Source organism: Heteronotia binoei, chromosome 12 (genome assembly GCF_032191835.1).
Source record: "Heteronotia binoei isolate CCM8104 ecotype False Entrance Well chromosome 12, APGP_CSIRO_Hbin_v1, whole genome shotgun sequence".
NCBI lineage: Eukaryota > Metazoa > Chordata > Lepidosauria > Squamata > Gekkonidae > Heteronotia > Heteronotia binoei.
This window is the reverse complement of record NC_083234.1, coordinates 26,307,781-26,567,050: the sequence shown is the minus strand read 5'-3', so window position 1 is coordinate 26,567,050 and position 259,270 is coordinate 26,307,781. Positions and strand designations below refer to the sequence as shown.

At 44.9% G+C, this 259,270-nt stretch overlaps 1 protein-coding gene and 1 long non-coding RNA gene across 6 annotated transcripts; both read left to right on the top strand.

Moving 5' to 3' along the window:
* Positions 1-39,477: 39,477 nt before the first annotated feature.
* On the top strand, positions 39,478-177,250 carry LOC132580086 (uncharacterized). Its single transcript, XR_009556029.1, has 3 exons — positions 39,478-39,825; positions 101,953-102,039; positions 176,460-177,250. It is a non-coding gene; the product is annotated as an uncharacterized LOC132580086 (long non-coding RNA).
* A 5,556-nt stretch (positions 177,251-182,806) lies between these two features.
* ST3GAL4 (ST3 beta-galactoside alpha-2,3-sialyltransferase 4) lies at positions 182,807-254,224 on the top strand. 5 transcript variants are annotated; one of them, XM_060250707.1, is made up of 11 exons: positions 182,807-182,894; positions 230,503-230,581; positions 233,159-233,240; positions 234,037-234,117; positions 234,777-234,874; positions 238,870-238,930; positions 245,631-245,726; positions 247,274-247,463; positions 248,094-248,237; positions 251,538-251,681; positions 252,160-254,224. In XM_060250707.1, the coding sequence occupies exons 2-11, from the start codon at positions 230,545-230,547 to the stop codon at positions 252,244-252,246; spliced, it is 1,020 nt and encodes a 339-aa protein (XP_060106690.1). In that variant the 5' UTR covers positions 182,807-182,894; positions 230,503-230,544; the 3' UTR covers positions 252,247-254,224. The 5 variants fall into 5 exon arrangements, with proteins under 5 accessions (XP_060106690.1, XP_060106691.1, XP_060106689.1 ...); XM_060250708.1 differs by having other exon boundaries at positions 182,808-182,894; positions 233,159-233,228; XM_060250706.1 differs by lacking the exon at positions 182,807-182,894 and adding an exon at positions 193,478-193,572 and having other exon boundaries at positions 233,159-233,228.
* The last annotated feature ends 5,046 nt before the right edge of the window (positions 254,225-259,270 follow it).

Below are 259,270 nucleotides of genomic sequence, written 5' to 3'. Positions count from 1 at the left end.
TCCTTTAAAAGTGGCTTGCCAGAAGGTGCAAACTGCAGACACCGACCACATCTGTTTCCACATTGGGATTTCCTGAAGTTCTAAATTCCTTAAGAATGATAAAAAGAATAGCAGAGCCTCTCAATTGAATACTCCTTAATTCAAATAAATATGTGAAAGCCAGTCTCCCCCCCCCCCCCCCCCCCGCAACCCCTATTTCCTCATCTCTCTTCCTTTGCTGGCCAACGATTCCTGGCATCTACATTTCCGTTTTTCTCCCTTCCTGTTGTTGTGATTTACAGTTAGGTTTTGCCAGACTCCTTGGTTTCTGTGCTCCTTTTCCTCTCTGCTTCTTGCTCTCTTCTTTCAGTCCACCTCTTGTTCTGTCTTCCTTCAAACACCTTGTCTCTTGCCCTCCTTCCACCCCACTTCCCAGCCTTCTGATGTTTTTAGCATTCCAGCCTCTGGTACCAGCCTTCCTATTAACACCATGAAGCCCCTGCTGTTACTTGACCCATGTGATTTTTTTCTCCCATCTAAGCTGACCTTTCACTGCCTGCAGAGAAACTGCAGTGTGTATTGACATTCTTTGCACCTCAGTTAGAATGGTTAATGATGTCACAGCAGCTCAGCCAATGGACAAGTAGTAGTCAATAGGCAGAGGTTTTTAAGCAGAAGCTAGGTGGCCATCTGGCAGCAATGCTGTGAACTTAGGCAGAGCATGAGGAGGAGAGCAGGAAGGGTTGCATCAGTGGCCCTTTCTTACATGTCCAGGGAAATGCTGATCTTTGGGGGCAGGAAGCAATTTTTCTCTAGGCCAGTTTTGCCAGGGATCCTGGAGGGATTTTTATTTGGGGTGGGGCTGTCTTCTTTGTGTGGAGCAGGGGTCACTGGGGGTATGGGGGATATTAATGAATTTCCTGCATGGTGCAGGGTGTTGGACAAGATGATTCTAGAGGTCCCTTCCAACTCTATGATTCTATAACCGGGGTTGCCAAACTTGCTTATTGTAAAAACCACATAGAATAAACATCAGATGTTTGAGAGCCGGAAGACATGAAAGGATGGAGGGAGGAAAGAAGACAAATAGATGAGAGAAAAGGAGAGGTGGAAAGAAAGCAACTTTCAATGCATTCTCCAAGCCACTGGCTGGTTTGGCTTAAGAGAAGGGATTTAAAGAGAGGAATGCCTTCTCCAAGCTGGCTGATGGAGCGGTGGGGGCTTCGAGAGCCACGCAATATGTGTGAAACAGCCACAATTTGGCTACCCCTGTTCTATAACTTTTTAAAATTTTTGCCGAAAAGATGTGAATTAAAATGCTGTGAAGTGGATGGGCTTCAAAAGCAACTGTTCCAAATACAGATGCTCAGAAATATAATACGTGTGCTCAAAAGCAGATGGCATAGAACAGCCCACAGTGGCTTTCCTGCTAATTAATCTCATCGCTTTGAGGAAACTCGAGATGAAGGCTCTGGCCATTAAATTCCGCCTCTGCCGTTGTTCCTTCTCTCCTAGGCTTTTTTAAAACGATGCAACCATTCTCTGTGCTACTTATCACTCATATCTCGGATATGACAGATTTTAGAAATCGTTTGGGGAATTTTTAAAGAAACTTACCAGTATGTTGAGACTCCTCAGCTTGAATTATGTTGATTCTCTGCTAATGTATCTCTTTGAAAGGTAAAAGGTAGTCCCCTGTGCAAGCACCAGTCATTTCCGACTCACGGGGTGATGTCGCATCACAACGTTTTCATGGCAGACTTTTTATGGGGTGGTTTGCCATTGCCTTCCCCAGTCATCTATACTTCCCCCCCCCCACAAGCTGGATACTCATTTTACCGACCTCAGAAGGATGGAAAGCTGAGTCAACCTTGAGCCGGCTACCTGAATCCAGCTTCTGCCGGGATCGAACTCAGGTCATGAGCAGCGAGCTTGGACTGCAATACTGCAACTTTACCACTCTGCACCACAGGGCTCTATGTATCTCATTTAAAAGGCCTTTAAAAAAATGCCTGGACTTGATAGGGCTGATAAAACCCTTATTTTAAGGTGTTCCTTCCTTTAGGACGTTCCCATCAATAAAGAGCAAAGCTTTCTTGGTGATCGCCCCTGTTCTGGGGAATTCTTGCTCCAAGAGACCCATTTGTGTTTCTTTAGTCTAAACAATAGATTCAGAAGAGTGGCTGTATTAATCTATCGTAGCAAAGCAAAAGAGAACTCAAATGGCACCTTTAAAAGAAACTAGCCAAGTTTATACTACCATAAGCCGATGCAAGGCAGAGCTCACTCCATCAGAAGTATTCAACACTGTAGGCAATTCATGACGCCAGCACTGATTTCCCTTATTTGATGTTGGAATAAGCCCTGACCTGGATAACCCAGCCTAGCTTGATCTCATCAGATCCTTGGAAACTAAGCAGCATCAGCTGTGGTTAGTATTTGGATGGGAGACCACCAAGGAAGTCCAGGGTCATGATCCAGAGGCAGGCAACGGCAAACCAGCTCTGAATGTCTCCTGCCTTGAAAAACCCACAGGGTTGCCATAAGTCAACTGTGACTTGGTGGGGGAAAAGAAAAAGCTGGAATGAATGTCGTTAGCCTTTAAGAAGGTACCACATGATTAAAAGTAGGCATCTTTTAAATTATTTATTTACAATGGGGAACACGTAAGTCCAGCTTTTGAACATTTAGCCTGAATCTCTCTGTCTCTCTTGCCCTCATCCATGCCTCCCTTCTGTCTTTTCTTGTTCATAAATCTCCCCCCTCCCCCCCTTAAAGTATAGTGTTCTTTTCCTTCCAGGCAACCTTATCTGAAATTCCACAGCAACGTCCTTGCCTTTCCAAAGAACAAAACTATCCAGTCATAACAGAAGTTCTGGTCAGCGGAAAAGAATGAAAATAAAATAACTCAAAGGTGACAATTTATTATATTTACCTCCCGTCCTCCCCTATCGGACTCAGGGCGGCTAACAACAGTTAAAATACATTATGTTAAAATAGAAATACAATAAAATAGTTATAAATCATTCCATACACTTGCAATTACACTTGCAGTTACAGTCCTAAAATCCAAGATGGCATCAGCCTTATTGGTTTGTATTTAGTGCTACATGCACTAGTGTTGTTAAATATTGTTTGGTGCTCTGGATTTATACTGGGATGGGTTCAGATATCAATGCTGTGATGTAGTGGTCGCTTCCCCGCTAGACATTAAAAGCCAATTTAAACAATTCTGTTTTACAGGCCCTGCGGAATTGTGGAAAGTGATGTTTTCGGAGAGAGTGTTCCACAGGGCAGGGGCTGCTACCGAAAAGGCTCTAGCTCTGGTGGTAGACAGCTGAGCATCTTTTGGCCAGGGGATCACAAGGAGATTTTCGGAACTTGATCACAGTGCTCTCTGGGGCTCATATGGGAAAAGGCAGTCCCGGAGGTAGACAGGTCCCTGCCATATAGGGCTTTAAAGGTCATGACCAGGACCTTGAAGCAAACCCGGACCAATGTGCCTCCCATGGCAAGAGCAATCACGTAACAAAGTCAACAGGAATCCATTGCGTTACAGTTACAGGCCTGCAAGCTCCCATTCAGAAATAGGCCTGCCAATCCCCAAGTCCCAACAGGGAATCCACTGGTTTAGCAGACTCTTTTCCACCCCCAGCTAGCTGGCCAGCAGGGGCGAAGCCCCACCCCAACAGCCACCATGTGCCTTTCCGCCTTGGAAGGCTTAGAAGACACTTGGGAAAGGCTTACTTTTTCAAAGGTGCGTGTGCCTTTAAATGTCCGGAGCCAGGCTGAATGGGGCAAGCCTGCAGAACAAAGCGGCTGTTGTGAGAAAGGGAAGGGAAGCAGCCCAGTCCCTTGATTGGTTTTACAGTCCTTTCAGAGGTCATTTGTACAGTAAAATAGTAAAGTAGAACCTCAGGTTTCCCTGTGTTAGTCTGAAGAACTTGGTTCAGTATACAGCATTGAACAACTCCCATGCTGGGGAATGAGGAAATGAAGACTGTATTCTGTTCCTTCCTAATAAGGACCTCTTTTCAATTTGTCTGGAGATGAGCTGTAATTCTGGGGGATCCCCAGGTCCTACCTGGAAGCTGGCATCCCTAAGAGTTTGACAGAGGTATATAAACATCAGTGTGATAAATCAGTAGACAATTAGTTGAAAGACAAGCAAAACAGAAATGTGAGAAGTTCAGCAGGGATTGTCCTACAGAATGGAACATTCACTGCAAGAGATTGAAGTCTGGCCTATGCAGGCAGCAGAAAGAAGAGAGTCGACTGAACCCATCAGACTGCAGGTGGAAGGGACGTCATTTTATATTTTATATTTTATTTATTTTATTTTATTACACTTATATCCCACCCTCTCCAATTTTGAATTGCCCACCCACTGGATTAAATAAATACTCCATGTAAAAGAAACACATTCATCGAAGAAAGTTTCAATTAGTCTGGCCTTTACATGGATGGATGGAGGTTTTATTATTATTTTTTTTAATTAACAAAGCATTCATATATTGTGTCAGATTGTCAGTCCTTCAAAATATTGACCATTCAGACCGCAATGGCTTTCCAGGGTCTTAGACAGAGATCTTGCATATCACCTATTGCTTGGTCCTTTTTGCTGGAGATGCCAGGGGTTGAACCTGCAACCTTTTGCATGCCAAGCAGAGGTTGTATCTCTGAGTCCCTCCTTCAAAAGAGGTCCCCCCCCCCTTCACCATTAGTATGTAGCAGCACAGTCTGTACAGTCTGCTCTTTCTGCTGCAAGTGCAGAGTGAGCTTAACTTGCATTCCCTGGCAAGCTTAGATGTTCAGGAATTTAAACCTGGATCCACATTCAAACCCAGCACCTGAGCAAGCTGGTTTTCACTCTTTATGTTGAAACCTGTATCTTGAATTATGCCCCAAAGACACTTATTTATTAGATTTCAGCTGTGTGGCCTATAAACTACAGATGCTAATGGAGGTGAGTCCATCAGTATTAATCTGTTCCTTCCTAATAAGGACCTCTTTTCAATTTGTGTAAGTCCCTCAAAAATAGATTCAACAGTTTTAGCAATTAGCTGTATATGATTACTTGTAGCAAGTTCAAAGTCTTTGTCAACTGTTTGCAGCAGGAGAGATTTATCTTCCCTCTCATCAGTGAAGTTGGTATCTTCCTCGAGATTTAAGAAGGGTGTAAAGCGGTTGGAAGTTGGAATATCACAGGTTGGTGGGAGTAGATTTGAAGCATAGAAATAATTAATTTTAGTTTGTTTATGTGCTGGCTGAGAGAAAGAGTCATCTAGGTCACGAGTTCTTTTGCTGACGCCCATAATGAAGAACCAGGATTCAGACCTAGGCTCAGAAGGGGAGAAGGTAAATTGGATCTCAAGGAGAACTTAGAGTTATCAACACAAGCTGAAGTTCATACGTCTCCAGTAATGATTGAGAAACCCCTTCTGACCAGCAATAGTGAGATCGTGTGGCCAAATACAAGTCAACTAATTAAGAACATCTCGAGTGGCTTGGTAATGGATCTGTGTTTCATGATACCAATGGCACCCTTGAACAACTAACTAGAGAAGACTGACTCACTACCCCTTTCATACTCTCACCATCCAAACCCTTCACCATTCTAGATATTAAGATCGTCTCCTGGAATGTGGCTGGCTGGCAGAATAAGGCCAAGGATGCTGAGTTTATAAGATATCTTAAGGGCTTTGCTGTTATACTACTACAAGAAACCTGGACTCCACCGCCTTCCCAAGATTGCTCTGTATGGCAAACTTTCCACCGGCCATCGAAATAGAGGGGCACCAAAGAAGAGGTCCTTGAAGAAATCCCTTGGCACCTGTCGCATCAACCATCACCAGTGGTCTGACCTAGCCTCAGATCGCAAAGCATGGAGGCACACCATCCACCAGGCTGTCTCTGTCGGAGCGGGAGTAGCAGAGTGAGGGAGATGACTTGCCCGACACAGGGCTTCAGGAAAGAAAATCAGGCAGACACGTGCAACTAGTGCCAAAAGGTGTATTAACATATATACACAACAAGTGCTCTCTTGTGCAGTCTATACAATATCACCTCCACGGACAAAGTGCTTCGCCTAACCACCATCTCACAGGGAGAGACCTGTGTGATGCACACACAGATCGTATATAGTCCAAGCAGCCAATCCTGGCCATGCTGACTCAGCAGATTGCATCACTTGGCTTCTGCCGGCTCAAGCCGGTCTGCTGATCAGGTCACTGTGACCTAGCCTGGCAGCTGGATCACCAGCTGTCATACTGTGGCTGTCAGACTGGGTTTATGTAGATTCTTGCTCCAACACACCTCCTAATCTATTTACACCCAGTGCACCAAAACACTTCACACAGTTTACATACATGTCCACCAGCAACATTACAGTTCATATTTACGTAGCTCGGAACCCTTTCCGGAATTCGTTCAGGAACTCATCATGATTGTAAAACACATCATCGTGTTCCTGTTCAGCCAGCTCTTTCAGACGCTTGGCTTCAGCCTCCTTCTCCCTTGCCTCGCACTCTGCCACCCAGGCTTTCCATTTCTTAGCCTTTTCTTTTAACATTTCCTCAAATCCGGGTGGGTCTGGATTGACAGTCAGAGTGACATAGGGACACTTGTACCTAGCGGGACGTTGGCCTTTGGTGGACCTGGCAGACACCCGTGGCCCTGTGCTTGGACCAGCTTTGTCTTCTTCGGGTTGCTCTGTTCCCACCTCCTGGGCTGGTTGCTCTGCCCCTGTAATTGGGTGTTGAACCTCCTGACTCTCACACTTTACCTCCAGTTCCTGCATTTGAGGCTCTGCCTCCTGACTCTGCTCGTCGGGCTCTGTGCCAGCATTCGGCTCACCTTCTCCAGCCCCACTGGGTGCCACCTCCTGGGCTGGAGTTCTGGGCTGCGCTCCAACATCGTTATCGCTACTTGGCAGCAGGACAAATTGTTTCTGCAAGGAGTGCAACCTTGGCCAGCTGCTTTCTTCATTGAACTGGGCACTCTTACTAAGTGTTATCTGGCTTTTGCTATTGCGGAAACGATAACACCTGGCCCTTGGCTTGTAGCCCAGAAAAATTAGGCTCTCTGCCCGGACATCCCCCTCCCCGCTACTCGTGGAGTGGATGCCAACCCGAGCCCGTGACCCAAAGACTTTTAAAGAACTCAAATCTGGGGTCTTGTTCAACAGTAACCTGTAAGGCACATTTTTCACAGTATTACACCAAACCCTATTTTGCAAAAAAACAGCTGCATGTATGGTTTCTGCCCAATAGGTCATTGGCAGTTGTGCATCCTCTAACATGCAATACATCACATTCTGCAATACAGCCCCATGCCCATTTTCTCGGGGCGTTGCCGGGTTCGTCAGACGGTGGGCGATGCCCTTGTTCTCCAGCCAACGTTTCATCTGGTTAGATAAGAATTCCCCCCCTCTGTCGGTTTGTACAGCCAGGAGATTAACCCCTAATTGTCTCTCCACTGCTTTGACCCACTTGGTGAATGTCTTATACACCTCAGACTTATGCACCATGGTGAAAACCCACGCGTACCTCGTGTGGTCGTCGGTGGCCACCAAGCAGTATCTCCTCCCCGACAGACTCTTTGGCAATGGGCCAATAACGTCTAAATGGACTAGTTCCAGGGCTCGTGTGCTTTCCCTTGAGCTTTCTTTAGCAACAGCACACGCCTTGCTTTTGGTCTTCTTGCAGACCTGGCAATCCAAGTAACATTTGCAAGGATTTACTTTCAAACTAGGCACAAGCTCCAGGGTTTTCTTTAACGCCCTAAATCCGCAGTGCCCAAGTCTCCTATGGAGCAAATGTATACAATTATTGTGCACAGGCTCATTCGACACCTGAGCCACCTGGGCACAATCACTCTGGACCACATACAGTTTACCTTCCCTCTTTCCTGTCACAAGCAACTTTCCCCCACCTCCCAGGATTTTGCAGCAGGTTTTCTCAAATCTCACCTGGTATCCCTGGTCAAACAGTGTGCTAACACTCAACAGGTTAGACTGCAGTGAGGGTACATACAACACATTTTGCAACATACATTTCAGTGCAGGAAATTCCACATTGCCTGAGCAAACAGAATTGGCAGTGGTCCCATCAGCCAATCTCACATACTTATGCTCAGGACTGTCAATGTTTTTCAACAACTCCTTCTCGCAGCAGAGATGGCTCGTTGCCCCGGAGTCTAAAATCCAAGCAGACCCTGTGCTCTCTACTGCAGACGTGACCAGCCGGGTTGCTTCCTCACACGGGCTGGCGGTCCTCCGCTCTCGCCGCACACGCCCCCGCCTCTTCTCCCTCTCAGGGCAAGCTCGGAGCAGGTGCTGCGACGACCCGCATCCATAGCAGCGACGGACTGCAAACGCAGTCGGCTCCACTTCCTCCACCTTCGGACGCCTGCCAGCAGCAGAAGCTGGCTCATTCTTGGCTGTCTTCCCGGACACACCGATAACAGCACGCTGCCCGGCCGACACCCCCGGACAGCTCACGGCCGCAATTCTCTCTTGGAAGTCAAGCAGGTGGGCACAGACGTATTCCATGGTCAGGGTCGCTACGTCCACCGTCTCCAGAGAAGTTATCAGGGGAGTGTACTCAGGTGGCAACGACGACAGCAAAATGTACACTCTGTCGTCTGGAGCTACAGTCTTGCCTCTTGCCTCCAGCTCAACGAAACAGTCCGTTAGCCGTTTGATGTGATCTTTCACACACCCTCCAGCCGGCATAACGGTGCGGAACATCCTCCTTGTCAAGGCCATGAGGGAACCAGCAGTGGTGCTAACATGCACCGCACTCAACGCGTCCCAGGCAGCCTTGGGAGTGTCCTTCCCTCGCACATAAACCAGCTGGTCATCTCCTATAGACAGCACTATGTTGGCCAGTGCCTTATCCGATAACACAGTCTCGGCAGGAGATAAGTCAGCAGGGGGGTTACTCACGAACAGCCATTGCCCTTCACGCTTGAGGTAGTGTTGCATTCTCAGGCTCCACACCGCGTAGTTGGCTGAGGTGAGCTTCTCAACGGCTACTCCAAGCTGTTGCTGAGCCATCGTGCCGACTCCTCCTCACGGCTGGCTGCCGACGTCCCTCTGGCTCTCAAACAGAGAACGGTGGTGCTTCTGTGTCCTTCACCGGCGTTCCTCGCCTCCGGCTCTTTCCAAACTCACAGTCAGCTCAACTCTCAACTCTCTCCTCCGCGCAGCGGAACCGCCCTGGGCCCATAACCCTGTCGGAGCGGGAGTAGCAGAGTGAGGGAGATGACTTGCCCGACACAGGGCTTCAGGAAAGAAAATCAGGCAGACACGTGCAACTAGTGCCAAAAGGTGTATTAACATATATACACAACAAGTGCTCTCTTGTGCAGTCTATACAATATCACCTCCACGGACAAAGTGCTTCGCCTAACCACCATCTCACAGGGAGAGACCTTTGTGATGCACACACAGATCGTATATAGTCCAAGCAGCCAATCCTGGCCATGCTGACTCAGCAGATTGCATCACTTGGCTTCTGCCGGCTCAAGCCGGTCTGCTGATCAGGTCACTGTGACCTAGCCTGGCAGCTGGATCACCAGCTGTCATACTGTGGCTGTCAGACTGGGTTTATGTAGATTCTTGCTCCAACAGTCTCTTCCTTTGAGAACGCACGCATAGCTGGTCTTGAGGACAAAAGGAGACTGAGGAAGAATCGCACTGCTACAGCACCAACCCCAAATCAGACTTTTCCCTGCAGCCACTGTGGCCAGATCTGCCTGTCCCGCATTGGTCTTGTCAGCCACCAGCAAGCCTGCAGCAGACGTGGACTACTGCACCCTTCTTAAATCTTCGTTCGCAAAGTCAAGCCGAGAGACTACAAGAAACCTGGACTCCACACCGGATCCAACTAGAAGGGTACAAGTCCTGTTCCTTCCCAGCCTTCAGGAGTAATACAAGGGGTCGTTTTCAAGCAGGATTGTCTATACTTGTCTCCTCACATTTTGCCTTGGAACACATCACTCTACAGGCAGACATCTCTATGGTGCAGGTCGTCAAGTTTCTCCTCAAAAAATTCTCCTTAATTATTGTGAATTTATATGTACCACCCTCTCTAGATAAGCTAACTCTTTTGCAATACTGGGAACACTTGGCCACACTCATGGAGGAATTAGAGAGGAAATTTCCAACCATAGAAATAATTCTAGTGGGCGACTTTAATGCTAGGATAGGGAAGGACTGTAGCATATTTTTAAAGCTCTTGATTTTAACCAAGACGACACCCTTCCACCCATTTTCTCCTATCCAAGATACTCCAAGGATAGCCTTCTAAATTCAGCAGGCATCTGTCTTGCCAAATTTTGTATGCAATACAACAAAATTTGGTTAAATGGTTTGATTGGCTATCCAAATTCAGGAGAATTCACCTTTGTCTCCCCGAGGGGCTGTAACGTAATTGATTACATTTTAATCTCTCCTTTATTGAAACTTTATGTCAAAGATTTTACATTGGGGGATTTTATTATTAGTGACCATTTTCCCCTCATTCTGACTCTTCAAATTGGTCCTCACATTTATCCCTCCTGTAATTTGTCCTTGCAACATTACAAGACTGACTTATTGCCCAGAATTCCATGGAACGATCGCACAGTTTGGAAAACCCAACAGCTCTTCAGATCTGGTCCCGTTGTAGAATACAGATCCTCTTTAATATGTGCATCTGACCCTAATGTATCTGTATCAACTTACAATTCTTTAACATCTTATGTCTCTGAATCACTGAGTGTCAGTTCAGGGTGCCCAAGCAGAGGTGCAACTATTCTAGTAAACTCTACACACCGATGGTTCAACAGAGAATGTAAAGAAACAAAAACTCTACTGCGTAAAGTTTGTAACCAATTCCACAATTCAAAGGCCCTCACCTTGCCATCACAATACTTTGAGCTTAAGATTCAGTTGCACCAACTTATCACAAAAAAGAGGCACAATTATATTAAAACTCAATGGGAAGAGCTATACCATGCTACTACCTTAAAAAATTCTAATAAATTCTGGGTCATAGTCTCGGATGCATTCCGGGCCGATGACCCATCTATGTCGGCCATTTCCTCTTATGTTTGGTTTCAGCACTTCTCAGTTCTGTTCCATCAAGATCTAACTTGTGCTGAAACATCTGATTTTGCTCTAGCCGATTTACCTGTCTGGCCTCCTGTCTCTCCAGAAGAAATAAAAGAATTAATTGCACAACTGAAATTAGGAAAGGCTCCTGGCCCAGATGCCAGCTCCTCCGAAATCTTAAAATTAGACCCAGACTGGTGGGCTTCTTCCCTTGCATCTCAGTTTACAATTGTAGATTGAACTGGCATAATTCCCTTGGCGTGGTTGAATGCAACAGTGGTCCCGCTATACAAAAAAAGGTGGTCACACTGAACCTGCCAAGTACAGGCCGATTAGCCTACTCTCCATCATTGGCAAGCTTTACTCCAAACATCTATTAGTCAAGCTCAATCTCTGGATGTTGCAGGAAAGAATTCTAGGCCCTGAACAGCTGGGCTTCTGCAAAGGGAAGACCACTTTAGACCACTGCATTACCCTATCCCATCTAGTCAACAAGTACACTGTGCAAAATAATCAGAAATTATTTGTTGCTTTTTTAGATTTAAAAGGCGCATTTGATTCAGTTGACAGGGACCTCCTCTGGATTAAGCTAGATAAACTAAACATGGATAAAAGACTCCTTATGCTTATTAAGAGATTACGCACTTCTACCACCTGCCAAATCAAATGCTCATTAGCAGGCAACCTAACATCGAAGATTGCAGCCAATAAGGGTGTCAAACAGGATTGCATTTTGGCTCCCTTTTTATTCAATCTCTTCCTTAATGACCTGGCTATTCAGCTGTCTGGTTCTGACTGCCATAGTCCAAAACTCGGTGCATTACATGTACCCTTGTTACTTTATGCTGACAATATGGTGCTGTTGTCTTGCTCTAGAGTGGGTTTAAGACCTCTGTTGTCCCGTCGTGTTCTGTATTTTACTAGTACTAAGCTCCAGCTCAATTATGAGGAGAAGTCCAAAATCTTAGTTTTCTCAAAAAAGTGGAGACTTTACAAATGGGTTACTGATGGTACAGAGATAGAGCAAGTCAAGCATTTTAAATACTTAGGTGTTTATTTTCAATATAATGTGACTTGGTCTACCCATCGCAAGTATGCAGTGAAGATAGCTAACATCAGTGCATCTGCCATAGCTCGCTTTTTTTATGGCAGAGGTAACCAGTTTGTGCCAGCTGCCATAAAAATATTCAAAGCCAAAGCGATTTGACAACTTCTATATGGCATACCAATCTGGATTGGATATTATGAATGTACTATTGAACGTGTCCAATCCAAATTCTTGCATAAAATTCTGGGCATGCCAAAATGTGTCCCATATGCAGTTATCTGCTTAAAAACTGGCATGTCTTTAATGGTTACTAGTGCATGGCTCATGACCTTCAAATTCTGGCTACGCTTGCACTACAAGTCTGAACCGGGGAGCTATATCTCTCAAATGCTCTCTGAATTTAATTTGTCAAATTGGTCCAACACATATTGAGAGAAAAATAAAAGCAATGGGTTTATCCCTAGAACTATTGTCCATGCTGTCCTTCACTACCGCAGTCCAAGAAATTAAAAGCAGATTGCTAGATATTGAACGCCAAGACCTATACAGTCTGGCTAAGAAAAATTGTTCGCCACTGAGTTTTGAGATCTCTCTTAGTACTGGGGAATTGGCCTCATATCTCCGTCTTGCAGGTGCCACAGCAGCGTAGAGCTTTTTCCCTTGCCAGATGCAACGCCATGCCCTCTTTCTTTATGGCAGATTTAACAAGACAGCCTACTCGGTCAGAAACTGTCTCTGTAAGCAAAAATGTGTGGAATCAGTTACTCATATTCTTCTTTATTGTAATTTGTAAACAGATCTTCGTCACAAGTATTTACATCCTCTTTTAGTTAGCATGGTTGATTGTTCTGATGTGCTTAAGGTCTATAGTCATTTGAACGATACTTCATCTAGTGTCACTGAGGAAGTGGCTAAGTTTCTTTATTCTGTTTTAAAGGCACGCCAGAGGATCTCATAGAAATAGTTTGTTTATACTTTTCCTGATGTATATGTATGCAATCATTCCATTTTATCTTTTTTTAACCAATTTGCTTTGATATATATATCTATATATTTTATGCCAATAAAGGCTAACTTGACTTGACTTGGCGTTTTGATAGCGGCACCTGACACCGACGAGTTCTGTCGCTGCCTTCGAGAGGTGCTCTGCTGTTTCCTGTTACATTTCTTTGAGGGGGTGAACAAACATGTGGACAAAAGAGACCCGATAGATGTTGTTTACCTTGACTTCCAGAAAGCTTTTGATGAAGTTCCTCATCAAAGACTCCTTAGAAAGCTTGAGAGTCATGGAGTAAAAGGACAGGTCCTCTTGTGGATCAAAAACTGGCTGAGTAATAGGAAGCAGAGAGTGAGTATAAATGGGCAGTCTTCGCAGTGGAGGACGGTAAGCAGTGGGGTGCCGCAGGGCTCGGTACTGGGTTCCATGCTCTTTAACTTGTTCATAAATGATTTAGAGTTGGGAGTGAGCAGTGAAGTGGCCAAGTTTGCGGATGACACTAAATTGTTCAGGGTGGTGAGAACCAGAGAGGATTGTGAGGAACTCCAAAGGGATCTGTTGAGGCTGGGTGAGTGGGCATCAACGTGGCAGATGCGGTTCAATGTGGCCAAGTGCAAAGTAATGCACATTGGGGCCAAGAATCCCAGCTACAAATACAAGTTGATGGGGTGTGAACTGGCAGAGACTGACCAAGAGAGAGATCTTGGGGTCGTGGTAGATAACTCACTGAAAATGTCAAGACAGTGTGCGTTTGCAATAAAAAAGGCCAACGCCATGCTGGGAATTATTAGGAAGGGAATTGAAAACAAATCAGCCAGTATCATAATGCCCCTGTATAAATCGATGGCGCGGTCTCATTTGGAGTACTGTGTGCAGTTCTTGTCGCCGCACCTCAAAAAGGATATTATAGCATTGGAGAAAGTCCAGAAAAGGGCAACTAGAATGATTAAAGGGCTGGAACACTTTCCCTATGAAGAAAGGTTGAAACGCTTGGGACTCTTTAGCTTGGAGAAACGTCAACTGCGGGGTGACATGATAGAGGTTTACAAGATAATGCATGGTATGGAGAAAGTAGAGAAAGAAGTACTTTTCTCCCTTTCTCACAATACAAGAACTCGTGGGCATTCGATGAAATTGCTGAGCAGACAGGTTAAAACTGATAAAAGGAAGTATTTCTTCACCCAAAGGGTGATTAACATGTGGAATTCACTGCCACAGGAGGTGGTGGCGGCCATAAGCATAGCCACCTTCAAGAGGGGTTTAGATAAAAATATGGAGCAGAGGTCCATCAGTGGCTATTAGCCACAGTGTGTGTGTGTGTGTAAATATATATATATATATATATTGCCACTGTGTGACAGAGTGTTGGACTGTATGGGCCATTGGCCTGATCTAACATGGCTTCTCTTATGTTCTTATGTTCCAGAATGCAGGTCTCAAGGTGAAGCGGGAGAAGTGCTCGCTTGGGGTGCCAAGGGTGGTATTCCTGGGGTTTGCAGTGGATGCCGCGGGAATTCACCCAATGGCCGACAAGACCAGGGCAATAGTCCAGGCCTCAGCCCCCACTTGCAAGGTGGAGGTTTTTTTGGAGTTTTTGGGGTTCCTGAACTTTTACCACTCATTCTTGCCCCACAAAGCAGCCCTGGCCGAACCCCTACAGAGACTCCTAGATAAGGGCGCCCCATGGGTCTCGGGGAAAAAGCAGGCCACAGCATTCCAGGTGGTCAAGGACATCTTGGTTTCTAATGAGGTACTCCACCATTTTGACGAGTCCCTCCCTGTGATTTTAGCCTGTGATGCTTCCCCTTATGGAGTGGGCGCTGTCCTGGGCTACCAACTCCCGGATGGGAGAGAGGTCCCTGTGGCATATTAGTCCCTCCCCCAGGCCAGAAGCAAGTGCTCGAAGCCTTGCACGAGACGCACCCTGAGATAGTGCATATGAAAGCTCTGGCGCAGAGCTATGTATGGTGGCCGGGGATGGATGAAGAGATAGAGTGGTGGGTTAGGAGGTGGCTGCCCTGCCAAGAGTCCTGGCCATCTCTGTCCGGTGCCCCCATTCACCGCTGGGAATCCAATCAGGTGCCGTGGTCCCAGCTACACTTAGACTTTGCGGGGCCATACCAGGGGCAAATATTCTTTATCTTAGTGGATGCTTACACAAAGTGACTGGAGGTCATCCCAGTTGCTTCCACCTCCACCGCAGCCACAGTCAAAGCCTTACAGAGGGTTTTTTGCACCCACAGGATCCCTGACACTGTAGTGACGGAAAATGGCACCGCTTTTACCTCCCGGGAGTTCCAGAAATTCCTGAATAGGTACCTCATCCGCCATATATGGTCCGCTCCCTTTCACCCTGCCACTAATGGCCAAGCAGAGCACATGGTTCATACAGCCAAGGAGGCCCTGGGTCGCATAGTTCAAGGAGATTGGGACCACCGACTGTCCGCCTTCCTATTTGGGAACAGGATCAACCCTAATCCGGCTACAGGTGTAAGCCCTGTCGAGTTACTCATGGGCAGGAGGTTAACTACCCGGCTCGATAGGCTACACCCTGACTGGGCCCCAGACCTCTGCAGCTCCCCCGAGACCAGGGAGGCCACGAGGGGGTTCTTTCCGGGGGATCTGATCTATGCGAGTGGGTCGGAGTGGATACCAGCTCGGGTGCTGTGGCTTACCAGGTCCCACTCATATGAGGTCTTGTCAAAAGGGGGACAGCTCCTGCGCAGACACATAGACCAACTTCTCCGCTGCACCCTGCCAGAGGAACCAGCAGGGCCAGGGGGAGTGGGGAACGGGGAAAGCACGGGACAGCCACAAGAAGCAACCCTGCCGGGCTTGCCGGGTTTGCTGGCGGAGGAGCCTTACAGGGACAGGGCGGGGGAAATACTGCCGCAGGCCCGAGACGACGCTCTGCCGACCACGCCCCAAAGCGAGGAACCAGCGGTTACAGAACCCCTGGCAGCAGCCCCAGCTCCCCAGATCGAACCTTGGTGGTCGCACAGAGAACAGCAGCCGCCCGCACATTTGAAAGACTATGTATTTTGAACTAGGGGTGGAGGAGTGTTGTGTCTGGTGTTCGTCCTGGAAAGTATAGCACTGCATGCCTGTGGGCGGTGCCTGGAAGGGACGAACACAGCACACCCATGACGATCAGTGGCAGGAAGTTTAACTGGCCAGGACTGGACCTGACCAGGAAGAAGGTTGTTCTGGGAAATGTATATAACGGGACCCGGCACCACCATGTTGTCTTTTGTGATGTACTCGCTAATAAAGCATGTTGCCATCTGAACGTCTCTGACCTCAGTACATTACATATCTGAAGAAGTGAGCAGTGACTTACAAAAGCTCATTTCCTACCCCAAATTTACTTCATCGTGAAGGTGCTACTGGATGGTGATAAATGGCTTTTACAAATTTGTTTTTTTTCTGCAATGTTATTTACATCCTTGTTCCTTTGCATTCTTATTTGGGTTTTTGTACTGGAAAACTCCAATAAAATGTTAATTACCAAATTTGGGTTGTTGTTTTTTAAAATCTGCTTCCATTCTGTGTTGGATAGAATCTGGAATGTTTACAGTTGGCAGCATGAACAGTCAGGAGATTTTGTGTCAACATGAACACCACTTATAAACTCCTCCAAAAAAAGAACATGCAATTTGTGATTATGCCAAATAAGCACAGAGCCGTTTGTTTATATTATTAATCTGTGTGAGCTTTTTGCAGTGGGAAACAAAATGGTGCCTGGTGGTATCTTGAAAACAAGTCGATTTGTTAAAGCAGAAGCTTCTGTGAGCCTGCTTTTGAATGGCAGCACTGAGGATCCTACAGGAAAGAAGAAGACTGCAGATTTATACCTCGCCCTTTTCTCTGAATCAGAGTCTCAGGGCGGCTTACATTGAATCAACCCAGGATTAAACATACCTGAGATCTTTCTGTGGCACTAAAGGTATTCAATTGCTTATCCAACCTGGGTTAGCTGGTTATTAACAACAAGCTGTTCTGAATGCTTCCTGGGCTTATCTTGGATATCTTGAAGTTGTCCATAGAAATATAACAAACTGAATTGCACCAACGGTTTAATCTCTCTGTTCAGGTTTTTTGTTTTTCCTGCTGCTGTGTATATATTGCCTAGGTGTTGTCAGCTCCAGGTTGGGAATACCTGGAGATTTTTTTTGGGGGGTGGAGCCAGAGGAGAGTGGGGTTTGGGGAGGGGAGGGACTTCAGTGGGGCATAATGCCATAAACCCCACCTTCCAATGTGGCCATTTTCTCTAGGCAACCTGATCTCTGTAGGGAGATCAGTTTTAATCAGTGTTCCCTCTAAACTGAATTAGCATGAGCCAGCTCACGGATTTTTAGCCTCCAGCGCACACATTTTTGTCTTAGCTCAGGAAGGATGACCCCAGAGCACAATAATCTATGCAGTAGCTCATAACTTTAATGCCAGTAGCTCACAAAGTAGAATTTTTGCTCACAAGGCTCTGCACCTTAGAGGGAACATTGGTTGTAATCCCAGGAGATCTCCAGCCACCACATGGAGGTTGGCAACTCTGATTGAGTCACTGTTTACTTCTGAGACTCAGCTTAATGGATCTTATTAAATGGACCCCACCCCATAAATACTCATGCTTTCATCAAACTCTTCCTCTTAAAGATGCCACAAGATGCTTTTTTTGGTTATAGTAGTCCAGACAAAGGAAGCTGAAAAAAGGAAGCTTTAACAGCATGAAGAGCCCACCGTTCCACATATAAATTAGCAATAATATAGAACCATGTGGCAATACAATATTAACGAGCTATATGTTACTCTCTTAAATATTTATGTAAGAGCTGGTTCCACATCATATAACATAATAAATAATTATTAAGAACAATAAACGGCTTGTGTCCTTCCTGTATCTAATCATATAGTCCAATTTAATTGCCTTTATATTATTTCAGAAGTTCTTTAATGAGTCCTTGACTGAAGTCCACAAATTGAATGTAGTTCACTGTTGGAAGTCCTCTGATGCGTATGTAAAAACACTGATGCAAGAAGAACTGGTTTCAGGCCTAAGACCATCTTCAGATCATGGCTTCACAGTCCAAATTCTGTAGCATTATTCTTGGGAGCACCAGTCCAGACTAATGTCAACCAACGTTCTAGAATTCTCAAGGCTGATATAGCCAGGGCTGGCCCTAGACTGTCTGTCACCCTAGGCAAGGCTGACTTCTGGCGCCCCTCCTGAACTGATAATGTCACCGAGTCACATGGGGGGGGGTGCCCAGTTTGGTGCCCCAGAAGGCTGGCACCCTAGGCAATTGCCTAGTTTGCCTAGTGGCAAGGCTGGCCCTGGGTATAGCTTCTCCATCTCTTTCAGCTTATGTGTCCATTATACGGTTAACCTTTATCCATTCTGCAGATAACTTACACCAGTGGTATTTGGGATGTATTCAATATTTCAAGGCAAATTCCAACTGTCACCAAGCAAATCAATATTTCTGGTAGCAAAGTTCACGTTGTGCAAACTTTGTCCCCAAGGTATTAGAAAATGAGGATAAAGGGTCAGAAACTATGAAGAAAAGCAAGCAAAGCATTTAACCATTACTCATCATGAACCAGCATGGTGTGTGGTGGTCAGAATGTCAGACTAAGCCCTGGGAGATGAAAGTCTGAATTCTCTCCCCTTTGGCATGGAAGCCTGCTGGCTGACCTCTGGCCAGTCACGCACTCTCAGCCTAAACAACTCATGTTGTTTTGAGGATAAAATGGAGCAGAATAAAGTAGCAAGCCACTTAGAGTCCCCACTTGGAAAGAAGTGGGGTATAGATAATTTTTGTTTTGTCCTCCAAAAACTTGTCTACCTGAGTTAGGGTAAACAACTGATTTCACATGGGAAACTCTGGTAACTCAAAAGGGAAAATGTCAACCAGGAGACTGGATTTACACCCCACTCTTCACTTGGAGTCTCAGAGCAGCTAACCATTTCCTTTACCTTCCTCTCCCCACAACAAACACCCTGTCAGGTAGCAAAAAACACTGAAAACCATAAAAATAAAATACATAGATAGCACTAGTACAACAGATTTAAAAGAATCTAGATTGTAAACTGCACATTATTTCCCATTCCAGACTGCCCAGCCACCTCATTGGGCAGGGGAGGAGGAGGGACAAAAGAGATAATAATCTGGAGAACAAAGAGAGGGTGCCAGCCAGAATAGAAACCGTTGCTGTCCTCAACTGAAAGCCTGGCGGAACATCTCTACCTTACAGGCCCTGCAGAATTGCATAAGATCCCACAGGGCCCTGGAGATATTTGGCAGAGGGTTCTATTGGTCCCTGACTGCTCAAGGTCCGAAAGGTCAACACTGAAACATTGAACTTGACATAATGTGCAGTTAACATTCTCCTAAAACAACAAAGTTGCAGAGTCACCAAACAAAAAATCAGTCCAATTCAGGGAGCAATTTCCCCCAGATTATTTAACAGAATGGCCATGTGAAGACAGTGGTGTAGGCTACAGCATTGGTCCATCTGATTCAGTATTGTCTTCTCCAATTAGTAGGACCCCTCTGGGGTCCTGGACAAAGAGGAGTCCTTCCACACAAGAATTGTGACTTCTCACAGTTGGGAAACAGGGACAAACTGAGAGCCAGTTTGGTATATAGTGGTTAAGTGCGTGGACTCTTATATGTGAGAACTGGGTTTGATTCCCCACTCCTCCATATGCACCTGCTGAGTGATCTTGGGTCAGTCACAAGTTCTTGTAGAGCTGTTTCTCTCAAGAGCAGTTTCTGTCAGAGCTCTCTCAGCTCCACCTACCTCACAGGGCATCTATTGTGGAGAAGGGAAGGGAAAGGAGATTGGAAGCCATTCTGAGACTCCTTTGGGTAGTGAAGGGTGGGTATAAATCCAATCTTGTCCTCTTCATCATCACCTGGAAATACTAGGAACTGATCCAGGGACCTTCTGCTTGCAAAGCAGGTGCTCTCTAGTGACCTGCGCCCCTCTCTTACTGCGATGATAGGGAACAGGGACAAATGCATGATTTTTAAAAGATTATGATGATCATTATCAGGCCTCGGATTCAGCGGGAGCTCACAGGAACACAGCTCCTGAACCTTTCTGAGAGTCCCACCTCCTTCTTCCCACCTTGCTCATTGAATAGTAGGTGCAGCTGCATAAAAATCCCTGGATGAGCTCCACCACCTTTTGGTGGCTGTGCCCGGAAATCAATAAATGTTGGGGGGAAATTAAACCCACAGTAGACAACATCATAGGGGGAGACATTCCCTTTACACCAGAATCCTTTCTTTTAAATTACTGGCCTAATATAAAACTTTCTCAGTTGAAGAAAGAATTAGCAACTCTTTTGTTGAGGGCAGCAAAGCTCTTGATTGCCCAGTATTGGAAACGAGATGTGTCCCCTAACAAACAGCAATGGTTGACCAAAGTGTGGGAAGTAGCAGCTCTAGATAAATTAGCTATACAAATAAGAGTATTAGACATACAACAGAAATATAACAAACTGAATTGCACCAACGGTTTAATCCCTCTGTTTTTAAAAAACCCCAAACAACTCCAAATGCTGTTTATTCCATAATAATCACAAAAATATCAAAGGATCCCTTCCTTCCTTCTATCTCTCCCTCCCTCCTCCCATCTATTTTCCTTCCTTCCTTAAGGCTCTCAAACATCTGATGTTGATGTCTTGCAGCTTTCAAGCATCTGACATTTATACCATATGGCTCTTATGTTAAGCAAGTTTAGCCACCCCTGAGCTAGACTATACACTTCTAAAATGGTACTTTATTGTGTTGCACCCTGACTAGCTAGACTAAATAATCCAATCTTATTTTGCAATTACTCGATGTTTCCTTCTTTTTAAAAATAAACAGCTACAATAAATAAATAAATAAATTTTATAAAGACATTGACAGCAAGTGAAACCTTTTAGACTAAAAACTCTTTAAAACACTTTTAAAAATGGTATGAGATATTACGATACATAGTGGTTTCACACATGCAGTTTATCACTCCATGATATAGTCAACAAGCATGCGTGAAATGTGTATTCAGTCTCAAGCAGGACAAAGGAAGAGACAACTTTCAAGGTTTCAGCAAGGGAAACAGACTCCTATTAAGCACCAACCTTTAGAGATCTGAACCACTTTCAAGCTGTGGACAAAGGGACCGTGAACTACAGCAGACAGGTTGAGCAGATTAAGAGATTAAGGTCAGTGTTATATTCTAAGGCATGGACTGTGGCCAGATGCCAAATATAAACTAGAACAAGGCCTCAGCCTCAGAAGCTGTTTGAACACTTGGCCTTAAAAGATGTGGAGCCCTTGGTGACAGGTGATGTCTTTGCTTGAGTGCAGAGTGCCTTTCCTCACACCTCTGAGCAACCAGATTCAGTTGTAACCAACAGAGCTACAGATCAGATTAGGGTTACCAGGTCTGACTCAGGAAATATCTAGGGACATTGGGGAGGTGGAGCCAGGAGCAAGGTTGTGACAAGCACGATAGAACTCTAAAGGGAGTTCTGGCCATCACAGTTAAAGGGACCACACTCCTTTTAAATGCCTTTCCTTCTTTGGAAATAATGGAGGATGGGGGCACCTTCTTTGGGGGCTCATAGATACTGACAATGCTATCTGAACATAATTTTAAAATCTTCTGTTTAACAGCAACGACATCAGATCAAAAAGCTCATCTGACCACAGCCTAAGATGGTTAAGGGGATGGAACACCTCCCTTATGAAGAAAGGTTAAAGAGGCTAGGTCTTAGACGGCTAGAGAGGCAATGGCGGCGTACTCGTGACGAAGCGACTAGAACATCTTATAGGAAGTTTATGAAGTCCTATGAGATGGCAATCAAGACCGCAAAGAAAACATACTTTGCGGCTAAGATTGCATCTGCAAATTCGCGCCCGGCCCAATTATTTAGAATAATTCGGAACCTTACCACATTGCCACAGGGCAATTCAAAAGCTAAGGAATTGGAGATTGGCTGTGAGGCTTTTGCGAAATTTTTTGCTGATAAGGTCCAATCGCTCCGCCACGACTGCCCTGCCAATTTAGATGCAGTAAGTGAACTCGAGACCCAATGCGTGTCTTCTGATTTAACCCTGGATTGCTTCGACCCGCTCAGCTTGGAGGAAGTCGACAGAATTCTTGGCACTGCACGATCCACAACTTGCGATCTGGACCCATGCCCCTCCTGGCTAATCAAGGCTTGCCAGGAGAAATTAAGATGTCCTAGACGGGACATTATAAATCGATCCCTTTCAGAGGGTGCTTTTCCAACACCCCTGAAAGAGGCAGTGGTCCGCCCTCTCCTGAAAAAAGCTTCATCAGACCCGGCCGAATTGGCACACTACCGACCGGTCTCAAATTTGCCCTTTTTGGGCAAAATTATCGAGAGGGCTGTGGCATTGCAGCTACAGGATTTTTTGGAGGACGCTTCCACCCTAGACCCATGCCAGTCCAGCTTCCGCCCGGGCCATGGGACGGAAACAGTTTTGGTCGCCCTCATGGATGACCTCCGACGGCAACTGGATTGAGGCGGCTTGGCAGTATTGCTGCTGCTAGACCTATCGGCTGCGTTCGATATGGTCGACCATCGGCTGCTGACCCGCCGCCTCGCCGACGCAGGAATTCGGGGGCTAGCATTACAGTGGCTCTCCTCCTTTATTGAAGGTCGGGGACAAAGGGTGGCAATTGGGGGGGAGCTGTCTCAGAGACACCCACTTCATTGCAGTTCTCTCCCCGATGCTGTTTAACATCTACATGCGCCCCCTTGCCCAGATTGCACGGAGGTATGGGCTGGGTTGTCATCAGTATGCGGATGATACCCAGCTCTATCTACTGATGGACGGCCGGGCTGGCGATGTCCCTATAAATTTGGACTGGGCGTTACAAGCCGTGGCTGACTGGCTCAGGCTGAGCGGGCTGAAGTTGAATCCGGCGAAGACTGAGGTCCTTTGCGTGGGCCGCGGCGGACCAGGAGGGGAGATTACCCTACCGGCTTTTGACGGTGTGCCACTGATACCAGTGCGCAGAGTCAAGAGCCTGGGAGTGCTACTGGAATCCTCTTTATCAATGGAGGCCCAGATAGCTGCCACTGCTAGATCCGCCTTCTTTCACCTCAAGAGGGCGAGGCAGTTGGCTCCCTTCTTGGAACGCAGCGACCTAGCAACTGTGATCCACGCAACGGTCACCTCGAGACTAGACTACTGCAATGCCCTCTACATGGGGCTGCCCTTATACCGAACACGGAAACTTCAGGTGGTCCAGAACGTGGCAGCCAGGCTGCTAATGGGACTACCTCGGTGGGAACACGTGCGGCCTGGGCTGCGGGATCTGCACTGGCTACCGGTTGTGTACCGTGTTCGCTATAAAGTGCTGGTCATCACCTTTAAAGCCCTATATGGCCGAGGACCTGCCTACCTAAGGGACTGCCTCTCCCCATATGTTCCCCAGAGAGCACTGAGATCCAGCTCTCAAAATCTTTTAACAATCCCTGGGCCAAGAGAGGCTAGATTGAAGACAACCAGGGAGCAAGCCTTCTCAGCAATGGCCCCTCGATGGTGGAATCAACTTCCAGAGATGGTGCGAGCCCTGCGGGACCTGAACCAATTCCGCAGGGCTTACAAAACATTTCTTTTTCAGCTTGCTTTTAAGACAGAACCTGGCTAAACTGATTTGTAGCCATCTAGCCATCTTATGTATGATTATGACGTATAGTATTTTATAGCACCTATTTTATCTATTTTTAACTAATTTATTTATGTAATTGATTGTATTTAAAATTGTTGTTTATATTGTTTTATTTGAATCATGGAATTCCATGTCTGTGAGCCGCCCTGAGCCCGCCTTTGGCGGGGGAGGGCGGGATACAAAAATAAAGTTATTATTATTATTATTAGCTTGGAGAAACAATGAGTGAGGCATGATATGACAGAGGTTTGCAAAATTGTGCATGGGGTAGAGAAGGTAGAGAACTTTTCTCCCTTTCTCACAATACAATAACTGATGGGGACTCCATTAAAATAATGAGCAGTAGGCTTAGAACAGCTAAAAGAAAATACTTCTTCACTCAAAGAGTACTTAACACATGGAATTCACTGCCACAGGAGGTGGTGATGGCTACAAGCACAGACAGCTTCAAGAGGGGATTGAGTAAATATATGGAGCAGAGATCCATGAGTAGCTATCAGCCACAATGTATAGAGAGAACACTATGACTGGGGCAGTGATGTTCTGTGTTTTTGGTGCTTAGAGGGCAACAGTGGGAGGGATTCTGGAGTTTTAGCCCCACTAGTGGACCTCCTGATGACATCTGGGGGGTTTTTTGGCCTCCACTGTGTTACACAGTGTTGGACTGGATGGCCTGATCCAACATGGCTTCTGTTATGTTCTTAAATTTAGTTACAATACATGTTCGTAATATCAACTCAACCACAGTAATCAAAGCTCAGTAACAACAATATATCCTGTGGTTGCAACAACAGCAATTTGAATAAACAGTCAAAATATATAGTTATCATAGATTATATAATCACAATATCACAGTGAAATTAGACAGAAGTTCAAGGTTTTTACAATGTGCATCTGCAACAATAAGGACTAGAAACTTTATATTTAATGAATTCATTTTTTAAAAGCTTATATGGTCTAATACAAAAGATCCTGAGAAGGCTACAAGTTGATTTGGCCCCTTACACATTTTGGGAGTTAAAACACACTGAACCTCACCAGAAGATGTTCATTATTTTTAGTACAAATTCATCCTCCAGCACATGGCTTCTTAGTCCTACTGTAGTTTTATTTATGGTGGAGAGGAATTTCTGTTCTTCTGGGAGAGAGATATACATTTAATTATCTGGGCGGACACTCCAATGCATCCTTTGCTTTGCCAGCCTTCATGTCAGAGCTTGCCTTGAGCTCCTAAATCGCCTTGTCAGGTAGGCCTGAAGAGCAAGCAAGCAAGGTCAGCCCTGAACTCCTTGGCTATAAGCAGGTGAGAGAGAATAGAAGGGCCTGACAGGTAGGAAAGGACCTTGCAGCGATGTGAAAGTCAAACAAAATAAGTCTTGGTTAAAGCCTTGTAAAGCTCGTTTCAGCACTGGGGGCATTTGTTTCGGGGCTAGCTCACAAAACACCCAAGTACCACAGAAATATTCCTGTTTGAAGAGCTTTGGGCTGCAAAAGTTCCTACCTCTAAAGGCCAGAGAGACAGAAATGGATCTAGATTTGATTCCTGTAGCACCTTAGGAAATTTTCAAGATACAGGCATTCCACAGTCAAAACCCTCTTTTTCAGACACATACCTGTGAGCCCTGACCAGGGGCAGAGGGCTCCCTGATGCTCCAACCTAGGGCTGCCAGATTTCCCACCTCCCACCCCCAGGCACCAGCAGAGGATGGAGGGGTAGAGTTGCCAGATCAAGGCTGGAACATTCCTGGAGATTTGGAGATGGAGCCTGGGGAGAACAGGAACCTCAGTGAGGTACAATGATTACAGAGTCTGCCCTCCAAAGCATCCATTTTCTCTGGAGGAACTGATCTTTGTAGTCTGGAGATGACCTGTAATTCCAAGGGATTCCCCAGGTCCCACTTGGAGACTGGCATCCCTAGTTCTACCTGGCACCAGCCCAGGAGATGCAAGCAACCAAGCAAGTCTGATGACAGCACACATCTTTTGCATAATGCATTTGTTTTGAGTGTTTCTTTTTTTAAGAGAGAGAAAAATCTTTATGCAGACCTTCTTGCTTTGCTTAAGTATGGTCCCGGATTCAATCTATGGCATTGCCCGTTATATTTATTATAGAACATACAAACATATGAAGTTGCCTTATACTGAATCAGACCCTTGGTCCATCAAAGTCAGTATCCTCTACGCAGACCGGCAGCGGCTCTCCAGAGAGCCAGTTTGATGTAGTAGTTAAGTGTGCGGACTCTTATCTGGGAGAACCGGGTTTGATTCCCCACTCCTCCACTTACACCTGCTGGAATGGCCTTGGGTCAGCCATAGCTCTGGCAGAGGTTGTCCTTGAAAGGGCAGCTGCAGTGAGAGCTCTCTCAGCCCCTCCCACCTCACAGGGGGTCTGTTGTGGGGGAGGAAGATAAAGGAGATTGTGAGCTGCTCTGAGACTCTGAGATTCGGAGTGGAGGGTGGGGTATAAATCCAATATCATCATAATCAGGGTCTCAAGCTGAGGTTTTTCACTCCTATTTGCCTGGACCCTTTTTAGTTGGAGATGCCAGAGATTGAACCTGGGACCTTCTGCTTACCAAGCAGATGCTCTATCATTGAGCCACCATCCCTCCCTTTATTTGGTTTATTTACACTCCCACCTCTCTCCCTTATGTGGACCCAAAGAGGCTTACATTGCTCTGCTCTCCCCCATTTTACCCTCACAATGACCCTGCAGGGTAGGGTAGACTGTGTGACTGCCCCCCCCCCCAGTCACCCAGCAAGCTTCTAAGGCAGAGCAGGGATTTAATTTTGGGTCCTTCTGATCCTAATCCAGCACTCTCACCACTACCCTCTGCCGCCTCTTATAGAAGGGTCTGATGTGGCAAGGCTGCAGGGGGAGGGAAAGAGACCCTGCCTCAGACCTTGAGGAGCCACTGCCAGAAAGGGAAGACAGTGCCGGCTTGGTTGCAGCAATAATGTGACTCACTCCAAAGGCAGCTCCTTGGTTTGCATGCATTATGGATCAGATCAGGCGGCTACGAGGGAAAGAAAGGATGGAAGCAAAATGGAAATCAGGAACAGGGCTGCATTGCCTGTGTTACAACAGGGCGGGGCAGGCAGCTGGAGCCAGACAACACCGAGCAGGAGCAAAGTGATTGTGGTTCTCATATTGCTAGACTGGCAAGTGTCCTACAAAGATGTGCGTGTTAACAAGTCTCACCTTAGACATTCTCCCCAAGTTTATAAGCAGCAGACGGATGCAAATCCAGCCACTGCCAGAAAAGATTTTTAAAACAAAATGGTAATTGCTTAAACAATGTACAATGAACTATCTTGTTCTGACAGTTGTATAGGCAGGGCAGTCTGATGCCATAACAGAAGATTTTAATAGCTATAGGCTTTCAGATTCAATATATCTTCTGTATTAGGATTCCACTTGCCAGGCAAGTTTCTAGCCCTCATGATCAGAAGCAAAGTGTCAACTGTTATGGTCCATGAGCCCAAAGCAGAATGAATGAAAGGCCCCAGGGCTTTTTTTGAGCAGGAACGCACAGGAATGCAGTTCCTGCTGGCTTGGCATCAGGGGGTGTGGCCTAATATGCATATGAATCCCTGCTGGGCTTTTTCTGCAAAAAAAGCCTTGCATGAAACAATGGTGATGCCAGTGGGGGTGGCTTAATATGCAAATGAGTTCCTGCTAGACTTTTTTCCTACAAAGAAAGCCCTGAAAGGCCCATACTGGCTTCTTTGGTGAGATTGCCCAACGTTGCTTTTTGTGCTGCTGAAAGCAGATTTTACTTTACTTTGAAGATAGAGGAGAACCTCTCCCACAAGGAACACTTGGAAATAATGTTGAATTACAAAAACTGAAAATAACTGAGATAGAATTAAGAGGATATTTGAAAGCTGCAAAATGGCGTCAGCAGTTAAGAGATAGTGTGAGCAACATTAGGCAAGTCTATTCCAAATCTGGCTCAAGATTTTTCATCCTCACCACAACCTTGTGGCGTAGAAGAAGAAGAAGATATTGGTTTTATATCCCGCCCTCCACTCCAAATCTCAGAGTGACTCACAATCTTCTTTATCTTCCTAACCCACAACAGACACCCTGTGAGGTGGGTAGGGCTGAGAGGACTCTCACAGCAGCTGCTCTTTCAAGGACAACCTCTGCCAGAGCTATGGCTGACCCAAGGCCATTCCAGCAGGTGCAAGTGGAGGAGTGGGGAATCAAACCTGGTTCTCCCAGATAAGAGTTCGCACACTTAACCACTACACCCAACTGGCCCTCTACATAGGTTAGGCTGAGAGCGTGTGACTGGCCCAAGGTCACCTAACTTCCATAGCAAAGTGGGGATTTGAACCTTGGTCTTCCAGATTTGAGTCTGATACTCCACCATTGCACTCCCAGGAAAGCGTTCTTAGGATTGCACATACGGCTCTCTCTCTCTAAAAGGCTGCCAAGTTGTTAGCTCTTCCTGCTGGGTAAAGATGTCTAGGATCAGGCGCATGGGCCTTTCCAGCTGATGAACCTTTTCAGCTTTTCCAGCTCACATGTTTTGAGCTGTGCACATGGAACAGGGCAGTCTCATGTTCTGTGGCAACCCAAGCGGATTGATTCTTTTTAAAAGCTGAAGTCACTGTGCTGTTTTACAAGAGAGGAAGTCCGACTGAAGTCGCTAGGACTGACTTCTGAGTGAACGCACAGAGGATCAGGTTACACATGTCTTTCCCAATTCTGTAGTAAGAGCCCAGCGCTGGGGCTGTATGGAGGAAACAGATGTTCCGATGGCAATTTAGGCTTTGTCTGACTGCCAGCTCCAGTCACAAACTGGGAATTCTAGGAAGAGTTAGAAGGTTGACCTCATTCTCCATCCAAAATGTTTTGCCCCATTTTATATATAATTTGACTCTGTGTGTGTGTGTGTGTTTGTCAATACTGCTATTTTAAAAGTCCTGCATATTTTACTACCTGAAAATCCTGAGGTTTGCATATCTGTTCAATCCATTCAGTATGACATTCTTTTTTTATTTGTAAAAAACCATACCTGTTCCTTAAAGTTTCATACCTTACACACCATTGATAGACGCAGTTCTAACAAGCCTCCACAGTGGTCTGCCACCATTTTAACTGAATTAGAATCAGGACACATTTCGCCCTTATACCTGATTAGGTTTAAAGTGCAAAGAATTAGCTGCTCTCAAAGGAAAACCTCTCTCTCCCCCCCCCCCAATTTATTGTTTTGTTGTTTTAATATTGCTTATTGTGTATTTTATGTTGTTAGCCACCCTGAGTCTGCATAGAATAGACAGGATATAAATATAACGTAAATGAATAAAAAAATACATTTTTCCTTATGGGAGTCACCAGTCCAAACACAACTTCTGATCTGGAACAGGGACTTGGTCAGAGCTGCAACAGAAATCCTTTCCTGCAGACAAATAACACATCTCAACATTGGCATTTCAGAGGTTGGTTAAAGGCAGCAAGCAAGGCCAGAGTTGCTGATCACACAGAAAGGCAAGCTGTCTTTGCAAACAAAGCCTGGAGCTCACAGGAACCTTTAATGATCTAATACATCATTTTCTCATGGCACACATTCTGGGAACGACTGGTCTAGATTACACAGACTCAGCAGTGTTCCTTCCAAATCCCAAGTACCAGATGCTCAGCTTTTGGTTTTTAATATTTTTTGCTCTTGCCACAACACATCATGGTTCTTCTCCCCCGGCAATAGGCAATAACCCCAAAAAAAGAGGTCCTTTTTTAATATCAAGTTCAAGTTAGCCTTTATTGGCATAAAATATATATATATATATATATATATATCAGAGCAAATTGGTTTAAAAAAAAGATAAAATGGAACGATTGCATACATATACATCAGGAAAAGTATAAACATAAACTATTTCTATGAGATCCTCTGGCGTGCCTTTAAAACAGAATAAAGAAACTTAGCCGCTTCCTCAGCGACACTAGATGAAGTATCGTTCAAAAGACTATAGACCTTAAGCACATCAGAACAATCAACCATGCTAACTAAAAGAGGATGTAAATACTTGTGACGAAGATCTGTTTACAAATTACAATAAAGAAGAATATGAGTAACTGATTCCACACATTTTTGCTTACAGAGACAGTTTCTGACTGAGTAGGCTGTCTTGTTAAATCTGCCATAAAGAAAGAGGGCATGGCGTTGCATCTGGCAAGGGAAAAAGCTCTACGCTGCTGTGGCACCTGCAAGACGGATAGATATGAGGCCATTTTCCCAGTACTAAGAGAGATCTCAAAACTCAGTGGCGAACAATTTTTCTTAGCCAGACTGTATAGGTCTTGGCGTTCAATATCTAGCAACCTGCTTTTAATTTGTTGGACTACGGTGGTGAAGGACAGCATGGACAATAGTTCTAGGGATAAACACATTGCTTTTATTTTTCTTTCAATATGTGTTGACCAATTTGACAAATTAAATTCAGAGAGCATTTGAGAGATATAGCTCCCCGGTTCAGAGCTGTAGTACAAGCATAGCCAGAATGTGAAGGTCATGAGCCTTCACAGTGTACTTTGCACAGTGTACTTGTTGACTAGATGGGACAGGGTAATGCTGTGGTCTAAAGTGGTCTTCCCTTTGCAGAAACCCAGCTGTTCAGGGCCTAGGATTTTTTCCTGCAACATCCAGAGATTGAGCTTGACTAATAGATGTTTGGAGTAAAGCTTGCCAATGATGGAGAGTAGGCTAATCGGCCTGTAATTGGCAGGGTCAGTGTGATCACCTTTTTTTGTATAGCGGGACCACTACTGCATTCAACCACGCTAAGGGAATTATGCCAGTTCAATCTACAATTGTAAACAGAGATGCAAGGGGAGAAGCCCACCAGTCTGGGTCTAATTTTAAGATTTCGGAGGAGCTGGCATCTGGGCCAGGAGCCTTTCCTAATTTCAGTTGTGTAATTAATTCTTTTATTTCTTCTGGAGGGACAGGAGGCCAGTCAGGTAAATCGGCTAGAGCAAAATCAGATGGTTCAGCACAAGTTAGACCTTGATGGAACAGAACTGAGAAGTGCTGAAACCAAACATAAGAGGAAATGGCAGACATAGATGGGTCATCGGCCTGGAATGCATCCAAGACTATGGCCCAGAACTTATTAGAATTTTTAAGGTAGTAGCATGGTATAGCTCTTCCCATTGAGTTTTAATATAATTGTGCCTATTTTTTGTGATAAGTTGGTGCAACTGAGTCTTAAGCTCAAAGTATTGTGATGGCAAGGTGAGGGCCTTTGAATTGTGGTATTGGTTGTAAACTTTACGCAGTAGACTTTTTGTTTCTTTACATTCTCTGTTGAACCATCAGTGTGTAGAGTTTACTAGAATAGTTGCACCTCTGCTTGGGCACCCTGAACTGACATTCAGTGATTCAGAGACATAAGATGTTAAAGAACTGTAAGTTGTTAGGGTTTGTAGAATCTTTCGGGATCAAGTGCCATGTTCTACTGGAGAAAGTTTTCCTTCCAGACGTTTCGTTCTCAGCTACGGAGAACATCCTTAGTGGCGTTGCAGCCGGAGCAGGCGCTCAGACCTTCTTGGCTGCTGTGCATTGAGTGGGGCCAGGGCTGCTGGAGAGCTGCTATTTGTAGGCTGGAGGGGATGTGATGAAAGGGCAATTGGTTTGTGGATGTGCCCATTGTTTGGTGGGGCTTCCTGGAAGGGTAGTGATAAGGAAACTGGCTGTTGAATGTGACCATTGTTCTGTGTTAATTGCTGGGAAGGTTGGAAGGGGGTTGAAGATAAGGAAGATGGTTGTTGATTGTTCTGTGGAATTTGCTGGTTGTTCTGAGACTTTCTGCAATTTATAGTCTGTAGGGTGTTTTGCAGAGCTGGGTACCAAGATTGGTGGATGAAAATGCCTTCTTCCTTTCTGTTAAAATTGTGCTGGTGTTTGTAAATCCCAATAGCTTCTCTGTTCAGGCGGGTATGATAATGTGAGACCGTAGAAAGGACTTCAGTTCTTTCAAAGTGGATGACGTGGTCTCCTTCTTGAAGTGCATGTTCAGCTACAGCTGATTTTTCTGGCTGAAACAAGCGACAGTGTCTCTTGTGTTCGGTGAGACGGGTGTTGATACTGCGTTGGGTAGTGCCAATGTAGACTGCACCACAGGAGCAGGGTATTTTGTAGACTCCAGGGGTTGAAAGTGGATCTCTCATATCTTTGGCTGAGTGCAGCATGTGGCGGATCTGTTGAGTGGGCTTGAAGACTGTGTCAACATTATGGCGTTTGAGAATTTTGCCAATGCGGTCAGTGACAGATTTTAAGTAGGGCAGGAAGGCTGTACCCACATTTGTGTGTGGCTCGGGATTTGGTGTGGATGGTCTCCTGGGATGGAGGGCTCTTCTAATTTCTTGTTGGGGGTATCCATTGGCCTGCAGTGACTGTTTGAGGTGGTGTAGTTCCTGTTGGAGTTGGCTTGGTTCACAGATGCGTGATGCATGGTGAATGAGGGTTTTTACAATTGTACGTTTTTGGAGTCTACAAAATACCCTGCTCCTGTGGTGCAGTCTACATTGGCACTACCCAATGCAGTATCAACACCCGTCTCACCAAACACAAGAGACACTGTCGCTTGTTTCAGCCAGAAAAATCAGCTGTAGCTGAACATGCACTTCAAGAAGGAGACCACGTCATCCACTTTGAAAGAAATGAAGTCCTTTCTACGGTCTCACATTATCATACCCGCCTGAACAGAGAAGCTATTGAGATTTACAAACACCAGCACAATTTTAACAGAAAGGAAGAAGGCATTTTCATCCACCAATCTTGGTACCCAGCTCTGCAAAACACCCTACAGACTATAAATTGCAGAAAGTCTCAGAACAACCAGCAAATTCCACAGAACAATCAACAACCATCTTCCTTATCTTCAAACCTCTTCCAACCTTCCCAGCAATTAACACAGAACAATGGTCACATTCAACAGCCAGTTTCCTTATCACTACCCTTCCAGGAAGCCCCACCAAACAATGGGCACATCCACAAACCAATTGCCCTTTCATCACACCCCCTCCAGCCTACAAATAGCAGCTCTCCAGCAGCCCTGGCCCCACTCAATGCACAGCAGCCAAGAAGGTCTGAGCGCCTGCTCCGGCTGCAACGCCACTGAGGATGTTCTCCGTAGCTGAGAACGAAATGTTTGGAAGGAAAACTTTCGCCAGTAGAACACGGCACTTGATCCCGAAAGATTCTACAAACCCTAATGATGTTACCAGCCGTGAAAACCTGAAATCTTTGATAATTGTAAGTTGATACAGATACATTAGGGTCAAATGCACATATTAAAGAGGATCTGTATTCTACAGCAGGACCAGATCTGAAGAGCTGTTGGGTTTTCCAAACTGTGTGATCATTCCATGGCATTCTGGGCAATAAGTCAATCTTGTAAGGTTGCAAGGACAAGTTACAGGAGGGATACATGTGAGGACCAATTTGAAGAGTCAGAATGAGGGGAAAATGGTCACTAATAATAAAATCCCCCAATGTAAAATCTTTGACATAAGGTTTCAGTAAGGGAGAGATTAAAATGTAATCAATTACGTTACAGCCCCTCGGGGAGACAAAGGTGAATTCTCCTGAATTTGGATAGCCAATCAAACCATTTAACCAAATTCTGTTGTATTGCATACAGAATTTGGCAAGACAGATGCCTGCTGAATTTAGAAGGCTATCCTTGGAGTATCTTGGATAGGAGAAAATGGGTGGAAGGGTGTCGTCTTTGTTAAAATCAAGAGCTTTAAAAATATGCTACAGTCCTTCCCTATCCTAGCATTAAAGTTGCCCACTAGAATTATTTCTGTGGTTGGAAATTTCCTCTCTAATTCCTCCATGAGTGTGGTCATCGAAAAAGGGTTGTACCTTTAAGGAGTCCCTTTAAGGAGAGAGTCCATTAAACTTTGGAAAATTCCTGGAGCCACACTGACCCCAAATTGTAGCCTCCGCACCTTGAAAGCACCCCGGTGCGTAATGATGGTCTGAGCCTCAGCCGTTTGCTCATCCACTGGAAGTTGTTGGTATGCTTGGGCTAAATCCAACTTCCCGAAAAACTTAGAGCTGACCAGGGAGGCAAGGACATGGCTGACCACCGGGATGTGGTATGGGTGGTCCTGTAGTGCTTTACTAATTGTGCATTTGTAGTCTGCACAGATGCGCGCGTCCCTGATCGGCTTGACTGGGGTGACTATGAGGGTTTCCCAAGTGCATGGGAGACGGGCTCTAGCACCCCCTGGGCCACAAGGTGGTCCAGTTCGGCTTCAGTTTTTGGCTTAAGCGCAAATGGAACCCACTGAGCCTTCAGCCTTAAGGGCCTAACCGTGGGGTCCAGCTGCAGCGCGATAGGTGGCCCCTTGTAGGTTCCCAGAGCCCCATCAAATAGTTCTGGGAACTCCTGGCACACTTGGTTGAAATTGTGGGTTGGTGTTTTCAGCCCGCTGTGTGTCTGGTGGTGAAGCTGGTGTGCCCCTTCTTCGTTGGAGCCGTCCGAGATCAAGGGCTGGTGTGCGTCTGTTCGAAGGCGGTTGCCTGCCGAAGCGCTTTCGCGAGGTTGATGTCTTTATCCTCATATGCTAGCAACTTTCGGCACATTTTCTCCTCCCAGACTCCAACCGCAAAGCGGTCCAGCAGGATCTCTTCCAGGTCCTCTGTGAAATCGCATCTCAGGGCTAATCCGTGGAGCTCCGCAAGATACTCAGCAGCGGACTCAGCATGTCTCTGCTGTCTCATGTAGAACACGTGCCTGCGTGTGAGACGGGACGGCTGGGGCACCATGTGGTTCATCATCACCTTGATCAGCTGGTCGTAGGTAGCCCTTGCGAGGGTGGTCGGCGCGATGAGTCACTTCATCAGGTGGATGGTCTCCACCCTGCACAAACTCAGGAGAAGCGCCTTCTTCTCGGCCGCTGCCTCCATTTTGTGCAGCGCTATGTAGTAGTTGATCTGGTCCACCCACGATTCCCATATGTCAGGCTGGTTGACATCGAATGCTGGTAGGGTTTGTCCGGGAGCAGTAGCCATGATCTTGGCCGTGGAAGCACTAGAGCTCGGAGCACTGTAGGCTGCTCTCTGCTCACTGGTATCCCACCTTCGTCGCCAGTGTAATGTACTGAGGTCGGAGACGTTCAGATGGCAACATGCTTTATTAGCAAGTACATCACAAAAGACAACATGGCAGGGCCGGGTCCCCCGTTATATACATTTCCTGGAACAACCTTCTTCCTGGTCAGGTCCAATCCTGGCCAGTTAAACTTCCTGCCACTGATCGTCATAGGCGGGCTGTGTTCGTCCCTTCCTGGCACCGCCCACAGGTGCGCGGTGCTGTACTTTCCGGGACGAACGCCAGACACAACAAGATGGCGTCTGGTATCTCCTGCCACAAATTTTGTTAGTCTTGAAGATGCTACTGAACTCATACTCTTTTCTACTGCTACCAACCTACACAGCTACCCACCATTCAAACCGGCTCTTCAGGGCTCAGAATCATATTTGTGTACAGTCCTTCAACAGCCCTTCTGATCCTTACAGTAATCCCATCCATAGCTACTCTAGTTTAATCACATTGATTTAAATGGATTTAAACTGGCATAATTCGGCATAAGACTGCACTGTTAGCCACACTGGCAGCCTTGCTCTGTTGTCTGTGGCTTTGCTTACAATTAGCATTCTCACGATCTCTTCTCCCAACACCTTGTTAACCACTGAAGCTGAGATCCTTTAACTATCGTTGCACAATCCCAGATACTACCCCCTGCTCTTAAATTGATAATACTGTATGGTGTAAAATGGATCCACGCATTGCTTTTTGAGCTCCAATACAATGAATTGACACCATTTTAATGGCAAAACATATGATCGTTCTCCTACTTTGTGAATGGTGTGTTACTGTTTAATTAGTCAGCTTTCTCTGGGAAGCAGCAAAAGGAGGCCATGGGAGTTATGTTTATTGCAGGAAAGCCATTTAATTATATGTGCATTGTTCCTAATTGTCTGAGCTCTGCATCGAGGCTTGCTGGTGAACCTTGAACACAGATCCAAATTGCAAAGGAGCCCTCCCTACTAAGGGTCATATGAGTTCGCAAGCACAATCTTCCTTTTCACTGTTTTGCAATAAATAAATGTTGACATTTGGGATTACTTTGGAGAGCAATTATTAAATCTTATTGAACTGCATTATGATTTTCAGATGCCCTTAAAAATATATAGGGGTCTGTACCAGAATATTGCCTTTTCCCTTCCTCCTTGCTAGACAGAAATTGATAATTACTTCTAAAGACTACATGCCTGCTGCCACTTCAAAGTCTACCCCCTCCCCCCTGTTCATTCATTCAACAGGGCTGCTTCATTTTGCCCAAAAGGAAGTGAGTGGCTTAGACTTGTATGCTAAAACTTCAGACATCTGGAGAATAAACTGGCTTAGAGAAGGAGATCAAGGGTTACATCAGGAAATGCTGCACAGATGATGCTGGGCTTTGTGGAGACACAACTGTAGTGATTTATCCCATGCGTCTGTTCAACAGGGACTGAATCTACTGCAATCTTTGTTCCAAAGTGCATTAGGTATACGTTTCTTGACCTCTGTGTTCTGATTTCTTGGGGAGGTGGTTGTGGCTCATTGGGAGAACATCTGCTTGATGTGCAGGTCCCAGCTGTGAACTCTGGCAGGGGTGTCAAACATGTGGCCCGAGGGCTGAATCAGGCCTCCAGAGGGCTCTTATCAGATCCACAAGCAATTCACTGTTGTCTGCTTCCTTCTCCCTCTCTTGCTTCCTTCTGCATCAAAACTTGCTTTGCACAGGAGCTACAGAGCAAAGCTCCTCCCTTGGGGAGGAAGTGAGGGAAGGAAAGCTAGCTTTGCCAGGCTCTCTCAATTGTACAGTGGAGCTACTGAGCCAAGCCTCTCTTCCTTTTATTGGCTGAGGCTCAACAAGCCAGTGAGGTGGATTAAGCTGTGTATGTATCTCTATAGTATGTGTTCTTTATAAATGAGTTTGACACCCCTGATCTCTTGGGTTTGTAGCTAAAAGGACCAGGTAATATGAAAGACCTCAGCCTGAGAGCTTGGAAGGCTGCTGCCAGTCTGAGTAGACAATACGGACTTGGATGGACCGAGGGTCTGATTTGGTGTAAGGCAGTGTCATGTACCAGATGCAGAGCTTTTTTTCTGAGCAGGCACGCACAGGAACGCAGTTCTGGCTGGCTTGGTGTCAGTGGGTGTGGCCTAATATGCAAATGAGTCCCTGACAGGCTTTTTCTACCAATGGTGACACCAGAGGTGAGGCCTAATATGCAAATGATTTTATACTGGGCCTTCTCTACCAAAAAAGCCTTGCCCAGTTGCATGTCTAAAAGCTTATAGTATATTCTGCAAGCTTACATGTGTACAATCTAATGTCTTTTTTCCCAATGTGGGGAAAGTGTCCATCAACAAGTACCGTCCCTGGTAGGAAATTCAGGCTATGGGCCATCTGTGATTAGTTTTATCACACATGCAAATCAGACAAGCAACCTCTGTGCATCTTAAAACCTGCCCCCAATTTCAAATGTTTATCCTTAATATAAAATTATTAGCATTTCCCTTTCCTGGTTAAAGTACTCCTGTCAATTTTGTGCATAGTGCGAAAAGAGAGAACAGCACTTAATTTGGTTTTCACAAAGGATTGTGATGGTGTTTCCTTGCTATTCTTCTGTTTGACAGAACACGCATTTGAACGCAGACTCTTCCCATGCCTAGCTCGCTGTGCAGGTGACATCCCTTTGGCAAACAGCAACTCACTGAGGATTACATCTCTTTTTGATCCTGCTATTCCTCTAAGAGGAGCCCTGTGGCGCAGAGTGGTAAAGCTGCAGTACTGCAGTCCAAGCTCTGCTCACAACCTGAGTTTGATCCTGGTGGAAGCTGGGTTCAGGCAGCCGGCTCAAGGTTGACTCAGCCTTCCATCTTTCTGAGGTCAGTAAAATCAGTACCCAGCTTGCTGGGGGGAATGTGTAGATGACTGGGGAAGGCAATGGCAAATCACCCCGTAAAAAGTCTGTCATAAACGTGATGCAACGTCACCCCAGAGTCCGAAACGACTGCTGCTTACACGGGGGACTACCTTTACCTTTTTTATTCCCCTAAGGAGCTCGATCTATTGAGCATTGTTCTCTGCTCTGCCATTTTATCCTCACAACTACCCTGTGAAGTAGGCTGGAATGGATGGGAGGCAGTCCCTAACCCAAGATCACCCAGTAAGCTTTGTGGCTGAGTGGAGATTTGAACCTGGGTTTCACCAATCCCAGCAGCCCCAAGAGTCCATCTCAGCTACAGAGAACCGATGGAAGACCACCAAGGAAAACAGGTTGCTATGCAGAGGAAGGCAATAGAAAAGGAAAGATCCTCTTTCGCCAGAACGCTTGGGACTCTTTAGCTTGGAGAAACGTCGACTGCGGGGTGACATGATAGAGGTTTACAAGATAATGCATGGGATGGAGAAAGTAGAGAAAGAAGTACTTTTCTTCCTTTCTCACAATACAAGAACTCGTGGGCATTCAATGAAATTGCTGAGCAGACAGGTTAAAACGGATAAAAGGAAGTACTTCTTCACCCAAAGGGTGATTAACATGTGGAATTCACTGCCACAGGAGGTGGTGGCAGCCACAAGTATAGCCACCTTCAAGAGGGGTTTAGATAAAAATATGGAGCAGAGGTCCATCAGTGGCTATTAGCCACAGTGTGTGTGTATTTTGCCACTGTGTGACACAGAGTGTTGGACTGGATGGGCCGTTGGCCTTATCCAACATGGCTTCTCTTATGTTCTTAACATGCGCGGATGGGGTCCCCCAGTCTGACATACTTCAGCACTGCTGCACGTAAGTATTTGGTGTTTGGAATAACAATTCACGTTACAAAGTCCTGAATTATCCCATGCAGTTAGTGAAACTCGAGAGGGGCTGGCCTCGATTCACACAGGGAACGTTGCACTCCACCATATAGCCAGGGAACTTGCTCCGGAGCGGCCAACCCTCTGCATAGTTTGACGTCTGGAGGAGACGCCAACCTTGTGCCCAGTGGGATGTCTCCCCCTCCCCGTCTTTACCTTCACCGGTGCAAAATGCACTCCTTGGTACGTATTTCCGTTTCCCCCCAAAATACAATTTGCATAACATTTGGATTTTGCGGGGCGAAGGTGGGGAGGTGGTGGGAAAGGGCATCGCGCACCCTTGGAATCCTTGCGTCTCCACCACCTCCACGAGGACTAGCACCTTTCTTGCAGCTACACAGCGGAATCCTCAGGTTGCCTGCTCTGACCTTGCGCGGCCCCGCGAGATTCCCGGCTGCGGGGAGAAGTCTTGAAGGGTGCATTCACACGACACTCAATATAATGCGTTTTACAGCAGGAATTTTTTTTGGGGGGGAGGGCGGTATTCTTAAAACCCAGTCGCGAAACACATTATTTAGCGTCGTGTGAACGAGCCCGGAAACCCTCCGGTCTCGCGGGGAGGGGGAAAGAGAGATTTTGGCGAACGTCGCGCTGCCGGCCCCCCCCCCACTCGGGGCGGGCGAGAGGCCCCCTTGGCGCTCCCCTCGCCGTCTCCTCCCCCTCGGCTCCCGCCCCTTCCCTGATTTGCCCGCCGCCGCTCCCCCAGCAGCGCCAGACGCGCCAGCTGACCCGGGGCTGCCTTTGGGGAAAGCGCCTTTTTGCGCAAGCGTGGCCGAGGCAGGGGCGGACCGCCTTCCTCCCCGCAGCCCCGTCCCCACCACGCTCCTCGCCGCCGCCGCCGCCGGCCCCGGAGAACTTCGGCGAGCGAGCGGTGCTCCGCTTCCTCCTCGCCTCGGCGGCCTGGGAAGGGAAGGGAAGGGGCGGGCGGAGAGGAGCGAGCTCCTCGCCTTCGCAGTCTGGCGCAGCCCCCCGAGTTGGGATTCCGGAGCTTCTCGACAGACGGCCAGGCGGCGGCGGGCAGCCCCTTCCCGAGAGAGACCCCGATGGTGGGCTGAGCGCGGGTGAGTGGCAGCTCGCTTGAGCCCCTGGATTGGGATGCGGGTCTTGGGGAAGGGGCTTTTGCATCGCCCCGAGCTCTCGCCATGCGGGCGGTGCAGCTGGCCGGCTTCTGCCCAGACGCGGGGTCTTAAGTTTCTTGCAAGCGGCTGCAGAACGGGGCTGTGTGCCTGTGTGTGGGGCGGGGGAAGGGGAACCCCCGATTCCGCCCCGGGAGGGGGGGGGGTTCCTCTGAGCTGGGGAAAAAAAAAGGGGAAGCCGATTTCGAGGCTGCTAAAGGCACTGGCTGCCCTCCCTCCCTCCCTCCGGCCCGGCTCTCCTCTCCTCTCTCCAAAAGCACCAGTTTGTTGCAGCCTGTTGGGTCTGCAAATATGCTGGGACTTGCAGCTCCGGCTTCCTTCGGCCCGCGTGCCTTTTCGCAGCTTTCCTTAGGGATGGATCTGGAGGTATGGGGGGAGGGGAGAGAGAGAGGAGCTCCGGTTCTTTGGATGCTGGCTTGTGGGGCGATGAGGCTTCTTGCCTCCCAGGGCAGAAACAAGCAACAGCCCAACTCGGCAGCGGACAGAACCCTTCAGGCTCGCCGCGGGTTCACACCTGAGAAAAAGCCGGTAGAAGCATCTCTTTTGGGGTGCCTGCTTTTTCTACCCAGAGCAGGGCTTTCGGACCAGGACGAAGCAAGGTTGTCTTGGGCGGTTTAGAAGGCAGGCGGCGGCTGTGGCACGCATTTGGGAGAGATCCGATTTGTTGACACCTGCGTTTGCAAGAAAAGGGGCGTGCGGCTGAAATCCTGTAACAATAAAAAGCAGCGTTTAGGGGCACCACCAACTGGTTGCTTTTATTTAGTTAGATTTATATGCCACAAAAACTGCTTGAGGCAGCGCACGACCCGGAACGGTGAAAATTAAAACCCAAAGACTTTTAAGAAGCCAAGCAGTAGAGCCCACACAGCTCAGTGGCATAGAACCCATGCATAGAGCTCTTAGCTAGTATAACAAGTTGCAAAGTACATGCGAAGATGTAAAGGATCCAACTGGAGTGTTTTCTGTGTGTGTGGAAACTCCATTCAAAGCCTGTGCAAATAATGAATGTTCTAACCTGGTGGTGCCTAGTAATTTTCTGTAGGAAAGGCGGCAGGCATAGTATTCTACAGATGGGGAGCCACCACAGAGAAGGCCCCGTCTCTAGTTGCTACCTGTCTCGCCGCTGCAGGAGCAAAGAGCAGGGTGTGGGATGAAGCTTTTAACTAGTGAGCATTTAGGGGCTAGCATGGGGTTTGGTCTTTGTGGAAGGAAAGGATGGGCTGTGGCTCAGTGTTAGGGCATCTGCTTGACATAAAGAAGGTCCCAGGTTCAGTCCTTTGCATCTCCAACTAAAAGGCTCAAGGTAGGAGGAGGTGTGACCGACCTCAGCCTGAGACCCTGGAGAGCCGCTGCCAGTCTTAGGCAAGACTGCCGTTGATGGCCTAATTCAGTATAGGAGAATAAACCCACAGGATCACAGTGTGTGATAAAGAGTTGCTACTGTTGTGTTTTTTGTAGCAGTTGTCTGCTTCAGTATAAGGCAGATTCATGTGTTCAAGTCTGTGCAGTCTTTCCTAATTTCTGTATCCTATCCTTTCTCCCAGGTGTTCGGTGTGACATACATGGTTCTCCCCTCCTCCATTTTATTCTCACAGTTGCCCTGAAAGATAGGTTAGGCTGAGAAAGACAGAACGAATGACTTAAGACCACCCAATGGGCTTCATGTCTGGGTGGAGTTCTGAGTCCAGATCTCCTTCCCCATTTTTTGTCTAACACTCTAGCCACTAGAGCACACACTCTCTCATGTGTCTTTATCATTATCTGTAGAGCTGTCCAGAAAACATGGCATCTGCCAGACGGCTTCCTTGATCCCCCTGTGTCTCCACTGAAGCTTTCAAAGGGGGTTGGCTTCTGGTAGTTTAGAGGGGCCGATAACTGGATGGGTTCTGATACTCAGCTGGGGGTCAACATGCATCACCACTGTTCTAAGGAGATAGGTGGTGGTGGAAGGTGCCGTCAGGTCACAGATGACTTATAAGATGACTTTTGGGGACCTTGTAGGGCTTTCAAGGCAAGAGACGTTCAGAGGTGGTTGGCCACTTCCTACTCTGGTTCACCACCTTGGTATTCCTTGGAGGTCAAATACTAGCCAGGGCTGACCCTGCTTAGCTTTCGAGAGTTCTCCAGGTCAGTGCAAGATGGTAGAACCCAGAAGCTTTCCCTTCACCTAGAGCTTCTAGGCCGGGTCATCTACTGCTCATCAGCTAGAGTGGTGATTCCTAACCTTGGGCCTGCAGAGCATGTGTAAGGGACCCAGAAGTCCACATGAGCCCTCAGCATTGTAATTTTGATCTTTTTTGTCATGTGTTTTCTCAGTCTCCCTGACCTGGATGACCCAGGCTAGCCGAATTTCAGAAACTAAGTGTGGTCAGCCCTGGTTAGTACTTGGATGGTAGACCACCAAGGAAGGCCTGGGTCGTTGTACAGAGGCAGGCAGTGACAAACCACCTCTGATAGATCCAGGCGGGCAACCGTGTTGGTCTGAAGCAGTAGAACAAAGCAAGAGTCAAGTTGCACCTTTAAGACTGACAACGTTTTATTCGGAATGTAAGCTTTCGTGTGCTAGAAGCGCACTTCATCAGACAAAAGTCTGATTCCATACTTTTGTCTGATGAAGTGTGCTTCTAGCATACGAAAGCTTACATTCTGAATAAAACTTTGTTGGTCTTTGTTGGTCTTAAAGGTGCAAATCACCTCTGAATTGCATTGGCCTTGAAAACCCTATGGGGTTGCTGTAAATTGGGTGTGAGTTGATGCCACATTACACGTGTTTAGTTTTCTCAATTAATAGATAGTACTACTGTTGTCATGTGCAGGGGTGTGTATGTGCAGTGTTTCTTTTTTAATGTCAAAAAGGGGTCCCAACACTTGGAAAGGTTCAGGACTATTGAGCTAGACTGTCCTGCTTATGTGTTCTTCATTAGGCATTTAGCAATGTAGAGTGCTTTACCTACTATCCTCTGTGAGGTTTTGCTAGTTTTTACTGGACATTCCATCCCAGCTCCTGGGAAATACTTCCAGCTTGGTTTTCTTTTACCTTTTTCTGTTTCTCTCCTCCCTACCCCTGTCCTGAATTTTCTAGCCCACAAGGCTCACTCTGAAATCATACATGTTTGCTGGTATGCTTGCAGCTGGTATGCTTGCAGCTGGTATGCTTGCAGCTTTTGCACATTCATTTTCACATGGCAGAACTTCCAATATTGCCATAGTGGAAAAGTTTTGACTCTTGGGGGGAGCACATTTTGGTCCAACTTTTTTTTTTTTTTGAGACTATTTACACACATTTTTCATTTTAGTTCTGCACCAAGTCTGTACGCAATCCCAGGAAGTGTGTTTTTTATTATTGTCATTTTCATGTGCACTTACTCTCAGCGAAGGAGATTGGTGCCTGCGAAGTAAATCCAAAAAGCCTCGGGCATAAAGTGGACATTAATGTGATTGTCCCTCGTTTTGAAGGTGGTATGTAGGAAACCTGCTGGATCACGTCCACATTGCTGGGTGCTCCTTGATCCACACAGATTATACTGACCACTCCCGTAATTCCTTCTGAGTACCCCTCTTTCTGATCCTTGGGACTGACAATTGCTGACCCTTGTTTCTGCAGCATTTATATCCCCTCATCAAGGAGGGTGAAGGGTGTGTCTCTGTGCTGCTAACTGAAACGAAGTAAAGATTGCATTATCTATTTGTGCACACAAAGAGGGCAATATGGAGATATATACGGGGCTTTGTGTCACCACTCTGCATCTTCTCATGGGGAAAGATGGAGATTATAAAAGTTATTAGTAAAATGGAGTTAATAGACACATGAAGCTATCTTAGACCATTGATCTCTCAAGCGTGGTATTACCTACTCGGGCTGGCAGTGGCTCAACCAGAGGCACAAGGCAGAGGCCTTTCACATCACCTCCTATCTGATCCTTTTTACTGAGGGTGCTGGGGATCGGTGGTGGAGCATTTGCTTTGCTCACAGAAGGTCCCAGGAACTTTCAGGTTTTTTTTTTTTTAAAAAGTCATTTAGCAAGTATTGTGAAAGCTCTCTACCTGAGACCTTGGAGAGCTGCTGCTGCCGGTCAGAGCAGACCATCCTGACCCTGAGTGAGTTTGAGTGGCCAGAGTCTGTCTCAGTATGAGACAGCTTTATGGCTTCAAATAACTGAGCACCTCAACCCAAGAGAGTGGTGTGGCCTTGTAAATGGATAGGGCCAGAGCTTTTGCTTTTTTTGTAGCAGGAACTCCTTTCTATATTAGGCCACAGACCCCTGATGTAGCTAATCCTCCAAGCACTTACAAGGCTCTTATTATAAGGAACTGGAGATAGGAACCCTGAGGTTACATACAAATTAGCAAAATTTGGCTGGCTTGCCACAATTTTTCCACTATTAGGAAAACTCTAATAGTTCAGTCAGGAAATGGCTAAACACCTTTGCCAATCTGTATGCTGTAACTGCCATGTTTTGTTGTGTTTGTAGTTTTATAATTTATAGTTTATGCCTTTTATGTATGATTTTATGGTCAGTCAGTTTTAATTTTGTATAATTTTACTGCTTTAAATGCTGGTTTAGGCAGTGAATAAACTATTTATGAAGGGAAGAAACAAAGAGGTCTAGACAGGGTTTTTAGTTTATCCTTGGTTTTACATCTTTAGTGTCAGTGTCTTAAAGTCTGTATTCGTATTTTATGTATATTTTAGGTGGTATCATATTTTAGTATTGTATAATAATTATTGTATATTCATACCACCCTTTATTGGTTATGAATTGGACTTTTATGAATTGTTTGCTGGTCTGTGACCGTTATAAATAAAACAATAAAAAATAGGGAACTGGAGGACTGGCTACATCAGGAGTGTGTGGCCTACTATGCAAAGGAGTTCCTGCTATAAAAAAAGCCCTAGGTAGGGCAGCGATTGTGGGCCTCTGATCTGAGCTGTTCAGCCTTTAAAACGTTGGTGTCTTTTCACCTCTTCTCTTGAGACCATTCTCAAGATGGCTGTACTGCAGTTAATTTTAGTAATAGCTGCCTGGAAGTTCACGAATGAACAGTGGCGCAGTTCAGTGGTAATGGCTCTGCATGCAGAAGGGCCACGGTTCAGTACCTGGTTAAATAAAAGCTTCTGGGTGGTAGGGCCAGGAAAGATCTCTACTTATGCTCCTGGAGAGCCACTAACGGTGGGAATGGTGGTGGAGGAAAGTCCTGTTGAGTCACCGCCTACTTATGGTGACCCTGTCGGGTTTTCAAGGCAAGAGACGTTCAGAAGTGGTTTGCCATTGCCTGCCTCTGTGTCAAGACCCTGGTCTTCCTTGGTGGTCTCCCATCCAATCACTAACCAGGGCTGACTCTGCTTAGCTTCTGAGATCTGGCTAGCATGTCAGAGCTACTCAGTAGGAGTAGGGGGTTGGACTAGATGACCCTAGAGGTCCCTTCCAACTCTATGATTCTATGACTCTACAAGATAGCTTCATGTGTTATAGGTAGCTCAGACATGCTGACGGAGAGCAGCAGAGGCCTGTGGAGTTTATTGAAATGTTCCATGTTTTCTTCTTCCATAGCATCCGGTTTCTGATGGCTGCAGCATGTGCAGCTAGATACATGTGCCCTCATAAAGGCCAGAGGAAATCCAGAAATGATAGGCGTTTGATACAACTTTTAGCTTACGAAAGGCATTGTGAGGACAGGGCATTCATAGCTGTCTGAGGACCCACTCTTGTGACAGGATAACTCTCTTGAACTTGCTTCTGATCTGTTTATTTGCTCAAGGGATTCATTGGAAGTCAAAGGAAATTCAGAGCCATTAACTGCTGGAAAGATTTGGAATTACTGGAAGATAAGGAGTGGAGAGGGTGAACAATGTGACACATGGTATTAGGGAACCAGTCCACTGAAGAGGGTTGAGTGTTGATCCAGAGAGTTATCAGTTTTGAGGAGTACTGGATGACCTTGGGCTAGTCTGGATTTCTGAACTTGACCTCCCACACGAAGTGGTTGTGAGTTTAAAATTTGTGTGTGTGTGTGTGGGGGGGCAGACTGTGTGTGCCACCCTGGATTTCTTGGAGACAGGGCAAAATAAAATGTGCTAATTTGGACTTACTGAAGTTGAGTGCATTTTACAGAAGTTCCCCTTCTGTCAGAGAGGAAGGTTCCAGAGAACAGACTGCTCTTCTAACTATAGGGTCCATCTTGTTCCCAGTGCCAAGTTTCCAGCTGTTATTATTTAATTTTATTTATGTAATTCATATGTATCCTGCCTTTCTTCTTAATTGGGACCCAAAGTGGCTGACATTCTCTCTTCCATTTTTGTTCTCAACAAAAATTTTGTTGTTCTCAACAAAAAAAATTCTGAAGTAGGTTAGGTTGAGAGCATGTGACAGGGCTAAGGTCATCCAGTGAGTCTTCCTAGCCCAAGTGAGGATTTGAACCCGGGTCTTCTAGATACTGGCATGACACTCTTAATCAATGCATCAACACTGGCTCTTGTATGTACTATTTATGAGAGTATAGCTGTTAATTAGAGCCACTTTGGTGTTGAGGTCAGAGGGTCAGATTAGAATCTGGAAAGTTCAAACCCAAATCTCTATTCTGTTGTGAAGCACTCTGGGTGAACTTGGTCAGCTGCTCTGTCTGCATAACCCAACCTTACAGGGCTGTTGGGAGGCTAAAATGCAGAAAAAGAGTTACATTGCTCTGGGCTCAGAGGAAAGGGATGGCAAAAGTGTATAGTTCTCTCTCACTGATATTTGTAATAGCTGTTAGTCATGATGGTTAAATAGGAACTCTTTGTTCAGAGGCAAGGTGAATTATCTGCATTGCATTCTTAACCTCTTTACAGTCTTGGTCAGCGGGGTGGGGGGGCATCTGGCTGACCCTCATGGGGAAAAGAATGCCACATCGGATGGGTATTTCTTCTTCGGATCCAGCAGGGCTGCTCTTGGGTTACAGCAGGGGTGGCCCAACTTGCTTAACAGAAGAGCCACACAGAATAAACGACAGATGTTTGAGAGCCACAAGACATGAACGTCAGATGTTTGAGAACTGCAAGTCAGGAAACAAAGAAGGCAAATAGATTGGGGGGGGGGAGGAAGGAGACGTGGAAAGAAAGCAACTTTAACTTTAAATGCATTCTCCAAGCTGCTGGCTGGCTTGACTCGGAGAAGTGATTTAAAGAGAGAAATGCCTTCTCCAAGCTGGCCAATGGGGGTGGTGGGGGCTTCGAGGGCCACATGATAGGTGTGAAAGAGCCATATGTGGCTCCCGAGCCACAGTTTGGCCACCCCTGGGTTACAGTGCCATGAAGATGCTGATTCCTTAGCTGTGTCTTAGGCATTTAAGTTCTTATTTTAGATTGTTGTTGTTTTTTAATAATAAGATAAGATATTGGATTTATATCCTGCCCTATATTCTGAATCTGAGTCTCAGATTTGGTCACAATCTACTTTACCTTCCCTCCCCCCTCCCCCACACACAACAGACACCATGTGAAGTAGATGGGGCTGAGAGAATTCTTACAGCAGCTGCCCTTTCAAGAACAACTCCTACAAGAGCTATGACTGACCCAAGACCATTCCAGCAGCTGCAAGTGGAGGAGTGAAGAATCAAACCCGGATCTCCCAGATAAGAGTCTGTGCACTTATCCACTACACCAAACTGGTTCTCATGATGAATAATTGTTAAAAATAAAATAATAAGGTAGGTTGGATCCTGCAGAAAATCTCTCCCTCCCCCATGGCTACAGCTCAAAATGTGCTCCTGGGGGTCAGGGGATCCCCCAGTAACAGCAGCGGGTGGGGGGAGAGTAGGAGGTCTTCTGTGCGATGGGGGAACTCACCCCTTCCATCAAAGGCAATTTTCTTTATTTCTATTTTTAAACTTGAAATGTTTATTATAAAACAACATAATCAATTTACATACAGAACCTAAAAATAATTAAACTTAAATTAATAAACAGTAAAGTATAAGAGTTCATTTTTGCTTAGAGATATCAATATAAAATAAAATCTAGGTATTTGTTAGGCATTTTACACTTCTTTAAGTAATTATTATTAACGTAATCAAAAAAAGTAAACCATTTTCCTATGAAGGCTTCAGTATAAGGAATAGTTGTTCTGCACAAAGCACAGTTGTTTTGGGAGAACTCAGTTGTTTTGGGAAAACTCATGTCTCCAGGAGGAAGGAACTGCAGGATGTTTCCACCCAAGATAACAACTTTGGAATCTTTAATTTAGAGCCTGTAAAGGCTTTGGGGTTGGGTCACACCGAACGAGAGGTCCAGGGTGAGTGAAAACAGCACCATTAAGCCAGGAGTGCACTGCGAGCCTTTAGTGGAATTATATAACAAACCCTATTCATTTATGTTTCAAATACCTATGCCTGGTGAAGGACCTGTGGCCTCTAAAGCTTGCATGGAGTACATGAAGCTTGATGATATTCCTTATATTATGTCAGACCACTGGTCTTTCAGGGTCAGGATTGATTACTTTGACTGGCGGCGGCAGCTCTCCAGGGTCTTAGGTGAAGGTCCTTCTAATCACCTCCTGCCTGATCCTTTCAGCTGGAGGTTCTGGGGATTGAAATTGGGACCTGCTGCATGTAAAGAGATGCTCTACCACCAAGCCATTGCCCATTTGCCACTGTTGTTGTTCAGATGTCTACATCCAACCTGTGTCTTTTGCATCCTAAGTAACCCCCTGCATCACTTTGCTGCACTTACATATCTCAGTGCTATTGGCTGTAACTGAATTTGGCTTCCATTGGACTGAATGCATTTGTTTGTGGGCATGCATCTGCATCTTTTTGCTAGGCTGTCTCCTGTATATGGTGCCAGCGCTGATGGTTGCAAGCCCTTTTTTGACATTCGCTTGGATCCACACTAGCATTTCCGTGAAAGAAGAAGAGTAGACTTTTATACCCCACTTTTCTCTATCCTAAGGAGTCTCAGAGCAGCTTACAATTGCCTTCTCTTCCTCTCCACACAACAGGCATCTTGTGAGGTAGGTGAGGGCTGAGAGAGCTCTCAGAGAACTGTGACTGGCCCAAGGTCACCCAGCAGGCTTCCTATGGAGAAAGGGGAGGAATCAAACCCAGTTCTTCATAATAGTCTGCTGTGCTTAACCACTACACCACCCTTCTTCTAAGTCCTTATGCCTGCAGAGTCCCCCCTACCCCCCCACAGAATCCTAAACTTCTCCCTGGAACCTTTCTCTGAGTGGGGGAGGTGTCCGGTTTCTCCCTTCAGAACATGATTTTGGGAGGGTGTTTCAGGATCCCACAAATAGTTGCTGCTATGGTTCTTGTGAGGATAAAATGGAACAGAGAGAATGGCATAAACTGCTTTGGATCCCCCACTGGTTAGAAAGGAAGCAAATAAAAGATAAGTAGTGTCACTTCTGATTGCTGCTGTTGGGGTTGAGCTTTGAATGTTTATTTGCATAAAAGCTCCCTGCAAATTAGGGTGGATTTGATTTAAATCAAATCAGTTTAAATCACAATTTAAATCTCTAGTCCATAAAACGAGATTTAAATAATGATTTTCTGCATAAAGACTTAGTCTTGCTGGTATGATCTTAATATTTACAACCAGATTAAGGTTTCATTTTTAGAACAATAACTTTTCTGATTAGTTTTACAGTTATCAAAGATTTCAGGTTTTCACGGCTGGTAACATCATTAGGGTTTGTAGAATCTTTCGGGATCAAGTGCCGTGTTCTACTGGAGAAAGTTTTGGAAGGAAAACGTTCTCCAGTAGAACACGGCACTTGATCCCGAAAGATTCTACAAACCCTAATGAGTTTTACAGTTATTTATAAAAAATTACTGATTTGGTTATACACTGTAAATATTCCCAAACTGGGTCTCTTTTGCAGCCTTCTGCCATTATAGGTTTTCCTCCTCTAGGGAGAGAATCAGAGCTTTTAATTATTTTTTTTAGCAGGAATGCACAGGAACACAGTTCTGGCCGACTTGGTGTCAGGGTGTGTGGCCTAATATGCAAATGAGCTCCTGCTGGAAAAAGCCCTGGGGAGAATAATATGATAAACCTCAGGGCATACACACAGAGATCCCAAGATTTGTGGAGTAGTCTGTTCAAAAGGTTTCACTTTTCATTTTTACTGCTTGACCCTCGTGCAGATCTTTTCCACTCCAAACAATCTTCTGTTCATTGAACTTCTTGAAATTTGGCATTTAAGAGGTAAGGGGTTGAATCTGTGTACACAGATTTGCAGAGGGACAAATGGGATTAAGGTCTTTTTAATGTATTTTTGCTATGTATTTCTGCAAACACAAATTCGGTTTTGAGAACTGCAATACCAAGCGTCTGTGATAATATTTTCTAGCTGGAAAAAATTGCTCCAAATAATCTTGCAGAAACCTCTTGGAGAGCATGTGAATGGATTAATGGAATTCATTTACCAATTTTTTTTAGACATTTCATGAATATACAGCCTTATGCTACCGAATTAAAAACTAATCCATATTTCATGATGAATAACCTTTGGACTATAACGTATCTTAAAAGACTATCTTTAGATAGGTTTTTTTTTCCTCAAAAGGTGTTCTATTTTTTTTTAAATTGATTTAAATAAAAATAATTGATTTTTATCCACCTTGCTGCAAATAAAAAAACAGCCCAGAGATCAAAAACAATGTAAAGCTTTTTGCCTTGCAGTGCTAAGTTTTTGTTTGTGGGGAGCTCTTCACATCAGGAAGCTTTTGAAACTTCATCCTCCACCAACAGTCTTTCTGCCACCTCCTCCTCTTGTGCAAGTGAACCAGGTTTGTCCCAGACTTCCAAGGTGCATTAAAATAATCATTTCAGGCTTGAGAGAAGGAGCAACATCTACCCAGAAGATTGACTGTTTGGTGTAGTGGTTAAGTGTGCAGACTCTTGTTGTCTGGGAGAACTGGGTTTGATTCCCCACTCCTCCACTTGCACCTGCTGGAATGGTCTTGGGTCAGCCATAGCTCTTGTAGGAATTGTCCTTGAAAGGGCAGCTGCTGTGAGAGCCCTCTCAGCCCACCCACCTCACAGGGTGTCTGTTGTGGGGGAGGAAGATAAAAGAGATTGTGAGCCGCTCTGAGACTGAGATTTAGGGTGGAGGGCGGAATATAAATTCAATGTCATCGCCATCATCTTCTGGGCATTAGAATAAGCATGACATAATGCTGAGGAGGTCGTTAGAGCGGCATCACTTCAGACTGCAGTCGGGCAATTATATTTATAGTTATGACTCTGAGATGCAGGCAGCTCATAACACAGAGTGATTAAGCTGCAGCCTGTTTGCCTCCCGTGTGAAGTATGTCCTCACTTTAGGTTACGTCACTGAATTGCCCGCTCTGCATCTCTGGGCCGGGGTTGGATCTTGGAGCTAGTTTTTGATGCCAGCCACAGGGTGCTGGGGCCTCTGAGCATGTGTGGAGTGCATCTTTTCCTCCACCAGTCCAGGGGATGCATAGCCCAGGCAAGCTGGTGCTTGTAGCAGTAATGGCTGATTTGCTCCGTTTCTCCTTCGGTTGAGAGATGGGAAAACTCCTTTTTGAATGCATTTGAATGCATGAAGCTGCCTTATACTGATTCAGAGCACCACCAAGATCAATATTGCCTACTCAGACTGGCATCCGCTCTCCAGGATCTCAGGCAGAAGTCTTTCACTTCACGCAATCTTTGTTACTGGAAATGCTGAGGATTGTACCTGGGACCTTCTGCGTGCCAAGCTACAGAATTACAAAAGCTTTAAAGCACACAGCCCTACCTGTGACCAAGGAATGGTCTGCCCAAATTACAGGCAAGAGGCGGGGGGTGCGCATGTGGCTCAGTGGAAGCTTGGCACGCAGAAGGTCCCAGGTACAATCCTCAGCATTTCCAGTAACAAAGATTGCGTGAAGTGAAAGACTTCTGCCTGAGATCCTGGAGAGCGGATGCCAGTCTGAGTAGGCAATATTGATCTTGGTGGACCCAGTGCTCTGAATCAGTATAAGGTTGCCTTGCTACAGAATTACAAAAGCTTTAAAGCACACAGCCCTACCTGTGACCAAGGAATGGTCTGCCCAAATTACAGGCAAGAGGCGGGGGGTGCGCATGTGGCTCAGTGGTAGCAAGGCAACCAGCATTCTGCAGCAAGTAAAGCATGATGGTGACGTTGGAGCAGGCCTGGGAGGCCTGCCTGGGCTTATATCCCACTTAGCTGTGGTGCTAGCTGGATGTCCTCAGGCCAGTCCTTTTCTCTTGGGTCGTTTTCGCACTTAGCGTTTGCTCCCCTTATTCCGCGGCGCAATTATGTCCGGATCATTTTTCTCGTTTTCCCACTAGTGACTCTTTGCGGAGTCGCCTTCCCTGAAGCCCCAGCTCAAATCGTTTTCCCACTGGCATCGACTTGAGTTCGATGCCCTGTCAATCATTTTTTTTTTAAGCGCAAGTCTGGTTGCGTAATGACGTACTAACGTAACATCGAGCTGTTCCCTCCCCTTCTTTTCGTGGACAAACCGCATCGCGTGTGCTGCTGCTGCTTATGGATTGGCTGCAGCTGTAGAATCCTCCACAGCCCTTTATGTATTAACAGAAGCATTCACAGTGGAGAATCCTAGCACTAGATTCCCCCCCCCCAAATTCTGAAGCACTAGATTCCCCCCCCCCAAATTTCCTCCGCTCTCTTTCCCCTCCCCGGCTGGCGCTTGCAACGGGGACCTGACTGATTCCTGCTGCCAGAGCTCCCCCCCCCCCGCCCCATTCTCTCCTTCCCCTTCTGTGGCGCGTGTGAAGAGCTCGCTCGCGTCTATTTTCTAACCGAGCGGAATGTAGCCAGGGAGAAGAATGCAGGACTCCAACTTCCCATTTTATACATGGCGATTTTGTGCAGGTCCAGAAATCCTGGTGGCACAGCTGAGGGAGGCATTCCCTTTTTAAAACACACACACATGAACGCTTTGGCCCGCACCGGCACTAGATTCCCCCCCCCCAACAATGGTCGTTTTCGCATTATCGAGATAACGCAACAGCGAAATAACGCAACTAAAGTCAATAATAATAATAAAAAATTCTAACGAAACCAATTGAAGTGGCAATTGAGGCTATTCCAGGAGGGTTTTTTTTTTCTATTTGTTAATTTCGAAATATCGCTATTACGCAAAACTGTGACGTTTAAAAAAAAAATGGCCGTGCCGGCACTTTGGGGAAGCGCCGCAAAAGGCTGATGATTGGCCAAGGGGGTGGATGGGGTGGGAGGACGGAAAGGGAGAGGGTGCCGCCCACACAGCAGTCGATCCGGCGTGGATGGATTTCCCACAGAAAACTCCGCGGAGTGGATCCGGAGGTTTTCAAAAACTCCGGAAGGAGGTGGATCTAGATACTCCGGCGTGAAACCCCTGCAGCGCCGGAGCAAACCGCAGCGCCGGAGCAACAGGTGGGAAAACCAGGAAAAGATCCGGAGGTAAATGGGGTGCTACGCCGGAGTAAACGCTAGTGCGAAAACGGCCTTGGTTGAACCTACTTTGCGGGATTATTGTGAAGATGCAAGGCAGGAGGGGAGAATCAGAGATGTTGCTTGGAGCAGGCTAAATGTTACGGAAGAGGACTGAGTTTTGTGGCCTGAAGACATTTATGCAAAGTGAAGCATGTTTGCATGGAGTTCTGTACCTTTTAAAAAATTTATTCTGCTGCTCATGGGGATTGTAATGGGAGCACAGAAAGGCCCCATCCAGTCCCTGGAAGTCTTGATGAATCTTTTGTACTTTCATACCAGTGGTTTGTCTACCTCACTGCTGCCTACTTTGACTGGCGGTGCCCTTCCAAGGTCTTCCTGGCCCTCTGAGATGCTATACTGGGCAGTGGCCAGGCAGCCACCTGGGACCTCCTGTATGCAAACCAGAGCCGTAACCGGCATCTTAATTGTGATGTGCAGAATTTTCATACTGCTCAACCTCAGTCAAAAGACACAATAGCTTTTGATGCAGGCTGTTCCTGGAGCAATTTTTCTGGTTTCTGAGGTTCACCCGCTATATGCCCACGTACTTCCAAGCATCCTTTCTAAAATGTAAAGACAACAAAAATTTGACTTTTTGAATAAAAGAGAGAGCTGAATGTTTAAACAGCATATCATTCTGTGACCTTTTAAATGCCTCCTCAGAATTAAAGGAAGCGCAGTGTCCTAGCTATGGAAGAGTTTTAATTTGTTTTATTATGCCATGTCTGTTTTGCATGGGTTTTATAATGCTGCTCTACAGTCAAGAAGGGAAGGACTTTGATTCTAAAATGAAATACTCAGAACTGCTAGTCTGTCCCCCCCTCCAAAGAACATTTGGTTATTTAAAAATGTTCTTATGTTTGGATAAGTATATTCAAGCACCGCAGAGACCCAACAAGGTTTTTAGGTATAAGCTTTTAAGAGTCAAAACTCCCTTCATCGGATGTGAGTAGGAATGGAGGTCTGAGTCTTTTTATCCCAGTCAGAAGGAGGGAGGGGTGTTGTAAAGAAGGCACCCAGGGTTAAAAGGGACAATGCATATTGTAGTCAGCATGATTAGAGCATACGGGCGGAAAATCACCATCTGCAGTGAGATGAGAATCCTATAATGTCTCTATTCAGCTGGGGTGTGGGTGGTGTGTGTGTGTTCTGTTGTTCTGAACATGTGAATGGTGTGAAGGAATTAGGATTGCTAGGCTGAAATTGGAAAATATCTGGGGACTTTGGAGGTGGAGCTGGGAGACCTTGGGGGTGAAGCCAGGAGACTTTCCCATTCCCTAAAATAAATAAAGATACAGCACTGCAGTTTCCCTGAATAGTCTTCATTTCCTTGTCCCCCGACAGCTAAACTTTCACTAAATGAAAGTGAACACATACACTCTCATAAAGCAGCCAAAATGATCACAGTTAGCAAGCACACACTTTTGTGATCTCACTGGGGCAATTTACTCACATTGCTGAATACAACTTTCTGTATTTCAGCCAGCTTCTTCAGACTAATAGGAAAATGAAAGAACAGCCTAGGGAGTGGAGTTTTCCTCCAAATAAGCAGAGGAAGGTAGTTCTGTCTGCTCACCTCCCTCCCCCCTGCAGCTTTCCTGCTGAAATTTAAAGGCACACACACATTCAGAAACAAACAGTTGCCAGCCTCTTCTAAAGGCACATGGTGGCTATTGGGGCTGGGCTTCCCCCCTCTGGCCAGCTGGCTGGTGGTGGGGAGGAGCCTGAAAAACCAGGGGATTCCCCACCCAGATCTGAGGACTGTCAAACCTAGAACGAACTCAAGTTTGGCAGTCTTATGCTTGTATGTCTCTTAAAGCCTTGCTCAGATGTGCCATTGCATCCATTGAACTCTCGCCAGCAAAATATGTAAGACCTAATTGCTCTCAGCCAAATTTGTGAATGATCTCTGGAAATATCGTATGATAGGAATTGGGATTGAATGATGTGAAAGTGATCAGCAGCCATTCATTCATACTCTGAAGCAGGGGTGGAATTCTAGCAGGAGCTTCTTTGCATATTAGGCCACACACCCCTGATGTAGCCGATCTTCCAAGAGCTTATAAGTCTCTTTTTTGTAAGCTCTTGGAGGATTGGCTACATCAGGAGGGTGTGGCCTAATATGCAAAGGAGCTCCTGCTAGAATTCCACCCCTGCTCCGAAGGCATTGCTTAATCCTGCTTCCCAGCAAAAGGTAGATTTAAATTTAAATTATTTTAGATGTTTTCTTTCCAAGGCAGACCCGAGGAAGCTTACAACATTGTTCTCCCTCCCTCTGTTTTATCCTCAGGACAACAACCCTGTGTGCTGGAACAGACTGAGAGAGCGTGCCTGGCCCAAGGTTACCCAGTGACCTTCCATGTCAGAATGAGGTTCTGGCCCTGTGCCTCCCAAATCTTAATCTGATGCTTTAGCTACTACTACATCCAGCTCTCTGTGTGTATCATCCCTTGCGTGCAGAGAGCCCAAACAGTTCGCCAGTGTTATAAGACTAGGTTTTTTTAATGCATTATCAGTACTGCCTCACCAGAGGGATGGTACCCCTCTCTTCTCCCTTCTCCGCTTATCTCTTCACCCCAGAGGTTCTGCTGACGTACTACCTCTCCTCAGCTGTTTCCCCACCCTGCCCCATATTTGCTGTCTTACCCTGTGTTTGGAACACACTGGCAGAAGTACCCTAACTCTTTGTCTCCTCTCCTCCTGGCTCGCTAAATGGCAGAATCAATTCTGGAGCCACCTGCTGAGTCCTTAAGTCTCCACAAAGCCAATTCAAGGTTTGTTCCTGCTCTGCCTTTTACTGAACTAGTGAAATGTCAGTGGCTGTGTATGGAGAGCGCCCATGGATTACAGGGCTGCCTGGGGGATGTGTGTGTCATGCGTCTCTGCTGGGTCCTCTAGGGCTGTTGAACATCAGAGTAGTGAGAGCGATTACGGTATACTACATAGCAAAAGTGCCCCTGAATTTACCGCCTGTTTGCCATTGGAGTGAATGGCAAGCCTTTACCAACATGGGAGCATGAACTTCACCGAGGTGGGAATTAAACCTGCCTGTTGTCCGCCTTCCTGTGAGCCAAGAATCTGGGGCAGGTCCCCAGCCTCTGCCGATTTTGTTCCAGTGTGCAGCCTATTTGCTTTGCCCCTTAAAGCTCAGCAGGGAACCACTTAAAGGAGAATCTTTACATTGCCTCTCTGCCCACCCCCCCCCCCTGTCTGTTCCTTGGTCACACCCTGGTGGGACAGCACATTTCGAATATGTAGGCCACGTCAACACCGAACAAGGATTTAGAGACAGAGATCCCTCTCTCAAGATATAGCTGCATTTCCTCATGCTAATCCCTGACTAACCTGCCCTCTTAATTTCTTTCCCTCCTCCTAGGGCTGTCTCCCCCTCCCCCAAGCCTTTTATAAATGGCTGGCCGGCACACAGCAGTGAAGCAGGTCAGTCTTCTCCTGGCATGGAAGTAAAATGATTGAGGAGAAGTGTTCTCTCTCTCTCAGCTTAGTTTCTGCATTTCAGCCCACCATTCACAGCACTGGATGATTTGTGTTGCTATTTGGTGTAGTGGCTAAATGTGCAGACTCTTATCTGGAAGAACTGGGTTTGATTCTCCACTCCTCCACTTGCAGCTGCTGGAATGGCCTTGGGTCAGCCATAGCTCTGGCAGAGCTGTCCTTGAAAGGGCAGCTTCTGGGAGAGCTCTCTCAGCTCCACCCACCTCACAGGGTGTCTGTTGTGGGTAAAGGTAAAGGAGATTGTAAAATGCTCTGAGATTCAGAGTGAAGGGCAGGGTATAAATCTACAGTCTTCTTCTTCTGTTCGCATCCCCTGTTCGGCGGAACATTGAGCTTGCCATGCTGTTCACTGGTCCAACCCAACGTGAAAATTCCTTCTCGAAACCGAACACAGAAAAACCTGTTCGGCCTGAGAAAGCATCTTTTTTTGTTGTCAGTTTGTTGGACTCTGAAATTGATGTCCTTGGGAGGAATGCTGGAATTCCAGTATTTGAAAACAATCTTTGAGTTGCTTTGTTTAGTCTGGAAAGGGAGAATCTTGTCCACTATCCAATGTGACCTTTATATTAGTGGGATAGTGTCCAGCAGTGGGATAGTTTGTTTGTTTTTTTGGAAAAAAATCATACCTTATGGCACAAAAGGAGCTCTCAAGGTGATTTATAAACTATCCATGCAATAGAACTGGTATAAAACAGCATGAGTAATTAAAGCTGATAACAAACTTTGAGAGCCAGTTTGGTGTCGTGTTTTAAGTGTCCGGACTCTTATCTGGGAGAACTGGACTTGATTTCCCACTCTTCCACTTGCAGCTGCTCTGGCAGAGGTTGTCCTTGAAAGGGCAGCTGCTGTGAGAGCCCTCTCAGCCCCACCTACCTCACAGGGTGTCTGTTGTGGGGGAGGAGATAAAGGATGGTTTTGGACAAACAGCCCTCTCCCATACAAAGTTGCCTTATCCTGTGTCAGACCATTGGTGTGGCTGGCCTGGCATTGCTACCCTACCTGGCAGGATTTCTCCAGAGAAGTTGTTCCTTAAGGTCCTTGAAGTGGTGATGCCCAGTATTGAACCTGTGACCTTCTGCAGGCAAAGTGGCTGCTCTACCACTGAGACACATCCCTCCTTCAGGAACTGCTAGGCCTATAACAGCCAGGATACCATGGATCTGGAAATGGCTGCTCTGTGATTTATATAGACTTTGAGTATTAAGGAAAAACACAATGTAATTACTGCTAGTGTTAATGCCAGATACTGCCCATAGCTGATTGCATGGAGGAAATTGACTTAATTGTGTAAATAGTCTGTGGCAGATGTTTGGCAAACTTTCCCATGATTTAAAAACCCTGCAGAACTGAGTTTCTCCTCTCTGGTTTGGTGACTTTTTTAAAAAAGAAAAGAAAATGCACTTTGATCCAAGTTCTATTTATATTTCTTTCCTCTTTGTTCTGTGAAACTTGTGCATGGCAAGTTCAAAGTGCAAATTGTTATTATGTAAAATATGAATCTAAGTCAAGTGTGGGGACCTTTCATAACAACATCATGTCTGAAGAAGTTGGGCTCTAGTCCATGTAAACTTATGCTGGGCTGACATTTTGTTGGTCTGAAAGGTGCCACTAGACTCCAGTTTATTTCCGCTGCCACCACAGAGCGCTCGTGTGGATGGGCAGTTGCTGTTCTTATCCATTTGCAGGGCAGCACCTTCAGAAGCATAGCAGGAGAGGTGTGGCCTCAAGAGGGAAAATGGCTACCTTTGTTTGGTTTGAAATGAGTCCAGGGGTCATTGAATTCAAATGAGCCAATGAAATGCAGAGATGATTATATTTGCTTGTTTCAGTGATGCGAATTCTGGGCTCATTTGTGGTAAAACAAGAACAGCCATTTTCTTGTGGAGGCTACATGGATTGCCAGTCATGACTGTTAAGGAGACTGCCTGTCTTGGGTCCTATTGGGTTGCAGGTACCATGTTAAGTTTACACAAATAACAGCTATTCAACTATTCATTTATGCATTTTTTAATTTATAGTTCACATTTCCCACTGAGAGTCAAAGTGCGTTATGCATTTAAAAACAATGCAAGTAAGTACAGCATAACCATCTGTGGAATAAAACTGGATTGCAGAATTAGAGAACGATGTGATACATACCAGAAGTGGTGAAACAAAGGTGACTTGCAAAGTTAGAGAACTAGCCAATAAAACTATGTACTTATGGAGGTGTTAAACCCTTTTGTTATGATGGCCAGATCTGATGTAAATGAGACCTTGTTGGGCCGGGCCATGTGTGTCATAAAATGTATAGCCAGATAGTGGATATGTAAACTTTATAAAGGACACAGACAAATACAATTTTTTTTTTTAAAAAAAACCCTTAAACCATGCTTAAAAGATTAGCACTCTTGCAAGATTTTTGTTTATTTAACAGTTTCTGATAACTGACACGGCTTGCTCTGAATTATAGCATCAAAATCCGGAGACAGTGTCTGTAATGTAGCAATCTCGAGTAGGCTGTTCAAGTGTGTATCTAAATTGCAAACCCACTTTTGATTTATCGACATTCATTAAAGAAATCTCACTGTCAATGCTTTTAGCCTAAGACCCAAGGGAAAGCATGAAATGGTTGAGCAGTGCAAGCTTTTGTACATAAGTTGCTTTGTGTGCTGGTCAGCCAATGGAGAAAATAGGAGCTTTGTTCTGTAGCTTGATTGAACAAGCCTGGCAAAGCAAGCTCTTTGCAAAACGAAGTGAGTGAGGAAAGAAGCAGATGACAGTGAGTTACTCATGGGCCTGATAGGAGCCCTCTGGGGGCTGGATCTGGCCCTCAGGCTGCAGGTTTGACACTCCTGGTGTAATATATATATATATGTGAAACAATGACAATTGCCTAACATTTCTTGATGAAAGATTTATGTAGCTGCTTAACATATATAAAGGGCCTGGAGAAAGGAAGTGTATTCAGATTCCGGTTTCTCTGTTTCAAAGGCTTTTAGGGGCATGCCATAAAAACAAAACACCCCTACCCCACAATGTTTACTTCCCGAAAGACAACTTTTCACATATTGATCTCAGTTCATTTCATGTAGTGCTCCCATTTTGACTCCAGGAACCCCCAAAACAACTGACAGTCTAAAATGAAAGAAGTACACTCATGTTAAATCAAGAAAATGCTTCTTAAAAATCTTGCTCCCCAGATATTAAAACCTGCAAGGTCTGAAATGTTGCCATAGAAGTCCCATTGGAAAACTGATGAAGAGAGAACTCAGGCATTTCATGAGCCCGGCTAGCCCAGATCCCTCTGATTCTGCTTTTTAGAATCATAGAGTTGGAAGGGTCATCTAGTCCAACCTCCTGCACAATGCAGGACATTCACAAATGCCTCCCCCCACCTTCAGTGACCCCTGCTCCAAGCCCAGAAGATGGAGGGTGGGAACCCTCTCCAGGATCCCTGGCCAAACTGGCCTGAAGAAAATTGCTGCCTGACCCCAAAGTGGCAAACAGGATTTCCCTGGATATGTAAGAAGGTACCACGAGAACTAAGTACTGATGCAACCCTTCCTGCTCTCCTTCTCATGATCTGCCTAATTCACAGAATGAGCATTGCTGTCAGATGGCCATCTAGCCTCTGTTTTTAAAGGAGAGCCACTGAGGAACCACTCTTAACTGTTGGGAAGCTCTTCGTTATGTTTAATTAAAAACTCTTTTGATTTAAGTTTAACCCACTTGTTCTTGTCTGACCTTCTGGGGCAACAGAAAACAACTCTGCACCTTCCTGCTATATGACAGCCCTTCAAGTACGTGAAGATGTTGATCATATCACCTCTCAGTTATCTCCTCTGAAGGCTAAACATACTCAGCTCCTTCAACCTTTCCTTGTAGGACTTGGTCTCCAGACCCCTCACCATCTTTGCTGCCCTCCTCTAGACACGTTCCAGCTTGTCTGTATCTTTCTTTAATTGTGGTGCCCAAAATTGAACACAGTTCAGTGTGAAGTCTAACCAGAGCAGAGCAAAACGATGCTATCACTTCACGTGATTTGGACACTATACTACTGTTGATACAGCCCAAAATTGTATTTGCCTTTTTTGCTTTCACATTACACTGCTGACTCATGTTCCACTAAGACCCCTAAATCCTTTTTGCACAAACTGCCACCAAGACTAGTCTCTCCCATCCTATAATTATGCATTTGATTTTTCCTACCTAAATGCAGAACTTTACTTTTATCCCTGTTATGGTCTGGGAGATAATAGAAATCATTTTAAAAAACGCCTCTACTTTGTTTACCAAAAATTGACCAAAGCTTCTCCCCAGACTCTGTCTTCTGTTGACAGCGAGATGCTCTCCTTTTATCCCTGCAGCTGACCTTTCTCTTCAACTTGACTTCAGAAATGAGCCGACATTAATGTTTTACCCGTGGGTCTGTAGCTTACAGTGACAGCGAAAAACAAATTGCATGGGAACTCATAGCCTTCCCTGTGATGGGGTCTGGCTTTCTAGGATCTTGCTCCAGCCCTCTGAGATTAGCCTTGGTATGATGAAGTCAAGCTCTAAAGGGGTTTTTGAGCTGTTTGCAAAAGGACTGTGTCCATCAGTTTAGATGTGGTGGAGCTGATTATGGTTGCTTGAAGGTGAGGGAATAGGGTTCTGTATAAATTCAAGCTGAGAACAGACCATGAATTGGTGATGGGGTGGTTATGACTTGCACATAGAAAGCCCCAGTTCAGTCTGGGGTACATCTGATTAAAAGGTTCCAAGTATTTGAAAAGGGGTTTGAGTTGCATCATTGATGTTGGGTAATCCTGATAAGGCATTGGCACACATATTGCAGGAGAAAAGTTATCTCATTGAGAAACCTCTGATAAGTTTCAGTGGAACCCTAGGGTTTCCTGGAAGACAGTTACAAAACCACAACTTTTACTATAATCTGTGCTGACTTTATCCTTGTGTTGCCCGGAGGTCAGAAATAAGAACATAACTTTTTCCAAAGAAAGATTTTCTAGGGGAAGGGAAACTCCAAATAGTGGGGAACTAATGATAGAATCTACATCATACCGGCTTAAACTATAAGTACACTGTACATTTGCACTGCCAAATGTTGTTAAAGTGATTGCCCCTGCTGCAGTTGTGGTCCCAGCTATCATCTGGATCTCTTGGTGGCTTTGATCCATCTCATGCCTGTCCTTCTCTTGATTTGTAAGGTTGACATTGAGGCAGCCGTAGGATTAAGGAAGGCCTCTCCCTGAGACCTGCAAAGCAGCTGTTAATCAGAAGAGCTTTGTGTATTGCTGATGGGTGAGTGGCTTGTTTCGGTATTGGGCAGTTCCTCACATCTATTGTCCTGATTTCTGTGCCCCACTGTTGAAATTGTACTGCCTGGCTATTCTTTTAATATCACCCCACCCCCCAATTGCTTTCCCTTTCCACATACTGTCTACTGCAAAATTTGTAACACACTGACCAGTTTAAAACTTGATAAATGTTGTAAGTATCAATGTGTCCAAATGGTATTCATCTTTCCTTTGGGGGTGGTTCCACCCTACTGATGCGGAACTCTGTGCAGATTTCTTGACCCTCCTTGTTTCTTGACTTAGACTGAGGTGTGACTTAGAAGACCTTCAGATGGGCAGCCATGTCGGTCTGAAGCAGTAGAACAAAGTTCGAGTCCAGTGGCACCTTTAAGACCAACAAAGTTTTATTCGAGGTATAACCTTTTGTGTGCATGCACACTTATACCCAGAATAAAACTTTGTTGGTCTTAAAAGGTGCCACTGGACTCAAATTTTGTTCTAGAAGACTTTCAGCATTGCTACATGTTGAGGGAGAAAGTCTGTCTCACTGAGAAACCCCTGATAAGTACAGTTGTCATCTGCCTGGAGGGGACCCCTTTAATGGGGGTTAAATAGCCTTGAACATCTTCGGCTGCCCATTTCCACACATGAAGCCTTTATTGATGAATTTATTTATTTCATTAATACCTTGCTTTTCTATCCAATGGGGACCCAAAGCTGCTTACATCGTTTTCATCTTCTCTAGTATATCCTCACAACAGCCCTGTGAGATAGGCTAGGTTGAGAGAGAGTGTCTGGCCCATAACCTTCCATAACAGAGTGGCGATTTGAATCTGGGTCTCCTAAATCCTAGTTCAGCACTCAGACAACCACACCACGTTGGCTATTAAAAGAACTGCCTTGCCAGTAAGTTTCTGTGGAACCCTAAGATTCTCTGGAAGACAGAACAGCTTATGTAACATCATCTGCATTGCCAGATGTTCTCTGGAACTGGGCAGGTGAAAGCTTTTCTTTTAAGATTTCATTCTGGGGCTTTGATCTGCTAGCCGGAATGGGCAGGAAGGTGTTTGCCCTCTGATCTGTGAAGCAAACCTAGCTTCAAACTAGAATGATGTTTACATGTTAAAAAGTAAATTAGGTGGACAAGAGCATCACCATCCAATGCATTTCTCTTTTAGCTGTATTGACATACTCAAATAGGGATATTGGCTGTTTATCTCATTACATAAACTAAACCCATCTTCCACTATATTTTAATGTAATTTTCTTCTAATGGCAAACTATATGTATGTTACATGTTAAAAGGTAAATTAGTTGGATGGGAAAAACTTCTGACAAAGGAATGCCCTTGTTTTGGTACAGGTTTATAACAATGGAGTGATTAACAGACATTCTCACATTTTGACACATTACCGTTTTATTGATTTCTCACGCTCATGCTACCCAGATCAAAGGTTTGCTCAATTTGCTAATTTTGCTATTCTGTCATTGGATCTTAAATTTGTACCATTTTGCATTCTAAACCACTGCCTATCAGCTGTATGTAGCTTCTCACTGTACCTGATCCCTCGTCGGATGAAGTGTGCTTAGAGCACACGAAAGCTTACATCCTGAATAAAATTTTGTTGGTCTTAAAGGTGCAACTTGACTCCTTCTTTGTTCTACTGCTTCAGACCAACACGGCTGCCTACTTGGATCTGTCTAGCAGCATAGAGGCTCTGCTCCCACCCTGCTTTAACTGTAGATTTTTCCAAACAGGAACAAAAATGCTCTGCAGTCAGGTTGACACAACTGCCTTCAAAAACTGCCTTTTCTTTCATAATAGTTGCTGTTAATTTGCTTTATCGTTTGCTTTTGATTAAAAGAAATGGGTGCACTTCCTCAGTCCTGGTGTTCCAGGATAAAAGCCAAAGAGAAGCGGTACATCATTTCTAAAGGATTGCTTAACATTTCTGAAAGAATAAATCACTATAAAAATGATTAGGGTTTGTAGAATCTTTTGGGCTCAAGTGTCGTGTTCTACTGGAGAAAGTTTTCCTTCCAGACGTTTCGTTCTCAGCTGCGGAGAACATCCTCAGTGGCGTTGCAGCCGGAGCAGGCACTCTGACCTTCTTGGCTGCTGTGCATTGAGTGGGGCCAGGGCTGCTGGAGAGCTGCTATTTCTCGGCTGGAGGGGGTGTGGTGAAAGGGCAATTGGTTTGTGGATGTGCCCATTGTTTGGTGGGGCTTCCTGGAAGGGTAGTGATAAGGAAACTGGCTGTTGAATGTGACCACTGTTCTGTGTTAATTGCTGGGAGGGCTGGAAGGGGTGTGAAGATAAGGAAGATGGTTGTTGACTGTGCTGATTGTTCTGTGTAGTGTGCTGGTTGTTCTGTGACTTTCTGCAATTTATAGTCTGTAGGGTGTTTTGCAGAGCTGGGTACGAAGATTGGTGGATGAAAATGCCTTCTTCCTTTCTGTTAAAATTGTGCTGGTGTTTGTAAATCTTAATAGCTTCTCTGTTCAGGCGCGTTTTGCAGTAAGATACTTGTTTTTGTAATTAGCATCGACATCGTACCTGTTGACGAAAGTTTTTTTCCCTTATTTTAATAGGTAATACTTTAAAAATACATAATGAATATGGGACCAGTCAGTTGACAAAATTCTTTTTGACTAATTCAATGGCTAGCCTGTTTCCTTTCCTTTTTTCATAGTTCTGCTTGAGGAAAAGATCTGAAAAGGTACAATTCTTAGTGCGGTCATTAAACAGCCAACTTTCTTCAGAGGAAGCCATAATTGTTAAACTGCAGCAAAACCAATAAAGATTTGTAGTGTAATCTTGTGTCTGCTGATTTCTTGCTATTGATCAAAAAGTCCTCCAAAAAGGCAAAAGCTCCAGCTTTTACGTAGCTACCTCTGCTGTGTTTAAAGAATGATAGATGCTTCCTGTTCTGTCTCTTTGGGCCATGGACCGAACAGCTGTTGCTTCACGGAATTGTGGAGAGGTTGTGTGTTTCCATGGAATTAGAGAAAAGCCAGGGAATTTGAGACTGGCTGCAGAAACTGATGCTCTGAGACATCCAGTTTTTTTGCTATAGGACACTTCCTATAGTAAAAAAGCTGGGTGTCTCAGAGGAGCACCAGTTTCTGCGGTCTAACTGGTATGGGTACTGCCCATTGGGAACTCAGTTTTAATTTGAAACGATCAAGCGTATGTATGTATGTCTTTGGTCTTCTCTCATCAGGTAAGTTACCATCTCATAAATTCAAAGTGAAAAAAGAAAAACCAACATGAAGAAACTGTCTAATTGAGGAGTCCCCAACATGGCACCCGAGGACATCTTTTTTGGTGCCTGCCAAGTGTTTTTAAGAAGCGGGTGGGACAAGGTAGGGTTTTGATTGACTATTGGAGGTTTGATTGCACAGATTTTTAAAAAATACATTACTTTGGCAGCAGCTGCACAAGAGTTGGTGCTGTGTTGCTGAAGATAAGCTGTGGCAACTATTTTGTGGCTGACTGCAGCTCCTGCGGCAGCCATTTTGTTGTTGTACCCACCATGCTGGGTCAAAATTCCAAATGCGCCTGCAGGGTCAAACAGGTCAGGACTGCTGCTCTAATCTCAAGCACGGCCGATTAAACACTCCTAAATTCCAATAAAATTAAAATGGTTTTGTTTTGTTTGCTTAAAATAAATTTACACTCCCCTCTCCCAATTTTAAATTTTTAAAGCGGACCCGTGGCAGAGTGGTAAAGCAGCAGTACTGTGGTCTGAACTCTGCTCATGACCTGAGTTCGATTCCAGCAGACGCTGGATTCAGGTAGCCAGCCCAAGGCTGACTCAGCCTTCCATCCTTCCGAGGTCGGTAAAATGAGTACCCAGCTTGCTGGGGGGAAAGTGTAAAAGACTGGGGAAGGCAATGCAAACCACCCCGTAAAAAAAAGTCTGCCGTGAAAACGTTGTGAAAGCAACGTCACCCCAGAGTCGGAAATGACTGGTGCTTGCGCAGGGGACCTTTTGTTTCCTTTCCTCCCAATTTCAAAGAGCCCTGTGGCGCAGAGTGTTAAAGCTGCAGTACTGCAGTCCTAAGCTGTGCTCACAACTTGAGTTTGATCCCCAGCGGAAGCTGGGTTTTCAGGTAGCTGACTTGAGGTTGACTTAGCCTTCCATCCTTCCAAGGTTGGTAAAATGAGTCCCGAGCTTGCTGGGGGGAAAGCATAGATGACAGGGGAAGGCAATGGCAAATCACCCTGTAAAAAGTCTGCTGTGAAAACATTGTGAAAGCAACATTACCCCAGAGTCGGAAACTACTGCTGCTTGCAGAGGGGACCTTTCCTTTCCTCCCAGTTTCCCCTGTTGTACTTCAGCCCCCCCCCCCAAAAAAGAAAAAAAAAATCAAGACATTTCTCTGATCCTTCCAGACAGTGAAAGGCAACTCAGCTAAAAGGGCACTACTGAACTTTTTGAGAGATCCTCAAACATTTTTATTTTGCTGAATCACTGAGTGGTTCATTGTGAAGCTGTTTTTAGCAACAGTGGGATTGAGCTCATTGGATGGTTGTGGGGCATAACAAAGGTTCTTGCCATTCTTGCCATTGGAGAGCCAGTTTGGTGTAGTGGTTAAGTGTGCAGACTCTTATCTGGGAGAACTGGGTTTGATTCCCCACTCTTCCACTTGCACCTGCTAGCATGGCCTTGGGTCAGCCATATCTCTGGCAGAGGTTGTCCTTGAAAGGGCAGCTGTTGTGAGAGCCCTCTCCAGCCCCACCCACCTCACAGGGTGTCTGTTGTTTGGGAGGAAGGTAAAGGAGATTGGGTGCAGCATTTACTATCCTTAGAATCTCAACTTTCTTTTACTCTTATTTTTTAAAAAAGCCAGTTTCTAGTTGTTTGTTTGTTTTTACTGTCAGCAGCCTCTGGCAAATCTGACTAGCTTGAAGACATGAGTTTAATTTTATAATTAGTTGGTTTTACATGTAAAAAAAATTACTTTGTCCATTCTGAGAAGCTTGTGGAGGCTCACATGAGACTGTCCCTCACTATAAGTTGGCAGCATTCAGTGGGTTCTTTTGCGTGTGTGAATGAGATGTGACAGATGTAACACCTTTTGTATTGTCCTCATATGCCATGCTTTTCAATTGAGTCAGTTTGCATGTTCAGCTGCACGCTGTCAACTAGAGATAAATCAAAGGTGAACTGATGCTTGGTCTCCTGAAGGCTGAGTGTACACATTTCTTATTAGAACGTAGCCATGATGCCAGAGGCCTGTTACTGATCATGGCTGCACTCAGGCATCACAATTAACCATGACCGTTTAATTGTTAAAGTTTGTGCAATGAGGGCTGTGATCACACACACTAAATAATGAACTTTTAATCCACTTTCCAACTGGATTTTATTGTGTGAACTGGCAAAAATCAAGGTGGAAAGTGCATTGGAGTGGATTGAAAGTAAAGTATTTAGTATGTGTGATTGCGGCCCAAGGTGTAAATAACAAATCCTGATTGATATGTAGCCTTGTTTTGTTTTTGTTTTTTGTCTGGGTCTGCCTTCTCTCTTCATCCTCCTCCCCTCCCTCCCTCCCTCCTGGGTCAGTCAGTCAGTCTGTCTGTCTGTCTATCTATCCCGTCCTCCCCTGACGGGCTGAGGGTGGCAACAACAATGAAAACAACATAAAATTAAATTATTACAATAAAATCACAATAAGTTATTAAAAAGGCAATGCCACTGCATGGGTTTGTGTTACTCAGCAGATGACGAGTTCTCATTTCAAACGTTGCAGCAAAATCACGTTTAGTAATCAGGGATTTTTTGGTAGAAAAAGCCCAGCAGGAGCTCATTTGCATATTAGGCCATGCCCCTTGATGTCACCATTGTTTAACATAGGGCTTTTGTGTAGAAAAAGTCCAGCAGGAATTCATTAGCATATGAGGCCACACCCCCTGGCACCAAGCCAGCCGAAACTGCGTTTCTGTGCGTTCCTGCTAAAAAAAAAAAAGCTCTGGTGCTAACTGTGGTTAGCAAACTAGCTATAAGCCCTAGTTTGAAATCTGTATTTCTTGAACTCTCTTCATCCAGACATCACAGCTTGTGGAAGTTTAATTAAACCACGCTTTTTAAACCCTCATTTATCAATATAAGTCCAGGACTACATTGCTGCCTGTTCTGTTGTCTCCACTTTTTGGGCCATAAGGGGAGTAACTCTGCTACTCGGTCTGCTGTAGTGGGTGAAAGTTGAGCCTGAGATGATTATTATTTGATCTCCACAAGCTTGAATCTTGGGGCAAGGTTCAGGGCTGTGTCCAAAAGCCTGGAACACACCAAACAAGCAGACAGTAGTGGTTTTGAACACGTGCTACATGCAGTGCACATTTTTCTTGTCAATAAATAATCAGTGTGTGCCTCCACCAACTGGGAACCATGGCTTCCTGTCTGAGGGCATATGCTCATTTTTTTTATTTTTAACATTTTAAATGTTTGCCAAAGCTCAGGGGAGTGAACGACAATATCAAATCTGACAAAAGCAAACTGCTAAAATAGTAGACACAAGCATGTAACAATCTTGAGCTATCATCAGCAGTTGACAGATTCCAAAACCAGCATCAGAAGATCAAAATTTGTTTAATAGAATCATATAGAGTTGGAAGGGAACTCCAGGGTCATCTAGTCCAACCCCCTGCACAATGCAGGAAGCTCACAAATACCTCCCTCTAAATTCACAGGATCTTCATTGCTGTCAGAGCTAGCCTCTGCCATCTAGCCTCTGTTTAAAAACCTCCAAGGAAGGAGAGCCCACCACCTCCCGAGGAAGCCTGTTCCAATGATGGTCAGGAAGTTCTTCCTAATGTTGAGCCAGAAACTCTTTTGATTTAATTTCAACCCATTGGTTCTGGTTCTACCTTCTGGGGCCACAGAAAACAATTCCACACCATCCTCTCTATGATAGCCCTTCAAGTACTTGAAGATGGTGATCATATCACCTCTTGTTTGTTCCATCTCTGGTTCTTAGCCCAAAGCCCTCTGGACTAATCAGGTGCCCTTCAAAAAGTCTTCATTATTTCTCAGAGTTGAACACCACTGGTCTTTTTAAAACATATTAGCTGAGAAATCAATAGAATAGATTTTGTCATCAACAATGGGAAACCCTGGGTTAAATCTAACCTCTGGATGTTGCCACCTTTCCTTCCATCATGAATCCAAAGCTAAAAGTTATAGGAAAAGTAGTGTGTTATAACAGAACTTGCTTTCAGAAAACTTGGCATTGATTTTCATCCTCTATTGTGCTCTAGGAAAACTAGTTGTCGATGAGGTGGATTAACATCTCATTTTTTCCTCTATGTTATCTTTAATTTGGTGTAAGTACCTTTGAAAGCTGAATTTGATTATTCTGCTAACAGGAAATGTATTCTTTTGCTCTGTAAAATTGTTCCCAAAGGTCTTTCGCAATAACAAACTTCTTTAATCTTGGGGACCATTCTGACTCTGAAATTAGAACAAGAAGTTCCTTTTCCTTTCAGTCTAAGGAGATATGAAATGCAGAGAGGCTGCTGTTGAATGGTGATTTCAGCTTTTGGTCCAGTTGCTGCATATTTTTTGAAGATGCTTTAGAATGTTGGTAATTCTGGGAACTGATTAATTCTACTTGCTCGTATAACAGGAGGCTGCCTCATTTTTAGTATTCAGAAAAAGGTTTGGAGCATCATTTTCCCCTAAAGAGAGAAAAAAAAAATCCTGTTTTTATGTGAAGAAATAGTTCATATTTGAGGCCCAGGTCACCGTGGTAGCCAGGTATGTTCCCTCTAAGCTGCAGAGTCTTGTGAGCAAAAATTCTACTTTGTGAGCTAGTGTTATTAAAGTTGTGAGTTACTGCCATTAAAGTTGTGAGCTCCTGCATGAACTATTGTGCTCTGGGACCATTTTTCCTGAACTAAGACAAAATTGTATGAGCTGGAGGCTAAAAATATGTGAGCTAGCTCACACTAACTCAGTTTAGAGGGAAGACTACTGCCTTCTACCATCTACGGCAGGCTAGACAGATGGCTCCCCACCTTTCTGTCTGGGATCTGGCCACAGTGATCCAATGCAACAGTCACTTCCAGGCTGGATTACTGCAGTGTTCTTTGTGGGTTTGCCCTTGAATCTGACCCAGAAACTCCAGTTGGTGCAGAATGCGGTGGCACACCTGTTTGCTGCAGTGCCTATACGGGCTTTGGGCTAAGAATCAAAGATGGATGAGAGACCTACCTTCCTTGGAGGTGTGACAAGAAGACTTGCAATAGCAAACCACACCTCTTGCCTTGAAAAGCTTAAGGCGGGGGTGTCTCCCATGAACCTGTTGTGACTTTTCCACCACCATCAACTGTATATAGATGCCAAATACAGCTGACCTACTTAGTTCTGGTTCCTGTACTTATTTCCCCCTGGCATTTGTGACTTTAGAATGACATTTTCTTCAGCAGTTGGCTATAATGGGGATCTCATGTTTTTGTAACTCTGCTTAAGAGTTACTTTGTAATGCTGTAAGGCAGTGCTTCACAAATGAAGCTTTTTTGTATGTGAAATTTGTACAGGAAACGCTGTGGCGAAATGAGAAACAGGATGAAGTAACAGTTAAAGATGGTTTGTTTCTCTTATGTTTTACACCACTTGGGTACTAGGCAACCTCAGTTGGTCGAACACACATGGACTCTGAAGGATTTTTTAAGTGAGCTTGGCTCTTGAAAAATCTCTTCTGTCATAGAATATGTGGAGAAAATTGCAGCCCTGCTTGGCTTGAAAATCCTTGATGGTAAGTTGTTTGAGTGGTTTGAAAGCCAGAGTGAATTTTTTTAAAAGCCTCAAATATCTTCTGTTTTCAAATCTCACAATTTCCAGACTGTGATTCTAAAGAGCTTGTCTAATGAGTTTAAAGAAAAAAACATTCTCTTAGTTGTGGCCTAGAGCTTGAAGCGCTTGACTAGTCACAGGGAAGTGTACATGCTTTTTCCAATATGTCAAGAATTGCTTTGTGGAACTAAAATGCCACAGTAGGCCCATTGAATGAAAATACTTACTTTGCCATGTGAAAAAGTGAAGAAAAGCTTTATTAAGTGCGGGCTCTGGTAATGGGTGACAGAGAGAGTTATTTGGTCATTTTTTTTGGTGGGGGGCATTATAGCTTGCTGTAGGGGCTTATAGTATCTTCCAGAAATAAGTTTCAGAGGGTAGTTTTGCTGGTTTCCAGTAGAACAGTTAGATTTAATTCCAGAAGTGAGCCAGTTTGGTGTAGCGGTTAAGTGTGTGGACTCTTATCTGGGAGAACCGGGTTTGATTCCCCACTCCTCCACTTGCACCTGGTGGAATGGCCTTAGGTCAGCCATAGCTCTGGCAGAGGTTGTCCCTGAAAGGGCAGCTGCTGTGAGAGCTCTCTCAGCCCCACCCACCTCACAGGAATTGCAGCTCATCTCCAGACTACAGAGAACAGTTCTGTTAGCCAAAATGCCCTCCAAACGAGGTTGGGGAATTAGTTAGGTGGGCACCTGGCTCACTAGGGATCTTTTCACCTATGTATACAAGATTAACCAACCAGAGAGTAATGCTTAAATAACAGGACTCTAATTTAGTAAAACCAATTATAATTTATTAAGAAAAATGTAGTCTTTCATACAAGATAAAAATACACATCCAATCACACATACAGTCCTAGAAATATAGATAGATCGATAGGGGAACATAAAGGGTAGACACACAGGGTAATACTACCTATTGTAGTCTTCAAGGAAGGCTCCAATGGTGACAAAAGAGGACGGGGGAAATGGACCCAAAACTGTGGCCAGAATTGGGGATGGATCTAGACAGTGGAACTGGGATACTGCTAGAAGGACACCTGTGGGTAGCTAGTCCACAGGTTATAAGGACTCTCTTGGGCCCTCAGGGGATGGGAGGTATGAGGGAGGAGAAAGGGGAGGCTCTGCAGTGACCATGAGGGCTGGACACTTGCAGAGTCAATAGCGAGTTCCTTGGTGGCACCTAATTGGGTACCTGTCTTGACCAATGAACTTGCCTGGGTCCTGTGTACCTGAAAGAACTTTCAGATTGAAACAGGCCGTGGGGCAGGCTCCAAAGTGATAGAATAGAAGTGATTACTGGGTGGGGAACACTTAAGATTAGATGGACTTATCTGAAAAGGTGACAATAGAGAATCAAATATTGACCTAGGTATCCCCCGGGTTAGACAAAAGACTTGGCTCTGGCAGGAGATGGTCTTCCTCTTTTTCTATCTTCTTCCTGGCACCAGTCTTTGTCCTGGGTTTCGTTAGACAAAGGCTTGAGTGGTCTGGCAGGATCCATGCCTGGATAAGCTTGATTGCCTTATGCAAAAATTGAAGCAGAGGTTGGATATGAAGTCAGGAAAACAAGATGGATTCTGGTGGTGTTAGCCCTTGGTTCATGGAAACAGGCTGGAAACTATTTGCTTGTACAGTTCATTGTGGCATGGCTTCCTTTACTGCAGCGGCCAAGACTGGGCACACAGGGAGCAGAGTTCTGGCTAACACCCATCCAGAGGTGTAGAATGCAGCTGCAAAGCTGAGGCTTATAGTATCCACATAAGCCTTAGAAACTGTAAGCAAAGTCCACTTCTTAGAGCAGATGTGTGAGAGTCAAAACTCCAGGCACCCTGGCAACCATACTGGTGATCACGATGTCCATATGTATGAAAAGTAGGGGGCTTTCCTTACAGTTCCCTTGGAGAAATGAATCCTTTGGAGGATGGACTCAATGGCATTGCACCTCAGTGAAATTCCTCTTCTCCCCAGGCACCGTCCCCAAATCTCCAGGAGTTTTCCAACCTGGATCTGGCAACCCTGCCTCCCCACTCCCTGCCGATGGACCTGGCAACCTTATGCAGGACTCAAATTTTAACTGTTACAGAAAGAAGTCCATGAAAAGGTCAGATTTTAACAAGAAACAATACATGGTTAAAGGCACCTTTCCTTTCTCACAAGCCTTGTGAAGACAAGTTGACCACAGGTGTAATGCAAAATAAGCCAGTGGTTATATTTAGCAAAGTTGGAGGTAAAATCTGGAAAGGATGTGATGGGCTAGATTCACATGGTTGATATTGTGCTGTTGGAACCACTCGCCTCCCGCATGTTTATGTCTGTGCAGGACAATCCAGGAGGTAAATGTTTACAACAGCACAATAACCACAATTTGTGGATCAGTTACAATAATAATTCCAGCTCTTTTTAATGCTATTTTCAGTAACAAGGCTGCAAAAAAACTAGGACAGAGGTTTTTTCCATTTTGGTGTTGCATCTTTGGGACGCTGTCCCTGAACTGCTTCCTCCATTTGATGCTGCAACTGGTTCTTTTTGGCAGCTTCTTATTATTTGCTTGTTGGGTTTGTGTTTTTTCCCAGTTGGATGTTTGCATTTTAATGCTTTGACCCTTAGCATTGCCTTTGTCATTGTGCTGTTTTCTCTCTCGCTGCAAATTGGTTTATACATTGGATTGCATTTATATTATGGCTGCAGTCTAATGATTATGGATTTCATGTAATGTTATTTGCTGCTGGTTGTCTTTCCTATTTTACTGTAGTATGTCTTATTGGTTTTCTATTTTTAGCTGTTGTAAAACCACCTTGGAACTCATTTTAAAATGAGAGGGTGGCCTGTGAGCCTATTATTTATCTAAATAAATGGGTGTGGGGTGGATTCGGATCACGTCGTCCCAGTAGCCTGGTGTTCTGCACTTGGAAAAACAATGTCCTGGTTTTTTTTCAGAGCCATGCAAGGTTTATACAGTGCTTGCAAAGAGCCTTCATCTTCTCAGCTTATGTTCTGGATAGGGAAAATGTATGCATTTCAAAAGAAAAAGAAGCAGTGCAGCTTCTAAAACTTAATTTCGCTCCGGGGGCGGTGGGTGGTGGTGGTGGTGATCAAGAAAGGAGCGGATAGCAGTTCTTGTTGTGTTAGTATGTAAGCAATGTTGCCAGATGAAGCCGAGGAGCAGGTGGCACTTGTCAAGGTAGGTTAAAAAAAAAGGCAGTGGTTCAAAAACCATGAAAATTCCCTCTTCTAGCGAAGGCATCTCATTATGTGTGTTATTTTGAGCTTCAACTTGTACATAAGCTAAGCTCTGCATTTTAAAACTATTGCCAAAACCAATACATTGATCTAGTTCATTCAAGACAGCTGTTTGGATAAGAAGAGAAGCTCACAGATAATGATATTATAAGAGGCTATGAGGTGCACCAGATGAGAGCAAGGATGGAATAGTGGTTACGGTATTGGGACTAGGATTTGAAAGGCCCGGGCTCAAGTCCCTACTTTGCAGTGGAAGCTTGCTAGGACACCCTGGGCTAGTGGTAGTCTCTCAGCCTGACCTTCTCCACAGGGTGCTTTCCATGTAGATAGATCCAGGTGGGCAGCTGCATTGGTTTGAAACAATAGGACAAAGTAGGAGTGCTTTGTTAGGACAGCTTGGAGAAGGGGTGAATATGTTAAGTCATTTTAGGCCCCCACCAGAGAGAAAAACATGGTATAAATATCTAAATAAGTTAATAAAATCCAGCATTTGATTTGAATGGAGCCTTGGGCTCATATCCCTGCCCTGAGGCATGAAACTCACTGGGTGATTTTTGGGACAGTTCTCTTTGGCCTAAAAAAACTGTTGTAGGGGGAGAGGAAAAAAAAATGAGATCCACTCATCCACTGAACTCCCTGAGCTCTTTGGGAAAAGGACTGGATTTGAGTGTGAGTCACAAATGTTAACACAGGGGGTTTCCCAGCTGTGTTCTGGACTTTTTCTGTAAAAAGACTGGTAAGGCCAGTTTCCCCATAATGATTGCTGGCCTTCTCCCACTGAGAGTTTTCATAGGCACATTCTCAGTTCACTTGCTGTGAACACCAAAGACACGTCAGCATCCTGTGTCGACTGTCTGCCTTAAAAATGCCCAGAATCCTTTGCAGTGTATGCCTGAGATGAGGTTCTTTAGCAAATGAGCCAGAAAGTTGGACAGAATTCCCTGAAAGGCGGGGGGAGGGGGATTGGGAAATCAGACCTTCATTCCAAGTTTCTTTACCCTGCAAAACAGAAAACAGCTGGAACCTCTAATGCCTTTCAGAGTACCATCTCTCAACTTTGTTCATCCCCATTCATGACACTAGAATTAGAGTCTTCTGCATTCTCTCATCCTATGTTGTGCATCTGCCACCTGGGACATGCAAGGTTTTAATGCATTATTGGAAGCAATGCATTCTGAGAAACTTAGTGCTAATTGAAAACCAAATTATTGAGTTGCCCACTACATTCAGGGAAGACAGAGTTTAGGAATGGAAATGATGCTGCCTGCTTGAGATAGCACAGCCTCTTTGCCTTTTAACTTGCATCCATCCTGCAGATGGTTTTGAAATGGGAAATGCATTGATTTCCATCACCATTATCTCTTTCAGGCTGAGTGTCTGAGAATTTTCCTTGTTCTGGTGCCTGCCTCAGGAGAACTCATGAGAGTTGACTTTTTAATCCAGGAACTGTGCAGTTTAAAGCATTGCACAGCCTTACAAAATTCCTGAAAAAAGGTAACGTCTCTCTGTTTAGTAGGCTCCTCTCCTGAAAACTGCTGGAGTATGCTAAAGCCTTCCAAGAGCCAGTTTGGAGTAGTGGTTAAGTGTGTGGACTCTTATCTAGGAGAACCGGGTTTGATTCCCCACTCCTCCACTTGCACCTGCTGGAATGGCCTTGGATTAGCCATAGCTATCGCAGGAGTTGTCCTCGAAAGAGCAGCTGCTGTGAGAGCCCTCTCAGTCCCACCCACCTCACAGAGTGTTTGTTGTGTGTGTGTGGGGGGAGAAGATATAGGAGATTGTAAGCCACTCTGAGGCTCTGATTCAGAGAGAAGGGTGGGGTATAAATCTGCAGTTGTCTTCTCCTCTGGGTATCTGGGTGCCTTGGCAATTTTACTTCCTTGACCAATACTCCCTCTAAGCTGTGGAGTTCTACTTTGTGAGCTAACTGGCATGAACGTTGTGACTGAGCGATTTGGCTACTGCATGAATTAGTTTGCTCTGGGCCCATCCTTCCTGAGCTAGGACAAAAATGTGTGAGCTGGAGGCTAAAAATGTGTGAGCTAGCTCACACTAACTCAGCTTACAGGGAACATTGAATCCACTGTGCCTCTTTTCAGAGAAAAGAGGGGCCGAGAGGAAAGACCATGCTTTCATGCTTGTTGCATGAGTATTGCTGAACTAAAATATTCAAGGTGGTGGGTAGTAAAGAACTTAAGATTCGAATAAATTTTGCCAAAGAGCCAGTATTTCATAGGGAACTGTGAATGCTGATCTGTGACTTAGGGAAACCCCTTGTTCCAAAAGCACCATGAATCCATCATGGTTGGTTTGAAGGAAGTCGCTTAGACACACCCACACCCACACCCCTGAATTGACAAATGATGATTCTGATTGTTGTATATTGGTGGTTTTGACTTCTGGTTTGCTATGTCTGTTAGTTGACCTTGAAGCATACTTCATTGTCCTCCAGGATCCTAATGCTTACATTCCGATTGTCTGTTCTTTTAGAACTATCCAATCCTGAGAGAAATGCAAATGAAGGATCCTGGAAAGACCAATAGGGTGGATTGCTGCCTACATAACGGGGCATGTTTAACTCAGGCCGAATGGATATAAGGAGTGGTGTTGCCTGTTTGTGTTCAGTTCTGTTCTTGTTCAATAGCTATTCTTGCTTACCTCAAGCTAGTTGAATTCACTATATAATACTGATAATGACTTAGGAATGTGTGCACACAACTGTAAGAGTCAAATTGCTGGTTCATGTAGTTGGGTACTGTGGATCTCCAAGGCCTCACTCTTCTTCTCAGGCTGTCTCCTTCGAATCCTTTACCTAGCACATGGATGAAGCTGCCTTATACTGAATCAAGGAAGAATTCCAAACCTGGCTGCTGGGCTTAAACCATGTTAGCAGGAGTGGTTAACTGGGCTCCCATCAAAGAGCCCTCACAACAGTGTGCTATGGTACAAGGAGGTCTTAGGGCAGGGGTGGCCAAACTTGCTTAACATAAGAGCCACATAGAATAAATGTCAGATGTCTGAGAGCCACAAGACATGAACGTCAGGTGTTTGAGAGCCGCAAGAAAGGGAGGGAGGGAAATAGATGGAGGAAGGAGGGAGAGGCAGAAAGAAAGCAACTTTAACTTTAAATGCATTCTTCAAGCTGCTGGCTGGCTTGGCTTGGAGAAGTGATTTAAAGAACAAATGCCTTCTCTGTGAAGTAGTGTGGGCTTCAAGAGCCACACAGTATGTATGAAAGAGCCACATGTACCGAGCCACAGTTTGACCACCCCTGTCTTAGGGCAAGGAGACAGCTTTCTCTATATTACAGACATTTCCTGTTCTAGCTAAATAAAGCATTCCAGGGTAAGGCTTGCTTCCTCTTGTAGTGTTAACACAGTGCTAAAAGAGGACCCTTTCTACATTTGGGCATTTTTCTTCCCTTATCAAGTGAGACCTGCTGGACTCTTTCCTCTGCATCCAGTTGACAAGGCAGGCCACTTGCCTTTGAAAGGAAACGAAGAGAGAAATGATTTAACATAGTCAGGCAGTGGCTACTCGTTGGTAAATTTTAGATTTTTAAACATGGGTGGCAGTTAGCCTGTGCTTCCGAGGAAGGTGGTGGTGGTGGTGGGAACAGATATCTGGTAAACTCCAAACTAAATTTAGAATAGAGCATGTTTTTGCTAGATAACAGTCTCCTAATTGTAGCCTAATTGTATTGCTCAATTTTTTCTGTGTTGGCACTTAGTAGCAAAACAAAGGTTTTGCTTGTTAAAAGACTTGTGATTGCACTTTGTCTTATCTGTGGGCTCGAATGCTCGTTCATGCTATGCTTTTTTACTACGGTAGATTAGTTTGCCTCCCTGCACTAAGGGGTTTTGAGAAGAGAAAAAAGAGGGTGGCGGCAGCTGACCAAGAGCTAGTCCCAACAGTGGTTAATGGGGGAGGGGTTGTTGGAGGGGAGAAATACTCTGGATTTCAGCCAGACATGAGATCGCATGATCATCACATGACATCATTTCTGCCCCAGACGTTTCTCCCACTGGTTGGGTGAGCAAGAGGGAAAGATGGGCCTGACCAGTGGGAACTTTTCTGCCATCAGTGGATAACTATCATCCCTACTTATATTCATTGGCAGTTTAATTACTCAAATGGAAATATTTTCTTTTTCTTAAGCAAGCTCTTCTTAAGTTCTCCTAGGTCTTTGGAACGGTGTAGTTGGACTTAGGCCGACATAAATATCATTGCCCAGTATCTGACAATTTATGAACTACAACCAGGTACATAAAACTACAGATTCAGGGAAGCATGGTTCTTAAAAAATTCTGTCAAGATAAAAAATAGCTTTTAAAAAGAAAAAGAACTGACTTTCACAAAAGAGGTTGGAAGCCTCTTTTCTTCAATTTGGTTTAGTGGTTAAGTGCGCGGACTCTTATCTGGGAGAACCGGGTTTGATTTCCCCCTCCTCCACTTGCACCTGCTGGAATGGCCTTGGGTCAACCATAGCTCCAGTAGGAGTTGTCCTTGTAAGGGAAGCTTCTGGGAGAGCTCTCTCAGCCCCACCCATGTCACAGGGTGTCTGTTGTGGGGGAAGAAGATAAAGGAGATTGTAAGCCGCTCTGAGACTCTGATTCAGAGAGAAGGGCGGGGCATAAATCTACGGTCGTCTTCTTTATTTAAAATGTTTGCATTACACGTATTTGTAAGAATAATCAAGAAGAAAGCCACAAATAGGCCATGAACCATAAATGGAAGATGTTCACAGAATGGATCTAGCTCCCTGCCCTGCCACAACCTTCCCCTCCCTGCTTCCTGAGGGCTGAGGGACTCTCAAGAACAGAACAGCTGCACCTGGAGGGAAAATCGGAGAAACAACTACTTTCTGACATGCTAACACCTTGACTTCCTTTAGAAGGGAGTTCCACAGTCTTGGTGCTACCAGTGATGTGACGGCATGGTCAGAGTACCATACTAGGAATTGGGGAGAGCCAGTTCGAATCCTCGCTGCGTCAGGGAAGTTTGCTGGGTGACTTTGGGCCAGTCACACAGTCTCCGTCTAACCCATCTCACAAGCTTGTTCTGTGGATAAAGCAGATGAGGAAAATTGTGTCAGCCACTTTTGAATCCCTGTTGAGGAGAAAGGCGAGGGGGACAAATGAAGTAAATAAATAAACAGCACAGAGAAGGCCATATCTGTGTTCGGTTATTTACAGTATTTCTCTATAACTTCTCAGCCAGCATTTTCTCAAAGCTGCTTATCATAACAGTAAGAACTATAACACAACAATACAAAGGTCCTTAAAACAGCGGCATATTTCCCTATATTAGTAAGCTTCACCTAACTCTTGATAGAATCTGTGACCATATTGCCTGTATCCCGCCACCCCACCCCAACGTGCCACAAAAGGGCTTGTTAACATAAAGCCCTCAAAAAGCACAGCAGGGAAAATGTTGGGGGTAAAAATGGCTGCTCTTTGAGGAAAGGGTGCAGAAAAATCTCCTTTGTGGATGCTGCCTTGTCAGCGTGAGCAGCTCTGCATTCACGGCTTTTGGAATTGGCTAAATCATAAAACATGGAAAAAGCTCACTTGTCTGTCTGACGTTCACTTCCTGACTGAAGGAGGTGATTTTTGTTGGAGCAGGCTCTGTGTGTGTGTGTGGAATCCCTCTGGGGCAACTGCTTTCATGAATAATTTTTCCTTGTCAGAAATACTGGCTCTAATGAGGTGTGAACTGCTACCCTGTGGGGTCTCAGCTCTAAAAAACCCATAATCTCAGCATTTGTTTATGCCACAAAAAGTCAGTGTCCCGGAGACAACCAGCAAGGGTGTCCCCGCAGTAGTCTGAAATATATCCCCTCCCCTCCTCCTCTTCCCTGCCTTGTTATTTTGTACTGAACGCCTGGCCCTCTTAAGAATTCTGAAGAACTCAAAAGCCCTGCATATTGTGTGCTATTTCGGCTGAGCCTAATAAAAGGCACTGTGTGGCTATTGGTTTTGAAATACAGTGATGTGTAGCTAGTGAGTCTGCTTCTCTTGACGATGCATTTTAATGCTCAGTTGATGTTGTGGGAGGGAGATGCCAGGATTGAGGATGGGTGGGAGCCTTTAAGTTCTAGCAAACAGTGACAGCATTTTACTGATAGAGCCCCTGTTAAAAAAAAAATATTTCCAGTTAATGGGGTGAACAAACCATTTGAGTTTTGATACTGATGCAATGTAGTGGAATAAGTGCATCTAGTACAAGCCCTTTCTCGGGAGACCGGAGGAGGCATTCGTGTCTAGACTTTTAAAGTGAGGTGGTTGTAGTTTCTCTCTCTCTCTCCTTGGAAGAGGGAGAGCAACAACAAGCATTTTGGCAATTCTGCTTTTTACGTGAGCAAAAAGGAGGGGAACCTCCCTCTGCCGGGGCCTTTTGGACATTTTCCACCACAACGTGAGCCTCAGCCCTTTGACTGATAGCAATTCTGCACAGTGCAGAAGAGTCAGAATAGATGGCTGCAATGGACTGGAAGCCAGGGCATCCCCACCCATAAGCCTTCATCTCCCAAGGGGCTGAGTGCACAGCCTTGCTCAAATCCTGGGTGGAGTACAGAACACACAAGGTTGGGTGTGAATGTTTATGCAAGCCTCCTGTGATGCGCGCCGCACCATATGGTGTGAAGGACTCGGGACTGCTTTTTGGCTCTCTTTTCTGCTCAACGCAGGGTCTCTGACCTTGGAATATGCATCTGCCTTATACTGAATCACATTGGTCCAGCAGCTCTCCAGTGTCTCAGTCTGAGGTCTTTCGCATTGCCTGCTGCCTGATCCTTTTAACGGGAGGTGCCAGGGATTGAACCTAGGACCTTCTGCATGCCAAGCAGATGCCCTATCTGCTGGAGCTGCAGCCTTGGCAGGTACATTGCTCTCTGCCAACCTTCCTTTATTTCTAGCCAGGGTGGAGGCAAGCCTAGCATGATGCGCTGGGTCCTAAACATTTGATCTGGCCTCCTGCTGCCAAGGAAGTCCAGGCTTGCTGTGCAGTGGTAGGCAATGGTAAATGATCTCTGCTCAGCTCTTGTCTTGAAAACTCCGCAAGGTTGTGACTTGATGGTGAATGGCTACTCAGCTTTATGTCTCTCTGAAAACTTTGCTCATGGAAGTTGAGGTTTTGTTGTGGGGGTGAAGGAAAGGAATCACTCAGCATGATTGGCTTGGGGGATGATCTTTAAGCCCTTTATGCTCTGGAACCAACATATATTTGGGACTGCCTTTCCTGGCATACCCATCAAAGAGCATTATGCTTCTCAGATAATGACACTGATTTCAACTGGAACAAGAGCCTTTTCAGTGGTAGCCCCAGCTTGGTGGATCACAATTCTGAGTGAGATCTGGGCCCTGCGGGACTTGGCTTAATTCTGCAGGGCCTACAAAGCGGAACTGTATCACCAAGCTCATGAGTGAGACCAGGAGAGCTCCTATTTCACCTGCTGCTGCTGCTCCTCTTGTTTCCCGCCAGGAACAGTCTTACAGCTTGTATGCCATCTGATTAATGTTTGAACGTGTATATAATAGATTTTAACTGTATTTTAAACTGTTAACTATGCATTGTAATCTGCTCTGAGCCCCCTGATCGTGGGGGAGAGTTGAACAGAAATCAACCTAATAAGTGTTTGTGTTCTATTATTCTAGAATGTGGTGAATACCATGTGGAGTAGAGCCAACTTTCAGTATTAAATTTTGTGAATGAAGTTTTTGTAAAAGACAAGAAGTTCCTCTTTCTCGCCATGCTGTAAAGATATGGATCAAAACTGATTTTTTATCTGAACAGAAAGATTCATTTGGGGGGATTCTAGTCAAGATGGAAAAGTTGCAAGTCATGGGATTTCCTGGGCACTTGAGATAATATTTTCTTCCCTTTCCTTTGTACAATGGCTGATTTTATTCCATACTTCTGTGGGTTTTTTTTTGCATCCTGGGGCCTCTGAAGCCCCATAAGAAGATGAGGTGAATTGAACTAGCAGTTGTATACAAATCTTTTTAGTGTCACTGGGGTGCTCATTGCAAAATGTGGATTGAACGGTAGGCTCTGCTTAAAAGGGCCGGGAAAGCTTTGGGTGAGTCTGAACTCCTGCCAGAAAATGCCAGATTCCCAGGTCAGTAGAATTTCCTAACACCCCAGAGTCTTGGTCCTGGCTGAGCAAAGGACTTCTAACTTCTCATTCGTGCCATACATCCCTGTAACACTTATCAAAAAGGGGGTTTTGTAGTACTTCAAAAGAAACAAAAATGAGATTATATCCTTTGGGTAGCGATAGCTCTCTCATGCCACCCTTAATTCTCTTTTAATGTCAGAATCTGTCTTTATCTTTGAAGGCAAGGGAAATGAGATCATTGTAGGTCTTGCTTTGCCATTCATAATTAAGGCAATAAGGAGTCGGCTGATTACAGACACCTTGTTCTGACAGTTGTTATTTTGTAGGAATCTGACTGCCATTTCCACAGACCTTTCAAGGTCCCAAGAGTGATTTCGGAGACAGCACAGAATGCATCAGTGCGATTCTCTGTTATGAAAGAGAGCAGCTTTGATTTTTCAGTGAGAGCCAGGCTCAGTTCCTCCCTTGTGTTGGAAGCTCTCTTGGGTAGCTCTAGGACAAGTGCAGTCTCTCCGCATGACGCTACCTCACAGGTTTGTTGTGAGGATAAAGTAGTGAATCACTCTGTACTTTGAGAAGTAGGTAGGTAGGTAGGTAGGTAATTTTATTTATATCCCGCCCTCCCCGCCGAAGCAGGCTCAGGGCGGCTGACAACATTCAATTATACAAAAACAACAAAACAACAAAGTTACATTTAACGTTAAAATTCTAATAAGTTTAAAATTGATTAATTAATTAGTAATAAAAGTGCTAGTGCTGTTTGTTCTTTATATGATGGCGGTAATCCTTAGCAGTCACTTCCTTCATCAGCAATCACTTCCTTCATCAGCGAAAGCCAGTCGAAAGAGGAAAGTTTTGCAGGCCCTGCGGAATTGTTCAAGGTTCCGCAGGGCCCGCATTTCCTCTGGAAGTTGGTTCCATAGGTTCGGGGCTACAGAGGAGAAGGCCCGATTACGGGTGCATTGCAGCTTCACCTCTCTTGGTCCGGGGGTGGTCAGCAAGTTTTTTCCAGCTGACCTCAGTGCTCTCTGGGGTTCGTATGGGGAAAGACGGTCCCTAAGGTAGACAGGTCCTCGACCATATAGGGCTTTAAAGGTGATGACCAGCACTTTGTAACGAACCCGGTATGTAACTGGCAGCCAGTGCAGCTCGCGCAGCCCAGGCTGTATATGCTCCCATTTAGGGAGCCCCAGTAACAGTCTGGCCGCTGCGTTCTGCACCAGCTGCAGCTTCCGGGTTCGGTACAGAGGCAGCCCCATGTAGAGGGCATTGCAGTAATCCAGTCTCGAGGTGACCGTTGCGTGAAGTACCGTTGCCAGATCTTGGCGCTCTAGGAAGGGAGCCAACTGCCTTGCCCGCCTCAAGTGGAAAAAGGCTGACTTGGCAGTGGCTACAATCTGGGCCTCCATTGATAATGAAGGCTCCAGTAAGACTCCCAGACTCCTAACCCGGTGCGCCGCTTTCAGCGGCGCCCCGTCGAAGACCGGAAGAGGTATTTCCCCTTCCCGGGCGCCCCGACCCAGACAAAGGACTTCTGTCTTCGCTGGATTCAGTTTCAGCCCACTCTCCCTCAACCATGTTGCCATATCCTGCAGGGCCCGGTCTAAATTCTCAGGGACGCAGTCAGGCCGGCCGTCCATCAGCAGATAGAGTTGGGTGTCATCTGCATATTGATGGCACCCAAGTCCATATCTCCTGGCAATCTGGGCAAGAGGGCGCATATAGATATTGAATAACATTGGTGAGAGAACTGCCCCCTGAGGCACTCCACAATCCAGTGTGCGCCTCCGGGACCGCTCACCACCAGTTGCCACCCTTTGTCCCCGATCCTCGAGGAAGGAGGAGAGCCATTGTAAGGCAGACCCCCTCACCCCTATATCGGCGAGGCGGCGGGTCAGTAGCCGATGGTCGACCGTGTCGAACGTGGCCGACAGATCTAACAACATCAGCACCGCCACACCGCCCCGATCCAGATGCCGTTGGAGATCATCTACCAGGGCGACCAGTACTGTCTCCGTCCCATAACCCGGGCGAAAGCCGGACTGGCAAGGGTCTAGGATGGAAGCTTCATCCAGAAAGCTCTGCAACTGCGACGCCACTGCCCTCTCTATTATTTTACCTAAAAACGGTAAATTAGAGACCGGTCGGTAGTTTGCCAATTCGGCCGGGTCTGCTGTACTTTTTTTCAAGAGGGGTCGGACCAAAGCCTCTTTCAGGGATGATGGAAAGCGCCCCTCCGAGAGGGATCTATTTATGATGTCCCGTAAAGGACATTCAAGCTCCCTCTGGCAGGATTTAATTAGCCAGGAGGGGCATGGGTCCAGATCGCAAGTTGTAGGGCGCGCAGAGGAGAGAATTCCGTCGACTTCCTCCAGGTTGAGCGGGTCGAAATGATCCAGAGTTAAATCAGAAGACAGGCATGGGGCCTCGGGCTCATATACTGTATCTAAGGTGATGGGCAGGTCCTGGCGGAGCGACGTGATTTTGTCTGCAAAAAATTTCGCAAAAGCCTCACAGCCTATTTCTAATTCTCTGACGTTTGGTCTGCCCTGGGGCAGTGTAGTTAAGTGTCCAATTATTTTAAACAATTGTGCCGGGCGCGAATTTGCAGACGCAATCTTGGCCGCGAAGTACTTCTTCTTCGCGGCCTTGACTGCCATCTCATACGACCTCATAAACGTTCTGTAGGATGTTCTCGCCGCTTCGCCACGAGTGCGCCGCCACTGCCTCTCTAGTCGTCGGAGTCCTTGTTTCAGCCGGCGTAGCTCCGGGGTATACCAGGGAGCCAGCCTTGAACGAGGGCGCAGAGGACGTCGGGGTGCGATCTCGTTGATTGCCCCAGATAGCCGGTCTTGCCAGGTATCAACCAGGGCATCAAGGGAATCGCAAGGGGGCCAAGGATCCCGAAGAGCCGTTTGGAACCGTTCCGGGTCCATCAGGCTCCGCGGGCGAGCCAAAATAGGCTCTCCGCCCTTACAGGGTTGTGGTAGCGTCTCCATACGAGCCTTGAGGGCTAAGTGATCCGACCATGGTATCGCCTCCGTTGCGATTTCGTTCACTTTAATCCCGGCCGCAAAGATCAGATCTAATGTGTGCCCAGCCTGATGCGTGGGAGTCGTAACAAATTGGGAGAGTCCCAGTGTCGCCATGGAAGACACTAGGTCCATCGCCTGCATGGAAGCCGCGTCATCGGCATGGACATTGAAGTCACCCAGGACCAGAAGCCCTGGGTACTCCAACGCCCAGCCGGACACCGCCTCCATCAGGGATGGTAAGGCGCTGGCCGGTGCGTTAGGCGGACGGTACACCAGCCAGATCGCCAACCTCTCCCCGACATCCAACACAAGGCCGACACATTCAACGCCGTCGATCTTTGGGGCCGGGAGGGCCCGGAAGGAGTAAGCCTCCCGTATGAATACCGCCACCCCGCCCCCCCGCCCGCTAATCCGCGACTGGTGGAAGACCGAGTAGCCTGGGGGAGTCATCTGGGAGAGTGCCGTTGTCTCTCCCTCTTGAACCCAGGTCTCGGTCACGCAAGCCAGGTCTGCATCCTGCCGAAGCAGGAAGTCCCTAATGGTCTCGATCTTATTATTTATAGACCTGGCGTTGCATAATGGAAGTGCTAATGGAAATGGTGAGATGCTTTGTGGAAGCACAAGCCTTTTCCATACATAAACACAGTGTGTGTTTATATTGATCAGCACTGTAAACATAAGACTTGCATTAGTCAGAATGTCTTTATTTTGTCCTGTGCTAACACCACTGGTAGTGAAAATGTCACATGGAGCAGTCTCCTAGTCTGACACTCTCACCCAGGGACCGAATAAGGCCCCTGGAGGGCTCCTATCAGCCCCCTGAGCTGTTGTCTGCTTCCTTCTCCCTCTCTTGCTTCCTTCTGCATAACAGCTTGCTTTGCAAGGCTTTCTCAATTGAGAGGAGCTACAGAACAAAATCTCTATTTTCTCCATCCCCTTGGGGAAGAAGGGGGGAGGAGAGCTTGCTTTGCAAGACTCTCAATCGCACAGCAGAGCTACTGAGCCAAACCTCTCAATTCTGTTGGTTGAGGCTCCTCCCCCTCCGGTCCCCTGGGGAAGGAAGGAAAGAGCCAGAGCTTCCTTTGCCCAGTTCCCTCCATCGATTGCATGGGAGAGATACAAGGAAAGCACCTTTAAGACCAACAAGTGCTAATGTCTTAAGCATGTTTAAAGTTTTTTTTTTAAAAAAATCTTTAACTGTGTTTGTCTGTGTCCATTATAAAGTTTGTGTTTTTGCTACCTAATCTTAAATAGGTATACAGTTGGCCTGGCCCACCATGACCTGGCTCAACAAGGTCCATTTATGTATGATCTGGTCCTCATAAGTCTGACACTCCTTCTCTAGCCCTTAAACTACAGCCTGTCCCATTAAGGAGCTACCTAGTTGAGGTCTGCGGTGGAGCAGTAGGGTGCTACGGAACTATTACCTCCCACTCAAGAACTGGTCTGACGTTATTATGTCATTCTGTCAGCAGATTTTAGATTCTCTCTGTAAAAACCTAAACACCATCAAGCATCACATCTCTCTGGTGTGATGGCAGCTAAATATGGATCTTGGTCTTGGGCGAAGAACAGCAACTTCCAGAGACTGACCTCCAGACCAGTTCTGTGCTTCTGGGCTACTTTTGATCTAACCTTGTGGTTGAAGGAATAAGAAAGTGATCTCAGGATGGTTGTGGTGGAAGCTCAGAACTGAGGACCTGTTGGGCTTCATCAAAACCGCCATCTGGATCTGTGAGTGGTTCCTGGGAGATGCCACTTTTTCGTTTTTGTGTTGGCTTGTGAACCAGCACTGCCTTTTACATTTTTTTAATTGCAACCTCAAAACAAAGAAAAAAACAGAAAATATAACAGCGGTGGCAACTCTAGACAGAGGCATCTCTAAGGCTTCCAGATATCTAAAAAATTTGTCTACATATTGTCATCTATATGCCATATATTCAAATATAAAAGTTGTAAGGTCTTCAGTCCATTGGGTTACAAGAGGCAGGGATTTATCTCACAGGTGTTGTAACAGAAGTCTTTTAGCAACAGTAAGGGGTGGAAAGACCATTTTCATTGCCCATCAGTTAGACTCCAGGAGACAGGCAAATAGTTTAAAAGTATATAAGCATTCTCAAAGATCAATGACTACTCGAATACAAAAAGGATATGAGTAATTACTTCCTCCCATAAAGACCAAATAACTGGCCCGGCCTAAAGCATATGTTTAAGAGATGTGTCCTGTAAGTTACAATGCCAACAATGAGATTTGATTTCAGTATCACCACAGAGAGAAACAAGATTTTCAGGATATAAGGTTTCGAGAGTCAAAGCTGCCTTTGTCAGACATGAAGGGAACTTTGGCTCTTGAAAGCTGATACCAGGGGTGGCCAAACTGCAGCTCAGGAGCCACATGTGGCTCTTTCACACACATTACGTGGCTCTTGAAGCCCCCACTGCCCCAGAATGCATTTAAAGTTTAAGTTGCTTTTTTTTCACCTCTCCTTCTATCCTGCCTCCCCATCTTCCTGCCTTCCTGCTGGCCTGCCTGCAGCTCTCAAACATCTAATGCCGAGGTGTCAAACTCATGAGGGTTGGATCTGTCATAAATGAGACCTTGTCAAGCTGGGACATGTGTCATAAAATGTAATGCCAGATAGAGGACACAGACAAATACAAAGATTTTTTTTTTAAAAAAAACCTTATAATAAAACTTGCTTAAAACATTTGCACTCTTGCAATATTTTGTTTATTTAACAGTCTCTGATAATTGACACCTCTGGTTCTGGATTATTGCATCAAAAACTGGCATCAGTGTCTGTGCTGTAGCAATCTTGAGTATGCTGATCAGACGTTGTTCAGGTGTGTATCTGTAAGTTGCAGACTTACATTTGATTTGCTCGTGGGCCTTATAGCACCTTTCCGGGGGCCTGATGTGGCCCCTGAGTCGCATGTTTGACACTCCTGATCTAATGTTTATTCTGTGTGGCTCTTATGTTAAACAACTTGAGCCACTTCAGGCTTATACCCTAAAAATCTTGTTGGTACCTAAGATACTACTGGACTTGAATCTGTTCCACTGAAAATCAGTATGTTCACCTTCTGAAACTAATGCCAAGAGTTAGGCACTTTACTTAGTCCTTTACTAAAAAGATGTTCTGGTGTCCAGTATATTGTAAATATTTATTTTATTTTTGCTGAATTCAACCAGGGCTACCTTTCATCCTCTAAGGTACTCATCAGAAATATGGGATCTGATTTGGACTTGGGACTGGTTTTGAATGTGCCTGAAACCCCAGTTTCACACTGTGTCATGTGAAGCCTGGTTCTTTGGGGAGTTCATAACTCCGGACACCAAAAACATGAGCCGATGTTGAATTAATGGCTAAATATGCTTGAGTGTTCTTTTGGAGAGAGTGGAGGGAGGGATTCTGGGGCTCCAGGCCAAGACCGCCTGGAAGCTTTGTCCCTTAGCCAGTTGGTCGACCTCGCTGGTGAGCTCAGCGCACGTACTTGTAGCCTGAGGCTTTGCAGGTCAAGTGTACAGTTGCTACTTCACATGATGCAAGGCACTGAGGAAAGATCCCCAAACTGATCCCTGATCCCAGATAAGCCCTGCATAATCCTGGGCTTTGCATGGCAGGAGACTGACTCCTGGAACACCAATGGAATTGTGAAGAGGAGAGTTAGGGAAGAAAAAGAGCTAAGAGTTGAGCCCACCAGCACTTTCGAGACAGAAGACTATGAAAGTTTAGCTTGGAGAAACGTTGACTTGCGGGTGACATGATAGAGGTTTACGAGTTTATGCATAGGATAGAAAAGGTAGCGAAAGAAGTACTTTTCTCCCTTTCTCACAATACGAGAACTCGTGGGCACTCAATGAAATTGCTTGGCAGTCGGGTTAGAGCTGATAGCGACATTGTGTCTTACTACAGTGCTATCCTGCTATTACTACTATCATTCAATCTAGGTGTATAGTTGCTTATCCTGTATGATGTGCCCTTCCTGTCTGTGGTGCACTTTATTTATTGCTTTTATTGTTTGTACTTAATTTTAATGTATTGTCTTAACTCTGAATTGTAGATTTTTATTGTTATTACTGTATGTTGTGCTCTGCCCTGAGTCTGTTTACGGGAAGGGGCAGAATATAAGTCTACTAAGTAGATAAAAAAATTAAAAGCCACAGCATATTGTTGGAATTCTCTGTCTGGGGCAGTGATGCTCTGTATTCTTGGTGCTTTGGGGGGGGGGGCAGCAGTGGGAGGGCTTCTAGTGTCCTGGCCCCACGGATGGACCTCCTGATGGCACCTGGGTTTTTTGGCCACTGTGTGACACAAAGTGTTGGACTAGATGGGCCATTGGCCTGATCCAATATGGCTTTTCTTATGTTCTTAAAGTTGGAGGGTCAGTTTTCTTTTTGTCAGATACATTGGGTGCATTCACACGCATTAAATAATGTGCTTTGCAGCTGGATTTTTTACTGTTCTTCCAACAGCAGAATCCAGTTGTAAACAGTCACCATGTGAAAGCGCCCTTTGACTTTCAAAAACTTATGCCCTGAAAAATTTGTTGATCTCTTAAGATGTTATGGGGCCTGTGTCTACTGCAGACCAACAAAGCTACCCTCTGAAAACTATCTTACGGAGAAAAGTATCTGATGCCATCACAAAACTGAGTTCTAAAATAAAAGAGACAATGTCCCTGCTAGCATTATCAGAAGTTCCTTTGTTTTCCCTTGAAATTTGTTAAAACTGACATTATGGTAAATTCTTACATCAAATTAGTAATTTTAATCCGGGAAGATGGCTGTGTTTTTCATTTTGAGTGTGTGTTAAAGCGCATGGCTTCGTTTTCCTCTCTCAAGCTGTCTTTTGAACCTGAGCTCACTATATTGGAATTCTACCCTCTGGATGGGTGAGGCCCTTTATACCGTAATGATTAACATCTGTGGCTTTTCTGTGGATGTTTCTTTTGCGAAAATGTCTTTGTCCTGCTCCTTCCCACCCTATCAGCCCCTCCTTTGGAAGGCACTGTCCCAGACCGGTGGCTTTTGTTATGAGAATTGATCAGGCCTCTTAGGAAAGAGAAGGGCGTGAGACATGAACTGGTCTGGCCTTAAGAAAGTGTGCGTGTGTGCAAGGTGGGGAGCTGTTACATTAGGCACTCTCTTTTGAGATGACACCCCCCCAGTCAGTAACTAATTTAGAGGAAAGGTCAATCTGTGGAAAGGACAGAGGAGGTCGTAAAGCAGTCCCCCTGCTGTCTAGTCATGCAAAATGGAGAAGGGCCATGGCTGAATGGTGGAGCATCTGCTTGGCTTGCAGAAGTTTCCCGGTTCAATTCCTGGAATCTCTGGTAAAAAGGACTAGGTCAGGGATGTCAAACTCATTTGTTAAGAGGGCCAGATCTGACCTAAATGAGACCTAGCCTGGTCATGACGGGCCAGGCCATGTGTGCACCTATTTAAGATTAGGTAGCAGAGATATAAACTTTTTAAAGGATACAGGTACACATGACTAATTTTTTTTAAAAACTTAAAATAAAACATGCTTAAAACATTAGCACTTATTGGTCTTAAAGGTGCTTTTTTTGTATTTCCCCCATGGGATCCAGGGAACTGGGCAAAGGAAGCTCTGGCTCTTTCCCTCCCTCCCCAGGGGACCAGAAGGGGGAGGAGCGTCAACCAATGGAGAAAATCAGGGTTTTGCTCTGTAGCTCCTGTGCAATTGAGCAGGCTTTGCAAAGCAAGCTGAGATGCAGAAGGATACAAGAGGGAGAAGGAAGCAGACAAGAGCTAGGCAGTTGCTCGGGGGCCTGATAGGAGCCCTCCGGGGCTTCATCCGGCCCCTGGGCTACATGATGACACCCTGGACTAGGTAGTAGGTGATCCTAATGGATCAAGGGTCTGATTCAGTATAAGGTAGCTTCGTGTGTGTGTGTGTGTGTGTGTGTGTGTGAGAGAGAGAGAGAAATCGGCAATAACACTCACTGCAAAATTAGACTGTTATTATCCCATGTGACTTCTGTGATTCTGGGTTGACCTCCTGATGTTCTCTAGAGGGGCTGTTTTGATCCCAGGGCCTCTGATTGCTGATCTCTTGGTACAGGCTACCGTGGCACTTGAGAGACTAGTACGATCATATGATGGGGACATTAAAGCACTCACATGGTTGTAGACTGAGATTTTGCATGCGAAGTTCATCTTGCTCCCTAGAGTTGCAGTCACGTGCCAGTAGTGGGAATTCTGTTAGGCATGTTACAGAGCTTGTTCTACTTCTATGTTTGTCCTCAAACAACCATGTGTGCACTGTGGTTTTTGCAGGAGCTCAGACAAACCACAAAATGTGGACACTAAGTATAGATGTAGAATTACTCTTCCTGAAAAGCCAGTTTTCATTTAAAAATACATTTCTTGCCCTTATGGCTTCCAGAAATATGCTGGATAGTATGCAGATGAGTCTTGGAAGCCAGAGAAGTGGCTAAATAAAGTTTCCAGTAGCAGAGGGTGGGGTTAGTGTAGGCTTCCCAACACTCCATTGTTAATAAACTTGGACATGAAGAGCTTCCATGTACAGAAACAGTCTACCTTTGAATACCATATTCTGCCACTGGGGAAGGCTGTTGTTTCCATGCTCTCCTTGTAGGCTCCCTGAAGACACCTGGGAAACAGGATGCTGGGTTTAGGTAGGCCCTTGGATTAGTGTAGAGAGCCAGTTTGGTGTAGTGGTTAAGTGTGTGGATTCTTATCTGGAAGAACCAGGTTTGATTCCCCTCTCCTCCACGTGCACTTGCTGGAATGGCCTTGGATCAGCCATAGCTCTCACAGAGCTGTCCTTGAAAGGGCAGCTTCTGTCAGAACTCTCTCAGCCCCACCCACCTCACAGGGTGTCTGTTGTGGGGGGAGAAGATCTAGGAGATTGTAAGCCTCTCTGATTCAGAGAGAAGGGTGGGGTATAAATCTGCAGTCGTCGTCGTCTTCTTATCCGGCAGGACACATGCAGATATGCCATCCTATTCTGCAGTTTACTCTGCTTATGTTAGTCATTCTGTGCATTTCTGCCCTGCTTATGCTAGGCCACACCCTCAAGTCCCCAGACTTACAGTTGACAACGCATTCAGTTACCAATCAAGAGTTTTTTTAATTTAAGATACTGAAACCGCAGGGCAAGAGGCTTTTTGTGAAAACTGAGAATGGCAGGAACTCATCCCTTCATATACCTTAGGTTGAATGTTACATTTCAAAGCAAAGGCAATAAGCTGCTCATCCCTCCCCCGTAGTCCCATTCTCATAGTCCCTTTGCCAAGTGCAGACATAATTCCTGGGAAACCAGACAGTGACCTTGGCTCCTTCAGAGACTAGGCGGAATGATACTAGTGCTTGGTACTGTAGAGAGATCGTGATAGCATGCAGAGCAAGAGCTAGCCCTAAGGTTACTACAGAGCATTCAGCTGAACAACCAACAATGGCGAGAGATCCTCTTGACACACACAAATTGCAGTACCCAAACAAAGTACAGCGAAGTGTTATGGCCTGCTACGTTCTTGGTCTTGCAATGCAATGCAGATAGCAGAAGGCAAAGTTCATGTCTCACGCCCCAGTGTGATTCCATTTATGGCTGTTGGGCTGGGATTCCACTTACGGCCGTATCTTGGATGCTGAGAATCTTGCCAAATTTTGGTTGTAATGGTTTTTGAGGTGTGATTTTTGTCATGTCTGTTTTTAATGTATTAGGTACCTTGGTGGCTCCTTTGAGGACAGATAGGTGGGGGTGCAAATTTTGTACAATAAAATATGTGATGTTGGGTTAAAGTTGCAGCTGATAATGGCCTTCTGCTGCAAGCTGTTTGTGGCTTCAGTTCCTCCCCTGACATTAGGCCCATCTGGCGCCCCGCACCTTCTCTAGGATCATGCCTCATTTCCCTTTTTTAAAAAGATTATAATCACCTGCCAAAACAACATGCTGGGCTGGATGGGAAATGTGCTGGGTTTGGTTTCCAATTTATTACGCAGACTGGATTCTTCAGCAGTAACCGTTCCTTAGCAACTTTTTTTTTTTTTGAATGCTGCTCTTTTGGGTGCTTGCATCCAGATGGTGGTGTTTGGTAGCCAGACAGATCGTCTTAACGACACTTATCCCTTAAAGCTGGCATGGCTGAGCAGATCAGGTACTGGACTAGCATCCTGGGAGATCTCAGTTCAAATCTCCATTCCTACCATGAAAGCTTGCGTGGGGACCCCTTTGGCCCATCACCAATGCTTATCTTGGCCTACCTTACTGGGTTGTTGTGATACAGTGGAAGAGGGGAGAATGAAATTCTAAGCTTCTTGGGGTCCCAGCTGGGGAAAAAAGTCAAAGATAAATGTCAATGCGAAGTCTCAGTTCTGGGAAGACACAGGGAGACCTGATCAGCTCTCCTTTTTTCCACCTGTTTCATTTTCCAGCACCGGACGGTTTTAGTGGGCTGTTAACCTCTTTGTACCTCTTTGCATGAAGTGAGGCTTATTTGTGAGGAGTGGTTTAGGAATATGGTTGGGGTGTAGTGAACTGGTGGCCATTCAAAGCCCCCTATGCGGTGTGTGTTGGGGGAAGGGCTAGCAGGAAGATTCTTTTTTTACTGTTATAACCCTCAAGTCATCAAATTTTAACATGCAGATTCTTTCTGGGACTTTTTATAAGGTACTTTGAAGGTTGTTCTAGATGACTAAAATGTTCTGGTCAATGACTGTAATAATAAACTGAACTGAACAGTTGGGGTGTAGTGAACTGGTGAGCATGCAAAGCCCCACACCTATGCGGTGTGGGGGAAGGGCTAGCAGGAAGAGTGGGGCAGACCCACAATTACCAGTTCATTATTTTGTTCTACATTTTGCCCTTGAACTTGCAATTGGCTGCCTCTTAATCCAGCCGTAAGAGGAGATCCATGGAAAACCCACTAGTCGGTAACGTTTTTACTAGCCTGGCTTCTATGCACATCTCTGCTAGTTATTTGTGACGTAAAAGGAAGAAAAAGCTAATGCTTGTAAAAGTGCCACGCCTTGGGCAATTTTTCTTTGCCACTGGTGGCCAGTGGTTGTCTGCAAGTCTGTTTTGGCCACTGTTGTCATCCCAAGAATCTAGCGGCAGCTACTAATTAAACAAGCCCAAGAAGGTTCAGTACAATGTGATCTGTGGTTTGGATTGAACATCTCTTATTTATTTATTTTATATGCTGTGTCGTGTAGTGGTTAGAGCATTGGATCCAAGAGACCCAGGTTTGAATCCCCGCTCCGCAATGGTAGCTTCTTGGGCCGGTCATTCTCTTTTAGGCTCACCCACTTCAAGGGGTTGTTGTGAGGACAAAACAGAGGAGAGAAGAACTCTGTAAGCCCCTTTGAATTCCCACTGGGGAGAAAGACTGGGTATAAATGGAGTAAATAAATAAATTGGAGATCATGCACACTTTAATAGTACAAAATACCCTTCTAGAATGATGCTACAGTCTAGAATGATGCTACCCGTGGAGAGTTGTTGCTACCATTTAAAAAGCGGTGGAAGAGAATTTGAAAATCACATGTTCATTCTCAGTGCCAGTGCAGATTCCTCATTCACGTGTTAAGCGCCGTGAAGGAAATCTATTCTCATTTCGCTTGCTGGATGGTGATAAATGAGATGCGCATGCAAATATGTAGCAGAATAAGCATCTGACTGTGGATGTTATTTAACTGCTCTGCTTTCAGTGGGATGCACATTTAAATGAATGTGCCCATGTGGCACAAGCTAGGCATGCACAAAGGATGGTGGTAGCTCAGTAAAGGAGCAGCTACTTTGCATGCTGAAAGTCTCAGGTTTAGCTTCTGGCACCTCCAGTTACTGGATTCCAGATAATCAGTGTGGCCTGGTGAGTAGGACATGATGCTGGGAAAATCCTTCTAATCTATGAAAGCAACAAGTTGAATGAATAAATAAATCAGTGGAGGACTTGTGGGGAGCATCTCATTTCCCACTGTATCCCCCTCCCCACACGATTTCCCTCCCCCAGCAACCTCTGTATTCTCTCTCCTTTCCCTGCTTCCTTCTCTGCCTCTCATGTAGTCTTGTGAGATTTCAGTGGGGATTAAGCTCTTAAAGCTACAGATTCTTTTTTTAATTTTTAGGGAGGGTTTAATCCCATAATGTATTTTTTTTTTTAGTTTACAGATTTTTCTGCAAACCTTGGGGCCTTCATTGGATTTAGAAAAGCGTAATTTTGCCTAGGAAGGCACTGTTAATCGCTCCAACAATACAGCATCTCTCCCTCTTTTGTTATGCTTTTTGTTATTGTGCGGTTTCCCCTCTTTGTGACCTACTTTGTGAATGCTCTCTAGGTGTGCATTTAAATCTTTTCCATCGATTCCTTGTCACACTTTGAGCTCTGCTATTTATGGTTCATGAAAATCCATCTTTTTTTTCAGAACTCCTTTCTGGATTACTCTTCTAGCTTTCTTTTCACCTGTCAGGTAAAGATGTGTACCTTTCTAAAAGACTGTTAATGTGGGTTAAGGAAATGCAGTAGAAATGAGGTGCTCCTGAAGTTTCCAGCTACTTGGAGAAAGAAAAGTTTCCTGACCCTTTAACAGAGGCTTTTAATGGGATACCATTCACCAGGTGATCCAAAAGATTCCATTTCCTGTTTCCACAAATTAAGCCTCTGTTAAAGGGACAGGATACTTTTTTCTAGGCTTGGTGGCAACCCCAAGACTGTTTTTTATTCCTCTCTTGAAACTAACTCACGGATGTCTGTTTAATGATTGTAACCCCAAGTGGTGAATTTTATGACTCCACAGGAAGACTTATCAATCATCAAGTGATTTCCATGTGAGTATGTGCTGAGGAACCCTGACTAGCCTGATCTTGTCAGCTCTCAGAAACTAAGCAGGGTCAGTACTTGTATGGGAGACCACCGAAGAAGTCCAGTATTTGCTACACAGAGGCAGGCAATGGCAAGCCAACTTTGTCTCTTGCCTTGAAAACCTTATGGAGCCACTGTAAGTCAGATGTGACTTGACAGCAAAAAAACATAAAACATAAAAAAATGAGCTACAGAATCTGTGTAGATTAACTTTCCCCCATGTAGTTTAACTTTTCCCCATTGCCACAAATGCTTATAATTGTGCATCTGTATTCTTGCAGATATGACTCAAGTCTAGTTCCTAAATATATAATGTTCTGAATCTCCATATGTGCTGGCCAAGTGGTTCGTCTGGTCCCAAAGCAAGAAAGAATGTTCTTTTGTTAGACAAAATATCTAGAGCTGGATGATGTGCTGAGATACGCTTGCAAACCTGTTTGGGACTCGGCAGTCATTATTTTGGTTTCCGTCCCCACTCAACCACCCTGTTATGTCCATTTTGCAGTTGGATTTCTGAGGCGGAGAGAGTGTGACTTTGAGACAGGCTGTGCAATGAATTTAGAGCAGAGGTGGGAGCTTGGCTTTAGACCTGCGGTTCAGCTCTGTGTGCTCGCAGGTCTTGCTAGAGGTGGTATCCTAGTTGTCACTGCTGAAATCTAAGTTGTAATGCTTACTAGCAAATAAAAAAACACACAAGTTTCTAGTCTGCAACAAGGCTCCCTGTCCCAGCTGCCTGTGGGGACCTCTATTACCCATTTGTTGTCTAGAAGGAATAGAAAGTAAAACATCCCTGCTCAGTTGCCTTGAAGCAAGTCTTTCCTGCTAAGGGAAGACCAGGCGAGCAGCTAATTGCAAATCTGAATGGCAGCTTCTAGTGACGGCAGAATGTAAAAAATTCTAAATCATGCTAGGGTTTGGGATTTGGTTTTTTTTTTGCTCCCCACTGACTACTCATTTTCTTTTTTGCAATCTATCCACTTTGCCTAATCTTTGTGGAATTCCTCCAGCCTGTTATTACTCCTCGCCCCTACAGTGCATGTTTGTTTGTTTGTGTGTGTGGTCCCTATGTGAGGCACCCAGCCTGCAGGACGGCTGTAACATGAAAGGAACTGGAGAAAGGCAGCTAGAACTTGTCAGTGCAACATCCACCCCATTGTCTGATGCACTCAGGAGAAAAGTACAGATGACTTGAGTAAAGCAGTCTTCAAGAGCGCATTCCTGAGGTCACTTGATGGGGATTACTTCTCCTTTTAATGCCTTTTTAGCCTCTTGATGAATGGAAGGTGTAAAAAGGGCTGAATGAGCGGCAGTCAGTTGACACGCAGTCTAGATAAGGAAGAGGTGCTGTTGGCTGATGAGAAGTTGTAGAACTGGCCTGGTCTGGGGTGAGGTTGTTCCCCCTTAAGAAGTTGGTTTACAGTTTGAGGACAGGGTTGCCAGCCCAGCACTGGCAACTGGGTAGAGCTTTAGGAAGGCAAGGATATGCAAATAGGCAGGGCTTTTTTTGTAGCAGGAACTCCTTTGCATATTAGGCCTCACACCCCTGATGTAGCCAATTCTCCAAGCAGGCCCTGTAAGCTCTCAGAGGATTGGCTACATAGGAGGGATGTGGCCTATTATGCAAAGGAGTTCCTGCTACAAAAAGCCCTGCAAATAGGCAGTGTGCTGACACCATGATGTCACTTCTGCCTTGAAACTGGAAGTGATGTCATTGCATTAACACAACACAATGACGTAATACCCAGGCAGCTCTAGAATGTTGTTATTGGCATCCTTTACTGCATTGTTCATTGCATGTTCATTGCATACTATTTGATTTACTTCATTTATTGGTCTGACTTTCTTGCTGAGACTGAAGAAGATTACATAGTTAGAAACAATATAATAGGAACAATGTAATGAAAACAACTTAAGGACAATCAGTGTAATAACTGAATAGCAAAGTAAGTGCACGCACTAGAAAAATAGTGTATTACATATAATAAAGGAGTGTGAAACTGAAAAACAGTTCAACAAAATAGTATAATACATACAATGAACAATGCAGTGAAGGATGCCAATAATTTCATAGGCAATAACTGCAGCCCTGTTCTTTTTAGAAAATGTCCTCCAGAACAATTCCTTCTCATGCATTCTGTGGAACCATGGAAGTGGGAGGGTCTACAGTCTGAAATGCAGATGTCTTCTGTGGCACACTAGTCCTTTTGAGAAACTGCTTTGGGACACTTTTTTGAATAAGCTGTGAGAGAACTGTTACTGATCTGAGGTCACCCAGCAACTGTATGTGGAGGACAGTCAAACCTGGTTCTCCAGATTAGAGAGACAGTTTGGTGTAGCGGTTAAGAGCACCGGACTCTAATCTGGAGAATTTGGTTTGAATCCCCACTTCTCCACATGAAGCCAGCTGTGGCCTTGGACCAGTCACAGTTCTCTTAGAGCTCTCTCAGTCCCACCTACCTCGCAGGGTGTCCATTGTGGGGAGAGGAAGGGAAGACGATTGTAAGCTGCTCTGAGATTCCTTCAGGTAATGAAAAGTGGGGTATAAAAACCAGTTCTTCCTCTTCTTCTTCTTCATTGATTTGACCACTATTACTTTATGTACCAGTCATGTTCAGGTTAGACTGTTGCAATGAACTGACTATAGCCTTGCCCTTGAAGACAGTCGGTACGCATCAGATGAATGAAGGAATCAAGGTTGCTAGCTGTGGTAATAAAAAGCACCCTCTTTACATAGTATTTTTCATAATGTTCTTCAGTGTAGGTTATCAAAAGATAACTGTATCCTTTAGTGAAAATACAAGCTGTTACAGTATAGCATAAGATAAAGAATTCCAGCAAAGCAGTTAAATGTAGCAAGAACAGACTGGCATACAATGTATAATCATATGAGTTACTGTGTTTTATCATGTAACATTATTGAAAACAAATAGACCACTTATTTTGTCAGTCTCTGTCTTTCAGGGAATGTGCTGTATCTCTTGAGTCCACAAATTGCAGAAAGATGAATCAATTTTTCTATACAGTTACTTCCATAAGACAAATTTTGTGCTGTTTTGATGGCAGCTATTAAAATTTGCCAAGGGTTAAATTTGCTTTTCCAAATTTATTTTTTTTGCATCCAAAAGCAGGAAGGTTATTAGTTCTTTGTGAATCTGGAAAGATATAGGGGTATTCTGTATACTCCTAGATAATTCCACTGGGAGAATTTAGGTAAGATCACTACTTACATAGATAAGAACTGTTTTCTCTACATTTTTTTTTCCTGGAGTGTTTCAGAATATTGTGGATGCATATGATGGATTTTATCTGGCATTAAGTGCTATCTGGTATGTGTTTTGTATATTTCTTCTCTCATGTTTATGGAGGTAGTTGGAACAGGTAGTGTAAACCATAACTTAATCCATGTCCCATATTCTTATCCTTTTTTGAACTCTTTGTGTCACAGTTTTAGGAAAGACATTATAGAGGACCATCTCTTATGACTAAGCTTGAAAAATGCTCTCTGATTGCCTCTTTGTTTTAATATCCAGCAGTTAACAGTTCTGATTATTATGTAGAGAGCCCTATATTGTCTGAGACCCCTGGGTACTGAAAAATGGCTTTGTGAACCTGCCCCCATAGCCATAACCATCCTCTGTGCACCCTTACAAGACAGTAAACCACCAGGGTTTTGCCAGCTGTAGGGTCTGCTACTGGGCTTCCTCTCCCAAAATATTAGAACTTGAGGGCATCCCATGAAGTCGATGGGCAGTAAGTTTAGAACAGACAAAAGGAGATACTACTTTGCACAGAGAGAGATTAAAATGTGGATTTTGCTGCCAAAGGATGCAGTGATGGCCACAGGAATAAATAGCTTTAATAAATAGATTAATGGAGAGTATGTCTGTCAAAGGCCACTGAGGGGAGCCTCCACATTCAGAGGGCACTTAGCCTCTGAATCTCAGAGCCAGAAGGCAACATCAGGGGAAGGCCTTGAGCCTCTGTGCCCTGCTGTTGACTATCCAGAGGAACTACTTGGCCACTGTGAGACAGGATGCTGGACTTGATGGACTTTTGGTCTGATCCAGCAGGGCTCTTCTAATGCTCTTATTGCTCTCCTGGTGAAAACATTTTCATTTTTTTTTCTGAGACTTTATATAAGCATCCTCTCCATATGAAATTGCTATTTCATTCTCCTTTACAGGTTTACCCACAGTTTTCATCGTGGGCAACTGTTTCTGTGGTTAGGCTCTTCTGTTTGATGTTCCTATTAATATTTTTCCCATTCTGTTCTGAGGTTTTTTTGCTGCTGTATTTTGTAGGAGTTGTTAAAAGTGTTATTTTTTTTTAAAAAAATTGAAGCTTGCAATCTGTTTTGAGAATATTTTTTATCAAGAGTGCAGGATTATGACTATTTTAAACACATAAGAGATAACATGAACTACCTTGTTGTCTGGGCATTGTGGAGCAATGCTGAGCATTGTGGAGAGCAAGAAGGTACCTCCAGCTCTTCCTCCTAAGTAATACCAAATAATATTTAAAAAATAGTTACCAGGGCTTTTTTTTGAGCAGGAATGCACAGGAACGCAGTTCCGACTGGCTTGGTGTCGGGGTGTGTGGTCCGACCCGCAAATGAGTTCCTGCTGGGCTTTTCTACAAAAAAGCCCTGCGTGAAACAATGGTGACATCAGGGGTGTGGCCTAATATGCAGCTGAGTTCCTGCTGGGCTTTTCCTACAAAAATAGCCCTGGTTAACTCTTTCATGTTTTTAATGTTGAACATGTCTAAAAGCGGGTCTTTGGACCTTGCTGAATTTTGTATCTCTCAGTCACAGAAGTCTTTCCTCCCTCCTCTGTTTGATCTGAAATGGGACCCCCATGATTTCCTTACCCACCTCTCTCCGTCTTCACAGCCCAGAATGTCCCAACCTGACCTCAGTTGCAACAGGATCAAAGGGAGGAGAATAAACATTGGTTTTGTGTGTCTGTTTAAAAAAGCACCAGGGGAAACTGAAACAACAATGACATCAGGTCTGCAATTTTTCCATGGCGTCTCAACCCTCTAAGCTTATGCTATCATTATGGTGTTGCTTATCAGCCAGCGGACTAATGTGGCTGCTTTGATAGGCAGCAGCTAGTGGTTGAATACAGGCTGCTGCAGTCCTGCTGAAGGCTTAGCGTTCACTGTGCATTTGATACTGTGTGTGTGTGTATGTTGTGCAGTTTGTATTTGTCATTTGTTGGAGGTGGTGGGGGAAAATACTGCTCTAGATGGTTGCGAGATATTTGCACAGGTTTACAAACATCGAAAACTACAGACGGTCATTTGAGCAAGGGTTGTTTTATGGGTAGATAATTTAGGATTTTGTATTTTATATTTTACTATATATAATTTGTTTAAATTTTAAAATTGAAACTTAAGTTGTTAAATTTTAATGGATTTCCTAATTTGACTTGTCCTGATGGTTTGGACTGTACTGGTCCGTTGACTGCAATAATAAAGAATAAACTTCTCTAGATGCAAAACTATCTATGGAGCCTCATTTGCCATTTTGCCAAACAGTCTCAACCATAACATCGTTGCAACTACACGAGAAGTGTTGGTAGGATTTTTGGTTAGTGAACTGATGGATGGTGAGGAAAGATTGAAGGATATTTTCCTTTCGTAGGCAAGGTATCTGGGACATCAAGGTGCCCTGCCCCCAGATATTTCTTCCTGCATGTACCGTGTGGTGATAAATAACCTACTTTTCTCCCCTTTCCCCTCCTTTTCACAGTTCTTTGGTGGTCTTCATGAGAAGATGTTGGATGTACTGACGGATCAATCCAGCTGCTTGCCAAAAATGATCCAACTATGAGGCAAGGTGAGCCACTGTCTTCAAGGACAGTTCTTTGGGGGGAGGGGCAACTTTGTTGACCATGAAATGTGAGGCACACAGGTCTGACCCTTATAGTGCAATCTATTGGTGTGTTCTTCTGTGTAGTCCTGTTGAAACAAATAGAGGTTGCCCAAGAACTTTTAAAGTGGAAGCTTCACAGTGGATTGTGTCTCATGTCACTATTGTTTTTGGTTTTGTCAATTTTATTGCATTGTTTTTAGTCTTAATTTGTGGGTCTTTATTGTTATTTAAATTATGTTGTGAGCCCGTTTGCGGGAAAGGGCAGAATATAAGCCCACAAAAGGAAAGAAGAAAGGAAGGAAGGAGTAGAAGAGGTTGTTGTGTGCATTCTTATAGCGTCTGGCGTTGAGAAGTTGATCCTGTTCAGGGGTAGAATTCTAGCAGGAGCTGCTTTGCATATTAGGCCACACACCCCTGATATAGCCAGTCCTCCAAGAGTTTGCAAAAAAGAGACTTGTAAGCACTTGGAGGATTGGCTACATCAGGGGGTGTGGCCTAATATGCAAAGGAGCTCCTACTAGAATTCCACCTCTGATCCTGTTGCTCTCAGCAATTGAGCCTTTTAAAACTATTTTTGTATGCATTGGGTCTGCTGTGTTCTGTCATTCCTTCAAGAAGGTCAGGGCGCAGGTGACGATTCCAAATCATTTTCTCTTCTAGTTGTTGGCCAGATCCTTAGCTTCAGTGATGGAGCTACAGTCTGGTTCCTTTACATCAGTAGTCTTCAGCCTGTGTATTGAGGATCTTCAGGTGGGTTGCTGCATCTCTCCTAGTGGGTTGCAGCTCCCTATAGACCTGCCATTCCGGCTGCCTTTTGGAAGGTCTTACTGCATGGAGAGCGTGAATGCCTGACCTCCCACCTCTCTTTGCATGTATGCTGAGAAGAAGTGCAACAGGATGGTGAGGTGAGACCACACATTCCTGGAGAGGATTCCTCTGACTTTTAGCATGTTCCTAACTCCAGTATACCACCTGGTGCTTGGCTTCTGTTTCTTTTCTCCACCTCTTGGTTTTCTGCCCTGGCCTTGAAAAATCAGTAAGTTCATAATTCTGGCTCTACCATTTCCTGTCATGTGATTTATTGTCACATGGTTGCAACTCATTGGGCCCCATGATTAATGGATCTCAAGTCTGCAGCGGTTGCTTCAAAAAGGGAATTAAGTCCCTACTGGCTCCAACCCTTTGTAAATTGGAACACCATTGTTATTCTGGTTTACATTTTCCCTTACCTTCAGCCCTGACTTAAAAGCACTCTTAATTACCCCCAGCTTCTGATCATTCTCATTGTTCCTTCTCTGAATTTGGATAGAAGATTAAACTTTAATTGCAGGGGTGGGGTAGGTTGAATCATGCACTTTCATACTTGATTGTAACCAGTGTCCTAAGCAGGGGCAGTACTAGAAATAGCCATTTTGCATGATGTTAAGACACTGAATCAAAAAGTCCCCATGTCAAATCTTGCCTCACCCATGAAGCTTGTAGAAAATAGCCTTATAGAAGCCACCACTTGCATGTGTCCTGGTTTGCTGACATGGTTTGTCATTGCACAAATGAGCCATTGCGTGTACCGAATCTTTGGATTCATCTGCCTCCTTCTTCCCTTTATCTGTAATCCAGTTAAAGACTTCCAGAGCAAAGTTCAGCCATGCATTTGAGCCATTAACCAGAGTTGAGAATCTGGATTGGGAAGGCAGAGGACAGTTTATAGTTTGTGGTTCAGATGTAATGACAAACAGTGGTTTACTGCATAGTAGACATTTTTAATAGGGTCACTGACTGCAAGGGGGGAGGGCGCATGGAAGCCAGACTCATCCACATAGCAAACTTCGGCTTTTTGTCACTCCCGATGTGTGCCAAAGTCTTTCAGCCTCAGTCTTGTCTTCCAGTCGGCTTTATTGTTATTGTTGCATCATGATACTAAACTGCTCTACAGAGTTGTTGAGTTTTAGAACGCTCTGAACACTTCACAGTGCTATATATATGCTAACTCTTGGGAGAAGGGAGGAAGAGGGACCTTATTTGGATGGGAAAGCACCGTAGAAAGTTTTTAAATAAGTGCCAAGGTGGGGAAGTCTGAATCAATGCCAGTGGGTTTTTTTTGGGGGGGGGGGAGGGATTAAATAAGAGTGAGGTTTGCCTGTCCTGGTATTGTCTACTATCATTTCCTAAAAACTCTTGGTTTCAATCACATATGGCCCAAGGTGCTGAATTTGATGTGCCAATGGAAAAGAGAAGAAACTACTTGGGCAATGTTTTAAAAATGTTTGTTCTGAAATCTTTTCTGGAGACTTTGGCTCCTTTCTCTGCATGCTCTGTCATTGGCTTGTAAGTTGTTTCAATACCTTCCTTCCCAAGAACTAACTTGTAACTGGTGAAAGAGATTGGGAAGGAAGGAGGAGGGGGAAAATGGAACAGGGAATGCAGTCGAGAGGTCCAGAGAAATAACAGGCAAAAAGAGAAGCATGCAGTGAACAGAAAATTTCCTTGCTGGATGGTAGCCCTAGCAGTCAGTAAACGTCAGGATGAACTCTGACTGGGAGAATGGAGGCCAGTTGGAAATGGCAAAATCCCAGGTGCCTAGAAATTTTGTGCTGATGTTTAGTTGGTGTTGTATAGCCCATTTGTTCAGGGTACTAGGTGTACAACCCAGGACCCATTTTGACCATTAGCTTAACCCAATTCCTAACTTAAAATGTTTTTTGAGAAGTGAGTTCCCTTCCCTTGTAAACTCAAAGGCAAGAAGCAAAATTAGCAAGCAGCATTGTGCTTAACTGCGTGTTGAGAAACAACCCCACTATTTCACCTTCCATGGTTCTAGCCAGGACAGAAGCTGCAGCTGCAACCTCTGGAGATTCTGATGTGGCTGAATGATCAGAATTATATTTCTTCTGATCCTTGACCAACTTTTCTCCCTAGGCAAGGTCACAATGCAAAATTCTTCATTTATCTGGTTAGCAAACAGTTTGCATAATATTCAGATCTGGGCAACTGGAATGTGTTTTTATCTTGTGTGTGCATTTCCCCCCACGTAGATGGACTGTTTTATGAATTTAAAACATTTAGACTCAATATGTGTTGAGTCTAAGGAGCTTAGTCCTGAGAGTAACTGGCGCCTTTAATGCCTTGGTGCTAGGGCTGCCAGGTCCCACAGGGGATGGGGGGAGTAGGGCTGCCAGATCCAGGTTGGGAAACTCCTGGAGATTGAGCCTGGGGAGGGCAGGGACCTCAGTGGGATATGATGCCATAGAGTCTCCCCATCAGAGCATCCATTTTTTCCAGGGGAACTCCTGTAATTAGGGGAGGGACGGTGGCTCAGTGGTAGAGCATCTACTTGGGAAGCAGAAGGTCCCAGGTTCAATCCCTGGCATCATTTTTTCCAGGGGAACTCCTGTAATTAGGGGAGGGATGGTGGCTCAGTGGTAGAGCATCTGCTTGGGAAGTAGAAGGTCCCAGGTTCAATCCCTGGCGTCTCCAAAAAAGGGTCCAGGCAAATAGGTGTGAAAAACCTCAGCTTGAGACCCTGGAGAGCTGCTGCCAGTCTGAGAAGACAATACTGACTTTTTAAAAAAAAAATTTATTCAACACCACAGAAAGACGAACATAAAATAGAGTTGTATACATACAAAATAGTCAGAAGAGTCATTCTTAAATATATGTATACATACATCCTCAAAAACCGATAGACAAACTATAACCAAATATTTCAAATTAAAACCGAAAGGCCTGCCCAAAACTAACCAACTAGTCATCTTGTGGATATCACGACTATAGCATTTAGCACCTATTTTATTATATATTTAACTTTTAAATAATTTTTACTGTAACTGATATTTAAAATTGTTTATGTTGTTTTATGATTCATGGGATTCCCATGTCTGTCAGCCGCCCTGAGCCCGCCCCGGCGGGGAGGGCGGGATATAAAAATAAAATATTATTATTATTATTATTATTATTATTATTATTATTATATTTACAATAGTAACAGAAATTGTTAACTCTCACATTTCAAGAGCAAATTTACATAGCAAGGATCGTTATCTAACTTCTCAATTATCGGACTTTGATGGACCAAGGGTCTGATTCAGTATAAGGCAGCTTCATAGGTTCATATGTTCCAGGGGATTCCCATGTGGCGACTGGCATTTCTACTTGATACTGGGTTCTAAATTTAGGCTGAAATCTTTTTTTCTGTCCCTAGAGAAGGCAGCCAGGGTGGGTAGTGGAGGGGGAATAGTCCATGCTTTTCCTCCTGGCCCAGTCAAAATATACACCAAATTGTTTCTGTCTGTCAAGCTTCATCTAGCAACTACTGGACCCAACTCGTGCTTTAAATTGATTCCACCCAGAGTTTGTTTCCTTATTTCTAAGGGTTGCCTGCAGCCCTTAAAGACCTTGACGTTAACAGAACCAGAGTTCTGTGTGCCAGCGATTGCTGGCTGGTGTGGGGGAAGATATTAAACCCTCCACACATAAAAAAGCAAGAATAAAAAGAAGCAACTCAGAGCTATCTCATGGGACTCTGCTGAAGCCTGGCCAGGAGTGAAAAAGACAAAGCGAGCCTTTCTGTATTATCAGCTGCGTTACACTGGCAAGCTCCCCTATTCTTCCCTTTTACGCTGCAGACAGAAAACCGTCTGCAGTGTTGCTTGAAGTGGATAATTGATGCCCCAGCGCAAAAAAAGAGAAAGATACAATTTATCTTAACATTTATTTTATTGAAAACAATTGTAATCTCTCTTTTCAGTTCCAGAAAGGGTCAGGATAGCAAAATTATTAAGGAAAAAAAAATCCAACAACCAAATAAGTAAGCAACAACATAAAAAGGAAGAATCGGAGGCATGAAACAAAGCCATTATTCAGAGCTTAACTCAATGCCCAGATATCAGTAAAGCAGGCAGTGGGCAAGTTTCATTAAGGTCTTTCCATAATTGTGGTGCCACCACAGAAAAAAGATTCTGTCTTATTTCCTCTGACATTTCGTATGAAAATAAGAATGTTTATAACATATATCCATATGAAGAAGAAGATGAAGATATTGGATTTATATCCCGCCCTATACTCTGAATCTCAGAGAGCGGTCACAATCTCTTCTACCTTCCCTCCCCCTCCACAACAGACACCCTGTGAGGTAGGTGGGGCTGAGAGAGCTTTTTACATCAGCTGCCCTTTCAAGGACAACTCCTGTGAAAGCTATGGCTGAACCAAGGCTATACTCTGAATCTCAGAGAGCGGTCACAATCTCCTCTACCTTCCCCCCCCCCTCCACAACAGACACCCTGGACAAAGCAGAAGAGGTAGGTGGGGCTGAGAGAGCTTTTTACATCAGCTGCCCTTTCAAGGACAACTCCTGTGAAAGCTATGGCTGAACCAAGGCTATTCCAGCAGGTGCAAGCGAGGGAGTGGGGAATCAAACCCGGTTCTCCCAGATGAGAGTCCGCGCACTTAACCACTATACTAAACTGGCTTTCAAATAGATTTCACCCAGAGTTTGTTTCCCTATTTCTAAGGAAATATATGTTCTTATTTCTAAGGAAATATATGTTCTTTATAACAAAGGATGAATTCTGAGACACTGTTCTCTTGACATTAATGCACAATGTTGAATACTCTGTTTTGACATGGATGGCCCAGGCTAGCCCGATCTAATCAGAACTTAGAAAATAAGCAGTGCTGGCCATGGTTAAGCATTCGTATGGAAGACCACCAAGGAATACCAGGATTGTTGCACGGTGGCAGGCAATGGCGACCCACCTTTGTTCATCTTTTGCCTTGAAAACGGTCTGGGGTGTCCATAAGTTGGGTGCAATTTGACAGCGCATTCCACCACGCTGAACACTCAGCTATGCCTCCTGTATGCTGAATATAACTTTCTGCCTGTCTTCCTTTCATTTAACAACCAAGACAGGTCATTTGAACCTTTACTTAAAGATATAGCACTACATTGCATGAAATGGCATTTTGTAACACCCTAGTGTTCATGTATGTTTGTTTATAAGCATATGGATTAGAGAAAAGATGGGTGCACAGGCATGTGTGTTCACATAAGCATGCATGTGCTTTTGGGAATGGTAAATAAGGACAGTTGGATTTTCTTGCTGTCCCTAATCACTGCTTGCCTAACTTGTTAAGGTAAGGTGGCACCTAATGGGACCCCATTGGAACATCTTCATTGATGGACAGATGTCTGGGCCAGTCTGTGATTGTTCCTTGGGGCCATCTGTTTGTCTGTGCTCCTGGTTCTACACAATGGATAGCTTATTGTTACAAGTTACCAAATGAGTGTTTGAACAGTTTGGTGACTGCCCTGTGTTGCTGATGGTACCGTAACTACTGGGAGGTGTTATATGGCAAGTGAAAACTCTCTTGAGACAGCCAAGCAGAGAAGTTTCTGTAACTTTGTAGAAAGTCTGTATTCCTGGGGGCTATCACTGTATTGCAGAACCAGTTGGGTGTAGTGGTTAAGTATGCGGACTCTGATCTGGGAGAACCGGGTTTGATTCCCCACTTCTCCACTTGCACCTGCTGGAATGGCCTTGGGTCAGCCACAGCTCTCGCAGGAGTTGTCCTTGAAAGGGCAGCTTCTGTCAGAGCTCTCTCAGTCCCACCCATCTCACAGGGTACCTGTTGTGGGGGAGGAAGATAAAGGAGATTGTGAACTACTCTGAGATTTGGAGTGGAGGGCGGGGTATAAATCAATATCATCATCATCATCTGTTGCTTACAGACTGTCTACAAGGGCAGGCCTATAGTCAGCTCATTGCAACAGTCCAACCTGAACATGACTGATGCATAAAGTAATAGTGGTCAATTCAATTTTCTCTTGAACAGAAAGTGGACTGAAAGCGCATTATTTACTGTGTCTGATCACAGGGAGTCTGGGTTCAAATCCCTACTCACTGATGAAGTTTACTGGTCCGGTCTGGGGCTAGGCACCCTCTCTCAGCCTACTGTATCTCATAGGGCACTTCTGAGTTTAGAAGAAGAGGATTTTATACTTGTCTCTTGTCACCTTTCCCTCCCTCCTCCCACAACACACACCTTGTGAGGTAGATGGGGCTGAGAGAGTTATGAGAGAAATAATTATATGCTAGTAATTTGTAGTGACCTGTTTTTAAAAGCCAGCTATATCATCAGGAACTCCTTTTAGGAGATTTAGTTTGCCATTTGGTCTTGAATCTGTTCAAGGGAGGGACTGAAAACCTTGCTCAGTGATCCTGAAATCAATCACTCACACTTCTGAAATGAATCCCTGGATCTTCTGTAGTGCTTAGTAGATTTTTCTCTTTGAGTGTCAGTATTTCAAGCTGTGCTTGCAGTTTGCACTTCCCTCCCTCTCATGCAAGAAGACTCTTTGCAACTGCTGCTTGGCTTCCTTGGGCATGAAACTTTCTGGTTAAACATGACCGGTACACCTGCTGCTTACTCTACTCCCCCCAGCAACTTGCTTGCACTATTTCGAGATTTGCAAAAAAATAAAAATGAAAGCAAAAAACCCTCAAACTCTTGGATGTGTTTCTTTCTTTGCTTTGACGCAAGCCATCCTTACGTTAAATAGTCAGCTTTTATTTTGTTTAGCAGTTTTGGGGTGAACTGTTTTAAGATTTCTAGAAGTGTCTTATGACAGATTACAAGATCAAATGCTCCAACAGGCTTCAGGTTCTCTTTTCTTTTCAAAGAGAACTGGGGGGTGGAGGTGGGATGGGGAGGAGGAGCACAGAGCAAAGGAAATGGCAACCAAAGAGAAGGGGGAGGAATGATTTAAACTGGGTCAGCTGAAGTCTATTCGTATGAATGGAGGGGAGTTCTGTGCCAGCTCCTCCCCTCACCCTCCCAAGCCTCTTCCAGTGCACTCTACGGAAACAAGGCTGATAACAGATGGCTTTGGACAAAGCAGAAGAAGCGAGAAGGTTGCTAAATATATGTGTGTGGTGGGGGGACTCGGTTTTGACCAAGGGGTGGAATATGTTTGCTGCACAGGAGGGAGCTGTGTTAGTCTGTTAAGCCGAAACTGGACTTGCTTTGCAAACCAGGAATGAACAGGGGAAGGGATACCAGTAACGTGACCGTAAGCTGTCTTTGCTGTTGACCAGGAAGGCTGCCAATTTAAAGGGTTGTGGAAGAGAAGATGATGATGATATTGGATTTATATCTGATTTATATCCAAATCTCAGAGTGGCTCACAGTCTCCTTTATCTTCCTCCCCCACAACAGACATCCTGTGAGGTGGGTGGGGCTGAGAGGGCTCTCACAGCAGCTGCCCTTTCAAGGACAACCTCTGCCAGAGCTAAGGCTGACCCAAGGCCATTCCAGCAGGTGCAAGTGGAGGAGTGGGGAATCAAACCCGGTTCTCCCAGATAAGAGTCCGCACACTTAACCACTACAACAGGGGTGGTCAATGGTAGCGCTCCAGATGTTTTTTTTGCCTAAAACTCCCATCAGCTCCAGCCAGCATGGCCAATGGCTGGGGCTGATGGGAGTTGTAGGTTCAATTCCTGGCATCTCCAAAAAAGGGTCCAGGCAAATAGGTGTGAAAAACCTCAGCTTGAGACCCTGGAGAGCCACTGCTAGTCTGAGAAGACAATACTGACTTTGATGGACCAAGGGTCTGATTCAGTATAAGGCAGCTTCATATATGTTCAAAAAAACATCTCGAGAGCTACCGTTGGCCACCCCTGCACTACACCAAACTGGCTCTCCTGAGCAAGCTATTGGTGAACCAGTGACCTCAAGACTGGGGATGGATGTGTGCTTGCGGGGTGTGTGGGGGCGGGGGGTGTCGGTCATTGCTCCTGCAGCTGAATCCAGTGTTTGTCTTGGATGTGTTTGGTGTTCTTCAGTCCTTCCTGAATTTTAGCCCTCCTAACTCAAACCTGGAGCCTGGGCCTCATTGTTAAAATTTAGAAATATGTCCACCTCTCCTCACCTCTCCACAATCCTTGCTAGGTCAATAGAGGTGCAGCTTCAGTTGCAGAAGGCAGCCCTTGCCTCTACAAGTGCATATTTTATAACTGCACCTGGAATCTCTTGCAATTACAATTGATGAGCAGATGACCAGGATCTGTTCCCCTGAAGAAAATGGCTACTTCTCAGGTTGGATTTCATGGCATCATACTCTGCTGCGAGGCCCCTCCCCTCCTTAAATTCTCGCCTCCTCGGGCACCACCCGCAAAATTTCCAGGTGTTTCCCAGCTCAGAGCTGGAAATGTATAGCATGACTAGCCCTACCCACAATATAGTATCCTTTTTTTTGGCTGGTAGCCCTGTCCAGTGGACAACTCAGGCAGAGATAACAGAATTCGTAAATCAAGCTGGAAACCTAAGAGAGACACCTCATGCTGTTATTTCTGTCTCTCTGCTCATTCTCATGCTCTGCCCTGAACTAGAAAGCCATCTCTCAGTATGGTTGTAAGCATGGATGCTGGTGCCACCACCTTACATGTAAGATGCAGTCACTTTGGAATACACAGTAGGAGAACAAACTAACACAAAAGAGTACAAACTAACACAAAAGAAAATGAGGCTCACTGGAATCCTTCATAGCAGTTTTTCCAGCCTGTAGAGAAGACTGTAACTAAAACCTGGCCTGGAACTGCTTTATGTTCTGGTTTCCTGGAACTGCAATAAAATAGGGAGAGGTCTTCTGAATATTCTGCTGCATTTCCCTTCTCTGAGCTATAATTTAGTAGAACGTTTTGGGAATACCAGCAGTGGAGTCACCGTGCAGCTGTGTAGATGAACATGTGACTCAGTTTTAGGCTTGTGAGATCCAGGTTGGTAAAATATCTGGAGATTTTAGGGTTGGAGCCTGAGAAGGGTGGAGCTTCAGGAGGGGAGAGACTTCAATGGTATAATGCCATAGAGTCCACCTTCCAAAGCAGCCATTTTCTCCAGGTGAAGAAATCTCTGTCATCTGGAGATCAGTTGTAATCCCAGGAGATCTCTCACCTGGAGGTTGACAACCCTGTCATGATCCAACAACTGATGGCTGTTTCCTTAGCATAGCGACTTTCAAACCATGCTTTTCTGGCACAATTTGGGATTCCCTAAGGAATTTGCTGGTGACTCTTTGGAGAGGCAAGTTGTGATAGATGAGCTTCCACATTTCTACCTAGTATTAAATGTTGTTCTGCAACGTGTAGCCATAGGGAGGTGTTTGGGTTGTATTTGGGTGTACTCTTAGTTCACATGAAGTCTCAGGCCCAGAAGATACATGAATAACACTCTACATGAGTTGATAGCATGTCCTAGAATGTGCCCTAGACTCCTTAACAGGAGTAGGAGTAGAGGCTGGATTTATACCCTGCCCTTCACTACCTGAAAGAGTCTCAGAGCGGCTTACAATCTCCTTTCCCTCCCCCTCCCCATAACAGACACCCTGTGAGGTAGGTGGTGCTGAGAGAGCTCTGACAGAAACTGCTCTTGAGAGAAACAGCTCTGCAAGAACTTGTGGCTGACTCAAGGTCACATCAGCAGGTGCATGTAGAGGAGTAGGGAATCAAACCTGGTTCACCCAGATAAGAGTCCACGCACTTAACCACTACACCAAACTGGTATTGTGGGGGTTGGAGCAGAGCGTTTGTGTTTACAGGAACATGGTTAGAATTAATCTTAAATGACTGCCTCTTCCTGGGATGGTGGTGGAAAGTGGCATCAGGTCACAGCTGACTTACATCAAACCCAGAGGGTTTCAAAGCGAGATACATTCCGAGATGGTTTGCTGTAGCCTGCCCCTTCATCATGATGGACTTCCTTGGTCATCCCAGTACTAAGCACAGTCAGCCCTGCTTAGCTTCCAAGATGTGACAAGATCAGCCTAGTCTGGCTGATGCAGGTCAGGGAAGCCCTGATGTACTGGCTGCTTTTTCAGCCTGGTCCAGATGTGAGAGATTCAGTGGTAAAGAGGAGGACTTTGCATTTATTATGTTTAGATTTTCAAATGTTAGGAGGTGACTTTTTCTCCAAATCCTTTTGAGACTCTGTCCTCAGATTATCTACCAGAGAGTGTATATTTTTTCAGAGATTTACTCTGGCTGTGAAGAATTTAAAAAATCTACCAGAAAACATCTAGGTACATGGTCTGGGTCCTCAGCATACTGTATCTGCCTCTTGTAGCTTTGGGTACTAGTCTGGTGTCTGTGACTTATTATCACAGAGAGTTCCTGGCCTATTGAAAACAGCTGGTTTCTGAGCAATAGTTGTATGCAGAATGCCAGGGTGGTGTTAGTGGTGGTAAAAGGGGGAAGTGGAAAGTTTTGTATGATTACAAACGTTGGATATTTTGTTCCAGTCTTTGAACCATGCCCTTTTAAGGACAAGGGTGCCCATGCTTTAGAAGCCACCAGCGCCACTGAAGCATAGCAGTACATCTGCAGACATCCTGCGAACCAAAGCTGGGGAATGTGTGGGCACCCAGAGCTGGACCTGCTGGTGTTTTAACTGGGGAACTGTTTAAGAGTGGTACTCTTTAAATGGACAGAGGTTGTAGGGTTTGATAACAGGTAGAAATCAACAGGTAAAGAAGAACTTGATATTGGGTTTATATCATATCCTACACTCCGAATCTCAGAGCAGCTCACAATCTCCTTTACCTTCCTCCCCCACACAACAAACACCCTGTGAGGTAGATGGGACTGAGAGAGCTCTCATGGGAAAGAGACAACTCTGCAAGAGCTATGGCTGACCCAAGACCATTCCAGCAGCTGCAAGTGGAGGAGTGGGGAATCAAACCCGGTTCTCCCAGATAAGTATCTGTGCACTTAGCCACTACACCAAACTGGCTCTCCCCGTTGCTGCATCTTAATGCTGGAAAGAGTTTTTGCCTCTCTGGTTTCTATTTCTTGTGCAGCTGTGGCTGGATCTCTGGGTCATAAGATAATGGATCCCCAAGGACTGTGTCATGCTGCTTCACAGCCAAGACATCCTTTGTTACTCTGAGAAGTGAGGCTCAAAGAATAAACTAGCAGTGTTTGGAAGATCAGCCTCCCTTTCCCGGAGGGGCTGGGTGAGTGGGTACCCAAGGCTCATATGGGCAGGTGGGCTGCTAGAATCCTTTTACAGCAGGTGTGATTCTTGATCGAATGGGTGGGAAGCAAGTAGGATCAAGAAAGAGCAGAGCCAGGGAAATGCAGGATTGATGCAGAAATAGGTTTGAAGACATACTTATATATGTGTGTGTCTGTGTGGGGGAAAAGAGACCTCTCCTGTGTGTTGGAGGATGCATAACTTTGCATTAGGAATGCCACTTGGCAAAATGAAGGTCCAGCCGGCCTCTGAAAGCATGTCATCACTGGGTTGGATTCAGCCATGTTGTTGCCTGCTGCATTCCTCCACTGGTCCCTTTTCCTGGTCTCAGGGCTTGTTTTTTGAGCAGGAACGCAGTTCCGGCTGGCTTGGTGTCAGGGGGTGCAGCCTAATATGCAGATGGGAGAACCGGGTTTGATTCCCACTCCTCCACTTGCAGCTGCTTGAATGGCCTTGGGTTAGCCATAGCTCTGGCAGAGGTTGTCCTTGAAAGGGCAGCTTCTGGGAGAGCCCTCTCAGCCCCACCCACCTCACAGGGTGTCTGTTGTGGGGGGAGAAGATATAGGGGATTGTAAGCCACTCTGAGTCTCTGATTCTCTGAGAGAAGGGCGGGGTACAAATCTGCAGTCATCTTCTTCTTATGGCAGCCTCTCTTGGGGTCTTCAAGGCAAGAGATGAGCAGAGGTGGTTTGTCATTGCCTGCCTCTGCATAGCAGAGATTTTTCTCTGTGGTCTCCCAGCCGAACACTAAATATGGCTGACCCTGTTTAGTTTTCCAGCTCTAAAAAGCTTGAGCTTCTCTGGGCTACTTAAGCAGATTGGGGGGGGGGGGGAAATAGAGAACAGGAACAGGCAGCAAAGAGTTCTGTGTGATCTTGTAGGAATGGCTTCTGCAGATTGCAGGCTCCTTCTGTAATAATGAGGCTCTCAGCTTTTTAAGGTACAGTTCCTAACCTTCACTGTAATTAATTGAGCAATGTGTGCATTTAAATATTTATACCCTGTTTTTCTTCCCAGTGGGAACCCAGAGTGGCTTCCAACAGCATCAGTGCATTTTCATCTTGTCCTTCTTCCAAGGAGTGCAGAGAGTGGCATATATTATTCTCTCTGCCACCATTTTATGCTCACAACCAATGCTCCCTCTAAACTGTGGAGTCTTGTGAGCAAAAATTCTGCTTTGTGAGCTTACCGGCATTAAAGTTGTGAGCGAGCGATTTGGCTGCTGCGTACATTAGTTTGCTCTGGGGCCATTCTTCCTGAGCTAAGACAAAAATGTGTGAGCTGGAGGCCGAAAAACTGTGAGGTAGCTCACATTAACTCAGCTTAGAGGGAACACTGCTCACAACAACAACAATCCTGTGAGAAGGGACAAGCAGAGAGTGTATGACAGGCTGGCCATTACCCAACAAACATTTGTGACAGATTGGAACTTGAATCTGGGTCTTCCAGATCGTAGTTTGACACTCCTAACTGCTATACCATCCTGGATCTCATGACTGAAAATGTGAGCTCAATAAACACAATATGAACTCAGTCAACACAGTATGTTTGGTGACCTTTTGTTAGTTTCTTTTCCTGGTTGTTCAAAGCTTTTGGTTGCAAATTGATACGTATATTACACAAAACCTTTCACTAGAACCAAGAGGTGGCAGCCAGTTTTGACATCCCGCGGTTTTTAAATTTGGAAAACGGCCAGAAAGCAGTCTTGAAAACTTGAGTGTTGGCAAGAGAGTGTTCTTCCCCCAGTTTATAGAGAAGAAATCCTCTGCTCAGAGACGGAGGAACTCTTTTCCAGACCAATCACCCGTTCTGTGGTTTCCGTCTCCCACAATGGCTGCCTTGCGCCATGCTGATCCTGCGGCCGTTACACGTGTTCGGCTCCCGAGTGGCTCATGCGTGTCTCACAAAGGGATTAATGTGGCAGTGTGCAGGAAGTGCAGCGTGAAATTGATTTCATTGCGAGGGCTCTGGTGCGTGAAATCGGTGGGAGGCACTGACGCTCTCCATCCCTTATTTTGTATCCATGAGATTAGCAATGTAGCCACTCAAGGCAGAGGATTTTTATTTTAAGCAGAAGAAGTAAAAGTATTTTTTTTCCTCCTTAAAATGTTATGGATACTTTGTTGGCCAGTGACTAAATGGAAGGGAAGAGAGCAGGATACAAATCCGCTCACCTCGTTTTTGTATGTGTGTGTGTGAGTCTGTGACCTCTGCTAACTGACCCCTACTGGGGGCCTGGAGAATATTCAGAGAGGTTGCCGATAAAGCCTGCCCCTGCCTCCTGACTTCAGGTATTCCAATGAGGTCCTGTACTTGCCAGGGTTGGCCCTGCTTGGCTTCAAGTACTTGCCTGGGTTGGCCCTGCTTGGCTTCAGGTACTTGCCTGGGTTGGCCCTGCTTGGCTTCAAGTACTTGCCTGGGTTGGCCCTGCTTGGCTTCAAGTACTTGCCTGGGTTGGCCCTGCTTGGCTTCAAGTACTTGCCTTGGTTGGCCCTGCTTGGCTTCAAGTACTTGCCTGGCTTGGCCCTGCTTGGCTTCAAATACTTGCCTGGCTTGGCCCTGCTTGGCTTCAAGAACTTGCCTGGGTTGGCCCTGCTTGGCTTCAAGTACTTGCCTGGGTTGGCCCTGCTTGGCTTCAAGTACTTGCCTGGGTTGGCCCTGCTTGGCTTCAAGTACTTGCCTGGGTTGGCCCTGCTTGGCTTCAAGTACTTGCCTGGGTTGGCCCTGCTTGGCTTCAAGTACTTGCCTGGGTTGGCCCTGCTTGGCTTCAAGTACTTGCCAGGGTTGGCCCTGCTTGGCTTCAAGTACTTGCCAGGGTTGGCCCTGCTTGGCTTCAAGTACTTGCCAGGGTTGGCCCTGCTTGGCTTCAAATACTTGCCTGGCTTGGCCCTGCTTGGCTTCAAGTACTTGCCAGGGTTGGCCCTGCTTGGCTTCTGAGATCTGTTGAGATTGGACTTGCCTGGGCTATCCAGGGCAGAGCTAAAGTGTCCTCCTATGATGGAGGCAGTCATTTCTGAATGTGATTTCCCTGAATGTGAGAAGACTGTAGATGTATGCCCCGCCCTTCTCTCTGAATCAGAGCGTCTCAGAGTGGCTCTCAAACAATCTTCTTTATCTTTTTCACCCACAACAGACACCCTGTGAGGTGGGTATGGCTGTGAGAGCTCTCCCAGAAGCTGGCCTTTCAAGGACAACTCTTGTGAGAGCTATGGCTGACCCAAGACCATTCCAGCAAGTGCAAGTGGAGGAGTGGGGACTCAAACCCGGTTCTCCCAGATAAGAGTCTGCCCACTTAACCACTACACCTAACTGGCTTCTCAAAGCTGAAGCCTCCTAGGCTCTTCTGAAATAACTCTTGCTCCAAAGAGGAATTGGGAAGCCAGAATTAGCTGTCAGCTGAGGAGTTGGGCACCACGGTATCCATTGGCACCAGGATGAGGATCACTGCCATGCAGTAACAAAAACAGCATGCCAACCTTACAAAAATGCCCATCTGTGTAGATTTGTTAGGTGTACAAGGAAGGAGTATAAGGACATTGAGGATATCCCACCACTGGGGCATTTTACTGCCAAGGCTCTGTTCCGTGAACTTAACATTGGTAACAGATATGGGAGGCTGTTTTGCAGCAAAAAAAACTGTAGACGAGGGAAGTGAAGCTGCCTTATACTGAATTGGATCCATGGTCCATCAAGGTCAGTATTGTCTACACGGACTGGCAGTGGCTCTCCAGGGTCTCAGGCAGAGCTCTTTCACATCACCTACTGCCTGTTGCTTTCGGTTGGAGATGCCAGGGTTTGAGCCTGGGACCGTCTGCATGTGAAGCAGAGTCTCTTCCACTAAGCTGCGGTCCCTTCCCAAAGAAGGTATGCTTCTTTTTCTCCCAGCCTGCTCTTTCTCCCCTGCAGCTCCCTTTCACCAGGTCCTGTCATCAGTGCTCCCTCTAAGCTGTGGAGTTTTGTGAGCAAAAATTCTGCTTCGTGAGCTACTGCAGTGCATTAAAGTTGTGAGCTGCTGCATCAATGAGTTTGCTCTGGGGCCATTTTTCCTGAGCTAAGACAATAATGTGTGAGCCCGAAGCTTAAAAACTAGCTCACGCTAACTCAGCTTAGAGGGAACACGGCCTGTCACTCCAGCCTGGTACTAAGATCAGCTTTCCATTCAAGTGGCAAAGGGAAGAAGGGTTGCAGAAGCAATACAGTGAGAGCAGGAAGTGTCTCCTGCCTGCTCTTTATGCACTTCAAATACTGTTACCCCCACACACTGTGTTTGCACACTGGAGATGGGCACATTTTGGATTCCAGCCTGATACTAACTGTAGGAGATGGCATGGCATAGTTGCTGAAATTCTCCTTCTGACATGAGGCTCATTGGGTGACTTGAGGCCAGTGGCACACTCACAACTAATCTGTCTCGCAGGGTGATTGTGAGTATAGAAGTGGGGTGGGTGTGGGTGGGAGAGCGATTTTTGAATTTCCCTAACCTAGTTGGCGGAATGGATGGGTAGAAGTGTAATAAATTCTAATTACAGAGCAGGGATTTGCTTGCAAATCTATGTATTCAGGAATTTCAAACAGGTAGACATCGAGAGAGTAATATTCTTGGGACCAATGTAATAAGCAACAATAAATGACTTTCTAAATGATTGCTGACACCTTGAATATTGCTTGGAATCATGCAGGAAGTCAGTTCAGATACTGAATATGTGAAGTGAGTGTGGAAGGTGTTGTTTTTACCTCAGAGTAGAAATTGGAAGAGCTGCTGCATGGCTTTCATGGCAGAAATCAGGCCAGGCTCAGAGGCCTAGGTGTTCCCATGGGAACAATGATGGTGGCCAGTCTCACAGCTGCATTGAGCCAGGCTATTTTTACTGAGTTTTCCTGCTTCTTGGCTCAGACTTGTGGGAAACCATGGTACAGTTGGAAGCCTTGAATTATGGGCAACTGAGACAGATCCTAAAAACAGGGGCACAGCTGCCAAACCTGCTCCCTTTCTTTCTCTGGTGGTCTAAAATCTTGATCTTCTGTAGGCTGTGGCAAAGGTAGTAGGCTGGCTATTATGAAACAGTCATAGTGAGAAGTCAAAGCTGCTGCATTTTCCCCCACAATTGAAAGATGAACTACATCTCTAGCCAGTTCTTCCAGACTTAACAAGGGTTTTTTTCTAGCACAAGGTACATCCCACTTCATCACATGCAGTGCCATTATTGCTGCTGGGAATGATTTCTTTGGTTTCTTGGTTATTACATTTGAATTTGCTATAATTACATTTCATCCTGTACTTGGTGCAATAAAAATAATCATAAAAAATTGAACAGGAGTCCAGTGGCAACTTAAATACTCATAAGATTTGATTCCAGCATAAGTTTTGCATTCATAAACATTGCATCAGGTAAAGTAGACCTCTAATCCAACTGAGTTTTTAAATGCTGGAATAAAACCTTGTTAATCTTTATGGTAACGCTAAACTTCTGATTATCTCTTGCTAATTCACTTTACTTTTTGCATCTTACATTTATGTAACTAGCTATGTAACCAGAGGTGGCTGCAGACTTTTTTGTGATGTGAACAGGGGTTATCTCCTGCCAGGATCCATCCAATGATATAGGGCACCCTGATGGTGGCTATTGTTGTTGTTGTCATTTGTATTTTTGAATCACCTAATCTCCACTAATGTGTTCTTCTAGGTGATGTACAGAATTATAAAAATATTAAAAAAATCCTAAAAACAATATCAAGGCTCATAATGCATTGATTTAAGATCAAGAAGCAAAAGTTACAGTGCCAGCAGGTGAGGGGGCATAGAGTGAGTTTCAATTGAACTGCAGAAATTTTTCCTGAATTGCTATATTAAAACTGGTCCATATTGCAGATAGGAATTCTGCCACCTCCTTTTCTTCCTCAGACTTAAGGGGCAATAAGAGAGAGATCAGGGTGCAGTCATTTAAATGTATCTACAAGGGAAAAATTTGATCAGACCAGTTTCCAGCCAGTTGGACAAACTGAGCTGCCAATGTCTCACTGGAGGGGGAAAGACTTGCCTCCTTTTGGGGCACCTGTGGCTTGAAAGAACAGGTGCTGCATGTTCTACAGAACGTAATGTTTGCTCCAGTTAGTTTGTCTAATAATAATTTTGGAAGCTGGAAAACTTGAATATGTTGTTGCTCTTGGGAAGAGGAATGAGGTGAGAAAAAAATCAGGTGTCATCCTTTAGTAGACTGGGTTTTCCATTTGACTTGTGTCTTCAATGTGAAATCCAGTGCAGCAAATTCCCCCCTCCCCCTGGGAAGTGTAGAATCTTTTTTTTCAACTTTAGAATAAAAGCTGGAAGTTCAAAAGAGGTGATCTGGTTTAGTGTTGTGAGTCACAGAAGGTGGATGTCAACTTCTCTCCCATCTTTTTTAGTGCATATCATCTGCTCAATACTAGCTTTGTAGATGTTTGTGGTTCACCACGTGCAATTTCCCAAGTGCAGTCCTGTAAAGAGTTACTCAAGCAAAAGCACACAATGATTTTATTGAGACTGGAGTAACTCTACATAGCATGGCATTGTTAGGGCACTGAGATGTATACCCCAAAGAATTTTCTTCCGATTCCCAAGAAAGTTAAAATACTTGATGATATTTATGTATTGGTGGGAATTAGATCAGTTTTAAGTTTTTCTGCTGTTTTGTCATCAGGCTTGTGTACATAGAGTGGGTGGTGATGCTGTTGCCAAACGTTGAAAATTATATATTAAAAAGATGTCTCTTTAGAGATCTGGCAAGGAAAATCTCTTTCATATGTGACAAATGTGAGTCTGAATATAGTTTCTGACATTTACTGAGTAAAAACTTCATTCCACTCCTTCTATGGAACTAGGGGTGGCTGACATGAGTCTCCCTTGCCCACTGTATCAGCGTTATCCCTAGAAGTTTGAAAGCCATTGGCAGAGTCTTTGTTGGTGGAAATTCCTAGAGGAGTGTGTGGGGGAGTGGACAGGATGACCTCAGTGCAGAGCAAGTGAAGATGGCGCATATCCAGGTTGCATTAGAGCCAGTTGGTGTAGTGGTTACTGCGTAGACTCTTACCTGGGAGAACTGGGTTTGATTCCCCACATCTCCACTTGCAGCTGCTGGAATGGCCTCGGGTCAGCCATAGCTCTTGTAGGAGTTGTCCTTGAAAGGCCAACTGCTGTTAGAGCTCTCTCAGCCCACAGGGTGACTGTTTGGGGGGGGGGAAGAAAGAAGGTAAAGGAGATTGTGATTGCTCTGACTCTGAGATTCAGAGTATAAGGTGGGATATAAATCCAATATCATCTTCTTCATGAGGCAGGGAGCAAAGATAAGGACAAGGTGATAGGTGGAAGTATACTTTTTTCCTAAAAAAAAGAAGAAAGAGAAACTAACTGAAATGACTGAAGGAAGGCCTATTAGGTAGAATGCTCAGGTATACTTGAAATCATCAGAAAACTGAGCTGGATAGGCAGCGGGCTGCTTAAGATCGGAGTGTGTTTGTTTAGCTGTTGTTTTCAAGAAGAATGATGAATGGCTATGTGATTGCATGTTGCTGTCGGTCAGTGAAAAATTAAAGTAATCAGTAGCAAGGAAGAGGGAACTTTTGTTTAAAGAAATTATGGCCTTGGTGGACTGAGAAAATAACCGTTAAGAAAATTGGTGGTGGAGAAGAAAGGCTTACATACCTGGTCTCTCCCTTTCTTTAAAAAAGTGGATGGTTTCAAGTTTTTTTTTAATAGGGAACTTCTCTGGAGAGTTAATTCTTTTTTACAAGGAGCACATTTGAGTTTGTGCGGTGATAGTTGTTACAGAAATATTTGTGCAACATGGAGCAGTTCATCAGCTGGCAAGTGTGGCAGCCCGTTCAATGAGGTACACTTTGGATTTCAGGCGCATCCACTGTTAGCCACCTAATTGGGCCCGAAAGGCTAAAATGTGCCTTGTGGGAGAAGATATTTCTGCAAGGTATTCTTTCTTTTACTCATAGCAGCTTTTATCTCATGGTCCGGCTCTCCCCTTCCGCTCTGTGACCTGGGAGAGTGAAATGTGATGCCGGGGCTGCCCTGGTGGCATGGCTCTCCTTTCCCTCTGGCACCTGGCTTCATCGTGGTGAGCATTCTTTTGGGGGCCTTGGCATGATCCCTAAACTTGCTCTGTTTCCTTCAGAGGGCAAGAGGGAGGTCATGCAGAGGGCACATCCTGGGAGGCTATTGGCATGTTATGGAGGGTAATGTGTAATCTTGGAGCATAATGATGTTCCTGTTGGTAGTCCACTTCATGGACTCTCCCCCTCCCCCCAATTTCTTGCTTAAAATAAAATTTTTGCACAAGGGCTTTGGGCCTAAGTTGGTGTTCATAGAGGGGGGTGGGAATGCATGGTACTGCTTTTGGTTTGGTGAAACATCCCTTCCCCTGGCCCATGTCACCCCATGCCAATCCTGTTGCTCTCCTGGGCATCCTACCAAGAGCTTTGTGACACAGGCACTCATTCCCCATTCCCTGCATGACGGCTGAACAGAGAAGGGAATCAGGTGAATTTCAGTCATAGCATTAAGGGCTGAATTACACATCGCCTTGAAGTCCCATGACTGGAGCTCCAAATTATAAAAAGGTAAAAGTAGTCTCCTGAGCAAGCACCGAGTCATTACCGACCCATGGGTCGTTTCACCCTAATAATCATCTGCATTGTGTGTGTTTGTGTCATCTGGATCAGTCACTCAGGGGAAAATCCCTCCCCTCGGACTGTTTTAAAATGGGTACCACCAACATGATACCTATCCTGTTTGTTCTCTACTGCAGCTGAAAGAATCTCCCAGGGGGAATGACACTGGTAGGGAAGAGTGAAACCCCATTTCCCCTGCCCTAATTAGATAACCCTCCTGATCAGGATTTCCAATCACAGAACTCCATTTATATATAGTAGGGCAGTAAAAGCACAGGTCAGAAGAATCTTTGACGAGCTGTTTTTCCGCCCTCAGTCTTTGTCAGGCTTGACAATGGGGCTGCAAGAAATGTCTCGATTGTTTACTTGCTGTGGTATCTTTCTGTCACGTGTCTGTAAGGTTACCTCTCTGGCCATGAAGACTGATACGAAGGATTTTGATCTGGGCACCTAACCAATTAGCAGGGATCATTGCAGACTGCTAGAACATGGAAGTTTTCAGTTCTGCTGGTGTCCCATCCAACTACTAACTGTGGCCAACCCTGCTTAGCTTCCAAGCTCTGACAAAATAGGCTGCTATTCTCCTCACACCCCAGGTGTTTCTTCCCCTCTCCCCTCAAAAAGCCTCCATGAGAGAAAAAGCCTCTATGAGAGAGAAAGATGGTCTATTTGGCTGATTTGACTATAATACCATACTGGATTTGGTATTCATAATATTTTCGCTGTGTTTTTTAAAAATAGTGCCACAGCTTCAAAGCAGATATAGAAATGCCATGGCAAAACAGACACTTAAGCAGCAGTTTTCCATGTCAAAGTACGTTGTTTCTCCTACTCCCGCCTTGCATCTCTGAAAGGAAAACATCGTCTGTAATGTAGCTCTTACTAATAAGTGCCAAGAGTTGTGCCATAAACGTATTCTGGAAATACTGAGGAACAAAGTGTACCAAAACACCTGAAGATGAGTAGCTGGAGTCAAAATGTGTTAATAGGGACTTCCGGGGTTGGAAAATGGCGAGCTGAGTTGCTTTCCCTAACGGGGGCAGGCTGGCACTTCTGTTCAGAGTAGTAAAAGGCAAATTAATGCCTTCTGCCTACATTTCTCAGCTAGAGAATTGTCCAAGATATGCACAGATACTTTGAGGAGACTTACCTTGGCTGAAAGGGAGTCCCGGGGGGGGGGGGGGGCTCCTTTGAGGCTTTGAGGGCTCTCCGAAGAGAAGTTGCATATTCATCGTCTGCAGAAGTTTCCAGAGTCATCAATTTGGCATAAGCTCGACAGGATCCAAACCTTCTTTTGCAATTTTAAGCATCTAATCTACAAAGGACTGGTGTTGATTTGGATAAACTACAGAAAAAAGGTACTGATTGCTATCTCTTCATTCCGGGACTAATTAAATTGGGTACTTCACTTCAGTGCCAAGAGTTGTTCCATAAATGTATTCTGGAAATACTGAGGAACAAAGTGTACCAAAACACCTAAAGATGAGCAGCTGGAGTCAAAATGTGTTACTAGGAAGCAGTATGGCCAGATGGCGTCTCACCTCATCAAGGCAGCTGCAAAGTTGTGAGCAGACATGTCTAATAATAATAAACAATAAATAAATAAATATGTTCCCTTTCTGGCTTTTCCTTCACTGGCTCAGACAGTATATCGTTTTTCATTTGGTCTGCAAAGACCCAGGATGTCTGTCTGATTCTAAATCAATGTGAACTTCTCTGTGTTTGTCTCTCGAGATTGTTTGCAGTTCTTTTTTCCACCCGATTTTGATTTAAAAGTTGCCTGTGTGACTCTGACAGTCTGTCTGTAGAGTTTGAAATTGTGTTCCTACTCTCTTGCCATCTGGAGAGTGACAAAGGAAATGTGAATCCACTTGAGGTGGCAGGACTGTGGGACAAACTAGATGTTGTGGTGGCATTTTACAGAAGAACTGGACTGTTTTTTCAAAAATGCAGTGAAAGCTTTCCTAGGAGTTTCTGGAGTATTATGGCTTTCTTGCTGGTTTCCCTGCAGTTCTCTCTTCTGGTCCAAACCTGGTGGTGGTGTGTACTGGTTAAATCTTTGCCAAACATCCTTTTTGGTTTTTATGGCCATCTAATGTGAATCAATTTGGAGAGTGTGCATCAAAGCTGAAGAAGTATAGGATATTTGTCCTGGTTTCAAGAACCAGCATGGTGTAGTGGTTAACAGTGGTGGACTCTAATCTGGAGAACTGGGTTTGATTCCCCACTCCAATGCATGAAGCCTACTGGGCTACCTTGAGCCAGTCATGGTTCTCTCAGAACTCTGTCAGACCCACCTTCCTCACAAGGTGCCTGTTACATGGAGAAGATGGGAAGGTGATTGTAAGCCACTTTAAGACTCCTCACAAGTAGAGACAAGTGAGGTATACAAACAATTCTTCTGCTTCTTCACTATTGGAAAACAAGCTTATTGGTGTTTCTGTGCACCTCTGAAGTTTCCCCCAGGTTTTGCTCAGACCTTTCCCAAACCTACTTTGCTGTTGATGTTCAGGAACAAAAATCACAGCAAAACCTGAATAGCTACTGTGTGGGTGGGAAAGTTTTGATTTTCTTGGTACCTATTCACACAGCAGCCATTTTCTCTATCACTGGGTGGCTTGTGATTTTTTTTTTACTTGGTAAAGGAATTTCTCTATGTCACTATAATGTTATTAAAAATCTAACAGGTTCACTGAATTCCCAATGCTTATTTTTTTTTAAAAAAGGTCTTACTCCTTTAATTGCAGATATTTAGAGGGAAAGGCATATCTCTACAATGAAAGGAGCTCAAAAAATGAAAGCTGGGATTTCAGAGAACCCGATGCACAAATTGTTATGACAGTCGATTGTTCTTCGTCTTTAAATAAACTTTAAAAAATGGTGGCGTGATAGGTGGGGCTGGCACCTGCCAAGGGACTGGTACAAGGAAAATGCAGCAAAACCTGCCATGTGAGAGCCTCATCGGTGCACTGCATCACAGCCCCCATGGCAGTGGGAAAACCACATGTCTGTCCTCTTGTGGGAAGCACCCAAGTTGATGGACAGCAACGAGTGTGTCCAAGTGTTGCGATATTGTTTGCTTAACCAAGACTTTATACATGCTCCAAAGCCTTTTGCATCCTCCAACAGAAATGCCACTGCTTTGATTTATTTTGTTAAACTAAAACATCAGCAGACTCTTTCACTTATTTCAACTTTTGTACATGTCAGAAGTGAGAAATAGGGATGATTATTCCAGTTCTACTGACATCTCTGCTGCTAGGCAGATTCTGGAAATGTATTTTATTTCAAGAAATGTAGATATGTGTTGTAGTTCTGCAGCTAACATCATTATTTCAGGCTTATGTTATTTACATAAAAATCATATTGCAGACAAGATTCTGAGCTCACACATGATCCCTTGCTGCTCTTTTGCGCTTAGCCTACTGAGTATTGACTTTGTGATTTCAAAAGCCTTTCATTCCTAGGAAAATTATTTCTGGCCTGTTTGTGAATGTCAGTTCTCTGTAACCATATTTTCTGAGATGCTTGTCATTTATCCCATGATTGCAGTAATATCTTGATCCAAACCCATGATGAACTTTTTTAGCATGTCAGGGCAGGAGGTATTGATGAGGGAAGAAATCAATGGCAATTTCACAGTCATTTTCACAGCTGAAATGGTAAGTTAAAGTGGTATCTCCCTCCTCTTGAGTTCATTTTTTTTTTTGTAATGACAATAATGGGAAGGGGAGGGGAAGAGAGAGAATGTATAGGAGAGGAAACAGGGAAGGGACTCTCCCCCCAGCATCTGCTGCTTAAAACAGCTGCTTCATTTTGCCTCATAGAAACTAGACCTGGGAAAAAATATTTTACTGGTGATAGATGGGCTATCAGCTGAACATTTTCCTTATTCCTGGTTGGATACTGCAAGGAATAGCAGGTTAATTCCTTTCACCAACCAACCAACCAACCAACCAACCAACCAACCAACCAACCAACCAACCAACCAACCAACGCACGCTACTAGTTTCTGGTTGCCCCCCTCCCAAAAAAAGCAATTTGTTAGCTTTACACTAATGCTATAGTAATATTATGTGTGTGTATAATGCCATCGAATTGCAGCCTTATGGTGATCCCATACGGTTGTCAAGGCAAGTGAGAAGCAGAGGTGGTTTGCCATTGCCTTAGTCTGCAAAGTCTTCCTTGGTGGTCTCTCATCCAAGAACCAACCCTGCTTAGCTTCCAAGATCTGATGAATAGTAGTACTAGCCTTGATATAATGTGGCATTCAATTCCCACAATGGATAACCTGTGTGGCTGGATAGCTATGCTGCAGAAACTTAACACTCACCACCCTTGCTGAAAAGGAGGAGGAGGAGATTGGATTTATACCCCACCCTTCACTTGGAATTTCAGAGCGGCTTACAATCTCCATTCCATTCCCCTCCCCACAACAGACACCCTGTGAGGTAGGCGGGGCTGAGAGAGCTGTTTTGAGAACTGCTCTTGAAATAACAGCTCAGAGCACTGTGACTGACACAAAGTCATATCAGGAGCTGCATGTGAATGAGTGGGGAATGAAACCTGGTTCTTCCAGACTAGAGTCCGTGCACTGAACCACTACACCAAACTGGTTCTAAAATGACAGCTCCTGATACTGGTCATTTCTACATGGGTGTTTTGGTCTGGCTTGGGTCTCTTAGTGCAATTAGTGTGTTTTAAGATCTAGCATTGCGGTGCATTCATGTATCTTCCAACTTTTTCATTGTTTTGCTGTGATTTTGCCTAAATTTACTTTGCTGGGACTTATTTCAGGGAGACGATCACAGTCAAAGCATGGTGCATGCTGTGTGGACAGGAAAGTGCAGGTTGTCCCTGATCTTGGCCACATCTGCATCATTTTCTCTGTCCAAACTCCCCACCATCTTCACCCTGTGCAGAGGCAGGCAGTGGCAAACCACTTCTGTTCATCTCTTGTCATGGAAATTCTACAGGGTTGTCATACAACTTCAAGAGGGGATTGGATAAGCATATGGAGCAGAGGTCCATCAGTGGCTATTAGACACAGCGTATTGTTGGAACTCTCTGTCTGGGGCAGTGATGCTCTGTATTCTTGGTGCTTGGGGGGCACAGTGGGAGGGCTTCTAGTGTCCTGGCCCCACTGGAGGACCTCCTGATGGCAGTTGGTTTTTTGTCCACTGTGTGACACAGAGTGTTGGACTGGATGGGCCATTGGCCTGATCCAACATAGCTTCTCTTATGTTCTTACATTCTTCTACGTTGGCTGAGACTTGCCATACATTGGCACTGTCTACCATCCTGCTATTCTAAAGTAGGATATAAGAGATCTGTTTAGTGATTTATTCACAGATGGAAGGATAGGAAAATTCTTGTAGGCTAGTACATTTAAAAAAAAATATTTGATAGGCTAACCTAACTTCCACGATGGCATCAATATGACACATGACTAAGTGCAGGGATATGTGGGCGAGCAGGCTGGTAACTTATGTATAGTTATTTGGCAGGCTGATGTGGCTATCCAGTTGTTTCCAGGAACCTCACGAGCAAGGGATAAGAGCAGCAGCCCTCCCCATCTGTCTCCAGCATCTGGTTCCTTTTTAACTATCATGGCTAACAGATGTGGTCAGGGATCCTCCACCATGAATTCGTCAAATCCTTTTTTTTTTAATATAAGCCATCCTAGCTGGTGGTCATCCTCACATCTAGCAGTAGGGAATTCCATGTGGATTAAAACAGTTTATTATTCCAACCACAGGAGACAACATAGCAGTACATGCAAAACACAAATACTTGTACAATCACCAGATCTTCTTCAAACAAACAGTCAAAAAAGCCTACCACATGTTGCCTCCACTTAGATTTCTTACAGTTTTTCGGGGGTGGGGCAGATGAGAGAGACAAGCAATTGACATCCCTTATTTGAAATGTACTCTGGTCCTAAAATATGATTGACTGTGGACCCATCCTAGCTTCCCCAAGAGTAGACAATGAGTAGACAGCGCTGACATTGATGGACCGGTGGCCTGATTCTCAGTATAAGGCAGCTTTATGTATGTATGTAGCATCTGGGAACTGCCGCTCTAAGCTTAAAAGAAGAACTAATCAGGGGTCTCCAGAATGATGGCTGCCAATACCTTCCTGTTGCCAGCTAAGTGTTTTTAGAAAGTAGGCATGGCCAGATGGGGACTCTTGCCCAGCATGGCTTCTGATTGGCTTGTGAAGATTAAAAGTGTTGATTTAGCATTCACTGCCACCGCTGCAGAAGGAGCTTCACTGATGAGAGCCGATGATGTGCAAGGCTATGTAAATGGGCTCTCCATTAGAATTTAGAAGCCTTTTCATGTTTATACAATGAATTTTTGATAGTTTCAGTGGTTACTCTATTAAACTAAATTTATATCCCTACTGCGGTGTCCACTTCTCCCCCCGCCACTTGGTGCAGCAGCCAAAATGGAGAGGGAGATGGCGTTACTGTAGACTCAGAAATGATGTCACCACATCAAACAATGCTTCCCCTCCCCATGTTCCACCTTCTGATACTCCCGGGGTTACCTGGCAGCTCTAATCCCTAACCCAGACATAAAGTAGTCCTCACATTTAGACACCTGTGAATTTTTTTTTTGGAGGGGGGAGCATTAAATATTCCACGGCTTGTTTTTATGCACAGCTGGTGTCATTTTTTTTTTTAATCATGGCTAAGGGCTCCCCAAACTAGAAGTGGCCCACTGAGAGGGCCTACATTCATGTGCTGTCTCTCAATAGTATTTTAGCCTCAGTTCCAGGAAGCTGGAAGGGCCCTGCTGCAGGCCAGTGGCCAAAGATCATGAAAGCCAACCACCCGGGTACCTCAGAGCCAAGTAAACAGATCTCCTTCCAACGGCTGTGACAATTAACGACCAGTTCATTAGCATCTCAGCTGTCCTTGGTGGAGCTTCAAATGTGTAATTTTGGCTTTTACAATAGGAAACTGAGTGTCAGACCAAAAGCTAGGCCAAATGAGGGCCTTGCGGTATTTCTTCTCAATAAAATCCTTTTGACAACACACAATTGGATAAACCTCAAAGTACTCCTTCTTCAAATAAAGTAATTGAGGTAAACAGGTTTAGGATTTGAAGTTGATGGTTTGGTAGACTGTCAAAGTGCGGCCTAGAGAGAAGCGTTTCCTCCCTACTGTTTCCCTTTATTTATTAAAATGTTTATATTGTGCCTTTCAACTGGTTCATCCCACCAGGCATCTAGCAAAGCAAAACGTGAAACAACTCATGACAATTGAAACCAGCTAAAGTACAAACGATAAAACTTCTGCAGGGGAAAAAAAAATCAGCACAAGCCATTAGATTTTTAAAAGAGGACAGGGATATGAGAATCAAAACAGCAGATGGTCAGTAAAATCTGTCCAGGAGCTCCAAAAAGATTTGACCTGGACACCACACTCCGTCAGGGATATGGAGCAAAGATAGATTCATTGGCCTCCACACAACATTTATTTACTACTATTCTGAATTAGTATCTGGAAGGCTTGAAATGGATCAGCACCACAGGAGAAGTAAAAGTACAGATATCAGAACCATTCCTGTTGGCTTATCTCAGGATCCTACAAATGCTCCCCTAGAGAAAAGTAAGATAGATAGGATATGAACAGATAGAGACGGGGTGTGTGTGTGTGTGTGTGGGAGGGAGGAAACAAGACCAGAAAGGGCAAACCGGCTTTGTACTATTTAATAAGTAAAAAATATTTTGAAGCTAAAGCTTCTGCCAATATCCACAGAAACAATGTGCAGGTAAGAGGTGTATCACTTTTGTTCCAGGCAAGAGAATAATCTATTTCAGATCCCTTTTTATTTATTTAAAGACATTTATATCCTGCTCCATAGCTTGATGTTCTCTTTTAAGAAAATGAATCACATTGGTACTTGCCAGTAATAAAACTTCCAATCTTAACGCACCACATCAAAATCACCACATCAAACTCATGCCAGCATGTAAAGTGTGTGATCTGTACCCTAGAGAGAGTTTCTTAGGGCAATGTGAATGGCCTATAAGCATTACCTTTGCAAAGTGTTTTCAGAAGGGAAGGCTGCATGGTATAGCCTGATCTTGCCAGATCTCAGAAGCTAAGGAGGAATCCGCAGAGGAAAGTATTGGCAAAACTCCTCTGCTTCTCACATGCCTTTAAAGCCCCTCGCTGAGGTCACCATAAGTCATTTGTGACTTGACAGCACTTATGTACTTATGTATGTTGCAAAGTGCTTCATAGCCATGCAGTCTACACACACTCTTTGGGGATTCCTCCTCCACAACATGAAAACCTGCACTCGCAAACAGTGAGCAAGTCAGTAGCTGCAGTTTACTGTAGGCCAGCAGCACAAACTGCAACTGCTTCCACACAGAAATGGTTCTCCATTCGTTCTTGTGGCTGCTGAGGATGCAGGAGCATTTGCTGTAGCAATGGAACAGCCACATGGTGAGTTTTTCTACCCCAGTCTTCACAGTTTTTGTCCCTCCCACCACAACCAGAGGGATTTTTTCAGGGCTTATTTTTTCTTGATCAGTAATTGATGTAATACTGTACCCAGGGGTTGTTTTGTGGAAAAATAGGTGGTGGAGCTCATTAGCATAACTCATTAGCATATGCTGCCCCCCACCAGCCAAAAGCAACCTGACACAAGAAAGGAGAGTTCCGGGCAAGAGAGGCCTGCTTGGGCTGGCTAGAGATCCAGCCAGCCCAAGCAGGCCTCGCTCACCTGGGGCTCTCCTTGGCTGCCCCCCCCCCACAGTCAAAAGGCCAGCAAGCCACCTGCTGCCCAAAATCACATAAGAAGTGGAGAAAGGGTGGCATGGGCTTCTCCAGGGGTTAATGAGGGCGGTGTGGCAAAGCTCCTGGTGACTGGCTCTCCTAATCCAAGGATTGTTATGCAGCTGCACCTACTATTCAATGGACAAGGTGGGGGGGGAAGGGGGGCCTCAGAGAGGTTCAGGAGCTGTGCTGCTGCGAGCTGCTGAATTCAAGGCCTGGCTGTACCTATATGGCAATGGGTGGTGGTGGGTGAAAAGTACTGTCAAGCTGAAGGCAAGGGACAAACAGGGGCAGTTTGCTGTTGCCTGCCTCTGCATCACAGCCCTGGTCTTCCTCAGTGATCTTCCATCTAAATAGCTGCCCCTGCTTAACTGTTGATATCTGATGAGAGTGGGCTAACCTGAGCCATCCAGGTCAGGGCTAGAACAGCATACCCTGACCCAGTTGCAAAGTGAGTTGCAAAGCCTGTGAAAATGGGTCCAAGGCGTCATCAGTTTTACTGATGTGTGCATATTTTATTTTTTGTAAAGTGCAGATGTGCTTGCTGGTTCCCCTTTGCAAATTTTTGGCTGGTTAGAGATAAAAGTTCTTTTTGCTCTGACTGGTTCCCATATGCACCAAATCTGTTCAGGAGTTTATAGATGCATCTCAGCATCTTTCACTGCTTCCGCACAAACTATCAGCACTTGTTTTACTGCTAGGGTTCAGCCCAACAAAAGGAGTCTCTGAGCATTAATAACATACTACTTTTTTGGGCTTGACCTGAATAGCCCAGGCAAGCCTGATCGCATCAGATCTTGGAAGCTAAGCAGGGTTGACTCTGGCAAGTACTTGAATGGGAGACCTCCTTGGACTACCAGAAGTCGGGAGGCAGGGGTAGGCTTTATTCAGCCTGAATATCCTCCAGGCCCCCACTCAAGGGATAACCATAAGCAGTTCTGTGTAGCTGTCTGACACTACATTAAAAAACTATTTTCTGCAAGGCACTTGGGCCTTCATGCTGCAATTTCTTCACACTCATTAGTTAATTCAGACCTCTCCCTAGCAATGACTCCATCTTAGGGCAAGGAGAAAATAAAGGCAGAGCATGCTCTGAATGTTCTAGTTCATCTTTCTTCTAGATCTTTATCAGGTGCAAAAGGGTTTGAAAACTAGAAGTTTCTTCAGAAGCTTTAAGTAGAAGACTTCTGGTGCCAAGAGTACTATTAGCTGAACTCAGTTTGATGACCACGTTGAATAGATTTTTTAAAATCTGTATATTTAAAACGCTAGGCTCATGCTGCTAGGGAATGTGATACAAACGGGGGACTCTGAGTCATTATCTGGCCATGTGGGAGCAATTTCTAGTCACCAAGGCTAATCAGTACTCCTGTTAACTGCTAGCTAGCTGGTTGGATGCTTGTCAGATCAGCTACAGCAGCTCTTATGCTGCAGGGAATTTAGCATCAGATGCGAACTTCAGGACTCAGTGAATCAAATTTCTAGCTCTTGTTTTTTGATACGCGCATTTAATTTCACATATGCATAAAGAGTAAATTGCTGTCTGCATCCACAGTTTCAGTTGCCAAGGCAGGTTATGGATGACTCCTGATTAGACATATGCTTATTGGTATGCTTGTACCTGGAAGGACCAGTTTTTCTTCATGGCTTGCCAGCAAATATCTCTGGTTATCTAAGGTAGATTGAAAAGAGGGTTTCCTCCCCCCCCCCATCTTGGCTTTAGTCATGTAGGACACCTGGTTGCAACAACCTACGCTCTGTATTTTACAAATGTAGGATGTCAGATTCTGTTTTGCCGGAAGTCTTTTGGAATCTCATCTTCTGAGCCCCAGTGGGTTTGCAGAAAGGATTAGAAATGCAGTAAGGTGAGTTGGCCTGACATAAAATAAGAGTTTCATCAGAATGGCGACCTTTTGGAATGCAACTAGACAAAACACCTCTTGTAACAAGTATGCAAGATATTTGCATCAGCCATGCACGCTTCCTCCTGCCTTCTTTTGTCTCTCCCCTCACCCTATCCCTTGCTTTTCCAGTTAGCTTTCTCTTGTTCTATAGGGGTCAGTGGTAGGAGTCTCATTCAGTCTTTTTGTCAGAAGCTGCAATGGGAAAGTCGTATCTAGCTGCACTCCTCCTTTTGTATTTACCTTTTTAAATCAAATGCAGAATTAGAAACCACCTGTAGTTATCTATTGCTGCATAACATCTATTGAATTAGAATGGTGGGCATATGACTCCTTGTGCATCTCACAGTCTGGTGCCTGTTTCATTGTGGATGATGGTGGGGAATGACACCTGCGCAGCATTTTAGGAAGGCTCACTTTCCACATGTGGCCATCATAGCTAATAATTTAACCCACCCCCCCCCCCCCCCCAATATCATTTTCTGATGATCCAGACAGCAGCAGTAGTAGTGGCAGCAGCAGCCGCAGCCTTACATTTCCTGCAAGAAAGTATGATCAGGAGGGGTTTACTGCCTGTTCTGGCTCTTTCATGAATGGTGTCTATATTATGATATATGTCTTTAAAGCATTGGTAGTGGTAGAAAATCCCATCGACTCACAGCTAACTAACTGCTGATCCATGTTACTTTACCCCTTGAGCCACATATTCTCCTTTTGAATATTTGGAAAGGTTTTAAAATTCATAATTCACAAAAAGAATTAATTGTGTTGATGTTGACAGCAAATTGTACCATGGCTTTAGGGTGGAAGGCAGTTGAGCTGCCACGTTTGACAACTTGGCGTACTAAGCTTTGGGAGTACTTTGTTTTAGACAAGCTGGCTGATACTTTTGTTACTGTTAGAAAATCTGGACTGCATTTGTTATTAGATAAATGATTATGCATTGGGCAAGGAGCTTGTGCCTGGCCGTGATGTGCAATTAGATAATACTATATTACAGGGGTGGCCAATGGTAGCTCTCCAGATGTTTTTTGCTTACAAAACCTGAGCAGACAGGTTAAAACGGATAAAAGGAAGTACTTCTTCACCCAAAGGGTGATTAACATGTGGAATTCACTGCCACAGGAGGTGATGGCGGCCACAAGTATAGCCACCTTCAAGAGGGGTTTAGATAAAAATATGGAGCACAGGTCCATCAGTGGCTATTAGCCACAGTGTGTGTGTATATATAAAATTTTTTGCCACTGTGTGACACAGAGTGTTGGACTGGACGGGCCGTTGGCCTGATCCAACATGGCTTCTCTTATGTTCTTATGTTCTTACAACTCCCATCAGCCTCAGCCAGCATGGCCAATGGCTAGGGCTGATGGGGGTTGTAGGCAAAAAGATCTGGAGAGCTACCGTTGGCCACCCCTGCTATATTATCATTATTGGCATTTCATTAATTGTCAATATTTGGTTGCTTATTTTTTTTTCTCGTATGCTATGTGCATTAATTCTTTGTTTATTTATTTTTAAATTATTGAACTGGGGGGAAAATGCTGACTTGTAGAGTGTCCAAGGCAAGAGACAGTCAGTGGGTGTTTTACCACTGCCTGCCTCTGCATAGCAACCCTGGACTTTCTTGGTGGTCTCCTATCCAAGTACTAACCTGGGTCAACCCTTCCATTGAGGTAGCCTGGGCATTACTAGTTTATATTGTTAGATATATTCTTATACTATTTTGTATGTATTCTCTGTCTTTGAATACTGGAGCTCACAGATTTCTTAAGATTGTGCCTCATCTTCCAAATTCTGCTGCTGACTTAGGAAGAAAGCATTTTGTGCTACCACCAGCTCACCTTTAAGATGCAAGGATAATAGTGCTAGTAAAGAGAAAGAGTCCAGTAGCGCTTTAAAGACTAACAGAAATTCATGGTAGGTATAAGCTTTTGTGAGTCACTGCTCACTTAAGTGACCGGGCTCTTACTCCTTTCTACTGCTAAAGAGAGACTAACACAGCTACCCATCTTCATCTGTCTCCATGGAAGGGTAATGGTGGTGTACCTTAGAAGAGTTTAAATACAGTATGTAATAGAGCAACTTACATTATCATTACATAGTTTAAAAAGAAGTATCATAAGAACATAAGAGAAGCCATGTTGGATCAGGCCAATGATCCATCCAGTCCAACACTCTGTGTCACACGGTGGCCAAAAACCCCAAGGCACCATCAGGTGGTCCATCAGTGGACACTAGAAGCCCTCCCACTGTTGCCCCCCCAAGCACCAAGAATACAGAGCATCACTGCCCCTGACACAGAGTTCCAAAATTACACTGTGGCTAATAGCCACTGATGGGCCTCTGCTCCATGTATTTATCCAATCCCCTCTTGAAGCTGTCTGTGCTTGCAGTCACCACCACCACCTCTTGTGGCAGTGAATGCCATGTGTTAATCACCCTTTGGGTGAAAACGTACTTCCTTTTATCAGTTCTAACATGACTGCTCAGCAATTTCATTGAATGTCCATGAGTTCTTGTATTGTGAGGAAGGGAGAAAAGTATTTATCTGATGTGGAGTTGTCACAGTCTGGAGAAAAGGACTTCCATTTCAAACCTGCACTCTTAGACTTGAGAGAGGCTGGTCTGTGTAGTGGTTAGAGTGTTGAGTAGGGCCAGGGGTGGCCAGGGCATTGATCTACTGTGGATTGAAAGATATCTGCCTGTGGAGTGTGACTGTCTCTTATTTTTTTTTAAAAAAGGGAGCTAGTGTGTAATGCAAAGGGCTGAGAGCACGAGTGGCGTGCCTAAAGCTAACCTAATTAGTGTGTCAGATTTGAATCAAGGAATTCAGAATTTAATTACTGTGCTGCATCACCTTCTGGAAAGGAGGGAGGAGTAGATATCGATGGTGTGTTATCTGCCCAAGGAATGCCTGGATGGTTGAAGCTTAGAGTGAGTTCTCTATGGAGCTCTCTATGGAGTAGAAAAACCTTGCTGTGCCCTCCCAAGGCAATCTGCATACTGTTGGAATCTGTATCAGGTAGGGAGTAGAACGTTTTCTTCCAAGCTGGGTCATCCATAACCAGAGAAAGAATCTTTTGCTGAGATGGGTCTCTAAGGGAAAAGGAATATAACTTCTGTATTTAGGAAGCAAAGAGAGTATTACTGGTTTTCCTTTGAGGGACCTTGAGGTAGTGCCGTCCTCTTGCAGGGATTGTTTCATCTTTGTTTACATCTTTCTGAGCTTGGGTAGGATGTTGTGACTTCAGAAGTGCCCTTATGAAAGCTTGGTATCCGACCAGGGGAGGCTTGACTCTCAAAAGTGTATACTCTGAAAATCATGTTGGATCTGTGAGGTGCTGCTAGACTCAGAACTGGGTATTCTATGCAGACTAATGCAACTAGCCTCTGAAATGATCTTCATGTGAAAAGCTGTGTCCAGTGCAAATATTAGCTTGCAGAGGTAGCCCTTTGCACTCTTCAGCAAACCTGCTGGTCTGATAAGAATGATCCAACAATTGCACTTAACCTAGTTCTCGTCAAAAGGATCTAGTGCTGTTCAATCTCATCCTCAGATTGGTTTTTGGCTTGAGCCACAAGTGATCCTTGTTGATGATTCTCCTGATTAAGGGTGAGGATTCTGATTGTGGATGGGCCCTTCTGACCCTTATCCATGAGTTCTCCTGATTGTGGGCCCTTCCTCACAATAGCTTTCTCAACCACACCACCTGGCCACTACAAAATATTGAGAAAACCAGGAATCTGAACAATTCTGTGGGTGGAGTGGTTGGATACAGCCTAGTATTTGAGGAGTAGCCCAAATTTTTGGCTTGTCTGGAAGGGCCATGCATTTGTTAAACGGAAATGGGGATGCAGAAATACTGCATGAATGGAGTAGGGAAGTGCAATGCCCTCTACATGGAGCTGCCCTTGTCCTGAATCTGGAAACTGCAACTGGTGCAGAATGTTACAGCCAGGCTGCTCTTGGGGCTCTCCATGTGGAAGCACATACAGCCTGGGCTGCAGACACTTCACTGGCTGCCAGTGGTATACCAGATCCACTACAAGGTGCTGGTTATTACCTTTAAAGCCCTATATGGCCGAGGACCTGCTTACCTTAGGGACCGTCTCTCCCCACATGTTCCCCGGAGGGTACTTAGATTGGGAACACAAAACTTGTTATCAATCCTGGGCTGAGGGAGGCAAGACTGAAAACAACACGTGAAAGAGCCTTCTCAGTTGCCACCCCTCATTGGTGGAACCAACTGCCTGAGGAGGTCAGAGCCTTGCGGGACCTTGCCCAGTTCCCAGGGTTTGTAAGATGACAATGTTTCAGTTAGCGTTTAGCTGAAATGCTGACCACCATCAAGACACTAGATCCAATGGATGCTAAGATCATTGAACACCATCTTAAATCTGTATCAAAATTAGCATCAAATTATTTTTTAAACCGTTTAATGCTTTTAATGTAAATGTTTTCATTGTAAGTTATGTGTTGTGAGCCACCCTGAGCCTGCTTTGGCAGGGAGGGCAGCATATAAATCCAATAAAACAAACAAACAAATAAATAATGAGTAGGTTTGCAAGGAGTACGTGGCCAGCAGTTGGCTGTAATTTTTCTCCCTGCATCTCCATGGCCACCTTGCAAATGGCTTGGGACCAAGGTGTCAGAACACCACTCATAGATGTCATGAGCCGAGCCCATTCTTGGGGTGCTCCCACCATTGGCAGCTGGTTGGGTTCCTGTTTAGACATGGAGCCTTCCCTGTGGCTGTGCCCTGACCTCTAGGGGATGCTTGAGCACACTCAGTTGGCACTCTGTTGGTGGCCAGTGCAGGGTGTTATATATCAGTAAAGATATATCTGGGGAACTAAACTTTAGTTTTAACTCCATCTGAGTGTCATTGGACTTGTTTTAGTGATGCTGCTGGGTTTTGTGTGCTCTAAAAAAATTCCGCAAATGGATCTTGTTTTGCGAGCCACCCTGAAATGGAAATACAGGGTATGTGTATTTTATATCATCATTTTACATTATATATATTCAACTGTTGGTGAGACATGCCCTGCTTCTCCCTACTTGTCCCTACTATATTCTTGTCTTGAAGCTAGAAGGACTTACTTCTACACCTGCCTTTGACGCAAGCAGAGAGGGAATACGCCAGCAACAGTTAAACTCTTGAACATTAAACATTCATACATCCGGCACTGGCAAGTGAACTGGTTGGATCATCTCTCTTTGTACACTAATTCATAAAAATAAATACTAATGGGCCAACTGTCTTTAAGCATACAGAGTGGCAATTATCTCTCAGTATTACAGGGCCCTTAACAAATGAAGTAGTAAAGATTCCAGTAGCACCTTTAAGACTAACACATTTTATTGTAACATAATACTGGAATTTTTACTGTTTCACAGCAACAAATTAACATGGCTAAATCCATTAGATCTATTAACAAATAACGATTCTGTCCTCTCTGGGAAATTTACCTAGATTATTTTATTTTACAGCAGCAATAAAGTGATGCTTAGTTTGGGCTTAAAGCAAAATAAAGTGATGCTTAGTTTGGGCTTAAAGCAAAATAGGTAATTGTGTTCTGGATTACCAAAATGACTCCTTGGCTGTTTTGATTTGGGGTTCGGGAGGGGAAGGGTGGGAAGCTTTGTTCTCCCGGTTTTTAAGACAGAAAGAAACTTCACTGATTTTCTTTAGAGGGAACTGTGTTCCAGAGTTAGAGGAAATGACAGTTGCATCCTTCCAGAATTTTAACAACAATTTAGGTGCTCCATCTGTTTTCCCCAGACATGGTTAATGGCACTGAAAAGATTCTTTCTCTCTTCCCCCCTTACTCCTCCTTGCATAAAAACAAAGGTTTCCTTTATATCAAGGGATTGGCCACCCATCCTCAAGAAGAAAAGTTGACAAGTATTCCCTGTTCAGTATCCTGAGACTCAGGCATTTCACCATCTCCCCAGTGTCTCCAGAATGGTTAATTCAGCCTGGGCTACGTGAGGTAGGATAATTATGTGCACTGCCTAATGAGGCCGCAATTCATTCTTTGTGGTGGTTCAAGAGTGATTGACCTGAATGAAGTGGACAAGAACGAAGGGTTCCCTTGGCTTGTCTCCCAGTTTTTCTCATTACTAGCCAAGCCACTGAAGTCATGGGCAGGAATGTGCTGGTGACAACTGGCTTGACGATATCTGCTATCAGTGTGCCTTTCTACAATCATAATTGACTTTGCTTCTGTAAGGAGAGTCCTTTTCTTTTTCTTAAAAAAACCTCCTTTGGTTAAGTTATAAATTTCAGTTAGTTTGTAGCAAAAGGCTGACTTAAGATGGCCAAAAATCTGTGACATTCCTTCTGTTTATCATGGTAAATTAAACACTAAGCTGAGATGGTGGAACATAACATATAAGAACATAAGAGAAGCCATGTTGGATCAGGCCAGTGGCCCATCCAGTTGAACACTCTGTGTCACACAGTGGCCAAAAAACCCAAGTGCCATCAAGAGGTCCATCAAGTGGGGCCAGGACACTAGAAGCCCTCACACCGTTGCCCCTCCCAGGTACCAAGAATACAGAGCATCACTTGCTCCAGACAGAGAGTTCCAACGATATGCGGTGGCTAATAGCTACTGATGGACCTCTGCTCCGTATGTTTATCCAATCCCCTCTTGAAGCTGGCTATGCTTGTAGCTGCCACCACCACCTGTGGCAGTGAATTCCATGTGTTAATCACCCTTTGAGTGAAGAAGTACTTTCTTTTGTCTGGTCTAACCGGACTGCTCAGCAATTTCATTGAATGTCCAGGAGTTCTCGTATTGTGAGAAAGGGAGAAAAGTACTTCTTTCTCTACCTTCTCTATCCCATGCATAATCTTGTAAACCTCTATCATGTCACCTCTCAGTCGAGGTTTCTCCAAGCTAAAGAGCCCCAAGCGTTTTAACCTTTCTTCATAAGGAAAGTATTCCAACCCTTTAATCATTCTAGTTGCTCTTTTCTGGACTTTTTCCAGTGGAATCCCCAGATGCATAGTTTAGCTACAAAAGGCAGCTAAGGGCACCTGAAGAGTCAAGGAGGCTGGCTTCAAAGGGATGTTGACTGTTCCCCTAGACCACTTCACCTGTTGGAAATATTCCTGGAAGGTAGGGTTGCCAGTGTCTAGCAGTCTCTGGTGGTTGGAGTTCTCCTGAATTACCACCTGGTCTTCAGGTTGCAGGGATAAGTTCCCCTGGAAAAAATAGCTGCTTTGAAAGCTGGGCTCTGTGGTATTATACCCCACTGAGGTCCTTCCCCTCCCCAAACCCTACGTTCCCTGGGCTCCATCCCCCAAATATCCAAGGATTTCCCAATCCAGAGATGGCAGCTCTGCTGGGAGAGGGAAAAGTGATGCCTATGGCCATCTTTTCTTAAAGGCCAAACCAAAAATGATATCTTTGTGATTTAATTATTGGTTCTGGGTTTTGATGATGTACAACTTTTTTATATAAAAAAAGAAAGACTTCAGCCAAAGCTGGTAGGATGTCCTTCAGGTGATGGCAAGCTACTTGAGCACCTCCTTGTAATGCTAAACTGTTGTCCATCTGCAGCTGTTTTTGGTACTGTATAGGTTTGCCTCTGATCTACTGAGCCACACAGTGGTACAGGACAGGAGTTTTCTCAGTCTAGTCCTCTGTCATGTCCATAGGCATTTTAGCTCCTGTACAGACATGCCACAACCTGAGGGGCTGTGGTTGAGAGCTCATGTCTTACACACAAAAAGCCCTAGACTCAATCCCTGTCACACAAAAGGTCCTAAACTCATGGCTAGTAGCCCCTCTCAGATCTGCTTAGAGTATGCTATTTCTATTCCTTCAAAACATGAAATTGTCAGGTGCTGCAGGCAAAGAGCACAAAGGATACAATTTGACATTGTACTCAAGGGAAACAATATTCACTCTCTCTTTTAAATTATTACACCAGTGAAGGAATCTGCCTGTCACACTTTAGATCAAGGAAATAAAATTGCCAGATGTTGGAAACCTCTTCCTTTCCTGATCCCTTTTTCCATTCATTACCACTCAAATTAGGCAAGTTCTATCTGAAAACTTAACTAGAAGCTTTCAGCCGAATAATTGGATGGTTAGCTTAATCAATGCAAAATTGAACTTCACTGTGACACTTCCCCCCCTCCATGGCTGCTTTATTCTCTTTCTTTCTCCCTCTCCCCTGCCCTTTTAGGGTCATATTGTTGCAGTCACAGTAGAAGAAGCCACAAGTGGCAAATTTTCCTGGTCTGCATTTAGAGTCTTGGTCTGCATTTAGAGTCTAAAAGCCAAAACAGATGTGGTGTAAGAAGACTCCTGATTGAATCCTCCCAGTGGTTTTTGAAGGCAGGCTTTTGAAGGCAGGGCCCCAAATCGAACTGGAGTTCCAATGCAAAGGGAGAGTGTTTAATCCTTCCCTATCTAGTTTCCTGATCAACCCTCCCCCCCACTCTAATGTAAGCCATGAGCAAGTTGAGCAGAGAGAGGGTGCCTGTATCCCCCTCCCTTTCTGCAGCTGAAGGGAGAGAGAGAGAACGCATGGGGAAGCTTCTGTTTCATTTGGTGAAATCACACAGGTGTGGAAAGATTAACCTCACCCCATTCCACAATACTGATATGAATCAGAGCCCCATGAGATAGTTTTGAGCCTCTAGCAACCATTTGGAATATTGGGCCAGTGTGGCATAGTAGTTAGTGCTAGACTGAGACTTGGGGGGATCCAGGTTCAAATTGCACCTCTGCCATGAAACTAATTGGGTGGCTTGGGGACAGTATCATATAAGTGCAGGATCATCCTGTTGCGAAACCCTTTATAAACCTTGTTGCTTGGGTTGCCAAGACTTGAGCCTAAATTAATTAATGAATCATTAAAAATGTTTTCATCTTATTGATTGAAAGGCTTCATAAAGAAAACCTAAAGAGAACAAATATTGCTTGTACTGAGTATTCCTCATCCTCTGCTCTAGGCTATGTGCAGCTCAACTCAATTGATCTCCAGGCTCCGAACTGTTCTTCCAGGGACAAAACATTTAAAACAAACATACATTTTTTTTAATTTACAAAAATTTCACGCCACCTCTCCAGAGATTTTGGAGAAAGCTCCAGGTTAGGGTAAATTAAGTTCCTGAGTTTGCACAAACTGCCTTTTCCTTCAAGAAAGATTCCAACTTTCTTTTTTTTTTTAAATCGACATAAGAATACAGTGTCTCAGAGCATGCGTGGAACAATGTTCCCTCTAAGCTGCAGAGTCTTCTGAGCAAAGAGCCAGTTTGGTGTAGTGGTTAAGTGTGCGGACTCTTATCTGGGAGAACCGGGTTTGATTCCCCACTCCTCCACTTGCACCTGCTAGCATGGCCTTGGGTCAGCCATAGCTCTGGCAGAGGTTGTCCTTGAAAGGGCAGCTGCTGTGAGAGCCCTCTCCAGCCCCACCCACCTCACAGGGTGTCTGTCGTGGGGGAGGAAGGTAAAGGAGATTGTGAGCCGCTCTGAGACTCTTTGGAGTGGAGGGCGGGATATAAATCCAATATCATCTTCTTCTTCTTCATCAAAAATTTGTGATCTACTGGCATTAAAGTTGTGAGCAGCATTAAAATTGTGAGCTACTGCATAAGTAATTGTTCTCTGGAGTCATCCTTCCTGAGCTAAGACAAAAATGTGTGAATTGGAGGCTAAAAATCTGTGAGCTAGCTCACGCTAACTCAGCTTATAGGGAACACTGGTGTGGAGTACCCTCTCCCCCTGGCAGGAGTGCTAGTTTTGAAGAGTAACACATTCATGTCTCTTATATAAAGCCCAAGGATACCATCAAAAAGTATATCCTGTTTTGGCAGCTTGCTTGGAAGGTGAAGTACATCTAGGCCAGTAAAACTGTGCTTAGGAAAGAGTACTATCTATCCCTTCCTTTGTCTACACGCTCTGTTGCCAATGGAAAGAAGGAAACTAGAGGCAAAAAGGAATCCATGACTGTTGTTCCAGACTGACATAGAACTCCCTATACTGTGAAACCTCCCCACCCTTTCACAGATGTCTGCCATCCCACTGGAATTCTCAATGCATGCTGCATTCTTTCTCAAATATTGTGAATTGCCACTTAAGCCCTCCACACCTGACCACGGAATCCAGGCTGTTAGCAGAAGGACAGTTAATCTGCTCTGCCAGAAATGGCAAACTGCAGCACGTTTCATGGAATCCCAGCCAAGCGCCACTCATGATAGAGATGAAACTTGTCATTGTACAGGTCACTGTGTTTTGAACACTGGTTGCCTTTGGCCTGGATCATGCTCCGAGATACTGTAATTTATTTCTGTGCAGCTTTTGGATTTCAGGGAGGCTGTGTGTAAGCATGAGCACATATGCGCTAAGTCCAGATCACACAAGTGGCTGTGTGATGGTCCTGGAAGGGAAGAGATTCTTGTGTCTTGAATAGCTGTCAGTGCCATTCTAAGCTGCGTTACACTATTCTGTGTTCATTGAGTTTAACAGACCTTGAAGGGTATAACTCTGCTTAGGATGGCACTGTGGAATTGCACAGAAATGCTGCACTAGGAAAGAATCTGGTATGAAATTTTGCTACATGTGCTGTCTTTTAAAAAACCCTGCTCCATGCCCTACCTCCCTTGATCCTGCTTTGCATACTGGATCCCTGTGCTCTGCAATATGAGAGCATTTTCTCTTTTCCGTGTAAGCTGTGTTATGGGGAGTTGAGTCAAACATAAAAAAACTGGCATGGCCAAGTGTTGTCTGGGATGTCTGATAATATATCAGCAATCATGCAAGGCTTGGAGATGATTCCCAGCAAGTTGCCAGGCTCTCCTCATTCCAGTTTATTCGCCATATTTTATGATGTCCATGGTTCTCTTTCCGCTTACATTTTGTTCTCACAACAACCACACGAATGGACATGATGCTGCCTTATACTGAATCAGACCATTGGTCCATCAAGGTCAGTATTGCCTACTCAGACTGGCAGTGGCTCTCCAAGATCTCAGGTCTGAGCCTGGGTCTTTTCAGTTCCAGTGCAACACTCTAACTCAGGGGTGTCGAACTCATTTGTTATGAGGGCCAGATCTGACATAAATGAGACCTCGCTGGGCAGAGCCATGTTGAGCCAGGCCATGTGTGTACCTATTTAAGATTAGGTAGCAGAGATATAAACTTTATAAAGGACACAGAGAAACACAAAGATTTTCTTTTAAAAAAACAACCCTTAAAACATCAGCACTCACTGGTCTTAAAGGAGCTTCCTTTGTATTTCCCCCATGGGATCCAGGGAACTGGCCAAAGGAGGCTCTGGTTCTTTCCCTCCTTCAGCAGGGGGCCAGGAGGGAGGGAGCCTCAGCCAATAGAAGGAAGAGAGGCTTGGCTCCGTAGCTCTGCTGCGTGATTGAGTGAGCCTGGCAAAGCAAGCTCAGCCTCCCCCCCCTCCTTCCCAAGGGAGGAGCCTTAGCCAATGAAGAAAATGGAGGGTTTTCTCTGTAGCTCCTGTGCGATTGCGTAAAGCAAGATGTTATGCAGAAAGAAGCAAGACAGAGGAAGAAGGAAGCAGATGACAGCTAGTTGCTCGGGGGCCTGATAGGAGCCCTCTGGGGGCATGATTCAGGCCCTGGACTGCATGTTTGACACCGCTGCTCTAACTACAGTCCCAGACTACTTGATTTTTTTTATCTCATGGATGTAAAGAAAATGTTATAAAATATGCAGAATTGTCGGGGAGAGGCTCCAGAGAAAGTCTAGGCAGCCAGGAAGTGAAGTTTTAGACCTCTGAAAGTATTTCTATTCTCCTAAGCAGGCTAGATTTTTTTTTGCTACCCTACTGTCAATATTAGTCATATACATGATAAGTTGACTCTCTCATTCACTTCTTGCAAAGACTTTGTATAAGCCAGCTTCCTATTAACTTTGGACCAAATAGCTTTCTGTCATTTCTTTCCCTCCTTATGGGCTTGCTGGTCATCATGGGTAGACATGTTGGTCTTTTGTGTCTGTGTCTGTGCTTTGTGCTGTGGTCTGGATTATCTGTGCCAGTAGATGAACAGCCTGGTCTCACAGGATAAGTGTGTGTGGGAGCAGAACTAGCTGCTGTTCTTGTGTTTGAGTTCATGGCCAGTGGTACCTGTACTAGTCTCAAGAGCCTGGGATTTAAGGAAGGGTCATTTTGTTGTATTACAAGTCCTGCTTCTCCCTTGTTTGTCCTCTTATCTCCTTATCTCTGTGTGCTTGTTATTTAAAGATTATGTGTTATCTCCCTATTCCTTTAACGGCAGCCCTTCAGTTATCCCATGAGAAGAACCTGGTCTTTCTCAGAAAGTTGTTTTATGGGTGAATGATCTGTTGAAAGAACTGGCTTTGTCTTAGTCAGTCATGGTTTGGGGTAAAGGTGGTTGTGTGGCTTTGTGGTGGTTACAACTCAAAAACCTCTGAGTATTTTTTCCCTCTGAGTATTTTTCCCTCTCACAACATCATTTTCTGTTGCCTTCCATGGATTCATTGTAGTTTCTTCATGCTTTCTCAAACCCCCTTTGATCCCATTTTGAAGAGGTATGAAGGAATGATGAGGAAACCACAGAAACATGACAAATGGCCAACAAAGTCCCAAGGAAGCTTGGGATGGGGTGGAAGAGGACCACAGCAGTTTGGTACTCAAACTGCAAGAAAGCCTCAATGTGAAAGACTCCCTTAAGGAAGTCAATTTAAGGTTTGCTTCAGTGTCTATGACGTTTCATGGCCACCACTCTGTACTCATAATGTTTTCTAAACTGCAAATTTCTGACAGCTTTGGAGCTATTTTTACCCTGTTTACATTTAAAGGAGCATAAAGGGTAAAATTGAGAAAATGGCATATTTTCTTACATTTTCCTCCAGTGTCTTCCCCCCCCTGTCTCTGTTACTGACAAAGGAAAACATTTAATAAGGGAGAGATCATTTTTTCTTTAAAGCTGGTGTTCTGTGTGTTCCCCAAGGCTTAAAAAATATGTAACTTACTTTGGGGTCTATTCATTTCTCACACTGGATTACTAAACTATATATTTTTATTTAGGCATGGGGACCCAGGTGACATAATGCAGCTCCACCCAGATGTACTTGCATCAGTTTTCTACACATGGATAGTTATAGGCAAAAGGGTGGATTTTTCCATTTGTCTGAGGCTGTTGTGGAGGGTCTACCCTAATCGGTATTAATAATAGTGAGTTCTGGACCAGGGAGTAATATTTTCTAATGCAGAAATATTTCAAAAGGCACTTGACTTTTTCCTTGCTTTTCTTTTTGTTTTCAAAATGCATGAAGTGGAAGCAGTGACTATAAATATGTGGTCTTATCAAGAAGTACTTAATCTTAATGTGCTGGTGTCTTAAGGAAAACAAATATTCCACTTTTATTAAAATGCAGAATGAAGTGTTGATTAATTGGAAGGTGAGAAGGAAGGTTGTTCATTGCACTGGGTTCTTTTGTAATGTGTTGGGTTGCAAAAATAAAAAAAAATACATGAATGAAATTCAAAATGCAAATGTCATTTTTAACTGCATTTTTGTTCCCAATCTTGATAGCTTTCTAAAAACTTGCCTATAGATAGTAGCAGCATTGAATAAGAAAAGGGTCTCATATAGTGCAAGGAAAGTACTGTTTTTAATCTTTGAAAATTTATGCTACTCCACTCCAATGAAGATTTTTATGAGAGGGGCTTATTTTAGGAGCAAGATTTTAAACCATTGGTGTTTTGTAGTATTGAAGACTGGCAGGGTGAAATGCAGAGGACAGAAAGGAAAGGAGATTCATAGAAGGACACAGTTATCCACACTTTCAAAATGCAAACTAAGGTTTATCCAAAGAAACCCAACAGGTGCCAAGTTTCAGGTGGACCACAAGCTTCACTAGAGCGTTGCAACTCACTGCTGCAAGATGAAATCATGTTTAAGTATAGAAGTCACATTTGTTGATAGTTACTGCTAAAACACACCCTTTCTTCTTAGAGATGAGGTAATTCTAATAGCCAGATGGCAGAGCTGGACGTTGGAATGGGGAGGGGCTGATCTCCAAGCTGCCTGTTTCAGTTCATAGAACACTGAGCTAAGTGGTCCATTGGCCTTAGTCAGGATACTTTTGTTGAAATTGCATACGAGACATCTAATTTTTAAATAGAAAGGTGTATGTGGGGGAAGATGGCTGTGAGGCTGGGGGAGTGGGGTCGCCTTATTTATTGATTTTGAATTTTGAAAGCCCCCTTCCTCTCTATTTGTACACCTATAAGACTTACCATTTGGCTTCTTATGGTGGGAAGTCTCCCACTGGTGGGCCCTCCCTCTCTCCCTTACTCCCTTGCTGAGCACAACGGAGGAGGAGAAGGAGAAGAAGAGACTGAATTTATAACCCGCCTTTCACTCTGCCATCTCCTTTCCCTTCCTCTCCTCATAACAGACACCCTACGAGGTAGGTGGGGCTGAGAGCTCTTTTGAGAACTGCTCTGAGAGAACTTGTGACCGACCCAAGGTCACACCAGCAGGTGCATGTGGAAGAGTGGGGAACCAAACCCGGTTTTCCCAGATTAGAGTCCAGAGTTTCCAGGGATGGCTGGAGCATTGCCTGGTGTTCTTACATTACAACTGGCTTTTCAGGCAGATGTGATATTATGCACCACAGTTTAAGGGTGGGGCAATAGGCAGAAATGATGTTATGTGGTGCATAACATCATTTCTGCCCATTACCCCACCCCTAAACTTCCAGGGATGCCAATAGGCGGTTTTCAAAAACAGTAAAATATTTAGCCACCACCAACAAACTGCACCAATTTGCAAAAAGTGAGGTAAGACAACTCTGGATACCAGTACTGGGAGGCAACCTCATCAGGAAGACTCAGATTCCATGCCCTGTTTTTGTTGGTCGTCCAGGGTAATTCTGTGAGGCAGATGCTGGATTAGATGGGCCACTGGTCTGATATAGCTGGGTACCTCTTAACGTTCTTAATAATTGTGCACCTTCAGCTCTCCTGAAGAGCTGCTACTGCACAGACCTCAGGCTTGTACAGGGAGAAGATGGTTTTTCAAATATGACCCTTTCTGGTTACCTTTTTGGCTTATCTGCCTGTGGAACATGCTTTCAAAGAGACAGTCCCACCTATCCAGTCACTGTAGTGGTAGCAGTGTCCCACATTTTCATGAGTCAGATTCTTTCCTCCCGTGCTGCCTGAGCTAGCATTGTTGCAAATAGGTATAATCAGGTTGACATTCAGATTCATTCAGTCACTTCCATTTTGATCGTGGAACCCCGATCTGCTTTGTATTGGCAAGTGCACATTATGAAATGGGCCTGGTTAATGCTGTATTCATTGGTGTTAGCACCACTCTGTGATAAGAGAATGGGCCAATGATTGCTTCCCTTCATGCCACGGTTTTTCCTCCTCCTTTGCAGCTGCATCTGTTCAAGCAGGCACATGTGTATTGGCTCCCCCCCCCCCTTTGAGGCTGCTCTTCCAGAATACACAAGCAATGGGGTGTGCAAGCATATACTTCCAGATTCTCTGGTTTCTTTATTTTGTGTTAAAACTGTTATGTCAAGCTGAGTTCTTCCCTCTAAAAGGAAGGATGTGCATTCTCTCCCCTCTTTAATGGTTCCCAGTTTCAGGTTTACTGAGCAGTGTGGTTTAACAGACACAGTGATAGAAGCCCGGCCTATCAACAGAAGCCTCCTGCGTGTAGCAACATTTCACCACTGGCCTAATGATAATGAGGGAATGTTTTCCAAGTCCAAACACTGCTTTTTTGTAGCAGGAACTCCTTTGCATATTAGGCCGCACACCCCTGATGTAGCCAATCCTCTTGGAACTTACAGTAGACCCTGTACTAAGAATATTTGGAGCTTAGAGTGGGCTCTGAGTTCAAATATTTCCCCACCACCATCGCTGTAAGACTCTGAGCCATGGGGTTATAAGGCTTGAGTCTAAAAACATTTTATTTGTTTATTAACTTCATTCCACATTTCTCCCTGATGAGAACCTAAAGAAGCGCACTTTGTTCTGTTCTCCTCTGTTTTATCCTCACCACAACCTGGAAGTTAGGTTAGATAGAGAGGGGGGAGGGAGAGAGAGGCTGACCCAAGGTAACCTAGTGAGCTTTCCTAGCAGAGTGAGGATTTAAGAAGAAGATATTGGATTTATATCCCATTCTGTACTCTGAATCTCAGTCTCAGAGCTGTCACAATCTCCTATATCAGGAGTGGCCAACGATAGCTCTCCAGATTTTTTTTGCTTACAGCTCCTATCAACCCCAGCCATTGGCCATGCTGGCTGAGGCTGATGGGAGTTGTAGGCAAAAGAATCTGGAGAGCTACCGTTGGCCACCCTTGTCCTATATCTTCTCCCCCCCACAACAGACATCTTGTGAGGTATGTGGAGCTGAGAGAGCTCTCACAGCAGCTGCCCTTTCAAGGACAACTCCTACAAGAGTTATGGTTGACCCAAGACCATTCCAGCAGCTGCAATCAAATCTGGTTCTTCCAGATAAGAGTCCGTGCACTTAACCACTACGCCAAACTGGCTCTCTACACCAAATTGACTCTTGGGTCTCCTGTATGCTAGTCTGACACTCTAACCTCTGCACCGCTGACATCTGACAGATGTGTTATTCTCCTCTCCACCTTTTTGTCCACAGAAGCACTCCCATTAAAGTGGTGAGCGAGCAGTTTGGCTACTGCATACATTAGTTTGGGTCCATCCTTCCTGAGCTGAGGCAAAAATGTGTGAGCCAGAGGCTAAAAAACTGAGCTAGCTCACACTAACTCAGGTTAGAGGGAACACTGGTCTGTGTTGAGAACAGCTAGAGTCCAGTACCACCTTAGAGACCAGCAAGATTTTTAGGGTGTATGCTCTTCAGAGTCAAAGGTATATGATAAAGCAGGGGTGTCAGACTTGTTATGAGGGCTAGATCTGACATAAATGAGACCTTGTCGGGCCGGGCCAGGCCGTGTCATGCTGGGCCACGTGTGTACCTATTTAAGATTAGGTAGCAGAGATATTAACTTTTTAAAGGACACAGACAAACATGACTTTAAAAAGACCCTTAAAATAAAACATACTTAAAACATTAGCACTTGTTGGTCTTAAAGGTGCTTTCTTTGTATTTCTCTCATGGGATCCAGGGAACTGGGCAAAGGAAGCTCTGGCTCTTTCCCTCCCTCCTTCCCCAGGGAACCAGAAGAGGAAGGAGCCTCAACCAATGGAGAAAATCAAGAAGGAAGCCTCAACCAATGGAGAAAATGCAGAAGGAAGCAAGAGGGAGGGAGAAGGAAGCAGATGACAGCCACTTGCTTGGCGGGGCTGATAGGAGCCCTCTGGGGGCCTGATTCGGCCCCTGGGCCTCATGTTTGACACCCCTGAGATAAAGGGACCTTTGACCCTCAAAAGGTTATACTCCTGAAATTTTGTTGGTCTTTGTGGTGCTGCTCTGTGGTGCTTGAATCTAGCCACTCCCAAAATAGGGAATAGGCCACAGCCATATTGGAATGATGTTCATTGGTTCTTGATGTAGGGCATTCCAAGGGAGAACTTCCAGATACCAAGGGATGTGTGTGGAAACACCCAGATTGACCTGGAGGATTTTGCAGTTTTGGACACCATGTAGGTGCTTCTATGGCACTCCTTGCCTTTATGGTCTGGGTTATTGAGCTGTTGGCATGGTCAGTCTTATCCATTGGACAGCAGGCATGGTTGAAGGCAGGGGTGGAATTCTAGCAGGAGCTCTTTTGCATATTAGGTCACACCCCCCTGATGTAGCCAATCCTCCAAGAGCTTACAAAAAAGAGCCTTGTAAGCTCTTGGAGGATTGGCTGCATCAGGGGTGTGGGGCCTAATATGCGAAGGAGCTCCTGCTAGAATTCCACCCCTGGTTGAAGGCTACACTTGATTTGATGATGGATGTTTTTCAAAAGTTTAAACCCTGAACTGTCTAATGATGTAGAGAGAGGGCCTCTGGGTGTATGTGTTAAATAGCAAAAAAAAGGTGCTTATTTAAGTGACACTGAATGTTCACTGATGCCACTCCCCCCCAAGGCTTCTTGCTCAAGTGAAAGTTGTTTGATCCTGACGCTGGTTGTAGAATTGCTTAAACCTGCATTGCTGTAAGCACTGTCTTTTGGTTCAGGGTGACAAAGCGCATTGCTAATGGAAGACAGTGAATGCAAGCAGCCTGCAGCTATATTGTTTGCAGTGAAGCTTGGGTGCAGGCGTATTGCTTCCGTAAAGCAAAAGGTCATTCTCAACTTGAAGCAAACTTTTCTGTTGTGTGCATGCATGCTTAAAGGCATATGTGAGTGAGCTTAAATGCCTGGCATTTACCTCCTTGGCTAGTTTTGACCTTTTGTGAGATGGTTGGCTAAATTCATATAGCTTTCAGAGATTGGGCTGCTGTAACCCTTGTGCATGTAAAGGTAAAGGTAGTCCCATGTGCAAGCACCAGTTGTTTCCATCTCTGGGGTGACATCGCATCACGATGTTTTTACGGCAGGCTTTTTACGGGGTGGTTTGCCATTGCCTTTTCCAGTTATCTACACTTTCACCTCAGCAAGCTGAGTACTCATTTTACTGACCTCAGAAGGATGGAAGGCTGAGTCAACCTTGAGCTGGCTATCTGAACCCAGCTTCCGTAGAGTTTAGCAATTCAGATGCTTGAATTCTCTGCTGGTCAGTCAGAGGTGTACCATGTTCCATGGTGTCCGTGTGCTGGGATCACAGGATATGCTAACTGGCAGATAGGCTTCTGTTGTCTTTCATATGCCTCTTAAAGTGGGATTTTAAGGTTCTCTCTCCCCCAGCTCTGACTGCCACATTAACATGCTTTGATTTTGGGCACAAAGCCTGAACTCAGCTAACTGGTGTCCTGCAAGCTTCTGGCTCTTAGTTTCCAGAGTTCTGAGACTGGCTCAGCCCCATTGCACCACTTCTGAATAATGCCTAATATACTCCAGGGTCTTCTCTGGCCACTTCTTAGTATCTCTTCTGAGTTTAGTTACAAATGTATTTTGCATCCTCCTGCCCGCTTCTTGCTACATGCGGGTCTGACGCTTCAGCACACAGTCTTCTCCTTTGTTTTGCTCCTAGCAATGAGTTCTGCAGCATTCCAGAAACAAGATGCCTCCTTAGCCTGGTTAGTGTGATCTCTGAGTAAAAGAGACGCAAAGGATCTTTTAAATGGGCTGGGTTATTGTTGGTGGTCTGAGTGACGGGCTTGCCCACACATGCTGTATGAAGTTTGAGGTTAAAGGAGAAGTTCTGCCCCATTGTAGTTTGCAAGAGTGGGCTCTCAGGGGACTTTTGGAAGTGACCCAACATGAGGCAATTCCATGTGGGATGCGCAACAACAAGTTCCACGTGGATTTTTGCCATGCAGAGTGAGTTCATAGGCAGGAATCCCTTGAGTGCATTCACAATGGTCCACATGTGCTTTGCAGATCAATTTGTTTCATATTAATGGTGTGCTAAAATGACAAAAACCCACCCTCTTCTTTAAGTGACCACGTAGGCCATGGTATGGAACCTTCTGAGGCTCTGGGCTGGGTGCTCCTGCCTGTTCTTTCTGGCAGAAGGAGTTGCTCTTATGCTCACGTCACAAAAAGAGAACTTTCCCATCTCGTTCTTTTAAGAACGTTCCCAGAGCAGCTGCCAAAGAAGTATTTTTAGCCTGATTCCTCCTCCTAAAATTATTCTACCTTGTTCTCGTCCCCTCCTCTTGCAGCAACCATCTGTCCCACAACAGTATGCAGAGATGCTTGCGTACTGCTTGATGCTGTATGCAAAGATCTGAAGACCAGAGCTGACATTTAAAAAGAGGAAGAGGACAAGGTGCCCTTGGCCCCGTCTAAAGACAGGGAATCTGTATTAAAACACTGCAGCAGCTCTTCTCAAATCAGGTTGGAATAGTCAGCTACATGGGAGATCATGGGGCAATATTCCCTCTAAGCTGCAGAGTCTTGTGAGCAAAAATTCTACTTTGTGAGCTACTGGTATTAAAGTTGTGAGCTACTGGCATGAAAGTAGTGAGCTACTGCATAAATTATTGGGCTATTTTTCCTGAGCTGAGACAAAAATGTGTGAGCTGGAGGCTAAAACTCTGTGAGCTAGCTCACACTAATTCAGCTTAGAGGAAACACTGGAGACCAATCACCCTCTTGCAAATCCATGGCTCATTGGCAGAACATATGCTTTGTATAGAGAAGGTTCCAGGTTCAATCCCTGGAATCTCCCATTAAAAGGATCAGTGAGTAGACAGTGTGAAAGACTTCTGTGTGAGATCTTGAAGAACTGTAGACAGTACTCACTTTGATAGACCAGTGGTCTGACTCACTGGAAGGCAGCTTTGTATGTTGCCTGAATTAAACTGGATTCAGTACTCAGGGGTGTTCAGCCCACCCACATTATAGTTGATATGGAGGGGGGGGAGCTTCACTTGATTTGGGATCATATCCCTAGATTAAATTTTATAGTCTGGTCTCCAATTTCCTTGTTTGTCTCCTGCCAGCTTGAGAGTCACTCAGCTAAGGGATCTTCTTTGTGGCCCAGTTTAGACATAGCACAAAACTACTGTTTAGTTAAACCTAATTGTGGTTAGTTACACAATTAGTTAAACCTAATTGTGGTTAGCAGCCCCGTGGCACAGAGTGGTAAAGCAGCAGTACTGCAGTACTGTGATCTGAACTCTCTGCTCACGACCTGAGTTCTATCCCAGCGAAAGCTGGTTCAGGTAGCCGGCCCAAGGTTGGCTCAGCCTTCCATGCTTCTGAGGTTGGTAAAATGAGTACCCAGCTTGCTGGGGGGAAAGTGTAAAAGACTGGGGAAGGCAATGGCAAACCACCCCAGAAAAAGTCTGCTGTGAAAACGTTGCGAAAGCAACGTCACCCCAGAGTCAGAAACGACTGGTGCTTGCACAGAGGACCTTTCCTCAATTGTGGTTAATATGATTATTTGAATGCATGCCTTCCATTTCCTATGTTTAAGGTCTGTTAAACTGAAATCTGAAACCATTATTTGAAAATAATTTATTAAACATTATCTTAACTTTACTACCTTGTGATTTAAGAATGAAAACATCATGGTTCAATTCTGATGTTCTCCAACACTGGCCTTGTACCTGCCCCAGCTACAGAGACATTTGGCAAAACTCAATAAAACCAGTGTTTGGGGGCATAAACCATGGCTTCATTGAATGTCTGAGAGCCAGATCACCATAGCTAAAATAAACCTTGGTTTTGTATTATCTCTAAACTGTGTCAGGCTGCCTTTTTGAGTAAGAATCACCTTCTTAGGCAACATCTGTCTCACAGTTTTATCTTTAATGATTCCACTTCCTTGAGAGGTTTAGTGGGAAGTGACTCCCCACACATGCCCCAAAGACCATTACAATCCAGTTCACAACATCTACTGACCATCCCTGGCCCAAAGGACGTCTGACTAGCCTCAACCAGGGCCAGGGCCTTTTTGGCCTTGGCCCTGGCCTGATGGAATCTGGGCCCTTACCGAATAACTGCATTTTCTTAAGGCCTGTAAAACAGAGCTATTCCTCTGGGCCTTTGGTTGAGGCAGTGGGCGTCCTATTCCATCAACTGGCCTCTTTGCTGTGTTATCATCTCTGTTGCGATACCGTTTTCTATTCTTAATTACTGTTACAGACAGTATGTTGTAAAATGTACCCAACTGAGCTGCCATGTGTAACCTGTTTATAACTTGTCTGTAGCTTATTGCACTGTTTTATATTATTCTGATTTTAATTGTATATTTTAAATTGTCATTTTATTATGATGTAATCTGCCCTGAGCCCATTCCTGGGAAAGGGTGGAATATAAATTGACTAAATAAATAAAAAAAATAAAATTAATATTCAGAAGCAAGTGAGAGGCTTTCTCTGGCTGCTCCTATGCTTTTGTGTTATCCTTTCCCCCCTACTTCATTTATATGAGGTTATATGCAATGAAGAGACTGGAATCATGTGCTTCGCATGCCCCTTCTACATACGCACAGCTCTGCTATGAACTGCCTCTTGTTCTGCTGAGCGCTTCAGCATCTTTTTTTATGTTTGCCCCGGGGAGAGTTTTAGTCTTATTAGGGAATCTTATAATTCATGGCCTTTTAAATAAAGAGTTCCTTTGTCGCCAGTAACTTTGATCTATGGGGTCCTTGGTATTTTTTTAGATTAACATGGCTACATCCGGGTTCCTTTGTGCGTCATGGAATAACCTTCTGTTCTTGCCTTTTGCGAGCTGGACTTGCGGATGTGTTAAGCACCAAAATGGCTTTATCCTCCTCCCTGCTTTCTCGTCTGTATAGTTTAATCCTGAGGTCTTACCTTGAACTCCCAAGTAAAAAGAAGGATTGCTGTTCTTTTTACAGGTGTAATTTTATCCTTAATTACAGTACTGAACTTGCCAGCCCCTGTGGCTGCATTTATTTTTTGCATGTCAGTGGTATGCAGAATTTATTTAATTATGACCATTTCCAACCCAAAGGCTTAAGGCAGGTTAGAGTGCAAAAAGCACAGAATACTCACAAATGTGGAGAGGCAGTTTGGTGTAGTGGTTAAGTGTGCGGACTCTTATCTGGGAGAACCGGGTTTGATTCCCCACTCCTCCACTTGCACCTGCTGGCATGGCCTTGGGTCAGCCATAGCTCTGGCAGAGGTTGTCCTTGAAAGGGCAGCTGCTGTGAGAGCCCTCTCAGCCCCACCCACCTCACAGGGTGTCAGTTGTGGGGGAGGAAGGAGATTGTGAGCCGCTCTGAGACTCTTCGGAGTGGAGGGCGGGATTTAAATCCAATATCTTCTTCTTCTTCTTCAAATAAAGCACAGATTCCACCAAATTTATGTTCTGCACCTCCTCCTGTGTCCTATGATCTTTTCCCTTTGGCAATCTTATCATCAAATTCTGGCCTATTACTGCTCTGCTTCCTTTAGTGCAATCAGCTGGTCTTTGATCCCAGTGTTAACAGTGCAACCTCTGTACAAAGGGTCATTTCATTTTCATTTTATTTAGTTTATATCCCGCCCTTCCTACCAAAGCGGCTCAGGGCGGCTCACAACACAAAAGTTCTAACATAGGATTAAGTTTTAAAATACATCAATTTACCACATTTAAACAATAAACCAGTAAAACAGTAAAACAAAGCCATTTACCAAAGTCATGTCCCTGTTGCGCTTGGTCTGCCTTCCTTGCCTGGAATCAAGGTGTTGACTAGTAAGAGCGATTTCACATTCTCCAAGATCCTTAAACACATCACTGCTTCCTACCTGACCGGGGTGTGTGTGTGTGTGTGTGGTCTTATGGCAATTGTACTGTTGTATAAGCAGGGAAATTGAGAGTGCAATCCTGTACAGACCTACTTTAGTCAGTCAAATTCAAGGGTATGCAACCAATGGCTAGAGCCAAATGTGACTCATTATAGAACTGATCATAGATCTTGTGCGTGCAGGTGGTTCCCGGTAAAGGACATGCAACAATTAGTGTTTGGGCTGCAGAAAACTGACAAATTATTAATCACTGTAAAAAATAACCGGTAATGTTAACTTGTGTATTTTCAGTAATGCGAGTGGCTTTATTATACTGGCTCTTTGTTGATCTTTAGAAGAAGAAGAAGAAGAAGAAGATATTGGATTTATATCCCGCCCTCCACTCCGAAGAGTCTCAGAGCGGCTCACAATCTCCTTTACCTTCCCCCCCCACAACAGACACCCTGTGAGGTGGGTGGGGCTGGAGAGGGCTCTCACAGCTGCTGCCCTTTCAAGGACAACCTCTGCCAGAGCTATGGCTGACCCAAGGCCATGCTAGCAGGTGCAAGTGGAGGAGTGGGGAATCAAACCCGGTTCTCCCAGATAAGAGTCCGCACACTTAACCACTACACCAAACTTAGCTCGGAACTTTGTCATCATTGGTCTCTTTAATTTTAAAGGGCTGCAAACCACTGGTCTGGTTCAATAGGCTTAGACTAGATAGTCCCACATAGGGCTTTTTCAGTAGAAAAAGCCCAGCAGGGAACTCATTTGCATATTAGGTCACACCCCTTGATGCCATCATTGTTTCACACAGGGCTTTTTGTAGAAAAAACTCAGCAGAAACTCATTTGCATATTAGGCCACACCCCCTGAGACCAAGCCAGCAGGAACTATGTTCCTGTGTGTTCCTGCTCAAAAAAAGCCATGGTCCCGCACATTAGACTAGATAGTCCCATACATTCACTCAGTGTGCAGTGTATGTGCATGAAAAGCAGGTGTGCTGACCCTGCCTCCACTTAGTCACTCTGCAGGAGTGACCGATCAGGGGAAGTGGTTGCCTGAGCTCACCCTCTTGTGATCAGCATTGCTGATCACGGAGAGAGGGCATATGCACGGCCGTTATGCACTGTCACAGCCTGCAGATGACCAGGCACCTGTGTAGAAGCAGGGTTTAGGGCCAGTATGCTCATGTGGCCCTCTCCCTTCTCTTCCCCATGGGTTCAGTGAACTTCTACAGCTGTTGTCTGTATCAGTAACTCTGCATAGTATTGGACTGCAAGACACTAACAGAGCATGCAAGTTGTACTCCTTGAATGCTGGAGTGTTTGCAAGATTTCCTAGGAAAAAAAATGTCCAGAATGGATTGTTTTCTAACAACGGGGGCTAGAAACTTAAAGGTTCTGCTCCAGAGGCTAAGCACATGGATGACATTAGTAATAATTATATACATTCAGCTGCAGCGTCATGCTGCTGAGAACTTTTGGCAGAAAGAAATTCCACACTCGAGTGCTATAATTCTTGATGGTATCTAAGGAGGGTTTAAAAGCTTGCGCTTACTAAGTGGACTCGGAGGCCAGCGTACATAAAAGTTATTTCCTAAGAGAGGGTGCTGTGACAAAGTCTTTCTGTGAAACGTGTTTTGTAACACCCTGTGGTTTGAAAGGCACAAAATATAGTTGGACCACTTGAGCATCTATAGCTGTCCAAGGACCAGTCCTGGTCGCTCTGCCGATGGTACTGGAAGGGCCAATCAGTCCTCTGTTGGGTGCATACTTGAGACACTCTTTTTCTAACCAGATGGATCTTTGGAGGGTTGGAAGGTACTCAAGGGGCTTCATTTGATCTGGGAGGAATGCTGTTTTCTGAGTGGATCTGCAGGGAGATGCCTTAATGATTTGGGTAAGGAATTTGCAATGTTTTGTGTTGAATTGCAGTCGGAGCCCTCTGCTCATGACCTGAGTTCGATCCCAGCGGAAGCTGGTTCAGGCAGCCGGCTCCAGGTTGACTCAGCCTTCCATCCTTCCGAGGTTGGTAAAATGAGTACCCAGCTTGCTGGGGGGAAAGTTTGCTGGGGAAGGCAATGGCAAACCACCTCGTAAAAAGTCTGCCGTGAAAACATTGTGAAAGCAATGTCACCCCAGAGTCGAAAACGACTGGTGCTTGCACGGGGGACTGCCTTTACCTTTACAGGAGGGAAAAACCCTTTTTGTTGTTGTCCATAATTCATACAGAAGAGGGAACTGCTATGTTAGAGGAGGGATTGCCACACTGGAGAAAAATGGATGTTTGGAATATGTAGGAAAGTTTGCTGAGCTTGGAGTCCTATGGTTACAAAAATGGGGATATATGGTGACAATCATGGTGACCCTTCTTCATGTGTTCCTCCCTAGCAGCCCCCCAGCCTATTTCTCTCCTATGGTATTCCTCGTTCCCTTCAATAAGCATCTCGCAACTGTCAGTTCTCTTCCTCAGTTCCCATCTCAGCTGGATTAGTTCCTCCTCCAAAGCTTTTCTTTGGTAACTTTCTTGTAGCTTTGTTAAAGTCTCTCTCTATTGTTTGCCCGTTCTCTAGCTAGGTGGGTTGCTGCACGCTTTGTGCCTTGGGGATAAACTAAATGTTTCAGCCTGGGTTGAGTCAAGGCTGGGAAATTCTGTAAACTGAGACACTGACGGCTTTGCTTTGTCCTTGTAGCTGTCTGGAGTGCTTTAAAAAAGCCAGAGACAACTCTGTCAAGGTCCCACATCTCTCCATCAGGCAGTTTTTTTTAAATATCTAAGGGCATTCCCATTCCTCTACTCATTTTTGGCACATGTTTAGACTTGAACTTGCTGGCAATCACTTATTTTTCTTTATCAAATAGGAGCACAATGTGTGTGCAGTGAGGAAAGAAGAACCAAATCTTTGCAAAGGAATAGATTTAGGTTGGGTAGCAGTGTCGGTCTGAAGCAACAGAACAAAGTATGAGTTCCATAGCACCTTTGAGACCAGCAAAGTTTAATTCTGGTATAAGCTTTCATGTGCATGCAATTGACAGAATTGACAGAAAACCAAGGACAATTTTTAAAATTTATTTTTCTCTGCCAACTGATGGGTTGGCATCAGGGGGTGCCAGTGGGACATGGATACCTGCCAGCAGTACCCCTTGGGGCTTTGTCATGGATTTGAGAGAAGATGGGAAAATGGTCAGTGTGATCCCATCTTTTGCTTTACATATGGTGATCCAAGAAGGGAAAGGTGTGTGGGTAGTGAGTCCTGCCTAAATCTGTGTCCCTCCAGTGGATCATCCCCCCTCCCCACTGGCCTTTCTGACTTTTCTCCAGCAGAAAAGGGCACATGATTTTCAAGACATCCTGAACTTTTTAAAAAAGGTGACAAATAGCATGTGAGATTATGAACTTGCCCTGAGGAACAACTGGTGGTTTGTCCCATGACATTCTACTAAAAGGCATTGCTTCTCCTATTGCTGCCACTTGAGGGTTTTGGTTTTGCAGATAGTGTGGAGTTGCAAAGCATTTTCTGTGAAATGTTGCAATAAAGACTGTGTTTCTAAGAAGTTTGCATTCTGTGGTATAGGAAATGTCCTTCCTGCAAAAGGGGAAACACTTCTTAATGCAGATGATACGTGGCCACCTCTCTCTTCTCCACTCAGCTCTAGTAGCAGACTCTGTCTTGTCCTTCCTTACGCTATCTGGCCAGGTGTGGAGAAATGAATAGGATGAGCCTATTCACTCCAGGGGTGTTTTCGCACTCACCTTCAGCCGGCGCGACCCCCCTCTTCACCGCGCACTCCCGTCGCAAAAGCCGCGCAAACGGAAACTGCTTTTTGGCGGTTTACGTTTGAGCGGCTTTTGCGCCGGGAGCTTCCGGCTCTTCCGGTTGCTCCATGGCATTTAGTGCGAAATCCGTGCAGATCCTGCGCGGTGAAGAGGGGGGTCGCGCCGGCTGAAGGTGAGTGCGAAAACGCCCCAGGTTTCAGGCAGCTCAGGCTAACAGGTGTCATGCCCACCTAGCTTCAACAGACTAACTCCTACATATCCTGTTATGGATGCTACTGTGGACAATATGGCATCCAGATAGGGTTGCCAGGTCCCCTCAACATTGTGGTGGAGGGACTTGGGGAAGGTTTCTGTCCCTGATGTGATGTCATTGCATCAGTGACATTGCAATTCTCCCTAGGAGGCGGAGGACATCTTGGGTGTTTTCCCACCGTCCAATCAGGGAGGCAGGATTCAAAAAACTTCTTCCTCTTCCTGTTGGCTGTGGGAACCACCCCTCAGTTCTTTTCCTGCCTCGACAGGGAGAGCATGTGCTAGGATAGGTTCCTATCCTTTCCTGCTTACCTTTTTACCTTTTCTCTCTCTAGCCTAGTAGATTTCTTCCTCACCTTGTCCTTTGCCTTACCTGATTGTTTTCTTAACCAACTTGCTGCCTCTGATCCCTCCTCTAAGCCTCCCTCCCTCTTCCACCTTCTTCCCCTCAACGAAGAGGAGCGGCGCGCCGGCGGCCCGAGCTGTGTACTTTCAAGCCGCGGCGCGAAGAGAGAGAGGTCAGCTGATGGCGCGCAGAGCGAGGGACGCCTTCTTGATAGACGACTCGGCCCCCAGCGCTCTGCGCGGGGCCGAAAGGCCGCCTTCCGGAGCCGGCATGACCGCGGGGCTTGCCACGGCTGCCGGCAACGTGCCCTGTAGGGGCAGAAGAGGAGCGGAGAACGAGCGCAGGCGGCGCTGGTCGTCGTCGGCAGCGGAGGAGGCCTCCTCCTCAGAATGCCGATCTGGCCCCGATGGCCATTCCGAGAAGCGCAGGAAGGCGCATAAGGACGGCGACCAGCAGCTGGGCAGTCTGCAGAGACGGGGACCGGTGGATGCCACCCTCCAGGCGGGAGACTTCGATCTCCACGAGGCCCAGGCACACCAGGAAGCTGCACAGACCAGCCAGCCCCGGGCGGGCTTGGGTAACGTACCCACTATGGGACCCTCTTTATTTGCTGATTTTTTAGAGTCGATAAGACAGACAGTGGGTGCTGCAGTGGAAGCAGCCACCCATAGGAGACGAAGGCCCTCTAGCCCACGTCCCCCCTCCAGATCTCCATCGCCTAAGAGGCCCAGGGTCCAAGACCACTACCCTAGGGCCACCAGGGGTTATTTAGTCAATGATCCTCTGGAAGGTGAGAGATCCCAGTATGGGGATCAGTCGGAGGAGTCAGAAGAGGGAGAACGGGAGGAGGGCGAATTTCTTTCTGATGAGGAGATAGAAGGTGCGTCTGTGCCAGAACCCTCCTCACGTTTCTTCAGGGCGGAAGAATTCCAGCCTCTTCTGGCCAAGGTGTTAGCTGCCCTGGACCTCCAGGCGGCCCCTGAGGAACAGGAGGCTCCCAGTTCTCTGACCAACCCCAAGAACAAGTCCGAGGGGAACTCAGAGTTTTTTCCAAAGTATCGTTCTCCTGACAGGGCCTTCCCCTTCCCAGTATTTTTCGAGCGCCAACTGAAAGCAGAGTGGGCCAAGCCAAGTGCCAGCAGGCAGGTTCCCAACTCTGTCAGGAAGTTGTATGAGCTGCCCACCTTTGCCAATGATATGCTACAGGTACCCCTGGTAGATGCGCCGGTGGCAGCTTTACAGTCCCATGGGTTGCTAGCAGAGGACGGCCAGGGGTCCGTTCGGGACAGCTGGGACAGAAAAATTGACCTGGCCGTGAAGAAGACACACGAGGCTACGGCCTTTGCCATTAAGGCTGCTGCTGCTAACTCCATAGTATCTAGAGCAGCCATAGTGTGGATAAGGCGTCTTTCACAGCTTCTACCAGACGCAGATAAAAAGATCCTTGAGGGCACCAGCAGACTCCTGCGGGCAGCTGAATTCTCAGCAGATGCTTCCCTGGACGCCCTTACCTTCTCTGCCAGAGCTATGGCGTCCAACGCCGTGACAAGAAGGGGCCTGTGGCTTAGGGCCTGGCCGGCCGACATACACTCAAAATCAATCGTGTCAGCCTACCCTTTCCAAGGAGAGAAGCTATTCGGAGACGCCCTGGAAAAGATCCTCGTGGAGACACGGGACAAAAAGAAAGCTATGCCCAAGTTCCTCAGACGTCCAGACAGACGAGGTTTTGGACCTAGTTCCTTTCGGACCTCCTCCAGCGCCCCAAAGCCCAAGCAAGAGTTTAGAAAAGCAGCCTGGGGTCAACCCAAGCAGAATTTCCGTAAGGGCTTCTCCAACCCCAGATTCCACAGAAACCAGCCCGAGAGATCGGACAAGTTTGAGAGGGGCTCCAAGCCCAATAAAGCATGACTGGGAGCGCATCCCAGTAGGGGGCCGCCTGCTACACTTCCATCAGGCCTGGGCGGAGTCGCAGGCGGACTCTTGGACTCTAGAAATTGTATCTCGGGGCTACCCGATAGAGTTCAGGCGCACCCCCCCAGATCGCTTCATCATCTCCCCCCTTCGCTCGAACCCAGAGCGGAGGGAGGTCACCTTCAAAGCTATACGCCACCTTCTGGATATTGCTGCAATAGAACAAGTTCCTACGAAGCAGAAATATCTAGGTGTTTATTCTATCTTTTTCACAGTTCCCAAAAAGAACGGGGACTGGAGGGCAATCCTGGACTTAAAATTTCTGAACAGGAATATCAAGCTACGCCGCTTCAGGATGGAATCCATCAAGTCAATAACAGAGGCCCTGAGTCACGGGGACTACATGGCTTCGCTGGACCTGACAGAGGCCTACCTTCATATTCCGATTCTACCTGCCCATCGCAAATTCCTACGTTTCTGCGTGAACGGACGTCACTACCAGTTCAGAGCCCTGCCCTTCGGCCTGGCAACGGCCCCACGGGTGTTCACCAAGGTGTTGGTGAACCTGATCGCCCTCCTCAGGCAGAGAGGCATACACGTTCACCCGTACCTCGACGACCTGTTACTAAGATCCTCGTCGAGGAGGAATGCAGAGCAGGACGTCCGGAGTACCATCAACTGCCTTCAGCAACACGGTTTCCTAATCAATCTGGACAAGAGCCACTTGCGGCCAACCCAGAGACTGGAGCACCTGGGCATGATAATCGACACGAACCTGAGATCCATCTTCCTCCCAGAAGCCAAGATCTTGAAGACCGTGACGCTCGTGCGACAGGTGATTCAAGAGCCGGCATCGATGCTCCAGATGCTGGCAAAACTCATGGGCCTTCTAATTTCAAACCTAGAGGCCTTGCAATGGGGACGCCATCACACCAGGCAACTGCAGATGTTTCTACGTCCCTACCAGCTTCAAATCATGGAGAGAAGCTCCATATCACTGACGTTGCCCATGGGGGTAAAGGAGAGCCTGATGTGGTGGACCAAGGCCAGCAACCTACGTCAGGGGAGAATCTTCTTCGCAGAGGGAGAGTTGCAACTGTTTTCGGACGCCAGCCTATCGGGTTGGGGGGCAACCCTAAACGAGACACCCACACAGGGTCGGTGGACGCCCAAGGAATCGAACCTGCCAATCAACCTCTTGGAGCTTCGGGCAATCCGGCTAGCCTTGCTTCACTTCCAGGACCAAGTATCTGGACAGCATGTCCTGATACGAACAGACAACATAGCAGCGAAAGCCTACATAAACAATCAAGGGGGATCCAGGTCCAGCTCCCTCTACAGGGAGGCCGAGAAGCTGTTCAAATGGGCGGAGTGCCACCTGAAGTCGGTAAGAGCGGAACACATCAAAGGGACGTGCAACGTCAAGGCAGACTGGCTCAGCCGGGAAAACATCCAGGCGGGAGAGTGGTCTCTCAACAAGTCTCTGTTCCTGAAGATAGCGGAGCATTTTGGATCTCCAGCATTGGACCTATTCGCATCTCATCAAAACCACCAACTTCCCCGATTCTTCACAAGGTACTTCCACAGTCAGGCGGAGGCCACAGACGCGCTAACATCCCCGTGGCCTCAAGACCTGCTGTATGCCTTCCCTCCAATTCCAGTCATTCCGAGGTTACTCAGAAAGATCAGGACACTGGGGGCCGAGGTCATCTTGGTTGCACCCTGGTGGCCTCGGCGTCCATGGTTTTCTTCAATCCAACAGATGTCCATGGAGGAACCACTCCATTTACCGACCTGGCCAGACATGCTGCTGCAGGGGCCTGTGTGGCACCCTCATCCAGAATGGCTGAGATTGACCGCGTGGAGGTTGAGAGGAGATCGCTATTAGATCTAGGGTATACTAGTGAGGTGACTAGCACCATACTAGCTTCTAGAAAAGAATCCACCACGCGGATCTATAACATGTCTTGGAAGGCCTTCCACAGGTGGTGCCGGAGGAAGAAGGTGGACCCCTTACGTCCTTCTGTCCCTAAGGTCCTCCAATTCCTTCAGGACGGTCTGCAGTCAGGCCTGAGGCCAGCCACCCTCAGGCGACAGATCGCAGCTCTGTCCTCAGTGCTGCAACAGGTGGAGGGCACGAGCCTGCCGTCCCACCCTCACATCCGATGGTTCCTTAGAGGGGCCTCCTTGAGCTCGCCGCCTCAATCTCACCGTTTTCCGACCTGGAGACTGAACCCGGTGCTGTCAGCCCTAACAGGTCCGCCCTTCGAGCCACTCATGTCTGTGCCCCTTAGGATGATGCGCATGAAGACGATCTTCCTGGTGGCAATAACGTCAGCCAGAAGGGTTTCCGAAATCGGAGCCCTGTCGGCAAAAAAGGAGCTATGCGTATTCCACAAGGACAAAGTGGTCCTCTACCCGGACCCTACCTTCCAACCTAAGGTCTCATCTAAATTCCACCAAAGTCAAGAAATCAACTTACCTTCCTTCTGCCCGGATCCCAAGCACCCGAAGGAACGCACGTGGCACACGCTGGACGTACGCAGGGCAATCAAGATCTACCTGATCAGAACAGAACCTCTACGTAAGACGGACTCCTTGTTCATCAACGTGACGGCACCCAGATTGGGCCTGAAGATGTCCAAGTCTGCCATTAGTTACGCCATCAAACAGTGTATAACAGAGGCGTACAAGACATTACGTCTCGAGATTCCACCAGGAATCACGGCACACTCGACCAGAAGCGCAGCCACCAACGCAGCCTTCAACAGGAGCGCCTCAGTTGAGGAGGTGTGTAAGGCGGCTACGTGGTCCTCTATCTCCACTTTCGTGCGACACTACAAACTGAATACCTACGCATCGGCGGACGCGGCCTTTGGTAGACGAATCCTGCAACATGTCCTACCTGAGTAGGGCGACCCCACCCTAATTGACCTACTGCTCTAGGAGCACCCAAGATGTCCTCCGCCTCCTAGGGAGAACGACCCTTGGCACTTACCGTGAGGGGTCCTTCTCCTAGGAGGTCAGGAGGACATCTTGCCCTCCCGTCTATCGCCCTACCTCGGGCAACCTATACTCTATGTCTTCTGTCTTCGTCAACCTAAGCCTCTCACTCCACTGTCTGTTGCCCGTTTGGCCTGTTTCTTGTTTCTCATTTCTCTGTCTGCTTAGGACCTGCCTCTTCTAGCCAGTCTATTAGACCTGAGGCTGAGGCCGTCGGCAGACGGTTAGTTATGTATGTTAGAAGTTTCTTGTTTTTCTAGATCAATTATATACATACTGCTGCTCGGAGTCACCCGAACTGAGGGGTGGTTCCCACAGCCAACAGGAAGAGGAAGAAGTTTTTTGAATCCTGCCTCCCTGATTGGACGGTGGGAAAACACCCAAGATGTCCTCCTGACCTCCTAGGAGAAGGACCCCTCACGGTAAGTGCCAAGGGTCGTTCTGAGTGATGTCATTGCATCAGTGATATTGCACATTGGACACTCAGATTTTTGGGCAAATGTCATGCTTAAATTTGAACTGGTTCATGAGGTTCCTTGAAGGCAGTGATGCTAGAGACCTTCCTCATCTTGTTGACCTCAGCTTGTAGGGTCTTATGAATAGGAGACCTCACTATCAGAAAGATCTCTTGCATGTTCCATTGGGACATGGTGTGTGTGTGTGTGTGTGTTTTGTGTGTGGTTTACCAAGATTAACTTGTGTGTTCCACAGACATGAGATCTTCTTCCTTACCTTTATCCTATTCTGTCATACTAAAAAGTGTAGGGATGGTTACTCTCCCATGTCTGTAGGGGTCTTTTCATATATATGTTTAGAGTTAAACAGTGGCATAGGTCTGACTTGCTCTTGGGGGCATTGGTCACCCCAGTATGGTTAAGAGGGTAACCAGTGCATATGCATCCTATTAACTTAATAGGAAGCAGTGCATCCTATTAACTCACCAGGAAACCCATATTCCTCCTCTCAAGGGTATTCAGCTCAATCTTTTAGGAGGACAGCCACTTCCATAGCCCTGGAAGCCTGTGGGGGAGGTATGTAGGGTGATTATTTGGCCCAGTTCTAGCTTCATACACCCCACGAGGTAGTCAAATGGACATCTTTGGATACAGCTCTTGTGTACTGAGTTCTGCAGCATATAGTACAAGAGGATTAAAGACATTGAAGCTTTTTACCTTGGGGACAGTTTGCTTTGTTACATCCCCACACATCTGGGTGTTGTTGTCCTTCCAACGAAGAATGGCACATTGGCACATTGAACATCCATTCTTCTTGGAAGTGACTTTTTGGAGGGGAAATGAAACACAGGACCCTTTTTGGAAGGGAAATGAAACACAGAAGTTTAGAAGGGAAGAGATGTTAAAGAAAAAGAGGGAAATTCCTTGATTGGGTGATCAAGCCAGTTGTTGGCCTGGCCTGTGTTGTGTTTGTTGAATTTTTCAGATTAGGTCATGTGCTAGGCGACCTATGGAAGTTTCCGGACTGAAGGGGAGATGAGGGTACTCCTCCCTTCTGGAACAATAAAGCTGGACTTCCTGCCACCAAAAGTGGAGGGAAGGGAGTTCCCACACATCTGGGTCTCCTAGTTCCTTCCAAGGAGAATAGACTTCACAATAAGTACAAATGTGCCATTTTGTAATCACAACAAGCTCAGTTAGGCTGTGTGTGTTTTGGCTGGCTCAGGGTCACCCAGTGAACTTCTGTAGCAGAGTGGGAATTTGGACCTCAGTCTCCCAGATACCAGCTTGGCACTCTGATCACCACACCATACTAGCAGAGATTTTCAACTGGTATGAGAAGTTTTAAACATTTTTGAGCTTTTCATGGTACGAGTGGGCATCTGACCATACCAGCCATGAGCTTCACCTTTACCACCCAAATGCTACCATTTCCTCTCCCTGTTGTGAAATAAGAGGAATGGGGGTTTGCTCCTTTCCATCTTCTTTATCTATCTTCCTTTTGTTAGAAATATGCAAGTAGGCAGCTTTGGTTAATGTGTAGCTGTGTCAAGTTTTTTGTTTGTTTTCAGCTTTTTGGAAAAAAGTGAAAAGCCAGCAATCTCATAAATAGGATTATGAAATCTCTTCCCTAATAAACTCTTTTTCCCCCCAAAAGGAGAATGTTGGAAAGCGCATGAGTCTATATGAGATTTTTTTTGAAAGGCACTTAACGTGGGATGTTAGCCCCATGATAAATTCTACAGCTTTACTTGCACCCTGAAATCTCCAGTGACAAAGAATCTCTGGTATCAGAACTCTGAAAAACCTCAAAGCCTGGAAAACTGTTTCTTGTTGGAGTAGAAAATACATCAGCCTAGGGTTGCTTCCCCACGTCACTGGATGTTGTGCTGTTGTCACACTGTAGCAGTTGTTTGCCATTAGGTTGTCTTCTCAGCACAAGAAAATGCTGTCGCAAATTATTGCTATGGCTTAGCCCAGTGCCTAGTGATGTGGGGAAGCAGTGTGGGTGGACTGTTATGACCCAATATAAAGCAGCCTCTTCTGTCCATATGTTCAGACATAGGGCTCCATCCCACTCCACCCAAATGTTAGCATTTCCTCTCCCTGTTGTGAAATAAGGGGAACAGTGTGTGTGTATGTGTTACTCTTCAAATATATCCTCCTCTGCAGCAGCTGTACAAATGGTATATGTGGTATATGCAGAGGCATCAGTAATATTCTCTGCAATGTATTTGAGCAGCTGAACAAACACAGTTTCTTGTTCTTTCCAAACTCTGTAACGTTGCCTACCAGGGGTATCACCAGATGCGCTGCCTAACTGACATTAAACTGGGATATGTTGGTTGCCAAGACCATGCAGAAAAATTCCTCTTCCGCCCCCCCCCCCTCCGTCCTCCTTGCATGGAAAATCTCACTGTGGCACTTTTATTCCACCCTTCTTCCATAGGGCTCAGAATCCTGCTTAGAAACTAACCCCTTACTCATGATACAGATTGCAGATATATGGGTTAACTGGTTGGTTTTGGGACCTTGCCAGAAGCTATACACACACACACCAGTGTTTATTTAAGACTAACAAAATCAGGCATATAACTAACCGGATGTGTTTTACAGGGTTTATTCGGGGGGGGGGGGAATCTCAGGATGTTCCTTTTTAAAAAATAACCAACTTTTAGCATTAAAAGATACTAGATTTTCTTTCTGAAACCAATAATGAAATGACCTTTATGTTTTCATCGCTTTCTTGGTGAAACAAGCCTGTGTTTCGGTTGTCTCCTTGCTAAGCTTTTGGTACAGCTTGATTTCACTTCTCCTAAGCACCACCAGTGCTGGAGGCCAGAGTTTTTGGAAATAAGAGGATTGTGTGTACTGAGTTATTTCTTGGAATCTAGACCTTAGGAAGGTCAGAACTCTTTAAGCGGCACTTCCTGTGTTGCACCTTTCCAACTCAAATGGGTACAACTGCTTCCTCTCGGAAGGCTCCTCTGTTCCTTGTCTGTTTTGTCTAAATGATAAGAGAGTCTTGCAGGGCTTACTTCTGGGATGCCTTTGAACAAGATGTTGTGGCTTAAGCTTGTTATATACATTGGTGACCTCTACTGGAGAAGGACAGAGCCTTAATAAATGACTTACAGTTTAGATTAATGATTACCTGCCTTTTTTTTTTTTAAGCATGATTGAGAGTTCTTAATGTTGTGGACTAGGTTATAATTTCATTGAGGGCAGCTAGAGGAGGAGGTGGGTCTATCCACAGCTTTACATTATAACAAACTGAGGAAATGATCAGTCCAATGCAGGAACCATCTTGTACAGCTGATGAATAGGAGGAGTTTGAAAGGGCTAGAAGTGTATTGTGGACATCTCCGGCTGCTTTGAGTCATACAGAATGGAGCTTTCTTTAACTGAACTTATGAAGCTGCCCTGTAGTGATTCAGTCCATTGGTCCATCTAGCTCATGACTCTTTAATGTGGCTCTTTCCAACACCTTCTGTTTGAAATCCTTTAACTGGAGATTCCAGGGACTGAACGTGGAACCAATTTGAAAGCATGTTCTCTTCCACTGAGGTTAATGTAAAATGAACCCCTGATTATACCTTAACAACCCTAGCAGGGAATAGCATTGGGCTAGGCCATCTTGCAGTGGCCTAAGTGTAAGCCATGCACAAAATATCAACAGAGCGATAACCTGCAATCATCAGGAAACTAGTGATGGCTATGATTACCTTGTCTAAAGGACCATTATAAATATATTAATTTCTCTACTTGGTTGGTTTTCTGATTGCTGTACACAGAATAATTGGGAACAAAATAATTGGGAACAAATGTTACCATGCCCCATACCCCATAACATTAATAAGCCCAAAGGCTTTTGAGATCATAAATGCCTTTACAAAATACATTAATCCCTGAGGGGTTCAGGACACCAAAGGGAAGAAGCCCCTTATGGATCTGATGGTGACAGTGATGGTGACAAAAATATTCAGTGGTGGATGAGTGTTTTAAAAAATTCACTTATGGTTTTAGTGCATTTATAGGGTTGCCTGTTCCAGGTTGGAAAATACCTGGAGATTTTGGGGGTGGAGCCTGAGGAGGGACTTTAGTTGGGTGTAATGCCATAGAGTCCACCTTCCAGAGTGGCCATTTTTTTCAGGTGAACTGATCTCTGTCACCTGGAGATCAGTTGTAATCCCAGGAGATCTCCAGCTGCCACCAGGAGGTTGGCAACTCTATATAGTGACTGGAAAGGAAGAGGACTCATAAACTGAATTGCCCCATAAAATACAGACACCCACCCACACCTAGAGCTTGTACATAAATATAAGTTAACTGCTTCTCCTTCACCCCACCCCCCTTTTGATGACACATCAGTGGGGAACATACAACTCTAGACTCACATGTTTTCAGGGAAATAGAACAGGGCTTTTTTTTGAGCAGGAACGCAGTTCCGACTGTCTCGTGTCTAGATTCCAAGAACTAAAATATGCAAATGAGTTCCTGATGGGCTTTTTCTACAAAACAGCCCTATGCAAAGCAATGATGAGATCAGGGGGTGTGACCTAATATGCAAATGAGTTCCTGCTGGGCTTTTTCTACTCCAAAAGCCCTGAAATAGAGTATTCTCTAAAAAGTATCTTAACAGCAGTGTTGGTAACCCAAACTGGGGCCTTTTCATCCACAGCTATACCATCATATGAGAGAATCTCCATGGTACATTTTCCTCCACTTTTTGGCAGGATACAAACATGATTATTTCACACCATGATGGCTCCCTTGTGATGTGTAGAGATGGTGAAGCAAGCACACAATTTACCTCACAAAGCAGATGTTAAATCTGCACTGTGTTGACCATCCCTCTGTGGCCTGGTATCCATTAACAAATCAAAAGTTAAAACTATGGGAATATGGCAGAATTATTGATATTTCTGGTTGTTTTGTAATATGTTTTAATGGGAATGTTTTGTGGGTGAAACAAAAACCTTTATCAGTTCTTTTTGTAGGGAATGGAATAGCTAAAATCAAACAACTATAACTATTATGATGACATTACAAACCACGAACCCTTGCCTATTGTTGCTTTAATGTATTTGTTTTATACACTTTAACTCTGCTGTTTTGCTAAAACTGACTTCTAGAACAGCTAGCAGGATTAAAAAAATATTCAAATGTTCCTTGAGGCCAGGATTCTCAGTTGAGTTGGATCTAGGTATGGTGGAGTGCTATTTGCTTATCTTCCCTATGATGGTCCAATTCATAAAAGTCAAGATCAAGATGAAGGGCTCTCTCTCTCTCTCTCTCGATAAGCACCAGGAGATTCTGCTAAAACTTGGCATTTTATAGCACTTACAGTGTTCAAAGTGCTTCTTGTTTGTTATCACAGTAACCCTTATGCAACTCTTGACAGTTTGGTTCCCTACACAGCTGATGGGGAAGTGGGGTGGGGTACTGAAGCTGTCTGGTGGATTATAATTGTCAAGGACCTTTCAAAGACAGGATTAAAATTTTTTTTGCAAACAAACTTTTTATGTCTCCTTATCCCTTTTGCAAGATTAGACATTGCAGTGGAATGGAAAACAGCGACTAGCTTTTGTGTTGAACCCTGCCTCAAGACTGTGCAGAATGAAGTAGTGCAGAATGAAGTAGAGAATTAAGTTTTCCTGTGAAAGGTTACTAACATTCTGAAAAATTCATTGGAAAATGATCAACATTCTCCTTCTACATTAATGAAACACCCGATATCATGAGGCTTATTTCAAAAGTGAATTCTGTGGGGGCAGATAGTGTCAATAGTTAATTGGAAATGTTGAGTGCTTTGAATTTTCCCCTCTAATTTTAAAATTTATATTAGAGCTATATGCTTAGTGTATTCCATATGACTTATTGAGCAGTATGCTAATATTCTTTGTTTGTTGATTGCGTATAATTTTGGTAGAAAACCATCTTGCATTTTTCTCTTTTGGGCTTAATTTTTGTCTTTGTGTAATCTAGAAAACAATAAATTATATATTTTTAAAAATCAGAGCAAGGTTTCCTCCATGAGTTTGTGGCTGAGATTCAGACTGGTGACCTCCTGGATCACCAGTTCATTTACTCAGCCATGATGCTGAATTCATTCGCGAAGGCCCTTGTGCGTATCACCTTATGCCTGAAAATCGAGGGCCTGTGGAAATCTGAGGGCCTTTGAGGATGAGGGTGATAACTGGTGAGCAGGTTTTGGAGCTGACCTTTCTTGTACTTTGATCCCAAATCATGGATGGATTCACACGGTGATACTTTGAATTGTGCCTGGAAGCAAACTGGCAGCCTGTAAAGTGAAGAGAGGTAGTCACTCACACCTGCCTGCAATTTTGCCGTTGCATTCTGAACCATTTGAAGCTTTCAGCCAGTATTCAAAGGCAGCCCTGTGTACAGCACATTGTAGCAGTCCAACATATATATCCAGCACATGAGTAACTGTGGCTATATATGTTAAACCTGATGGGCTGCACAGGTTTGTGCTCCCTGGGGTCAGAGGTTACTGGCAACTGCTGCAGGAGTGGTCTGTTACCTGACTTCCTGATGCGATGTCTTATGAGGGCATCAGGATGTGGATCCCGCTGAACCTGTTTGTAAATGGGTTAAATGCAACCAATTGTGCCTTTTCTTTTTAAAAAAGAGCCAGACAAGGTGAAAATCTTTGCTTGTTATGCTACATATAATCTAGAAGGGTGTTTCTAACATTGCATTGGGTGTAATAGCTTCTGATTCAGTATCTTCTGATTCAGGGGCTTAGCTACAACCACCAAAAGCATTTCTAAATGTATGAAGGTGTGTCATTTTTTCCCCTCAGGCTCCAGAGAGAGGTCTTGTTTTCTGTGGGAATAGCTGTATGATTCATCAGGTGTGACGGAAAGATATGCTGTGTAGGGCAGTAGCTCTTGAGAAGGTAAGACCAAGGAGGTATTAGCTGGTAATCTAGATCACTGAGGGTTAAACAGCCAGCCTGACGTTTGGGGTGACTGTTTCCCCCATCCAGAAGAAGAGGAAGAGTAGGCTTCTATGCCCTGCTTTTCTTTACCTTAGGAAATCTCAGAATGGCTTACAATTTCCTCTTCTTCTTCCCACGACAGTGCCTAGTGAGGTAGGTGTTGCTGAGAGAGTTGTAAGAGAACTACATACATACGCCTTTATAAGAGAACTGTGACTGGCTTGAGGTCACCCAGCAAGTTTCACGTGGAAGAGTAGGGAATCAAACGTGGTCCTCCAGATTTTAGTGTAGCGGTGCTTTTAACAACTATACCATACTGGCCAGGTTGGCAGATGGGGATGCACCAACTGTGTACATCAGCGGTGTGCTTTCTCGAAGAAGCAGGACTTGGTCACTGTTATCCATGCCTTTGTGCAGCAGACACAAATTCCCCTGTACTTTGCATCCAGAGCAGAGTAATGTAATGTGCTGCGAATTGGACTGGGTTTGAAATTAACACAGCAGCAAGGAGATTGTGGACTGATGTGATCTACAGTAAGCATGGTTTTGCATTCCCATTCATTTTTGAACACAGATCAGATTGCTGGTTCTTATTCCAAGTAGTCTGGGACCAGGGTGCCAGATGGGTTGTTTTCTCCTGTACAAACCTGTCCACTAAGTACAAATGACTTCAGAGGCCCTACCCTGCATGCTACCACCTACTTGTAGGTGGTGACCGGAGACAGGGCCTTTTCAGGGGTGGTGCCTCAGTTATGAATGCTGCCTTCACAGTGACTTGTCTGGCATCTTTTATGAGTTGTTACCTGTAAAGTCTTTTATTTATTTATTTACTTTGTTTATATCCCACATTTCTCCCAAATGGGGATCTAAATGGACCTTTTTTATCCCCCTTGTGGTGGTTCCTACTTGGAGAAACAGTCTACCTGAGCTGCCAGGAATTTTTTCAGAGGCAATAAAAGGCTGAGGTGCTCAACATGTATTTTTCTGATGAGTTGTGTAGAATGCTCAGCCCAAAGTGCTTATAGGTTTTTATCTGATGTTGATTTCTTACGCTATTAATTATTCTGTTTCTATTGTAAACTTGCTTGACTCTTCTGTTAGCAGGTTTAAATTGCTTATGTGAAGGTCTTTTTAAAATTTGCCCAGGCATTTTCTTGGTTTTTGCAGTGCCGCTACTATTTTTTCCCTTCTTTGGATAGTTTTTGACAGCTGCTGAATTCATTTTAATGGAGGCTTATTTTTAAGGCTGCTAAATAATTCTCGTTTATTTATTCAGCCTTCTGTTGGTTTAAGTGGTTTCTACAATGAGTTTATGCTGCTGTTTGGCTTTAACTCACTGACTTTAATTTATTGCGGTGTACTCATTCTTTTAGTGACTTTATTTTAATTTTTTAAATCCTTGTTTGCTGTAAGCCATTTTGGAATTTTTTGGGGGTGGGGTGGGAGGAAGGGTTTAATAAATAGCCTAAACAAATTCATAGCTGCCTCCCCTGCCCCAAATTAATGATGGGAGGGGGTTCAAGACTGTACCCTTGTGGCTATTCCAGATTCCTTCCCAGAATGCTCTCATTTTAAAAGAGTAAAACTTGACACCTAGAAGGAATACACGGAAGAGATGCAAGCTGGAGTAACAAGCCTTTCCTGGCTTCTGGTGTTCAGAGATTATCAACAAGCACTTAGTAAAAATGTATTATTCAGTTGCGGTTAAATTACTTAATGCATAATTTAGGGGCGACAGAATAAAGTTTGAGTCCAGCGGCATCTTTAACACTAACAAAAGTTTAATTCTGAGTATAAGCTTTCGGGTGCATGCACACTTTTTCAGATACCCAGAATTAAAAAAAATTCATTGCTCTTAAAGGTACCACTGGACTTAAACTTTGTTCTGTTGCTTCAGACCAACAAAGCTACCTGCCTGAATCTATAATTTAGGGGAGTCTAGGAAGCACTTTTTCTCTATGTAGGCTTGGCAAGACCTGAGAAGGAAACAGCTTCTGGTTGACTGGGATTTGTGCCGTTGTCCCAACAGTTAAAGTCATACCAGCCTCTCTAGCATCATCTGTGAAGTTTGCCTTTTGGCTTATTTTATACCAGGTGTGTCCTGTAAAAAAACAGACGTGTTCATACAAAGGCATGCATCAAGGTGGTGGTTGTGCCAAAGGGTTCAGCAGGTTTAGATGTTTCAGTACTGGCCTCCCCTGTCTGCCTGGGGACTCTGCAAACTACACACAAAACTGGTGTTGCCCTCTGCCACAATCATGGTGTGACCCCTGTGATCATCCTGTGGCTGCCTTAATAGGTTTTGTGGAAGGAATCACATAAATAGATGATAAGGAAGCTACTTGGCGCGGATGTTGTGGGAATAAAAAGGAAATATTTTGGTAGTGGAGTTGCCATCTTGTTGTCTGGTTTTGCTTCTGGGCCCTTGAGGGAAGTTGACAAGGAGAAATTAAGTAGGGGGTCTCCAGTAATTTAAGCACCTTTATAGGGGAGGGAAAAAACCCTTTATTGGCTTAATTTCTGCGCAGTAGGCTGTTGTTGAAACAGCAGAGACAGTGCAAATAAAAAAAATTAACCACAGCTGGTGGGTCCCTTTAGATGGCTTCCCCTACCACCTTGTAACAAATGTTGATCTTGATCCCCTGTATAAGGCTTACTGATTGTAATAACTGGGGGTTTTGAGGGATGGGGTTTTTTTTGCAATTTTTTGGTGTGTATTTGTGTTCCCATGCCTGGAAGTCATGCCAACCTGTGGTGACTCCTTGGGACATGGGGGACATTCAGAGAAGTGACTTGATAGCTTGTCTCCACCTCTCAACTCTGGTATTCTTTGGAGGTTTCCCATCCAAATAATTGCCAGGGTCCCCTGCTTAGCTTCTGATAAGATTAGGCCTGCCTGGGCTATCCAGGTCTGAGCATGATTGTAATAACTGTTTGATGGGTGTGAGAATATGGCCTCTTCTTGCATCTTTATGGTTAAACTAGTGAAGTCTTGCAGCCTTCTGTTTTTTGAAATGCATAATGTTGTTACTGGATCTGTGTTACAGATGGAGAACCAGAAGCACAGAGTGTCTAACCTTATTCAAAGCATCCCACCAGCCCATCTGGAAGCAGAAACCAGAAGTCCTGCAGCTGTTAGACATCATCGTGTTGCATAGCCTGCAAGGAGAGGGGTAAGTTGAGTGTGTGTACATAGCGTTTGGCATGGAAACATGCTTCTTGGTTATGACAACTGGATGGTGCCATCTGGTCTGTTTTGCTGTGTGTATTCTGGCTGCATCTGGACTGTGTCTTTTAGAGAGTTGGCAGGAAAACAGAATGGAATGAAAGAGAGAAATGTTTTTTTATGATTCCTCTGGGTGAAGGTAGGAATGGATGGGTTCTGGGAATGGGGTGCTGTCGGCTTCCATGGTAGCTGGAGAAGTCACTCTCTATGGGTTGCCCAATGCTGATGTTTAGTAACTCATCTTGTTTACCTGCATTGTGGACATCCGTATTCCTCACTGGGTATACTTATTGCATTTTTTTATTAATGGGTCATCTGACTCCAGGCATAATCACACTCAGGGTGATGCTCATGCTCTCTCTCTCTGCTTTGCTCCTTCCTCTGTCTAGCATCACCTTGAACTGACTGTCTGTCTATTAGATCTATCTGCATGCAAGAAAAAGGCAGCAATTTCTTTAGTTATCCTGGTGGCAAGAGAACTGGCCAATAAAGATGAGTTTTTAACCTGCCAACAGAAAGGGAATATAGTTCCTGTAATATTTTTAATTGAAATTTTCAAGTATATACATTTTAAAAAAGGAAAAATTGAGAGGAAAATTATAAAAACAAAAATAGAAAGAAGAAGAAAAGAAAGGAAGTGAAGTGAAGTGAAGTGAAGCAGAGAAACGTATCTTTACAGTTAACCAAATCCAAGAAATATCTTGACAGCAAAGCAAAATACAATCACTTATTACCACAGCCCGACTAATTCCTCTTAATCATAATCTTTTGCCCAGCCTTTTCCCTCTATACTGTATACACTTAATTACAAGCCCTACTCTTCAAATCCATGTATCATCAAGTCATTTTTTTCTTTAGCATACAGAAAATCAATTAGGGTCATTCCTCTAGCAATAAAGGCAGATAATGTTTTTGCTTTAATTAAAGAAGTAAGTTTAGCAATTTCTGTTAAGTCCAACATCTTCAACCACTATTCTTCTACTGTAGGTATTTTAGTAGTTTTCCAATTCTGTGCATAGAATAATTTTGCTGCTGTGATCATATATAAAAGCAAAATTTGGTGTCTGTTTTCAATTTGTCCATCAGTCCCAACAAAAAAGTTCCTGATTTCATTTGTATATTCATTTTTATAATTTGATATATCCGTAAATGTATTTGTATCCAATCTTTTTTTTTTTTTTGCTTTATCACAGATCTACCACATAGGATAATATAGTTACATAGTTCCTGATCATGAGATGCCTCAATAATGAAAGCTTCTAGCTTGGCTCTCTTATCAATCTTGCTTGCTGCTCAAGAAAGAAGCAACAGGGAGCAAAGATCTTAAGATACAGGGAAGAGATGTGCAGGTTACCTTCCAGGAGTAAACTAATTTTTATACATAGAATAAATGGGTGTAATGGAGTAAGCTCTGGCTCTAGTTAAGACCTAAATCTAGAGGCCCTCAAGCACAGGGGACTACATTTACCTTTTTATGTCCCATTAACCCTATAAGTACAATGATTGTGTGTGAACTTAAACTTTGTTCTTTCAGGGCTTTTTTTCCCCCTGAAGGCCAACACACTTCTGGCATGCTTGGTTTTTGTATCCTGTGCCTGTTCTAATTTATAGAATCATAGAGTTGGAAGGGACCACTAGGGTCATCTAGTCCAACCCCCTGCACAATGCAGGAAACTCATAAGCACCTCCCCCTAACTTCACAGGATCTTGTTTTGCCTGTATCACCATGCCTTCTGAACAGGATTTTTGGGTTGAGTTAGAAATGATACAATGGAGTAGATAGTAGGATTGTTGTATTTGGAGGTTAAATATGCATGAACTCTGATGCCTACCTAATCCATATTGGGTTGGGTGTTTGTAGAATGAGTCAAACAGGCCTAGGAGTTCCCTATCCTGACACCATTTGAAAGATTGATTGTGTGCATGTGTGTATGTGTGTATGTGAAAGGGAGGGAGAGAGATCTGTTACAAAAACATAACAGCTGTCTGAACTTCATGCTCTAAAAAAAGTTGTACAGCTTCCAGAATTCTTGTGTGCTATTGGCCATTGTGCCTGGAATGAGGACCAACCCATTGGGGGGGGGGTAGGAGAAGGATGACACTGTCATGAGCCCTGATGAGGGGGAGCTGGAAGGGTTAACAGACCTGGAAGTGTTGCCAGCCAGTTCCTCAGTTGAACAAACAGCAGCTGGCCCATCAATCACTCTCCAGGCACCAGTGTCAGCTGTTGACGATCAATCTCCTCCAAGCTCTCCTCCTCCTATATCAAGAGTTCGAAGCAGGCTCCGGAAAGAACTTTCAGAGCGAAGACATGAGGCGCACTGATGCTTCAGATCTCTCAGCCCTGAGTTCTAGCAGAGTCACTGCCACCCAGGGAGCAGGCTGATTGAAGCTCCTATATAGCTCCCACCCAGGACCTGGTAACCTTGTGGAAGCAACAAGTCTGTTCTCTGACTTGCATCCACGCTCCTTCCTGATCCTGACCTGCTTGATTTCCTTGGCACCCTGACCTTTTGGCTTTTGAACATTGACTTCTGCTTCCGGTTTGTGATTCTGCATTGGTGACTTGGCTCCTGCTTGACTTCCTGGACTTTGACCTTACGTGACAGACACAGACACACCGCGCTGGGAGGAATCAGGTCACAACTTTAGAGATTACAGGTTCCTCAGGTCATGGCATAGAATAGGTTGGGAACAATGGGTGCCAATGACAGCCTGACTACTGTCAGCATCTTCCCCAACTTGCTTGTTGGGTTAACAAAGGCAGAGGGTTAGAATTAGGGTGGAAGTGGTGAAAACTGTGATTCTTTGCCATCACTATTCTCCAGGGGGCATGGCCAGCCTTGAGGTTGGCTGTCCTGTGCTCCACCCTGCAAATCCACTTAAGCAGACTCTGCTGTGGTTGTGCATGGACCCTGACCTGCACAACCTGCACTGTGTTTTCAGTCAATGCCTAAAAACCAATATAAAACAACAAGGAAGAGAGCCACAGAATAAATAGTATCTTGTACACAAATAGACTGTGGTTAAATAGTTAACAAACTTTTCGCAATATATTTGAAGTAGATAAGCAGTTCATACAAAAATATTAGGAATCGATAGCCAGTTCATACAAATGATTGAATCAACATTAGGTAATGATTTCCCGTGTGATGATAAATTAATAAACATCCAGTTCAATATAGTACTTGTAGAGTGCCGTCTCTCATTTGTAATTGGTGTTAAATCTGGAATCTCACACTGGACACCCCAAAACTGCCTCCGATGTCTCTCGTTAGCTGGTCAGGATATTTCAGCCAACCTTCCACATGAAAGGATTGGTAAGTTGTCCACAATCTAATAGGTTCCACACCACTCCAGTAGATTCACATTTGGACCAAGCACAGACCATTTACTATGGAGAAAAACTCTCCAAATGCCTTTCCAAATGCCTAAATACCTGCAGCCAGATGTGGCAGTTATGCTGCTTACAGTCAATGACGCACTGGATATATTCACTTTCTTTGCTAAGGGAAAAGCAAAAATCCCAGAGTCTTATAGCCAATCAGGGCCGTGGGTAAAATTCCCTTCTAGCCCTGCTAACCAGGGACCCCCTGCAGGCATAGTGAAGGATGAATAGCACAATGAACATGAATTCTGAAATCATAATGTGACAGGGTGGTTCTATGCCAAGAGAGAGTTCCAGAACAGGGCTGGAAGCAGTGGACACCACTGTTCATAACCATCAATTCTACCTCCCTGTGAAGAAGAAGAAGAAGAAGAAGAAGAAGAAGAAGAAGAAGAAGAAGAAGAAGAAGAAGAAGAAGAAGAAGAAGAAGAAGAAGAAGAAGATATTACTGATATTGGATTTATATCCTGCTCTCCACTCCGAATCTCAGTCTCAGAGCGGCTCACAATCTCCTTTACCTTCCTCCCCCACAACAGACACCCTGTGAGGTGGGTGGGGCTGAGAGGACTCTCACAGCAGCTGCCCATTGAAGGACAACCTCTGCCAGAGCTATGGCTGACCCAAGGCCATTCCAGCAGGTGCAAGTGGAGGAGTGGGGAATCAAATCCGGTTCTCCCAGATAAGAGTTGTGCACTTAACCACTACACCAAACTGGCTTCCTGCACATGCTTCCCTGGTGCAAATGGGAAAAGTAGCCATGCTGTGAGTCTTGAAACAATTCCTCTTTACCTGTGCTCATCAGTGTCCCTAGAGAAAGGGGCTAGAGGAGGAAGCAGGCTCAGCTTAGTGCATTTCAGAGGAGAATAGTGATTTCAGCTCTAGTGAATTTCAGCTTTTCTTTTTCTTCAAACATGCTTTACTGAATGCCCGCTGCACATTGCTGAAGGTCTTTGCCAAGGGCTCCAGAATGGTGCACCACCCACAGCCCGTTCCTTTTCAACCCAAGTTGTGCACCAGATTCCTCTTTCCCCCTGTGCCAGGCTGGTTTGTTGGCGCGGCCTACAGGAAGCCTCTTGTTAGCTACCTGGTTACCAGCAAAGCAGGACTCATCCCCCCAGAATCATCTATGTTTCCAGGCAAAATGGTCCCCCTAGCTAAATGCCTGGGACCCTGTCTTCTTATAGAAAAGAAATGACATGTTGTAATACTAGAAAAGAAAGCATTGCCATTAGGTATATACTCCTCCTGAGACAAATTCAGTCAACTGACTTTATGATCACCAGGCTCATCACAGCATCAGAAAGTGCTTTTAGATTCCAAGGGCCAGAAACAAGCTGAAAGAGGGCAAGAAGTTGGGGTAACAGAAAAATAGGGTGATGGGTGTAAGAGTTTGGGGGCCCCTGTGGAAATTCAAGGAGATGTTTCCAAAACCTCAGCTGCAGTCAGACTCATTTGACGACAGCAGTTTCCAGCCACCGCCAACCACTTTCTCTCTCTGGAACTCTGAGAGTCAAAGAACAGCAAAAGTTTAGATGCCCTGATAAAGTAACCAGTTTCCTTCCTCCAGAGCCGGGTAAAACTGCGGCTGGTACGGTCACAGCCATATAAAGTTGTAGATCCTTATCTAGACAGAAATATGCCTGCTTCCTGTACAAAGAAGTCATTTATTCAGTGGCTGCAGCTAGCTGCACAATAAAACTATAGTAAACAATTGTTATTGAAGAACAGACTTGGGAAAGAAAATGTTTTGTGGACATACACAGTGACTGCCAGGCCTTCTTACACGTTTCTGAAGCAAAGTGAGGCCAATGAATGAGTCCTTTAAAGTGTATGAGAATTAGGGGTGTGCAAAAAAAAAATAAATCAGTGTTTTTCATGTCTGTTGGATCTGAAAAATAGCAGTAGTCTGAAAATTCCTGAATCGCAATATTGGTATTGTATTGGGGATTCGGATAAATATTTGGGAAACCCAAATTTATTCAGCTCTATAATACCCTATGGCAACCATTGTGCCACCACCATGATGCAACTCAATGAGTGATCTCAGAAGACATTTAAATTTTAAATGCCTTCTAAGTTCACTTGCGGAGTCACTCTGCCATGGTGGCGTGATTCTGCAAGTTCAGAAAGCATTCATAAATTTATAAATGCCTTCTAGCTGTGCCTGAATAAAAGCCGAATAATACTAGCTTTTATTTGGACATGGCTATTTTGGTAGCTGAATCAGATTGTACAATCTGTATTTGGCTGTGTTTATTTGGCTCATTATATACTGAGCGCACATTCCTAATGAGAATGCAGGGTGTCTCAGAGTCATGCTCTCATTGTGCACATGATATATTTACTTTCTACATGTCCAGGTTTACACTTAACCCCCAAAGAGCTGAGCATGGTCGTATAATCTGAGAGTTAGTATATTGGACTGTCTAAGGAGGCAGTGTAAAGTTACTTTTCTCTTTCACAAACTGGCTTAGAACTGACACTGATATCTTCCCTTTGAAGGAAGACACATGTGTTGTCATGAAACCTAGAGGACTTGCTTCAAGTATCTTCACTGTCAGTGTGGGAAGAGGAAATGCAGTGTCACTTCCTCTCACCCAGAACAGGAAGCTGTGCTCTTATGAAGGACTCTGTGCCCAGAGGGAGGCTCTGCTGATGCCAGCCAATATTCTTTCAAAGGATGTGTATGGATTTTGGCCTGATCCTGAACAGGACTGTATTAAAGCAACACTTAACTCTTCATTTTTTAAAAAACTACTCTGCTAACCTGTTTGCTTTGCCCCTTTTTATTCTGCAGAATCATGGGACTGTAGACTCTCATCCTGTGGAGTTGCTGCTGACTTGGCTTGGGGACAACAGGGGTGGACTGTGAGTAATGCATCTCATTATATGGCATTATGAAATCCCCCAATGCTAGGAAGCATGTGGAGGTGTGCAAGGGCCAATGAAGCAGATCTTGGGTGCAATGTGATTTGCTTTCTTTCTTTACCGTTAATTTCTCTCTTTTTCACTTTGCCTGTGTGATCTGAGAGCAAGTTAGAGCCCACCTCTGTCATGATACTCCAGAGCCACCTCTGTCACGATATCGTGACATGCATCTTTCCATTGAGCTCTAGGTCTGGATGGGAATAGGTTAGGATTGTTACTGTAAAGTTTAACTACTTCCTTCTGAAGTGGATGTCATCATGGAAGCTCTTTCCCAGGCTCTAAAGGATTCTGCGGCAACAAGGAACCACTAGCCTTGATTTTGCTAATTTTCTGATGTTGAGTTTCAATAAGCTTACTAAATAAGATAGTTTCCTCTGTCCCTAGAAGGAAAAAAAAATCTTGTATGTTGAAAGCAAGACTGTTCCTCCTCCCTTTCTGTACACCTGGTTTGCCAGAACTGGATGGTACCCTGTTTGGAATTAGCATCTGTTGGGATGCTTTCATCAGCCAATGTGATCTGCACAAAGCCCATTTTCTAATCTGACTTGTTTTGGGTATGGCTAATGTGTTGGATATCCCAGTACAGCCCCCACATTAACCAATAGCTTTGGCTGGCTGTGGATTTACCACTAGTTGGAATTTTCAGGGCTGACTAAGAGAAGGAAACCAAGGACACATGTGTTTATTGGAATGTTTTTTGAATGGGTAAAAAAAATTGCTCTTTCTGTTTACCTAGTTTATATTGGGAACTTGATACTTCCACATGTTGGTTTTCTCTCTAACGTCCATGCACGAAAGTTCAAGGGATGTGATGGGGGAATAGCCCTCTGTTAGAGGCTTGCTTCACAGCATCCCTCAAGCTCACAGTTACAGCCAGCTGAGCCTTTAGATCAGAGGTGTCAAACTCATTTGTTATGAGGGCCGAATCTGACATAAATTAGACCTTGTTGGGCCGGGTCATGTTGGGCTGGGTTGTGTGTGTTCCTATTTAAGATTGGGTAGCAGAGATATAAACTTTATAAAAGACACAGACAAACACAAAGATTTTTTAAAACTTAAAATAAAAACATACTTAAAACATTAGTACTCGTTGGTCTTTGTATTTCTCCCATGGGATCCAGGGAACTGGGCAAAGGAAGCTCTGGCTCTTTGCTTCCTTCCCCAGGGGACCAGGAGGGGGAGGGGCCTCAGCCAATAGAAGGAAGAGAGACTTGGCTCAGCAGTGTGATTTAAAGAGCCTGGCAAAGCAAGCTCTGCCTCCCCCCCCTCCCCAAGGGAGGAGCCTCAGCCAATGGAGAAAACAGAGGTTTTGCTGCATAGTTCCTGTGCAATTGAGCAAGCCTGGCAAAGCAAGCTGTGATGCAGAATGGAGCAAGAGAGGGAGAAGGAAGCAGATGACCAGTTGCTTGGGGGCCTGATAGAAGACTTCTGGGGGCCAGATTTGGCCCCCGGCCACGTTTGACACCCCTGCTTTAGATGAAGAATTGTCTCTCTTTCTTAGCCATCACTGCATCCTGTGTTTATGCCACTGTAGCTCTGACCTTCATCAGGAGGTCTGGATGGATTCACCAGCATTTGAGGCCTTACAACAGTGAAACTCCCTCAGTGGCTCAGGAGACATGTGGCTTTTTGACATGCCACTTGTGGCTGTTCTGAGCCCTGGTCCCTTGGGGCAAAGGTGGAGTGATGTTACAATACATTGTGCAACTATGTCACTTCTGGTTATGTACCTGGAAGGGACACCACAGTGGTGCACTAGGAATTTTTCAAATTTCTGTGGTAAAAACTCCACTTCTCCCCTTTATTTTTGCTCCCATTGCTCTACTGAGTTACTTGGTTACCCTATCCCCAATATGGGACTTGCCCCAAGTTTCAGGAAAATGAGCAAGGCCCTTATCCAGTGGGTCTTCTTTCTGGCTTGTGTTTCTGGCAGAGGAACATACAAGCTGGAAGTCTCCTGGGATTCTCATGCCAGGGATTGGAAGTAAATGTGGCTCTTTTGATTCAGGATAATTGTGAATCTGGCTCTCTGTGAACTGCAGAGTGAATACCACTGTTTTAGAATCTGCTTCTTCATCTTCAGCAGGAAGACCTGGCTACTTATGCTATAGCCAGTTCCCAGCTATCTCCCAGTGTGTGTGAAAATATCCTTGTGAAAAGATTAGCTGCTGAATCTGTGGAAACTGGCTCATCTAATATGCTGCCTTTTTATTTCCTCTCTTAATCATTGCATAAGTATTTGAATTGTTGAAAATTGCATTTACATGGTTCTTTCAAATGTTTGAAAGTCCTTGCATATGCTATCTTGTTCTTGTTACAACAACCCTGTAGAGTAGGTCAGTAGTATTGACTCTATCGTAAATCAAGGTGAGGCTGAGAAAGCGAGGCTTGCTCATGGTAGAGTTGCACAATTTGAACCAGGGACTTCTTGATCCACAGCTCATGCACTGATTTCCCAGCATTAAGTCCTGTTCTGCTCATACCTCAACTTTTAGAGGCAATGCCATTAGATTTATTTCAGAAGTGATTTTTAAAATATGTATTGAAGTGCATTTGTTAGATTTCAGTGTTTATTTAAGCGAAAGCAATAAATTATAAACTGCAAACAGCATTTCAGGTTGTAAATAACTTCTAACACTTAGAGTGTGTAACCCAAAGGAAATTAAGCATGCTCAAGATCCAGTTAATTCAGCAGATCTTCAGGGTATGGTTAGGCTCTAAGGTCCAAGGTTTATTTTGCCCAAATTTAATCTGGAAATGTTGAGATGCAGCCTTGTCTTTGCTTCTTACTACTTACTTCAGTTATTTCTTCCTGTACTTGTATACTTGATTGTACTGGTACTCAAAACGTGTATAGCATGTATGCTCATTTTTGACAGATGCATATTTTCTTACTCCCAAATATCCACATTTAAGAATAAATAATTTTGATAATCATGTATTTGGGGGGTGCAGATTGAAAGTACTGTGTAAGAAGATAGGCCTTAGTATATAACCATTGATCTGTTCTTATCTGGTACCGTTCACTCTGAATGATGGTGATTCTCTAAGGCAGGGGTGGCCAAACTGTGACTCGGGAGCCACATGTGTCTCTTTCACGCATATTGTGTGGCTCTTGAAGCCCCCACCACCCCATTGGCTGGCTTGGAGAAGGCACTTGTCTCTTTAAATCACTTCTCCAAGCCTCTGAACCTCTCCCTCTCCCGTCTATTTTCCTTCCTTCCTTCCTTCCTTCCTTCCTTCCTTCCTTCCTTCCTTCCTTCCTTCCTTCCTTCCTTCCTTCCTTCCTTCCTTCCTTCCTTCCTTCCTTCCTTCCTTCCTTCCTTCCTTCCTTCCTTCCTTCCTTCCTTCCTTCCTTCCTTCCTTCCTTCCTTCCTTCCTCCCTCCCTCCCTCCCTCCCTCCCTCCCTCCCTTCCTTGCAATTCTCAAACATCTGACATTTACTCTATGTGGCTCTTATGTAAAGCAAGTTTGGTCACCCCTGATCTAAGGTTTCAGAAAGGCCTGAGATACCAGGGATTGACCCTGGGACACCAGAACACGTTTTGCCACTGCACTTCCCCAAAGAAGTAGCCCAAGGGAAGGGATGACAGATAAGACCATGGTTCTCTCACATGAACAAGCAGGAGCTTGAACCCTGAACCATACCACTAAGAGTCTGACGTTCTCCCATCTCTTGAACTTTTACCTTGCAGTAGGAATTTTTCCTCTATCCAGAGTGGGGCAAATGCTTGGCACAATAGGCTTTCTCTAGTCTCTTTGCCTTTAGTTTGCTGTGGATTGTCTCTTTTCCTGGGCCTTTCTCGCACTCACTTTCTGGTCATTCTGGAGGGAATGCTAGCAATGATGGTCTTGAACTCTCTTTACCCCTGCTGACACTCATTCCAGGGATTATATAATAAGAGAAGCTGTTTTCTTTCTAATACCTGAAGCATTCAAAGTCAAGAGAGATTGCCATGGTGAGGAAGGGGTGTGTGTGTTTGGGTGGGAGAGCTGAAGAGAACAAGGTGGCGGCTGGGAGGTGAATTGGAAGGGCATCTTTCCCCAAGGCAACACCTGAAGCCGGTTATGACATGGAACACAGAATTTAAATGGCAAGGAAGGACAGCCAAACTGCTGTTTAAATATACTTGTCAGCGATAGTTTTAAAACTGAACTTGGCTTTTCTCTCTTATATTTTGAAACAGAAAATGGGCCTTGGCATGGTTCTTGAGTGGATATCATTGCTCTGATTTGATGTCTTTTCTTGTCTTTTTTTGGCCAGCTGCTGTACTCTTGGCTTATTGAGCATGCTCTGAGATATCATTTACTGTAAAATCCACCCCTGGAAAAAGACTGGTGCTTTTCCCAGTAGCTGAACTGTTATTTATTTGCTCATCACTTTAAAATTCATTTAACCTAGACTCCGCCAACTAAAACAAAAATCACTTTACAGTGAATGACAAACGGACTGCCATACTGTTGAAGGAAAACCCTCGTCATTATCTTGTCAGGTTGGAGAAAGGAAAGGGAATGAAGTGAGTGCTTTTGGATTTGGGATCCTAAGAGTACATGAAGGTTGAAGTTGGCTTCTTTTTATTAATCTAGTTTATTTGGGACAGAAGGCTTTTCTTTGATGTAGAATTCTCATTTCATGTCCTTTTCTCTGATGCTTTCAGGCATTTTGATATCCCCAGGCTGGTTGCATATGCAAATTAAACTAAGGGGGGAAAAAATCCTCCTTCTGACTCAAAACGTTTGTAAAACTGTGGATATATACTCTCCCATTATGAATGCTTTTACTGCAATCTCAGCTATTGACACTATTTGGCTTAGGGTGGTGGTAGTTGTGGGGGATCCCAGGAATTTGTGCCCTGCAAGTCAGTATTTGTTGGCATTTTTACAGGAGAGCTAAAGTTTCAGGTTTTAAGTGTCCTCAGAAGCTGAACTGAAAAACAGGAAATGGATTTTTTAAAAACAAAATGATTTGATTTATTAGATTTATATCTCCCCCACAAGCAGGCTCAGGGTGGGTAGATAAAATATAATTGTACCATAATTTAAAATCTCACAGCTGAGGCCAAATATCGGATTGCAAAAACACAGTGTCTGGTGGTCTACTCACCTCATATTGGGTGCTCAGCAGGGATGGAACTCTAGCAGGAGCTCCTTTGCATATTAGGTCACACCCCTTGATGTAGCCAATCCTCTGAAGAGTTCGCAGAAAGGAGCCTTGTAAGATTGAAGAATTGGCTACACCAGGGGTGTGTGGCCTATTATGCAAAGGAGCTCCTCCTAGAATTCCACCCCTGGTGCTGAGTACACCAAAATCAAAACAGAAAGCAAGGACCAGTGCAGTGGATGTAGTGGTGGATTCTAGTGGGCTGATCAGTGTTGACGACATGAGCAGGGTGGCCAGAATGGTGGGATGCCACCACCTCACTCCAAGGCCTGGTGGAATAACTCTGTTTTACAAGCCCTGATATTGCAGAATATCTTGCAGGACCCTGATCTCAAGCGGGAGGTTATTCCACCAGGCCGGGGCCAAGGCAGAAAATGCTCTGGCCCTCGTCAAGGCTTAGGCAATGTCCTTTGGACCAGGGACCACCAGCAAATGCTGTTCAGTAGAGCACAAGGCTCTCTGGGGCTCATACATGCCAGATTTGCAGGGCTTTTTTGGGGCAGGAATGCACAGGAGTGCAGTTCTGGCTGGCTTGGTGTCAGGGGGTGTGGCCTAATATGCAAATAAGTTCCTGCTGGGCTTTTTCTACAGATTTGTATTTTGAAAGTTCTTTGGATTTCATACTTGTGAGAAATTTCATTTCTGCCCAGAACAGATCTTATAGCCAAATTAGCTTAAGGAACAAGGATAGGTATTCCTGGCCTCCATTGAGCTTCCTAGTGTAGATGTGATTGTTCCTTGGTAGCACATTCTCCAACGATAGCTCACTGATTCCACATTCTGAACACCAAACTGTGTAAGATATAGGAAGATCAGCAAATGGTTCTCAGGAGCATTTTTAGGTTGGAAAGTAATAGCTGCTTGGGGCTGCTGATTAGGGCTTCAGTGGGTTCCAATGGGACTTTTTAAAGCTGGGGAAGATGGTGTGTGTGTGTGTGTGTGTTGTGTCAACTGCTTCATGCCATGGTTGCCCTATGATTGAATGAGCAGGATGCAGCCAATGTTCCCTCAAAGCTGCAGAGTCTTATGAGCAAAAATTCTGCATTGTGAACTAATGGCATTAATGTTGTGAGCTACTGCATAAATTAGTTTGCTTGGGGGCCATTTTTCCTCAGCTAAGACAAAAATGTGTGAGATGGAGGCTAAAAATCTGTGAGCTAGCTCACACTAACTCATCTTAGAGGGAACACTGGACACAACATACCATTGACCAATAAGAATCAGTTTTTGGCTCTCCCAGCATCTTGACTGCTTTGACCCCAAGAGACTGCTGCAAACGAGTAAGTAGGGTAGGGCTACATCCTACTAAAATTTTTCTGCCTCTGCCGTTTCCTCTGCCTAGGTGAGCCAGACCATATCATGGTTTCAGTCTGGGCCACACGTAGATGACAGTATAGAATTTCTCATCTGTTTGCATATTTGCTTTTCAAACACGGCAGCATGGTAGTCTTGGCCTGGGAGACTCTTAAACCACCCCATTCCTTTTCAATGAGATGATCAGTAATTGCTCTCCCCTTTTTGTTTCCCCAAAAAGGGAGGAGATGAAATCATGCCCTGTGCTCAAAACCAGCAGGACATTGTGGCATACTGTTGGTCTTATCTAGAGGTTTTGAAGCCATGGAACAAAACTCCAGCCCCTTGGATAAAAAAACGTCATTTTGGGGGGGAGGGGAGGGGGGGGGATCAAAATATGTGCAGTACTGACTTTCTGATCAAGCCTAAACTTATTTTACAGCTTTGATAATATAAAACAGTTCATTTGTACCGTTAGTTAGCATAGAAAATTGTAATATTTGCCTTAGTTTTCTACAAGGAGGAGACCATGACTTAGTAGTAGATCATTTTCTCGGCATGAAGATCCCAGGTTTAGTCCCCTGCATCTCCAGGTGAAACAACCAGGTATGTGAAAGACGTCTGCCTGAGACTCTGGAGAGCAGCTGCCAGTCTGAATAGACAATACTGTCCTTGATTCAGTATTGGGCAACTTCAAGTGTTAAAGAGAAATTGTGAGTGTACCCAGTACTAAGAACATAAGAAGAGCCTGGCTGGACCAGTCTAGTCATGCACCACTCTGTCTTGCATAATGGCCAACCAATTATTCTGGAGGACCAACACCATGACATAGATGTCATGCCCATGACCTTTCCAACGTTGCCTCCTAGCCTTGAGTTTCAGAGGTTTGCTGACTTTGAATGTGGAGGTTCATCTTCATCACTGTGGCTAATAGCCACTGATCCCCCATGAATTTCTCTAATACCCTTTAGAGAAAGAGGGGGAGAGAGAGAGAGAGAGAGAGACGCATGTTGCAAGCTGCTGTACCTGTTGTTATTTTAGCACATGTACCTGAGTTCAATGGTTCTTCCTCTGACAGAAGTTTTTTCAGGCTAGCAAAGGACACAGGCAACAATAGCATATTAATAGCAGACAAAATCAGCCACATTTAATCAGTGAGCATATCTTTGCAAATATGTTGGCTGAAATATGCACAAGAATTCTCATTCTTGAATGCTCTGGTCAGAGGTGTCAAACCAATTTTTTGCGAGGGCCAGCTTCAAGAAGGGAAGACACAATTTTCTTTTTTTGTTTAAATCAAAATTACAAACATGGTTTATGAACCTTATTACACATTGGAAGCAAAATGCCTTCAGAAGTTTACAAGTTCAGAGCCGGTCATTACTGGGGAAGCTCCGTATCTGATTTGACTTCTGCTGAAATTTTTGTTGTTGTTTTTATTGTGTTGCTGTGGCTGAGGGGAAAACAAGCTATAATTTTTGGTGCAGAATGATATGGGGTATTTAAAATGAAATCCCCATTGGCTAATGCTCCGTTAGTCTGCATGCCACTTTTAAACTCACCAAGTCTATTGCAAGGGGAAGAGAGGTGTAAACTGGTCTTTGTGGTCTCCATAGAAGCCGCAGCTCTTCAAGAATTTCCCATACTGTTTTTTTTACTCCTTATGGCCAACTCTTCCTGCAGCTTTCGTAATCCAGCCGCACCAGTTAATCAGTTAAAGTTTGCAGCCCATTGGTTTACTGCATCTCCAGATCACCGGTCAAGATATTGCAGGTATTAGCATACCTCTGGCTGTTGCAAACACTTTGGCAGCAGCCCTGTCTGCAAACAGCTTTTTTTGGTGTGTGTGTGTCGCTGCTGTGAATCTCTGCGCTCGGAGTCCCTCGGCTGTGAAATTTTTTCCCCAGCCGATGACTCCCAGTACAAAGACTGCTGCTGTAAACAAGGCAACGCTGGCAAAACACGGGAGAGAGCCTTATCCAGCAAGGCTGTGAGTGTAGCTGTGGTGCCTGAGAGCACACCTGTGCACAGATTAAAAAGGGCATCATCTCAGGATCAGCACAGCAGGGGAAGCTTCAGGTAAGGAAAGAACCTAACCCTGGGCATGGAAGTGGCTCACTGAGATGTCTGGGAGGTGTGCAGTTAAGAAGATGATGGGAACTTTGCGCAAGATTGGGTGGGAGCTTTGCAAACCAGGGAACAGTGTCAAATTTGTGGGATTGAGGGAAACTGGCTTGGGATCAGTGTTGTACTAGAATCAGGTGACCTAACTTGACTATTCTGGGGGGGGGGGGCAGCCTCTTCTCTGTTTTGGAGTCCAGAAGCACATATTGCTATACAGTCTGCTCCCCATCCTCCCCAAGCTAATAATAATAACAACTAGCTGTTAGAGCTTCACAGTTATTCTGCACCTGAGCTCAGACACAGCTGGGGCATTGTGAATGAAATCCAAAGGAGAACTGCAACATTCAAGTGCGGAATGCTTTGCCCCCCCCCCCCCTTAAAATTTGAAAGCCATTTTCTGTATGAGTGGATAAATTTTGATTTACAGTTGGTTCGGAAGAATTACTTTGGGGTTATATTGGGGCCTGTAGGCTTCCAGCTTGCTCTCACAATTGCCATTACCATGCAACTTGGAGGCAACAAGGTCTTGATGTTGGTCTTCCCTTTCTGGGGGAAAATGTAGGGCATTGTTCTAATTTATAGGTGTGGCTGGGAAAATCCTATATTTGACAGATCAAAGCGGAGGAAGACTTCAAACCCCCCTCCCCCCCAAAAAAGTCCTACTTCATGCAATGCACAGTTAACCTATTGCTTCAGGATGTTTTGATGAACGTTCACCAGTATAAAGAGTATATACATTAATGAAAAAGGGGTCTGTTAATTCATGTAAGATGTCATAGGCAGGAATAGATCTCCCGTGATCCCATGTATTATACTGCTGTGCTGATCATTGTTGTGTCCCAGCTAGGGATGAACACAGTAGGAGATGCTGTGATAATACAATAGTGGTAGTGATTATGACCTATAAAGAAGTCTCTGTTACCATTTTTTTAAAAATCCCCTTGTTATGGGATGGCTGACCAATGACCAAAGCTGCATTGTCCAGGTTCCTGAAAGTTCATTCAGATATAAAGCTGAAATTGCATATGTCCAGTTATTTGAGAGATAAATCGTCATCATTAATGGGCTGTAGAGTCTTCTGGTGTGGTATACAATTAGATCTGTCCATGCTACAAACCAAAAGCAGGACCCATTTTTCACGACTTCTAACAAGATATTCTCATGAACTGTAATCTCGAAAGATTTCAGATAATTCTTCTTCTTCTTTTCCTTCTCCTTCTCCTTCTCCTCCTCCTTCTCCTACTCTTTCTCTTCTCCTTCTCTTCTTCTCCTTCTTCTTTTCCTTCTTCTGCTTCTTCTTCTGACCCTTGAGATCTATATCAGTTTAGGCTTGGAGGATGCCTCTTGTACCCAGGAGCTTGTGAAATTTTTATTACTCACATAACTTTTTGGGACAATTGTTTGCATGTTTACAAATGCAATTCAAGATGTAGAAGATGGAAGTCCCCTCTGGCCAATCAGATAAATAGTGAGTAAAGATCTGGTGTATTTGTGGAGAATGAGTTGAGGGTAGGGAAATGGACTTTAAGCAAAGCTAGAGAAAAATTTGGAGATCCATCACTGGAGCTCCTACTCCTTAACATATCTAATAATAGCAGCATCGGGGGAGGAGTCTAGATTAGGACCTCATTGTCAGGGAAAGTAAACTTTCCCGTTTTCCTTCTTCTGTTCTAGTTCTCCTTTTCTTTCTCCCTCCATGGCTGCTATAGAAATGTAAAGATCTCTAGCATCTCCCCTGACGTAAAGCTTCAAATGGCATTTCCTTATTTGCAAATTCTCTTCTCCCTTCTTGGATTTTATGAGTTTGCCATTGGTAACATAATCTGAATAAGACTTCCTTAACAAATTTTGATTCTTTTTGGTGAATTTAAATGGTGGTGGTGGGAAAAGTTCATTTGGTTGTGTTAGAAAACAATAATTTAAAAAGCTTAATTACATCAAACAGGAGCTGCCACCTTTACGTTCTGCTGGTGTAGTTTAGAATCCAGGGAAACGTTTGAAATCATGGAAGAGGCAGACGGAAACCACAGTGTTCTTGAGGTAAGAAGCCGCCTCTTTTTTTAGGTAGTCACTTTTGTGCTCAAGAAACCTGCTCAGGTGCAGGGTGAATACTGCGACTCGGCCTATCCTCTATGGAATTCCCACCCTCATTTGAAATCTAGTAGGAGCTGAGAGCCCTGAGGCTAACTTAGTGCTAGATAATAAAAGCAGTAACCTTAGCTGTAAAGGAACATTGGATATAGAGGAAGGAGTAGAATACCAAAATAATCTGTGCTAATGGTAAAGGAATATGGGGTGGGGGGCTGTAGCTTTAAGGCTGGCTATCATCTTGTTTCTCCATAAAAGGCATTTGTCACCCCATCTAGCTAAAGTATATCATGTCAATTTGTCTCTGCTAGGGATTCTAACTAGCCTAGGTCATTCTTACAACCATAATGGAGGCGATTGTCCACGTGTCCTCCGAATGGATGCTGTTGATCAAAATTGTTGCACTTAAAAATCCCCAGATAGTTTCCATTGTGGTTGCAGTCAAAGCAATTGCCTTTTTTGCAGGGAAAAAAATCAGAGAAATCTGTTTGGTGCGAACAAGTAGATGTTATCACAGTGAGAAACCACTCCTTGTTTGTTTCTCTCCTCTTTTTTTTCTGAATGTCTAGGTGATGTTTTGCACTGGACATCACCCCAAGCTTGTGACAGACAGCAAGCAATATGAGGTCAGAGTGTGGCATGGCAGTGCACAGAACTTTGATATTGAATCATGTGCTATGAGGAAGAGAGGGAAAAGACCCAGAGCTCTGACATCTCCATGTCTCTCATGAGGTCCTATCTAAGACTTCAGTATCTCATCTGACTGCTCTGACCCCACTGGGTGTTGGATTTTTGACCATGAAATGTCCTTCATAGTCCGGAAGACCAGCCAGTCTTTGCAAATGTGGGTGTGTTCAGTGTCTGAAGGAGAGACAGCCTGAGGATTGTAATGTCTGCTGTCTAGAACTATGTGGAAAGTATTGTTACCCAATATATTTATAGTGTCTTCTGTCCAGGCGAAATCCTTTTAAGTTGCATCTGTTATCACCTTAATAACAATTGTTTCAGAGCTGCAAGGTCTTATTATCATGTTGCATGTAAGAACAGCTTATAAATTTATAGTTTGTATATCTCTGAATTTGCAGCTCTTCAAATGATTTAGAAAATGTTAGAAAACCCAGGGGTGGCGGAAAATATGGGAAGGAGGAATTAGGGCAGTAGCTATGGAAGCAGGAGAGCAAAGTATGAAGGGCTCCCTCTGTGAGCCTTGAAAGGTTTGCTGAAGATGACCCCTCTCTCTATATCCATTTTTGTCCATATCATATATAGCATGGATCATGGGTACTCCTTGTTGATTTAATGCAGCAATGGAAAGTGAAGTCATAGTACAAGTCTGCAAAGTGGATGCACTAGTTTTGCAAACTTCTGAAATTTTGTACCTTCATGCATCATTGAAAAGATTCCCATAATTCTAACAAAGGACTCCCGAATATGTAATCTTATGCTTACGTCCAAGGGCAGTTGTGCAACTGGGTGTGGAAAGCAGGTGTGAGTGTGGTTGGTCACCTGCTGCTTATTGCGCAATCTCATTGTGCTGGAAACGGATCAGTGCTGCCCTGGGTTTGTTGTCTGCCAGTTTCCTGCTACATAAGAGGCCCTGGAAGTGGCTCTTTCAATGTCCTTTTAAACAGAATTAATCTGTAGAACGTAGGTTCTAATTCATCTCTGTTTTATCTTGAGAACTGCCTTTTCACAAAATGGCATACAGCATTTTTTTTTAAAAAAGCAAAGTGCTTTAATTAAGGCACTGCAATAAATCAGACAAATTGAATGTTCTGTTAAAAAATTAGCTGTAGTCATGAATTGATTGCTTCTGTTCTGGGCTAAGATTTTTCTTTTTATGAGAACATGTTGTGAAGTCTTCCAGATACATTTTCGTCCATGCCTCCACCGACTTAAGCTTTATGGCGAATACGCTTTGTAAAGCCTGGTTGTTTGTACACATCAGGGCTCCCCAACCTTTTTGAGCCTGTGGGCACCTCTGGAATTCTGACAAAACATGGGAGTGCAGCCAAAAATGGCTGCTTCAGGAGGAGGAACCAGCCACAAAATGACTGCTGTGGCTTACCTTAAGTTCACAGTGAAGATCCTTGTGGTATGGTGGCAGCTTTTGCCAAAGCATTGTTTTTTAAAAAAATCTGCATTGCCAATCAAATCTCCAGTGGCCGATCAGAAGGCTTGCTGGGTAAAAAGTCCCACCTGCTTTCTAAAAACTCTTGGTGGGCACCAGGAAAGGTGTCGTGGGTGCTACCACATCGGGAGCCCCTGGTATAGGTAAACATCTTCTCATTATCACATGCGGATAATATGTTGTTGATCAAGGAACAATGTATTGCCTGGTATGTGATAGTATATAACATAGAAGACACTGTGGGATAATTCATCCAGATCTCTAGCCAAGTTCTGTCAAGGCTCCGCACATTGATAGAGCAGTGGTCTAATTGCTGCAGAACTTTTTTGCTTACTGTTTCTGTCTGGGCTTTGTGCTGTGGGTTGGGTTTTGCTCACACTGGTTGCCCTTGTTGGTTGTTTCTAAAATTTAAAGTACTGTTATCTGCAGGTATTTTTTTATTCAGGACCCTTTTTGTAGAAAAAGCCGAGCAGGAACTCATTTGCCTATTAGGCCACACCCCCTGACATCACCATTGTTCCACACAGGGCTTTTTTGGGGAGAAAGCCCATCAGGGACTCATTTGCATATTAGGCCACACCCCCTGATACCAAGCCAGTGGGAACTGCATTGCTGTGCATTCCTGCTCAAAAAAGCCCTGATTTTATTGAAATTGTTGTTCTTTTAAAGAGCCTGTCATAAAGTAGGCCGTTAAGCTGCCTTAAGTGGTGGGAATGGTGGGCTTAAGCTATGGACTATGGTGGGTTTTAAATAATTAACAGATACAAGTTGCTTTTTAAAATAAAGTACCAAATAAATATTTAATTAGATAATTATGCCAGATTTATAAAAATAAGAGGTTTTTTTTTTTTTTTTAAATCCCATGTATGAAAATCTGTGCTGAATTCAGAGCTGGATCTCTGTGTCAGTAGAAGCATTATGTAGAGGAGAATGTTCAGTCAGAACTGAAAAACCGAGGTCCAAACTTTGGTGCGTTCACCCTGTTACTCAGCATAGGCAAGCAGGCAGGGGCTTATGTGCAAGCTGGTGGATTAAACATTGGGTAGAAAGAAGAGATTTTCTGTGCCAGTGCTTTGAACTTGAACTTCTGAATTATTTTAACATGTCACTAAAAGCAGACATGTTGCCGTGTCCTGCCAGACCACCAGACAAAGAAGACATCCAACAATAGCCACGCCATTATTTCCTTTTAGGTTTTAATAGCAAAGATACTTGTATTCTATTGAAATCTTTCTCAGTAGAGGGCAGAGGGGCTGAAGTTGCTAGAACAGGTTAAATAGTTTGAAATCTGATCAGGGGACTTGAGGTACTTCTTGATTGTAAACAGGATGCGAGTGAGGCAGATGAACTGACACATGTAATGTTGCCTTGATTGATAAAAAAAAAAAATTGAACAGATTTTTTTCCCATTTTATTTTTTTAGAGTTTATATTTTGAACAGATATATATATATATATATATATATATATATATATATATATATATATATATATATATATATATATATATATATATATATATATATATATATATATATATATATATATATAAATCAGGTCTGTCGCTCTGGAACACCAGGGCTTTTTAGAAGCTGGGTGCGAAAGTATCTCCCTGCTGGGAAAGTTCAGTAATTGGGATACAGAATGTCCAAAAGTCTGCTTCTGCACTATCTTGTTAATTCTCTGTAATTGTCTTCTTCCAAATACCCTTTCCTGCAAAGTCTGTAATTGGCTGTCTGATTATACTGGTCTACAGATGCGAATTGTACCATTTGGATTTCAGCAGTCAGCCTGTATAGATGCAATTGTGCATCTCTCCATTCCTGTAGGGATTTCATCCATGTCTTGCTGTCAGGACACCTGCTGTTCTACGTATCAGCCTAAAATTTTTTCCACTGACTTTCTTTCCCTGTATTATTCTGAGTCCCCCCCCCCCCCACAGGCTGCATAGTGTGCTTGTTCTTATCCTCTCACTCTCTCTTTAAAAGATTAAGCCACTTGAAAGATCCTCATGCTCAAATTACTACTGGTATCTGTCAGGGCTGAGGGATATGATCAAATGTCGCCTGTAGAGATGGTCTGGTATGCAAGGGTCATGCTGTTTGAAAGGACAGGCTGTCGTTAAACTGTTGCATGGCCTGGATGGGAAGGCAGCCGAAATACAAAAGCACACCACACCTACGTAGCTGCATTGCTGATACCTACGGTTTCCTCCTCCTGCTGTGTTTGTTCAGCCTTGCCTACAGAAAACCTGTTGGGCTTTGACAGCTGAAGAGGCTAACTAAGGGTCCTGCGCTCCCTTCCATCTCACTTCTAGCAGCATTTCTGCTGGTTTGTCCAAAACAAAAATGAAGAAAAGACTGGGCAAAACAAAACATTCTAGGAACTGTACAGTTCACATAAACATAGTTTCCTCCCTCCCAGGGCTGGCGCTTAGGTGTAGGCAAACAAGGCAACTGCCTAGGGTGCCAACTCGCAGCAGGGGCAGGGGGTGGGCATCCCCTCCCCACTCGCACCATCCCTAAGCCTCAGACTCGCTTACTGTCCCAAGCACCCTCCAAATTTGGTGAGCGCTGGGGAGGGGAAGTGCTGGGAGTGTTCTTTTTTGGTTTTAAGGGGTCGAGGGAAGCTCCCCCGATCCCTTAAAGCCAAGAAAGAACGACGCTTCCAGTCCGTAGCGCCCGCCAAACTTGGTGAGCACTGCGAAGGGGACGCGCCAAGTACCCTGCATGATGATGTCACCTCTGGGTGATGTCATTATGCCATGCACGTGAGAAAAATTTACTTGCACGGAGGGGGGGACGCGTTGGGGTTCTGCCTTGGCTGGCAGAACTCCATGCGCGGGCCCTGCTCTCTCCTCCACTCCTGTTTTCAAGCACAGGGATGCAAAGCTGTTGTTGTCCAAAATGGCCGCCTGAAGAGCCGCTTCTGAGCTCAGGTAGTTTTTGCGTGATGGAAAGTGCCGTCAATTCACACCCAACTTATGTCCTATCCCATAGCATTTTCAAAGAAAGAGATGAACAGACGGGGTTTGCCATTGCCCAACTGACTTGGCATAGCAACCCTGGACTTCCTAGGTGGTTTCGCATCCGCATACCAACGAGGGCTAACCCTACTTGGCTTCCAAGATCAAGCAAGATCAGGCGGCTGTGGGCCATCCTGGTCAAACAACTTTGGTGTACCTGAGCAGACTGTACAGGCCCACTGAAGCGTGTACATTCAGGACATAGCTGCGTATTTCAAGTTCAAGGACATATTTGACAAGTTTATTTAGCACATTCTACACACACATTGCTCACACATCAGAAAAGGAGAGAAGAAAAATTGAAAAACTCTGAGATGTGCAGTAAATATTGACAATAAGATTCATTAAAAAAAAAAACCCCAAATAACTTATACAATCAAGGGAAGTATCAACGGAAAGTCAAGGCAGGGAAGGTCAACATGACAACTCAAGTGTGATTGGAAAACTGACCCCACACAACACACACATTTTTTTTAGAGGTAGAGAAGAGACAGAATCCATTGCAGTGCCTTCTTGGAAGCAAATCCTCTTGAACAGTGTGATTTGCTAGTTTATTTTGTTAATTAAGCACTTTATCTAAAGCAACCCAAAGTTGATTTCAAGACATAGACATGCCTTAAAGCCCTGTAACTGACAAAGATAACAGGCTAAATATACAGCATTGCCTACTTTGAGGTAATTAGCTTGATTATCCATTTGCCTGCAACTTCCTGCTCCAGAACAAATGCATTGATTTGTTGAATTCGGGGCACGGCTAGGGGAGAGAAGGAAGGATCCTAGGTTCCCCCTCCCCCATTTATACTCTGTCTTTCTTACCTGAATTCAAGGCAGACTACAAGTACACTAGAACTATTCAGTCGAATAGCAAGCTGATTATAAAATACGATAACATTTGAATGTTAACATATGCATCTAACAGCAAAGATTCCTAGCAAAACAGAGCTATGCAGTCAATCACACAATATGATAAGATTACAAAATATGATAAGAACATCTCAGTCTGAGAAAAAATTCCAGGTAAAACGGCATAATATGGTGGGGTTGGAACTTAAGAAATGTGGTTTGTGTTCCTCCTTTGGCAGCTGACTGCCATGCACACAACTAAACACTCTTCAGTCACTCGAGTCATCTAGAGTTGGGTGCAAGTTCTTTGACACATCTCTCGTTCTTGTTTCCCCCCCCCCCCCCCTTCCTGGTACTTGTATTCTGATAACATAGTTCTGCTTCCTGGAGCAATGGTGTACAGATCCTTCTCCTTATCTGACTAATCTTTTGACTCAGATGTCTTGAATAGATTAGGATCCAACCCTCTTACAGGTAATCACTACAGCTAAATATTTAGCAACTGCTAAAGAACAAATAGATGATTTTTGAGATTGTAAATTCATACAATGTGTTAAGAAGGACAAATTCCTTTCTCTCAAATTGGACCAGATTTCACACACTGATAAAAATTTGTTCCAGCTGACCAGATCCACATTCAAAAGAAGAGCTATTTTTATACTCTACTTTCCTCTACTATAAGGAGTCTCAAAACAGTTTACAATTACCACTCCTTCTTCTCCCCACAACAGGCTACTGGTGAGGTAGGCTGGGCTGAGAGAGTTTGGCGAGAACTGTGACTGACCCAAGGTCACCCAACAGATTTCATGTGGAGGAGAAATGGGGAATCAAACTCAGTTCTCCAGATTACAATTTGCTTCTCCTAACCACTACAAACATAGAATATGCTATGCCTGCAAATCAGTATGGCTGAGGGGAAAGAATTTAACCAAGCAAGCATGTCCTATCCATTGGTTATCATTTGTAAGGGATGGGAAGATACTGAACCTGCTAATGTTGCATCATGTATTTATTTTATTAGATCTGGGTTTCCTAGTAGTGTTGAACCTGAAGGACTTTTGAGGAATGGTAATGGTGTGCCATCACAAAATGGTTGACATAGGGCCAGTCACAAAATGGTGGGAATAATCCCTTTGCTTTGGGGCAGAGAGATTGCTTGCTTTCAGTTCCAAAAGAAGGGCTGGCTGTTTCTCCATGCACAGCCATAGAAGGAGGCTGCCAAGGCCACAGGGTCTGTGGCTGTGGCAAGCATGTTGCCTGACTGGGATGAAGACAAGACAACACTTCTTTTCTGTTCCATTCCATGACACTTTCAGTTTTATCCCCAAGGTTAAAGAACCAGGAGGTCACCGGAAAACACACAGGTGGGAGCTGTGTTGGGAGATATAGTAGTCATTATCAGGAAGACAGTAGCCCCATGGCGCAGAGTGGTAAAGCTGCAGCACTGCAGTCTAACTTATCTGCTCACGACCTGAGCTCAATCCTGGCGGAAGCTGGGTTCAGATAGCCGGCTCAAGGTTGACTCAGCCTTCCATCCTTCTGAGGTCAGTATGAGTATCCAGTTTGCTGTAGGGGGGAAGTGCAGATGACTGGAGAAGGCAATGGCAAACTACCCTGTAAAAAAAATCTGCCATAAAAATGTCATGATGTGGCATCACCCCAGAGTCGAAAAGGACTGGTTCTTGCATAGGGGACTACCTTTACCTTTTTATCAGGAAGATGTGGGTTGGTGTCAGCCATACATTCTCCTATATATTTAGGCTACCCCTTTGTTAGTGCTTGTAGGATTCCTGGATTTCCATACTCTGCCAGTGCCATTGATTCAGCTTGCATTCCTGCCCTCCCCCATCCCAGTGTGTCAAGAAGCAAGAGAGTGCCAATCAAAAAATGCATCAGTTGGCAGAAAAAAGTCTCTGGGCATAATTCATCGGCGTAGAACTCGGACAGCCCAGCAGTGCACCATTTTAGTATTTCTCTGATTTTATGTCGTTGAGTGTTTTGTATTCTACCTTGGAGGTTTAATTGGAAGGCAGGTTGTAAATCTTTGAAATAAAAAATCCTGGACAGAGTTAATACACTTCCATTAGCTGTGGGATGTTTGGAAACGTCCCTGAAGGAAATGGCTTCTGAAGATATATGGGGCCACCTATACAGATGCAAAGAGCTATATAGCTACAGACTTCAGCCTTGACAGTTAATACACTCTGAGACTTGAGCAATGATGACAGTGTCTTGCAATTACCTCCCAGAAGTTGCTGAGGATATTATAAACTGCACTTTGCACCATCATGCACTGGCCTGTGCAGAGCTTCATTCATTCATTCCCTCTTAACCACAGTTGAGAAGCATGGGTGTAACCCCAGCTTGTTGAGCTCACTCATCACTCCTTCCCCTTCTGCTTTCACACTGAGATATGCAGTTTAATGTTAAGTCGTTACAGGCATTCTCCGGAGTTGATTTTGCTCTTGCTAACTTGCATGGGGAAGAAAGTCAATTATGTTTAACTCTTTTGGCTGCACACCCACCACAGAAATCCAGGCTTAGTGTTTAATCAGGATTCCCAGTACTAAAGCAAGGTGTATGCAGGAACTCAACATCAAGCAAAAAGAGGAGGGGCTGTGGAGCAGTGGTAGAAGGTCCTAGGCTCAGTTTCTGGCATCTCGAGTGAGAAGAATGAGGTGGTAGATGATATGGACTTCTGCCTGGGAACCTGGAGAGCTTCTGATAGAGTGGACAGTGCTTGACCTTGGTGGATCCAAGGTCTGGCAGCTTCATGTGGTCATGCACATGGTTTCTTAATTATTGGTATGTGTGAATTCTGAATGCAGTCCAGGAGGTGCAAACTTCATAGTGCCAGCGGGCTTCATGCCACGGAAGCAAATTCCCCTAGAACCATTCATATGGTTGTTGTATAGAAAAGGCTTGTGTACTTCTCCCAATGGGGAGAGAAAGTATGAAATTGTCTCCATGCTGTGCCTGTTTTAAATGCTTGGGGCCAAAGTCTTGGGAATTTGGGTGAGATTTGCTTATGAATAAATGGCATAGATGCCCAGCAGGCCTAAGAAGCACTAGTATAGGATTTATTTTGTTTTCAAAAAATGTTTATTGTTCTGGTCAAAGGCCATGACAAAGTTGTTCCAAAGAAAACATGGATAAAGCTTAGGAAGAATAAAAGCAATGGCCAGGGCAAAATGTCACACAATTAAAACAGATTACAAAACTACAAATTTTAAATCTCAAACCCCACTTTTATATGTATTTTCTTGGCAGCCAGAGTATATAGGGCTGTCATATGTGTAACATGTGGGTCTATATCTGCAAGAAGGAATATTAATTTTCTTCTCAGCTTTGCATGCAGTCAGATTGGCTAAAATGGCCACCAGAAATTTGTATCTGGGTTCCCAATATAGAGGACAAAACAACATGTAGTGCAGGATTATATTTTGTAACTGTTCCTAGCAAAGACTACAGATCACCTCTTTATCTTTTATAGATATTTACAAGTGGGGACCTGCAAGTAGGGAAATTCCCTCCTCACTGTTGCTGATTCCCCACTTGTCCCTCCATACAGTTGGAGGAGGGGAGATTCCCAAATCCCCCATTGCCAAACCTGGCATGGCACCAAGCCCCCCTAACTATCAAGCCCAATGTCTTCAGCCATGGCTGATATCAGCAGGACAGCTGGCCTCCTCCATCACAGTGGTGTGGCTTGGTGTGGCTGCTGACTTCCTCCACTGCTGGACTCAGCATGGCTGCTGGCCTTCTCTGCCATGGCTGCCAACCTCCCACACTGAGCCAGGTTGGAGCAGCTGCTTCTGGACTCAGCAGGCTTCCAGACTGCGTGGCTGACTCTGCTGGCCAAGCGAGCCTTCGCTGGGTGCCCTACCACCACTGAACCCAATGCTGGCTGCCTGGGGCACTTTGGGGGAGGGATTTAAACCCTCCCATGTATTTTTTTAAAATCAGATTTTTTGCACACCTGGGAAGTCCCTTAAGTGTGCAGAAAAGTATCTTCAGCCTCTTTGTGGCCCTGATCCATGTAATTAGTTATCTGCAGAATGCGGCCGCACATGGCTTATAGTATATAGAAAAGTGGGGATCCGTCATACTCATGGAGGGAAAAATCCCTCACTCCATCACAGCTGATCACCCACACAGCCGATTAACCACCCCAAGCCAAAGACTACTGTGGTAGAGTAGTTAGTGCATAGAACTAGGATCTAGGCGACCCTTTTCCAAATCCCCACTCTACTGTGGAAGCTTGCTGGATATTCTTGGGCCACACTCTCTCAGCTTAACCTACCTCCCAGAATAGAGAACAATGCTGTTAAGCTGCTTGGGGATTCTCATTGGGGTTATAAATACCTTTAAATCAATCAATCTGAAGAGTGGCTATAACAGCTGTAGCATGTAATAATATCTTGGTTTTATGTCCTAAATACATACCCTTTAACTTTGACCAATTTCGCACACAGTTTGTCCCATGGTCACGTTCCTCTTCTATGCGCAGTGTCTGTCGGATTTCCCACCATCTGTGCTGGAGTTACAGGAAGTATCGTGGCTTTTGTGGAGCAAACATAAAACACTAAAACCCAGTTTACGTTTGCTACACGAAAGCCACGGCACTTCCTGTAATTCCGACGCAGATAGCGGGAAATCCGATGGACGCTGCGCGGAGAAGAGGAACATGACCGCGGGGTAAGCTGTGTGCGAAATTGGTCTTAGTGATAAATTTTAGTTCAAGTCATTTCATGCTGGCATCTCCCTTTGAAGGGCTTTTGTTGAATCACAGTGACTTTTGAATTAATAGTGAACACATGAAGTTGCCTTCTACTGAATAAGACCATCGGTCCATCATATGGCTGCCAAGCCCCCGGTCCGGGGTTCCCCTGCCTGGGAGGTTCCCAGCCCGCCTGCCCACATAGGAGCGGCGGGGGGAACCTCCCCCTATGTCGCTGGTGCGATGATGTCACCCAGAAGTTACGTCATCACTCTGGCAACGTCGCATGGCAGCCACTCTAGGCATTTCCAGGAAAACTCTATGGTTTTCCCAGATGCTCTAGCCGCTTGAGAGGGAAAATCTATGGTACAATAGAACACAGGGGACTTGGCAGCCCTAGTCCATCAAGGTCAACATTGTCTACTCATACTGGCAGCAGCTCTCCAGGGTTTCAGGCTGAGGTCTTTCCCATCACCTACTGCCTGGTCCTTTTAACTGGAGATGCCAGGGGTTGGCCCTGTGATCTTCCAGGTGCCAAGCAGATGTTCTACCACTGAGCCATGGCCCCTCCCTATGTGAAGTGTTTTGAAATATTGACTGGTTTATGAATGTAGCCATTTTATGGCAAGTTTGCATCTTGTGTAATCTTTTGCACAGAAGTTGCACTGCCTGTTCTTTGTGGACAGCCTTGACTCAAGTGTATGGGTTGCCTTTGGTATTGGTTGAAGCCTGCAAAGAAACCAAAGGGAGGGGGGAGAGAGGTCACCGCTTTTGAATGAGCTCAGGTGACTCTGAGCCAGGAGGAGATATTTGGTTCCACTCCTTATTCAGATTAGCAGGTATCACTGCCTACTACCAAGCTCTGTCACCCTTCAGTTGTGGACCTATTGAGGCCCCAGGGTGGGGCTTTGTTTAACATTTTTATATTTTAGACACATCGTTATGCCTTTTAAAGGTCACCTGGCAGCCTTTCCCACCCACACCCTAAAGAAGGTGCTATGGCTGTAATAACCAGAATGAAAACATTGCTTTATTATGCATGAAATAATAAAATGTGGATGTTCTGAGGTGGTGGAAAAAAATAGCATTTCCCCCCTTCCATTCTCCACTCTGCCTCTGACCCTTTACTCACCTCTCTGTAATGTATAAATGAGACACTAGCGGGAAACAGATTTTTTCCAGATTTTTTTCAGAGATAACTCTGAGAGGGATGGAGGCTTTTCAATGGTGCCTTCTAATAAAAACTGCCTGCCTAGTAAGATGAGTCTCGAGATTGGAGAGGTTGACCAATTTCACACTAGACCTTTAATCTTGGTTTAGCCCTGTTCCCAAGCGAATATTCTACACAAAAATCATAGAATCATAGAGTTGGTTTCTTTGATTCTCTGATTCTAGTATAGAATGTCAGTTTGGGGACAGGACTGAACCAAGATTAAAGGTCTAATGCGAAATTGGTCATGGTCTTTTATTTAGAGGGTATTCCGTAGCCCTCTTTCTCTGGTGAATCAGAAGGGATCAGAGTTATACCCTGCCCTTCACTCCGAGTCTCAGAGCAGCTTGGAATCTCCTTCTTTTCCTCTCCCCACAATAGACATCCTGTGAGGTAGGTGACCTGTTAAAGCCTGAGAATCTTTGGAGGGGTCATAACACCCTATAGAATAGAAAAGACTAGAATTTTTTAAGGCTCTGTGGATCTTTGTCAAGGGGGAAAAGTGGGGTGTAAATAGGAAAGCAGTAGCCCACTTTAAACAAAGAAGTGCTAAGTTAATGGAATAGGTCACCTTGCTTTGCCAGTGCCATATTTAAATCAGATCATCAGGGAGGCGAGGTCCTTTTCTCTTAAATGCGCTAATTTGCAGTTACTGAAGAGGTGAGGCCAAAAAGTACATTCTCTTGTGTGATGTGTAGAACATCTTGTTTCTCAGCTTTACATTTTCTTATCTCCCCACCTGGCACAGTAGTATATTTGCTGTCTCTTCATCGGAACACATAATTTTCAGTTCATTTGTTTGAAGGGACCTTCTGGGCAAACCTGTGAGCAAACCCAGAATGACCAGAGCTGTAGCCAGAAATGTCAGGGGCATGGCTTTGCTTTCCACCTTGCTTCAGGTTTGCTCAACAAGTGAGAAGCTGAATGTTATGAATCTTGGGATGAGGAGAGAAAACTGAAATAAAATGACTAATTATGAATTTAATCAGGAACGATCACTGACAGTGGGTACATTCACACACACATGAATAACGTGCTTTGCAACTGAATTTTTACTGTGTAAGAGTAGCAAAATCCACTTGCAAACAGCTACTGTGTGAAAGCACCCAGTGTCTCTAATCTGTGCCTAAGAGTGCCTTTAATCTGATTTGCCGTGGTCTGGTTTAATTCCGAACTAGATGGCATGATGTTTACTTGAACATCTTTTTTTTCTCCCCTACTAACCCCTCCCCCCCCTGGTTTAGTTGATCTGTATATTCCAGGTCCTTTGCATAGTCAGCTTTCAGAATGAAGAGCATACTACAATTGGATTGTAGATTTCTTGGTTTGGAAGTCAGCTATGGTTTGTACAATCAGTTCTTTGTACCATGGCAAACTATGGATTTACTCAAACCAATGAAGGGACATAAGGATTTGATGCTCACAAGTTGAACACCTATGATGTTTTTCCAGTCTTCTGAATTCATTTCAGTTGATTCCAGTTGAGTCATTGTGCTCCTGATACCTCAAACTATGATCTGGAAATTTCCAAAATGAGTACATTGCTCCATGGCTCCTTTAAGGACTGTGCACTTCCACATAATTGTAAAACTGGCCATGAGCAGCTTTTACTGGGAAGCCAGCTAACTAGCGCTAATTTGGGAATAGCTGAAAGCACAATGCCTCTGGCAACCAGGTGCTGTGTGTTTCCGGAAAAGCCAACAGCCTCATATCTGACTCCTTTCTCACTGCAAGGTCCACCCAGGAGCAATAAATCTTTATAATTAGGAGTGACAGCTCCACTTGATGTTTCCTGAATCTGAGAGCCTGGCAGACAATGTGGTTGAATTCAGGTATGAAGGGTGGAACACTGTTTAGATTGCTGGTGGAGCTGAATAGGTTCTCCTCCCCCCCCCCTCCTTTTAAAAGTTTTTAAAAAAACATGTATGAGTTGCATAGGAGATACAGAAGGTTATTGCTGTTCAGCTGTTTCTAATTTAACGGGGTACAGCGAGAGTGGGTGGGAGGGAAGAAAAAGGAAGCAGTGTGAAATCAGTGGTTTGGCTTTCGGAGGTTAAGTCAGTCAACAGGAACGAGGCTGATGTGAGGATCCGTGACCTCTGCACTCGGCTATATACTTAAATTGTTACACATGTGTGCAGCTGCAAGCAAGGCTGGTACCTTCATGGCAGCAGTTTGAGAGGATGTCATATTCAGATGGCTTTGTCAAGGCCAGATGTGACCGCTGCGGAGTCACCCGAATTTTCTACATGAAACACATAACCTGTGGTCAGTGCCCCAGCTGCTGGACGTGGAATTAACTGTCAAACAAGTCCCCCTCCAGTCAGATTTCTTAAGCGCTTGCACAGTTGTTTAAAGATGTAGGTGTGACCCCCTACGCTTCTTTTCATCTCTGCCATGTGGTTCTCTGGAATACATGTATGGTCGTGTCTGCTGTATAAAATACAGATCTGACCTTAGAAGCACCAGGAAAACTGCGGATTGTGAGACTGAGCTGAGCTCTGAGGCATGAATTTTTTGCATTTCCGTGGTGAAGATGCTGTAATCCTTGTTGGTTCGTTCATGATTTGTGATTGCAATAGGTTGCCGGATGTTGCTCTGATACTCCAGATGTCTATAGTGATAACACTGGCTTTCCTTTTTATGTAAAGTAGTATGCTATAGTGCAGTGTGTGTGTGTACGCACCACCACCATCACCTCTGCATATGTCTGTTCTCACAATTTCAGGTTTGATTTAAATATGATGTTGGCAGGGGAAAAGCTCTTTTTTGTGGAACTTATTATCAGCATCGTGCCTTAAATAAACTGGGCTGTTACCATGCAAAGACAGCTGCTATGCACAGGTGGCGACCCAATGCAAAGTTTCCCAGGAAGGGACTTTTTTTTTGCTGTGTTGAGACAATTTCCAGTATCACATCTAAATCAGCCCTCTGCTTTCTGTAGCGCCTAGTTTTGAGGAGTTAACAGACAGTTTTCAAAAAGGGAGGAAATAATTCAAGGCATTTTATTTAATGCAGCTTCAATATTGCTTCAGTCCCCCAAGAATAATTAACAGTATTTCTATGCTACAAAGAATTGCTGACATGATGTAACTTCAAAATTGCAATAAAAAGTATGAAAATATTTTTTAAAAAATCTTGTATCACCTTCAATACCTTGTATCACCTTAACACATTTATTGAGTCATAAGGTGTTGTAGGTCAGATCCAGTTTCATCAAATGTGGGAGTCTTTAACTGGCAGAAATACACATGCACACATGCGTGGGTACAAACAGAAGAAGGTGGGAGAATGCAAGTATTAAATATAAAACACTTCCAAGAATCAAGAATCCAGACAACTTTTTCTTGCCCAGTTCTTCTCCTTTCATTGCTTTTGTATACTGGTCCCATGTTCTGCAGAATAACCCCCCCCTTTTTTTTTTGCAGGTCAAAAGGAATACCTATTTTCCTTTTTGCAAACAGGAAATCTGGGCTGTACTTACCCCTCCGTTATTGTGCACCTTCTCTGCTGAAACATTAAAAGCAATAGCACTGTTATAAGCCACTGTGCTATCATTACTGTTCTGTTACTCTTGGATCCTTTCTTTCCCCACCCTCCACCCCCATGGAACTCTTAGCAGTATTTTCATAATTGTTTTCCTAATAACTGTGAAAATTAGAAGATGACAGGTTAGATCCAAAGTTGTTTTCCTGCATGCAGGAGCTCTCACACTTGTAGAAGTCCTGTTTTATGCTTTGTGCCACAGCATTTCTTGAAAATGAGTGAAATGAAATCCAAAGGTGGTCTTCCACTTGTAGAGAACTGACATAACCTCCTTGCAGAAGTAGAAGCATGAACATTTCTGCATAACCTTCCTATTAGGAATCCTTGTGCTAAGTGTTTGTGGTACAGTGCTAGAAGCTGTCTGCTCATTGTTCTTTTTGGTCCAATCCACTGACCTGCCAAAGTAAACCTTGGGGGCAAGTGAAGGTAACTAATGGCTTGAGCACAAAGTATGAGAGAATGGGCTGAATGGAACTGATGGCCTGATTGGCAATACCTTTGGGAGGTGTTTAACTGGGACTTCTTATCTGGCAAAGAGGTCATTTGATGGCTTCATCATAGGTATAAAGTGTGGTTCAATATATCAGTGCAGGCAGTTCTAAAATAGGCTGACTGCTAGCTTGCTTGATGAGTTTGTGCTTGTGATCCTTAAGTGCATCATGCATCCTGGGTACAACCAAATATTCTCGAAGACTTTCATGAATCAACTTTTAATTTAGCAAGAAGCAGAACACTGCAAAAGCCAGATTCCCAATCCTGTAAAGCCAGGCATACATATGTAGGATGATTGTCCTGATCATCCGTGACATGCGTGGAGCTCAAAAGATGGAGAAATGTGCAGTCGTACTGCCCCTCACACATTCGCAGTGAAAATATTTATGGTCGCCAATGGAAAAGGTAGACCCGATAGATGTTGTTTACCTTGACTTCCAGAAAGCTTTTGATAAAGTTCCTCATCAAAGGCTCCTTAGAAAGCTTGAGAGTCATGGAGTAAAAGGACAGGTCCTCTTGTGGATCAAAAACTGGCTGAGTAATAGGAAGCAGAGAGTGAGTATAAATGGGCAGTCTTCGCAGTGGAGGACGGTAAGCAGTGGGGTGCCGCAGGGCTCGGTACTGGGTCCCATCCTCTTTAACTTGTTCATAAATGATTTAGAGTTGGGAGTGAGCAGTGAAGTGGCCAAATTTGCGGATGACACTAAATTGTTCAGGGTGGTGAGAACCAGAGAGGATTGTGAGGAACTCCAAAGGGATCTGTTGAGGCTGGGTGAGTGGGCGTCAACGTGGCAGATGCGGTTCAATGTGGCCAAGTGCAAAGTAATGCACATTGGGGCCAAGAATCCCAGCTACAAATACAAGTTGATGGGGTGTGAACTGGCAGAGACAGACCAAGAGAGAGATCTTGGGGTCATGGTAGATAATTCACTGAAAATGTCAAGACAGTGTGCGTTTGCAATAAAAAAGGCCAACGCCATGCTGGGAATTATTAGGAAGGGAATTGAAAACAAATCAGCCAGTATCATAATGCCTCTGTATAAATCGATGGTGCGGTCTCATTTGGAGTACTGTGTGCAGTTCTGGTCGCCGCACCTCAAAAAGGATATTATAGCATTGGAGAAAGTTCAGAAAAGGGCAACTAAAATGATTAAAGGGCTGGAACACCTTCCCTATGAAGAAAGGTTGAAACGCTTAGGGCTCTTTAGCTTGGAGAAACGTCGACTGAGGGGTGACATGATAGAAGTTTACAAGATAATGCATGGGATGGAGAAAGTAGAGAAAGAAGTACTTTTCTCCCTTTCTCACAATACAAGAACTCGTGGGCATTCGATGAAATTGCTGAGCAGACAGGTTAAAACGGATAAAAGGAAGTACTTTTTCACCCAAAGGGTGATTAACATGTGGAATTCACTGCCACAGGAGGTGGTGGCGTCCACAAGCATAGCCACCTTCAAGAAGGGGTTAGATAAAAATATGGAGCAGAGGTCCATCAGTGGCTATTAGCCACAGTGTGTGTGTGTGTGTGTGTGTATATATATATATATATATATATATTTGGCCGCTGTGTGACACAGAATGTTGGACTGGATGGGCCATTGGCCTGATCTAACATGGCTTCTCTTATGTTCTTATGTTCTTATGCTTCTGGGGAAACCATTCTGTTTGAAGGTTGAGATTTAGGGGAATCCAAGCATGCATGAATTTGTGCTCTACCATGTGTGGTTTCATTCTTCTTAATTGCTTTGTATTTTTTAAAATGTAACAACTGAGACTGATGCAGTAAAGGAAAATATGCAAAGTTCTGGTTGCTCACACGCCTACCATTGTCTACAGACAACTACTAATGTCTCATTAAGCTGGTCAACATCTCACTGTTCATTAGCATCCCTGGCAGAGCATCTTCTTACAAAACTTGAATTTTCATCATCAGTGGTACATGTTTGTATGGTCTATGCATGAATGCTGGCTTTTTCTTTGGAACTTTGCACCTTGATGTGTTGGATGGCCCTATATTTCCCAAATCCTTTTGGGTACCGGCTATTCAAATCTGGGTTATTTAAACCTTGGGGGCAGGGGGTTGATGCTTCTCTCAGCGATTTAGTCATTGCGTACCCCCCATTTCTCTCACAGGTATGGACTTGGCTCAGTGAGCTAAGATTAGCTTATGTCTCCTTCCTTCTATCTTTATAGTTGCAGTCACAGTAGATTACTTCCTTTGCACTTATTGTATCTGCATGATCAAAGACGTACCAGTCGACAATAAAAACTGAGCAAGCATAATGCTTTTGTGAGCTTTAAAAAAACCTACTGCAGTAACCAATGACGTTAGGGAGAATCTGCCGTAATGTCATTGCTGGGCTGTTCGCCTCCAGCACCCATGGAAGATAGTGATGGAGGATGTTTGTTTACTTTCAGCTAATCACTGAAATAGGACCCTGCTCACCTATTGTGCAGTTCATCTTAACTACCTTTTTGCAGCCAGACGATCATCTTAACCCTTGGGGGTCTCATGGGTGCAGCTCCAAAGTTAGCTTTCCTAAAATGGGTTGCTTTTGGGTATAGGCAAAGGACAAGATTGGGTAAAGGTGATTAAAAAGATGATCATGTAAAAAATGTCTTGGCCCAGGGCAGAGTTCCTTCCTGGGATGTTGGTCATTGGTCAGGCTAGGTGGAAGATGCATGTATGGGAACCAGGCTTCCCTTCTTGAGTGCCTCTTCATTGCACAGCTGACTAGTGAAGAGGTGAAATTTTATACAAGGAAATTTCCTGGAATATGTCAAACACTTCTAGGGATTATAATTTGGAATAAAAGTTTCAGTTGCTTTGTAAATGAGCTGTATTTGCCAATTTAAAAGGGAGGGGGGAGATTAGAAAATTCTGCAGGAGACTACCATTTATTGGAACAAAAGAGTTCTGCTAAATCAGAACAAAGGACTCTGTAGTCTAATATCCTCTTCCCAGCAACATGCCTTCAGGAAGACCACAAGCAAGGCACAAAAGCCTCCTCATGTCAATGGGTGGGACAGGGTCTGCATAGCCACTGCCTGCTCAATCCATTGGTTGACTTTGAGGCACGTCTGCAAGCTGCAGGGAAGGCCACCTCTTATCATACTTGCCTTTTTTTTGGTGGGGAAGTACCTTGGCTCAAGGATGGAACATCTGCTTTGCATGTAGAAGGTCCCAGGTTCAGTGTCTGGCATCGTCATTAGAACATCTCAAATAACAAGTTCTAGGAAAGACATTTATTTGACTGCAAGTCAGAGTAGACATTACTCACCGAGGGAGACCCAAGATCTTGCTTGGTGTTTGTGTGTTCTTCCTGACTTCCTTGCATTCTCCTAAGTCCTCCATCTTGCCCTGATGTTGGAATAATACATTTCCATGAAAGAAAAATGCAGGTCTTTTCCATTGTATGGGTAGATATCACTCTTTGCCTCAATCCAAAAATAATATCAGGAGAACATTGAGTTGCCTTGTGCATTTGTAGCTTAAATCTTAAATCACTAGCGGGTTTATGTAAATATTTTCATTGAAAAGATTGTCAAGTCCAATGAAACTTTGTTAGACAAGGCATGTACTTCCTCTAAGGCCACCCAAAACTTATACACGTACTTTGGCAAAACTGAAATTATATTTTTGGCTGGCATGACAAGGAGTAAGGAAGCTCAGATGAAACTCTTAAGGAGGGAAGGGCCGAATTACAACACAACAGTGCAGACTATTAATAAATTTCATACGCTTGTGATCAAATTTTGACATAGATCCCTGCTTTACAGACTAGGTTATTGTGGAGAAGAGGAACATGCCATTTCATCTACAGTGTTAAGATGAGCATGGGTTCATGTGAATGTATGAAACGGTAGTATTTTATTGCTGGTATGAGGTCCCTGGAGTGTCCTATGGCTGCAAAGGGCAGCTGCTGTGAGAGCCCTCTCCAGCCCCACCCACCTCACAGGGTGTCTGTTGTGGGGGAGGAAGGTAAAGGAGATTGTGAGCCGCTCTGAGACTCTTCGGAGTGGAGGGCGGGATATAAATCCAATATCATCATCATATCATCATCATTTATATCTGGTAAAGATTTCAGTGGCTTTGAAAAGAAGGTGGAAGCACAGTTTTGGGGTGGTTGTAGAGGGAAGAGTGCACTTTAGTTGTGGACCAGCCAACAAGAATGACTATTTGTTAGGCAGTTTGTCCACCATTATGTGTTGAACCACAAGGCTCAACATCAGATGGCTGTCTCTCTAGTAACCTTCCAGATCTCAGCACAGGGCTAGAGCTTTGGGTAGTTTCATATTTGCAGAGGGCTCAACTGAGCTTTGCCTTTTATTGGAACAACACCAGTTGTATGTCAGAGCTGTCCATGGTCCTGTCTCTTACCTAGTTGAGAGATCCTACCACCTGATCGTGAAAATGCTGCTGACAGTTTCAGATCAACCGTATCAAGGTTTTTTTTAGCATTCTACAGTCCCATTGGAATCCCATTCTTGCAGTTCTTAAATCCAGGCTGGATACTTGCCTGTGGTAGATGACTCCTCACTGTGGCAAGGAGCTGCCCTGGGTTGATGAGAAATGAGGCCAGCAAGAATTGGTCTTAGAGGTTTGCATGTGGAGGAGAAAATGCCATTCCAGCCCCACAAACCTTTTGCCCTTGCTATTTTCTATGCAGAACTCTTGTTTGGTACTTTGGCCTTTCCATGGAACAGCAAGTGCGGAGTGCAAAAGTGGTTTGATTTCAAATTTCCTCAGAATCTGTTGTGACTCTGATTCCACATCATTTCTCATCTGCGTTGAATTAAGATTTATTCTTCTGGAGCTGAAGTAAAGGAAGAGCGATCAGCTGTTGTGACCAGTATGTGACTGAAGATAAATTTGAGTTAGAAGTCCCTTAAAACCTTCCCTGCAGAAGGAAGCCATGAAGGTCATTTCAATGATGTGGCGCAAAATGCAGATTCTAGTTTAAGATGGGGTGATGTGGCTGTGAAACACTCGCAGATCATTAGAAAAAAGATATAATCTGTTGAGGGCACCAATTTTCAACAGTCTGTTTAATTTATAGAACCCATGACAGCTGTTCATTGCCAAGTCCATAGAAACAAGAACTGATTTTGTTGCTGCTGTTGGTTTGCTTTGTTGACACAAAATGTTAGGTTCACCATCCCCTTTAAGGTTTGTGTTAGTGCAGGAGGGCCATGTAACACGGGCCTTTTGTGGTCTTTTCATCCCCTTTGTGCAGTTTGTTATGGGCCTCACTTGTATCCAGAACAGGTAATCCTGCCTTTCAACTGCTTCTTTGCCGAGACTTGTGTTTCTTTGTGTAGCTGCAAAGTGATTCCTGATTTCGTTACACACTGTAGAATAATGCCTTGTTCTCTTTCCAATCCAGTCAGAATAGCCCACTGACCTTTGCATGGGTTACCTGTGTTTGTAAGAGGTGTGTATCTGTCATCAGTCTTCTTGTGAATATGCTCAGGACAAGCGATGTGCCTTTCTCTTCCTTGGGCACCTCTGTGCTCAGCCTGGGGAGGGATCTCAGTGATTGCAAATAATTCTTTTGTGTCTGAAGAATGTTTAAGACATATAAATTGCTTCCAGACAACTCCTTACATTGTGCAGTGTACACAGCCTGAATCAAAATTTATTCACACAATCAAAACATCCAAGATGTTGCTATAGCAAGGTTGAACTGTATTAGCACAAACCAAGAACTGTATCGGCACAAACCAAGAACTTAAGAGTGTGTTTCTGCTGCAATCCACTGCTCAGGTAGTAGGAAATATCCATGAAAAATTATTAATACAAATTAAGGCCACAGTTCATTTACAATTCATATAATCTCAATCAGGGGTCATTTTGTAGAAAAATAGGTGGTGGAGCTCATCCAGGGGTTGTTATGCAGCTGCACCTACTATTCAATGGACAAGGTGGGAAGGAGGAGAGGGAACCCTCGGAAAGGTGTAGGAGCTGCTGCTGAATCCGAGGCCTGATCTCAATAATTTATGAATGAACAGTCTTATAGACTACAACAATTTCACAATAGCTTTCACAATAGCCTTCACAATACACATGAGCATTCATAGGTAAGTTTTACATAGACAAAGTGCTAGTATAGTACTTTGAAAAGTTCTCAAACATGTTCCAAATCATGTGCAGACGTCCTGGAAAACCCTCAACATGGATAGCCAGCGTATTCTTCATGTTTCAATGAGACCACATCTTCATCGAGGAGGGATGCATTGGACAGTCCACCAGTGGGTTTCAGAAAAGATTTTTTTACAGAGTATCCGGCGCAATGTCCTGATAGTGGAGAAAGCTCCTGTTCATTTTCCATTATTCTCTATATTCTTTGGCAATCCACTGCTTGGCTGATTCTGCCCAGGAGCGTTGCCATGTTTCAAGCAGATTTCTACCTTAGCCCTTGCTACCAGACCTCTTTTATTTAATTCATTTTATATCCCATCTTTCTCCAAAGTGGGGACCCGAAGCAGCTCGCATCATTCTTCTCTCCCCCATTTTCTCCTCGCAAGAACCTTGTGAGGAATGTTAAGCTGAGAGAGTGTGCCTGGCCTAAGGAAACCCAGCGAGCTTCCCTGGCATGAGTGGGGATTTGAACCTGAGTCTTCCAGATACTAATCTAACACTCTTACCCACTATACCAGGGGTGGCCAAACTGTGGCTCGGGAGCCACATGTGGCTCTTTCACACATATTGTGTGGCTCTCAAAGCACCCACTGCCCTGTCAACCAGCTTGAAGAAGGCATTTGTCTCTTTAAAATCACTTCTCCACACCAAGCCAGCTGGAGGCTTGGAGAATGAATTTAAAGTTAAAGTTGCTTTCTTTCCACCTCTCTCTCCCCCAGTCTATTTGCCTTCCTTTCTTCCTATCTTGTGGCTCTCAAACATCTGACATTCATGTCTTGCGGCTCTCAGATATCTGGTGTTTGATCTGTGTGGCTTTTACATTAAGCAAGTTTGGCCACCCCTGCACTATATATACCAGGGGTGGCCAACGGTAGCTCTCCAGATGTTTTTTGCTTACAACTCCCATCAGCCCCAGCCACCATGGCTGATGGTTGGGGTTGATGGGAGTTGTAGGAAAAAAATATTTGGAGAGCTACCGTTGGCCACTCCTGATATATATCATGCTGGCTGTTCTCAGCTGGTGAAGTGAGGATCTCAACCTTTAGAAGTTTTTGCATGTACGGACTTGAGTCAGCCAGACAAGGCTATGAATTGGCTGTACTTTTGTAATATGAAAATCAACCATTTATTTTCAACTGGTTGTGGAAGATGGAATGTGTTATCTCAGCATTTTCAATCATATGGATGATGGGGAGTGGTTTTCTGTTGTCCCAGAAGGTCAGACCAGAAATCAAGAGTTTTTGACTAAACATTACAAAGAATGTCCTGAAAGAGAGGTTTCTAAGTGGAACAGGCTTCCTCAGGAGGTGGTGGGCTCTCCTTCCTTGGAGGTTTTGAAGAAGAAGACTGCAGATTTATACCCTGTCCTTCTCTCTGTATCAGAGACTCAGAGCGGCTTACAATCTCCTCTATCTTCTCCCCCACACCCTGTGAGGTGGTGGGGCTTAGAGGGCTCTCACAGTAGCTGCCCTTTCAAGGACAACTCCTGCGATAGATATGGCTAACCCAAGGCTATTCCAGCAGCTGCAAGTGGAGGAGTGGGGAATCCCGGATCTCCCAGATAAGAGTCCGCACACTCAACCACTACAGCAAACTGAAACACAGGTATTGATATTGACTGAAACACAGGCTAGATGGCCATCTGACAGCAATGCTGTTTCTATGAACTTCAGCAGATCATGAGTAGGAAGGCAGGAAGGGTTTCATCAGTGCTTAGTTCTCGTGGCTCTTTCTTACATGCCCAGGGAAATGCTGTTTACCACTTTGTGGTCAGGCAGCAATTTTTCTCCAGGCTAATTTTGCCAGGGATCCTGGAAGGGTTTTTTTGCCATCTTCTAGACATGGAGCAGATGTCACTGGGTGTTTGTGTAGGGAGGATGTATTTGTGAGTTTCCTGTGTTGTGCATAGGGTTAGACTAGACGACCCTGGAGATCCCTTCCAACTCTGATTCTATCTCCTTGAAGCCAAAGACAGGCATGAACAACTGCTGATGTTTGCCTTGACAAAGCTTCCTTTTACCAAGACAGAGCATCTCTCTAGAGCCCTCAGACAGAGGAAGGTCTTTCCCAACACTTGTGATTTGAGATCCTTTAAATGGAGATGGGCCTGAAACTTGAACCTTCCATATGGTGCTGCACCACTGAACCATGACCAGATGAATAGCAATTGAGTTGTATTGCATACTCCATGTGTATTAAGTAACTTAGATCACCTGCTGCATAGTATTGGGAAAAATTCCAGGGAATGATGAACTGTGCTGAGTGAAAAGGGAAGTATGCCAACAGTTTGACAATAGAGGTCTTCAAACACCAGAGCTAGATCAGGTCAGACCATTGGAAAAGACACAGAGGTGGTTTTGAGTCAAGGCCCAGTGTTGATACAGAAGCAACGTGGTTTCCTGACTCACACCTATGGCTTGACATATAAGTCCCAGCACAAATCCTTATCTTCCTGGTTCTTCAGGAGTTTCGTCTGTGTTTTTGTTGGCATTCCTATAAATGGGCTCTTTGATTTTCTTTTCCATTAAGAAGGGGTAAAAACGAAGCAACAGCAATTAGAGGATGTCAGTAAGAGGTCCTTGTGCCCAAGTACTAATATCATTGTCACTCAAACTCCGCACCTGTAAAAGTGCCATAAGGTGATACATCTTTGGGATCCACTTATATGCTGCTGAAAATGCAGTCACAAGACTTATACACTATTTCTTTTGTACAGAGAAGACATGTCATGTTTTGTTCAAAGCTATTGTTACTCTTAAAACTCCGAATTTAAACCCTGTAGCTTCCAGGTCTCTGCTCCATGATGTCATCAGGCTCAGAGTTGGGCAATACTTAGGGCTTTGGGGTTTTTTTCCCCCCCACAAATAAAACAGTTTATTAAAGCTTATTTGCAGTACAATACTTAGGGCTTTAACAGACAAGATGAAGATCACCATTTTGTTCCTTAGATAAATTAGAAATTACAGGCTCATACAGCCTCACTTTGCCTCAGGGTTGTGAAGTGAGAGGTGTTTTAACTCTTCAGTCTCTAGTCAGTTTCTTTATTTGACACCTGGCTCCCTGTTTTGTAACCGTTTAAAAGGCAAGAAATAGGCCAAGTTTAGGTGCCTCTTGGCATGTTGCCTAAGGTTTTCCCTTACCTCTTGTTAGCATTGCCTCACTGGCACCCTGCGGACTTGAAGCCTGCTTGGAACTTTAGCCAGTCAGGAATGTGGAGTCCTGCGCTATCTGTTGAGCCAACAAAATAGGGATGAGGGCTGTGGGGGTTCCATGAAATAAAATGTAATTCTCCATGGCTTAGATCTGGGTTCTCCAGCCCAACTTCTGGACCGTCAGTCACATACACACTCATTTCCCAAATGTGCAGACCTGATTTGAATTGGGGCTGTGGTACAGGAGGAGAAACTTCAGTTTTCCTCCCCTCGCCCTTTCTCCAAGCCAGAACAGCCCAGGAGATACTATTTTACTAGAGAGAGCCAGTTTGGTGTAGTGGTTAAATGTGTGAACTCTTATCTGGGAGAAATGGGTTTAATTCCCCACCCCTCCACTTACAGCTGCTGGAATGGCCTTGGGTTAGCCATAGCTATCGCAGGAGTTGTCCTTGAAAGGGCAGCTGCTGTGAGAGCCCTCTCAACCCCACCCACTTCACAGGGTATCTGTTGTGGGGGAGAAGATATAGGAGATTATGAGCCACTCTGAGTCTCTGATTCAGAGAGAAGGGTGGGGTATAAACCTGCAGTCGTCTTCTTATGCAGTTCCCCAGATGGACCAAATGGTGTCCCTGGCTGTGTCAGGTTGGGGGGAAGGCTGAAACCCCTTCTTCATGCCCTGGCCCTGATCTGAATTTGAAGAAGAAGAAGATTGCAGATTTATACCCCACCCTTCTCTCTGAATCAGAGACTCAGAGTGGCTTACAATCTCCGGTCTCTCCCCCTCCCCACAACAGACACCCTGTGAGGTGGGTGGGGCTGAGAGGGCTCTCACAGCAGCTGCCCTTTCAAGGACAACAACTGCGAGAGCTATGGCTGACCCAAGGCCATTCCAGCAGGTGCAAGTGGAGGAGTGGGGAATCAAACCCGGTTCTCCCAGATAAGAGTCCACACACTTAACCACTTCACCAAACTGCCTCTCACACACTTGGGAAATGAGAACCCAGCATTGTGATATGTGACTGACAGTCTGAAAGTTGGGTGTGGGAATCTAGACCCAACCCATAAAAATAATACTTGCATTGGCCTTGGGACAATTCCTACAGAACTCCACAGTCTTCGTATTTCTTCTCAACAACGCTGTATCTTTCTTCTGCCAAGCTTACAGAATATGCATGAGGAGCTTAGTTTATCTCCTCCTCATTTTGGTTGCCTGTGCTGAGTGGGGTGGTGTCACTGCTGCTGACATATGAGGAAGTCCCCAGCTCCAGGCAGCTGATCCCTGCATGTGGCTCAAGGGTTTTGTCTTCTCTCTTATTACTTCATTCACCTGTGCTGGAAAGCGTGGAGACTTAAGGTAGGGATCTGCTGAAGGCAGCTGCCAAAGGGTATTAATTGACCCATTGAAGGAAGCCTTCACCACAAATCCATTCTTCTGATAAAGGTGCGCTAAGGTTTGTTTTAAGATGTAAAGGTGGTTTGTCAGTTAGCTATCTCCCTTGCTGGTGTTCTTGGTGAGGTGGATATGGTGGAACTAATTAGCAGCCCACTTCTCTGTCAGGTGCCAACTGGCAATTGGAGCAGAATTCTTCACGTTGGGCAAAAGTTAAATTGTTCCCGCCTGTTCCTTCTTACAGCCACTGGCTCAGAGCAAAGTGGTTATCTTTGCTGCCACAGGAAAGAGGAGGCAGTGTAGCCTCCCTGCGGATACCATTTTCTGTATACTTTTATTTAATAATAGGGACTTGTGCTGGGAGATGCGGGAAGTTTGTGTGTAAGTGTTTGCGGTGAGACAGATACTGGTCTTTTGAGGGTCTTCCAGATTGTATAAAGTATAAGGAGCTGATTTAACTGCAACCTTCACAGAATGAGGTAACTGGCCTAATAGGTAATGAGTCTACCCAAAGCAAAGGCAACATCTACCTGTGTTAGGTAGGTCCAAGTGGTTTAGCATACCTGCAGACAGATTTATAGAGTTGCCGTATACTGAGTCGGATTTAGTCCATATTACCCATTTTCACTGGGAGGTTTATGAAAAAAATGGGGTTACCAACCATGTGGATTCTTCATAAAGCAAATGCAAGTAGTTGGGTTCTTGCAAGAGAAGATTGATGGGGATGCTTAACCATCCTCTGTCCTGACATCGTTGTCTCATAGATACCAGCACTGCTGTTTTAAATAAATACTTCTACAGTTGGATCTAGAAACTGACTTTGCTGTGGGGGGAAAATCAGGCTGTGTGCACACATGAATATTTGCAAGGCGGAATAGGGTAGAAAAGTTAAGCTGATAACTTGGCCTTCGAATTTCTCCTGCAAAGGCATCTCCCCAGAGATTTGTACTATCTCAGCAGCTTTGAGAATATGTATGTGCTGAAATAAGGTTTAGTTCCAAACTTAATGAAAGTTGTCCTCCAGAAATGTATCTTTGTGTGCTCAGGAGTTGGTAACTATGCTCGTATTCCATAAACAGAAACCTCTCTTTGTAAATGTAGAACTCACTGATTAAAGCTGGGAGTAATGTAATCAAGTCACATTATGTTGCCCAGATTTAGGAAGGGTATTGTGCTTTTTTTTTGTTTTTTTGCTTTTGCTTTGATGGATAATTCGCAGAGTTTTAAATGGAGGGGCGGAAGTGGGTCATGGTGCCAGAGTCAAGACAAACTCCGCCTGTGTTGAAATCCAATGAACCTTAAATTTAATCTGAGAAGACACTGAACAAAGGAGTGGAGGAATTCTGTTGAGGTATTCAGTCACTGCTAGCTGACAAGAAGCTTCTTGTGTTGAAAATTTGTGGAACCTGGTGTGTTACGAGACGACCCTGTTATATAAGTTTGGACAAGGTAGTATCTAGGTTTCTTCTAGTCCTTCCATTTCACAAATCCAAGGGGTTTGACTTAGTTTTCATAAGGGGCCAAATGTAATCTTGAAGAGGTGGTTTCAGAGTTCTTTCCATTTTTCTTGAGGTGAGCTTCCTTTCCTGGATTTGGCCTTTCAGCATCCTTGTTTAATAGGAGCTCCACTAGAGTCATTTTAGTTGGGCCATATCGAAAACCCATGGTGCTCCCAATTGGCTTGGTGGACAGATTTGGACAGACAGTGTGATTCCTCTGTCTTTTCACTTCCCTTTTTATAAAGGGGGGTATGCATGTTAATGAATGCCTTTTAACTCTGAGAAATTATACTTCCATAGCACTTCATCAAGCAGAGTGGTAGGATTTATCCCAAAGCACCCCCGTCAAATAAATAAACAAATAATGTGTATGATGGTAATCCACAATCTGAAAGCTTGATGTGCTGAAATGCTATAAAGCTGAATTCGATATGCTTCTAGTCCTAGTGTGAAAGTATGAGACTGTCCAAATAACACTTTCTTTACTAAAATAATGTAGTTTCTTTTTGAAACTTTTACTTCCCCCCCCCCTGCCTTTCAGATCACTGCCTTTAGTACTGTGTATGTTTATAATGTTGTTTGTTGAAAACTGACAATGCCATTTAAAGCAGTACAGCTAGATTGGAGTTCTGAATAGTTAGTTTGGAGTCCAGTAGAACCTTAGAGACTAACAAGATTTTGGGGGTATGAGCTTTATGAGATTTTTTTTTTTGGGGGGGTATAAACTTTTGAGAGTCAAAGCTCCATTTGTCAGAACTTTGACTCTTGAATGTTTATTGCAGGGGTGGCCAAACTGTGGCTTGGGAGCCACATGTGGCTCTTTCACACATATTGCGTGGCTCTTGAAACCCCCACCACCCACCAGCTGGCTTGAAGAAGGCATTTTTCTCTTTAAATCACTTCTCCAAGCCAAGCCAGCTGGCAGCTTGAAGAATGCATTTTAAAGTTAGTTGCTTTCTTTCCACCTCCTTCCCCATCTATTTGTCTTCGTTCCTTCAAAAGATGTTTACAGAACCCTCCCTCCCTTGTCTTGTGGCTCTCAGACATCTGACATTTATTCTATACTAGGAGTAAAGCCCGTTGTGAAAAAAAAATACAACGGGCTCTAGAAGGAGGCGCTGAGCAAGCGCCTGCCACCCTTGCTGTCTTCCCACCCACATAAGTGAAGGCATTAACTTCCCCCCACTTCAAGAGGAGCTTATCTCTGCTATCTAGAAAGCAGTTGTAAATCTGCATGATCTCCAGAAGTTCCCTAGGAGGAAATGGCATTGTACCCCAAACCCCACCCCTTAAATATCCAGGAATTCCCTAACCTGGAGTTGGCAACCTATGCTGCTCTGACTCCAACTTTCCATCTCCTTCCCCCTTCCTGCAGCTTCTACATAGGCTGTCTTCCTCCATAGTGGGGGTGGGGAACCAAAACCGCTTACATAATTCTCTTCTGCCCCTTTGATCTGAACAACAACCCTGTGAGGCAGGTTAGGCTGAAAGTCTGTGACTGGTCTGAAATCAGTCAGTCAGCTTCCACAGCAAGAACCTGGGTCCAACAGATCCCACTCTGAAGCTTTAACTCCTATGCCCTTCTCAAAGTCCACCTCGGAATCTCCAGGAATTTCTCATCAACATGGAAAGGTACCACTGAAGACCTCTGGGCAAGTATTGCTGTCTTCCCACCCACCCAAGTGAAGGCATTCACCCCCCCCCCCACACACACACACCTCAAGGTAAGCTGATCTCTGGCATCTGGAAAGCAGTTGTAATTCAGAGTGATCTCCAGCCCTCACCTGGAGATTGGCAACAGTGGTTCCAGGAGGAAATTGTTGGTTTGGAGTCTGTGTCATTGTACCTCTCTGAGGTCCCACCCCTCTTCAAACCCTGCCCTCTCCAGGCCCAGCCCCTTAAATCTCCAGGAATTTCTTAAGCTGGAGTTGACAACCCTATCTCCTTCCCTTTATTTGCCCCTCTGACTTCAGCTTTCTATCACCTTTGCCTTCCCTGCAGCCTCTATATAGGAAAATTAGTCATTCTTCATGGGCGGGGGGGGGGGACCAAAGCAGTTTACATCATTCTCTCCCCCCATGTGATCTAAACAACAACCCTGTGAGGCAGGTTAGGCTGGAAGTCTGTTACTGGTCTGAAATCAGTCAGTCAGTTTCCACAGCAAGAACCTGGGTCTGGCATACCCCACTCTGAAGCCCTAACTCCTATAGCCTCCTCAAAGTCCACCATAGAATCTCCAGGAATTTCTCACCAACTTGGAACTGGCAGCCATAGTCAGCCCTGGGCCCAATGAGTTCTGCCTGAGGCCTGTAGTGTAGTGAGACCCTTCAGACCAACAGTCTATCTCTGACAGACTGTTTAATAGGGAGGAGTCGTCAGCCATTACATCAGTTTACATCATTCTCCTCTCTCTCCCCCCTTTGATCTGAACAACCCCATGAAACAGGTTAGGCTGGTTTGAAATTGCCCAGTCAGCTTCTACAGCCCTCACCTGGAGATTGGCAACAGTGGTTACCCAAGAGGAAAGGCCTCCCTCAGATGACTTAGGAATTTCTGACCAATGTGGAAAGGTACTACTAAAGGCCTCTGTGCGAGTACTCCCCCCAGCCTTGTGTCTTCCCACCCACCCAAGTGAAGGCATTCACTCCCCCCCCCCCTCAAGGGGAGCTAATCTCTGCCATCTGGAGAGCAGTTGTAACTCTGAGTGATCTCCAGCCCTCACCTGGAGATTGGCAACAGGAGGAAAGGCCTCTCCCTCAGAGTCCATTCTGTCATATGAGCCCACTGTAGCCTAATTGGAATAGAAAGAGTGAAGAGTGTTGGCAGGCGGAAAGGGCCCCTCCCTGCTGTGAATGGACATTCCTTTTGCCTCAGTTGAAGAGAAGGCACCCTACAGCTTTCTCATGAGCATAGGCCCGTAGCTGGGGGGCCAGGTACCACAGATCTTTCCCCTGTTTTACACCCTCACACCTCCTTGCCTGCTCTCAGACAGACTGGTCCCGGGCTTCCTACAACCAGGCCCTGAGAAGAGGCAGTACTGTTAAGGAAGCCCCCTGTTAGCAGGTCAGTGGGCTTATGCTGGAGTTATTGCCTGATGGGGCTGGCGGTGGGCAGGGAGAGCAGAATCAGCCAATGGCAAGGCAGAGACAGTGTGAGCCAATCCTGTGCAAGCCGCATCTAACTAATGAAAATCCTCAGAATTGCCACCATGGTTGGACTTTTATTTATATAACTGATGGTTCTTATGTTGAGCAAGTTTGACCACTCCTGCTTTATAGCCTGAAAATCTTGTTGGTCTCTTGAGGTGCTCCCAGACTCAAATTCAGCTCTTCTACTGCAGAGCAACACAGCTACCCTCTGGAACTATTTTAAGCAGAAGTATACCCTTCTAAACCCAGTGGCTTAAATGGACTTAGAAGGGTGTAACTCTGCTTAGTCACCGGTTTCAAGTGAAGATACAGCCTTCTAAGTCCATGCAGTCACTGGACGTAGAAGGATACTGTAAGGCATTTGTACTTTTACATTTCATAAATATGTCAAATCATACAGTTTTATATGCTGTAGTGTAGATGATGGATTTTATGTTGTTAAAACAGTGAAATAAGTTTGGGCTTCATAAGAAAGTACATGTATTTCATTTTTGCTTGAAATGTCTGTTTTTCCTGAAACACTCCGCCTCCCCCATTGGCTCCAAATTAACAGAAATTTAACATCTCTAGGTAGCAGATAAAAATCCCGAGATCCTCTGAGTGGTTGACTTTCAGCTTCTGAGCCAGATGACTGAGTCAAAATCCTTGGATGATTTTCCCAGAGCGTACAGTCTATTCTTGCAAATTGCATTCTAATACCTGCCTGTTGAGCTTCTTTGTGATGGTCGGGTCCTGCAGGTGTTCTACATGTTCCGAGCCCATCTGCAGCATCTGGTGCAGGCTCAGGGGCTGGGCTCACTGTCTGAATCTTCAAATGTGTGACAAATATAACTTTTGAAGAAGGTTTTGTTGAATGAATATTTGAATATTTTCTTCTTATTACCCTTGTGTCCTTTACTGTTTGGAAAATGGAGACCCTCTGTATTTGGAAAATAAAGTATAGAAAAGTAAAAAGTGTACCCCCCCCCCAAAAAAAGCCTCTAAATATTGAATTTTCTTTTTAATACACACACACATACACAATGACTATAAATCAGAGTGCCTGGAATTAATTAATAATTTTGGTGTGACATTGTGTGTGGTATAGCCAGGAGGTCCTGAGATTGTCTGACTGCCTGAAGGACTAGCTCTTTTTAGCATTATACACCGCTAGGTGGTGAACTAGACATGTTTTTGGCCTGACAGAGCTCTGAAAGAGCTAGCTTCATGTGGAGGAGTGTGGAATTGAATCCAGTTCTCCAGATTAGAGCCTGCTGCCCTTAACCACTACCCCTCACTGGCTCTGGTAAAGTCCCTGGAGGAATTATTATATGGCTTTTGTTATATGGTTACATGGAATTGTTGTGTACATTTAAGAATTGGGATGCTGTTTATATACCCTAACAATAAGTAATTGTGAAATGTCACATTGTGAACATTTGGCATATGATGGTGAAAAAAAATGCTCTCGTCTTGCAAGTTCTGAATAGCTAGCAGAATTTGGAAGTATTTCTTTTGGCAGTGCTGCTTACAGCAGTCTGATTATTTTAATGAGTGCCATTGAGGTCTGGGAAATGAAACTTCATGGCTATGGATCTTTTCCATTAGTATAGTTGTCAAGGAATATGTTTAATGTTTTAATTCCATGTATGTAATCCACAGTATAAAGTGCATACAAAGTGCTGACCTAGGATGTGGGAAACCCCGGTTCCAGTTCCACTTTGCTGTAAATGCTTGCTGGGTGCCCTTAGGCTAGTCACACCTTCTCAGCCTGGCCTGCCTCACAGGGTTGTTGTAAGGGTAAAAGGGAGGAGAGAAGAACAATGTCAGCTTCTCTGGGTCCCCACTGGGTAGAAAGGTAGGATATAAATGATTCAAATAGTAAATACAAGTTTGAATGGCATTCAGAATATTGGTCTGTAGAATAAGAACGCTTACTGCTTGAATCGCTTCCAATCTTTGGAAACCTTTTTTAAATGCAAAAGTGTGTGTGTGTGCGTCTGTTCAAAGAGGGAAAAAAGAGAACTAGGCAGGAAATTTAATTTATTCATTTAAAACTTTTACGTTTCACTGTTCAAACGGAAGTTCGGGCTGGCTGACAGCATGAATGAAGCACAATTACTCTTCGATATATAACAAAGAAAGGGAAGGCTTACTTGTGATAAAAACAAACACCTTCACAGAAACCTTGATAACTATACAAATATTACTACTCAAACTACATCTCAGTTTCCATTTGCCAGCAGCGGTGGTCAGAAAACTGCCTTCTGAAGTAGTCTGGCCTGTAAGCCAAAATGCCCTCAAAACGAGGTTGGGGAATTGTCAGGTGGGCACCTGGCTTAATCAGGATCTTTTACCTGTGTATACAGGATTCCACATTCAGAAAGTAATGCTTAAAAATATTAGGGACTCTAATTAAGTAAAACAATTAAAATTTATTAAGAAAAATATAGGCTTCCATACAAGATAAAATACTCATAAAATCACACATACAGTCCTAAGAAAAATAGAGAGATAGGGGAACCATGGGTAGACAAACAGGGTGATATTTACCGATCGTAGTCTTCAAGGAAGGCTCCAATGGCGACGAGCGAGGAAGTGGGAGAAGGGACCCGAAACTGATCAGGAATCGGGGATGGATCTATGCTGTGGAATTGGGATACTGCTAGAAGCACACCTGTGGGTAGCTAGTCCACAGGTTATAAGAACTCTCTTGAGCCCTTAGGGGATGGGAGGTATGAAGGAGGAGGAAGGTGGTCAGCTGATGCATGACCTCCAAAAAAGGGGAGGTTTCGCAGTGACCATAAGGGCTGGACTACTGCGACAACCAATAGAAAGTTCATTGGTGGCACTTAATTGGGTGCCCATTCCTGACCAATGGACTTGCTTGGATCCTGGATACCTGAGTGAACTTTCAGGTTGAAATGGACCAGGGGGAGGCTCCAAAATGACAGTTGGGGAGAAGAATAGAAGAGATTACTGGGTGGGAAGATACTTAAGACTATTAGACTTGTCTGAAAGGGTGACAATAGAGAGTCAAATCATGGCCTAGGTAACACCCAGTTTACACAAAGGAACTTGGCTCTGGCTGAAGATGGTCTTCCTCTTCTTCTGTCTTCTCCTTGGCACTAGTCTTTGTCTTCAGCTCCATTAGACAAAGAAAGTGGCGGTTGGACAATTAGCCACTCCTGGGGTGGGTAGATTGCTTGCAGGCACAGGGGACATCTGGTGTGTACGTGAGCCGTCCACTTCGCTGGAATGGAGTCAAGCTTGGTAGGAAGATGGCTGCGTGTGGTGTTAGCCCTCCACGGTGGATTCCATGGTCAGCGCTTCAAAACCATTCGCTTGGATAGCTCCTGGCGGCACAGTTTCCTCCGTTCCATGGCTTGGATAGATGACGGAAAGTCTTCTGTTCTCCTGGTGGGCACTCTTGTACCAGTCTTGAGTGCCTTTGTAGCGTTATGGCTGCTAGTACTGCATAAGTCCCTTTTGCCCGTGGATAGGTGTGCTCACACTCTCTGGCCAGACATGTGCGAGTCACTTCTTCAGGTGCTCTGGCAACCAGGCTGGTGATTACGATGCTTTGTAAGGGGTTTTTCCTCACAGGCCTTGCAGGGTTTTTTGAAGGCCAAGAGAACAGAATTTGGCATATTTCCTATGAGCAATTTTACCCTAGTGGGCTATTGCTGCTAACCTCCAGAGTAGGCCTGGAGTTCTCCCAAAGCTACATGAATTACACTGCCAACAAAGATCAGTTCGCCTTGAAAAGATGGCTGTTTCAGATGATGGACTGTAGGGCATCATGGACTAAGGAGGGGACTGAGGTCTCTCCCCTCCTTAGACTCTGCCTTCCCTAGGCTTCACCCCAAATCTTCAGGAATTTCCCAACCCCATAATGCGGGTGGGGAGAAGAAGAGTGTATTTCTCAAGAAGAGATGGTCAGGATAAATGGTTGTGTGGACTTAAATGTGCAAACAGATCTGTATAGAATGATACATACAATTATAAAGTGCACAGAAATAAGGGTTTCTTATTTATTGGCAGCAGGTTCAGGTCAGAGGGGAGAAAGTACTTTGTACAATACATGATTTGCTTATGGGATTCACTGCCACTAGAGGTGCTGTGGCGGGGCAGGAGGGAAAGGGAAGGCTGGTGTCTCTCAGGCCTTAGTTAAAAGGATCTAGCTGCCTACCATTGGAAGCAGGATACTTGATGTTGGTCTTCTCCATCATTGTTCTTTGTTGTGCATGTATGTACTTGATGATATTGTCAAAACAGAACGTCTGCATAAGGGAAGATTCAGTTACCAAATACAAGCCAGAACTGGAATGTCTGAAGCTTTCAGATATGACTCAAACAATATTTATAAAACATGTTTAGAGCTGAGTTCACACCTTTTAATAAATTAAGTTCTGAGTAATCTCCATGAATTTAAATGACTAGCAGTTACCTAATGTTAGATTTTTTTTTTCAAAAAATGGGCATATTAATGATTATGTGGCTGTCCGTTAAAAAAATTTCAAACTTAGGCTCAGTTGAGAATCAGTCTGAAGACTCATTGAAATAATAACTGCCTTATCTGCATTTTTTAAAAAAACCAAAACGTAATATTTTAAAATCAGGTTACCAACCACACGTTTTTGGTCCTCTTCAGTAATAACAAAGTAGAAAATAACACATTCATTCACTTTCAGAGTTCATGAAACAATTTTTTTGTTTGTGGCATTTATGCTGAAAGTGACCTGTGTCCCTTTTAACCTGCAAACTAGCCTGAAAAGTTTTTTTTTGTTTTTTGAAATCTGTTGTATTTGGAATCTGGAACTGCCTGACTGACTGACTTTTTGTTCACGTGACTTTCGTGGAAGGAAAATACAGGTATGAGCCGTGAGCTGACTCTTCCTGTTTGCCAGGCACGGTGCATAGTTTCTGGTACCTGCCTCTGACAAGTCATCATCCATGCCTTTTGGGGAATACCTTGCTCAAGTTTTGTGGAGTCAAATTGCCAGCTAGCGTTATCATTCCACAAGGTTTAACCTACTTTGTAGACTCTTTTAGCATTCGGTGAACGTTTGTTGCTTCTACTGTACATTTAGATTAATTCACGCACATGAACACTAGGATACTGTACGTGGCCACTGCAAAGACTAATGCTACACCAGAGTTTCGTCTTTTGAATTAGTGGAGGATTAGGCCATTGGAGAATAACTCACAGCTAAGAGCATTCTAGAGTGCATTATCATGACACAGGTGAGGCTTGCAAAGTGATTCATGGTATGAGAACAGGTGTGTTGCAAACATGTCCTCAGACCCACCTGTGAAACATGGGAGAGGTCTGTGCATTCCAGCTGTTACTGTATGGCATATTGACTTCAATGGATTTAAAAAGGTGTATGTAGGATTGTTTTGTCCAGTGGCACCTCACAATTTAACAATTTGTTTTAGCCTAAATTTATGCTGGATTAAATTTTGTTAAGTCCCTAAGTGCCACTGGGCCTCCTGTTTTAATTTTTCTACAACAGGCTAATGCGGCAGCTACCATTCTGGAATGACCACGTATTAGGAAAAAACTGTGATGCGAAGCCAGTTTCCTCTTCTTTTCTTTTAGGTGACCAGTAGCAGTCGCGATGAGAGCAACAGCTGCAGAACGATGTTTCATATGGTGATAAAGATGATCAACAAGTCTCGTAAGTGAAGGCACTTTGCCATTTCCTCCTGCTATGCTGCAGACCTTCAAATTATATGAAAAGGGTATATTTGTGCAGAATAGTGAAGAATGATGTGCTGTTGGGGGGAGTGTGGAGGGGGACCACTCTGGGCTGGACAAATGGATTTAAGGTAGAATAAAGAATAATTTACAGTGCAATCCTATGCTGAGCTAATCTAGTCTGAGATAATTGATTCCAGTGTGCTTAGATTGTAGTGGCTTTGCAAAAGGTTGTATTATTAATTTGTGGCGAGAAAAGGCCATTTTAAAATATTGGTTTAAATCATGTTTCCCATTAGTACTTCATCTATTTCCTGAGCAATGATATGTGCTAATTGGTTACTCTAACCACTAAAACATGTTAATGTACAGCAAAGCAGAGCATTTGTGCTATCTGGCGGCAGTATATTTTGTATACTTTTCTATGAAGTGTTATTTTTACTGAGTTTAGAAAATGCTGCTTGGTTTGTGAAAGACAGCTTGGTGTAGTGGCTAAGAGTGATTGAGTCTAATCTGGGAGAACGGGGTTTGATTCCGCACTCCTCCACATGCACCTGCTGAGTGACATTGGGCCAATCACAATTCTTGAAAGAGCAGCTCTCTCAAGAGTAGTTCTTGAAAGAGCTCTCTCAGCCCCACCTACCACACAAGGGTGTCTGTTGTGGGGAGAGGAAGGGAAGGAGATTGTAAGCCGCTCTAAGACTCTGAGTGAAAGGTGGGGTATAAATCCAATCTCCTCCTCTTTTGAGGGCTTATTGAATGGATAATTTTGCTGAGTGCTTGTATCACGGTGGAAGCATTGAGGTTTTTTGTAAGATGGAAGCCACGTACACAAAACAGGACATCTATTTTATTAACTGATATCAGAGGACATCAAACCAAGGCTGTAGTCAGGATCTGAAGTTTGATGGGGGCCTTATCAGGATTTTTTGTTTGCGGAGGCCAGGGGGCTGCCCAGTTTGGTGGCCCTGGCCTGGCTCTCAGCAGTGTAAGCTCAGGGTAAACTGGAGACCCCTGAGGGAGTCCTAATGGACATTCCAAAACAAGAACTCTCTGGTAAAGAGCTCTGACAACTCTCTGCCCCTTCCCAGAAGGAAAGGACATATATTTTATTAACTGACATCAGAAGACATCAAACCAGGGCTGTAGTCAGGATCTGAAGTTCGATGGGGGACATATCAGGATTTTTTGTTTGTGGAGGCCAGGGGGCTGCCCAGTTTGCTGGCCCTGGCCCGGCTCTCGGCAGTGTAAGCTCAGGGTAAACTGGAGACCCCTGTGGGAGTCCTAAGGGACATTCCAAAACAAGAACTCTCTGGTAAAGAGCTCTGACAGTTCTCTCCATCCCTTCCCAGAAGGTATCTTCATGTCACTTTGTCCTCTTATGATATTGTCACTGGCAATTGTTGTACAATATCCATAAAGAAAAGATAATTACCATTTATTGTTTCCTTTAACACAGAAAAACTAGATTTTCCCACTGGGGTAACTTTGTCCCCAGGCTCATGTTAAGTATTGGAACACAAAGTTCAGGTGGGTAGCTGTGTTGGTCTGAAGCAGCAGAACAAAGCTGAGTCCAGTGGCACCTTTAAGACCAATGTGTTGCATTATAATTTACTGCTCACCCTTTGTCTATATTAAATTTCATTGCATTGTTTCTGAGGATGTGCGTACGCACACGAAAAGCTCATACCGTGAATAAAACTTTGTTGGTCATAAAGGTGCTACTGGACTCAAACTTTGTTCCAGTAAAATGTGTGCGTGTGTACGTATATGCACATATACAAAGCATATAATAAGCTTTCTGCTACCTGGGAAGTCCTCTAAGTCTGTAGAAGTAGCTACTTTGTCTGTAGGCAGCCTGGCTTAGCAGCTTTTGTGACTGACATGAACCACCCACTGTACTGTTTTAGATGCAGTAATGCCCTTTAATTGGTGGTGGGCTCTCCTTCCTTGGAGGTTTTTAAACAGGCTAGATGGCCATCTGACAGCAATGAGGATCCTGTGAAGTTAGGGGGAGGTGTTTGTGAGTTTCCTGCATTGTGCAGGGGGTTGGACTAGATGACCCTGAAGAACCCTTCCAACTCTATGATTCTGTAGTAAAAAGACTGTCAGAAAAACTGGCAGTCCTTTAATCAGGTGACATCCCTGCTTAGTTGATGCCAGAGTTGTAGAGGATCACTCATGTCGCCAGCACTGTACAGACATCTGTCACAAACCAGGTTGCTCAAGAGCTCACAAACTGTCAGGAAAAAGGAAGCAGGATAGGATCCATACACAGTTTGATATTGCACTGTTGCAAACGTTCATCTCCTGGATCCGCTGGCTTTGATCCTGCAGTAATTTCTGCTATAGCACCAAATATACCCTGAAATGCTATTTCTGGAGGGGAGGGTCACCTGACTCCCAGGAACAGCAAGACAGAATTTAAATAGGGCCCCTGCTAACTGACCTTAAAGAATGAGTCCTGACTCAAGTTAAAATTGCTCTTTTTCTTTTGCTGCGTTGATGTCTGTTACATGGCTTGGTGTTACAACCTGCTGTCTCTGGTCTTGTTCAGGATTGAAGATCCTTGGAGTATTGGCAATATTTTTGGTGATGGTGGGGTATATAATATCCCGAGAAGAAAGGTACGTACAGCTGTGAGTGTATTTTTTAAAAAAGAAAGAAGGAATTAAGTGGTTTCTTCTCCACTCTTTGATGCAGTTCCCCTCCTTTCCTTTGGAGCCATGTGAATTTGGCCTTAAAGCATGACTTTGAAACAGAGACTAATTCAGAGAGTTGCATAGACTATTGACCAGCCATTGGCTACTGTAGCTGAATGGGCAGCTGTGTCAGTCTGCAATAAAAAAGCAAGATTCAAGTCCAGTAGCACCTTAAAGACCAAAAGAGATTTTAAGGATATGTGACTCTTGAAAGTTTATACTCTGGAGATCTTGTTTGTCTTTAAGGTGCTGCTGGACTGAAATTTTGCTCTTCCATGTTCAGAGACACCACTGACTATCTTCCAGATGTTTGGTGCAACGGAATGGGTAGCTCCTGCCTGCTTGTGAGCTTTCAGGACAACCTGCCTGTCCTCTGCTGGTTGAACCCACAAGGCAAATCATTGGGAAAAGTTGCCTGTTTTGCCTAGCACTTCAGATTCCTCCTGGGGTGAGGGTTCCATTTTGGGCTTCACAGCGGTGGAATTCTAGCAGGAGCTCCTTTGCATATTAGGCCACACCCCCTGATATAGCCAATCCTCCAAGCGTTTACAAGGCTCTTTTTTGTAAACTCTTGGAGGATTGGTTATATCGGAGGTGTGTGGCCTAATACGCAAAGGAGCTCCTGCTAGAATTCCACCCCTGGGGCTTCATATATGAGATTTAATCTGACCCGGGGTGCCTGAACTGTGGGAGTGGAAAATGGCAATGCTTTTCTTTGTTGTTTGCCTTCCAGTTTCTATTTCCCTTTGCAAGATGACAAGATGACTTGTCCACTGGGGGAGGTGGAAAGGAAAGCAACGCAGTTCATAGCAAAGTAAGTGGCCGGGCTAGAGGGATGCTGGAGGAGAGCCGCATCATGGTGGGCTCTCATCTGCTGTTTGTGGGCTTAGGGACAGCAGAGCTGGGCTGAGGTCAAAGGAGGGTTGAAGGTTGCATCCAGGGCTCATTTTGAGCAGGAACACAGTTCTGGCTTTCTTGGTGTCAAGGGGTATGGCCTAATATGCAAATGAGTTCCTGCTGGGCTTTTTCTACAAGAAACCTGTGTGAAATAATGGTGATGTCAGGGAGTGTAGCCTAATATACAAATGAATTCCCTGCTGGGCTTTTCCCTACATAAAAAGCCCTGGTTGCATCCATTGAAATATTTCTGCAGGTAGGAGGATTTCCACAGGTGGAATGATTTCCACCTGTGGAGCATTATTTTCTCACTTCCCACCACCACAACAGCCTAAAATGCTGAAATCCTCCGCCCAGTGTTGCTCCTATCCCCCAGAAGTAGCATTCTGGGAGGCATTTGGGGCTGCAAAAGGAGGGGGAGGCAAGAAAGTCCCACTCCATTGACAGAAATTGTTCCATCCACAGAAATGTTGCAGTAGATTCAAGCTGGAGTCTAGGGGTGGGAGGAAAAAACTTGCTATAGTCTTTTTAATTTGTAGCATGCCTCTGCGATCTTTTCCTTTGGTGTCATTACAGTTACACACGGGAACATCCGCTGTTTTTACAGCTGAAGGATTACTTCTGGGAAAAGACCCCTTCGGTGTATGAACTGCCATATGGTACTAAAGGAAGTGGTAAGCAAAGTAGCTCTCTGCTCTGCTCTTCTCTTGCTTTGGTCTTTTGTCTCCCTTGATAGGTTTCATCTTTTCTACCTCTTTTTCTCTGGGTTGGAGGATTTCTGCTTTGGTCTGCTAACAGTTCATTTCCTGAATGCAACGCTTGTGCTGGTTCTTGGTACAAAACATGAGTTTGCCCTTTCTCCAAGTACCTCATAGTATCTTTCAGGGGGTCAATCTTCTATCCTGGCAGTTAATTTAGGAGCTCGTGTGTTTCGGCAGTAGAAGCTTGTTCTGTTCCCTTGTTTCTGTCCAATTGCTGCTCTTATTGAATGCTTGGGAATTTTAGGATACATTCACATTTCATGAGCAGCATGATCCAGTCATGTTCTTTAAGCGCCTGGTTATTCAACAGTGGAAGGTTCTTAAGGACCAGTAGTAATAAATTGTGGTCTGTGTGGTGCTTGATTGACAAGTAGTAATGAAAATAATAATGGCAGGAGATGGCAGACAACAATAGAATTCATAACTAACATAGCTTGCGCCACAAGTTTCTCCTTTGTGGTTAGGTGGAAATTTTGGCCTAGCATATTTGCTGAGAACTCAGAGGTCCAATCACAACAGGATTTTAAAATGGCATGAAAAAGTACGCACTCTTTTTCATTTTAGCTGGTTAGGTGGAAATTTTGGCCTAGCACTTCCTCCTGCTTGTAGAGCTGTTGATTTTGACCAATGGGCCCATAAAACTTTCCTCATTCTGTGCCCTCTCTTCTGTCCCCTAGTTGCCCTCATGCAGTGTTGGGTTTTTTTGTGGATTTGGCAGTTAGCCATGTCAACATCATGTGTTTAGTGGGGAGAGAGAACACTAAAGCACAATCACAGTGAAGTCATCAAATAAAACCATCATTAAAATGGAATGCAGCTAATATGGAAAACAGTCTGGCAGGCCTGTCTCATTTACATTGCATTTCCTTGGAGATGTTCCTTAAACGCGAAGCGGGAGCCCTGAGAGCACATTACATTCGAGTGCCCGTACAGTCTGTGTATGTTTGATTTTTCTTTGCATGTTGCCCTTCTCAGATTTTACAATTTGAGGATATCTGTCTGCATGTGCCTTGGAGTGTGTGTTACTCATAATCCTCCTAATGCACCTTGTTGCCATTTAGTTGTGAACTGCCTCAAGCAGGACTGGAGAGGTGGTGTGTGCAAGTTTTCTAAATAAATCAGTAACTTTTCTGATGGATTTCTGTACATACTGGACCAGAAGGTGTCGTACCCTACTTACTGTGTATATGGGGAGGATCATGCCCAGGTGTGGAGGGAGATGGTACATTGTCCCAGTACACATAGTTGGATATACCCAAATGTAACATTGGGAAAAAGACTCGTGTATTCAGTAATTTTGTCATATTCAGTGTGTGGGCGCGCAGCAGAATGCACAGTTCAGACCTCACATTTGTCCAGATACTGGTCCCTGGTTTTATTTTTAAAGTGTTTGCTTTTTCAGACAGATAGATACATACAGGATGTAGGCACATTGTAATGTGTACAATACTAGAGCTAGCATCTAGGGGAACAGCAGCTAAATGTAAAAAAGTCGGTGATTCTCACAAACCAAATATTCAAGCTACTTAGACGTTACTTTTAGCTACAAGAGCATCCTGCTGTTTATGTTTTACAAAGGGGATGCCAAACAAATAATAATCCAGAGTTTCAACCGTGGGGAAATCCCAGGGATGAAGTTTGGATTTGAGCAATTTCTGGCCATCCAAAACCTCTTGTGTGCATTCTGTAGCTTAGTGACCTGAAAAGATACTTTTAGGCTGTGATCATACACACTAAATAATACACTTTCAATCCACTTGCAGTGCAGTTTCCAACTGGCTTTAACACAGTAAAATCCAGTTGTAAAGTGCATCGAAAGTGGATTGAAAGTGTATTATTTAGTGTGTGTGACTGCAGCCTTGAAGACAAAAGGTTCTTTTCCAAGATAATGGGAGAAATTAGATGTAGGAATTGCTAACAGTTGAATCCAATGGCTTGGTTCTATCAGTTTTTTTTTTTTTTTTAAATCTGTACTTGCCATTGTATGCAGATTTCCCCCAGATGAAAGATGTATTATTCTGCTCAGAGTTGTTGGATTCTGGTTATTAAATAATAAAGTCTTATCAGTATTCCTCTGTGGGTTGTTCTTGCATTCCTTTTAATTTTCTAAGCCACTAGTTCACATCAGAGTGAAAAGCAACAAGACAATGTGTGTTTTGCTGCCTATTGTTAGGATTGGGTTGTTTAATATTTGCACAAATCAGTGGTAGAGCACAGTAGGTGGAATCCAGTTTCAGGCTTTTTCTTCATCCTAGGCTGAGTTTGACCCAAACAGCAGAGGAAATGGTAATAGTTGTTCCACTACTGACTCACCTTAAGGTGTGGAGGGAGATGGTGTGATGCATTTATTAAATAAGAACATAAGAGAAGCCATGTTGGATCAGGCCAGTGGCCCATCCAGCCTAACACTCTGTGGCCAAAAACCCAGGTGCCATCAGGAGGTCCCTCAGTGGGGCCAGGACACTAGATGTCCTCACACTGTTGCCCTTCCCAGGCACCAAGAATACAGAGCATCACTTGCCCCAGAATTATTAATTATTTATTTTAAAAATTATGCCCCATCTGTTTGGCGTAGTAGTTAAGTGCACGGACTCTTATCTGGGAGAACCAGGTTTGATTTCCCACTCCTCCACTTGCAGCTGCTGGAATGGCCTTGGGTCAGCCATAGCTCTCGCAGGAGTTGTCCTTGAAAGGGCAGCTGCTGTGAGAGCCCTCTCAGCCCCACCTACCTCACAGGGTGTCTGTTGTGGGGGAGGAAGGTAAAGGAGATTGTGAGCCACTCCGAGACTCTGAGATTCAGAGTGGAGGGCAGGATATAAATCCAATATCTTCTTCTTATTCTTCCTCTTGGTTCTTCCATATCGATTTTAAAGCCTTTAACCCTGTGATATTCCTCCCTCCCCTAACATGTTGTGGTCATGAATGATTTTTGCCACCTCACCAGGTGTTTGTGTGTGTCCTGACCAACATGTTTGCTTTGGGACTTCGAGATGCATCAGATGGACATAATTTCAGTTGTCTACCTAGTGCAAAAATGTACCTGCCATGTCTCTTCCCCCCCTCCCCTGCCCTTCCCAACTGAATTCAGCAGAAGCTGCCTTTTCGTGCTTGCGGTAGAAGCACCTGTGCTGATCGACTGGGAACTGGTAAAGCCACTAACCTGCTTCTCCCTCTTCTTCTGCAAGGCAGTTTTCATTTAAAAAAAAAATTACCTCACTTGGGAAAAAGAGAGAGAGATATCTCTATTTAATTGGAAAAAAATGTACAGAACATGTTTTAAATACTCAAGAAAAGACTGGATTGGCATAGGAGGGCAGCTGAGTGAAAATTGGGTGGGCAGAATAGACACTGTCCGGGTCAAATCTGTGGCAAAGGAGCAATGTTGTCTGAAACTGAACAGAGAAAGGATCTGGAGAACCTACTGAGTAGGTCGTTCCACAGCTTTGGGGGCCACTAATAACAAACCCCTGCCTGTGTGCTCTTGCTGACCCTCGGACTGAGGTGGAGTATGGAACTGGGTCTTGCATAAGGATCTGAATATGTAGGCAGACTCTTTTGGGTAATGGTAGCCTGTTGAGTTCAGTATGAAATTTTCCCTCATTGTAATCTTGGTTTCTCACCTCCTTTTCTTTGGCTACCGCTACTTCTCCAAAACTTGTGAGAGATATCTGGTATATTTTTATTGTTTTTTGGAAGAGTTATGGATGCATCATGCTTATGATCACCCTCTGAAGATAAAACAGGTAGTACAGAAAGTTGTTTTGTAGTTCCACTTCTCTGTTGTAATTGGAGAATCTTGATCAACTCTTCTGTTTTGACCTCAGGCATGTTTGTGGTGTCAACATGTAGAAACATCTGAACTTAAACGCTGGGGACTAACATTTAAGTGTCCATCTTTTCCCTTTTAGAGGACATTCTCCTGCGGGTCCTGGCAATCACAAGTTACTCACTCCCTGAAAGTGTTCAAAGGTAAGCCTTCCATACCTCCCCTCTTCTCCAGATGTAAGACCTCTTCCTTGATGTCCATTATGTTTTTATCCCACCCTTTTCCCAAGGAGCTCAGCACAGCATGCCTGGTTCTCTCTCTCCCCACCCTGTTTGATCCTTGTGAGTTAGGTTAGGCTGAGAGATGTTGGGTTGGATTCAGGCTAAATTTTCTAGTGGTAGAATGGAAACTTTCCTGCCTCCTCCCTTCCACTACAGCCCACTGATCTCCATGAACAGCTACTGCTGGGATATAGGGAACCTGGAGAAATAATATGGGGCCTGTAGCTGATAGAGGATAAGAACAAAAATAGCCTGTTTTGTCTGAATCCAACCCAATGACTGGTCCAAGGTGATCATCATAGAGTTGAACCTGTTTGTCACTGGTTCTAGTCTAGCCACCGGACCACACATGAACGTATTTCATTTGTAATAAAATCATTTGTGCTGTCTTTATCCCATGGGTTTCCAAAAGCTGCCAGGTTTATTGGTATTTATTTAGATGAGTGATGTGTCACTTTCCATGTCAAACATGCCCAAAGGCTGAGCTGTGTTGGCCCATCTCCCATTTATGGGACTGATAGCTGCATTGCCATATTGGTGTAACTCAGGGTGGGTTCATGCATCCACGTTCTGCACTCAAGAGCTTCAGCATTGACCGATGGACACAGTTCACACAGAAATGCTTTGTTCATATCATCTGGTTGGCTTATGGCAGTCTGAGCCAGAATTGCACAGCTTGGATTTTCTTCCTCAGCCCTTCTTCAGATGGATGGTGGTTTAGCTAGGCAAGCCTTGAAGCAGAGAGTTGGAGATACTGAGCAGCAATTGGATCTTTGAAGGCATCTAAACTGCGTTGCTGCTCCTCATAAACACTATCTTTCCATGCCAGCTACTTACCTATTTACCTTGGAAAATAATAACCAAAGAAGAGGCTTTACCTTTGCTAGATATTCTGCTCTGCCGTCCTCAGATATTGAGGGTAGATACTGTAAAACTCCATTGGTAGAGAGATTCTGTCCTTGTAATTGTGAGGAGGTTGAGACAATGGCATATGTGTTTCTCTGCTGTTCTTTTTATAATAGGATTCGTACTGTACATATTCTCCCATTACCTGAACACTGTTCAGATACTTCGGATTCTGGTATTATAAATTTGCTCTTGTCTGATGATAATACAGAGATCACTCAGAAAGTAGCTAGGTTTTGTTCCAAAGCACTGAAACTTCATACTATTCAGATTTCTCAGGGCATTAGAACATAAGAGAAGCCATGTTGGATCAGGCCAATGGCCCGTCCAGTCCAACACTCTGTCACACAGTGGCCAAAAAACCCAGGTGCCATCAGGAGGTCCATCAGTGGAACCAGGACACAAAGTGTTGTATTGAAGAAGAAGGTAGAGGAGGATTTTTGTCTGTTTCTGCCTGATTGGAATTTAGATGTTATTGTTTCAGTATTATTATTATTAACAGTGTCTTGGAGGTCTCCTCAGTTTGTATTTGTTGATTTTATTGAGGTACAAATTTTATATTTTAACATGAATGTTTTAGGTTTTTAGTTTGTATTCTGGTCATGGGCTGTAATAAGTTTATTGCTGTTACTACCCCTGTTCAGTTGCAAGCTGTTGAGCAAATATTAATATCCTGGTGGGCTGTAAATCCAATCTAGCTGAGCACAGATTTTGTTAGCTGAAGGAAAGAGAAGCTTGGTTTCTTTGGCTGAAGTTGGCTTTTACTGGAAATTTAATTGGAGGATTTAATTGTATGATAAGCAGCCATCTGGGAAACGGTGTCTTCAGTTTGAGTCTATAATTATATAAAGCCTACAGAAACCAGTGGGGGAGGCATGCATTATATAGAGATGACATGGTCCCCAGGTTTTCATAGTAGAGTCTGAATTCCATGCACCATTATTTGGGAGTAACTCCCATTGAAATTAGTGGCATTAACTTCTGAGTAAGTATAGCTTTAGGATGCATGAATGTTTTCTTAAATGTACTTTTAATTGCCCAAGGCATAACTTCTTAATGTTAACCCAAAGCAGAAAGTGGGAATCAGCAATCTTTAAATGTCATATACAGTATATGCATTGGAAGGAACATAGTGGAGAGAAGAAAGCAAAAGAAGAGTAGCTAGCAGGTGACGTGTAGATAAATGGGGGTTGGGGCATAGGGAAGATAAAAGAACAAGTGGACATGCCCTGAAGATAATTCATAGCACATTATAAAGGTGATTCCCTATTGAAGTGGGCTGTGTGACAGAGGGGTAGTTTCAATGCTTTTCAAGTGCTGATCTTGGTATGTGTTGATGGAGACAGAGTGGCCCATGGCATGCATCTTGCTTATGCAAGGATTCTGAGCTTCTACCTGCTGTTGTTACAAGAGCAGTCACTAGAACTGATCTACGCTTTGGAGATGGCAAATGTAGAAGAAGGCAAGGTGGCGTATGAGTTGAAAGAACTCTCTGAGTGCCGTGGTGCCCATCAACACTTTTCCTGGTACCTACCACGTGTTTGTAGAAAGTGTGCAGGGTCAAGTGGGGCTTCTGCCCAGCAGTGCTTCTGATTGGCCACTGGAGATTTGATTGCGTGTGCAGATTCTTAAAAAAAAAAGTTGCTTTGGCAGCAGCTGCCACCATAGTACAAAGGTCTTCACTGTCTGACTGAAGTTAAGCTGCAGCAGCCATTTTGTGACTGGCTGTGCCTCCTATGGCAGCCATTTTGTGGTTGTACCCATCACCTTGTGTCAGAAGGTTGGGGACAGCTGCTCTAGGTTAATAAAGGGACGGAACACTACCAAATAGAGGGACAGGAAAGTAGCTGTGGGAGAGACAGTTGACAGAGTTCAGGACCCTTGTGACATTCATCTTAGTGTGAATAACAAATTGCTTGCAAATGATTGGACAAATGGTTGTTGATCTGACCGTTTGAACTGAGCTCTTCACGCCCTTTTTTTTGTACGCTAGATACCCTAACCCAGGTTTAGCAACATCTCAACAATGCACTGTAAGGCTGCTTTCCCTGTGTTTCAACACCAGCTTGCGGGGGCGAGGAGGTCAGCTGTGAACAGGAAATATCCTGTTGAGGAGGTTAAAATCCCCTGAAGTATCTGATTTTGTGACTTCCTTGTTGAGACTCCCGGTTGTATTTTGGTAATTTACTGAAACAATTTCACTAGTTCACTGAAACAATTACCTCCAAAGCAAACATAGCATAAAACTTTTATTAGGAATGCAAGAATTACTGTTTTGTATTTCCAAAGGGAGAATATCTTACTCGTCCTTGTCTGTGTAGCCTTTGTTGCCACCTGAGATTTTTTCCAATGTGAGATGTTGCTAAACCTGGGTTAGGATACCTAGCATCCAAGAAAAAGAGTGTGGGGAGCTCAGTTCAACTAAGAAAGAATTTACAGGTGCAGTCCTGTAGGAGGTCAGCAACCCTGTGGCATGGAGTGGTAAAGCAGCAGTACTGTGGTCTGAACTCTTTGCTCATGACCTGAGTTTGATTCCGGCGGAAGCTGGATTCAGGTAGCCAGCCCAAGGTTGACTCAGTCTTCCATCCTTCCGAGATCGGTAAAATGAGTACCCAGCTTGCTGGGGGGAAAGTGTAAAAGATTGGGGAAGGCAATGGCAAACCACCCCGTAAAAAAGTCTGCCGTGAAAACAATATGAAAGCAACGTCACCCCAGAGATGGAAACGACTGGTGCTTGCACAGGGGACCGTTCCTTTCCTTTCCTGTAAGGGGAAGGGGAAAAGCTGTGGCTCACGTAGAAGAAGAAGACGACTGCAGATTTATACCCTGCCCTTCTCTCTGAATCAGAGACTCTGAGCAGCTTACAGTCTCCTATATCTTCTCCCCCCACAACAGACACCCTGTGAGGTGGGTGGGGCTGAGAGGGCTCTAACAGCAGCTGCCCTTTCAAGGACAACTCCTGCCATAGTTATGGCTAACCCAAGGCCATTCCAGCAGCTGCAAGTGGAGGAGTGGGGAATCAAACCCGGTTCTCCCAGATAAGAGTCTGCACACTTAACCACAAACCAAACTGGCTCTCTAGTAGGACATCTGCTTGGTGTGCAGAAGGTCCATTGAGGACTGAAGCTGGTGCTGTGATAATACTTCCAAACATTTGGGGTTCCACTCATAAGAAATGATTGATAAAGGAAACAAAACACATTTAGAATCTGGACCCACATCTCATTGTCTTTTTCCAGGGGCACTTGGCAACCAGAAGTCTGATTTGAAGGGCTTTTGTATACTTTGGTGCCTTTGGTTATTTGGAAAACTGTTTTGTGAACTGCTTTTTGAGGTTTCTGCAGATTGTGAATTTCTTCCAGGGGCCCTTGGCAACCAGAACATCGACAATTTGACTAGAAGGATTTTTGGATCGTTTTGGTGCCTCCATTTTACCTGGAAAATTGTTTTGTGAACAGCTTTTTGTAAATTGTGCCGTTTGGGATTCCTGTTATTTTACATGTACTGTGCCTTTAAATAAGCCATTGTGTTTTGGTATAATCTTGTGCTTGCCCCTCACCGTGAGCCACTGTGAATATATATAAATGCATATATAAATGGTTGTATGCACATTTTTAATATTTGAATAATTGTCTGACGGTTCTACTCCCAAGGTCTCATTTATGTCAGATCTAGCCTTCATAACAAATGAGTTTGACACGGTAGCATATCCTTTGACCTCCTTAAAGAATTTATACAGGGAGAAGGAACAGTTAAAATCCATTGAGTCTTTGGGCATCAGAGCAGATAATATTGGGCTCCACAGACTGACTGCCTATTTGGCAGCTTCCTGCGTTAAGATGCATTGATGTCCTTCACAACTGGGGGGGATATGACAGAAGCAGCCATCTCTCCACCTTGGACGCAGGAGGCTGACGGCCGGTCTTTCAACGTTCAGTCTCCTGGAATCTTTGATAGTTGTGTAGACGAGGCAATTTCACGCCTCGGCGCAGCAGGGGTTTGAAGGAAAAAAAATCTGGCACCTGCCATTATTCTTACGTCTGCCCAGCTAGGCTGGAGGGAGAATATTGCTTTTGAGAGAGCCGAAAGTCGTCTGTGTGAGACAGTTTACTTTTCCTTGGTGTTATCCACAAATGTTTGTTTTGTCTCCCCCTGTTGCCTCCGGTCAAAGAGGCTTTTGGAAATACTACAAAACCCGCCAAAGCCCATTAACCAGAGGCAAAAATGGAGATGGATATATATATCCACACACCAGGAGCAGTGAACTTTCATTGAGTTCACCTTGCGGGGTTTTTTTTTGGGGGGGGGGGAAGAGTTCTACTTCTGTCCCCAGGCTGAAAAGAATGGGCCCTTGTGCCTGCATCCATGGCACCTGCCAGTCAGCTTTGGTTTCCATCTGCCAAACGGTGTTTGCTTCTCTCCCCCCTACCCCCTGCCCCAGATTTCAGTTCTTTTGACTTCTGAGTATCAGGGACCATTAATCTTTCCTGCAAAAAGCCTGCCTCAGCCTCAGTTGAAAGAGGTTGCCTAGTGGTTTCTGCCACAAGCGGCCCAATTTGTCAGACGCCCTGGCTGCTGTGCTTAATCCAGCGTCTGACCCACAGTCTCAGACCTGCTCCAGGATACGAAATCAAGGTCCTGAGTTACAGCCAGGAGCCTGTCTGTCTGAGTTAAAAACAAAAGCAAATCCTCTGGATAGGGGTTATGCAATGTAAAAACAAAACGAAAGAAGTAACGGGGTGGTGATTTGGGTGGAAGTGTGAGAAGCTGAATTATCAGTCCGTTGTGGTTTAGATGAAGTAGATTGAGGGTGGAGGGATGTTCCTGTTTATAGTTTCACTTGGCAGTTAGCAGGCTAACAGGTCAAAGTGAAACGATCCATCTTGGGTTACCGGGCTCTTGAGGCACATACAATATACGTAGTTTCTTCCTGACCCCATGGGGTGTTAAATCAAAAGCAAAGCAAAGCAAAGCAAATTTTATTTTTATATCCCGCCCTCCCCCGCCAGAAGGCGGGCTCAGGGCGGCTCACAGACATGACAAGCATGATTTGGTTAAAATAGACAGCAATAGTTTAAATAATACAATTACATGAATTAATAAAGTTTAAAAATATAAAAATAAGAGAATAGGAGATTAAAAGATATAAAAATATAAAGTAGGTAGAAATAGGTGCTATATTTCTGTCGGTCATAGTTTACATATTATCATACATCAGTTCCAATTTCAACATAAAGTGGCTAAAATTACAATAGTTAGTCAGTTTGGTCAGGTCCTGTTCCAAATGAGAGCTGAAAAAGATGGGTTTTGCAAGCCCTGCGGAACTGATTCAGATCCCGCAGGGCTCGCACCAAGGTTAAAATGAAGACAGATGCATTGCAGCAATGTTTGGTTCACCAGTATGGGACCGATTGTATCATACTGTGGGACACCAAGCCTACCTTTTCGCTGCTGAGTCATATTGATCATGGTGAAGAGCTCTGTGTTTTATAGATGCGAAGTCCCTCTAGTCACAAGAGTGTAATTTAAAGACCCGGGCCATGTAGCAGTGCTAGCTTTGGCATTCTCTGCACTACCACATGTGCATTTGTGCGTATACACACACACACACATGCGCGCGCCAGGTCATCCTGATTTCTAAGTATGTGGGCAAGTTTGTTTCATTATGTGGCACCCCTGGCTTTAGACTTCAAATATCCATTTTTCTCTTTTGCAGTTTGAAGTGCCGGAGATGTGCAGTGGTGGGGAATGGACACCGGCTCAGAAACAGTTCCATGGGGGACACAATTAACAGATATGATGTTGTTATCAGGTACGAATGAAGCTTAGTCTCCTAACCTTTTACTGTAGAGGAGTCTCAGTCTTTCTGTGTACCATGATTTGGCTTTGGTTTTTGTTTGCTAGCCTAAGACTCCAGTATTACAGAATGGATAGAGCTGCCATTGAAAATGGCAGTCCTGTGTTGCATTCTCTCTTCTTTGTGAGATGCTGTGAAGCTTTGCTTTGCATCCTGACATCACCCCCTTGCCCATTTCTGCTTCCTTGTGCCCGCCGGAGGCCATGTATAGCAGGGTGAGGAAATTCACCCTGTGACTGCTGGGTAACTTTCAAGGAACAGAATGCAGGGAAGCCATTTTTGACAACAGCCTGGTGTATTTGTCTTATCATGCATACCAGTTTGCAGGTACATAGTCCAAAACATTGTGCATTTATTTTAAAACAGGACCACTTTCCCACTCCTTATGGTCTTCAAGGCGGCATCAAAAACACAGCAATAAACAAATCTGGTATCATGTTTCTGGTCTTCAGTGTTTCTGCCACTGCTGCTCTGGCTGTTGTTCCTCCTTCAGAGCTGGGTGGCAACACATAAAAAGACTGCCTCCCTCCAGAAATAAGTTGCCAGGCTTACATTCTGCAGCCAGCTATGATCTGTCTCTCTCAAGGGGTTAGGGCTTCAGCCTCTGGGCAGGCAGAACGGAGGACCTGCCTCATCTTTTTGCTCCTTCTGCTCTGATGGCCTCAAGCATGTTAGACAGACATAGAGGGAGAGGATGCTTAGCCTGGCTGCTGCTTCTGTTCCTCTGATGGTCTCAGCAGTGCTTGTGGGAAGCTGGAGGAATGGCGGCATGTTGGGTTCAGTTCTCGGCTTGAGTGCAGTTCGCACATGACAGAGAAATGCCTTCTCTCCATGCGGGCATAGAAACATACCCAGATCTTAGTTCCTTGCTTGTACTCAGTAGGCAGAAAAGTAACGGTCGTGTTCGGCTGTTTGTAGACCCAGGTCCGCATCAAAGCAGCAGCTAGAAACTGCAGTAGAAAGGGAAGAAGAGATGGCTGCTGGATTCTAATGCAGTATGAGGGCAGGTGATGGCTATCTTGAGATAGGTTCTGCCAGGGTTGTTGATGGTTTTTTCGGAAGAAGAAGCCCAGCAGGAACTCATTTGCATATTAGGCCACACCCCTGACCTGTGTTTCCTCTAAGCTGAGTTAGCATGAGCTAGCTCACAGATTTTTAGCCTCCAGTTCACGTTTTTGTCTTAGCTCAGGAAGGGTGGCCCCAGAGCACACTCTTTATGCAGAAGCTCACAACTTTGCTAGTAGCTCACAAAGTAGAATTTTTGTTCACAAGACTCTGCAGCTTAGAGGGAACATTGCTGTCCTGACATCACCATTGTTTCACACAGGGCTTTTTGTAGCATAATCCCAGCAGGAACTCATTTGCATATTAGGCCACACCCCTTGAGGTCAAGTTGGCCAGAACGGCTCAGACAAAAGCCCTGGGATCTGCAGTATTTCCTGTATAAGGATGAGGCCTTAACGTGCTGTCTCGTCTCACTGCCTAACTCTCCCTATCCCCAGGTTGAACAATGCACCAGTTCATGGTTATGAGCATGATGTGGGCTCCAAGACCACTATGCGCCTCTTCTATCCAGAGTCTGCTCACTTCAACCCCAAAACTGAAAATAACCCCAATACCTTGTTAGTGCTGGTGGCCTTCAAACCTATGGATTTCCAGTGGATGGAAACAATTCTCCATGACAAGAAGAGAGTAAGTTGGTGGGGGGAGAGTCAGGGGGGCTGCATCTAGTATTTCCTCTTCATAGTATCAGTACTTTATTTGTGGAGAGATGTTCCAGGGGTGTGACAAGTGAGTGCCTGGAAACTTTCCCTTTAACGCCAGAAGTGTTGCAGATAGTTGCTGAGTGCTTGTGTGGTCTTCCAAATGTTGCGTTGGTTTTGGATCTGGAAGGCCAGAGTTCAAGTGCTGTTTCAGCCATGATCACACTTGCCTGGCATTGTGCAAGGAATAATCTGTCTGGCTAACTGCTCCACCTGTGAAATAGGCATAATGTACCACATAGAGAGATTGCATATGCAACTATAATACTGCCCAGATAAGGAAGTTAAGAGGTCATGAGATAACACTCTGCATATGTTCAGAGGTATTTTAATCTGCAGGCAGCTGAGAGTTGCAGAGAAAAATTTTCCAGCTAAAGCAGGGGAGGTTCACATTCCAAATATTCTGGTGAACACCAGAAAGCCCTTGCTTAGATTACGCAGTCTCTCTACCCTGCTTTTCTGTCTGTCTTCCCAATGAATCTTCATGGCAGCTCTGACTCTTCTCTGGAGAGTCAAAAAGCCTGTGACTGATCTCCGGTTATTTTTGCCCCCCCGCTAGATTCGGAAGGGCTTCTGGAAGCAGCCCCCACTAATCTGGGATGCCAATCCTGAACAAATCCGAATTCTCAACCCTTACTTCATGGAAATAACTGCTGTTAAGTTACTTAAACTTCCGACAAAACATCTGCGGAAGATTAAACAGGTAAGAAAGGACTGGAATATGCTCTTTGAGTTTAAGTTCTGGGATGAGCAAAAGGCATTCCTCCTCCCAAATTCCTCTGAATGGACTAAGGACCGAACCTCCCGTGGGCCGTGGAGCTCTCCTGCTCCCCTTCATCTAGCATAGCGGTGGCCAAACTTGCTCACTGTAAGAGCCACAGAATAAATGTCAGATATTTGAGAGCTGGAAGGAAGGCAAATAGAGATGGGGGAGAGGAAGGATGGAGAGGTGGAAAGAAAGCAACTTTAACTTTAAATGCATTCTCCAAGCCACTGGCTGGCTTGTCTTGGAGAAGTGATTTAAAGAGAGAAATGCTTTCTCCAAGCTGGCCAATGGGGCAGTGGGGGCTTTGAGAGCCACACAATATGTGAGAAAGAGCCACAAGTGGCTCCCAAGCCACAGTTTGGCCACCCCTGATCAAGCATCTGTTTCCTAAATACCTGTGAGCTTTTCCCACACAGTGTGCTGAAATGTGGTGTGTTTTTTTTGTTGGTGGGGGGACACAACTTGTGAATGTTGTTGGCAGGATAGTTTCAGAGGGCAGCCATGCTGGTCTGCTATAGGAGAGAAAGATCTGAGTCCAGTAGCAGTTTTTAAATACCAACAGGATTTTCAGGGTCTGAGTTTTCAAGAGTCAAAGCCCCTTTGCCAGATACATGTTGGCAGGATAGAAAGTCAATTTTAAATGAAATGTACATAAGATTAAATGCTAGTTTACATGTATGTATTTTTAAGGTTTGATTTATTTTCTGTTTTATGAATTATTTATATAGGGTTTTTTTTTTCTTTTCTCTTGTAAGATATTTTAGGTCCCTTCGGGGAGAAAAACATGGTACAGATTAAAAAAAAATACAGAAAAAAAGAAATTTAAAGGGCAGGAATCATGGATCAGTTCAGTAGGTTTTCAAAGACAAAATGAGAACATCCCTAAGTTTTGTTAGACTTAGTTCTTGCTGAACTGGTAAATCCGTGTTTGCTGAAGTGGTGAGTTTGTGTACAATTTCAGACTGCTGGTGAAGGCTCAGAGAAAGCAGAACAAACATCCCTTCCCACAGAAAACAAATATGGCAGGTTTTACTTTATTAATGACTTGGTCATTTTCTGCATGCAGGGAAATTTTTTGGTATGGAGGAACATGCCATCATACATGCTCTTATCAGCAGTCTGAAGAGCCCAGACACTCAGTCTCCTCCGTTGCATAAATAGATAGGCTGGGTGGCTTCGCTGAGCTGACTGAAGCTGAATCCAATGAAACAGAGGTCCTTTGCCTGAGTCGCGGTGGTCCGGGTAGAGAAAATTCATTACCAGCTTTTGATGGTGCACCTCTTACAATGGTGCCCAGGGTCAAGAGTTCTACTGGTATAGGGTTGCCAACTCTCACTTAGGTTCTACTGGAACCTTCTCTGTCAATGGAGGCCCAGATAGCAGCCACTGCCAGATCCGCCTTTTTTCACCTTAGGCGGGTAAGACAGTTGGTTCCCTTCCTTGAGCACAGAGACCTGGCAGTGGTGATCCACGCAATAGTCACCTCGAAGCTGGACTACTGTAAAGCCATCTACATGGGGCTGCCCTTATCACAAATCCGGAAACTACAGCTGGTGCAGAACACGGCGGCCAGGCTGTTATTGGGGCTTTCTATGCGGGAGGGCATACAGCCGGGGCTACGGGAACTGCACTGGCTGCCAATAGTGTACCAGATTCGCTTCAAGGTGCTGGTTATTACCTACAAAGTCCTATATGGCCAAAGACCTGCTTACCTTAGGGACTGTCTCTCCCCACATGTTCCCCAGAGAGTACTTAGATCTGGATCACAAAATCTGCTATCGATCCCTGGGCCAAGGGAGGCAAGACTAAAATCCACCAGGGAGAGAGCCTTTTCAATCGTGGCCCCCTATTGGTGGAACCAACTACCAGAAGAGATTAGAACCTTGCGGTACCTCGTTCAGTTCCACAAGGCTTGCAAGACAGTACTATTCTGGCTTGCCTTCGAATAAAGGATACTTAGAGCACTGAGTACCATCAGATATTAACAACACTAGCACCAAACTGGTTTAATTGTTATTTATAGAATGTTGAATGTTGTATTATTTTTAATGTATCATGAATGTTTTACTGTGATTTTATACTTGTGATCTGCCCTGAGCCTGCTTCGGCGGGGAGGGCAAGATATAAATCCAATAAATAATAATAATAGGCAATGCTGTTCACTTCCTGATCTGACAGATTTAATCTTTGCCTGCAGTCGCCAAGCCGAGTGTCTCACTTTCACTTCTTCCTTGAGAGCTTCAGAACCATTTTCTTTGGCTTGGACACACCTGGGAAGTAGTTTTATGGCTGAGGCTTTAAAAGCTGTTGGAGTCACTCCTCTGCCAAAAAAAATGCACTCACATTTTTTGGCCTGAAAGCCACTGCTCAGGGGCTTGTTTTTAAAGCAGAGCAATGCTTCCTCCTCCCTGACGTGGATAGTGAAGGCTATCCTGATCTTTCCTAATCATAGAAAGCTAAGCTGTGTCAACCCTGGTTAGTATTTGGATGGGAGGCCACTGAGGAAGCCCAGGGTTGCTCCACAGAGGCTGCGATCGCACACCTTAAATAATGCCCTTCCATCCACTTTCCACCTGGATTTTGCCAGTTCACACAGTAAAAATCCAGTAACCCAGTTTGGAAGTACATTGAAAATGGATTACAAGTGCATCATTTAGTATGTGTGATTGCAGCCAGAGGCAGGCAAAGGCAAACCGCTTCTGCCATTCTCTTGTCTTGAAAGCTTTACAGGGTTACCCTAAGTTTGGCTGCAAGTTGATGGCACTTAACACCATCACGCTTGCACCACCGTTCTGTACCTCCATCACAGAACTGGAAATCCTGATATTTGAAGGTTCCTTTGTGTTTTGTTTTTTCAAATCTGGTGCCTAGCCCTTTAAGTGTCATCACAAGTATATGAGCCACAGCTGGTAGAAAACTCAGAAGTCAAAGCAAAGCTTTCTAGGGGGTCAGGGACCTTTCTAGGGGGTCAAGGACCTAGAAAGCAGAAGGACTCAAGTATAATCCACCGCGTCCTCCATTTTAAGAAACTCAGTGGTCAGTCAGAGATGCTGTTGTAAAGGGAAATGAGAAACTGGAAAGAAGTTTCATGTGAGAAAAAAGCCTTGGGTTTCTTTGGTCTGCGTGGATCCAAGTTGATCTCCATTTTAATCAGCTGAAGAGCATCGTGGGACAGGACAAAGCAGGACTCTGTTCCAGCATAAAATATTACCTGTCACTTTGTTCTGTCTGCCCTAGAAACCAACCACAGGATTAGTGGCCATCACCTTAGCATTGCACTTCTGTGACTTGGTACATATTGCTGGCTTTGGATACCCAGATTCCTCTAACAAGAAGCAGTCCATACACTACTATGAGGAAATCACATTGAAGTCGATGGCTGTGAGTGACCACCTCTCTCTCTCTCTGTCCTCTCTCTCTCTGTGTTGTCTCTCTGTCATCTCTCTCTCTGTCCTCTCTCTCTCTCTGTTGTCTCTCTGTCATCTCTCTCTCTGTCATCTCTCCTCTCTCTCTCTCTCTCTCTCTCTGTCGTCTCTGTTGTCTCTCTCTGTCATCTCTCTCTCTCTCTCCCCCCTTCCTTCCTTCCTTCCTTCCTTCCTTCCTTCCTTCCTTCCTTCCTTCCTTCCTTCCTTCCTTCCTTCCTTCCTTCCTTCCTTCCTTCCTTCCTTCCTTCCTTCCTTCCTTCCTTCCTTCCTTCCTTCCTCCCTCTCTCCCTCCCTCCTAGATTCCAAGGCCCATTAAACATAGCTGCCTGATAGTAGCAGCTGCTGCACCAATCTCCTTACTTGTAAGTTTCTTCCCATCTTTCTGGCCATGATTACCCATGATTCTACCCCATCCCCCCTTGTCTGTCTTGCAGAGTTCGGGACACAACATCTCCCATGAAGCACTAGCAATAAAAAAGATGCTTGGAATGGGACTCATCAAGAACCTCACTTACTTCTGATGGGACGTGGACTGCGACTTCTGAGTTGGCTGCTAGGCCAACAGGAGGAGGCCTGCCTTGGCTGGCGTCCTCCCACCCGCAGCTTTCCTTCCCCCTGCCTCTGACAGTGACTGCTGTGAAGATCTCACAACTTTGCTCTAATGACACGCAGGAACAGGGTGGAAAGCTGGGTCGGCAGCTAAGAACAGAAAGGATCCTGGGAAGTCAGACGATGGCAACGGTAGAGTTAGGCGAACTTTACAGATTCTGCCATCTCTGGAGCCCTCCTCTGTCGGACACCTGAGGGATTTCCTCTGCATTGAATGGAGGCTCTTGGGAGCCTGAGCGCCTGAAGTCTTCACCCTGTGGCATGTATGCATCCTTTTGGGGCCCTGGACCTGACTGACTAGCGGGCCTCTGGGGCTGTACTTTTGTGGGATTTCCCCATCACAGGACATGCTGCTACCTTAATCACTTTTTGCCTTCCCACTCTTGAGATGCAGTGGTGGCTGTTTACTAGGCTATTTAAGTTATAACCATGTCAGGGTCTCTTGATGGAGCAGCAGGAGGCAACTGTGTGAAGGATTATTGGCTGTCGGCCATCTTGTCCCCCCCACCTCTATTTGAATCAAGATGTGATGAAACAATGGGTCCCCCCTGTGCTGGAATAACTGGTGCTGTCCAGGGAAAAGCTGTTAGGGATAGGATAATTATAGTGTTGCCCACTCATTTTTTTTTTCAGCTATTGCTTTCTGGAGGATATAGCATAGAAAGAGAACACCCAACAGTATTTTGATAGTGGTTTTTATACTAAAAAACAATGAAGCTGAATTGAACGTACTGGGTTCCTGGACTCTTGGCTGAAAGAGAATCCTCCTTCTGTGAAGGTGTGTGTGTGCATGTGTGTGTGTGTGTGTGTGTTTATGCCCAGCCCAGTATCCCAAGTCTGTTCTTGGGAAGAACCTTATTACGAGTTGTAGGATTTCCCTCCTCCAGTATGTGGTAGCCACATCCCCGCAGGAATAGGACTGCAATAAGAAATGAAAAGGGGGGTGGGGTGGGGGACCTGTCCTGGCCAAAACTGAGACTTGAAGGAAGGGGGAAGAATTAGGGGACAGAGGAGATGTGGGTGAGAAGGAACAGCTCACATGCAATTCCTCACAAACAGAACCGGAACTTGTACAGCACCTTGTCTGCCTTTTCCACTAGGAAAGGGGGATGTTTGGGTTATTCAAGACGAAGCCTCTTCTTGTGGGGGAAGGGGGGGCTAAGAAATGGGTTGAATTTCAAAGTAAGCTGCAGCATCGCATGGGTGGGAGTGGGTAGTCCGTACATTTCAGAAATGAACCCTTTGAACACATCCGTCTGGCGTGGGGCAGGAAATCCACGCTTGGGGGGGGGTGCGGTTGGGAAGAGTCTCTCCAAACCATTTGTTTTTGTGTGGGAATAAATATTTTAAAACTTTTTTTCTTCTTTTAAAAATTTCAACTTTGCAATCAGGATTTATTTATTTCCCCTGATGTCAAGGGTACTAGTTTAAATGGTTTGACATCTGCCACCTTTGGCTTTTTCCATGAGCAGGGGAAAAAAAAAAGAGGGAAATGGTGATATAAGCTTTCCTCTGCAGAGGGGAGGGGGAACAATCCCTCTCCTTCACCTTGCAATTACCAATGTGCCTTAGCCATGGGTGAAAGTGTCCAACTTCCAGGGAGCTTAATCTCCAGTGGTCATTACATCCTTTGCCAAGAAGGACCGTCCATGGTTTGGCCCCTGCAAACACCCAGGAGCGTTGGCAGTTGAATTGGGAGCTGATTTGAAACCGAAACCCCAGATTGCTCAGTGGGGGGAGGGGGAGAGACCATTTTTAATGAAAATATGTGTTCCGGGAGGAAGGGTTTTTTTTTTTTTTGCATCCTGCAGGCAATGTGGAAATGTCTTTCCTGACCAAGTGATAACTGCAGCTCAGTGTTAAGTATCAATAAATTTAATTTAAAACGAACTCCTCGTGAAGCTTAAGTGTTTTGTTACAGAACGTGGTCAATGCCTTTTATTTTTTGCCTTGTAGTTTGAGTCTCCCTGACTTGGATGGCCCAAGCTAATCTGATCTTATCAGATCTTGGAAGCTAAGCAAAATCAGCCCTGGTTAGTACTTGGATGAGAGACCACCAAGGGTTGCTACGCAGAGGCTGGCAATAGCAAACCACCACAACAGCAAACCGCCCTGAGCCTGCTTCGGTGGGAAGGGAGGGATACAAATCAAACTAACTAACCAACAAACCAACTAACTTCATCTCTTGCCTTGAAAACCCTATTTTTGTTGTTGTTCTGTCACACAGTCGAGTCCGTCTCTTTGCGACCCCATGGACAAAGTCACGCCAGGCCCTCCTGTCTTCCACCGAAGTCTGCTCCAATTCATGTTAGTTTCATCAGTAATGCTGTCCAGCCATTTCATCTTTTGCCGTCCCCTTCTTCTTTTGCCTTCTGTTTTTCCCAGCATCAGGATCTTCTTCAGTGAGTGCTCCCTTCTCCCTAGGAGGCGGAGGACATCTTGGGTGCTTTCCCACCGTCCAATCAGGGAGGCAGGAATCAAAAACTTCCTCTTCCTGTGGCTGTGGGGAACCACCCATCTCCAGTTCCTTTCCTGCCTCGACAGGGAGAGCATGTGCTAGGATAGGTTCTAGCCCTTTAAGTGCTTTTCTTCAAAAAAAAAAAAAAAAAAACTTTCTTCCTCTTTCGATCTTGCCTTCTTCTTTACCCAGCTACTTGCTATCCCAATCCCTCCAGCCTTTTCTACTACCCTAACCTCGCTTCTCCTCTGTGGATTCTCGACTCCTCCTCCCCCCCCCACCCCTTCGGAGAGAAGCGGCGCGCCAGCGGCTCGGGCTGTGTTTTACAAGCCGCGGCGCGAAACACAACGAGATGGCGCGCAGGGCGAAGGACGCCTGCCCCAGCGAGGACTCGGCTGCCTGCGCATCGCGCGGGACCGAGAGGCCGCTTCCCGGAGCCGGCATGACCTTGGGGCTTGCCTCGGCTGCCGGCAACGTGCCCTGTAGGGGCAGAACAAGGAGAAGATCAGAAGAGGATCGCAGATCGGAACGGAAGCGGCGCTGGTCATCCTCGGCAGCGGAGGAGGCTTCCTCCTCAGAGCGCCGTCCTGGCCACGAGGGCCTTTTTGAAAAGCGCAAACGCGCGCGAAAGGACGGGGACCAGCAGCCTAGCAGCCTCCAGGCGCGGGGACCCCCCCATGCCAACCTCCAGGCGGGAGACTTCGACGGCTTCGAGGTGCAGCCGCAGCAGGAGGCCACGCAGACCCTTCAGCCCCAGATGGGCTTGGGTAATGTACCCATGATGGGACCCTCTCTATTTACTGAATTTCTAGAGTCGATTAGACAGACTGTAGGAGCTGCAGTGGAGGCAGCCACTCTCAAGAGGCCAAGGCCCCCTAGCCCACCCCTTCCCCCCAGGTCACCTTCACCCAAGAGATCTAAGGAACGGGGCTCCCACTCCAGGGCCACTAGAGACTCCCTAGTCAGTGACTTCCTGGAGGGCGAGAGATCCCAGTATGGGGATCAGTCAGAAGAGTCAGAAGAGGGGGAAAGAGAGGAGGGCGAATTCCTCTCGGATGAGGAGATAGAGGGCACACCTGTACCAGAACCCTCCTCACGCTTCTTTAGGGCAGAGGAGTTTCAATCCCTCTTACCCAAGGTGCTGGCTGCACTGGACCTCCAAGGGTCACCAGAGGACCAGGAGGCTACCAACCCCCTGACTAGCCCCAGGAACATACCCAAAGGGAACTCAGAGTTCTTCCCAAGGCACCGACCCTCTGACAGGATCTTCCCCTTTCCAGAGTTCTTCGAGCGTCAGCTAAGATCCGAATGGGCAAAACCAAGTACCAGCAGGCAGGTTCCCAACTCTATTAAGAAGCTATACGAGCTACCTGCCTTTGCTAATAACATACTGCAGGTTCCCTTGGTTGATGCCCCTGTGGCAGCTCTTCAGTCCCAGGGTCTACTAGCAGAAGATGGCCAAGGGTCAATTAGGGACAACTGGGACAGGAAGATTGACCTGGCCCTAAAGAGGAGCCATGAGGCTACAGCCATGGCCATCAAAGCTGCTGTCGCCAACTCTATAGTCTCTAGGGCGGCGATAGTGTGGATCAGACGTCTGTCTCAGCTCTTGCCGGAGACAGATAGAAGGATCCTGGAGGGCACCAGCAGACTCATGCGGACGGCTGAGTTCTCAGCGGATGCCTCCCTAGACGCCCTTACCTTCTCCGCCAGGGCGATGGCGGCTAACGCGGTAGCCAGAAGAGGGCTTTGGCTTAGAGCCTGGCCAGCCGACGTCCATTCCAAGTCAATAGTCTCAGGATACCCCTTTCTGGGCGAGAAGCTATTCGGTGACACGCTGGAAAAGATTCTCGTGGAGACACGAGATAAGAAGAGGGCCATGCCTAAGTTCCTGAGACGCACCGACAGGCGAGGTTTTGGCTCCAACCCCTTTCGGACCTCCTCCAACTTCCACAAACCGAAGCAAGAGTACAAGAAGTCAACCTGGAGCCAACCTAAGCAGGGGTTCCTTAAAAACCACTCCAACAACCGATTTCAGAGGAACCAGCCCGACAGATCGGGCAAATTCCAGAAGGGCCCCAAGCCCAACCAGGCATGACTGGGACCACATCCCAGTAGGGGGCCGCCTGCTGCATTTTCACCAGGCCTGGGTGGAATCGCAGGCGGACTCTTGGACTCTAGAGATTGTCTCCCGGGGCTACCCGATAGAGTTCAGGCGTACACCTCCAGATCGTTTCATCATTTCCCCACTCCGCTCAAACCCGGAGCGGAGGGACATCACCCTCAAGGCAATACGCCACCTTCTGGATTCAGCGGCTATAGAGCAAGTTCCTGCGAAGCAGAAATATCAAGGTGTCTACTCCATCTTCTTCACAATTCCCAAGAGGAACGGGGACTGGAGAGCAATCCTGGACTTAAAATTCCTGAACAGAAACATCAAACTGCGGCACTTCAGGATGGAATCCATCAAGTCCATAACAGAGGCCCTGAACCACAGGGACTACATGGCATCGCTGGATCTGACAGAGGCCTACCTACATATCCCGATCCTACCCTCACACCGCAAGTTCCTGCGTTTCTGCGTAAATGGCTCTCACTACCAGTTCAGAGCTCTACCCTTCGGGCTTGCAACGGCTCCACGGGTGTTCACCAAGGTGTTGGCGAACCTGATTGCACACCTCAGACAGAAAGGCATACACGTGCACCCGTACCTCGACGACCTGTTTCTGAGGTCATCGTCAAGGGAGAAAGCAGAACAGGACTTACGGAGCACAGTCAGCTGCCTCCAAAGACACGGCTTCCTGATCAATACAGCCAAGAGCCACCTTCGACCGACTCAGAGACTAGAGCACCTGGGCATGATAGTGGACACAAATCTCAAAACCATCTTTCTCCCAGAGGACAAGATTCTAAAGACTATGACGTTGGCACAACAGGTGATCCAGGCGTCATCATCATCACTACTGACTCTAGCAAGACTCATGGGACTCCTCATCTCAAACCTCGAGGCACTCCAGTGGGGCCGGCACCACACCAGACAACTCCAGATGTTCCTTCGCCCCCATCAACTACACATCATGGAGAGACGCTCCATATCCCTATCACTGCCCCCGGCGGTGAAGGAGAGCCTCAGGTGGTGGACCAAGGGCAGCAACCTACGCCAGAGGAGAGTCTTCCTCACAGAGGGGGAGCTGCAGCTGTTTTCGGATGCCAGCCTCTCCGGCTGGGGGGCAACCCTCAACGAGATCCCCACACAGGGCCAGTGGTCGACCAGGGAATCGAGCCTCCCAATCAACCTACTAGAACTTCGGGCAGTTCGCCTAGCCCTCCTACACTTCCAGGACCAAGTCTCAGGCCAACACGTCCTAGTGCGAACGGACAACGTAGCAGCGAAGGCCTACTTAAACAATCAAGGGGGGTCCAGGTCCAGCTCCCTCTACAGGGAGGCCGGAAAACTGTTCGGCTGGGCAGAACTTCATCTGAAGTCAATAAGAGCAGAACACATCAAGGGGGCGCACAACGTGCAGGCGGACTGGCTCAGTCGAGAGAGCATCCAGGCAGGGGAGTGGTCCCTCAACAGGACTATATTCCTACAGATAGTGGATCACTTCGGCCCACCAATCCTGGACCTCTTCGCATCTCATCAGAATCACCAGCTGCCCCGGTTCTTCACAAGGTACTTTCACAGCCAGGCGGAGGCCACGGACGCCCTAACATCCCCGTGGCCTCAAGGTCTCCTGTATGCCTTCCCGCCAATCCCGGTCATCCCAAAAGTTCTCAGAAGGATCAGGTCGCTAGGGGCAGAGGTCATCTTAGTTGCACCCTGGTGGCCTCGGCGTCCCTGGTTCTCTTCAATTCAGCAGATGTCGGCGGAGGAACCCCTCCACCTACCAACCGGGCCGGACATGCTGCTGCAGGGACCAGTGTGGCACCCTCGCCCAGAATGGCTGAGATTGACCGCATGGAGGTTGAGAGGAGATCGCTGCTAGGCCTAGGGTACACCAGCGAGGTGACGAATACCATCTTAGCATCCAGAAAGGAATCCACGACGCGGATCTACAACATGTCTTGGAAAGCCTTCCACAGGTGGTGCCGGAGAAAGAGTGTGGATCCATTACACCCTACTGTTCCCAGGGTACTACAATTCCTTCAGGATGGACTACAGTCCGGCCTGAAGCCGGCCACCCTCAAACGCCAAATCGCGGCACTGTCGTCAGTACTTCAGCAGGTGGATGGTGTTTCCTTGTCGTCTCACCCTCACATCCGACGGTTCCTTAGAGGGGCTTCCTTAAGCTCCCCACCGCAGACTCATCGGTTCCCGACCTGGAGGCTGAACCCAGTGCTGACTGCCCTAACAGGCCCACCCTTCGAACCACTCATGCAAGTGCCCTTAAAGATGCTTCGCATGAAGACGATTTTCCTGGTGGCAATAACATCGGCCAGAAGGGTCTCCGAGATAGGAGCTCTATCTGCTAGGA

Coding starts and splice junctions, on each gene's coding strand:
- ST3GAL4 (XM_060250705.1), top strand. CDS start 193,537: ATGGAAGAGGCAGACGGAAACCACAGTGTTCTTGAG. Junction 230,582..233,158: donor AAAGATGATCAACAAGTCTC/GTAAGTGAAGGC, acceptor GGTCTTGTTCAG/GATTGAAGATCCTTGGAGTA. Junction 247,464..248,093: donor TTCTCCATGACAAGAAGAGA/GTAAGTTGGTGG, acceptor CCCCCCCGCTAG/ATTCGGAAGGGCTTCTGGAA.